Source organism: Drosophila subobscura, chromosome O, assembly GCF_008121235.1.
Source record: "Drosophila subobscura isolate 14011-0131.10 chromosome O, UCBerk_Dsub_1.0, whole genome shotgun sequence".
NCBI classification, from domain to species: Eukaryota; Metazoa; Arthropoda; class Insecta; order Diptera; family Drosophilidae; genus Drosophila; species Drosophila subobscura.
In genome coordinates this window covers 12402936-12681133 of record NC_048533.1, presented here as the reverse complement: position 1 = coordinate 12681133, position 278198 = coordinate 12402936, and the positions used below count along the sequence as shown (strand labels likewise).

Genomic DNA, 278198 nt, shown 5'->3' with positions numbered 1-278198 from the left:
CGTTCAATGGCCAGCAACAAATGCTGCATAACAAATGACCAACACAGAACAGAGCAGAACAGAATCGAACCAAACCCCAAACAGCAACAGAAGAACAGAAACCCAATTGAAGCACGTTTCTGGTGTACCGAAGACGCATCGAAATTTAAAGACCGATTCATGAGCATAAATGGCCATTATGAAGACATCATTCTGGGGCCGAGCTCAGGGGGGATTTGTTACCAAACCAATTTCGGTTTTGTGTCCACTCATCCGCCGGCAATTAATCATCTTCAGTTACCGTTCTCAATTAGAATCGTTTGATTTTTGTATTTGTTGTATTTTATGTATATTTGTTTCTTCATAAATTACTTTTATTTATTTTTATGATTTTTTTTTGCTGGATTTTTCTGGTGATTGCCATTAAGTTTAGTACAATTTTCCATTTGATTTTTGTTTTGTTTTTCGATTTTAAATAAACATTATCTTGCTTGGTTTTTGTGTATATTCAACTATCAATATGGCCAAATTACAATACATTTATCGCTTAAAATACATATTTATAGCTCTATATATATAGTTGTGTATATCGTAGTGGGGACATAAATTAGGGTTACGACTAAACCGGCTTTTTACACAGAACTTAGGGTTAGGATTTGCTCTTATTTTTTTCTTTTCTTCTTTTAGGTTTTCGCTTTTTCTGGCTTTTGCTAAAATTATACAAAAATTGCTAACAAATGTATTTTACAAATTGCCTTTAACATTTAATTTAATTTAATTAAATTTAGTACTTTATGTTTATTTCTATGCATTAATGTGTGTTGTGTTTATATTTTTAAGACTTAGGTTTAAACATTGAACATTTAAGTGTGTGTGTTTGTTTTTAGTTAAAAGTTGGGTGCGGCCCCGGCTCCTTGAAATATTTATAGATTTACTTTCTGTTTTAGTTTTTTGTTAAATTTATTTTACAATGGCTAAGGGCGCTCCCTAGTGAATATTTATATTTATAGATAGATTTTCATATTTTGTTTATCACGTCTGTTTTGTTTAGAGTCTAAGAATTTAACTAGTTTACAGTAGGCATACGCTATAAAGTATTTCGTGCAATTTTCAATTGCATTCCGCGAATTAGGACAATCGTCTTTCGTTTTGTTTTCAACTTTTACTTTACAGAACTTCTTTTCTCTTCTCTTCTGTTGGACGTGCGTTGTAACGGTGTTTGTCTGCTTTTTGTTTTTAGCAATAATTTTGTTTAGTTCTCTATGTGCTTGATTTTTCTTCTTTGTTTATATATACACAATAAATATTTATGCAACTTTCTGTCTCCCTCTCCCTCTCCCTCTCGTTTCGGTTTCTGTTTTGTTTTGTTTTGTTTTTTATGGCAGTTCATAAAGCACAATTGAATACGCTGAGAGAAATTAAATTAATTAAGCGAAATATGAAACAGAGAAGCCATAAAGGCGAAAATAAAATACAAATAAATGTGCAGCCCTTTAATTAATTTTAATGGGGGATTTTTTGTGTTATTGCTGCCGGCTTCACTCGGCCCGGAGTCCGGTCCGGTTCGACAGCAACAAAACGAAAGCTTAAATAATTAAAAATTGCACGCAATGTTTACAATTAGGAAAAACCAGCGCCTGGGCATCACTGGCACACTCGCACACCCGCACATAAGTACTTATGTACCATCCACACATATGTACATGTGGGAATGTGGATCTCAAGTGCTAATAGCGAACGGGCTGTCCAGGGCTGGCTGTCAAGGAGTCCTCAGTTTGGCATTGTGTTTGTTGTATTTGTTGCATCTGGTTTGCTTCTCATTTGTGGCATTAACTGAACAGATTATTGTTCAAGTTATTACCGCTCCATCACGTATAGTCTGTGCGCCAGGTGCCCTGCAAGAGAGACGGAGAGAGAGAGCAGAAAGATAGTAAAACATTAGTAAGAAAGCTCTCAATGGAATCCACTCGCAAGGCAGAGCTTTGTCCATGCCTTGAGTGTTTTAAGCTGCTCCTCTTCAGTAGTACTCACCATTGAGCTGAGTCCCAAGTGATAGGGCTGCGAGTGGGGCACAACACCGCCGCCCAGAGAACCAGCGGTGGAGAAGCCGCCCTGCAGGCCACTAGACGCTCCCAAGGCCCCCATGCCGCCGGTATACCAGCTGCCATGCATATGCGCATGCGCCGGATGCAATCCACTCGAAAGGTGTCCATGTTGCGCTAAACAGAGAGAAAGAGAGCGAGAGAGAAGAAAATGGAGAGAACAGGCGTTAGTATGAGTGACAACCGTTTAATTGGCGCTGCAGATGCAGCTGCAGTGATGATGCTTACCCATGGAGGCAGAGAAGCCGCCGCCGAAGCCCTTCGAGGGGTCCAGTGGCTTGAAGTCGCCCATGCCCAGATGGCCGCCCATCGGCAGACAGCCGCCGCCCAGGCCCTTCTTCTTCTTGGACTTGGAGCTCAGTTTGCGGTTACGCGTCTGAATGCCCTCCTTCTTCATGGTGAGCGGACGATTGACCTGTAAAGCGTAGGGGGAAAAAATAGAGGTGAAAACTTTTGTGCGGGAAAATCAATAAAGGAACAAAAACAACTCGGTGTCTGACCACTAAAATGGGTCAAATTTATGCAAATTCATGGACCGGAAATGCCGCTAGCTGCACACGCTGTCTGTTGCAGTTGCAACTACTAACAGGAGTTGGGGGTGCTACGTGAGTGTGCGCGAGTGCGCGAGTGTGTGAGTGCCTGTGTGCTTGTGTGAGTGCAACCGGGAAGTGAAAATGAAGTATTACAAGCATTTCTACACGATCAGATAAGCGCCATTTGCGAATGCGATTAGTTGGCGCTGATAAGCGCTCCCAACGGCACCCGGGCAACTTTTTTGTTTGTCTGTCCTCTCCCTCTCTGTGCTCTCTTTCGCTACAGCGCTGCTGCTGTTGTCGTAGTCTTTCCCTTGGCCAATGCCATTGTTGCTGCTGCTGCTGCTGCTGCTGCTGGCCTCTCTTCATATGCAATGGCTTATCACTTGCGAACATCTAAGCGGCAGCATGCGCTTCATTGCGCTACAATTACAATATTGAGTTACCCTATTCCCAGCAACAACACCAGCGGAAGAGGCAGCAGGAGCAGCAGGAGGCTCTAGCCGAAGCTTTTGATACCCTAGCAGATTCAATGTTCCTGCGGCAGTTAAAAAAAAAGTAATGTTCTCAGTTTCAGACTATTCCCCACCAGGGACACAGGGCTGATCAACATACTCTTCTGTGTTTCAAACAATCTGCTTAAAATCCTAATATCCCCTGCAAGGGCATTTCAACAGCAGCAGAGCAAAAGGAGGAGCTGATACTCCGCAGCAGCCGCAGCAGCAGCAGAGCAGAAGCAATGACAAAAGGAAGAAAGAAATGTAACATTACAAAGAGGAAGCGGCAAAGAGAGGGAGAGTAGGGCTGCTGCTGCGGCTCTCCCTTACCTGGGCGTGAATTATACGACATTGTTTGTGCCTTTTTTTGCTTCCCTTGCTAAAGCAAACACTGAGAAATTGTTAAATTGCCGGGACATAGAAAAAGAGAGTTCTGAAGAGCCGAGATTTGAGTGCCTTTCGGAGGGTTGATCATGATTGTCGCAACAAACGTATCACTTACAGAGTCGGATGAGGAGAGGGGAGTGGAGTAGTATTCAAACGTTGAACAAAAAATGTATCAAGATCACTTAGCGAGATCGGCGGCGGCACGGCACAGCCCACGTAATTGATAGTCTCTCTAGCGTTTAGCGCAAATTGTGGCAATTAGCAAGTCGGCAGCTGGGCTTAAGCTTTAATTGATATGCAGCAACAAAGCATAAAGTTGTTAATGCACACAGGCCCTGATCATTAGGGAATTCACAGGAAAATGCACTCCGAGGAGCAGCAGCAGCAATATCTGACGCATCTGCAGATTAACTTTTTTTATGCATAAAATCTAAATCGAGCGTGGAGCGCACACACGCGCCGCTGCAGTTGACTTGCAATGTGACAGCAGCCCACCCACATCACATCCACCATCCACACAAACACAGAGTCCACACACACACACATAGAATGCAGGCCCGATGCAAACAAGTAGCGAGACAGAGACACTGGCCTGTTGTCGGCAAATTGTGTGAGACGTGTGTAGGTGGGGGTCGGGTCAGAGCGAGACGGCGCCAGGCTGCAGGCCTGTCGGCGCGCCGGTCACCGTTAGGTCACCTTTATGAGTTATTGTCCTGGACACACACTCTCCCAGCCGGTGCACAGCGGGCAGCGAATCTCTTTCAGTTGCTCCTCGCGATAAGCAGAGATAAAGATTATCGGGCGATGCTCAGCAATTGTCTCATTTGCTGTTAATTAACATGATGAGGCTCGCAGTTCCAAGGAACTGCCAGCAGATGGCAGATAACAGCCAGAAGATTTAGCAAGTGTGCGGAAAGCGAGCGAAGAAGAGCACACTCGCACTCCCCATAGGGGAATACAGCTGGGGATGTGGGGGGAAAGTGCTGCTAGCCAGTCCCCACTGGCAACATTTCCATAAAATGTGCCAATCACTTGGGCTTGAAGAGAGGGCCCACACAGGCCACCGGGCCGAATAGCAAACGAACTGAATTGAAATGAACTGCGCGACAGAAAGAGGCAGCAGTACGATACAGGCAGACCGAGAGAGAGGGATAGAAATAGCTACAAAAATGTGCGCTGATTGGCATCTTATCGCGATGGGCCACTGTCCAATTGACGGGAAAATGCTCGCAAAAATACTTTTCGCTGTAAGAAAAAGCCACCCAAAGTGCATACATATGCCGCATGTGGCACGTTGCAAAGTTTGCTTGCTGCTTTTTTTTGTTTGTCTTCTCTCTTCCCGCAGTCTCAAATCAGATTAGCGAAAATGGAGCACTCTTTGATATTTGCCTTTTATGGCCGAGCTCAATTAAAAATATTTCGCCTTTGCCGATAGCCATCGAAGTGCAGTTTTCCCCTTCATGTGGAAAGTGGCAAGTGGCAGGCGGCAGGCGGCTGGCCGCAACTTAATTAGTTTTCCCAGCCAGAGAGACAGTGGGGCCAGACAGGGACAGGTGGCCCATCACTTAGGGGCCACTGACATGTAAATGTGCCAAAAGTTCAGCCGCAAAACTCATTAAAAACTTGCCGCGGGGAAGCCCAAAGTTTTAGAAAAAAGGAAGATAGAAAAACAAAAAGAAGAAGGGACAAGTCGAAGAAAAACTCGAGCTTATCTCCTGAAAAGCGTGGCTAATGAATATTTAATAAGAGTGCAGGGCTGGGGGCTGGCGCCCGGAATCTGACATAACATTATTCAATCCAATGCAGTTTAGCTGCTGCTCGATTACATAAATTACCCCGATTTGTAGCTAAAAGGGGGAGATGGTCTGTGCATCCTGCCACGCGTTGCCCATAACTGAAATCTGGGAAAAGCTTATCGCATTTTCACAGCCAAACACCAAACACCAGAGACCAGACGCTTATCGCTGTCGCGGGGGTGTGTGCTGCCCGTCGAGAGGGTGGTTCGTGGCTTGGTTGGTTGGCTAACTGGCATCTTTAAATAATCATCAGCCATTCATCATGAGGGGTGCAACCTGCTGGGGCAACAAATGAAGAAGCTAAACGGAAAGGCCACCCCCGGGTGGGAGGACACTTCATTTTTGTCACATTTAATCTGTGTTCCCGTCCGACACTTATGGAGTGGTCCTGGCTGGCAAGGGGGGTTAAATGTGGCATGAAATCGCCTAAATCGTAAATCGATGAAGCTCCTGTTCGATGAGGAACGGGGTGGCGGGTTTGGTCTCTCTTTAATTCCAATAGTTCCGATGACCAGTGGTCTTTGGATGAAAGTTGTACTTACATTGTGCAGCTTGTAGTACAATCCGCAGGCGTTGCAGACGGGCTCGCCGCTGGCGTTGCGCCGCCAAAGGGTTGTGGTTGTGGTCTTGCAATTGGCGCAGGATGTGCCCGCCCGTTTGGCCGCACTCTGCAGGGACTGCAGCGTCTGGAAAATAGAAATAGAAAATAAAGGGTTACTAAAGGATATCCGCTGGTTAAAGTACTTCCTCCAAAATTGATTATGCTAATGCAGTCGATCGGCTAATTGAACAGCGCCAAAACTAACGCACAGCGCCCGTACCCACACATAACCACTCTTCCTCTGAGCAGATCCCAAACAAAGTTGCTCAACACGCCAGGCAACAGCATTTTTCAGATGGCATACCAAAAGCAAACCCAAACCCTCACTCCATAGCTCCTCAGACTCCCCAGCTTCAACTTCAACTCGAGGCTGGACCCAAACCTGGGGCCTTCGACTTGGGTTAACAGCAGCATCAATTCATTAAAATGACAATTTTTACAAAACTGCCCAAAAACAACAGCAGCAACAACAACAGTAACAACAGCAACAAGGAGGGATCATGTCTGTGCCACGCTTAAATTTCCACGAATTGGCTACAAGAACTCAGAAGAACCAAAAGAGCCCACGAGAGAGGAGAACGAAGAACGAAGAACGAAGAGCCCAAAAACCCAACAGAGTTCCCTCTCGGATCGCCCCACTCCCTAGTGCCCCAGCAGCAGCAGCAGCAGCACACTCTGTGGCACAAACTTTGTCTGCGTTTTGGTCTTCGTTATAGCGTACCCCCTGCCCCGTCCCCGCCCTGCATCCCAGCGTGCCGTAGTACGAGTACATACGGGTGTATACCCTTCCAGACATCCAGTTGGTGGGGCTTGTACGGGCTGCTGGTACAACACATGGCTACGAGGCCTTAAACTGGCGTTGATCATGTTTGACTTTGATTTTTAATTGTTGCCTCTGCCTCAGCTCCAGCTCCAGCCAACCAAAGCCCCAGTTCCAGTTCCAGCAACACAGCTACAGCTTCAGCTCTGGTCTGATCTCGATCTCGATCTGTTTAGCTCTGTGTCTCACCTGTTCTCGATTTGGCGATTAACATAAATCAGAGGTCATATGGCAAGGGCCCCTCTCTATCTGCCCCTCTATATCTTTATCTTTGCTTTGGTTTGGTATTGCTTTTGCTTTGGGTGTCTGCATTTTTCCTTTTTTCTGTTTTTGTTTGCTTTTTTTTTTGGTGGCACTGTCTTGTGTTAACGAGCTTGTAACATTTTCAACCAAATGCGAAAAAGTGAGAAATTCAAAATTAATTTCAACGCCTACAAGGCGAGAAAGAGAAAGACACATTCAGACTGGTAATTATGTGGGGACTCTTGGAGCAGACTTTAGCGAGGACATGGCCAAAATGCTTAAGCGTATATAAATTAAGTTGTTAACATGACAATGCAACAAAACACCACAGAAACTGAAAGGGAGAGAGGTACAGAGATAGAGTGACAAACAGGATCGCCAGATCGCATTCCATTCCCATTCCCATTCCCATTGCAACTGGTTTCGATTCGGGATGGTGGGCGTGCAACTTCTGTTGGCCAACACAGTGTCAATTCAATCAGGCTTGTCCGCCCTTACCTACAGAGCAGACGACATAACCTCAATTTCAGCCAAACATAACCTCACAAAAGCAAACATAACCTCAACAGGAATTACAAAGCAAATCACATAAATCAATGTCAATGCAATCGAAGCAATGAGGGTGTGAGGGAGACAGAGAGAGAGCGAGGAGGAGATGATGGGGAAAAATTGACAAACTGTCAGACATTGACAGGCGTTTGGGGTTTAATTGAAAAGCAAAAAGCGCAAGCGCCAAAACAACAAAAGCAACAATCATACAAAACAAGATGGCGCTTGCGATTAATAACAAAAGCACGGCACAGAAATGTATTTGTGTGTGCACTCTCACACTTCCATGTTACATTGTGTGTACACTCTGCTACATGAGTGTGCTTGCGCTTGCTTTTGTTGCATGTTGGTTGGTGCCGTGTGCCCATAAATTGTGATTTATCAATGCATGACAAAATGCGTTTGCATTGTTAGGGCCTGTGACTTTTTGCTCTCACTGTTTATGCTTTACACAACCCTTGAAGAGGTTATTATGCACAACTTTTTACAGTGCGAAACGCATAAAAGAAAGTACCTACAACTGTTTGGAAGAATCAAACTTAAAGTTCTCGGAATGTAAATCGCTAAAATGTAATCCAAATCGAATCCAAATCCATCAGAGTTCTCTCCTTTGACTGCTATTGCTTTTGTTGGCACCTTCGTTGGGCTTTACTTGATTTATATATTTTTGTGAGCATTGCCACAAAATGGTCGTCGCTTCTGCTGGCTTATCTTTCTGCTGCTTCTCATGTTTTTTCATGCTATTTGCTTCTCATATTTCTCTTGAGCTTTTGTTGCTTTATGCAAATTTCGTTTTCATTTTCAGGAACACTCACACACAAACACATTTAAATATTTAATTGTAAGTAAAACATAGAGAAGCTCAGCGCAGGAGGGCAAGCAGTGGCAGCAGCAGCAGCAGCATTGATTGTTGGAGTGCCGAGTGGGTGGCAGAGTAAATATGTACAAAGTAAATATATTTCCACCTCCTCCCGCCCACTCCTTCGGCTGGCAGCTCTTCTTCTGCATTTCTATTTATTGCGCAGCTTTTGTGTGCGCTCTCTTTTGAGCTGGGCAATGGCAATGCCCTTTGCCATCTCAGATACGCAACGGGACGCAGTCAAGATGGCAAGCCGAGAGGGAGAAAGAGGGATGGACAGCGAGGGTTAGAGAGAGTGGGAGGGAGAGAGTGTGTAGATGTAACAGTCTTATCTCAGTGTAACATCTTTCACTTGCGGGCAGTGAGTGAGGCAATCTCTCTCTCTCTCCCTCACTCCCTCTCTCTTTCTATCTCTGTTGGGGACATTTTATCAACTCATTTTTTCCTTGTTCGCTTTTCTGCTTCTTTCGTTATCTAACAAAACATTCATTAAATTTTTCGCTGTCGCCTCTGCTGCCACTGCCACTGCTGCTGCTGCTTCTGCTGGTGGCAACCCTCAGCCAGGGCTTAGAGCGCATGGCCGCCCCCTTTCTGGGGGTTGTTTTGGAGCTCATCAGCCCACACTTCGCTTCCCTTCCCTTCCTTCCTTCCCCAGATATGTACAGTCAGGAAAGATGGCAAAAAGATAGCGTGCAGAAAATTTCTATATCTGATGCTGTACAAAGGGGACGAGAGGGCCAGGAGTAGCAAGAGGAAACAAGCCCCAACAAAATGGGGCTGATGCGGGCTGAAATTGGGCGGCTGGAGGCTTGTGTCTGGCACATAACAGTTACATTTATAACGGTAAATGTGTATAGCTGTGTGTTTGTGTGTGGGTGGCTCTCTTTGTGTGTGTTTGTCTGACTGTGAAATTTAATTTAAAAATTCAAATTTTATTGGCCCAGAGGAAAATGTTTCCTTGTGGGCCTCATTCTACCGTACTCCTCTCTGCCCTTGTCCTGTTCTACTTCGTCCTGCGTTTTTTGTGTGGTACTTTTTGTATCTGTCTGTCCGATTAGATCTTCGCACTTTTCGTTCTTCTCTTTCTTTAGTACTTTTGACATTTCGTTTGGTTTTTTCGTATCATTATTTTCTTTGAGGGCTCTCGTACTTTCTTTTTTCTCAATAATCTAATCACATTTTGGCTTTACTTTGGGTTCTCCACATCTCACTATAATCTTTCAACAGTTTCTGTGTTTCCTGACATTTCAATTCGAATTTTTATATAATTTTCCTATCCCTTTCTCTCTGCAGCTGTTCCCAAAACCTCCAAAAAGGAGGCGTGTGTCGGCATTGGACGCAAGCAAGGGTATTTGTGTGAAGTTGCTGCTATTCTGGCCTCTCCTTGCTCTCCGGCTAATTTGACTAATTAAAACATCAGCTTAGCTCATTTCCATGCTCGGAACGCAGCCACAGCCACAGCTACAGCCGCAGTCGCGGCACGAAACTGTTGCTAAAAATCACACCTGCCCCGCCGGAATGGAGGTAAAAAATCAATAAAATGGTTTATGGCCAGCAAACAGAAACAAGCCATTAATGTCGCTCATTAATGCTGCTCAATGAATTTTATGAGCTTGCCGGGGGGAATGACTACGGAAAGGCAAAGGTGAAGGCTCTTTGAGTCGAGCTTGTCGCCTGGACATGTCCACATTGGCTTTTGTTTAGCATTCGCAGGAGGCGCCACTGCAGGTCCAGCTACACAGTGAGAAAGTGACAGGGAAAACCAACGGAAACATCGAACAATAAGCTAGTAAATCTCATCAATTTGGTTGAGTGCATGACAAATGCAACTGACTAGACTTGCAACAGACTGTCGACTAGCCCCCTACACAAGTCCCACTAGTCCCATTTGAGGGCATGAGAATCGTCATTAATATTTGTCACCGGCCATTGAAAGTGGGGCCCAGGAACACAGGCCCATGGCACTGGGCACTGGCACAGTCCAAATAAATTATGGAACCAGCCACGAGGCAAGGTGGAGCCTGGTCACTGGCCACTGGCCACTGGCCACCAAAATGAATGTCGCCTAGACACGCACAGCCACAGCCCCTGACCCCGCGGACTGCGTGTTCGTTGTCTGTAAATGGGAAAAAGGGTTAGAAAGTGCACTGGCAACCCTGTAGCTCAGATGGTGAGCAGGGGAAACCTGTGCAAAATTATGCATTTGCATATTAAACAGTCACCATAAATTTCTTTAGGGGGTGGCATACCGAGAGAGAGGCGGTGGGGAGAGCGCTGCCCGAAAAGCGAAAGCACATTCTGAATTCCCACTTAACAAGGGAGCGAAAAAAATAAGGAGGAATAAAATGGGTCCCTAACTCTTTGGGCCTTAATCATCTGCCGAGTGCCTGGCAACCCTTTCGCTGGACCTGCCTTTGAGCCTGCGTTTGAGCCTCTTTCATTATTATTATGGGCACGCCCCGCTTTTGGCTGCGTTGCGCTTCATATCGTTAATTTTTAATTGATCTGCGAGGCTGCCACAGCAGCCACAACAGCAACAAACTGTTGCAGCATTCCCCGTCCCTCTGATCAGGTCCCTGGCCCAGGGCCTTCTGTGTTTTTTCAAGTGCATTTTGATAACATTAGCCCCCCGCTTAACAAGATCCTAGCGCCCCAATAAAAAAAAGCACAGCCAAAAAAAGAAAAAAAAAAAAACAACCTTAATGCTCTCGATTGCGTATACGCCCCGTTTTGGGGCAGTTGATGAAGAAGCAGCCACGTGCATTGAACTTTTACTTCGAGCCCTTCTCCTTTTTTGTTTTGCCTTGCTTTAGTTTTGATTTGGCTGTCGTTCGTTTATCGATGGTCCTCGTTTCTGGATCTTCTGCATTCAATTTGGGAGCGTCACTGCCTACAACAGAAACTGCGAATTTTCCCACGCCAACAAGCATGGGGATGGGATGCGATGGATATGGCTCCACAGCTGGCCCCAAAAATGTGTTAATTAGTTTTCTCCCTCTACTTATTTGTAGACTGGTAACTGCCTCGCTTTCTGGATCTAGTTTGATTTCTGTTTTGCTTAAAGACAGCTTTTACAACCCGCTGAGAGGTCGTTGATCAATATACTCTTGGAAATGTTTAAAGTTCATATATTTTTAATCAGACTTTGCATAAAATTGTTGGCTGTAGCTGGAATTTCATGCAAGGGTATCCCAAAGCCTCGGCTTGAATTTCTTTCGCTTGTTTTCATTTTATCTTTCCCCTGCTGCATTTAATCATTTATCTATATTTGTTTATGGATGTTGAGTTGTTAGCGTTGAAATACGCCTTCGGATTAATAATTAATTACGCTCTGAGCTTGTTTTTTTTCTTTCTTTCTAAATGCATTTATAAACGATTGTGTCAAGTGTTGATGGGTTTATTGTTTAACTATTTCTAAATGGAAAAGGCAGCTTTTGTGGTGTTTTTATTTGCTGTGACATAAGACAATGTAATAAGCATACAAATAAATATTTTGTACATTTTTCCTTTGCTTCTTTTGTTGTATTGCCTGACGTGGCCGTCGTTTTGTTCAATTTACTGTGTGAAAATTCGCATAAATTAAGTGCAACAGCAGCGGCGGCAACGTCAACGGCAGCAGCAACTGAGGCATAAATATTATGCAAAATGCAAGCGCCAAGCCCCTCGCCCCTTACACACTCACACACACATACATGTATGTGCTTGCTGCTTATATAAGTCACGATCTCTGAGATGAGCAGCTGCCTCGCCTCGACTCCGCAGCCGCCGGATTGACCCCAGCCCAGCCACGTTTGTGTTCTTTGTCGACTTGCGGATTTAACATGGATCGGCAATTAGCCATAGCTATAAAAAAGTTTATCTGGACAGTGCGTTACGAGATTGTAAGACAAATTTCAGACAAATCGACAAGATAATCATAAATAATTGAACAAGAAAAGGCTGAAAACTTCAAGTGTATGATATGGATTATTGTCTATATTTATATATATTCGCGATACAAATTGAAGTTCGTTTACTGCCGATCCGCACTGTCTATAAGGTCACCCGCATTCGCCCTGCCAAATGTGACAAATCCCCGTCAAGGCCGGAACCAAAGGCTAGGCTGCCACATTCATAGCGCGGCGCAGAGCCTGAGGGCGACAGGTAAAAAAAAGCGAAAACAAAGCGAAACTTTAACGCTTATAAAAGCTTTTTTTGGGCCTTATAATTAAATGCAATAATTGCGTTGCCAGCGGGCTGCTTAGCCAGTTCGGTTTGGCTCGGGCCGGGCCGGGCTGGGTCGCAGCACAAAAGCAGAACAACAGCGAAACAACTGGAAAACATATGTAAGCGAACGGGGCCCAGAAAGTCAGGGAGACTCACAGACTCAGGCTCAAACTCAAACTCCGACTGAAACTGAAACTGAGTTGCAGGCTAAAATACATAAATTAAAAATTTGCATTGTTCTGTTTCTGTTTCAGCAACAGCCAGAGCAGCAGCAACAAAAGCAGCAACCACCGCCGCAGCCACCGTCACCAATGGATCCCCGAAGAGGCAAACAGAAAGAATTTTGCAGGCAAAAGAGTAACGACTTGTTGACTGTTTTCATACAATTCGGAAAGTTAATTAAAGGCGGCCCCAAAGCAGACAATGAGATCCCCTACCCTGGGACTATCCTTGGACCCACCTCCTCCTCCCCGCCCCTAAATGCCCTTCTGGCTGAGAGGGGCAGGTGCAGCAGTGCAGCATCCACTCAACTTTGTATGCAAAACTCAAACAGATCTTGACCCTCTCTGATCGCCGGCGACTGGCGGACGAATACAGAATCAATACAATTGCCACCCAAAGAGTTTCGGCCAACAAAATCAATGGTCAGCCTCAGGGGGGAAGGAGGAGGAGTGGAGTGGAGCAGCGGCAGAGCGGCACAGCTAAACAATTGAATTGCATTTCAAGCAGCTAAAGGACATTTGATGTTGATGGGCCGCATCCTGTGCCACAAAAGTGCGCCAAGGAGAGAGAGCAAAGAGAAGTGCAAAAGAGCAGGCTGAAGCGGAAAGCGGTGAGGGGTTAGCTGTGTGGCAGCGGCAGAGGGACCCCCTTAGCCAGAGCCATAAGTCAGCTGAGTGCCACATAAATTTTAATTTGTTGCATATTTTGTCAACGAAAAAATCAACAAACAAACACTTTTCGATCAGTTCCACCTCCACAGGGAGAGACACCGAAAGAGAGGGCTCCACCAGAGGACTGAGCTCGCGTTGGAGCTGGAGCTGCTCTCCAGCTGTGAATTTCTTGGGAATTCCCTCTCGAGCCACGTCACAGAGGAGAGAGGCAGAGAGGCAGAGAGGCCATAGGCAGAGGCGGAGAGGGGAGCCATAATGGTTTATTTATGTTAATGTTATGCAATCAAAATGCATACGATTTAAATGCCAATAAAAAATCAACGCCAAGTCAGCGTTTAACAGTTTGGTTGTTCATGTGGTTGTTCAGGTTGTTGTTTGTGGTTGTTAAGGCTGTTGCCTGCCTTTTTACGCATCTTTAATAGACCAATTTTTTGTGTGGTTGGTTGGCTGAGCCGTGCTGGTTCCCCCCTCCGCCCGTCTCCGTTCTGCGTTCGTTGCCTAAGTCTTTCGTTGGCTGGCGCCTGCGACGGACTTGGGGTTACGCATAGGCTCGTATATTTCCAATAGTTTGTTGCTGCTGCTGCTGCTGCTGATGATGCGGCTGATGCTGCTCTTCAGACCCACACACACGCTCGACTCTTACTGCTGCTGTCCGCTGTCTGATTATGTTTTTAGTGCGCTAAGTGATAATGATGATGCACCTCGATCGTTATCAAGTCAGACTCCGAATCAAAACCATTTTTTCCCAAGCTAAATGCAATCAGTGTGCGACTGTGGAATTGTGAGGGTCTCTCCGGTTCCCGGAATCGTACGAGTATTATGACATTTGAGAACTTTCACGCTGCTTTTTATGACCCTTGGCGACAGAAACGTGCCCCAAGATGGATGCTCATGTGCAGCGATTTCCCAGGAATCTCCCTCGCTCTCTGGAATCTCTCCCTGTCTTTCGCTGCAGTTGCTGAATTTATTAGTTAATTTGATGACGGAGCCCCGCGGGTTGGCATACTTATAGACGGTCCACAAGTTATGGATAGGTTAGGACTTACCAGTCTTCGCTTTGGCTTGATCAGGGGTCGATTCTGGCCGTTCATCTTGTAGTATAGGCCACAGGCATTGCATAGATAGTGTCCCGTTCCGTCGCGTCGCCACAGTGGCGTCGATGTGGCGCCACAGTTCACGCACTCGCGACCCTCTGCAAAAAATAAATGCATAAAATATATGAAGATTATGAGAAATTCATCAAAATTAATGGAGCAGTAGATGGAAAAGTTTGCGATTCTTATTTGCTATTTTGTATACACTGAAAAAAGTTTATACGTGATTTTAGCGCATGAAACATATTAGTATTTAACATTTCTTAATATTATTTTGCATGGGAAACGAATGTTGCTTTGTAGTGTATATGGTAATGGTTTTTTTTTGACTGTGTATTTCTGCTGCATTCTGTGTGCAGACTTTCTTGTGGCACTGTGCTTGCCAATGTTGCAGCCACACCAACAACAAAGGGCCACATTTTTCAGCTGTTTCTCAGTCATTTTTATGTTTTTTTCTCTCTCGTGTTTTTTTTATACAATTTTTTTTTTTTGGTTGCTGGGCAAACGCATGGAAGCGGAAATGATGGATTCGCTGGGGTCGGGCTCTGTCTCCCTCTGTCGCTCTCGCTGTCTCCCCCGCTAAACTCCCTCGCTCTGTCTCTTTCTATCACTGGGCTTCGACTTTTGCCTTTTGCTGACTTTACACATTTTAATTAAGCAGCGACTGTAGCAGAGACAGTGGCCGGGGCAGCGCTGCCGCTTCGTTCTAGTGACTGCAGTTACGCGCTCTCTGGGCGGCTCTCCCTCTCTTTGGGCTAACTGTAAGTCAGCCTCATTTGAATAAGTTTAGTCATAATTTGTAAGCAAAGTTGATTTGCCTCTCCCACACACTCACACACTGACACACTTGTACACGCATAAAGAAAGGGTGGGTGAGAGAGAGAAAGAGATGAAGTTGCAAATGTAACGCGTTATTAACGTTCCATATTACAGTTGTCTTTGCTCTTCCTTCTGCTCTTCTCTTCCCCACTCACTGCTCTGGTCTTTTGCTCAACTCATTTAATGACGCTACTAAATGGGCTTCATTATTTCGGTTTTTGTGTTTAATGCTTTTGCTTGTTGTGCCTTTGTCTCGGTTCTGTTTGCTTTGAAATTGAAATTTAGTCATAAAAGTGGTGCCCCAACCCACTTTCCACACCCCCGACAGTTACCATTAGCTATGCTAAAGAGAAAACTGAAAGATTTAACGCTACTTTTTGGAGCTTAGCCCAGGGGGCGTAATTAATTAACGGTGGCCTTTTTACATGGCCACATGAGCATAACTTTTTATTGAATATTAGCCCACTGGCCGCACCCAAAAGGGGGTGGTGGTGGTGGGGTTGAGGGAGAGCGCGGTAGCGAGCGGGTGTCGGCTTCTCATTAAGTGCGTCGCCTGCCCAAATGCCATTAGGGGAATTCCAGTTGCGTTTTGATGACAGAACTTTAACGGTTATTCCTTTAGTTTGGTTTGGCCTCACGTGATTTAGCTGCTGCTGTTGTCACACGTGTCCTCGTCTGTCCTGTGCCGTCCTGTTCTGTCCTGTCCTCTGGCATGCCAAACATTTTGTTCTTGAGCTTTCAAAGAAATTAAATTAAACGCTCTGCGTGTCTCACTCCTACTCCTACTCCCACTTCCACCCCACCCCCACTTCCACTCTCTCTCTCTCTGTGTGTCACACAGCGTGTGGTCAAGTAATCTTTGTCCATCTGTCTCCCTCCTGTGCGCACAGCCAGAGGCGCGTTAAATAAACAGTTCATTTGTTTTCATTTAATCGCAAGTTTGCTCTGCTCTGCTTTGCTTTTTTTTGTGTGTTTGCTTTCCTCTCTTCGCTCTCTTTTATCGCTCCCTGAGTACTTGCGGCGACTTGACTTTTTTAATTGCCTCACATTTGGGTGCCGTCGGGAGTGCTCTTTATTTATACCCTCGGAGTGGGTATTCTGATTTTTCGCTTAGCTGAATGATCTCACACAATCAAGCGACTGTAGTTGGGGAGGGTATGCCAAGCTTCGGTCTTCTAAGCTAAGCTAGCATTCGTTTTCTGTTGTTGCTTTTGTCTTTGCGTTTGGCAAACTGCGTAACAAACCAAGGAAAGGAAGAGGGCCCCCGGCCGAAATTGCCGCCAATCAAACAGGCAACACCCCCTGAATTAAAACCGCATAAATTATGCGAGGGAAAAAAAGTTTCGTTTCGCGAAACTGTTGAAGTCTGAAAATAGATGTGTGTTTGTTTTGTGCTTTCTTGAGAAATTTTCAATTGAATTTATGTTTGCTATTTTTTATGTCCCACTCCACGGTGCACACAAAAGCTCTCGCTCTCTCTGGCAAAAGTAACTGCAATTTTCTGACTAGCTATAACTCTTTCTCTGCTTTGCACTGTTTGCAGTCTCATGCATATGCATATGTATGTATGTGTGTGTCTCTGCTGCCTCTCACACGCCTCTCACACTCTTGGCACCTCCAACAGAAGCCGTTGAAAATTGAAAACTTTATGCATTTATTAGTTTGTCATAAAGCAGAACCGTTCAGAAAGGAACAGAACAACGGAAGGCCATCGTCGAGTGTTTGTTGGTCTTTAACATTTAGCATAAAAGGGCTGGCCGCCTACAGATGTGCCGAGTGTACCGCCTCCCTCGACCACTCGTTTGCAGCTTATTAAGCCATAAAGTGTGGCTTGCTATTGTTGCTCTTCTGACTGTTTGTTCTTCTCTCTTCTCTCTCTCTCCTCTCTCCACTCGACTCTTCTGTTCTGCTTTCTTTGGTTATGGATTTGCTCTAGCGCAGTTCCCGGTAAGTTGTGTGTGTTTTTGGGCTCCAATCCTCCTTAGGAATAAATATCCACACTCGGCAGTTAATAAATCAAATGTGTTAATGATGTTTTTACCCAATGTGCCCACTGTGACAACACAAAAAGAGCAAAACACAGCCAACGACTGCAGTGTCCGAGAAGGGGAGGGAGCCCAAAAAGACAACGGAGTCTGCATAGAGAAATGTGGGAGTGGGAAATCAAGGTATAATTTGTACAAGGTATGGGACTCGTGTTGCCCATGAGGTACATATCCTTTCGGGCGCGCACTCTGGCACTGCCCTCACTTGGGGCCTCCCTCTGTTTTATGGCCATTAAGCCTTTGTTTTATACACTCTTCTCCTTTGTTTTATGCATTCTTCTCCTTTGTTTTTGGTATCAATTTGCCTGTCCTGTGGCCAGTCTCACCCCCTCTACTCACTCCTCTTCCCACTCTCCGACCACATGACAGTTTTTCCTTTCTGGATTTTTTATTTATTTATTTATTTGTGTGTTTTTTTCCAGACACACCACGTAGCAGGTTGGTCTATGATTTAGTAGCCTGCTTATAACTGTTATTTCTTGTCTCCCCCCTCCCAAACCCACTGTTGATCTGCTTCGTGGACTGTGGTCCAGGGACAATCATCATCATCATTGCCTTGTAATTTCTTGGAAATTTGTGCACACTTTGGTATTTCTTCCTCATCTGCTTCTCCGTTTTCGGGTCTCGTCTCGTCTCCTCTCTCTCTGCTGTGTTGTTGTGTTTTACGGTGTGACATTGTCTGGGGTCCCAAAACCCATAACCGAAAACCGAAAACCAAAAACCTAAAACTGAAACTGAAACCGAAACTGAACCTGTTTTTAAGGGCCCGATTTGGCATCGTCTTCGCTGTGCTGCTGCTGCGCTGCCGCTGCCGCTGCTGCTGCTGTGCTTCTTGTCGTAGTTGTAGGCTGTCCCGGGGTCTAGAGGTCTAACTAACTGTTGCTGCCTTGATTTGACATTTGGCGTCAGTGGGCCATAATTGTCTAGAATTTATGTGTTGTACCTTTTTTCTCGTTAATTTGTTGCATGTGGGTAGACGTAGACCGGAGAGTGGGAGAGAGAGCAAGAGATCCTGAGACACAAACCAACACCACATCACCTCACATCTCTCTGGTCTCTGGTCTCTGGTCTACACAGGTTTTAATTAGTTGTTTGGATTAATATACAGATTTATGGCTGGGTCTTGGGTCTTGGTTAGGTTTTAGATTGCTTTGCTTGAATAGAGAGACAATTACTGGTGAGCAAGACAAAAGACACATGGATGTGTGAGTAAATAGTTGTTGTTTCAAAGTTGTTGAAATTTCAGAAATGAAAATGCTTAAAATACTCGGAATAAAACAAGAACGAGAACGAGAACAAGAACGAGAGATAAACGTAAACGTAAACGGTAAACAGAAAGGCGAAAAGGCAAAATGAAAAGTATGCGCCTAGTATGAATAATTGACACGCTGCGAGAGAGACTAAAGGGGGGACTGGGATATGGGATCCTGCGCATGCCACACATAAGTGGCAAGCGCCTCATTTTGAGGCCAGAGCTGTCAGGCCGCGGACAAAGGAACAATGGACCCTATAGCCATACCCTGGCTCATCCCTGCTGTTTAAGCCCAAAGAGCCCTGATTGAGTGAAGTGAGAGGCAGGCAGGGAACGAAGTCAAAGGAATGCCCAGTGCCCATACCCATATCAATTACTTAAAGCTCATTCACAACATTTTTTATTTTCACCTGACAAAAGCCCAAATGGCATCCAATCAATTCAATGCACATTCGTGGCAGTCTCCCAGTTCAGTTCAGTCCCCGTTTCCAGTACGAGTCGCAGTCGCATCCCCAGTGGCTGTTGGCTGTTGGCTGATGCTGAGGCAGTGGCAGTGGCAACGAGCCACAAACTCGCAACACATGTTCTTGCGCCCGAAAAACTTATCGCAAGCGATGCGATAAAGGATAAATAAATACGGGAACAGGCAGCAGCAGCAGCAGCAGCAGCAGAGGCAGAGGCAACTCTGAGGATGACTCGAAGTTGGAGTCGAAGTTGCTGCTTGGAGTTGGAGTTGGAGGAGCAGGCCTAACGAAGGTAACCCAACAATGCGGCTGCAGACAATTTTTTTTCTCATCTCTCTACCTTTTTGTTTATTTTGTATTTATTTCATATTTTTTGTATTTTTTTGCTGGGTTAGTTGAAGCAAGCAAACTGTCGCCGGGCCAAGAAAATGAAATAAAATGATATCTGAAAACATTTTGTCAGCGGAGATGCAGCTTCTCCCTCGTATTGTGTTCGTACCGCTTCCTCATTTGTGGTCGCTGCTATACAGTCATGATTAAACATACACGAGCATGGGGCTCATACGTGTCTATTTGCATTTGTGGGTGCAGCTTTGAAGCAGGGTGCGCTCGGTGTTGTAACAGTAACTTGTAAACTTTGCAGGTGAATGAAAGCAGGGTGCGCGACAACAAAGTCTGCCCTCCACTGGGGTCACACACAGAGAGCCTGTCAGTGATGCTAATAAGGTCCTGGGATACACGGATCTAACTAACTGGAATTACCCCTAAAACTAACTGAAAGTTAACACAGCTCCTACTCTTAGCCAGCTGGCCGCTTTCGACTTGTTTTTGGGGGTTGGCCGACTCCGACTCCGACCCTCACGCATAGCATTGCCTGCCCGAGTGGCCCAAGCTATAAAGATGTCGTTGTTTCTGTTGTTTCTGTTGCTCTTGCTGCTGCTGCTCTTGCTGCTGCTGCTGATGTTGTTGAGTTGTTGTCGGGCCATGCAAAAACGCAACGGCAAAGCAGGTGCAGCAGCGGCGTTCAACTTCCGCAGCGAATGCGAATGAATGCGGCTGCTTCTGCATGTGTGTGTGTGTGGTGGGTCTTTTCAAACATCAGCCAGGGCAGTGGCACTGGCAGTAGCAGCAACATGAAGTAATTAACAACCACAACAGCAACAACAACAGCAACAACATCAGCTATGCAGCAACCACATTGATGAGGAGGCAGTGGAGCCAAGCAAAGCGTTGACAATAGCATTGAAGTTGCAGTTGCCGCAGTTGCCGCTTGCCGCTTCTCCTCTCCTATTGTTGGCTGCAGTTGTTGTCATTGTAATGTGCTGATTTCATGGCAAGCGACTACACCGCGTATACGCAACGAGGGAGCGGGACATGGTCTGGGGCTGGGATCTTTCTGCATATTTTTACGCGGCCCGCAAAAGCAGGAAACATGCTCAAGTGGCGGGAATGTGGCCAGCATGCTGCTCCAGAGCACATGTCAAGTGCAACTTGTGTATGTGCGTCTCTCTTCTGCTTCTTTTTTGGATGGGGCATGGACATGGACAGGGGCCGGGTTCCGTGTGGTGCAGGAGTTAAGTGAGGAAGACGTTCTAGAGTAGCTTCCCACGTGAGCGTGTGAAACGGCACTGGCAAAGGGTTTTGTCAATCAAAGCAATGGGAACGGGGGGCGGGTGACAAAATGAAAACTACAAACTAAAATAATGAAAATTAAACATTAAGTGTTTCAACTGGAGACGGTTTACATTGGCTATCGATCATTTATCGATGGGTAATCGATTCGAAAATGAAATCTTTGATTTTTCAATTAGTTTTGGAGGAAAATAAATTATTTCTCTCTCTTTGTAGGCAATGTAAACCATTTCCATTGGACACAACACAAAGGGTAAACATAATTGATTTGTTGTACAATCGATAACTATCGATAACAAGCAACAATGATTATTCACCCACACCAAGATCGCATAATGTCGGAATAAACTTTTGTCTTGCTTACCAGCACTCGTCCTCGGCTTCGTCCGCACCGGCTTCACATCCAGTCCTCCGCCAACGCCACCACCGCCACCACCACCCAAACCGGACCCACTGTGTCCGCCGAGGGATGCCGAGCTGCCGCCCGCTCCACTGCCACCTCCCATGCCGCCGCCCATGCTGCCGCCCATGCTGTGCATGGCCGCACTGGCCGCTGAGGAGGCAGAGTGATGATGGTGTCCACTGTGATGGTGGTGATGATGGTGCGCCGCTGCCGCCGCCGCTGCACCCATACTATGCCGCACGGCGGCCGCCGCCACGGAGGAACTTTGGAACATGTTGGCCGCTGCCACAGCCGCAGCCTGGTGGTGCGCCGCCTGTGCAGCGTGGTGGTACGACGCGTAGCTGCTGCTGTCGTAGCTGCCGCCGCTGCCCCCGCTTCCGCCATTCGCGCTGCCGCTGGCATTATTGGAGGCCGCGTAGTGGGCCTGCGCGGTGCCATCGAACAGGCCGTTCGAGGAGGTAGCCGCAGAGGCTGAGGCGGAGGCGGAGGCGGAGGAGGAGGCATTGCTGTTGTTGGGGTTGCTGCTGCCGCTTTGCTGCTGCTGCTGCTGTTGCTGCTGCTGCTGCTGCTGGCTGCTGCTGGAGTTGGAGCTATTATTATTGCTGTTAGTACCTTCGCGCTGCTTGGGCGCTGATGTGGGGGCGGGTCCGCTCGAGCTGGCGCTGCCATTCTGGATGGAGGGCTTGATGTCCAGCGCACAGCTGGCGTCCGTCAGTGAGGTAGAGCCCGTGGCCTGTTGATGCATAAAGGCGTTCATAACGGCCTGCAAAGGGGGCGGAAGAAGCGCAAAATTAATACATGGAAAGAGTCCCAGTCGAAGCAAAAAGTGCATCGATAAGTTATCGATATATTTGCTTGCGACTCTGCCATCCCTCCCTCTCCCTCTCTCTCTTTAGTTTCTTACCTGGTACTCGGATGGACCGGTTTGTACTGAGTCGGGCGTCGAATCCTTTGGCGGTGTCGGTGGGAATGGAAACGAATGCTGCCCGGCGGCCGTCGTCTGGTGGCTCTGGCCCATCTGGCCCAGCTTGTGCTCCACCTGCGGCTCCTGGGGGCACGCGAACTGTCCCATGCTCCAGGCGCTGGCGGGGGCGAACGACTTGTGTTCGCTGGTCAGCCAGGGACTCAGCGGGGTGTGGAAGTGCGGACGGCACACTTGGGGCGTGGCATGTGTGGAGGGCATGCGGGATGCTGCAACAGAGATAAAAACGCAAAGTTAATACAAAATCTGCGGCTGAAGAAATCAACTTAAATGCTGCATTAAATCAATTATGGCCCGAATTTATAACGAAGATAAACCGACTTAGCCGCCACCAGAAGCGATAAAAATTCATAATAAACGATGCGGTTGTTCCCTGCCCTGTCCTGCCTGTGTTTTCCTCTGCTCTGTGGCTGCCGCGCAAATTTCGCTAAGCAAAAGCCGATCCAAGGCGGAAAAGCTGCGTTATAATTTATGAAACACCAAAGAGACAGACAGACAGAGAGAGAGAGAGCCAAGAGGCCGAGCCGCCACAGAACCTCTGACCACACCACAAGCAAAGATCAAGCGATCGATCCACCATCGATCCAACGCTTGCGGCCTTCGGGCCGTTTTTGCATATGGCCAAGACCAAAGAGAGCCACAGAGAGACTGAGACTGGTGCTGGTGCTGGTGCTGGGACTTCTGCATTGTCATAAATTGTTTAATTTGTATCATAAACAATCGCGTTAAACTTTTGTCCCAGAGCTAAAAAGATCGATCAACGGCTCGGATCGGCCGGGATCGGATCGGGGGCCCCGTTTGCCGCCTCACCTATGCCAGGGCTCGGCTAAAAGTGTAGCCTAAATGTCTGGCAGTGTATAATTTAGCAGACACCAAGTGAGATTTATGTGCGCCAGTGCTGCCGCTTGGACACAGCGATCGGCATAGGCTGGCCGTCGCCCATACATACATATCCCCCCCCTATGTCTGTCTGTTTGAGTGTATATCCTCGAAGCGGGTGCTGGGGAGGCATGTTGCAATTGTTTGGGGCGCACTTATTCTTATTATTATCATTAATATTGCTGGCTGCAGCTCCCCAAAGAGTCGCAGGCCTTTGGGGCTTGTTTGTATGCGAAATTATTTTTGATTATGCAGCAGCCACAGCGAAAACAAAAAAGCAGCAGCACCAGCAGGAGCACCAACAGCAGCAGCACTCAAAGCTGGCTGGCCTGGCCAACAGTAGGTCAGTTCAATGCACGCCAAGATGGATTAGGCCAAATCAAGACCAGGCAAGAGCCACAGCAAGAACAAACTTGGAATTGTTTTTGGTAAATGGAGAAGCGGCAATGCTCTACAAGGAAGTTGAGTTTGCAAATTAAATCTCTCTCTCTGAATATTTTCTCATGGGAAACTTATGCAGAAACTCCCTCCGCTGATAGCTCTATCTGGCACCCAATCAAAGCCGCAAAACAAAGCTATAATTCCCCATTCCCTGATAAAGGGTATACACGTTACGTATATTCCTTCATTGCCAGCAATCAGCGAAAGAGAGAAGAACATGATCGCTCGATGGATGGTTTGAGTTCACTTGGATCCATCGATCGATCGATCGGTTGGTTGGTTGGTTGTTTGGATCGCTGCCTGCGATAATATCCATTTGATTATCCTAATAACAGTGCTTTAGTGGCGATATTATATGTACGTGTGTCTGATTATAGAAATTAGTCAGGGCAGAGGCAGTTGCAGTTGCAACCACAAGAGCCACAGTTGCACAGTTGGACTTGTGGTTGTTTCTTCGAGTTCCGTGGAAGATATTTGCCCTGGCCAATGCCTCAATCAAATGTTGTTACTGCTTGTCCCGAGACTTCACACTTTTGCGCCGACAACGACAAAACCCGATTACCAGCTACGTGCCACCTCATCTTTGAATGAAAATGTCTCTCCCCCTCAACCACAATTCCTGTGTATATGAAGTCGTCATCATCGTACTTGTACTTGTATAATTTGGACAGACGCAGACTCACTCTCAGGGAAATAATCACATTGGACATGCTAAATTATAGACTGCGCGGACCTGCTGCAAATCAATGTCGGTCTCTTCTTTAATTGGTAACTTTCAATTTGTTTTGGAGCCCCCTGCCGATGGTGTTGGCGATAACAGAGCGCTGTTAATGGTGGGTAGGCCCTGCACGCTGCTGCCTTGCTGTTAATCTGCAGCCGCGTGAGTCACTGTTAGCTGAAGCTTCGAGGCTGTGGCTGTGGCCGAGCCTTACCAGAAGGCTGTTGGCATCTTATTTTATGTGTGTCTGTGTGTTTGTGTGTGTGTGTATAAAACAATTCGCTAATAAATCAACCGCGGAGTACACAGCAATTAAAGTTGCAAAAAGTTGAAAGAAAAAAAAACAACAAGAAACAACGAAAATTCTTTTTTTGTTGCTTTTTTATTGTTGTTGCTGTCGGTATGCAAAGCTCGTGCTGGTGGAAAGCTCTGCCTGTTGTTGTTGCTGTATGACTCGTATGTGTTGTGGCAGGGGGCAGGGGTTGCCCTTGGTCGTCCCCGGCTGACACGTTCTACACAACAACAACAACAGCAACCTGTACAACAAAGTCAAGTTTTTTGTTGCTTTTGCTTTTGTTTTGCTTTTTTGAAGTTTTTGGCCTGCGCTTGATTTCTTCAAAGTGACAGATCAAAGCCACAAAAGCCGACCGACTCTCCCGCTCTCCCGCTTTCCCGCTCTCTTTCTCTCTCTTTTTTTGACATTTCTATGGCAGCTTAAAAGCGTTTGACAGCGCTCAACGCTCTCAGCGCCTGTCCATCTAGGCCCCAAAGCCTCGAGTTGAGTCGCGTCGAGTAGAGAGTCGAGAGCCAAAGCCAAAGCCAAAGCCGGGTATCCGTTTGGTTTTGTGCGCCGAAAGCGCCTTTTAATTGCAATCGACTTTGCTTGACGACGACGACGTGAATGACATAATTAATGTAGCTACGTCTGTCTATGTGTGATGTGCGCGATGCACTTAGCCGGACGTGTTGGACATTTGAAGATGACAGACCATGACAGACAGACAGACAGAGAGAGAGAGAGCGAGAGGCACCAGCAAGCCAGAAAACAGGTGAAGTCCCGAATGGCATGGCATGGGACTGTCGCAACAATTTCAATTAGTAAAATGCAGCCAGCAGCTGGATCCTATCATTTCGGCCATCTCATCAACGCAGCATCCTCGTACCTCATGCCCATTCCTCATGCCCTTTTCTATTATCATCATCAACACATTTGAATGGGACAACAAAAGGCAATGGGTAACGCAGCGCTCAAAGAGCATTGCCATCTTGATAGGACACGGGAGGACACACGAGAGAGAGAAAAAAAAGGATTGCCAGCTCTTTGGTAAATTAAATTCACACCAAAAGCTGCCCAGATATGGGATTAGGGGTTGAGAGAATTTCCACGTTATCAATCGAGACAAATCAAATCCGCAAATGCGTAAAACGAGACACCAGGAACACAACGACACTCACTCACACACTCTCTCTCTCCCCGATTGCTGGATGATGTTTGTGCTGAGGGGATTCCGGAGTCGATTAGTGGATTCAGCTGCTTCCTGTGCTGGCCAACAATCAATCATGCAAAGGACTCGCGCAGAAGCCAGGGAATCCTCTGCTCTGACCCCTCGTACATGTGTATTTATGTATCTACAATCGTGTGTGTGAGTGTGTTTGGCTGCAGGCGGTGGCTTAATTTATGGCCAGAGCTACCCTCAAGACATATAACAAGGACTTTTCACCTGCTCCGTTGTAGATGTTGCTGTTGCTGTTGTAGGCGCGTGGCGGCGGCTCCAAAATGCGGTCAAGTGTCTCTCTCTCTATCTCTCTCCCTCTCTCTCTGTCTCAGTCTTTGCCTCTCTCTTGAGACACTTACACCTGCTCCAAAATTGGAAATTGTTTAAACATGCAGCAGCAGCAGCAGCAGCGGCCGCAGCGGGCCATAAACTATAACGGATTCCAGTTTTAGCCACCACCAAGAGCCGCCGCAGTGGCACTCTCTGCTCAGCAGGTAGGTCAGTTTTGGCCGCCTCAAAGACACCTTGATAGTTTTTAGTTGGAGCTCGAAACCCCGCAGTCGAAGTGGAAGTCGAAGCTGAAAACTGAAACTGAAGCTGAAGCTGAAGCCTGAAACTGAAACAGTGGCTCTGAGAGCGGTCGCTGGGCTGCTTAGCATTTTGCGCGCTTGTTTGTTTTAATTATTTCTTTGCTTTTCCCTGCCTGGCATTATGGCATTTGCGTGACTCCGACTGACGGACTGACAGACCAACTGACTGACTGACTGACGGACTGACTGACGTACTGGGGGCCGAATGAGTGACTGACAGAAACAGAGGCAGTCAGAGGCAGGCTGCATTATTAAGCGCAAACTGCGCTGCCTCTGCCATCTATATTATTAACACTTTATTTGCGGCATGCCGCACAAGCCCCTGCCCCCGCGGCACACACAGCTACACACAGTCTACGTGCAGCAGCCTCGGCCCTGCCTCAAGTTGCATGCCAGCTTATCATTAGTCATAAGTTGTCAATTGTATTTATGATAATGCGTTTAATAACTCAAGTAGCAACGGCAACGGCAGCCTGTAAGTTATGCTGCCATTCTGGTGGCAGTGGCATGGGGCATGGGGCAATGTTGCACAACTGCCTGTGCCTGTGCCTGTGTGTGTGTGTATCTCTTTTGAGGAATTCTCTGGGTTATTAATTGCTTTATAATTGTCGTATTACAAGAGCATTTCTGTGAAGAATTTCACCCGAGATAGTTTTCGGATCGGCTTGGCTCTCAAATAATGGCCATAACCCGGTGGTGTGGGCCAACGTGTGAATTACGTGGCCACAGCAGCAGCAGCAGCAGCAGCTTTTGCATACTACGTGCAACAATGCTGCCTGCCACAAACTACACAAAAAAAACGTAGGAGAAACACAACAAAAAATAGAGGAAAACATGTTGACAACAAGCAGTGCCAGGCAGGGGGCGAAGGGGAGGCCGCGTTTGGGTTGGGTTTTGGCTCTGAAGTGCGCCATTTTTGTGGCCATTTGTTAGCGGTTGCAGCCGCACCATTTTCCAGCTTAGGGGAAACACAACAAAAAAATGTTAATAATGCGGCTGCAGTTGGCATTTGGTGGCACATTGAACTGCAGCTATGGCGGGGTGGAGTAGGGTAGAGCAGGGGAGTAGGGCACCTGGAATCCTTGCCACGCAATGGCCAAAGCCAAGGAAATTTATGCAAATATCAGCTCGGCTGTCAGTCAGTCAGTCACTCAGTCAGTCAGTCAAACGCTTTGACAGTTTTCAGTTCGTTTTCTGTCTCTCTCTCTCTCTGCGTCTCTGTCTCACCCGTTGGTGGTCTTTTGCTGGCTAATGAGCGAACACCCCAAAAAGGATGCCGGCCGAGTGTCCTGTGCTGCTAACAAATGCCTTCGCTCGCACTTATGACAGTTCGAAGCGTCAGCGAAATCATTAAAATTGACAAGTTTTTATATGCCACAAACCAAATTTGGTCAACGTTTGAAGTGATCGCTAAAAGTGTTCAGCAAAGTGTGTGTCGTCGGCTGTTCTGTGCCTTGGATTCATCTGTTTCTCCTACGGCTGCTGCTGCTGCTGCTGCTGACAAGTTGCTGTTCGGATTGCTGTTTCTTGTTGCTGTTGGGACCACCGGCGGGCGCTGCTTCACATGTCATAAATAAGAACGCGTTGACATTTATCACAACAAAGGGCCAAAGACAAAAGGCTGGCCCTGCCTCGCTTGCTCCCCCGAAAACAGAAAAAAAAACGCAACTGGCCAAAGAAAACGTTGCATAAATTCATAAGCGGCTGCGAGCTTGAGAAATTCAATTGATGCGACCTCGCCTTTGAGCTCTCTTCGAGTTCGGAGCCGCGGCGGCTGTGTCCACTCTTGTGGCATATTCGCATATTAATAAAATATTTTATTAAACACACGCGCCGCCGCCAACAGCCGAACGAACAGCCAAAAGATGAGATGCGATGAGGATCCGCTGCGAAAAATTATGCTAAACAGTTTTGCTCCGCGCCCGCCCAAAAAAGGCCACAAACGAAACGGAACGAAAAATCGTGAGTCTGTCTGCCGCCCTCTCTCTCTCTCTGTCCCTCTGCCTGCCAGCCTTGCTTCCTTTCCTGCTTGCTTGCAACAAATTTTTGGCGGCGTCTCTGGCGACACATATTTCCAGTGATCGAAACACAAGGCGGCCCCAACAAGAACCCAATGAATTGTCCACATATTTTCGTGTTATTGCTGCATTGTTGTGTTCTCTTTGGTAATCTTTGGCTCTTCCTCGCTTCTTTTGGCTAAAACTGGTTGCTCGAAGATCCAAACAAATTTGGCTGCTCATCGAAGAGGCGAGCATTGACAAATGTTAATTAGAGAGGCGTCATTTGTTAGGGGGAAACGCTCACACAGGTGAGCCCAGAGGCTGCTGCTCTCCAGCCAATTCCCGGTAAGATTGTTCTAGTTTGATAGCTAATGTTAGGGCGGTGGAGCGGGGCAGGGGGCAGCAATTTCTAGGAAGCAATTTGACTGCGGGTACAATGACTCTTTTGGCTGCCTCCACTTTTGGGTGCCTCCTCCTCTGATTAATAAGCCATTCGGGTGGCTTGATCAGTTAAGGCAAATGTCGCAAAAGTCATTTGTAAACTTGACACTGCAATGGGACCACGGACTCTGCCGCGGACTCAGTCGGAGTTACAGTCGGTGCGGTGCCAGCACAATGCCAAACACGGCTGCACAAATGTATTAGCAACAATTTATCAGAGGCACACAGAAATGTTTGCTGCCGTTGCTGCCGTTTGGATGCTGTTGTCGTTGTCGTTGTTGTTGCTGCTGCTGCTGCTGCTGCTGTTGCACCATTGACAGCGGGGGCAGCTGGCAGCTGCCAACAATGCGCTAATATTCAATATTGTAATTGCATGCACAAATCGTGGGCCCGAGACTCGCTGGCAACATGTTGCCAGGCAAACGCGACGGCTCCTTTGCCTGCTTTTCCCTCTCCTGTTGGCTGGCTGGCTGGCTGGAAAATTAATGAATGCTGGCAGGCAGGCAGCCAGCCTTCCTGCCTCATTGTATGGGGCCAGACCAGAACGGGGCATATCGACCGCTCGCTGTGTTAGACAAATCACAACAACAGCAGCAACAGCAGCAACAGCAGCAACATGTGGCTGCCACTGCCGTGCTGCTGGCCGTGTAAGATGCGTAAGCTTTTGTCTCGATTGTTGTCAATATAAATCGCCTTCAAGTTGCATTTTGATTTAACAAATTAATAATGAAAGGAGCACGGTAGCCGCCTGCCTGCCTTATTGATGATGCCACAGCGCACAGTTTCTACTGTGTAGATATATTTATAGATCTGTATATATGAATGTATTTATGACTGAACAAGTTCCTGGAAATCTCAGAATGACAAATGACAGCACATCCATGGCAGGGACTAGCCGGCAGAAGACTTCCGGCCCCGTTTCACCAGAAGCAGTCGGCAAGCTTTGAAGGAGCTTGTGGCATTCGCCATCTTGCCCAGATTGATGCAGCCAGCAACAGGCACAGGCACAGGCACAACAGGCAACATCAGCGACATTGATAGTGATTGAAGGACAGCTGTTCACACTAGGCGAAACTAGCTGAAACCGCGGCACGGCCTGGTCTGTGCTGCACTGGAATGGAGTGGAGCCCCGACCAGACCGGGCCAGGGAGAATGTCAAATTAGAATGCGAAACGTGTTGGCAGTGGGAATGTGTGGCTGCAGATACTCTGGACAATGGCTGTGGCGGCACCTTTTGGACCTCTGATGGTTGTGCCGGCAACACCTTTGGCTATGTGGCATGCAAAGCAGCAGTAACAGAAACAACAGCAACAAAAACCAACAAAAACCAACAGCAGAGTCCAGCCAACAGGCAAGAGTCAGTCAGAGAGTCGAGGCGAAGGAAGGCAAAATGTTGCTGGAGTGCAAATTAATTGAAGCATCGCAGCAATGTCAACGACAGTGGCAACATCACGTGTTGCATGTTTGCATTTTGGCGTAGGCAGAGAGTTTGGTTCTGGCTCTGGCATCGCATTCTTATAATTATGTCATTTAATTAAGCAGAGACAGTTCTTGCTGCCACGACTAATTAAAACATCGCGCCAGCAACAGCAGCAACAGCAAGAGCAGCAGCAACATCAAACATGTGCAAGGCAATGCGCAACGCGGGCGGTGGCAAGTTCGTACCCCATCTTCAGCTTCAGCTTCATCTTCATCTCCATGAATGAATGACCGGCCACTGTCAATGCATTCAGCAATCACACAAACTGCGCTTCAACTTTGCCGCTTTGCATCGTACGATGTAGGATGGAATGTTTCCTGGAATTTGGGTCATAATTAATGTGGCATGATTTGGCAGACGTTTTAATCAAACGCGAATTGCTGCGAACGCTGCCCAACGCCACCCAAAAACTAGATGGGCCCTCCGTGGGTAAGGGTAGCCGCTTGCCCATAGGGAATTTCATGGGCTTAGAGGCCACATCAATCATACGCAGCGGTGGCCCAGCTGTTCAATTGCAATACCATAACTCATTTTTATAGGCCATCCACTCAAAAGCACACACACTCCCGAACAGCTCCGCAATTCGTTGAAAACTTGCGCACCGGGATTAAGATTTGCAGTCGAGATTCTGTCCCGAGGTTCAGGCAGGCAGCAGGCACGCTATGGCTATGATTCTGACTGTGGCTCCTGCCCGGGCTGTGCCACAGCCCGTCCTGGCCTCGTGGTTGCATTCGGTAAATTACAACAACTATTACACACACACATACACACACAAGCAGCAGGCATCCCCCCTGGAGGGGAGGGCCGTGTGTGACTTGTCTTGACTAGGAGTAGTTGCGGTTGTAATATTCCTGTGTGCTTTTGCGCTTTTGGCCGTGTTGTAATTTCTTGGAAATTTTGCAGTTTTATGCCCGGCCACACGAAAATTTATGAGTGGCGAGCGCTTCAAGTGCAACACCTGGTAGCTGGTAACTGGCCAGGAGCAGCCAGTTTAAATCTAGACCTCGAGCTAGAGGAGGAGAAGGCTGAGAGTTAGAGAAGGAGTCTGAAGCCTGAAGTCTGTGGCTGAAGCTGCAGCACTTCTGAGAGACTTTTTTCAATGGGCCCGCATCTCATTTGATATCCTTTTGTGACTTGGTGCCACTGTGCGTGACATTTGCGTTAAGTGGTCCCCACAGCCGGCTTGTGGGAACATTCTGTCCGGCAAAAACTTTTCATTTGCCCGATTCTACTTGCCCGATAAGCGCACAAAAATAAATGCTGCTAACAACAAATGCACGACCGACACAATATGGGACCCCGCCCTGGCCACTGGTCACTCCTAACATTCGAATTTATTAATGGCTATATCTATATATCTATCTCTATCCTTCAGTTAGAGTGCAATGGCTATAGGTAGCTGTGCTTCTCTTTCATTCTTTTCGTTTGAACTGCACTCGCTCGGAAAATACTCGGGCAAGAATAAGTATTCAAATGTTTGGCAATTAACAATGTATTTTATGCTCGAACTTTAACAGCGAGGCCAACAGATTAAGGCTAACTAATTGGCCGTTCAAAAGGTTACAAGAGTGGGAAAATTAGTTGGCTAAAGAGTGCATTCCCAGAGAAAACTGAGGGAGAAAAAGGTGCTCCAAAGGTAACTTGGAAAATAAAAACAAGCAAAAAGAACATATTTTTCTCAGAGATAAAAGAGATTAAACTAAACTAATAAATAATTGTTTTTATCATTGAAACTTGAGCACGAGAAAATCCTCTAATCCTAAGTATTTTTAGTGCCCGTTTCAATTTCCATAGATGCAATTTCAAAGCGATAAATAAATTGCTTAAAATTGTATATTTAATTATATAATTCAATGCTCAAATAGCCAAGAAACCTGCCCAAAGTGCCTCTCATGTCAAATACCAAAAACAGCAAAAGACCCAGAGAAAAAAAAAAACACGAGCAAAACATAAACACAAAACAGCAACAACAAAAAAAAAATATAAAACGTGGGTCATATGTATATATTTTTCATCGAAAATGTTTGAGAAAAAAGGTAACAAAATGTTAGAAAATAAAACTGAAAAAGATGCAGATACAGGGACACATACACATGCGCAGATACAAAGATACAAATACACAGAGTCACGCGGCCGACAAAAGTTATTGCCAAAATGTTCGGCATGTTTGCTTTTGAAATTTAAATTTCACATTTGTTGTAGTCGCTGTCGCGTACGGGGCTGGCTCGTTGTTTTGGTTTTTATGACTTTGGCTAACATAAAAATCTCCGAGCCATTCCGCACCAGTATGTGTGTGTATTTGTGTCTGCGTGTGTGTGTGTGTGTGTTAGCCATTAAACTGCATTTGCTCAGCGGGCGTCTAAATTTGGTGGGGCGGGAAGAGCCCTAGTTGCTTAATTTGCCCACTAATGACAGCAACTAAAGTCCACCACTCATAATTGACAACTAAATTGGGATTTTGACAACTGGAAGTGCCCGCCCCAGGCATCACCGCCACCACTCCTAAGCCCTCACGAGATGTGACATTTGCAGACTAATGAATTTTAAAATCAACGCTCGCCACAGGTGCCCCGGTGCGGTGCGCAGCGTCGCGATGCTCGTTATGGATGCGAGTGCCACTGCCACTGCCACTGCCATTTCCACTGCCGATGCCCCAGAGTCCCCTCTCTTTGGACAGACAGACAAACTGTCTGTCAAATGTTGAGCGAACAGTGCGCGGGATTTGAATCCGAGAAGTTTTGAGTGCATGAATGAATTACAGAGGAGAGCCTGGGATCAGTGGATGGAATGGAATGGAATCAAATCAAGCATCAATAAAGTCGGCGTATGAATAACATGAATTAAACATAAATGCAAAAGGAATCGAGGGAGAGGCGAAGGGAGAGAGAGAGAGAGACAGAGGCAGCAGCAGCAGCAGCAGCCTCCCAAGCTGATTGATCACTTTGCCGTTTGCAGCCTTTCTTTGGCAGTGATCTTTCCTTCTTCGCCCGCTACACACATTCCTGATACGTATACAGAAATTTTAAATTAAAATTTTGCACACTCAAAGAGCAGGAAATAAATTCAGCGGCCAGGCGACCGAGCATTGATGCATGTCACGTTTGGGTGTTCGTTGCGTTTTACGTGGAACTGTCAAAATGCAAACCAAACCACACCAAACCCAGGGACCCCAAACAGACGAAAAGCCAAACCCCAGAGTCAGAGTCAGAGGCGAGCCAAATCTGCAGCCAGAAGCAGCAGCAGCAGCAGCAACAACAATGGGGACTTGCAATGCTAAGTGCCAAGTGAAAATGGTTTGGGCCATCAGCTGTCAAAACTGACAGCAGAGTCACAGTCTGCCTTTGGCCCAGACCCAAACGCGGCCACAGAGCCGCACTTGGATACAGCAGCAAGCAGTGCGGCGGCTCCGCAAATTGAAAATTAACTTAGCGGAACTGGAAACTTTTTTGGAGGCGTGTGAACCACACATACACCCAACAGAAGAATTAAAAAAAAGACCCAAAAATAATGTCGTCTGCCATTTGCTCTGTTTTGGTGGCGGCCGTCGCGCACCGCACTAATGAGCCCAGATCATTTTCTCTTTGGCCCCAGACACTAGTCCAACGAACAAATTTCAGGCAATTAGGAAAAACTGTACAGCCAAACAAATTTCCATTTTCACGAGATGATATTCTCAGGCGGGGGGCAAGCAGGGGAAGAAAAACAACCACAAATACAACACTCTGGCTGTAATAGAGACATAGACCATGCTGAGGGGGAAATTATGGAAGAAAACTGAAACTTTCATTTGGGTTTTATGTGCAGAACTTTACAGAATAAAAGAATAAATGGAAAGGGTTGTGGTGTGTGGGAAATACACGATTAATCGTACTCCATTCTGGAGCTTAAATTTCCTGGTTCTTTGGCTAAACATTGACCAATTGCTATCTGCAGAGTTTAACTCAATGCTTCGAGGATATCTAGGATACAATCTGGCTGCTAGTGAGTATCCACGATAGACCCCAGCGATTGCTGTGGGCCCCTCCCCCTCATTATTTATGGCGGCCAACCGGAAACGTTCACTCAGCAACACAAAAAAGGCGCGAAGCAATCGATTTGTGGGCGGTGGGCGGTGGGCGGTTACAGACGGCACCCATCAGACCCACCACCAACTCTGATCCACCCCGAGCTCCCCCCCCCCAGCAAAATACATTCATTAAAAACGCATTAGAAATGACATTAGAACAAATGTCCGAGCCACAACAGGCAAAAACAACGACAGAAAAAAGATGGAAGAAATTACTATTAAATAAAACATAAATCCAATCGAGGTGGAACCTTTTCCCCAAACCCACACCCAAACCCAAATCCCTTTCCCTGGGTACTTACTGTGCTGATGATAGCTCGGATAGTACCGCCGATGGTGTCCATTGCTCTCCAGCGCATAGAACGCACTCATATCGCTGGTATCCAGGCCGAGGCCCGAACCGGCGCCGCCCGCTCCTCCACCGAGGGCTGCTCCGACGCTGCTGCCCGCCGAGGAGGCGCCGCTGGACAGGCTGTGGTGGCTGTGGGCCAGGCTGCTGCCGGCGCTGCCCAGGCCGTTGGTGTGTGGGGAGACGCCGCCGCCATTGCTGCCGGATCCGGAGCCGCCGCCGCCTAAGCGCGGACTGTCGTACCAGCTGCGCGCGGCAGCCTCCGCTGTTGAGGTCATATCCATTTCGAGTATAATCTTGAAAGCTTTTCTGTGCTACTGTGGGGCGTATGGGAATTGGCTCCTCTCCTCTCGCTCCTCTCTAGCTTCGGGATGGGTGGGTGTGTGTGTGTGTTGTGTGTGCTGCAGTGGCAAGTAGCGCTCGGTTCTCAGCAACCACACATTTTCCTGTTCACGCGCCTAACCACACAGAACGCGCTGCAATTTCAGAAATTTTTGTACTTTAGAAACTGAAATTTTGTGGCTTTCCTTTCGAGGTGTCTGCGCTTGATAAGATTTTAACGGTAGCTGGCGTTATCAAGTAGGTGCCCCAACACTCTGCACTCCTTATCAGTCCCCGAACGCACTTCAACGCTTTACATTTTGTTTTTGTTTTTGTTTTTGTTCAATTGTTTTTATGGCTACTTTATGGGTACAGTTGCGGTGGCAGTTTGTGCTAGGATAACCGCAGGTTGATTTACGACTGCTCCACAGACTGCCACCGTAGGAAAATTCGAGTATTTTTGGCAGTCTCTGTTGCAGTTGCAATTGCAGTTGCAGCCTGCCCATTGATTGATGATCTTCCCTGCATCCCAGGGGATCTAATAAACATGTCCCTGGCACAATATTCTGCGATTGTCTTTCTCTACTGTCACAATGTTTACACTGTCATAAAGCCGAGACAATTGTGCCTGCCAGACAAAAGGATCTCACGGTGCATGTACCCGTATCCGTGGGATGTCAAAGACGGCGCCTGGGATTGTGCGTGGGAGTGCGGAGTACCGAGGCAGGTGTGTGCGCGAATGGCTCGGTGCGTGTGTGTGGGCCCAATTAGAGTTTCATCTGAGGTTTATCTCTTCCAGCTTGAATTAGTACGGGCATCTGTATGTTGTGTGCCCCCCCCGCCCCGCACTATCAGAGACTATCAGACAATCAGACAGACAAGTTCTATTGATTTAGACAGGTAGCCCCAGAGGTGCGACAACATTTTTGGGGGACATTTTTTCGGTGGTCTTATCAGCCATAGATAGTACGAGGAGTGTGTGCCGTGTGCCCCGTTTGTGTGTGCGTGTGTGTGTGTGTGCGTGTGTGCACTGCACTCGTTGATTTCTTTTAAAAAATAGATTATTATCAACAGGAGTTGTGCTATTTGCTTTCTTTGTTTGCTTTGGCTTCGAAAAATTAATAATACAACCCATGGGTTGGACCCGACTTCTTCTATCTTTAAGGTACGTATTCCAGATGCCTATCGCTCGATTGACAATTGCGCTACAGAAATATGATAAGGCAACATAATTTGTTACCTCAACGCATGGCCCTTCCCTGCACATCTCCCTCCGAGCCTCTGGGGAGGCAGAAAGACAAACAGGTCTCTTCTCCCCTGTACTTCTCCTATCCAACAATTTTTGATTTGCTTTCTGCGTGGCAGCGTTGAAACTCAATCAATTTATCTATCTATCAGCAGAAGCAGCAGCAGCACCAGCGATACGGGGAAAGAGAAGCAAACACTTTTCATTAAATGTCTTCAAAAATATTTGATTGTTGTTGCTGCTGTTGGTGTTGGTGTTGGTGTTGCTTTTGTTGGTTAGTTGATAGCAATAAATTGATAAGCCAGTTGCCAGATTTTTCAATGCCTGTGTCAGCCAGTATGCCAGTATTTGGGGCTATGTATGGGTCCCTTGTGCCACTGATGATTGCTCGATAAGGCGCTCCGCTGAACCGTTAAAATCTCATCAATTGTTGGGGAAAACTTTTGTTGTATTTTTTGATAGGATTATTTTGGGTTATTCCTTCATTTTAATCTTACATTTTAGCACATTTATTAGTCACACTGTTTCGGTCGTTTTGATTTGTTTCTCTGTTTTGGGGGCTCTTTCAGTTGTATCTCTGTTTTGGGAGTAGTTGTATCTCCGTGTTTGGGGATCTCGTATTTGTATCTCTGTTTTGTTTTGCTTTTGCTATTGGCAACACTTTACTTTCTTGGCCCTGGCTCAGATTGGGTGTATTTGCCGACGCGTTTTGAGCTTTCTTCTGGGCTTTGCTTTTGTTTCTTTTTGTTAGTTTCACGGAAAAACACCGCCGCCGACGTAAAACCAACGCGAACGGGGAACGGCACGATACGCTACGGGTACGGTAAACGGTAAACGAACGGAACGGCGAACGAGACGGGCGAACACGATAGCGCTTCAGTTATATTTGCTGTGCTGTATGTTGCATCGAACACGTCAACGGTCGTCGTCCAACTGAACAGGCACGAGCGCGAAACAGGAAAGACAAGCGCGTTCGCGTTCAGCCACTCACACAGCTACACTCAGAGGCGCACACAAGCACACACACGCTCGCTCGTTGTATCTGAGGGAGAAGCAACTCGTCTGACGAGGGCCGGACTTCGGTGCGTGTGTCGCTGTGTGCGCGTTTGGCACATACAAGATGGTCGCACCGTCAAGCAGTGCTGTGTGCGGTGCAAGCAGGATGGCTATACCGAGCTGAGTGCGCAATATGCTTGTCACTCTTTCGCCTGGTGAGCGGGGCGTGTTTTTTTGGCCGTGTCGTGTGTGAGAGCAGCCAGCAGCAGGTAACCGGTTCGGTTCGGTTCGTTCGGGCTGCAGTTGCATGTCCGTTGGTTTGTTTGTTTGTGCAGCAGCAGCAGCAGCACAGCTCCATGATGTTGTTCGTGTTGTTGTTGCTGTTCGTCATGCTCGAGTGCATCGTTCAATAATCTCTTTGCGGCACGCCTCTCTGCACTTGGCATGGTGCCTCGGCAGCGTTTTGGTTGTCTGTTCGACGACGCTCTGCCTGCTCCTGCTCTACACTCTGCCCCTCTCCCACTCCCACTGCCCTGCCCTGTCCTGTCCTGGCCTCCCATTCGGATGTTCGGCTGCTCTGCTGCCGCCTTTGCCCGGCTGTCAAACAGTGACAACAATCATCGATCGTTCCGTTTGTGATTATGTGGTTTATTTATGGGCTTTAACATGTGTGCAGATTTGTCTGACGATTTTTGAGTTATATGAATGCGTGCGGAGTGTCTCTCTCTCGCTCTTTTCAAGAGGGAGACAGACATAGAAAGAGAGCGAGAGAGATGTAGAGTGAGATATGTCTGAAGCTGGCACATAAAACGAAATTTGCATAAATTAGCAGCTGGAAATTAAGCAAACTACAGAATTATGCCTATCCCATGCTTATTTGTATGCTTCCAACCCCAACCCAATTCCCACCCCCTGCACAACCTTCACCTCCATCCAGGCAGCAGCATCTTTTGGCTGGCGAAAACAAAACAGAACACTCAAAGTATAGTTTCCGCGTATCTAGATACAAATTATTAATATTGAGCTCGTTTATTTTGCTGGCAAGTTGGCTCCTCCGGGCTGCCTCTGGTACATGGTACATCTGCTGCGCATAAACAGCTCACACACACACACACACACACACACAGCCACAGTTTGTGGAGGTGAAAGCTGCGGTCCTAAAGCATTGAAACTGGTCCTTCTTCTGAAGTTGAGGAAGGAATTCTCTAACTGAAATTTTTGCTTCAATTTTATTGCCACAATGAATTTTAATTCAATGTCTTTAAATTCTCCAAAATTCATTTACAGATAAATGAAGTTTTTGTCATTAAAGAAGTGAACTTTCGACCTTTAGAATTCATGATGATTTCAGTTATTTTTCCAAGTGTACGTGAGAAACTTTTTGTTGGCTTTTTTCTGGTTCATCGCATTGATTTTCGCTTCAAAGCTGAAAAACTTTTCGGCGCAAAAGGGTTAAGTGCTGCCGCTGCACCTGTAAAGTGGCACAAGGATGCTGGCTGCTTGGTGTGGCACGGGGTAGAGGGCCGGGGGCTTGCACAGGAAGACAGCTGCACACTGAAAACTTTCCCAGGCTGACTTAATTTTACATGAATATTTTTGTACGTATTTTGGGGGCTTAAGCTCTCGCTTTTGAAGGCACTTCATAAGTTCATATGCTCGAAGCTGCGTATCTCCGCATCTAACGAGAACTGCCTGGGTTTTATGGCCAAAATGAACCGTTTGTCAAAGCCTCTGGGGCGACTACCTAGGCAGCAGCAACAACAACGGCAGAAGCAGTTTATGTATGTAAATACTCACAGCCGTAGATAGCGCGCTCGATAGTTACAGATACATATTTTGAGATAAAGATACACACCAAAAAAAAGTGGCTGCCAAAAAAAAAAAAAAAAAGAAAAAACAAAACCTGTAACCAAAATCAGATCAACAAACGGTGCGAACACCAAACACGAGCGACGAATCAAAACAGCAACAACAACTAGAAACAACAACAGCCAGAGACAACGACCAGAGACAACAAACAACAACCACAAACACTGCTGAGTGGTGTCGGTGTCAGGCAGAACAACGCAAACAAGAGCTCGCAATAATCTGCCAGACGATCTACAAAAGGATTCCCAGAGAGTAAGCCATCGCAGATCTTCGATGGGATGGATCTCGGGCATCTGTTCCATCGCTGTCCACAGATTAGATAAACGCCTGCACTATATGTAGATATCATCAGAGATCTGGCAAAAAAAACTCTGGCAAACTCTTCCCCCCACTTCCAGGCCATAAAAATCTCAATGGGTTGTAAGCCAGGCGATAAGATTGGGCCAGTCAGGTCTATAAGAATGGGCCTAGTCACGTCTACTTAGGGGTATCAGAATTGATGAATTGCCACGTCTTGGTGTCAAGCACTAAACACTTGGCTGATAGCCCCACGTCATCTTCAATTGGTCTAGGAAGTTGTAGCAGCTCCGAAATACATTTCCAGCGATAGCAGACTAAAATGGGACTGGCATTCCATATAAAATAAATTTATTATATGGAGCAGAATCAGTGCTTAATTTATGGCTTCCTAGTACATGAAATACAATATATTGGGGTGTCTCAATGGATCAGCGTGCCAGCGAAATGTGAATGAATAAATGAGTATAAATAATTGTAGGATTGGTATTTCCCAAGAGAAATCGAAATGAAAGAAAAGTTGATAAGGAAATGTGTGCCACGTTCAGATATCTAAATTGTTTTAATTGAATTTTGTATTTGTTTTTGTCTCATATCTTTCAAGGAAGTTCAAATGATGAGAGTTCTTCCTTGAACATTTGCTTTAAATGCAGTTAAAGTTAAATAAACTTTGAGCGAAAGCTATCCATTATATTCATTTAATTCTTTAAAATTTTGCCAAGCAGAACTTTATGTTGGATTATTTGTCAACTTTCCTTTCAACTTGAGAGCCATTATCTGAGCACCTGTAACCCTTCCCCCTTTTGCCGTTCGGCACCCATGCTCGCACACACACATGTGTGCACGATTCTTGTGACTTTTACTTCGAATGCATATTTTTCCAGCACGTGCGCAGCTTTTCCGGCTCCGTCCGACATTCAATGTGAAGCCTCAAGTGGAAAGCCGTCAAGCAGAGACGCAGAGGAGCAGAGAGAGAGAATGAGACGCACGAGGTGGAAGAGTGACATGGAGCTGGAGACCAGACATGGCTATCGTCATGCCCAAGCCATAGACCATGTGTGCACCGTCTGTGTCTGCGTCTGCGTCAGTGTCTGTTCCCCCCCCACTACACTCCCTCGAATACCCCTAAAAAGCTGACGCACGTTGCGTGTAATTCCGATTTTAATCGCATAAAAATGTTTTGTTTATATGTATAATTTAGTTTTAACAATTTACGTTAACCTTTTGTTACCATTTTTAATTTGCTCAGCGGTGCTGAGGTTGTGTGCTCCACCATGTACTTGTTTGTGGTTGTATTCCATAAGCAGCAACAATTAAATGCTCCATAAAATTGGTTTAAATACGCGTTCAGTTTGTCTCTCTGTGGGCACTCGTCTGGGTATGTGGCATATCTGTATCGCAGCACATACAGATGTATGAATGTTTCTGTGTGCCCCTTGGTCTTCTATGCATATAGACAGTTATTATTACTGAGCTCACTTTATTGCTGCTTGCCTCTTTTATAATTATTGTCATGCGATAGAAATCAGCGACATTTTTACAGCATTTAAACAAAGCATAAATTCTGATTTAGTTCGAAAAGTGTCGCCTCGCCGGGCCTTTCCTATGTGGCAGAATGCGTGTGTGTTGGAGTGCTTAAATATTGCATAAACATGGTTAAATAGAACAGCAGTGGCATCATCAGTAACAGCCACTGGCACAACCATTTATAAATACAATAAAAATGCTATTTAAATTGCCACATGTAATTAGAAAATCCCTCTCTCCTTCACTCACCAGTCTCTCCGGTAAACATATTTTATAGAGGCCGTAAAATCATGGAAACGAGAACTTCAGAACACATTAACTAGAACATTTTAATGATTGGATTACAGGGATTGATTCAAGTGTTTAAGATTGATTGATTGGCATAAAGAAAGCTGCTAAATGTGATAAAGTTTAGACATATTTATATTAACATTTATTGCATATTTTACTTGATATTTGTATCCATCTGTTGGTACATGACTTTCACCAAAATTTCATAAATATTCAACTATTCCTTCATACATTCTTGACTTTATTTAGATACAAAATCTATTAACATCGAAGTATAATCACAGACAGCTACAACTAGTTATATTTATCTATCTACGTACATCTCCATCTGGATGTTAATACCGCCCTAAGGCTCTTTCCGCTGAATCCAAATCCCTGGCTGCTCGTCTGTCATCAACATTCTCTATTTATGTATCACCCTTGGCAATAATCGCCAAACATTTCGCCCTCTCTCCGGCGTTATCCTCAGACTGTGTGCGACCATCTCTACACATAACTCCCTGCTGCCCTCTCTGACATGGCTGGCTTCTTGGTCTTCCATGTTGCTGTTGATTTTGTTATAGGCTGAGTATATAATTTAATAACTATAACAACAAAGCGACAACACAACGGCGAGCACAGGAACAACAATGTTGCAGCCGGGGCACAGTTCATATGTCATGTGCCAGTTTTTTGACTGCAATGCAGCGCCCGTTCCTCTTCCATGTCCAACGACCATGTCCCTGACTCCCAGTACCCCCCTAGCCGTCTCGTCTGTCTCTCTATCCCTGCCCACAACCAATCCTGGCCATGCGTTCTAATTTCATAATAAACTTGGCTGCCAGCCCCAGTCCTGGCCTCAGTCCCAGTCCCAGTCCCAATCCCAGTCCTAAACTCCATCCCGAAGCGTACGACGGCAACTAAAATTGGCTGGATCCAAAACCGCAACGGGTGTAAATTTCATGTCGCCCCGCTCCGCCTTTCAGCCCCTCCAGCCCTGCTGTGGCAGTGCACCGCCAATGGCGGCACATCCTGTGCAGCTCGTAAGCACCTCATGCGCCAGGCTATAAATGTAAATTGCCTAAATGGGCAAAAGCTCGAGCATACGTTGGCCAGGACATGGATACTGCCAGGATGGGTTAAAGCAAGGCACAACAGGAGGTGGGCCTGGGCCTGGGCCTGGTCAGCACTTGCATCGTAAATGAAATCAGTTGGTGCGCGAATCCTGCATGGGTCAATTATGCAAATGTCCTCCACTCGCACATGAGTGTATCTGTGTGTCCTGACTGCATTTGTATGCTCGTTGTTGCTCCTGGTCAAAAGTAGCAGCAGGAGCGGGAGTCAGAGCGGGAGCCCGAACTGTATGGCGAAAGTGATTTGTTGCCTGGCAGTGTAAATCTGTTTTCATATTAAGTATTTTAGCGGCAAATTAAGTTGGACAGAGGCAGGTCCTGGCTCTCAGTTGGCTCTCCCAGAACCGCAAATACATATGCGGATATGTACTCCAAAATATGTGCGATTGCCCGATGAAATGTAATGCCCAAGAATGAAACTTTCACTCAGAGGAAGGCACACAAAGGCTAGGGCCCAGAGACAGAGAAAAAAGAGAGAGAGAGAGAGAGAGCTTTCCATTTCGGCTGGGCAAATGGCAACCCCCAGAATGTTGCAGTTTAGCAGTCAAACAAATGCCCGGGCACGTATGCGAGGGGAGGCAAAAACAGAGAGGACGCGCAGTGCCACAAACAAAAGATCTGTCTAGGTTTTTGGGTGCTGGAGTTTGCCGACTCATATATTTAAAGCACGTTTGCAGCAGGGCCGAATTCGGTAGCCACTTTGGGGCCTTCGACGCTGTGGGGCTCCTTTATGTTACAGGATATGAATGCTCATTTTAGGCCAAAGGATTGGTGGTTTCACCGCCACACCATTCGCTTGGTTTCTGGTACCCTTTTGGCCGCTCCTCGGCCACCTCCTTTGTTTGCCCATCGTCTGGGCCGTGGGGTTTTTACTTTTCTGCCAATTCATGGAGCCTTGTCTGTGCTGTCTTGTCCTTCGTCCTTCGCCCCTCGTCCCTTGTCCGGCCTTTGTCCTGGCCAATACGCTTGGCAAATAGCTGGTCGAGCGCTCTTCCAACCCGGACTACCCACTGCCACTGCCCCGCCTCATACATATGCATGCGAGTTTTCCGCTTTTCCATGGCTTGTCTGGCCGTCAGGATGTCGGCTTCCGCTTCACGTTTGTGCTTGTGTTCGTGTATGTCCTGCTCCTGAAAGCTTGGCTAAGCACCTGAGCAAACTTATTGTTAGCCTGCGCATTGTGTTCGATCGGACGAACGACGACGACCCAAAAGCCGCGTCAAGGTTAGCTCCAGTTCCCTTCTGCCTGCTGCCTGCTGCCTTCTGGCTTCTGGCTGCTTGAAAATTACGATGTGTCTGCCAGGATAATTTTACGATTTCCTAGCACAAGGGGAGAATCCTCTGGGCCATTAGGCAATCAGGCTATTCGGCACGTCACAAGCACTGCAACAAGGCGATCCCGGGGATATCTTTTCAACACCTACAAACAAACCGAAACAGATGAGACACCATCTTTCTGATGAACGCTCACGATTCAGATACGCATCCAGATTCGGGCTTGCAAATTACTTAAAAACAAAACTCTCAGCCAGAGCAAAATCTCAACTGATGGTCGTCCGTCCACTCGAGGAGATGCGACGCTCTCGATAAGGACGATAAGCGCTTACGCATTTCGCTTTAGAGATCTGATCTGATCCCAAACAGAGGCAGTGGTGAGGCGGAGGGCTCTGGAACAGGGGTTGGGTCAGGGACCACGTAGGGCCGGAACAACAATAGCGAAAAAACAAAAACCAAACCAGCCTCTGCCTCTGCCTCACTCTCTCTCTCTCTCTGTGTGTCTCTTGGTTCTCGTTTTTTGCGATTGCTCTGATCAGATAGGCGATCGTGTGCGACGGGGCGTGCGGGAATCGTATGTACTCGGAGTATGGCAAAGGAAAGGGGATGGAGATGGTAGAGATGGTAATGCTGATGGTGGTGCTGCTTTAGGGGCAGGCGGAGAACGGGTCTCTGTCTCACTCTCTCTCTCTCTGTCAGCGGCAAAGTAATTTGATGTCATATTGTGTCACACACTCTGGCCCAAAACGGCGAAAGATGCTTTAAGATAGCGAAGAGAGAGATGGAACTCTGATTTCAGAGTTGATCACTCTCCTTTCACTCAGAGTCTCCTTTTCTGAGTGTGCTACATGTCGGTGAGCCTGTCTGATCATCGGAAAGCATCCTTGTTAGCCGCCATCTGTTTGCTTTATTCCGTGTTTTGTTTATATCATAATTGTAGGCGTTGATTTGGTCGGGGTTTGGGTCTTGCACTGGTTCTGGGTCTCCTTCGGGGCATCCTTTATAAGGCACTCGGCTGATGTACTCGTTGGAAACCCGAGACAGCCAATGAGTGGCATAACCAGAGCCCCGACGACTTATGTCAATCTTTGATGGAAGAAAGAGTTTGTCGGTCTTAAAGATATTTAAGAACCAAAGCTTAAGCAGTGGTTTATGATTCATACTTAACGGATGAGTGGTCTCTGGTATCTAGAAGGTGATTTGAACAATCGCAAATACTTTTAGATGGCTAAATGTACTCATTGGACCCCCAACCTTGATTGGTAGATAGAAATAAATGCTTATAGATAACCAAACACGCAATCTTTATATTGACAGATACTTCTAATACTCAAATAATATTCTTTTATAGATTGATTTGACTACGTTGTGGATTAGTTTGTGGGAATAATTGTTTGGGAAATACTATTTTTTGCCACTCCATGATTTACGCTCTCTTGGAGTTCACACTTCAGATTTGCAATTTCTTGCTCGATTAAATGGGGCATCGTGGTTAACTTTCCAGTAGATCCACAGCCACTAAACACGATTATTTTTACACTGTATGTCGTACCCGCATATCTCTTCCAATTTTCCACTGATTCATTCGCTGATTCAGGATCAACTTGCACTTACCTTTCTTTCTTCTCAGACTGGCATTACGATAATGCATTCATGGATTTGTTTTCTTCGTTTTTTGTTTATTTTTTATAGATTTTCCTCTCGCACGCGTTCATTTTCATGGCATTTGCTGCTGCTCCTGGTGTGGTTTTTGTTGTTGTTGCTACGTCTGCGGCGCTTCTTTAATGGTTAATGGTTAATGGTCAGTCTCGGGGTCTCCTCCGACTCTCTGGTTTACGAGCTCTCGTCACTTTACGATTATTTGCTGGTCGCTGGTTTCTGTTGTGTTTTGGTCTTGCGTGGCGCATACAAATGATTTGATTTGGTTAAGATTTTCGGTGAACTCCCCTGCCCCCTGCTCGCCACTCCTCTTCGCTTCAGAGAGCACTGCTCTACTCTGCTTTTAAGCATGATTTTGGAGTTACTTCATTTGTCACTTTTGTTGCTGGGTTTCTTGCTTGGTTTTTTTTTATGGCTTTTCCTGAGAATTTGCCACAGCAGCCAGCCAGCACTGACTCGTCCATCGTCTGCGTCGGCTATTGACTTTGATTTTTATGGCTCTGGCCTGGCTTTTGCCTAATTTCACTCCACTGGCCACTGACCAACAGCCACAGAGAGAGAGAGAGAGAGCCTCCGCCCCCGCCCCAGCAGCCACTACCGAAGACTTTCTTTAACCGTATTTGATTTACCTTTACCTGCAACCGACTGATTGCCGTACTTGTTAATGAGAATGAGTTTATTTTAAGTAGTCCAACCAGCGAGCCAACCACATTCCATCTGCGGTTCGGCTCAGTTCGGTTCGGTTCGATTCGATTTGTATCTGAAAGTGCCTTTTAGACTGTGATTAGTTTTAATGGATAGTTTTATTGGCATTTGAGAATCCTGCACTAAATTGAAACGAATCAACACTCGATCAACGAAATTAAATTGGTGTTTTAATGAGGGACCCCAAAGTTTTGATAAATGTCCACCGCCCCTCCTCCCCCCGAGCCCTTTAAATGTAAATGGAAAACTATTGACACACCATAAGCGGCCATTTTGCCCTGCTGAATAGTTTTCTCAACTTTTTCGTAAATGAAGCAATTAGCAGAGGGGTGAGGTGTCGGGCAAAAGGGTGATGAAAGGTCAACAAAAAGTAACAAAAAGCTGTGAAAAATGGATTGATACAAACATTTTCCGCAAGGCCATCGGAAAGTAAACACAACAAAGGTTTATTTATTATGTATTCATGCATATTTATTTACATTTGTCTGTGTGTGTGTGTATGCTGCATACGTGTAGCCTTGTCCTTTTGTGTGCGTGTGCGTTAGAGTGTTCCTGTTGGTACCCGCCAAAAATGTCATAACGGCCAAATGTTAGCCCGCATAAAAACGAGCACAAAAAAATTATCATCCCATGCAAATATATTCCGGAATACAAATTGAAGGAAGAAAGCAGTGGGCCGCGCAGTTCCCCTGTGTCGTGTGAAGTTGGCCAATTGCGGAGAAAGTAAAATGTATTTATTTAAGTGGCAAGTTGCTGAGTCGCCTCGAGACTCCAAGATCAGGTGGCACTTTTGTTGGTATTTTATTTCTGCCCGAGTCTTAGTGGAATCTCCGTAGGTATTAATACCTAGTAGGTCGTCCAACAATCTATTGCATATCCTTTCTAAACCCTATGTAATCTTTTGTTTAAAGCATCAAGTTCTGCATCTCCTAAAATAAAATCCCAATCTAATTCCACGCAAGAGAAACCAAGCTTCGTTGCCCATCTACCAGCATTAGAAGCCTAAGCAAGACTTTTTACCCCTTTTTCTTGGCTAAACCAAAAAGGTGTCACACACACACACACCCATGCGCAGCACCCTCATATATGTTTGTGTGTGTGTTTTGTGTGCAATGCAAATATTTTTGACGTTCACTGAACTTTTGCAGGAGAGAAAAAGAAAATTATGCAAGCTTCCCATCCCCATGTCTGCCCGCCTGCTGCATATGTGTGAAAGTGTGCGTGAGAATCTGCATCTGTGTCTGCATCTGTGTGTGTGACAGCTGTGTGACAAAAATTATGGCAAACAACAAAAGCCAAGCCAGACGGCAGCGGGCCAAACTTTTCTCGCAACGCAACGAAATGCGAAAAAACGAGGAAGAGAAATAACACAGAACACAAAAAAAAAACTATTTTTCTTGACAACAACGAACATCTGCAACAACAGTTGCCGCTGCCGCTGCTGCTGCTGCTGCTACTGCTGGCAGCACACACACACACACACACAGATACGATACAGATGCAGAGACAGCCACAGATGCAGATGCTCACGCACACTCACTGCGCACTCGCAGTGGCCAATGAGAGAGTCAATGGAGTGTCAAACAGAAACGCCGCCCAAATCAAAAATGGCGAGCTCTCAACACGCTATGGTCGTCTCGCTCTGGCTGCCAGCAGTCCAGCCCTCGCCAAGCAAGCAGTTCAAGCAGTGCTGAATGGAGTGTGACTGCTGGCTGGCCTGGCCTGGCCTGGCCTTTCTGGTTCTTTCTGGTCATCGAACATATCCTTCGGGTGCTGCAATCCTTTCGCTTGGTATTTGATTTCAATTTCAATTGCGGCGCATCCTTTTGACGTTCGTTATCAGGGCAGAGGGAGGAGAACCTGTCGCTTTTGTTTGCCATGATAATTGCATTTGTATGAGCAGATCTCTCCATTCCCTCCGCAGCCTCGCTCCTTTGTCATTTATCAAAAAACACTTTTTGTCGCTTTCTTTTGGCTGAACTTTGCCCGACAAAGCGTGCAGCGCATGCAGATTAACATTTTACCTGCAGCAGTTTGGGGGCGTGCGACAAGGACAAGGAGTGTGGCAATCAGCCAGAGTTGTCACCGAGCTGTGGCTGATTGAAATGCTGTTTGTTTTATAAGCTGGCGCCTTCCATTATGATTGCTCGCTCATTCACAGAAAGCCACAAAAAGCGAAACAATGCAAAAATTTTAATGAAAATTGTCGCTTGACTTCATTTTAACTGTTTCTGTTTCTGCTTCACGTGTATGGGTCCCATTTGATAACAAAAGGGAGCCCAGAATCAGTGTCAGTGGCAGTGGCATTGGCAGCCACAATATGCTGATGGCCTCACAGTAATCATTACCAGTTATTCGATTAAATTTCGTATATAAATTTGTAGCAAATTTAAATCAAATGATGCTGCATCTTTAAATTTATTGCAATAATATTCAGCGGCATATCCTGAGTTGCAAATATAATCTCTCCTATACAATACACTGCAACAAAATCTGATGAAAAGCAAGCAGTTTTGGGCAGTTCTTAGATCGTTTTCTTATTAAGGGAACTGTGATAAAATTGACTAAAATACAGATTGTGGTTTACACCTTTTCCAACTTTATAAGCAACATTTGAAGTGCCTTTTCTTGCTGTGTAATAATTTTAATAATTGTGTTAAAATATTAAATTGACAACAATTGCCAGGGACGGCCGCAAAAGCCGCAAAAAGTGGCCAGGCCAGAGATATTGTGGGTCCGATAAGAGCTCGAATCTCAGAGCAATCCAACACAATCCCAAAAGCAACCCTCGCCTGCAGCCAGCAACCCCCAAACAGAAGGATATACTCGTTTATACACACATACATACATATAGGATGAGGAAGAGGGAGCGCTGGTAGCTGGTATTAAGGCCTGACAAATCCTGCTCAGCCTCAGCCTGAGCTCCCCTCCTGGCTTTGGCAATCTCAAATTCTCATTCTCATATCGACGATTGCATCGTTCTATTAAATTACCAAAAGGCAAACGGCAAACGTGTGCGTGGGCGGGGGATGGATTGTGCTGGTGGCAGTGCCAGGGCTAAAGTGGGTGGTGGCTCGGCGCTGAGGGGGGAATTGCCTGGTCCACAATTGAGATAAGATTGTCCGGGCCGAGATACAAGATATGTCATGTATCTCGCACACGAGAGAGAGCCAACGAATCAAAACCAAATTACATCAAATTCTCATCCTTGTCGAAGTCGCTTTGGCAGTAGGGCTGGCAGGCAGGCAGGCTGGTTGGCTGGCAAATAATTATAAAAGTCACAGGAGACAGGCAGCCAGATCGAAGATAGAACATGCATTGATAGATTGAGATGGCAACAGACACATGTGCACTAAGAAAAACAAATAAATAAAAAAGTGAAAGAAGATTACAACAGAAGGAAGAGATTTCACATCAATATAACCTGCAGCATATATTTGGCCTTTTAGTTAAATAATTGTCTACTGTAAAGACTTGTTTATAAATCCCTCATTTTGTGCACTTGCTTTGGATCTCTATTTCAATATACAACACTCGAATTTTACGCTCTCCTTTGGCTTTACATTTCCCGCAGTGTATGCAGCAGTGTATGCAGCAGTGGATGCAGCTTCGATAGCGGAGGCCACGTGTGACTAATAGAAATTTGCATGCGCAATTATTTGAACAAACCGCAGCAATTACACGGCAACGGCAACACGCCGCAGCACCAGCACCAGCACCAGCACCAACACCCGAGACACCAACAACCAACAACAATTGCCAGACAAGCTAATTAGAAAAGAAGTATATACGGAGAGATAGTCAGCGGCAGTGCAAGTTGGGGGGAGGGACGGGCACACAGCAGGAGGATGATGGGATGATGCTTCCGCCTCGTTCTCTCTGTTGATGCGAGAGCGCAGCGAATCGATTTGGGCATTTTATTGCCCATAGAGAGCGCTGCGCTGAGCTGCGCTGCGTTGGTCCTGCCACCAATTTGTGCCTCGTTAAGGGTTTGTGCAGCCGCATCCCGCCCCATCCCCACAGCACTGGCACTGGTGTTGTGATTTGTTGTGACAGTTTGGCTAGGAAAATGTTGTTATGCAAAAATGAGGCGCATAATTTTATTGCAATTTTTATGATCGAGCAGCGGCCAGTGCTGTGCGGACTACGGACTGTGAGAACGTTTTCCTTCAACCTGATTTCGTTTTAATTGTGAGAAAAACTTTGCTGACTCTTAATCTCCCACAATTACAGCGGAGTTCGCTCCCTTAACGAAAATTATGATAATTTCATTTAAAGGGAATCCTTTTGCTTCCTCTGGAGGCTGCATTCATTTCTGTTCAGACAATGGGGAAAAATGTCTGCACCTGACATGGCCTGGGCACCAGACAAAAGGGCATGGAATTTCGTGAAAAGCGCTTTTCATGTTTGACAAAATGCAATGACAACAAACGAAATAAAAATGGGAATCCTTGCACTGATTTCGGGCACTTAAACAGCCACGACAGGCACAACAAACAGCAAACAATTTCGGTCTGAGTTTATTTTTTCTTTTCCCCTCTGACACAAACACACCAGAGGAACGCGGAGGGGGTGGGGAATTGATGAAAAACTGTCACATCATGGAGGAGAGGAGGAGAGGAGGAGGAGGAGGTTTCGGTCTGTTTTCTCTCTCTCGTGTTGCATTTGCACCGGCTTTGATGTTGCGTATCCCATTGTCCCCGAGCCCAGCCCCTGCTCCTGCTCCTGCCCTGCCTCTGTTGTTCTCGAGAGTTGGGTTACGACCAAACCTCCTCTGTGCTCAGGTTATAGCCGATTGTTATGCCAAAACACTCGACATAGTTTCCCCGAGTGCACGAGAGGGAACGGGATCCCCCTCCATGCGTTGGCAGTCAACACCTGAAAGAGTAAAACCTGCCTGCTCCTCCCTCGGCTGGTGTTCAAGTACAGTTTTGGCACAGGCGGGAATCTTCTTCTATCTTACCGCTCCACCCACTCCCCGTTGGCCCAACTCCCTTGCCACACACAGATATGTGTGTACATCTCTGAAAGCCATAAATTCTTCAAACACCAGAGCAGAGCAGATCCTAAAGCACCCACCCAGCACACCCACACCCACAACCTACGCCCCTTAGCTGCCTCGGCAATACAACAAAAACAATAAAACGTGGCAAGGCACATCCTGCTTCCATCCTGCCAGCACCCAACAAAAACGAGAAGGGACGTGTGAGACGCTTCTTACGCGTCACAACTTTTATACCCGGCACTCAGTACTACATCTGCACTTTAGCGGTTATTTGTCCAATTTTACATTTTTCTTCATCTGTCATCTACATCAACAACAACACTACTCACGCCAACACGCTCCTTTAGCTCGCCACCCTCCCCTAGAAACACACACTGCAGAGTCAGGGCAGAGGCAGCGGCAGAGGCAGAAGCAGTGACGTGTCAGGGCCAGGCCATAAACAGCGCGAAGCAGAGTGTGAATGCTGCGGGACGGGGTGGGTTTGGCTACTGCAAATTAATTTCTTCATTGTGGCTATAATAATGATCCAATCGGATTCCAATTTGGTGATCTGATAGATAAGGTCATTCCCTACGGAATGGCGTTTTTAGTTTTCTGTTATCTTCAAAATTGTAGATTTGGGAGGTTTTTGCCCTTTTGCGGGGGCGGAAGGGGGCGGGGCTCATTTTTGAAATACACTGGTTTCAGTGTGAGCATACAGCAGTCTGGTGCCAAAATTTGGTGGCTCTAGCTCTTATAGTCTCTGAGAACTAGCCGACAAACAAGACGGACGGACGGACAGACGGACAGACGGACAGACGGACAGACGGACAGACAGACATGGCTCAATCGACTCGGCTATTGATGCTGATCAAGAATATATATACTTTATGGGGTCGGAAACGTTTCCTTCTGTGCGTTACATACAACCGTTATGTGCACAAATACAATATACCCTATTTACTCTTCGAGTACCGGGTATAAAAAGTTGCCTTTAACCTGGCCCACAAGTCACGGCCCAAAAAGTTGCGTTGTTGTAGCTCCTGCTCCTGCTCCTGCTGTGGCTGTTTCTTTTTGCCTTTTTCCTTTTGGAAGGACATGAAAAAAGTACAGAAGGAGAGAGAGAGACGGGTGGGGACAGCGAAAGGAGGACAAGGAGCCGGAGCACACTGTACGCGCCATTTTCCGTGCGATTGCCAATGTTAAACGCAGCTCCCGAGAGCCAAACCAAACCAAAACCACCCGCAACCATCAGCCCACACCCACACCCCACCCCTTACCAGCCCTCCTCTTAGCCTTTCGTGGGTGTCCTTGCTGCTGTTGTTTTTGTTGTTCCGTGGTGCCTGCTCCCTCTGGACCAGAAAAAGAAATGTTTCGCATAAAATGTTATCGCCAAGATTTACGACCCGACTTTTGCGCATCACACGCCACCCCCCCAGAACCCAGAACCCCGAACCCCGGGCAACCCAGGGCAACCCACTCCAGCGGCAGCAGCATCCCCCTGTCCGTGCTGCTGTCTCCTCCTCCTCCTCCTCCTCCTCCTCCTGGTGGCATCCAGCAACTTGTTTTATGATAATATACGAGCTTTCTCCGCTGAAATATAAATGTTGTGTGTATGAGTCGTCCCTCCGTGCGTCCGTTCGTCCTTCCCTCTATCTCCATCTCTCTCTGCCTGTGCCTCCTTTGCGCCATTTTGGCTGTCATCCTTTGCAGGGGGCACAGCACATCACTTGGGCTGGCGTATCTATTTATCTAAGCATTTGTACATATTTATTTTAATGTTGAGGCAGCTTCAGCTTCAGCCACACACACAGCTCCAGATACTGCGGCAGCGGACTACAATTGGGCCCACCTCAGTGCTCCAGCTAGCTCCATCAAGCGGATGCCCCACCACACTCTCTGTCACCCCGCCAAGAAGTGAATCCACAATAAAAATGGCTGCTGTATCCATAAGATACATGCCACTGATTTCTATGCCAACGTTTTATCTCCACAGGCATAGGGGAAGCGCTTTGGCTTTTCTTTCTTGATATGTGTGTTTCGGCTTTGTACTTCCTTCCTGCTTCTCCCCCCGCTCTGGCCCTCTGTCGCAAATCGTAAAATGAAGATTTTTCATGTGGATTGTGTGCTAGCTCCGATGTGGTATCCTTGGGCGCATCCTTGCCACAGCGGAAGTAATTTATGACTTTTCGTTTTGCAAATGTTTAAATCTAAACATAAATATACCCCCCAGCCTCCGTGGCTCTGTGTAGCATATGAGCAGCGCTCGTATTTATTTCATTTTCTTTTATTTGCCGCTGATAAATTGTGCAATAAATGGCTCTGGGCTCTGGGCATAAACAGCGCAGCGAGAGGCGAAACTCGCTTTAAGCGGTCGGGCGACAGAAACACTTTAAAAATAGCCCAATGACAATCTAATTATTCTCACACACACAGAGCTACTGCCACATGGATATCTGTATGTATGTATGCACATATTAATCAAATTATAAGATATGGCGGCTTTAGCCGCGTCAAAACAAACACGCAGCTACAGCTCTAATCCGACACACAAACTCGAACTGGAACAACTCGAGTGAGTCAGATCGGAGACAAAATGTTAATGTTATTAAAGGCAAATAAGGAGAGGGTACAGTACATAATAATCCAAATACCAGCTTCATTTGTGGCTGAGCCACACACATTGCTAGAGCCTTGGAAATTAATGAATTCCCAGCGATTATCCTGGGCATCGACAACGACAACGACATCATCATCATCGTCGATGGCAGCGCGCAGCATAAATAAACACGAATTCAATTACTTATGCCAAATAAGTAGAAATGATTCAATAAAGCAAACGCAGATACAAAACGAAACTAGGCCCAAAACACACACACACGAGCACACACACACACACTCACACGCTGGGAGGCATCAGATAGCAGATAAGGTGCAAGGAAGGAGCCAGGAACTGCCACCATTTACCATTACCAGAGTGTCCAGATAAGCAGGGGACTGGAACTGAAACTGAAACTGACACTGAGAGAGGGACTGCGACTGCGACACGGAGAACCATGGCGAAACAAACTGATCAAATATGCTTAATTATAATTTGATTTGATTTATGATGTTTTCTGATTTCATGTGACATTTGTAATTATTCTTGTCGCGCCCCAAACTGCCTGCCGCTGCAGTCGCGATCAACGAAATCATCACAGAAGCAACAGGGCCACCACAATCAGGCAACAGCACAGAACAGAACAGCACCAAGGAAGAACATCATTATCATCATCAATGTTGGCCCCTTACCTCATGCCTTGGGCCATGGCCAATGATCAACGATGTCGACAGTGACAGCGACGAGGAGCAAGCGACAATCCTGAGCTGCATACGAAACTAGCAGCAGTGCCTGATGCCTGATGCCTGATGAATAACTCTCTGCAAGTACAAGAACTCGTAAATATATCTCCGTTTGTTCGTGTTTGAAGAGGGTGTTGGAATAATGTAGTGCCTAACATGCCATAATGTGTACTTATCAAGGCTCTGTGGGGCCCTTAAAAAGGAATTCCAAATGATTCATTGCGCGCCACAAGTGGAATTCACAATTTAGAGCTTAGCTGAGAGAAGCACATAGAAAGGTGCCTTAGAGATTGAATAACTTCCACTAAAATGTGTTCTTTTAACGAATCAATCATCTCTCAAACTCTGTGTAACCAAAGCCCCTTTCGAGAGTATTCAATACTTTTATAAGGGCATTCTCCATTCGATTCTAAACCATTCCATTTTATGGTCGTCATCGTTGTGTGGTTCACTATTATTATTATGGCAGAGATCTTGTATATACTACATAGATGAATCTATATAACGAAGTCCATATATGTATGTGTGTGCCAGGCGAATCAGCTCAGTTACCGAGTCTATGGGGAATAAATCAACACGCTGTGTGGCTTCGTCAACGATCCATCTTGGCCCCGGCTATGACTCTGTCGGGCTTGACTCTCTGTCGCTGTGTCTGGCTCTGGGCCTGCTTTGGCCTGCTGCCGTCGATCAAAATCAACGAGCAAAGCCTGTTGATCGGAAATTCTCGCCTACGATCGAGTGACAAAGTAAACAAAAACAAAGCAAACTCAAATTTTAGGTAGGTTGGCCAGCAGCGTCTCAATGGGGAACTATAAGCTCTCGATACCCATACCCCTCTCGCTCCCTTTGTGTATCTCTTTGTGTGCGCTGATTATCGCTTTTCGATCACCAAATCGATCAGTTAAGGCAAAAGGCGCGCGCGCGCCTTCTCCTTGGATAATAAGCTGAATAGGCGTATGACAATAAGCCATGTAATTATATGAGGCATATCGGCTGGCTCCGGCAATGAGAGCAACTGGAGCGGATTACCGAGAAATGCGTGGGCAGAGACCCAGAGATCTAGAGATGGCCTAGAGCTGCGCACTTAGAGATGCGTGATTCACAAACACGAAAGTTTCAAGCAAAAGTACATAAAATATCTCTGATTTAATTGTAGTTATATTTGGTTCTGTGACTTACGTTCTATGACATCCCCATTGAAGTCAAGAGCTTACTTCCCGCTTCGTGTTCCCGTTCCTATCACGTTCCCATCTCTGATCTGCATATAATTGTGGTTGACAAATTGCAGTCAGCATAAGATAGATTAGCCTGAAGGGTGGTGTGGGGGTGGAGGGGTACTCCCTGTACCTGTACCTCTACCTGTAACCTCACCTTAGCTCCATTTCCCCCGTGTTGGCGGCTGTTTTGCTGCTGCTGTCTTTTAATTAGCATGTCATCTGCGACCGCACCAGCACTTGAGCTGTCTCCTGCCACGCCCACAGCGAGCGAGCGTGGAGAGAGAGAGAGAGAGAGCGCGGAGGGAGAGAAGTGCATTTCGTTCGATGACTTGCAGTAAATTCAATTTACTTTTTAAATATTTTGTGCGGGTTCGCGCTGCTCATTTGTGTTTACCAGTGCCCCGACTCCGACTCCGACTCCGTCTCCAGCTCCGACTTCGGCTGCCACTCAGGCTCAGGGGCCGCTCCTGCAATGATTGGCGCTTTTTGCGGCCTTCCGCAGAATCGAGCTAATATCGATGACTCGACCATTGAGTGGCCACGGCCTTCTGCTCCTCCTGTGCTCACTGCTGACTGATGCTAGTGCTGAGCTGACTCCCTGACGGACTGACTGACACTGACTGCTTGACTGACAGGGTCTGCCCGCCACATCTTGGGATATTTATTAGCCCACTACTCAAAGAGCGCCACTTGAGTTTTGTTTTTGTGTTTTTTTGTCTTTTATTATTTTTTGGGCTTGCGTTTTTAATAAGCGGTTGCCCCTGGGCCTGCCCTCTGCCTGCTGCCTGCTGCCTTCTGCTTTCCATCTCCTGGCGCGGTTTTCAATTAGCCCGCTGCGGGCCCTAGGCCGACTCTTTGGGCTTTGCGTAGGGTTCGGGTTCTGCACTTTAATTAATCGCCGTGTCTAACAAAATATGACAAGCGCCATAAATTAAAGAGTTAGCCCCTCCACTCCGCACAGCTTGTCCTGATCTGGGGACACAGGCAGCTCTTACAGCGACTCTTGCGGGCTGCAGGTGTGCGTCTGCCTGGAAATTTGCGTGTGCGGACAGCTAAACTGCTACCGCGCTTGGTTTCAGGCCTCTCCGGGCTCTGGGCGCTTATAAATGAGAGATGTTTAACTAGGAGACACACTCGCACACTCGCAGACTCCGCGGAAAAAGTAGCAGAAGGCCAGAACAAACCCCACATGCCATGGCCGCATCGAGAGCGTGGGTCTAGACTGCAGATGGAGCTCTGATTGGAACCGGGTTAGCTCTGGCTGACTGTGTGGCTGGGTGGCTGGGTGTTGGGCGAACAAATGGGCACAGGGCTGGGCTGGGCTCTGTGTGTGATGGGAAACTATTCAAAAGTGCACGAGGCTACTGTGGCAGTGCATTTATTATTGTTAATTGCTTACATTTTAATTTGCAAAGGAATAAAAAGTTACAGCAACAGAACATGTAACCTTCGTAGCCATCCAGCACTAGTGCCACAATTTTAAACCCGAAAAGCAGAAGATAACCATTCCCCAGCACATTTCCATTCGCCTAATCCAGAATCTTAACTGCCAGAGAAAGAAATCGAGATCCCGCGGGATCCCTTTACATAATACAATTATATAATATAGCAATAAATTCCTGCAGCATCGCATATAAATTAAAAGCATACAAAACAAAAGGGTTACGCTTCCACCATTTTGCGGCACAAAAAGATGTGGCAATGGCCATGGAAATGGGGGGAAAGCCAATGGAAAGGGGAAATGGGAGTAAGCAAATGGAAGGGGAAAATGGCTGTGGGAATAGGGCTGTGGGTGCCACATAAGCCACAGCCACGCTGCATAACTCAAGGCGTCTGTGACATTTTTATGGCATCAAATATATATTTTATTCGTCGTGTGCCTCTGACCATCAGAGGCGTAGTTCCCTCAGAGTTCCTTTCTCCAGTCAGCAGGGCTGAAGCTGCCTCCCTTTGTTAAATTTTCAGCTACGCCCCTGATTATAATATATTTTGTGGCACTTTTTGGGCAATTTACATTCTGTTTCGGCCCATTCCTTTTTGGCCCCAAGCCGCCGAAGCCGCTTCGAGCGCCCCCGCGCACCTCGATGCAATTAAAACAAAAGGAAAAAGGGGCCACATTAATCCTTTTTACACAATATCCTGTATGTATGACCGCCAAGATGGATGGCGCGGGTGCTCGCGTTGGTTGGGGGGACGGGGGAGGGAGCAGTGCTGGGTTGGGCGGCCATTTTCTTTTGCCAGCTGCCATTTTTATGCTCGTTTTGTTGGCTTTTTATTGTCTCTCTTCTCTCGCTCTGTGTTTTTTGTTGCTGCTTCTGCCACTGCCGTTGTTTGGCATTAAAAATGTTTTATGTTGTGTGCGATTTGAGCAACCTACTTTGCACATGCCCCCACCACCCCCCGGGGTGGAGCGCGGAGAGCCAATGCTGTTTGAGAGATCTCCCTGGGGTTTTATTTTGTACATATATATTTTCTATATATAAATTTAACAAGGATATGCGCTCGTTTGTTTGCGTAGAAAGGCTTAATTTGTACAGGACTTTACGTACACAAATACACACACACGTGCACACACATACTCAGATTTAACGACTCCCAAATCGCGTTTGCATGAATGTGTGAGTGTGAGTGTGTGTGTGTGGGTTGTAGGTGTATGTGTTTGTGTTTGTGTGTGACTTTTGTCTTGGCTTTAACTGTTTTTATGGCGCATTGCGACTTTTTATGGCCTTGTCTTGTTATACACTGCCCTGAGAGCGGTTCCTTTTGTTGCTTTATCACATTTTTGCTACTTGGAATACATGTTAAAATATTTCTAATGTGCACAGATACCACGTATGACTACCCATTTATGACTCACAGAAAATTCTTGGCAAATTTCCACTTATTTCCAATGCAAATTATGTTTTAGCTTCGTATTTTTTGTGCTGAGACTAAATAATATATTGGATAATTATTGCTTATAAAGAATCAATCCACTTGTTATAAAGAAAGGGGAATAATAAATACAATTCTGAAGTCCCTAATGCTTGACTTGGTTTGGGAATGTTTCATTTAAGATGTAGCACAAATGGTTAGACATTTGATTCAAATGACAAAGAAAGAGCATTCAAACTTCGCTGTGATCACATCCGACGCTGGAGTCTCGTTTCGGCTTTGCCTATTCTAATGTGTAGCGCCTCCTGCCTAGGCCATGCCCCCTCAAAAGGAGAACCCCAACAAAGGACCAGCAAACAAAAAAAAAAGCCCACGAAAAGTATAAAGGATAATAATAAAACGGAGCCTTATCGCTGATGCCGATGCTGCTGCTGATGGGGAATGCTGCTGCTGCTGCTGCTGCTGCTCGCTGTTAGTCGTATAATAAAACAAATGGCAGCCAGCCCCATTTAATTGCTGCCCATAAATGTGTGTGTGTGTGTGTGTGTGTTGGCCTTTGGTACGGTTCCTCGCATATCCTTTGGCGAGGATGCCACACCGAAAGTGATGCCCCACACTCCGTGCGGTGCGTGTATTACTTTTTATTATTATTAGTATTTAAATTTATTTGTTACTTTATGGCGTGCACGCTGATAAATCTGAGCAAGCTCGTTCTCCTTTTTAATGGCCCGACCATAAAAGGTAAGCCCCGCAAGTATGAGGGAAATTATACAATCAAAGCAAGTTAAAAGTCCATTTAGCATCACCGATATGACATAATTGAGGGAGCCACAACCCGAACCAAATGCTAAAACCCAATCAAAATCCCAGCATATGGAGTGACCATTTGAGGCGATGTCCTGTGGCTTTTGTTTTTGTTCGTTGCTTGACTGCAATGCAATTAATGCAATTGCACAATTGTTTTTAGGGTTCCAATGTGTAATGCCCTGCCCTGCCCGCACCCTCACTCTCTAGGAACAATCGACAGAAGAAGTTCCTGCTGGAGGGTAAAGTTTCTTTTCGTAACATTTGGCACATTTGGTTTTATTACCCAATTGAGCAACTAATTTGTGGGGAGTGGTGTAGAGTGAAGTTCAACAATGCAAAACAAGTCAATTTGCGGTTGAGCATCCCATCTCTATACCCCTGACAATATCTCTTCTTTAACCCTCTTCAAGTGCTGTGCAACCCCTCGCCGGCTGAGTCTCACCTCATTAAATTGTGTCCCCGGCATTTGTTATGATATTTTGTAGTAGTTTTTGCTGTGTCTTGATTTCAATTTGATTTGTGCGATGATTAATTCATGCTGGGCATAAGCCACACCTACTCAAGACTACTCCCGCTACCCATTCCCATACCCGATGATAAATGAACATTCTTTTTCCGATCTCCGCCTGGCGCTGGCCACAAAATGTTGCCGTGTGTCCGTGTGCGTGGTGATGCTTATCCGCGACATTCCTGCCGCCCAAAGTGTCATTGTTGTCGATCATTTTTATGTTGTGTGCCTCCGCAATTTGATTGACAAGCCAGTCGAAGCGGAGTTGGAGTTGGAGTCGGAGTCGACTCCGCTCCGAGAGTTCATTTTACATGCAGCGATCATCTTTGGGCCTCTCGTGTTTTTATTTGTCTACCTTTTATGATGATCATCGCTCGTTTTATGGGGCCAGCAGGACTGGGACTCGCCCCGCAAGAGAGTTTACCATAAAATGCACATTAATCATTTAATAGTCCGCATAATGAACTTAACTTTTTTTTCCTCCACGGCCTGCCCTCAGTGACTGCCTGCCTCTCTCGGTACGGGGAGTACTCTCGGCTGCTTGCCAAAAACCAAAACTAAACGATGGAAACTTTGGCAATGCTCCGCTCCGCTTTGGGATCCCTGCTCTTGGCTGTGGGCTGTCTGTGTGTGTGTCTCTGTGGCTTTGGCACCTAATCCTGGCGCACAACTATGCCGTTTGCATTGTTCCACGCACAATGGACACAAAGGACATGTTTGCACTGATTATCAGATTAGGCCATTGTACGTACAAATTGATATTGTCATGTTTCAAGTGCCAGTTCCCATTCTCAGTGCCCAGTGCCCGAGCCAGAGGCAGTGCAGAACTCATTGAATGCTGTCGCCAGTGCCGATTAAGAGATTTTTATTTTCGCACTCGCCGCACTGCCAGCCATCCAGCCAGCCAGCCAGGCCGAAACAATGGCCCAGTCGACGGGGCAGATTTGCAATATTTAGGCGAACTGCAACTGCAACTGCAAAATTTGTTGGTTTCTTCTTTGGTTTCGGTTTTGACGGAACAATCGCCGGACAATGAGCCATGAGTGGTTTTAACACTGCGGTCCTCCCCCACCCCTCCCACCGTGGCCTGGTCCTGCCCTAGTTTTTGGCTAGTCCTGGCCCTGTTGAACCGATCATTAGCATAAAGCCACAACGGCGACAGGCAATCGTCTCGGACTCTGTCTGCGTCTCTGTCTGTGCTGGGCGTTAGCCGAACCAATCCGAGGAAGGATTAGCCGAAAATGTGCACATCATCATCGGTACGGTACGGTCCAGTGCGATCCGATGCGATCCTTTCTTCTCTGCTGATCTCGAGTTCTGTAGATTGCCGATCGGACAAGTGATCATATCGCAATCTCCGGCATTGATTCTGGCCCCTGGAAAATGGGTCAAAGCCGAAAGCATATCAGATTTCCCTGGAAATCATTTCAACTATAATCGCTGGCTTTGCCTATCAATGCAGCTGAATCGACGGCCATAGTTGGAGGAGTGGAGGTGTTGGCGGCTGCCGTCTCTGATCTCCAGCCAGCCGAATTGTCTACGACAGCAGATCGTATGGCAGATCGGATAGCGGCCAAGATATGCTAATCTTTTGCCACTCACAATTGTGGGGATTCCTGAAAATGTTCAAAGTGTTTTTTGGCACTTGGCAGATCTTGATGGCCCAAAATCTGTGGGATTATGTATCAATTTTTACATTATTTCGCTCACTAAACACACTGATAAGTTCTGTATTGAAACCTAGGTAGATCATGTGGAGATTTAAAAGATAACTTAGACAATCGTTTGGACTTCTGGTGATTAGGAGAGGGATAGTATGTGGAAAAGTGAGAAATCTGCAGTGAGATCATACGAATCCTGTCCTGATTTTGGGGGCCTGACTAATCTCGATCCACCACATGGGTAGTTACCTGGAGAACACCGGCATTTTCGCCATTCTTGAAGAAATACGCCACGCCCTTCATGTAACCTCGTGGCATGAGGGACGGCCACTTGGACGTGTTCAGCAGAATGTCCTTTAGATAATAAGTGCCCTTTGGCAAGGGACATGGCGGATCATCGACGGGAAAATCAATGTTCACACCGACCTTGGCACTGTCCGCAAAGTATGGTAGATACATCTTGAAGCCCTTGCAGATGCGTGTCATGGGCATGGTGTAGGGAAGCTTCTTGTATCTGCCACTACCCTCTCGATCGGTGTATGCCTCAGCGTAGAAGGAGAACTGCTCATCGTCCAGATCTTCCAGTATGCTGATTGATCCATTCAACTTGCGCTCCCGTCCTGCGATGCGCACTTTACTGACATCCCAAACACCGCCTTCACTCAACGAGATGAAGGACACCAAGCGGGCATCGTAAGCTTTGGGTGTTAAGAGCATCTGGAGGTTACAACAGAACATGGATTATACATGAAGGATTAGCTATGGCCACTCTTACGTATGCCTTGGCAAAGAGCAAAATAAAAATGTACAAAATCAGCTGCGACATGGTTGCACGTCAAAGATTCAATTAGGAACTGAACGATTTGGTTTGGCTTAGCTTTTTTATAGGTTTATACATCATAATCCTACAGTTATTGTTATATCATTTTGCAGGTTTATGCAATGAAATTAAGTAAATTACCAAACTTACTTTAATTACTTTGTTTTTCACATTTTACAATGTGTTTCAATCTGCACATCAAACGTGTCAAGCAAGTGTAGAAAATGCATCATGTTTTTGCCATGATGTTCTCGTTCATGTTCAGAACGAGTTCATGCGATCAACAGATCTCAGTTGAAGAGTTGGAACAGCTCGAGGCACAACTGAAATCGGAGTGATTGAATTCGAAAGTAAATAGCAAAAAAACATTGTAACTAAAGGTCTTTGAAGTGTGCCTTCTGTGAAGATCAACCCACTAAAAGTAGCCCAAAAGCGTATCTTGGATCCACATCATAACGTTCAGCCATTTCCCCCATCTCTAGCTCTTTGTTCAACTAAAATCTGCACTACTTTTACAGCTTATCCCTTTGAATTGCATGCGCCACTTGACTACATCGAGAATCGATGCTGTCGGGCCACGATCGCTACATGATATCATATCCCATGCCATACCTTTACATACCATTCCCGCCAGGCGAAAACTGCCTTTCACAGCCCTTTGTTGGCGAGGGATGAGCTGCTAGGCGCCGGGTCATAACTCTTAGCGGCAGCTATTTGTACATTTCATATGCGACTACAGCCATAGATGGTTCTGGCAGAAGCGGGCAATAAAAATATTGGCCTGCCTTCGGCGCTGCGAGGACAAAGGAATTGCACCATAAAATGTACACACAATATGCACACAGCAGCCGAACCGACCCCCGAACCGAACCGAACACGAACGGAACACAAAAGCCATGCAGATCCCCGGGCCCTTTGTCGCACAGTAAAATCTTCCGAAACTAGTGCAACACTTTTGGCTTATAGACAAAGCCAAAGCGAACTACAGGCCACAGAGAGTAGAGCGCAGAGAGCGGCGAGCAGAGAGCAGAGAGCAGGCCGAACCAGAACAGACCCAGCCAGGCCATTGTCTTCGCAGAAGTCGTTAGTGTGACAGGTTGGATTTGTTTTGTGTACGGTGCCTAAGTCTGTCATCATCATCAGCATAAGACTTGTCTGGCGCCAGCATTAGGGACAATATTTTCGACTAAATATTTCGTCACAGGCCCCTGGAACAGGGCGATGGACAGAGAGGGAGATAGAGGCACGAAGACGCAGACGAAGGCTGGCAGGGGTACAGGAGGGCGTAGGCGAAAGGGCCCAGAGAAACGAACTCTGCTCTGCGGGCGTTTATTTTGGTAGATTTCTATTTGGCCCTGAACCCTAACCTGGCTGCAGTTACATTGATGATTTATGCACTGGCTGGGGTTACAGGTGCAGGCGCATCCCAGGACATTGCAGGTAGTCCAGCGAATGAACAAATTTTGTTCCAATAGGAATTGTAGTTATTACAAATGATAGAATCTTTTGCTTTAGAGAAGCTCGAAGCAGAAACTATCGCAATAGCCCAACCAATACATTCCAGAACTTACTTCTCCGCTGTTAACTCCGCTGCCACCAACATTGTTCAAATTTATTGATTCAAAAAAGCTTTTTCCATAAGGCCAGCAGTCGAGGCATTCACATACGAGGTGCATACGAACCATGTAAGTGTCCTGGCATCCTGGCATCCTGGCAGCCATGCCTTGGCATGTGCCAGAGTCTCGAACTTGCAACATATTGGCGCACTTGAAGGGCCCGTGCCAGGGCACGCGCTTCGTGCCGCACTTGAACCTCGTACACCAAGTGGTGGTGTAGGTCCTGATCCCGCTATTTCCACGACTCCTGCTGCTGCTGCTCCTTGCTGAACTCCTACCGGGTGGTCTGCGATGCGAAAAAGTTTTCAACTGGGCGGGGGACTCATTTTAATGTAGCAAAGAAGTCGCACGCTCTCTATTGGAATTTCCACAATGGGAACACTTGAGATACGTTTTTTTTCCATCCTCCCCCTTTTTCTTTGGCCGAGGGGGTGGCTGGCTGTGGGTTTTGGTGGGGTGGAGAACAATGGTTCAAGTGCTGCTTGCAAAACAAAAAGCGTTTTAAGTTTTAATTACGCCAGACACAAAAGGCCGAGAGAATGAACTGGAGACCGAGCAGCAGCAGCCGCAGCAGGAGCCAGAGGAGGAGGTTGGCCCGGGGTAAAGGGAGCAGAAGCAGCCCCGACACGTGGTGGTCTGTTCAAGTGGAAATCGCAGGAAGGGGCAGAATATGAAGGGACTAAGTATAATGACAGTGGAACCAATATTCGATCCATGGAACACGGCACTAGCTGGCACCTTGCATGAGGCAGCTATCGGCTGCCAAATCTGAAAGTATTTCCCAACCCAGTCCGAATCAATTTCAAGCTCTCGCCCCAAACTTACTTTACTCTTTGTATGTTGGGTGGGGAAAGGGTGCCATCAGCAACTATCTATCAAATACAGGCAGCCATAGCTTGTCAGTGATTAGATTTCCCAAAAAACTCGCTTTTAACAATGCTAGAAAAAGCAACAAAGAAAATTATAGGCAACACTTCGAAAGGAATGGCCATGTAGTCGACAGGGCAAGTACCTAGGAAGAGGCAAAGAAACGTTTATGAGGTTACAAAACAAAAGGGAAGAGATAGGCATAAGTAGAGACTCAGAGAGAGGATGGTTTTGCTAATTATTAACTAATATTACTGGTAATTCAGCCTAAAGATTCTGTAAGCTTTGGACTGGCATAGAGACCCATCTTACCACTCCAATCCAAGACCAAATCCATTCAATAGTCTTTCATGCCATATCCCAATCCCTACTTTCATGCCACACTCAATCAAAGTACTAATATTATCTGAAATTCATTTTCCATCAACTAAACCTCTTGATGTGTTGATCTGAATTAGAGTACTAGAACTGCGAGTATGTATACCTCCTAATCCGGTAAGTAAGTGGTATATAAAATTGCTCAATTGCTCAACTGATTAGACTTTGTTTTCAATTTGTCTTTCAGCCGTTCAGTTCGTGGCGGGGCGGAATGAGAAGGTGCCACAACGAAGACAGCCTGACAGACACGAAGAAAGAGGGAGAGAGTCGTGGTGCAGGGGGGGGAGCGGCTATGAGTGTGCTTCTGGGGCAGAGTTTTTAATCAAAATTGTACAGGAAATCAAAAATCAGTTTTCAAAAATAAAAATCACAGTTTCTTATCGTGATGTTGATTTGTTGTTGTCTTTTGATGGTTCTCCCTGCCGTGTTGTGGTTGTATTTTTGTTGGTTTTTGTTTTGTTTTCGCTGGAGGTAGCGCTTTACCCCAATTGTTGGGGCCCTTGGCGTGTAATTTGAGGCGAACGTTGAACACTGAACGCAGAACGCTGAAAGCAAACGCAGTAGCTATGAAATCAATTATGCGATAAAGATTTGACAGCACAACGCACCGGAGCTGCTGCTGCTGCTGCTGCTGGCACTGCCAGTCGATAATTAATTTTAACGCCTTATCGCAATTGAAGGTGCGCCTCTCTGGTGCAGCAGAGGGACTGCGGGGAAGGGGCTCCACACCCGAGATAGTTGCTCGCCGATAGCCCGATTTGATTGAAGTCTGTCTAAAGACAGTTGGTGGGTGCCTGTCTGGGTCTCTGAGTCTCAGCTCTAATCTGTGACACAATTGGTAAAAATTATGAGTGTGTGCCCATGAATTTATTAAGTTTTTCTGTCCAGATGGGGCTGTGGTTGGTTAAGGGAAATACCGCGAGCAGCTCGAGAGGTGGAGATGGAGATGGAGATGCTTTCCCATGATATGCAAACGAACTCAATTATTTATTTTATCACAAATGATTTTGCTTATCAAATCTAGCAATCGCTTCTCGTTCTCTCTCTTCTCTCTCACTCGGCAGAACAGTAGACAGAAGAAGGTAGGTTTTTGGACCTTTCTCAGACCTCAACGCTCATCTCATCTCATCTCTTGTGTGTTTTATTTGATGCTCTGTGGCCTGGCCTGAAGTTCTTTCTGGCTCTTGAGTTTTTCTTACAATTGCTGCTGGGTCTCGGTCTGCGTCTCCGTCTCCGTCTCTGTCCTGATTGAGGCCGCCATTATTCAAGGAGCCAAACGGCTGGCAGCCCTCTCTTTCCTTCTCGTTCTGTTCTGTTCTGAGTCGCATCTTTTTTGTCGCGTATCTTTGCCTTGAAATCTCCACAGTTCATGTCAAATTTCTTGTGTTTTTATACATCATTCCCTTTGGCTTCGGCTTCAGATTCTTGCTGCTTTCCTTGTAAGTATGTAAATGCGGACAGACTGCAGCTGCATTTTGCATGCCCCTGCCCCATGCCACAGTCTCTGGCTCTGGCTCTGGCTCTGGCTAGCTTTGAGTGATTGTCAGAGGTTTATCTTTTGATGGGGCATAGCTTCTGTTGCCACAGATCTGCTCGTATATGTATCCGAGTAGCCGAGGACGAGGACGAGGCCGACTCTTGTTAATTAAGTTTCAAGCAGGTTTCGTCTGGGCGTTGCTGGAAACTCAATTTTTAGCACCTATTGACATGCAAACGACCCGCATGCCCACACACTCTCTCACAGAAAGAGACAGAAAGACACAGAGAGAGGAACAAAGACACAAGCAGAGAGGGAAAGTCCAATTTGGCTGTGGGTTGAAGGCAAAGCAAATCAATCAATTCAACACGCAAAGTTGTTGCCGATAATTTCTCTATTTTGACTCCAGGTCTCGGTGTCCGTCTCCGTCTCAGTCTGTGCCTGTGTCTGGCTCCTGGCACCTGGGGATGGGCAATAAATAATAACTCAATACAAATCCCAATTACAGGCCAGGAGTGCCACCCGCCTTGACGATGGAGAGTCGTACACGAAGGCAGGACAACCCTCTTGGCTGGGATATATGGAGGAAATCCTTCCAGCCTTCTGATTGTCCTTTTAGCCGTCCTTGCTGTGTGGCTCTGTGTCCTGTCTGTGCGCCTGTGTTTGTGTGTGTGTTCAGTTCATTTGATTCGATCAGCGGGGTTTCGCCTACATCAACCACAAAACAACGAGGGCTGCGGCCCCGGTTGCTGGCGTCTATCGGGAGGGTCTTTTTTTTTTGGGTTTATCCTGCCAACGCCACATAAATCGTTATTTCTGTACGAGTATCTACCGAGTCTCTGTCTGTCTGTGCTGTCTGTCCGTCTGTCCGTCTTCCGTCCTGATGATTTAAATTTTAAGAGCTAGAGCATTTTGCATTTGTTATTTGTTTACAAAATGAAATCCCAAATCACCGACGCCATTCGACGAATGACCATATCGACGGAGGGATACGACATATGACAAACCCACCCCGTCCCGCATTCTTCAGCCGGCCCTGACAATTGCCATTGTCTGCCGCTGCCTCTGCCGCTGACTCTGCCGCGACTAGTGGCGAGGGCGAGCTAAAGAGTGTTGGCGTGAGTAGTGTTGTTGATGTAGATGACAGATGAAGAAAAAAAATGTAAAATTTGACAAATAACCGCTAAGGCAGATGTAGTACTGAGGGGGTAGGGACGCGTAGAAGCGTCTCATTCGTTTTTTTTGGTCCTGCCAACGCCATCTCTATTGTGACCACACACCTGGACGACCATCGGCCACTGTTTGGCAACAGTCTCTAATTGCTGCATTCAAATGCCGGCTCCACCCGTGCACAAACAGCGAACAGAAACCGAATGATAATGGGATTTAGCAAATGAAACCCTCCGGGACAATGGCTAAAGGGGTAGAAATTATCCAGAATCGAGCACGATTTGGGGACTAGAAAGCTTCCTCAAGGGATTTTTCAGTTCCTTCCATGCGATTTATGCAAATTAAACCAATAAGAGACTTCATTTTGCTGGCCCCACCCGAGCATTTAACGCAGTTTAAGCGCTTTTAGGCAAACTAGTTCAGATCGAAGTTGAGTTTTTCCCAGAGAGACCCAACAAATACGGCAACCGAGAGGCGATCTACAGCGAAATAGCAGTGGAGAGGGCACGGGGAAATATCTGGACAGCATCTCTAACAAATTAAGTGGACAACAATAAATCAAATGGCTGACGACGACGAAATTCGATTGAAAAATCAATAAGCAGAAAAATCTACGCGTGATGGGGGGATGGGGACATGGAAGGGGTACCCCTAAATCTGAAACCGAATTCCGTATTGGATTTGGTATCGGAATCGGAAAGGGAATGGGGATCGAAAAATCTGTGGCCAGGCAAGCTGCGTGTTTAACAACAAACAATTAAGATGGCGTCCAATCGATAAGGTCCGAACCGCGGACTGCGGGACTCAGCGACAGACAACCCCAGAGACACAATCGTGGCAGAGTCACAGACCCAAATCATCAGCCAAACAGTTAGCAGAAGTTGTGGATGAAACAAATGGGCCATAATGAAATAATTATGACTGCGCTTTGGGCCCAAGCATGGCCTATGATAGACCTGGCAGACCGCGGCGAGGGCTCCCCAAAAACGCATTCAAACTAGGCCCTGATTGAGGCTGGAATGGCACAATGCCTGGCACTTTATCGATCGGTGGATCGAAATGTTTTGCGACTCGTCGCGATGCCAAAAGGATGTGTGGCACGGACTGGCCCTGGCATTGGTTTGCTTATCGCTGCCTTGGCATCTGCCCGGGCAGGGCCCGTTGCCAGTAGTTGATGGACTTTGATTGCCGCTTTTGGCCATGCGTGATATTTATTTGTTATTTGACACAAGACACTGATTGCTGACTGATGGCACAGTGGTGCAGTGCAGTGGGATTGGAGATTGTTAATGGAGAATTCAGAGAGAGAATCTATCGCTGCAGCCTTCTTTATTCTCAGTTCATTGTAAAATTGCAATGCATGAATAGTTCCTCCATCATTTGTTGGAAATTTCAACAGCTTGCAGCTGAAATAAATATCTATTTCATCGCTTTCCACCACAGTGCCAAGGTTGCGACTGTTGGACCCATCCTTTGGCATGTGTCTCGAGCACAATTGAGTGACCAACATGAAAAATGAAGCCCAGCCCAGACCCAACCAGTCCAAATCAAGGCAGTCCGATGCCAGGCCGGGGCAGCCACTGGAAACATTTTTAATTTCGCTGGCATTGTGAGCCACCAGAACCACAGAGCCACAAACAAAAAAGTGAGCAGCAAAATTGTAAACATTTTTGCGCGCCAGCATCAAGATAACCCAGCAGCAGCGCAGCAGCAACAACTAAAGGAGAGAAAAAGCAGAGAGCCACAAGAGCCAGTCCAAGCACAATGGACGCCCTCCCGGAGGACTATTTGGGCAGCGAGAAATTAGACACGTGATGGACCGATGGTGGCCACAAAACCCAGGTTGATAACCTAGACTCCACTTTTTGTTTCCTCGTTTTTTGTGTTCAGAGTTTTGTGTTTTGTGCAAAAAGGAAGAAGAGACTTGGCTGAGATTAGGCTGAATCGAGTCAATCAGCTGCTCCTGATGCTTCTCCTGCTGCTGCTGCTGATTCCGCCAGATCATTTGAATAGGTGCGAACAAGCGATCCAAGTGCTGCGATAAGACATGAACTGAGAACTGAAAGGGAACCAGAAGCAGAAGCAGGAAGTGGCAAACGAGAACCACAAAAACTGATGCCAAATTATGAATAGGCAGGCATAGGGGTCCAGATGGTTCTCTTTCCGCCCGGCTCGATAGTTCTCTGTACCGTCTACTGGGGGGCTTCCAATTAAATTGAATTTTGAAACAAGCTCGGGCGATGCTACTGCGATAAATGAAGCAAACATTTTGTCGCTCGTTTGTGGGATTTGTTTCCTTTCGCTTATTATTTTGTGTGTGTGGTGACCGCAGCCAAGACAAACAAGTCGCATGAATGGCCGGTGGCAGAGCGGGCGAGAGCGGTGAAGGCAAATACAAGAATCGTTGATTATCTACATTTGATAAGGCATTAGATAAACACACACAAACACACACACATGAGCACACTTTAAGGCTTACAGTGCGAGAAAATTGTAAGTCACAGACATTTTCCAAAGGCTTACAGTTCTCAACAGTCTAAAAATCATTCTCCCTGTGCTCTCACTTCTCCCTGTGCACTCCGCAATCCTGTGGCTCCGCTTCGCTTCACTTGCTTCTGCCACGGCCCAAACGAATTTCTAACGCGCTCCACAAGTCTATTTGTGCGTAAACAAATATTTATTGGAAAGGTAACACTTGTGTGACAACAACCGCAACTGTGCAGAGGGGTTAGAACACACACACACACACACACAGCCTCGTGCAAAGGTGTTGTGTTTTTTGGTGTTTGGATTGGGGCAGAGCCTCACGCAAACTGTTGCCCAATTGACCAATAAAATGTTTGATGATGTGTGTCCCACTGCAAGTGAATGGAGCGGCTGGAGGGGATGTCTGACAGCAGCAAACCATGCAGCAATTATTTCTGGCTGGTTAGGTGTGTGTCAGCTACAGTAGACACTGCATGAGGGCGCACCTGATGGAAGCTTTGTTGGATATTTTAATGTTTAATACAAATGAAACAAACAAATACGAATGGAATATCATTCGCAATCTGTGTTTCTTCATGTGGAATCTTCACTGCTCAAACCACACATTATTCTGGTCGTAATTGTAAAATTTCACTGTCCAACAGCTGCCTCTGCCTCCGCCTCCGCCTCTGCCCTCTCTGGCCTGTTGGCTTTTTGTTGGCTGATGATGACTTGCAGTACTGTTGCCATTTTGGCCTAACAACTTTGTAATTTTTTGTTTACACGCTTAAATTGTAGCGTAATTGCTTTGGGAAGTGACAATTGTTAGACGGACAGTCAGGCATCTGTAGAAAGGGTCCGTCTGTGTGTGTCTTGTTGCGTTTGTCAATTGCCCCGTCCGCTGTGAAAGCGGACACATGCTCCAGCCCAGTCCAGTCCAGTTCAGTTGGAAGCGCCATGGAAGCGCCTTGCGGTGCCCAAACAAAAGATTTCGGACGCACTTGGCCCTGTCAACGGCAGTGGCCACGGAGATGAAACGAAGATGCTAACGGAGAGATAAGCACGGCGACTGCGTCGTAATTCGTGTAATTATATTCTCAATTACCAAAACCCAAGCAGGCTGTCCGTTGATGCTGTGACTCTGATTAGAGCGGACGAAAGCGTTTTCAGATTTACTTCTCTTTTTTATGTTTTCTTTCTCCCGATGATGTTTTGACAAGGGATGCATAGTTGTGGCTGCCACCTAGCCTGGGGCCAGGCACCCACCATCTATGGGCTGGCAGCCCTGCAGCAGGGCAAAATCAAAAGCAGGCCACAAGCAAATATAGCAATGAAAGAGAGATAGCTCCTAAATGCTGCTCATTCGTGCAGCCGTACAAACAAGCCTCTGAATGGATGTGGCAGCGGACAGAGGGCAGAGCGCAGAGAGGAGAGGAAGACATATGCAAATGGCAGTCCAGGGCCCATCCTGCGGTCCTGAGCCCAAGCCCGGGCCAACTTAAGTGGTTTCTGCTCGGCAGCGATGTGATGCCTACGACGATATGATATGATTATGTTAAATGCTCGTTTTGTTTGCTCACTCACTCACACACACACACAGGGAGAGACAGAGCGAGATAGAGATAGAGAGAGGGCAGGGAATTGGTCATTGGGCAGCTGCTACCCGTCTCTTCTGTTGCTGTTGCTGCTGTTGCTGTCGTTGCCGTCGTCATGCTCTCTTAACTGATTTTCCAGTCTATGGACAGAAAGGAGCAGCAGCAGCAGCAGCAGCAGCAGCTCTCAGTTAGCTTACTGTGCTGCATTCAGTTCAGTTTCAAGTTGACGATTTCATAATTCAATTTACAAGATAAGAGTCCGAGAGCCGACCCATCCAAGCAAGCGGCCACCGTTTTTGGGGCGTGTTGTCAAGAGAAGTCAGCCAGCGAAAACCACAACAGAAGACAACAATAATATTGTTGGGAAAGAGAACCTTTTAATTAATTATGCATCAGCGATTGTGTTTAAATAAAAAACGAAGCTCGGTCAAATCTCTTTCAGATATTCTCGATTCTGTGTGTGTGTGGGGTAGGGTGGAGCGTCGCAGCAGCCGCGGACACCGTGCGCACGTTACGCATACGCCAGGATGAGCACGATGTGAAAGATGTGGCTGCCGATAGGATTATGAGATCATTTGGGAGTATTTACCAGCAACTATTGTTAGCTCTGATGGTTTATCTTGCATGATTTCTGATTCTAATTGTTGTTTGGCTGAAAGACATCTGCTAAATGATGGAACTTTTGCGTGTGATTGTGCTCAGGGGAGAAATGGGAGTTGAATTATTTGTATAGATATCTGCAGATCATAGATATTGAATCTGCCATCAAAATAATGTTAAATTATACCTTGATTTTCCTGAAGCAATCACTGGAAGAGCAGAAACTGGAAGTTTCCATTGAAGTTTTACTTTTCCAACCCTAGATTACTGAAATCCAACTCAGTATCTATCCATTCGATCTTAAACACTTATTTCTCAAGCATTTATGCTCTTTAACATTTGATGTATTTCTTGTCTGGCGCTCTGGCATTTGTTCGCTCTGTTCACCAATCGCTTTGAGAATGGGTCTTCAATCAGCGCATTTGTCAATGGGTCGTCAGGAATGTCAGCAGCAGCATGACTTCTGACACGATCACCACACCACAGAGCGAGACAGCGATATACAGAGAGAGAAAGAGAGAGATGGAAAGGTAACCCATATGCCCACATTGAATTTGACGGCGACGAGGGCTGCTGTGGCTGGGGCGCAAGTTAGAAGCCATCATAATTTAAACATGAGTGTTGGCTGCCACTGCGCACTGGGCTAACAATAATGCGGATGCGGTTGTGGTTGTGCCTGAAGAGGATCCAGGCTCGGTTCAAGCTCTCTCTCTCTAAGCACAGAGACTGGGAGCGAGAGAGAGAGAGAGAGAGGCAGAGGGTCGTCCATTTGCTGGCGTTATCAGCAACAGCGATGGCAGATTAATCGGCCCTGATAAGCGGCGAAACCCTGTGAGTGCCGTGCCGTGCCGAGCCATGCCTGTGCCTGCGCCTGCGCCTGTGAATGTGGATGTGGACATGATGACGAGCACGATGACGAGTGAGGATGATCGACCAGAAGAATGGAGTGCTGATGATGACGGTAGCGCTGCGTTAGGGTTGCCCTCACCTTTCCCGTGGCTCTGGCACTGGATCCTCAACCATAACCCCAAGCATACCCTGCCGAAGAAACAAAACCAAGCCGAAAAACATATTTCTGAGTGCCTTGGCCTCACTTTCCTATGCTTTTGTTGTCCGAGCATGCTTTTTGAGGGGTTATCCCTTCACTTCCCTTCCCTTTGCTGCCCTTCCCTTCCTTCTTTAGCATTTTCGGCGGACTTTGGTGGAAAGGTGTGCCTGGGCTATGCGAAATATGCGTGGCGTTGTTGTCGATGATCGAGGCGGCTCGGGATCGGGATCGGAATCGGAGTCGGGATCGGGGCGATCTTCATTCTGCCATTGCCCAAAGTGGTTTAGATTAAAGGGTTTCGCGAGTGTAGTTCTTCTGTGTTTTATTTCTCCTTTTTTTGGGGCGTTATTTGCTCAGCGAGACGTGCGACTGCTTTTGGCTTTTGCTTTTGGTCAGTGAACGGAGGAAGATCGATCTGGGGCCGATCGGTCGGTGCACCTCATTGACCTCTCCTGTGGCTCTGGCTCTGGCTCTGCCTCTACATCTTCCTTCTTACATTTTGGTGTGTTGTTGCTTCAGTTGAACATCTGTCGATCTTGTTTGGCGATAATTTGAATTGAGTTTTCTCTCTGTTTTGCGATCCTCCACACATGTACATGTCCAAGTCCCCAGTCTAGAGTGGAGCTGCTGCCAGGGGGCGTGTCTGGGAGGGTGTGTGTGTGTGTGTGTGTGTGTGTGGTGCTATGTTAATAATAGAGCTCATCCTCACATCAACTGATGCGGGCCAACATAATGAGACCAGATCTAGGCAAAGTGCACAAAGTTTTTCCACACTGCCAAAACAAAAGGAAACAAAAAAAAAATGAAATCTCCCCCCTAGAACGTGTCAACTGTTTGGTTGGATCCCCCACTCCAACTCAGCCGCAGCCTCAGCCAATCCGTTGAGCACGTTCAAGTCGTTTTCTCGCAATTAACGCGAAATTCTACGAATTGTTTAATTAGAACTCCAGTTTCAGTTTCCAGGTTCCATCTCCAGGCTCAGCTCTCGGCAAACTGTGCACGTTTGCTCTGGTCCGTTGTGGCTCTGGTTGTCGCTGGGACTGCATAATCTTTTTTGTAAACATGAAACTCGCGCCATTATATCGAAGCTACGTTGAAGCTGCAGCCAGAGCCAGTGCCAGTGCCAGTGCCAGCTCGGGAATGGAGTGGAGAATGGCATGGGAGATCTTGAGAGAGAGACCTTTACATGTTCTCTGGCGATGCTGCCGCTGGTGCTGCTGCTGCAACGATTTTAAATTTAAAATCTGTGAATTTGAAGCAGTTTATCGAGACTGCAGCAACTCCTTCTCGGCCTCAGACACAGTCCCCACAGGCCAGGCCTGCGGCACTCATCCTTCTGCTTAGGTGTTTTGCCTCGGCTCGTTCTGGTTGCTGTTGTGCCCGATTTGGCTGGGCGATTAAATCATTAAATATTCCGATTGTGTAGCGTTATAATGAAATGTTTTTAACGCTTGTCTGATCTGAAATTATGCAGGGAATTAAAGGATATCTTTCGCGCGCTCTCTGTCTCTCTCTGGCGAGGAACTCCTTTTTATGTGGAACTTGTTGGAAGGTTGTCTCTGATAAGCAAAGATGTTTCCAGGCATTTGATATATTTACACAACGGAGAGGAAGGAGTAGAGAGAGAGAGGAGCAACGTTGCAGCTTACTCTGTTCCTTATCAGTGTCAAAATGTTGACAAAACGCTCGCAGCCTCTGCTTACACTTAGAGAAAATAAAACCTGAATTATTTATTAGGTTAATTATGCCTTGGGTCCACCCCAGCAGCGTGTTGCCTGATCACAATTGTGTGTCTGACATTGACTTAACGCTGGCGACTTGTTGCGGAAGCTCTGCTTTGTGGCTGTTCGCTCGCTTATCAGCAAAGCTTCCCAGGGGCTTCGAGCACACGCTTTGTCGTTATCAGCATGGAAAGACTCTTCCGCTCTGCCCACTTCCCCTCTGGCGTGATAAGCCGCAGATGCAGTGAGAACCGAAGCACGACACTCAGTGCACAAAGCGAGTCTTTCATTGACAGACAAAACGCCATAGAACCGGACGAGACATGCATCTACATCTGAGCCTGCCTCTCCTTCTGCTGCTCTACGCCCCCAAATTGGCGGACAGCCTGTCCGTGTACGATGCCACAGGACGCTTTAATCTCAGCGCCAGCTGCCCGGATGCCTACTGCAGTCTGGGGGATCAGTCAGTGGCCTACTCGGCCGATCGGGCTGTGCGGCTGAAGGAGCTGCACCTGAGCAACTGCAGCCGGCTGTCGGTGCCGTGGGTGGTGCTGAATCTCACGCCGAATCTCAGCAGCCTTGTCATCCGCAACTGCAGCACCTACTACATCAGCAAAGAGAGCCTGAGTCCGGTGGCCAATCTGAGTGCCCTGCAGATGCAGCGCACCAATCTGTGGGTGCTGCGGGACGAGCAGTTTGGCACGGTGCCCCGCCTGGAGATGCTGGAGCTGGGCCACAACACCATTCACACGGTGCACGTGAGAGCCTTCAAGGGACTCTCTCGCCTGCGGCTGCTCGGACTGCAGTCCAACGGCATCGGACAGATACTGGAAAACACCTTCGACCCGCTGGTGGAGCTGCTGCACTTGGACCTCAGTGGCAATGAGATCGAGACCCTGCCGGGCAACATCTTTGGCCAGAACTCGAAGCTGCAAACTCTGATGCTGAACGGGAATCGCTTGACTGTGCTCACACCCCCGACTCTGGGGCACCTTGCGGATCTGCGACTGCTCGATCTGGGTCACTGTGGACAGCTGCAGGAGCTGCATCTGCACAGTGCCCAAACGTTGTTCGTGGAGGGGAGCGGAGTGACCAGCCTCGTCATTGAAGGCAGCGTTATCAGGCTCTCGGCGGACAACAACGAGCTGACACATCTCAGCATTGCCGATAAGAGTTCCGTCCTTTATCTGCACTTGCATGGCAACCTACTGGACGGCAACGATACCGACACTCTGCTGCGGGGCATGTGGAATCTGGATAGCCTGGATCTGTCCAAGAATCTCATCGAAGCCCTGCCCCAGCCCGGCAACGAGGCAGACGCCAAAGAGCTCTTTCTCCTGCCCAGTCTGCGGTACCTGAATCTGGCCTACAATCGGGTGGGCCGTCTGCCCGTGGACTCGCCGCTGCTCTCCCCTCGGCTGAACCACCTCGACCTGTCCCACAATCACATGCTGGACGTGCAGGTCGAGAGCCTTGCGGGACTGCAGAATCTGGAGAGCTTGTACCTCGAGGGGAATCGGCTGAACGATTTGGACTACGAACTGCTGCACAGCCAGCACGAAGGCCTCAAGGAGCTGGACCTCAACGACAACGAGTGGGGTGCGATCTTCTTCCGCAAAATGGCCACCTACCTGACGGATCGGGGGTATTTCTGCCGCCGAGAGGACAGCCCAACACTCCCTTCAACAACACCCAGCTGGACATGGACTGGCCAACGGTCAAGGGCCAAGTCCTCGCCCAAAAACGAGACCAGGCTGGGGTGGCTGGCATTCATCCGTATTGGACGCTACGCGATGTCCTGGCCATGGTCACGCTGCTGGTGGTGATGCTCATTCTCCTGCTGCATCTGTACCGCATCCTGCAGGAGGAGGGCTGCTTCAGGCGATACCAGAGATGGCGCAGACCCGAACGCTCCGCCAGCGGCGTGCGGCGCCTCAACGAGCAGGACTCTGAAGTATGAGGCAAGCAATGCAGTTGGTGGCACAGCCGTACTATGCTCATTTTTCCATTCCTTTCTCCCGTTTCGTCCGTTTCTTCAATCAGCAAAGCTCGAGTGAATAGCTGACGAGGATCTCTGCCGCTGTCTTGCCGCTCTGTCCTGTTCTGTTCCTCTAGCCAAATAAACGTCAATTTGATGTCAATTTAGCGCTAGTGTTTTCTCTCTTTGGCCAGCTAGCGTGTCGTTTGCTGCTGCCCAACTTGTTTGCTGGTCGTGGCTGTTACCCTGTAATTAATTACGGCAGATGTATAGACATTGAAAGGAGAGTCATATTCACAGCAGTGGAAAGTGCTTTCAATTATTGGATTAGGTTTATACTTTATGTACTTAGAAGTAGGGGAAACGCTCTGCTCGTACATGTATCGTATAGTATAATTTATTTGTATATATTGAATAAAGTTCACGCCATCAAGATTGTACAGCAATCTAAAAGCACTCAACAAAATATTAGCTAACTTTGCCAAATGCAATCTAGCCATCAGTTCCTACTACTGGAAGATAATGCTATTGGAAACGCAAATTTTATAACTCTAAGCTCGTTGCCTTTTGCTTGAAAAACACTCAAATGCGCTGCCTACAGGGTAAACTCAAGTCGCATGGCTGCAGTTCTCGCACAGTCACTGAAGCTTGTACATATAGATTTTGCATATGAAATCTTGGCGGCAAGAGGACTGCGAACAACATCTTCCACTTGCCCGAACCTGGCCAAGACCTGGCCCAGAGCAGAGCAGACCGAACCGAACCGGACCGGACCAGCCAAACAAGATCCATTTACAAGATTCGAACAAAATACGAATTTAAGTTCGAAATAATTGCACGGCATGCACAGGAGGACATGTGGACTTGGGATAGTGCTCCTGCTGCTGGGCTCTAGTTAAGAGAGCTGCACAGGTGAGGGGGCAGGGAGGGTATATGTTGGGGATTTACTCGTACTCGTTGGAACCAGCTGAACAACGATTTTTCCGCCTTCGTTTCAGGCACTTTCTGTGCATGTGCAGCGCTGCCCTGCTCCTCCCGTGGCCGCTGGGATTTCTGGCGTTTGCATTTGCGTAGACGTCTCGTGGTACTTGCCCCCGCCCCCGCAAGGCAACATAGTGTGCCCCCCAGCTCTACCTCCACCTCCATGGCACCCCGAAGGCCTATCAACATGTTTTGGGTGGAAATTTTGCCCCGTGTTTATGTTTGGGGGTCCGTCCTCGGAAGATTTTGATAGGGCATCGCAATTTCTGAGAAATTGTATTTTGATTTATTTATAATGTTGCAGGGACATGCACATGCATCACACACACACACACACACACACAATGGCAATGGCAGCAGCGGCGTTTTATGGCCTAGCCTATGGATTACCCATTGTTCTTGTTGCTGTTTGTTGTTGCTGCCACTGCTGGGGCATGCGAATCAAATCATTTTGATTAAATTAGAAATATGCAAATGATGTGCAGCTCATTAATTATGCGACAGCAGAGGATTTGGTCAAGGCGATAAGCCGAACAGAGAACTAAAGAGAGACAGCAAAACATACACAGAGAGCGAAAGAGGGCGGCGCGGGGGAGAGAGATGCATAATCGATTGAGTGCGTTTCTGCCTGGCGATTAAAAACGCGCGCAAAACGCTTGGCAATTAAATAACTTCACACCGCGCGCTGAATGGGCGTGTCAGCGTGGACGCCCACCCCCGCCCTCGCCCTGGGGATTCACATTTGAAATGTGAAGCGCACGCGGCTTTTCTGTGAAAAATATTTCAACGATTTGTAAAAAATCGAAAGGCAATAAATGCAGTTTTTCATGCCCCCTAGGGATACCCTGTACGGATTGAGTATGCTGGGATTGATGTGGATATGGCAATGTGGTAGGAGGAGGCATGTAGCTAATTTTGATTTTATTTATAATTATTTCTCCATTAAAAGTTTGGGACACACAGAGCTGGAACACACAGAGAGGCTGCCAAAACTCATGACAGCAGGATTTAGATTACTGCCCCACACAGTATCCACTAGTTGATCCCCTGTGCACTTGCATGGCATTTCTGATTACAATTGCCACAAAGCATATCGCAAGGGACCCCTGAGAAGGCAATCCAAAACCGTGCCAAAACCAACGCCAAGCCACGCCACACCACGCCAATCCAATCCGAGACCAGGTCTGACCACAACAATTTACCAATCGTTCACGCGTCCCAAAGGCCGCCGGTTCGCATTGCCGTTGCGTGTGTATCTCGCTGCCCCGCGACGCGCCGCTCCGCGCCGCATCACTCCCCCACTCGGACTGCACTCCGATTTCTCCCACTTTTTATTTTATTTTTTTTTGTTTTTTGGGGTGGGCGTTGCCGCGGAGGCTGTGCAAAGTGTAAATTTATGATCATGCGATTTTTATCGAATGTGAATGTGAATGTGAATGTGAAAAAAGAGTACAACGCTTTTTGCACTTTATAAACCACGAAACAACAGCAACAAAAGCGAAGGGAACTGCTGCCAGATCGCACTGGGCCGGAGCCTGGACCGGGGCCGGGGGCCGTCGGGCTGAACGCATTATTATTAATACTCGCACGCCGTCTGTCATGTTTTGTATTTAGTCAATTTTTATATGTGGTTTTATTGAACGTTTTTTTAGCACTTTATGCGGGGAAAACGTGGCCCAGCCCACCGCCCCAGACCCACACCCCTTTAGCGCGGTTTCTGGCTTAGACCTGGGTTATGGCTTTAGGCTACGGCTGGCTTGGGTTGGTTCTTCCTTTTTGGCATTGCCGATCCATAAATCATGCGCCTTTTGGGGGTCGGCGTTTATCAAATTTTCGCACACTTGGCTTTCGAGCTTCGAGCTCTCCATCTCCAGCTGCTGCCCCGACTGAGGCTGGCTGATGGTTGCCTGCCTGGAAAATGAGATTTTCCAAGACACGCCCCACCCGGCTGGGCAAAGACAAAAGTGCAGGCAAACGCGCCAGACCCGCCGGCGTTTCCCAACCTTTGCACAGACACGACAATGACACGGCCCGACCTGACAGTCAGTCCGTCAGTCATTTAGTCAGTTGGCTCACACGTGGCCAGCAGAGGGGCTCCATTTGGGTTGTGGGCTAGAGCAGCATTAATGCGATTATTTTGTGCACTTTTGGCAAAAGTTAATAAAAATTACTTCCAAGCCAGTGAACGGCATACGTCGTGAAGCACTAAAGACGCCGTAATGGCCACGGCCGAGGGGGGGGCTGCCTCTCTTAACGTGTAGAGACAATGACAAACCCAAAACCCAAGAACCCAAACCCAAAACCAATAATTTTTCATTATTACCCCATCCACCTCCGTACAGCAACCTTCTCTACTGCCTCAGATTCCTTTTCGTTCATTCATATTTCACACCAGGCTCAGGCGCAAATTTGTAGCACTAATCCGGGAATCTCTGTGGAGCGCAGTTCCTTCAGTGGCTCATTAACAACCCCACCCCACACCCCACACACATTCTCAAGGAGCAGGAGCAGGAGCAGGATGAACAGGATCAGAAGCTGGCTGCGTGATGCCGTTAATCGCATTATTTACAGCAAACAGGATCAGCGGGTTGACTCCGCTCAAAAGTCAGAACCCTCCCACGGGGATATCCGTGACATATGTAAAGTGTAAGCCCATCCACGGACGCATTCAAGTCCAAGTCCAAATCCAAGTCCAAGTCCAGCCATCGACGAGAGGGTGCTAAAGCGGCGGCGCGTGGCAGCGTGCGGTTCGTGTAATGAATATCCGCTTAGCCTTGGCCGCTGTGCCAGCTCCTGCCCCACGATGGATGATGCTGCAACATGGGCTGCTGGTGGTGGAAATTGCAACTTGTGCTGGGTTGCTGGTGGGGTGCTTCCTCTTGGGTGGTGGGTGTGGCCGTTGTGACGGGCGTGTGCGTATGGGAAATGGCCTCAGTGACTGCCACAATATGCCCATCCAAAAGTATTTTCCTCCTCTGACAGAACCAAATACAATATAAATGAGCAATCAATGGATGTGGATGGGTGGACGGGACAGTGTGAGAAATCCCGCATAAAAAACTCGCAAAGAAAAAGAGCTGGAAATCACCCCACATGAAACGAATTGTAACCTGATCTGATGGAAGCCGATTTGGAGACAAAATCAGAGATAAGAGTGGAGGTAAGGTTGGAAGTAAACAAGTATTCCCACAGCGATGCTTTAGATCAGATCATTTTGGAGGATTGCATTAAACACTTATTGAATGGGATAAAATCGCTAACTTTTTCTACCGATCTTTCTGTGGTAGAGATTGAGGAATTTGATTCAACATTTATTGTTAAGGAATTGAAGCTAAAAGTGAAGATAATTTCAAGGAAATATCCTAAAAAAGTAAAGAATTTCTATATCCTATTCCCCAAATAGGAAATATGTTACTGAGAAAATGGAAATAAGGTTTCAAGTTACTGCCACATTCATTATTCATTTAACCTTGACAATCACAACTACATAAATCTCTATCATATTCTCAGCTCCCTTCGCCAATAACATCAACCCTTAATCCACAGATCATAAACCCCTGGCAAGGACATCAGTCGGTACTCAGCCGCTACTCTCCACTACTGTGAGAAAAAAAAAAGGTCAACGGTTACACGGCCCAGAGTCAAGTCATTTCGATCAACTGGGAAGAACTTTTCACGCGTTTTTACCGGGAAATGCCATAAAAATAAAACGTAAGCAGTGACAACTCTCAGCGAGCGGCAATTAACGCAGGCATTAAGTCGAGGGAGATAGGGATAGGGTGAGGGGGAGAAAGTAGGGGGCAGAACCACTCCAGGGGAGTAATTAGTTCTTTCTCGCATTGAGATAAATGCTCTCCATCTCCATCTCCATCTCCGCCGCCATATTCCACCGATAAGTGGACCCGGTCTTATGGCTGTTTGAAGCCTTTTTTCGTTTCGTTGATTTTTATTTGATTGTCTCGTTTAAGTGGTGGAGACCAGGACCAATGATTTTTATGGGGCTTCAATAAAAGTAAAGTAAAGAAGCCACCAATATCAGTGGAAAACTCCGCTGGAAACCCTACTTTATGAGGCACTAATGAACAGGCTGAAAGCGAGCGGCGGGGGATACCCAAAGGGTGGGAGCAAGTGGCCGCCGTCCTGGCACAGATTAACATATTAAACGAAATCGATGGCGATGACGATGGCGATGCTGACAGCGATAAGGATAAGGACAACGCTGGCATTTAAAGGATATTGCGGCACAGAAGACGCACGTGATGCGCTAATTTTTTGTTCTGCTCTGCCTTGACACTTGCCCGCAGCACCAGCACCAGCAGCAGCAGCACCAGCCTTGCCCCGTACTCAAGCAGAGAGGGGTCAGAAGGGGGTTGTCGGCGGCGCGTGTGGTCCGCCGGATATGTCAGAAGTGTCGTCGTTGATGGCACGTGACTGGCTTTAAAAAAATAACCTCCCCAGCTCCACAGCCTTGCGAAGGAGCAGGAGAAACAAAGCCCCGGCGGGTGGTCCATTGTCCTTGGAAATGCGATTGAGATTTTAGGCCGGGGGGGACTCTCCCCTGCTGCAACTGTAACCTGAGCCCCGTCAAACAATGAGTTTTCATTTGCTTTCTAGAGCGCGATTCCGAATAAGTGGAGCAGTTAGTCGACACATAAACGGGATCATCAGCAAGTGGACAACGAGACCCAGGACCAGGCCCAGGCCCGAAACCAATCCCAATCCCAGTACCGACGTGGGCCAATCAAGTGTAATGCGAGCTTCAGATTGACAACTTTCGATTAAGGTCACTTCACATTAGCACTTATGATATCTGTATGTGTAGATTTAGTTTCTTGTCCCACTGGCGACATATCGGACTTGTAGCATCAGCTCGAGTATTTTCCCACATTTAAAATGTAAATGTCGCTTATCATATCGTTCAGACTTGGGAGTTGATCGAATTACTTTAAGAAATTAGGAAAACCCATCAACGGTAGAGAAAATTTGAAGGCTTTCCGATATCATCAATCAGTTGATAATATATTCCATTGATATTTAAGTTAATTTTGAAAGCGTCAAGGCCGGTTTTTTGGGGATTTATGGGATTTTTACCAACTGCAAGCCATAAATACAAGTCAAGCAATTCACACATAAAAGTCTATGTAACTATCTCAGACTTTTCTCAACTTTTAGAAATGTTTCCATCTCATTTGTTATTAAATACACATTTAAATTGCAATTTCATTTATTTAAATTTGATGGCAATATCAAAGCGTCAATAAATAATCCGAATATACAAATTAGACTTACAATAAATATTAAAGATTGATCTTAAAAATAAGCAGCGATCTGTATCATTTTTTTAGCCCAGTTGCTCTTTGCCAAGTGCTGAATATTTATGGCAAATGTCAGATAAATTAATGTACCCATAAAATGACAAATTGAATTAAAAATAGGCTTACAAATCAGTTTATCAACGAAGATTTGAAATGAATAGAGAGGACTCTACAAATAAATTTATCTAAACTTAAAATAATCCGCAGATATGGTTAAAATAATTTTCAAACTAGTTACAAACTTACAAGCTCTATGCTTAGGGCCTTTGAATGTTGCAATAAAAATTACAACAATTATTTTGGGCTGCAGTAAATATATAATTTGAGTGCAATGTAAAAGTGATTAACGATTAATGGCAGCTGCAGGGGCGTTGCTTTTCCTTCTCTTTTTTGTTCGTTGTGTAAGTAAATACTTTTTTATGTCCAGCACATTGTGTGCCTGTGTGTATATCGTGTATAATTTCTGCTTATCCCCAGCCTCCTTGCAAATGCAAAGTATGCAACAGCCAGAAGAAACCGTAGCAACAAAAATAACAACTGCCAGCTCATAATGGCCACAAGTGGAGGTTGTAGTGGTTTCTGTTTGGAACTGAAGCAAAAAGGCGCAACCTGATTGGATCTCTCCACTTGCAGCGGCAGCAGCAGCAGCAGCAGCAGGAGCAGGAGCAACAGCAACTGCCACAAACCGAGCCAAAGCTGGAGTTGGAGTTGAGGCCAGAGACTGGAGCCATGCCCCATTCGCGGCCACAGAGAGAGAGAGAGAGAGAGAGAGAGAGAGAGAGAGAGAAACGAACTGATGCAGATGCAACGTGATGCTTGTTGGTAATAAAATTGGTGCTTAAACGAATCCACTCACAGCCATTTAGCAATATCAGACATGGCTGTAAAATTAACAGAGCAACACAGCGATGCAAGGCAAGAGCGTGGCGCGGCAATCCACCGTGGAGCCGCATCCAGGGAACGGCCTCCAGTGCCATCCGTGCAATTATTTCCTCTCCTTGCAGTTGCCGTTGCCCCGCGTTAATGATGCACGAGGAGCAGCGAGGGCAGCGGTGGGGAGGCCAGCATTGGGTTGAGAGGTTGTAAAATGGCAGACTGGTTCTGTGGCCGCTCGAAAGTTGTGGCCAGCAACCAGCCATTGCGTCTGCAAAACTCCAGCATCCAGCAACGAGCATCCAAGAGGCCCCAAAACACTTAGCAACACCCACTTTTGCGATCACGACCAGCGTTCGCTCGCCCGGTGTACTGGCAGTTCGAGTGTGCAATGTGCTCTGCAGGCCGGACCCCAAGCACAGTGTCTGAAGATCGTTCGAAAAGTGTAGCCAGAATAAACAAGATGATCAATTCAATAAGGCGATGCCCATGTGGAGTGGAATCTGACTTCACGGTGCAGTGTCCAAAAACTTTCGGGTTGAGGCTGCCCAGAAATGTTTTTGTGATTAAAGACGAATAAACTTTTTGTTGTATTGAGATTTTGGGAATTCTGACAGGCTGAACCTGTAGCTGGCAACTGGCCACATGATCGACTGTTGCACGATCGCATTAATTTATTAATTTAATGGCAAAAACGTTATGGCCAGCAGGGAACGGGAGAGAGGGTGTGAGAGCAGCATCCCCGATGCCTACCCAGAGGCGCACACACACGGGGCGTTTCTAACAATTTTATGCCAGATGAGCGCCTAAATGATCGCGATCTCAGAACTTACCTGTTGGGCGGTTATCCCCCGCCCCGCCCGAGTCCTGCTTCCCATCCCGAACCCCGTCTCCAATACAGCATCACATCCAGCGGGCGAGCAACGTGCGTCCACTTAAGCCGCAGACAATCTTCATTATGGCCACTGCAGGGCGCACACAGCTGCAGCAGCACCCACTCCGACTGGGACTCCATCTCCAGCGCCGATTGGGAAGAGATATGTTTGGTCATACCTCAAGCTCTGATCCTGCCTGATGGCTCCCACATCCACTTCCCTCCACTCCCCGCCCTGCAACGATCTGCTGCACTCCGCTCCGGTGTGGCTCTGGCTGTGGTTCGCCAGCTGAGGTGTTTATTAAGGTGTAATGCAATTTTTCATATTTCATTTTTCGCTTTGCGCCATTCCTTTTCCTGGCATCTTCCCATTTTCCCCTGCGGATCTGGCGTGGGCGGAGCAACTGGAAAATTGCAATAATATGGCCCGTGTATCTTTTCTTCTTTTCTTTCTTCTGGCCAAAACAGCAACAAATAAAAATGGATGCACAATGCAGGCCGGCAGCAAGCAGCAATGGTCGAGGGAGAGGGAGGGCAAAAAGTGTGGCAGCATGTTTGAGGTTTTCGCTTTTCCGACATAAATAATGGCCATAAATTGAGCATGGCCGGAGCTAAAAATTCAGTATTTATAGCCAAATGATAAAAATAAGATTTATTAACATTCTGCAGCCCCCTCAGCGCACACACACACACCCTTCTGCCACAAAAAAGCTTGGCAGGGAGACCGAGACCTGGTCCTGCTCCTGGACCGGGACCGGAGCCAACGTGGCGCGAGAACATCCGTTTCGTTTCGCCGTGTGGATGATCCTGCTTTCTGTGTGTCTGTGTGTGTGGGGGTGACTCCTACACACAACCTCGTTTCACCTAAGGAGCCTCCTCCTGTGTGCAATTCAGAGGAAAAATTAACGCTTGGTTGGAGCAGGAGGAAGGAAGCTACAGACAGTGCGGGGGAGAGAGAGGGGGAAAGCGAAGCTGTGAAATCCAGGCAACTAATTAGCTTTTAGCCTCATTGCAAATTCACAAGAAGCCAGCTGAGAAAGAGAAAGAAGTAGTCTCGAGGTGGTGGTGCTGTTGGGGAGCTGGATGAGGATGAGGGTGAGGAGTGGCACACATAAGTGTCGCCCTGGCAGCTGGAGCTCATTAGCAGCCACAGAAACGAAGAGAAGAAATGCATTTTCACTCTTTGGGCCATCCCAGCGAAGATATTTAATCACTCAATGTTGGATTATGAAATCAAAACAATTGCCAGGCATCCCCCCATTAAATAAGGGCAAAGTAAAGAGAACTTTCAATACTTGTACCCAACCCAACGCAAGCGTTTTCCCAGGCCAAATTTAGGCGTTTGGCAATTAGTGGAACGCACCGCCTGCAGCGGACTGCGGCTACAAACGAGGCGGCCATAAGCCCGGCTTTGGCTTGCCCCAGATGTGAGTGTGCTCCAATAACGACAAAATATCAAGCGGCAGGAACCACAAGAGCAGCCAGAACTGAAGACGCACACGCAGGCTGATTTTAATCAAATTCACAGCATTGTTTGCCTGTCAAGCAGCCAGCGGGGCGATTATCACAGGCGCAGGACGAGGAAAACGCAGACCAGGCCAAGTAGGAGGAGTGGACGACAAGGCAAAGGTCTGTCTGGTAAATTCCAAGCGCATTTCATACGACACCACAGGCAATACTCTTGCCACAACAACAACAACAACAGCCATGCCATAAAGCTACGCTGCGCTGCGCTGCTCCACATTCTGAAGCCGAGCCATGGACGCGCGTGACCACAACAGCCGTCAGTCCAGGCCCCATCCCCACCCACTCAGCTCGAGCAAGACTGGACCCAAAAAAGCACCGCGCGCCTCTATCGTGTACAAGAATAAACCAATATAAAACTCATGAATATCATTAAAAAGAGCGCGCAACTCACTCGTAAAATTATTGTGATAACAATAAATGCGATGCCATGTAATGTTTATGGCGAATACGTTCCTAAATGCTAATTGAGCGGAATTTCAAATTTCCAACGGCTAAAATGGTTCGGGGCAACACTGACGTCACTGGAGTGCCACAACCTTTTAAGACAGTCAGGCAGCCCTGCTCTGTAGTGCTACCTTGTATTATCGCCTTGCGAGTCAATTTGTGTAGCAAATGTGTAGTTGTCATGTAAGAAAGAGCAAGAGAGAGTATCTTGCTCTCTCCGCTGACCGTTTAGACACAGGAGAGGATTTCCCTGACCGTTTAGACACAGGAGAGGATTTCCCTGACCGTTTAGTAACAGGAGAGGATTTCCTTGACAAGAAAATCCCAAATTTCGCCATTGAAAGCTCTTCAAAACACAACACAACATTCTGAATTCAGAAATTTACGTTACGTTGATAATTCCCACAAAAGTATAGCCAACATCGGTAATAAGCAATAAATAAGCATCAATTAAATATAGCGGCGACGCGACGCTAGTGGGCTACAACAACCACAACAACTTCTTTGTTATTTCGTGAAGCCAAAAGAGTCAACAAACCAAAACGACAGTCGGCTGGAGAATCTAAAATTCTTATAAAACATTTTGGTGACGCTTTTTGGTAAAACCGCATTTCTTTTAACAATACGTTAAAATAATTGCTTTTAAACTAATGTTTGTAGACTATGTAAACTATGTTGTAGAAAACTGATTTGTCTATCGGCTAAAATTATATTTGCATTCCTAAAAGTCGCATCAGTAGCTATTATATGGGCATGTGACTATAGGACAGTGTTAGGCATACACACAGACAAAAGAAATGATAACGAAAGTAAACGAACAGTCTAGGGTCTAGGATGTCCTTTTACAGAGAAAAAAACATAAAAACGAAAAGAGATAAACGTCCCATAAATTAAATAGTGCCGCAGATTCATTTGAAAGGGACGGGATGAAACACTTGCTTGAGGGATGTTTGACCAGATTCATTTGAAAGGGGCTGGATGAAACACTTGCTTGAGGGATGTTTGAATCGTTGTAGGGACCCAAATCACATAAGCAGGGAGAGAGGGATAGTTGTTTGATGCTTGTAGGTAACCAATCATATAAGCAGAGAGAGATGGATAGTTGTTTGATGGTTGCTGTCCAGGATTATTGATCATGGATTTTTGACAAAGTTAGTTCACATTTTGTCCGCTAGGGGGCGCCACAAAAGTAGTAGGGATTTAGGGGGTTGGTACCCAAGGTAAAATTCTCACCAGGGGGCGCCACATCGGAAAAGTGGTTCATGAACGCGATATTCGAGTAAATTGACACAAGGGGCTCCACATCGGTGAAAGTGGTTTATGATCTCGATATTCGAGTGCATTCTCACTACTTGGCGCTAGTGTTGCCTGCTATGGGATATTCTGCTTAGCAAGGATCGTTACTACCATTAACATTCCTATTAAGAAATAAATTCTTATAGGATCTGTTACTTACATGATCATGCTAAAATACATACTTTTAGGATATTTATTAACATTACATTGTGAATATATGTAAATGCTTTCTGGATCTAATATTTAGCCAAGCATATGGAAATATTGCATGGTAAGAGCTCACAACAAGGATGGAGTCATAAAGGATGAGAAGACAAAAAATTAATTAATTCGACTTATAGTAAATATACTACACTCCTATATCGAATGCTACTTTGTGGCGAGTCTAAACCAATCCCCTAAATCCCTACTACTTTTGTGGCGCCCCCTAGCGGACAAAATGTGAACTAACTTTGTCAAAAATCCATGATCAATAATCCTGGACAGCAACCATCAAACAACTATCCATCTCTCTCTGCTTATATGATTGGTTACCTACAAGCATCAAACAACTATCCCTCTCCCCTGCTTATGTGATTTGGGTCCCTACAACGATTCAAACATCCCTCAAGCAAGTGTTTCATCCAGCCCCTTTCAAATGAATCTGGTCAAACATCCCTCAAGCAAGTGTTTCATCCCGTCCCTTTCAAATGAATCTGCGGCACTATTTAATTTATGGGACGTTTATCTCTTTTCGTTTTTATGGTTTTTTCTGTAAAAGGACATCCTAGACCCTAGACTGTTCGTTTACTTTCGTTATCATTTCTTTTGTCTGTGTGTATGCCTAACACTGTCCTATAGTCACATGCCCATATAATAGCTACTCACAGCTACAAGCCTTATCATAAACTATTGGATTCTAAACTGAGATGGACGACCTCGAAATTATTTTTATAAACTCGCAACCTGAGGCAGCTATAGATCTGGACACCCAGCCCGACTCCGTGGACCTTTCGCAGATATTCGGAATTAAAACGCAAGAATATATAATGCAAGGGAACGTCTTAAGTGATATTGTATGGGATGATAGTCTCGATGACCTAATGACTGCTGCTCCGATTGACGAAATTCAAACATTCAACTTCCCGGATGATGACAGTATATTCGATTTGGTCGATGATAATGACGAAGGGGCAAAAACGATTCGAGGAACTTCTTCGCGACGAAGATAATGCCGATTTAATAGCTGCGGTAGAAAGAGCCGAAACGAAATTTTAATAATATTCTTATTTATGTTTAATACAATTAATTTATGTATTTTTCTACAAATAATATATAATAAATACAATATAAATTTAAAACAATATTTATTTTCAATGGATAGTTTTTTTTTTTTTTTTTTGGTGCAAATTTCACTCTAACAAGAGACTCATAGGATTCGTTTCCAACATGGTTTTTTCTAATAGAGGATTCCACAAAAAGAAGAAGTAGATTTTAGGTAGAATGCAGGCACTATTGAATGTATTTATTGGTTGAATTTCACATCATATTAAAACATCGTGAAAAGTCAAGTGAAATGGACATATTTATTTTATTTCTTAATATTTAATTTATTGTGTAATTGTTTTAAATATTCGTTATGCTTTAATAAAACATGCATATTGAGGTCAAATCTCAGCCAAAACTTTATAGCGCCGGGACATAAGTAACATTGGTAAAATGATGATTTTGATTTTTGATAACTGAAGTTATGAACTTTTAATACGTGATGTTTTAGTCCATTGCGGGACCTAAAACTTCTTTTCATATAACACAACTCACAATGAAATTCACTCATTTCGAATAGAAAATGAACTAAAAGTATCTTAAGTGTTAGATGTTCTTATATAGGGTTTCGAGTTATGTATGAGCATATGTAAAACCCTAGCACACGGCCCATTTTTATATATATGTATATAATGTTTTCATTTCAATGGTTTATGTACATACGTTTACATGTACATATGTATGTACGTATATAAAGACAGGAAATATAATATTTGAAATCCTATTCTCACATCTGGCTTTTACATGTATGTATGTACAACTATATACCTAGCGCAACAACCAATCAGCATAGATCTCATTTTAGAAAGAAAAGACGAATGAGAGTATATAAGATCATGTATTCATGATTAAATAATTTAGTATAAAACATTGTGTAGTTTGAATAGTTTCATTTTATAATGGTATGTAAGAATTTTGTTTATTTTGATATATAAAAGGATAATCAAATCTTCGTGAAACATGTACATGCATAGGCGTTCCTAGATTCACTTAACGAGATAAAACCTGCGATTGGATACACCAAGGTTGAAGATCTATGCATAGGATTTGCGTACAAGATCAATGGATGTAAACTTAAAAAACATCATTTTGGAACAAAGGTAGTCCTCTATTTAAGTAATAAGGACAATGAACCGCTTTGGATATTTTTACCTAAAAGTTATGTAACCAAATTTTCTACAAAAACACCCTTTAAGATGCTAAAGGAGCATGGAATTTCACATCTTATATATAAAGGAAAAGAGATGACTAGATATAGCACTCCTCATTTCCAATTTTTATGTAAAGAATAAATAAAGAATTAAGGGATTGCCTCTCTTATGCATAAGAGAAAAGAGACAACTAGATATTCATGTAAATAAAAAAAATTAGACAACAGGTTAAAACATAAATACATTTGCGAGTTAGAAAGAGATAAATGGAGTAAAGGCATGGATATAAAAGAACCGCGCTCCTTGAACGATCATCAGTATCAGTTACAAGAAGCCAGCTGAATCATGCACGCCCATCAAATAAAACTTTTTCTTATTCAATTCGAAGAGATGATTTTCGATGAGCATTTAAAAATCCTGGAAAACCTCATGCTTATTTTGGAGGATCTGGAGGAAAAGGAGCTCCAATACTCCAAGTTCGGGTTTCACTATAAGCTGTGCCCCTGGAGCGACGACGATGCTACCGATGGACCTGATACATGCCTTTGTCATACGTTACCGGCAAAGAAAGCCCAAGCTATAGACCTTATGCTTAAATATTATAGATTAAATAACAGAATGAATCCCACTCCAAAAAATAAAATATTTACTTGAAAATATAAATACGTTGTTTTTTTTTTTTAAAGCTAATTTTTTAAACATTTTCATTATTAGCTTATCATTATAATTTAAATCATTTTTCTTAAATTGTTTTAAAAAAAAATTTAAGGTTTTCTTTTTGCTTTTAAAAATTCCATATAGGATACAGTAATGACCACATGTACTTGAAAAATATCCTTGAAGTAGTTGTTTATTGAATGTAAACTTTAATGAATTATTCCTTAATAATTTTAAAAATTCTTTCTTCTGAGGATATTGACCATAGGAGTCAAAAAATTCAGCTGAATGCTTACTATCAAAGTAAAATGCAACCCAATGCGTTCCTGGACGGTTTGAAGAATCTGTGTTAGCTATTATTAAAAAGCAGGATATTTAGAAATTACTTTTGGGAGCCTATCAGAGGGATAAACGCCTTTAAAAATTGTTTTTGTTTTTGAATGCTTGGAGAGCAAATTATCGATTTGCAATGTATTCATTTTACAGAAGAACACGTATATTTCGATGTTTATCAATATCAATCATTGAGTCATATTCACAGTACACCAGACAAGTAACTGCTTCTGTAAGAGGCTCAGAAAAACGTCCTTCAATTCGGATGGATCCTTGAGAAATCAAATTTGAGCATACAGTTGAATTATGATGATCTGCAGTTAAGTCAAATGCTAATATAAAACTGTTTTTATCAAACATTTCCTTTGTGATTTGCAAGCCTCGATCATAATGTCTTATGCCACTTGATCTGAATAACATATTATATCCTCTAGAGCTTTGAGCATTTTCGGAATTCGAGAAATCAAATTCAAGTGCCTGCGATGGTACTTGCACACCATTTACCATTAGATTAAAGCGTTGAATTTTAAAATGATCAAAGTTGAATGGATTTAATGTCCGATTTCCTGAATAAGAAACTAGGAAGCTGTCCAATAACTGCGTTGTCAATTGATAGCGTATTATTTCCTGGATATATTGTAAATGATTTTACTTGAACTTTGCTGTATGGATAAATGGCATTTTTAGTTTGTAAAACATGATGATGGGCCAATAAAATGCTTGGATTAATAGTTATGTGATTCATGAAAAGTTGCGCTTCCAATATCTTAAGACTTGACTCAGTATCAGTTTCCATCAAATAAAATGCTGTTTTTTCAATGTTAAAAGTTATCCTCAAATCAACATTATTTATGAGTAATTTTGGCTGATTAAATATATCTCCATGAACTTTTCCGAACAGTTCAACCTTATTACTGTTTTGAAATATATTTTTAGAGCAGAATGTTCCCATCGGTGTTAACATATTGACCAGATATTAATTTTCCATAATTAGGATAATACCCTTGAGTAGCTAAGTGACTTTCACTGGCATCACTGCCATAGTTTAAAATCGTTTGCAAATACGATCTATAATGATAGTTATTATCGCTCTGAGAAACCAATATATTATTTAAGTAGACTGATGAACTTCTGAACATTGAATGCAAAATATTATTAACTACTCCAACATTGTTTCCTTCAATGACACCATTATCATTTTTTCTTAGCTGTACAACAAGTCTTAAGTAAACACTTGACAGGTCTCTATATGTTTCACCATTTCCTAAGCACACGAATTCAATTGAAGAAGCACTGTCCAACGATGCTATGGGGTTGTATGAAACTTCTTCAGTTCTCAGAATAGAACTTTGTGTGGGATGTGGTTCAAACAGATCCAATTCGCTTTTCATACATTCTATATGGGTGGTCATTTTGATTTCGAAAAAATATTTTTATGTTTAATTTCTTGGATGATTTTTTTCTTTATTGATCTCGACTGCGTATGTTTGCGTCCTTGTTTAGATGATAAATGAGCTCGTTTTTCCTAGACCTTCCCTTTTTATTCTTTTTACCTTCACCATTTTGGAATCGTGTAAATTTATTTATTGCTTTATTTGATAGATTTTGCAGTGCAATTTTGCTTTGTTCTTGGATAATGTTTCTTAAAGGTTTTCGACCAAACTCATTTATTACAGCCTTTCCAGTTTCAGAGGCTTGATTTTTAATAGCGTTTATCCCCGAAAGGAATAGTGGTTTTATATAATTAAAAAAGACCACTAAAGAAATTTCCAATTCTCTACCTTGTTGGATAACTCTGGGTGTCACATATAGACTTCCTATATGATTTAACCCACCACCGCATTGATTTAAATAATATTGTTGATAAGATCTCGTCATGATGACTATTTCTACTCTGAACTAATTAAGATTTGTACTGTTTTATTTATAGCATTTCGATTCGTTTTCTGAAGTGTAGAGTAATAAATATTGGAACTGTTGAAGATTCAAATGGTACTTTATATCCTTTGGAATCAGTAATTAATATTGAAATTTCCTTTGGTGACCATATTTCAATAGGATAATATTCAATATTTTTGAATTGTATGAGTTGCTCTTTTCCATTGAAATATAATACTCGAAGACATCGGGGTCTCTTGTTTCCAACACATCTTGGCTTAATAATGTCAGTGTAAACAAAAATTAATCCATTTTCAAAAACTTCAGACTCAATTGATTCATTTTCATATCTAAATGTTTCCCCATTTACTAAGCTAATAACGAATTCTGTTGTTTCTGCAGACATAATCGATGAATTATTATGATTGTCTGGTGCACATTTATTAAGATATAAGTCTGTGATTCCAACTTCCCATTCGTCATTCATGTTTTCAGGAATATTTACAATGTTTGTAAATGCACACTTAACGTTATCATTAAAGACATTTAATGAATCATTACTGAGTAATGTAACGAAAAACTGTGTTGTAAATGTCATTTTGGTTTTATGTTCTTCTCCGTTTATTAATTGTAGGAAACCCAATTAATTTTGTTTTTCAATTTGCAAAGGTTCTCTGTTTCTAACAGATCTACTCAACTTTTCCCGTCCGCTTACGTATTTCAAGTCTTGTAATGGTTTTTGTTCACTTTTATCCCTCTTAAGTTTTGCTCTTAGTTTTTGCTGCTTATCGGTAAGCTTTACTTTAGACACTGCTTGTATTTTTGATACTTGAGTGTCTACAAATGGAGTATCTAAAAATGATGTGTCCTTTTACTTTACGTTTATTATGCGTTGACTTAAAAGTTTTTCAGGCATTAAATCTTCATCGTCGCTGAGATTAGGTAAATCATGGGACTCATTATCTATTGAGAGTTCCTTTTTTGATTAACATTATTTTTATTGTAAAGAATATCAGTTGTTGGCATTACATCAAACCCGACTGAGTCGTCTTGTGTTTGTGTTCCAGTGGTTTTAGATGATGGATGTGATGTTTTTAGACTAGGTCGTACATCCATTGTCTTATTTCTTTTTTTTTTGATAGTAACACAATTCTTGACGTATTTTGATCCATTTATTATAGTCACTAGTTTTCTTATCATTTAAAATAGGTAAAAATGTTATATTTATTAAATCGTTTTCATTTCCACCTTTTATTAGTTTTTGATAAGCATTCGGACGCATTAAAATTACTTTGCTTAATTGATGCGTATTTCTAAGCATTGTTTAATATTTTTCCAAAAATCCCCGAGAGAGCAATGAACTGATTAGAATTGGTAAAAATCCTCCCTTTTGGATTAGAACTTTTCTCTTGGAATTGATTGAACGTTTTGGACATGAAATATAACGTAATGCATTTTTATACTTTTTGAGAGCATATAGTTGAGATTTTGATATCTTATGATTTCCTTGTAATGTGTTCAACACTATTTCCACTAATGCTTTCACCAACTCAATATCACAATTACCTATAATTGCATTTCGAAGTTTGTGGTTGGCCCTTTTGAGCACATACAATAAATGTTTGTTCGCTTTCAATCGATTTAGATTCTTTTTGTAAACCATTTTCATCAGCAAAGCAAATGGTGTACACAGAATTAAAAATATCTGTTCGAAATCTCAGGAGATCATTTATTCCCTGAGTAAGGTCAATAAGTAAATAACCATGTGGCTCATCTGTGACCTCCTTATATATTCTAAATAGCTCCTGAGAGTTCTCAGGATAAATTTGTCTTGCCAAGCATTGAAATTGCAGTTTATCTCTGGGGTTTTTGAATGCAACGATGTATTTTGTGTTTAGAGAAATATCTCGCGTATGTGATGATTTATGAAAGATGTTTTGTGTAACTACTATTACAGATAAGTTCCTGTGGTGAGATCCTCTCGTGAAAAGCTCGCATACATTTTTATTAAATGCCCCCATCATCAAGTCATCTAATATTAAAAGAATGGGTTCATTCGCTTCATTTTCAATTTGTTCAGGAATTCCTTTATAGTATTCGATGTTATTGAAATTTGGCTTAGCGTGTTCCTCACCATAACACCACAGTATTCGATCAATTGAAATACTTAGCATTTCATTCCTATTGTTTATTAAATTTTCTAAAAACGTTGTCTTTCCAGACCCTGAAGGACCACAAATTAGCATTGTAAAAGGATGTATAAATTGTTTAAACATAGCTGATGTTTTTTTTAATAAGTTTTATTTATTGAAAATTTATATAATATTTTCTATCCTTTAAAACAATTTATTTAGGTTTCTCCTGATCGCGTTTTTGTGACAGTTCTTTTCGTAATGAGTATCAGAACCGCAATAATTGCAGTAAACAAGTTCTGTGTATCCTCTGTTGCGTTGATCACTTCCAAACATACGCTTAAAGAAGTCCATTTTAAACAACTACTTTATGCAAGCGCTTATTCCATACTGGGATTTTATATTCTATACATATGTTTCACCATTACAGTATACATCATAGTTCGAATTTTCCAAGAAAACAAAAAGCTTGAATACATTATTTAGTGCACATCTAAGAGGAACTTTTTTGTGAATTCTACAGTTGGTATAATAATTTGGAAATAAGGTCAGACTTTTTTCCTATATCAATATCAATAATGGTATTTGTTAAATACTTAGACAAGAACTTCTTCTTAATTCCACCACGTACTATTACGGTGCTAAATCTGTTAAGTGGTGATAGTATTTCACCTAAACTTAAATACGATATTTCACCATCTGACCAGTCCAATCCATTTATGGTCTGACGGTGCATGTTCTGCTGTTTAATCATTTCATGATCCAATTCATTTAGATGATATGGTGGTTTGAAATGAAAGAAGTTTGGCGTTACTGATCCGGTTTGCATAAACGCCAATTCTTTAATAAAAAGTTGTTTATTATTCCCAAAGAGATATTGAAAATCAACTATCACGCTTGAATTCCTGTCGATCGAGTTCATGTCGGCTTAAGATTTTTTAAGAAACTGAATGAATCAGTGATATCTTTCCCCTTTATATACCACCCAATTCCGCAAGAGTTCTTAGTTTAAAAAAAATCATTCAACCCTAATGGACACGCTGCAATCAAAAAGAATTAGGTCCACCAGAAAGAAGCAAGACCACGAAGTCATTTTCGGGCTCGAATATTATGTAGTACATAATTTAAAACTAAAATGCGGCTTTTCAACTACACGAAAATTCACACCAATGATCTGGATGCAACAAAGCAAAAACAATTTCATTGGACTGGACAAAGATGAATGGATGCAGTTGATTACCTACAAGGAGTATATTCAATTAAAACTTGATCAGTATGATTTCTTGATGCCTGATACAATTATAGATCATCCCCTATTGACCACTATTAAATGTAATTTTAGATTCAGAAAATCCGATAAGCAGTATGTTTTTATAATAAATCAGTTTGGAAATAAGATTGAATTTGATAGCGAGTCCTGGAGATCATTTTAAGATTAGGTATATTTTTTTACAACATTTTTTATGTTGGAATACGATACTTAAACAACAAATTACATTCCTGTACTATAATAATATTATTCCTAAATGTGCTGCTTTACAAAAATTTGATATTCAACTCTCTGACTTGGATGGTACTTATGATAAAAATGTTCAAATAGATTTAACGCGTTTATGCTTTGAAATTTCAAAAAAAAAATGTATATTCAAATAAAACACGATGTTCTTGAGTATAATCAATCACTTTTGAATACGCAATCATCCAGAAACAATAATAAAAAATAAAAATAAAAATGAGTAAGCAACAAGTTGTGAATGAAATACATAAGCCTGCCAGAAAAAAACTTTTATCCGACGTAAATTCGTTCAGATGGGCATTAATGATACTTGGCAAATCGACTTAGTTGAAATGATACCCTATTGTAAGGAAAATAAAGGATTTAGATATTTGCTAACCGTGATTGATACATTCTCAAAGTATGCATATGCAGCTCCCGTTAAGTCGAAAACAGCATTAGATGTGCTATCAGCAATGAAAAAAAAATATTAAAACTATCTAACCATAAACCTAAAAATATTCAATCTGATCAAGGAAAGGAGTTTTTAATGCATCCTTCACTGAGCTTATGAAAACAAATAACATAAACCATTACCATACATATACACACCTAAAAGCATCTATTTGCGAGCGTTTTAATAGAACATTAAAAAATCGTATGTGGAAAATGTTTAGTATGCAGGGAAATCATACCTGGATTCATAACTTGAAAGATCTAGTGAATGATTACAATAATTCATATCATCGAACCATAAAAATGAATCCTGTAGATGTCAACAAACAAAATGAGGAGTTTATATTGAAAACAGCTTATAATATTTGCAAGGTTTTCCCTAAACATAAGTTTTCCATTGGTGATCCTGTTAGAATAAGTAAATATAAGGGTATTTTTTTACAAAGGGATATGAACCTAACTGGACAACCGAGGTTTTAAAATTTCAAAAGTAAAGTCTACCAGTCCAGCAACATATGAACTGGAAGACTATATGGGGGAAATGATTAAAGGATCATTTTATGAACAAGAACTTCAAAAAGTGAAAGATGAAAATGCTTTCTTAGTGGAAAAATAATCCGACGAAAGAAGGATCAAGTTTTTGTTAAATGGTTAGGGTTTGATGAAACACATAATTCCTGGATAGATAAAAAAAGTATATTAAAATAATTGAATAGAAAGAAAACATTTTTTTTTTCTCGTTTTATTTTTTAATATACAAAATAGTTTAAAAAACATATTTATAAATATTTATAATTTAAATTTTTCTATAATATATGCTCATTATTACTAGGATCTATAATATTTACAATTTCAAAGTGATTATGTGCTAACGTTGAAATATTATCGGATAATATAAATCTTTTGTCATCCTTATAATTTAGACTTATCTTATTTACAATTTCAGTGTAAATTTTATGACCTCTACTTCTGATTACTCTCTGCTGTCCATAATATGTTTTTTTATGTTTAATGCATTCAATATACTGAGCATGTGATAATCTTTTAACTACCGACTTTTTACTCCTTTAATCTTTTTGACGTTATGGTCAGTGCTATTATCTTTGGCAACTAAATAAGAGTATGCTTTCGCTTTTAACCCTGCAAATGAGGTCATTATTCGACCCGCATTTTCGTCTTTCATTAATCCTAGTTCTTTGTTATTGGCCCGATTTATCCCGAAAATGTTTGACTCTTGGTAATTTGAGGTATCAAAGCGACTAGGATTGTCTTTAATTAATTGATAAAAATCTTCTTTTGATGATATAATAAATGAATCTGTATCCATGTAGAGTATTTTTGATGATGGGCATTTTATAGAATGAAAATTATAGAAATAGTCATACATTAACCATTTTGAAAGTTCTAGTACACAAACTCCAATGTATATGGGTTTATCATAGAAAATTCTTGATTTAGTGGACTCAATGGCAGCTAAATTTTCACCAAAGATTTCAACACTGTGAAAATTATGTCTAGCTATGCGTTGTCTAAACCCTGCGGAATTTTGTCTTGAATTATAATGTTTAATTAATGCGACCTCACGTCGCTTTTCTACATTCTCCATCGTTTTACCGTAGACAGCATTAACCATTAATTTATAAAAGTTTATCTCAAACTCATTCTTAGCTACTTTTCTATGGGATGTATTTAGATCAATATAGGGTTTAAGCCAACATGATTGCTTAAAAGATAATACTCGCGATATTTTTTTCTAAAATCATCCCTTGTTCTATGCATAACTGTAACTGTTTTATATGTAATATATAATTCTTTTTATCAGATAAGTCCGCTATCAATTTTGATTGTTTTCCGCCTGGAGGAATCTTGTTTTCGGGGCAGAATGGTAAACTATTATGTTTATTGTGTATAGAATCAGGATATTTCAGATCTACTTCTAAGATGTATCCTACATCCCCGCAAGCAGATATACTTAGAGCGTTGAAAGATTGAATTTCATCGTTACTTAGAAATTTGAAATTGGAATACGGAAGTGGCTGACTCATTGCCCAACCATATAAATTGTTAGCATCAATGTACGCTAGATAGTTTATAGGTTCACTAGCCCTGAATCTTTCATTTAAATATTTATTATTTGCCGTAGCTAACCGTTGAGTGCATTGAGTTAACCCTCCGCGTACTGAAGTTTTCAAAAAGTTATATATATCAGGATCACTAACTAGCTCCAATTCTATCTTTGTATATTTAAGCATTGCATCCCATGAAACAGAAGGAGCAGTAACATAATTTATTGGGTCTAACTTATATATTCGTGAGCAAATACTCCTAAAGTTTTCAAACACATCAGCAAGAATTAAAACATCGCTTTCTAAGTATAATTTCAAATAATCTCGAATACTGCAGCAATTAAATGTTCTCCAAACCTTCAGAGCAAAATTATAGTCTTCTAAACTACACTCCTCATCACTCAGTGAGTTGAAAAAAAATTCTCTCGAAGGTAGTTGGGGTTCATCAAATTTGTTAAAGCTATCTAAATATTCATATGGAAATACTCCTTTTCGCCTTAGCATATCAAATTTTTCCCCTTGATACTTGTTTTTAAAATTTTAAAATTTGATGGATCCATATAACTAGCAAGTTTTTCTAAGCTCGAATTTAAAAAATCTATTTGAATCTATGTATCTTATTTTATAATGTTGATGATTTGAAAAATCAATCTCAACAATTTGAGTTAGCGCAATGTATAACTCTTTGTTACACGGTATGGGCTTAAGTTCATCTTTTATTGATGTTACAAATAAATGAATATCATAACGAGACAAGTTATGAAAAACTACCGGAAAAAAAGGATCGCTTAGTTTAAATGTTTGCTTACAAACCTTATGAATAGGACCTACATATTGGCCTGTGAATTGGTTAAAAAACTTCTCCCGGTCGTCAGTCGAAATGGGCTCATCACAGGCATAGCACTCTCCATGTTCCTGATAGTCCTCATCCCAAATGTTGAACTCGTAGATTGGTTTTTTAGCGGATAACCAGTACTTCTCATAAAGTCCCATGGTTTTCGATCGAAGCACTTGGCAGAATTGATCGATACAATCTGGTCCTGAAATAGCGTAAATCTTAATGTTTTAACTGTTTTACTACCTTTAGATTATGATAATATTTACCTTCATATGTCCACATCTCATTTAAAATGATGATTATAGTTATGTACAACATAAAATGACACTGCACATGCCGTATGCTTCTGAGCCATAGTGGTAGATGATTTTAAGGGATCATTCAGATTCCTATGAAAACTTTCCAATACAGCTTCGATATCAGCATAAATGACCACAGGGGGAGATAGTTTTTTGATGAAACTTTTAAAAACCGTTTTGGTATTTGGAGTAGGATATTGTGCAGCAACTTTTCCGCACTCTTTATTGTCATGGGTGGTATTTGTGGTAGTATAAAATTGTAAACAATTTTCACAAAAATATGCAGAGCAATGGGATTTATTATGTTGAGAATAGCATAATTTTTTCATGCACGTTATATAGGCATAATGCATCATTTGCAAAGAGTCATTATTAATTCCTAATAGGTTGATGTGATGTCCTCGAATTCCTTTAGTCCTCACTGTTGGTCCTACTACGTTCTTTCCATTGTCATCGATTTCATACACATTTATGCTAATATTAGGATTGGATAATTCAAATCTCTTTATTCCTTTGTTTGTGATTGGAAACTCAATCCCAGAAAAATCCAGTCTCACTCCGTCATAGCAAATTATGTCTTGTCTGATGTCTATCATTCGATAATATGAAGGGTTTGTTAACTTATCTCGCGCTTTTTTTTTTTTTTGGTTTGCAGTTGAGAATGTAGTGCTCAAGTGCCGCCTATATGCAAATGATGCTAAAATTGACCACTTGAAGCAATAATCATCTTCATTTTTAACATTTATTAATGCATTTCGAGATTTTATTTTATTGGGAGCTGGTATAAATCTATTTACAGCGATATGCTCCAATTTAATTATTGTCAGCTCAAAATATTCAAATTTTTTTATTGCCCAACCTGAATCCTTCTCCTGGAATTCACTACTTAGAGTGATTAAAAGGTCAACGGCCTCATTTAGATGTTCATCAATCTCATCATTTGCATATATAGACTTATATGATGTCACGAAATGCTTCATCGTTTCCGATAAGGTTTCATCATCTGTTTGTTTGACATACAGTCCATATACTTTTAGATTGAACTTAGCCGACCCGTACTCACTCATACAGTAACGCACTAATTTGGTTAAGTCCGCTTTGCAATCATTATAAAATTCTTTTAAATCGAGCCGGTCACTTTTATCAGAGCGAACACGATATGATTTTAACGGAAATCGTGACTCTGTTGAAATTACGATAACATTTTCATTATCTTCGAGTTGCGCTGCTGTTGCATTCTTATGTTTCTCTGACATTATATGACGCATTTCCCTGGACGTTGGGTAACTTTCACCGCAAGTTGTACAGGTGATAGTGGGTTTTTCAATAGAAGTCTCCAATCTACGACGTTTTGATGCGCCTGACGTTGATGCTTCTTGATCGCTTGACCCTTTGGTCATAAGTACTTCAAAAGCATTTAAACGGTTCGAGCATTCCTCATAATGAGCATACCATTCTTTTAATTTAAAGGACTTAGAGCATTGATCACACACAATTTTAGATTCCATTTTAGTTTTTTTTATTTTATTTTTTTTTGTATCACTAACCACTTGCAACCACTTTCACTATTAGAATAGGACTAAGGGATTTGTGCATCCATGAGGTTCTATTTATCTGGCACTCACTTGACCGTTGAATGAACAAAGGTTCTGTTATCTTTTCCAAACCTGTTTCAAAAACCTCCCCGGCATTCTACCTAAAATCTACTTCTTCTTTTTGTGGAATCCTCTATTAGAAAAAACCATGTTGGAAACGAATCCTATGAGTCTCTTGTTAGAGTGAAATTTGCACCAATCAAAGTAAAAAAAAACTATCCATTGAAAATAAATATTGTTTTAAATTTATATTGTATTTATTATATATTATTTGTAGAAAAATACATAAATTAATTGTATTAAACATAAATAAGAATATTATTAAAATTTCGTTTCGGCTCTTTCTACCGCAGCTATTAAATCGGCATTATCTTCGTCGCGAAGAAGTTCCTCGAATCGTTTTTTGCCCCTTCGTCATTATCATCGACCAAATCGAATATACTGTCATCATCCGGGAAGTTGAATGTTTGAATTTCGTCAATCGGAGCAGCAGTCATTAGGTCATCGAGACTATCATCCCATACAATATCACTTAAGACGTTCCCTTGCATTATATATTCTTGCGTTTTAATTCCGAATATCTGCGAAAGGTCCACGGAGTCGGGCTGGGTGTCCAGATCTATAGCTGCCTCAGGTTGCGAGTTTATAAAAATAATTTCGAGGTCGTCCATCTCAGTTTAGAATCCAATAGTTTATGATAAGGCTTGTAGCTGTGAGTAGCTATTATATGGGCATGTGACTATAGGACAGTGTTAGGCATACACACAGACAAAAGAAATGATAACGAAAGTAAACGAACAGTCTAGGGTCTAGGATGTCCTTTTACAGAGAAAAAAAACCATAAAAAACGAAAAGAGATAAACGTCCCATAAATTAAATAGTGCCGCAGATTCATTTGAAAGGGACGGGATGAAACACTTGCTTGAGGGATGTTTGACCAGATTCATTTGAAAGGGGCTGGATGAAACACTTGCTTGAGGGATGTTTGAATCGTTGTAGGGACCCAAATCACATAAGCAGGGAGAGAGGATAGTTGTTTGATGCTTGTAGGTAACCAATCATATAAGCAGAGAGAGATGGATAGTTGTTTGATGGTTGCTGTCCAGGATTATTGATCATGGATTTTTGACAAAGTTAGTTCACATTTTGTCCGCTAGGGGGCGCCACAAAAGTAGTAGGGATTTAGGGGATTGGTTTAGACTCGCCACAAAGTAGCATTCGATATAGGAGTGTAGTATATTTACTATAAGTCGAATTAATTAATTTTTGTCTTCTCATCCTTTATGACTCCATCCTTGTTGTGAGCTCTTACCATGCAATATTTCCATATGCTTGGCTAAATATTAGATCCAGAAAGCATTTACATATATTCACAATGTAATGTTAATAAATATCCTAAAAGTATGTATTTTAGCATGATCATGTAAGTAACAGATCCTATAAGAATTTATTTCTTAATAGGAATGTTAATGGTAGTAACGATCCTTGCTAAGCAGAATATCCCATAGCAGGCAACACTAGCGCCAAGTAGTGAGAATGCACTCGAATATCGAGATCATAAACCACTTTCACCGATGTGGAGCCCCCTTGTGTCAATTTACTCGAATATCGCGTTCATGAACCACTTTTCCGATGTGGCGCCCCCTGGTGAGAATTTTACCTTGGGTACCAACCCCTAAATCCCTACTACTTTTGTGGCGCCCCTAGCGGACAAAATGTGAACTAACTTTGTCAAAAATCCATGATCAATAATCCTGGACAGCAACCATCAAACAACTATCCATCTCTCTCTGCTTATATGATTGGTTACCTACAAGCATCAAACAACTATCCCTCTCTCCCTGCTTATGTGATTTGGGTCCCTACAACGATTCAAACATCCCTCAAGCAAGTGTTTCATCCAGCCCCTTTCAAATGAATCTGGTCAAACATCCCTCAAGCAAGTGTTTCATCCCGTCCCTTTCAAATGAATCTGCGGCACTATTTAATTTATGGGACGTTTATCTCTTTTCGTTTTTTATGGTTTTTTTTCTGTAAAAGGACATCCTAGACCCTAGACTGTTCGTTTACTTTCGTTATCATTTCTTTTGTCTGTGTGTATGCCTAACACTGTCCTATAGTCACATGCCCATATAATAGCTACTCGCATCTAACTGAGAATTATAAATCGAATATAAAAATCGAGGAATTGGATTACCTTGCCATGTCAACCAACGGGTGTTTATTTACCCGCGAATTTTAAGAAACTTTTCCTGCTGTATGAGTAAGGACAATAATTAATTCATCTGAGTAGGCTTCAATTAGCTGGACAATTTAATTCTCTCAAAAATATTCTACGCATCCGAAGAGGACCATTCGTTGGTCTCATCGTTGGAGGTCACTCGTCTCTGCCATGCCAATGAGCCTTTGGATGAGCAAATGGAGGGCAGGCGGGCATCATCATCTGATGCTGATGAGCCCGTGGAGAGTACTGATACCGCATCCGAAGTGTCTTCGCAGCTGCTTGGCACACTGGTGGTGGACGTCTCCGACAACTGTGAAGTTTGCGACGATGTGGAGCTATGGATATATGGCACTGCGACCGACAGATCGCCCTCCGAGCCCGAACAGATGAGGCACTCCGGTTCGTCCACACAGCGAATGCAGTCTTCGATGTTGGTTTTGTCATTTTGCAGCATAAACATGTAGTTCGTGAACTCCTCCCACGACACAAAGGACATGTTCGGAATGGTTGCGCAGACAGGGCGATGGTACGCGCAGCGCTTGTCCACCGTCCAACAGCGAGAGCGAAGGGGCTTCATGTGGGACACTGCAAGCCTTTCCTTCAGACAGTCCGGCTGCTTCAAACTGATCGTGAAAAGCCTGCTGTAGAACATGGCATCGGCTAGGATCTTCTTGAAGTCGGGCAGCCATATGAACACATCCAGGATGTCCCCGAACGGACCGGTGTGCGGTCGATCCGACAACGTCAACTTCCTGAGCATGAGGACGGAGATAAACCCAAAGCGAATGCTCTGCAGGACCTTGCCAACGCTGTCACGACGCAGGGGCCACTTGTATCTCAGCCAGCACAAGCCGCCATACAAAATCTTACAACGAATAAAGTAAAATGTCAATGAATATTCAGAGCTGACTAAATGCAAAACCCACTTCCATTTCGGAGTTGACTGCCAAACGGTCCGACTTCAGCAGCAGCGAAACTTGCACCTCACTGAGCTTCAGGAACTGATTGGAGGAGAAGATGACCAGCGTGGACTTGCATATGCGGGAGACCAGAACCTCGTGCAGCTCCTCCATGTCCTGCATCTCGCGCGACTTGCACAGCATCTTGAAGGCAGCGTATTCAGTTAGATTATTTTTGTCCAGCTGCTTCCACATCTCGTCGACCAGTTCTGGAATGCCCAGGAAGCTAGCCGCTCTAAAGAGTTTAAGGTCAAAGGTCTCAGCAACGCTGCTATCGCCATGCATCCAGCGGAATATTTTATCGAATGCTTCGGATGACAGTTCTGGTGCCTGAATGCTTAGACTGCCCTTTTTCATGTCCTCCTTCAGACGTTTCGAAAACAGGGAAAGAACCAAGTCGTGGCACGGGAAGCTCACCCCGTCCACGTTCACAATGGTCGAAGGATTACTTTTTATGTGCTCCACGGCCACGTCCACCAAGCGATTCTTGTTCGCAAGCTTAATTGGTGTTTCATTGCGTTTTTCATTCGACTTTTCATACTCGGCCGTGTGCCTTTTAAATGCCACCAGTTGCTCTGCAATTTTGGTATTGCCGGGGTCAAGGCTGCCAGGATAAGCCACAATTAAACACATATATTGCCTGTAATCAAGTCAAGAGTTTCAACTTACGCGGTATGTTTGTGTGGTACTATTTTCCAGTCCTTTGATTTCTTTGGCTTAAACATGTTTTAATTGTTATTTCTTCTTGTATTTACAGATGTGTGTGCGTGTTGTGTTGAATACAATTTGGGAAGCAACTGCTTTAAAAAAGTTTGTTAAAATGTCAAAAAATTCATATGTGAACTTTGATAATTTGCAAAGAAACTTGAAGAAAGTAAGGAACGGAAAAAAGGAAAACAGTTATTTTAAATAAAGGCGCGTATTTCTGTGCTCGTTCTGAGCGTCTGATGTGGTAAGCGTCTGTCAGAGTCCCAGTTCAGATTTCTAAGGGCGAATATAAAAAATATATACGGATAATGATCCGGTGTTCCTTAGCAAAAGAAAGGAGTAATTACATTGTATAAAACCGGAGTCTAGCCCCAATTATGTTGTAAGGATAGAAGAGCTGCCCGCCAAACCACTCATAGCTTATTATAATATTTACCAATTTCCCTCTTCCTTTCAGAAAAGGAATACAAATTTATTTCTCTTTTTTGTTGCGCTATTTTTCAAATTGTTTCTTGATTCCTTTCGCAACCAGTGCTGCTGGTTCGACCGATACATGTTCTATAGCAACAATCTTCTGTAAGTATGTCTTGATGCTACAATTCAATATCTTAATGCTACAAAATAATTTTACATATACAAAATACTAATTGCTCCCGGCCATAAGCCCTTTGCGCTAATTTGGCGGAAACAGTATGTAGAAAATGTGTAGTAGTAGTGTAGTAAATAATATACATATCGATGTATCAATATAATATCAACCCTGTGTATTAAGGGTCACACTGCCATTCGATGACACCGACCGCCCCTTCTTTTTTCAACGTGCAACCACACTGGTTCAGCGCTGCTCAAAATAAAAAGATTTGACTATCTCGACCAGAGAAATTGCTTAATAATGGTAAATATGAATGCTGTGGAATGCGAAAGATAGTTGCACGTAGTTGGCAGCTATTGAAAGTGCAAAATATGTAGAAGAGACTGACGCACGTGCTGCGGCATTCACCATAACCTCAAACTAATAAATGCCTTCCACATTCGACAGGCTGCTGCACCCAAGGACATTGAGAAGCCCCATGGCGGCGATTCTGCTTCAGTGCACCGCATCCGCATCACCCTGACCTCCAGGAACGTGCGTTCTCTGGAGAATGTGTGCCGTGACTTGATCAACGGTGCCAAGAACCAGAATCTGCGTGTCAAGGTGAGTGGCAGCCCCGTGGCACACCATGTGCATCCGCATTTACCTGGAGGCTCTGTGTTCCGCCAGACGCTTAGCCTAGTCTTTAATAAATGCAATAGAAAAATGCTTGAATCGGACATTATTTCCACATTGAATACCAACTGTGTGGGAGTATTATATGGTTCAAGCGACACGTGTATAAAATCATTTAGAAATATGTGGCTAATGGTGTTCCTTTTCTGTTTCAGGGCCCCGTACGCATGCCAACCAAGGTCCTGCGCATCACCACCCGTAAGACTCCTTGTGGTGAGGGTTCCAAGACCTGGGATCGTTTCCAGGTGAGTCATCACATAGACATTTACTTCCATATGAATGGGCAGATCTGATATCGTGGTTCGGTACTTAGCCTGCCGTTGTACAGTATCTCATTTGGTCGGCCCAGACTAAACGTGTTCTCATAGTCCTCTTTGCTGATATTCCTCACAATTTGGCTCTCCGAATTCTACAATTCCTTCATCTGAACAACTTCTTCAGCACTGCTGCGACCCATTACTAATTTGAATCTCCATTTCGTCCCCTTTCAGATGAGAATTCACAAGCGCATCATCGACTTGCATTCCCCATCTGAGATCGTCAAGAAGATCACGTCGATCAACATCGAGCCCGGCGTAGAGGTTGAGGTTACCATTGCCAACTAAGAACGGCTGATGTCCTTTTTCTACAAGTGAAGAAGTTTTCAAATAAAATCGAAAACTTTTCTTAAATATCTTCTGTGAACTTTATTGCAAGTGGTTTTTTGTGCGTGTTTTGTAGGGAAATGCATGTTTACTGGAATGTTTTCTAAGGCTCTGCCAGCATGGACTAATAGTAGTCTGGCACTGGGGCGCAAGCAATCTTGACAAAGTCTGCATACCGCACATTGGTATTGCTGTTGACATTAGCCTCGCGGAAGATATTGTCCACCTCGCGCACGGAGAGGCCTTCGCCCCAGTTTTGGAGCAGGTTTCGCAGCTGCCGGGCAGATATGGTGCCCTTGTTATGAGGATCGGCTGCCTTAAAGGCAGCAATGACCTCGTCCGGCAGACTCTCCACCTTGGAGTGCTGGTGCATGATGTCCAGAAAGTCGGCGAAGCTCATTTTTCCATTCTTCTGCTTCAAGTATGAAACCAGTTCCTGGATTGTCGGCGACAGACCCAGCGAACGCATGATTACCTAGAACGACGCATGGTAGTCACAAAAGTTCATGGTGTTGTGTATGAATACCGCTTACAGTTAGTTCGTCCAAATTGTTGATTTGGCCCGAACGGGCAAACAGATAAAAGCACTCGCGGAACTCTGCATAGAGATAAGAAATGTTTTCAGAATGAAATCATCAATTCGTCACAGCAATAATTACCATCAATATCCTGCTCCTTAAAGTAACGTGCCTGTTGACAATAATATGTATATATAGAAAGTTGCATTAAAAGAAATGGTTAATGGGGGCAGCCAAGTGGAAAGTGCAGTCGTAGAAAGCGATTCTGCCATTTTTAGTAGCCATAACTTACCATGTTGAAAAACTTTTTACCACGCTAAAAAATTAAACAAACCAACAATAAATAAGGTAAACACAACGGACGAAAAATATAAATAAAATAAAATTAAACGAAGCAAACAGGTAGTAGAAAAGTGTGACCCCACGCGATAACGAAAATACGTAATCGAGTATTTGCAGGTGTTAGAATCGATAGGTGGAAACGATAGTTTAAATCGAATAGTTTCAACATTTATTTTTGAAATATTAAAATCTCTAATCAGGTAAACAATTAAGAAAAACCAACATATTTGAATTAAAATGTATTTTGTTGCGACACAATTACACAAGTCAGAGCACACTGTTTGTTGTATTTAAATATTAAAACAACATCATATAGTTATTGTACAATTAAAATATTTGCCTCCTCTTCCTCGCATACAAAATCTGAAAACTGCACCTGATGATCTTAAAAACTAAGTACGTCCTCTCCGCATCAAACAAGAATTTATAGTAAGTATTATATGCGTGGCGAGCCCCCATCCATATGGGCAGGGGCCGCTCAAAATGAATTTGTGAACATCATCAAAAACTATGAAATAAATCTTAAAAAAGCAATAGGCTAATAATTTGTGTCCAAATATTGTAGATAGTCGAAATATTAGTTTCATTTGTGGTGGTTAGGTCTGTGGTTAGATAGTTAAAGGCCATTCCGCTATGTTGCGCGTCTCTGGCTAATGGGCATTAAAGCGCTTCCGTCTCATCATATACACACACATATTCATAAGTACGTCGCTGCATCTGGCTGGCACTAGTGCACGTTAATAATGGACTCGCGGCCCTTGCCAACGCCCACCCAGCGCACGGGCACGCTCAGCTCTTTCTCCAGGAAGCGAACGTAGTGTTGTGCGTTCTCCGGCAGCTCCTTGAAGTTGCGGATGTTCTCCGTGGACGTCTGCCAGCCGGGGAGGACTGCGTACTCCACCTCGATGTTGCCCAGCTCGGCAATGGTGCCCGGGAAATGATCCAGCTTGTCGCCATTGGCCTTCTTGTAGCTCACAGCCACCTTGATCTCCGGCAGCGTATCGAGGATGTCCAGCTTGGTAAGGCAAATGCACGTGTAGCCGTTCACCAGCGAGGTGTACCTCAGCAATGGGATGTCCAGCCATCCACAACGGCGCTTTCGCTTCGTGGTGACGCCAACTTCAAAGCCTCGCGTCTGCAGCAGATCACCAATTTCCTAAATATCAATGGAGTCGTTCAATAAGCGATTCGAATTTCTTTGTATTTGGCAATTCCAACTCACATTCAACTGCTCGCTGGGGAAGGGGCCATCACCCACTCGTGTCGTGTAGGCCTTGACCACGCCAATGACCTCGCCAATGGTCTGAGGGGGCAGGCCCAGACCGGTGAGGACGCCGCCAATGCTGCAGTTGCTGCTGGTCACATATGGATACGTGCCAAAGTCAATGTCCAGCATGGCCGCGTTGGCGCCCTCGACCAGGATGGTCTTGCCGTTGCGCAGGGCGGTGTGTAAGAAGCAAATCGTGTCCTTGACATAGGGACGCACCTTCTCTGCGTAGTCCCTGTAGCGGGTCAATTCCGCCTCAACGTCGACATTTATCGATGGGAACAGCCGCAGATGTGTTGCCACAATCGACTTGAACCTGAAACAAATATCAATAAATAAATTACAGGCCAACATAAGGCGAGCAATGTTGATTCGGCACTCACTTGTCGCTGAACGCAGTAAAGTCGCCCAGGAGCTCGCCCACACGGATGCCGTTGCGAGTGGCCTTGCTGGAGTAGGCCGGACCGATGCCCTTCTTGGTGGTGCCCAGGGACTTGCCACCCTTCTCAGCCTCCTGCATGCCATCCACATGTTGGTGGAAATCAAACACCAAATGCGCCCGATCCGAGATGATCAGACGGTGCTCCAAGTGCTGCAGGCCCTTGGCCTCGTTCTTCAACACCTCATCGAACAGCGAGGGCAGGTGGATGACAACGCCATTGCCTGCAAGTGCACAAACAAATGTTAGCTCAGAGCTTTGCGTATATCTGGGGGATCTCCCCACTTGCTGAAACTGCACACTTTATGGGTACTAAATGCGCCATCGCAGTCATGTGACATCTGCCCCTGCAGTGCGCCTTACGTAAAGGCACTAAAGCTGGCCTACACCGCACTTCCATTCCCCCCGGTTGCTCTCGTTTTTCTCGGAACTTATTTCCTTTATATTTACTTCAAACATTCGTAGCTAATAGTGATCCTATTCCTCAGAGTGGTTCCAAATGTCCCTGTTCGATTAGACACACTCCAAACTCCAATGATATGCTGCACAGACCCACTAAAACTGGTTCTGTCTCCTATCTAATAAGTGCTTACACGAGCTGTTACTAGTAGAGCTGTTATCTATCAGTTTTTATTGCACATTAAGCTTATATTGGATACATATGTTCACTAATTTCGTAGAACTGCGGCTATTTATTGTTGGTAAATGTAGCTTTTGCGCCTGTAAACTAAACAGAATGCAGGCGAGAGTAAGTGGTTGGAATTTTCTTGAGAATCTGTAAATATGTACACGCATCTTTGTGTAATCTTCCATATTCTGTCAGTAAATTTCAGAACAGACTGACGAGTTGCAAAGCCATTTGAAACGAAATTCGAAATTCATAATTTATAATGCCTGGGCACGCGAGCTGGCTCTGCAAACAGCTGATGTACAAATTGGGCATGGAGTAGGTTGAAAATTAAAAATAATAAGCTAATTGCCTGATTAGAATAATGTGTACCCCACCCGTTGTGGTTGATTGTGTGGGTGGGTGGATGAATGTGGTTATGTGTTTGTGTGTCATAAACGATATCTAAACAGCAAATGCTCTCCCATCAGCACGACCCTGGCACCGCCAACAGCCATTTCAATGGGTTTTCTTTGTGTGTTTGTGGGGGGCTGGGGGACTCTGTTCTGATTATCTCATAAATTAGTCTTGTGACAAGCGATGAGAATGCACAATTTGTTGTTGTTGCTGCTGTCCTGGTAAACAAAGTCACCAACTACAACATCGATTAAACTTTGCAAAGCAGAGGAGCTGCATAAAAGTAACCAGGAGCGAGATATACTCGTGAATAAATTGACAATAACGACCTTGGTGACGTCATTGGCCGCACCACCAGGCACGTAGCGTTATCAACTTTTCCGTCCAACTTTGATTCAATTATTTCCATTTTCCCATTAACGAAAATAGAAAACCTTTTATTTTCATGGGCGAGCGATATCAAAGTCGAAAAACAGACCCATCTGACTGACCCGCAAGCCAATGTCAATGATGCACTATGTCTTGCCAGAAATTCCTCCATATACTACATATACACTCGGGGATAAATATGTACATACATACATATGTACATATACATACATCAGTATTTTCTCGATATATGTATGTACACAATTTCGCGAGGGAAAATCTAAACTGAAAACAAAATAAACGGAGAGGCAGAGGATGTATGTGTAGATCCATTTGTAGGTACAGTGGAATCTCTCTTGGCGGATCAAATTAGTCTTAATTTCAGCAACAACCACTACAAAGCTCGTTACATATTCGTTAAATTTAAAATAAGAAAATCAAAAGAGAATAGGTAAGAAATCGTTGGCTTACTTTAAATTCAAAACACTTCTTGCTAGAGATTTATCTTGCTTGCCTTAACTTGCATTTCTTGACTCGATGGATCCCATGGTATCATTCTGATTCTTGCCTCTCAAAACTTACCAATGACCGAGATGCATTTCTCGTTCACGACGCCGCTCGGCAGTAGATGGAAATCGAATTCGGTGCCATTGGCCACCACAGTGTGTCCAGCATTATTGCCGCCCTGTGGGGAAAAAATATAATGGAAAAACAGGTCAGAAAATCTGCCAAATGACATAATATATCCCCATAAATATATGTATAAAATATTGTATAAATGTTGATATACAAAATTAGCATTGTTTGTTGTGATTTTGCTGGTGTTATGGCAGAGAAAAACAAAAAGCTGTGCAAAATGAAAAATAAATAAAATATTTGTATGTCAATTGAATAACACCCGTTCAGTCCCGTGTTTCGGCACATTTCGGGCCATCAAATGTGCCCACGTGCCCCACACTGTGTCGCATGAAAACGAAAACGTTCCACACACACACAGAATATTACCAATCGTATAGAATTTGAGAGATACGCTAACACCCCAGCCCAGGTTGACGCCAGAAGAAATTTTATTTGTTTTTCTCTTTCGTTTTGGCAACTGTACAACATTTGCTTGACTTTTGCTAATCTAACATAGTATTATATACTGTAAAAAGCATAGAAAATGAAAATTTGTGTATGTATTTAAAGGTGGTGATTAGCGGAGAAAGAGAAGAGTGAAAATTCTGGAACCTTCACAAATCATTGCGAAAAAACAAAAACAAGACAATCAAAAATTGTTTACGCAGTCCCAGGAACAGACCACCACTACTTAGTGCTGTTCCTGAGCCATGATAAGATACGAGGAAATGGCGAGCCAAGATTATAGTCGCAGTCCCAGGGCCAGTCCCAAAATCAGACCTAGACCCATACCCGTCCATGGCCTTTCACTGCGCAATATGCGTAGTCGGAATCACCGAGAGGCGTGTCAGTCGTGTGACTCAGTCCACAGAATTATCTGTTATATAACAAAGCTGCTCTGATAAGAGTACTTCAGCTCTGCAGTGTTGCTAGGAGATGCATCAACATACACACAGATATACAGACTTATGTATGTAATTCCCAAAGGGGGGGTAACTCCATTTCATATCGTTCATTGAACTAAAATAGTTCTGGGCACAAGCCCAAACTAGTATCAACAAGTTGTTATTGGGACGAAACCATCCGGCACGGTACGGCACGCAACGGTCAGTTACAACGAAAAACAAGAAGAGGATTACTCTAACTAGGGATTCCGGGAACTTGCATTGATAAGAAACTAGTGCTCGGATAAGACTGCATGCGCAGTCCCCCTGTGGGGATGATGCCGGGTCGCGCCAAGTGTGTGTCTCTGTCATGTGGGTTCCTCTTTCCTCTCGGCGCGGGGCATGGGGACTGATGTTGGTGGTTATGTAAACCTGGGCTGGCTGGTGGTTCTGCTGAGCAAGCACAACAGATGTGGATGTGGAGGTGGCGAATAGCACAGCGGAAAGGAATTAACGTCAGTCGAGGGCGAGAGAGCGTGAGACAGAGAGCGAGAGAGCACAAGTGACGAATTTTTGGTTGGCAGACTCGCTGACGGAATACACATACACATTTAAATTGTTATATGTAAGCGATTCGAAGCAGAGAATAAACGGGCAAGGCAAGGTATATGTACATTGAATAAAGAAAGTAAGGCAGTTCTGGATATCAACTGTACTGACGGGTGGCAGGTATACAGTGGAAGCAATTTGAAGAAGCGTTACATTACACCATGTGCAGAATGGAATTCCCTACCTTCGGCTTAACATACCCTGGGAACCGGAGCGGCACACACATGCGCCGCGCCGAGCCACACACAAACACTTGAGCAAGCACAGACGCCGACACATACACAGCCACATGGCGGGCGCAGAATTGATAAATACAAATGGGAAAGCATGCGGCGGCGATAATAGTTGGAAAAAAGGCCATCTACTTGTGAAATACTCAGATGCTGTGGCGACTATGGTAGCCGGGGGCAAGCGGGCTCGAATGTCCTTCAGACAAGGATGTCAGGAGGCTACAGCCGCGTTATCACTCACTATATTTTACACCCCCCCAGAGATTGGGTAGGGTCGGTTACTCACCTGACACCTGCACACGATGTCCACTTCAGAGGCCAGCATGTCCACCACCTTGCCCTTGCCCTCGTCACCCCACTGGGCGCCCAGGACAACGTCCACTTTGGACTTGTACATTTTCGTCCGTCCTTGGTGCAACTGCTCGTAGAGATTGCCGTTGATGGCGTTTGTTGTTGACATTGCGACGACTAAACACGGAAAACAGGCCACAGGAACCACAGAAACACGTTGTGAATGATTTCCGTCGCGCAGCGAAAATAGACTCGGCGCGGCTGTTCATATACCGAGGAAAAAACGAACTTAACCCACTTGGACCCGCACTATTTAAACAGTTGAACACTTGTGTTAAAGTGCTGAAAATAGTACTGTTTGTAAATGTTTTTTCTAGCTCCCATCCTCCTCTTTGTTTACAAATTAACTTTTTCATCATATCTCTCATCTAAAACGTGTAATAAATGTTGCAAGTCTCACAATATTCGTACCTAAATTGAAATACCCACTTATCGACAATGGGTTAATCGTTCTCTGTCCATGTAAGCAAATCACATTCCTCGATTTTGATATTCTGTTTCATATTACCAGCAAACTAAGACTCTCAGCCCTGAAAATACATTTTAAATGAATTTTTCAATCAATTTTCCACAAGATTTGCGGGCTTTGAGGACAGCCTTTTATTGGATGCTTTGCAGAATAAGTTTCAAGCAAAACTCATCAAAAAATAACAGCACGAAACGTAAGTGCGAATGGAATGTTACGTCATTTGACCACTTGTTGCATTTCAACCAGTGTGAAGACATTTCTATACCCTTTTTCCTGTTTCGCTGAGACAGCTTTACAACAGAGACTGACAACTTTTTGCATTGATTGGAGCCTGAATTTTCAAAAACTCCCTCAAGTCAATAATCTCCTCTTCCCGAAGCAAAATACTTATATTTGCCCAAGCTGAGTAGGTTCTTTAATGGATGAATGGATTTTATTATCTATCAAAATTAAATTATATCTGTTCCCTCGCTGTGTTAAATATTCCATACCCTATGAATAATTTTCCTTGAAATATTCAGCAATTTTTTCGAAATGCGCTGGTCGCACTAAAACCCACTCAGCTGTTTGGCACGCCGCATTTTTTGTTTATTCCGTTTTTCGTGCAAAACGAAGTATCGCAATTTTTCTCTGTTTATTCCGTTAAATATAAAAAAAAAAAAAGAATTTCGTGAAATTTTGATCATGTCGGAAGCCGATGAAAAGTGTCATTTGTAAGTACCTAAGCCTCTCTCAAAATATATGTAATAATCAATTCCATTGCAGCTGCCATGTAGTGCCTTTCAAGTACAGCTGCCCCAAGTGCAATGCGCTGTACTGCAGCGTAGCTTGCTACAAGTCCCAGACACATCTAAAATGCTCCGAGGAGTTCTACAAATCCTGCATACAGGACGAGCTAGCCGGTGCCGCTACGGCGCCCGAAAGCCAGCAGGACATGAGGAAGATCTACGACATACTCAAGCGTATGAGGGAAACGGACGCTGGCTTCAATCCCAAAGATTTCGACGCAGATGGATTGGACAACCCGTTGGGTTCTGACAATGAGGAAGGACAAGAAGACGATGATGAGGAAGGACAAAAAGACGATGATGAGGAAGAAGCATTTGAAGAGGATGTGGAGGAGGACATCGCTGCGCGGCTGAAAGGCATAGACATCAACGACGCCGATGAAGTTTGGAACCGCCTTACAGAAGAAGAACAAGTCGAGTTCCAGAAGCTAATTGCCAGTGGGGACATCATGAAGCTCATGCCGGACTACAAGCCCTGGTGGGGTAAAGCGAAGAACTCCAAGATTGTGGAAATTCCTGCACCAGGAGAAGTAAAGAAAATAGACGACTCCATACCCGAAATCCACGAGAATATACCAAAGTTCTCGGATATTTGCCAGAAGACGCCGTCGCCCTGTCTACACTACAACCTGTGGAACATCTTGAGCGCGTATGCGTGTGTGGCACGATTCTACGCCGGCGAGCATCGAACGAATGCCAGCGAGGCTGCAGCGCATCTAGTGAATCTCAGCTCTACCCTGAAGTACGGCACCAACTTCGAGGACGCTGAAGATGCCATCATCTCAGTGGAAATGGAGGCCATCACCACGGGCAACGGGCCAGCGGGCGCTGCTGCAGTGGGTAGTGCTAGCGTGGGCACAAACTTCTTTGTCGAGAGCCGAGAACAGTTGAAGCTGGATGCCCGCCAGCTCATGGCAACGCGGGATCACAAACTGGCTGCCCTGAGCGACATTCTCCGCCTGCTGCAGCAATGCAAGGCGCTGATCAGCCGGAAGGCTTCCCAGGAGGCTGGGTTCCAGAAACTGTTTGCCCTGGCCAGTGGCAGCGTGGAGCTGAATCGAAGCAAAGTGTCGCAGTTGGCAAAGAAAATCGAGTTCTTGCTCTCTTATGTCAGTAGGGAAGAGGTCCTCTGATATATTCGTCAAAATATACAAACAAATACACAAATGTACATACACATTCGTATTCAAAATCTTGTTTAATTTTTGTCTGGCTAAATTTGTGTTACTTCGTACAAATGGACCATCTTATTTCAACTGGAACCGTTTTCGTCCGTGGTATGGTGCAATCTCTGATGTTAATTTTTGTAAGTACCTGAAATGTCCATCTCGTCGTTTTTTTTTTTGAAATGGAATCAAGCCGAATTGTAGATACTGAGCTTTGGTAGGAACTTATATTTGAAATTTTAGGAAGAGCAGATTCTGGATTGCGGAACTAGTTACCAAACTACCGATAGTTCTCCTGAGCGAACCATTCAAAGAATAGGTATGGTTGTATTTCACTACACTTCATCTAAAATTTCCGACCATCAACTGAGAACGATTAGTCCATGGTTGACCAGTGGGTATTTCAATTTACTCACCATTATTATTAAAAACTTGAAACGCATTATACGTATTTCAGGTGAGAGATGTTGCGGTAAAATTATTTTTTAAGAAAGAGGAAGTATGCATCTACAACAATAATTTATAAACAGCACTATTTTTCACTACAAAAGTCAAGTTGTTCATCCGTTTATATTGATCGGGGCTAAGTTGGTTAAGTTTGTTCATTTCCTCGGTATATTAACTGTATAAAATGAGAGGTATATTTTGTATATTTCTGTGATTCAGTAGGTATATTTTATCGACAGTTCCGCGGTCACACTGGCACATAGTTTTTTTAGTTGGCGAAACTCGGTACTACGCTTTTTACGCTATTTTGTTATTTGGTAGGTCTTCGTACTTGTTCTAAAACAGGGCATCTTGTGCCTGCCCCTGTCCCGTGTGCTTAATTGATTGAAAGGCGCACACTATAAGCTAAAACATGAGCGACAAAACGGACTTGGAACACACTCATGTAAACGCGTACGGTTCGCATTGGGTGTAGCGGAATTTCAATGCGTGTACCAGTGGATGTGTGTTTGTGTGTGTTTGCGCTGTGGTGGTGTGTGCATAGGTGTGAGTCTGGCAACAACAAAATCCCATCGGCCAGCAAGTGTTCTTCGTACGCTTCGCTTGTTAATAATTAAAGCAAAAAAGGAAACAATTTGCTGTGCGCACAGAGGAGATCTCTCTCCCTCCCTCTCTGTCGGCGCTGCCTTATGTAAGGTGCCTGGATAGAAATGCAAATATTTACTGTTAATGGGCCTAAAAAGAAAAAAAAACACCCATCGAGAAGTTCAATCTTTAAGATAAACGAGTTTCGCTTATCTCGCTATGTGTGTGTGTGCCGTGCTGTGCTGCTTATCTATCTCCACAAATATGCGAAGTATGCGTCAACCTGTTTCGTATACTTTCTGTTGAAAATTTCTACTGCTCCAGCGCTAGTGGAGCTGCAAATGCTGCAGCAGCAGAAGCAAATCCCAAATACCTCGGCGAAACCAATGCTAAATAAGTAGTAGTTATGACTGCATGCAGCTAAATTTATAACCGCGCAAGCGAATCACCTGAAAAACCTGATGGAAATACTATAAAACACCGTAAGCAAAACCGATCGCGAAGCTACGGATGGCAATGACAACAAAATAGTTGCTTGGCCGATGGATGACGCCCAAAATCAAAGACATGTCGAGACGTGTCGTCGCTGTAGTGTATGTGTGTGTGTGAACGATTAAATTATCCATTGAATGATGCACAATGTCCCCACCACATTATCCATGCTGGTCAATGCCTGATGATAACATAACAGCCACTTTAACAATGTGTTTTTGGCTGTGTGTTGTGTGTGTGTGTGTGTCATTCGTTTATGAAGCAATTGCTGCATTTGTTTACAAACAGCTGATGGACTGACGAATGGACGGTCGGGTGGACGGAAAAACTCCACCCCATTGATCACTGATAAGATAAGGAATTTCCCTAACTTCGACTATTGTCTGCTGAGACGTTATCGAGGTTCTAGTCTATCCGCAATGAGGATTACGTAAAGTGGAGCACCATAAATGACTCACAAAAGTAAATGCTTAGAGTCTTATCAGCCATTCAAAGGAATGCTTTCCATAAATATCTGAGACATAAAAGATAACGCTTTTAGTGAGACCGCACAACCCACAACTACATATTAGGGTCAGACTCAAAATTAAACCGCAATCACCTTCAAGGCTGATTCCGATTTGGGCTATGGGTGGGTTAGAGCTGCCGATTGCATTCCAGCACGTTGCAATGGTCACTCTTGGTCTTGTTAACGCATTAACAAATGTCTTGTATGCTATTTCAACAACTATTTGCCCTCGTATTTAGCGAATTAAGTGCTTACGAGTGCTAGTTTTGGCAATTTCTGAATTTTATGGTTGTACTTAGACTTTCTAAAGTAATTCCCAAAATCAAAAATAGACCGGTACATGCAGATTCTCAGACTAGACTCTTAACCAAACAATTAATACACAAAGCAATCATCCTACCATATATACGTAAGATATTGTTTAACAAACAATCGCGGCATAAAGTAATTTGTTGGCCTGAGATAAACCTACAAGTTTTTCTTATAAACAAAGAAGATGGTTGTTGTTGCATGATATTTATGAAGAAAGAGAGAGAGAGAGCACTTCTGTTGACGTAACTCAAATAATTTATGACTATATCGTTTTGCCCCCAACCCCCTTTTCTCGTTTCGCGTGTGGCACTTATTGATTGATTCATTTGATTAATTTCTAATTTAATGACATCCTCCATACCTCAAAATCCATAGGAAATGTCCCACCACAGCGATGATCAGCTCTTGCAGGCTGGAAGCGATTCCTTCTGGGAGCCCGGCAACTACAAACGCACCACCAAGCGCATCGAGGATGGCTACAAGTGAGTTCCAGATAGCGTACAACCATTTCCTCCCCTTTGTACCCCATCTGTATGTCTGTCTGTCAACGGTTGTACCACAGCAGTGTTGGGTCATTGCCAGCAAAAATCAAGTGAAACCAGTTTTCATTGTTGTACCCTTTATACCCCACAGAGTTAGGGTATTTCTCTTTGCTCAAGTATTTGTACCGCAACGAAGAAAGTATCGTTGAGAGCATAAACTATTTGTATGTAATTATCTAATAATTATCTAATCTATTCTGAGTGAGCGTATTTTTGAATAGAGAAAAAAACTCAATAAAACTCAAAGACAACTATTCCAGGGTATATAATCTTCGGCCCCGAAGTAAACCTTTCTGCATTATTATTAATTTGTTTTTATTTCCATCTCTCTCTCCTGCGCAGACTCTGCAATGACCTACAGCAACTGATTCAGGAGCGAGCGGACATCGAGAAGGGATATGCAAAAAGTTTGCGCGCCTGGTCAAAGAAATGGGGTGACTTCATTGAGAAAGGTAAGCAAGCGCAGGCAGATCAGGTGGGACAGTGATGAAGTGGAGTAGAGATGGAGTGTTTTATAGTGGTGTGGGTGGTGGCTGTGGAACGAGACATTCATCTTCTCTTCTCGCACGCTGTGTGGCCAAGCTATTTGTTTTACACATTCATTCGCGCCCTGGTAGGTGGCGGAGGCCCAGTAGAGCGCGCCAGTGACCTGCTGCTGGCGTTGGCGACTGCGTCACGTTGTCTTCCCACCGCTGACTCCTGCCCCTGCCCCCGCCACTGCCTCCTGGCCCATGGCTAGCTCTGTTCCTATTTGCCACATTCTGTACATCATTCTGAGCATTGTTGTTGCCGTTGTGCGATAAGTGGCTTAAGCTATTAATGGGCTTTTTGTTGTTGTTACCTCGTTTTTTGTCCACTACCATCGACTGAGACGGTGTGATGGAAGCAGCGGCTGAGGAATTGCACAGTGTCACAAAACTACGAACGAACAGCTAATGCAAAATATGTTAATGATGAGCTGGGTGAGGGAATTCTTGAGGATATAAATAAACAAAAACATCATTCATTGCGTGTGCATTGATTGCCGGCTCGAATTTTGCTGATTAGGAATTTTGTTGTTTGGTTGGACTTCACCCACCGCTGATCTACTCAATTCTTAAGGAATTCTGAGCAGATAAACCATGATTTGCTTATTCAACATTTGTTTATCTATTCCTTTCTCTATCTATCTCTATCTCTATTTATTCCCGAAACATGCCTATGTATACATATAAATTGGGGTACATATTAATTTGGATATCCGGCACAGTGTGCGCAGTGCGCTTCTTCGCGAAATGAAATCGAGTACACAGCGTTTGCAAAGTTGGTAACCGCTTTGCCTCATTGCTGGCGGCTGTTGTTGCTGTGCTGTCCACTTTCACAGTAACCAAGCAAAAGCCAATTGCAAAAGCGGCTACTTCTTCCACCGCCGCCTACTCCCGGCCACTACCACTGCCTACTCTTCTGCTGTCCCCACGTATACATATACAAATACGAGCGGAATTTGCCTAGTTTTGCGTCTAGCCAGAGTCAGAGGCAACGGATGCAGAGAGGCAGTGCCAGTGGCAGAGGCAGAAGCAGAAGCTCCAGCTAGTGCCCATCCAGACTAGACCAAACCGGCACCAAAGCGTCGCTTGAAATGGTTTCAAAAATCAATGCGACGGGGAAAATAGAACGAGTTATTTCTGTGCTAAGCGTCTCAATTTCTATATATCTCTGAGTATACGAGTCTGTGTGTGTGTGTGTAGTGGTAGGGAGAGGGGCGGGGGGCAGTGGGCATCCGATTGAGAATAGTCTGGCGTTAGTCAAACGAGTTTCGTGCATTTCCAATTATAAGACGAGCATCATATAAATTTTGATTACAGTTTGCGCTCTTTGTTAGCGCCCAATAAAAAATGCCAAAAATGTGAGGTATTTATTCGACCCACTCGGACCCACAAACACATACAAACTATGTATGAATGTATGTATGTACATATGTATGTACGATCGCACGAACCATAACCATACAAACCGATATTCTCGAGCACGCTCCTCCTCGACTCGCGACTGGCTTGGGTGTTTTCAGGTGATTAGATAAAACGTAGAAGTGCTCCGCATCGTAATGGTTCGTGTTTACGTCGCTGTAGGGTCGGGGCGCAAGATGACGTCAACCGGAGGCGACAACTGTATAATCTATAAATAATTGGGGATCAGTTTGTGTAAGAGATATGCTTGATTGGTTTCAGGGCCGGAATACGGCACCACCGAGGCGGCCTGGAAGGGTGTGCTGACGGAGTCGGAGCGCGTCTGCGATGTGCACATGAAGATCAAGGACAGCCTGTGCAACGATGTCAACAGCCAGATCAAGACGTGGCAGAAGGAGAACTACCATCACACGCTCATGCAGATCAAGGAGCGCAAGGATATGGACGATATGTTCAAGAAGGCCCAAAAGCCGTGGGCCAAGCTGCTGGCCAAGGTCGAGAAGGCCAAGGCCGACTACCACTCGGCCTGCAAGACAGAACGCAGTGCAACCAATCAAGAGCGCAATGCCAATGCCGACAGTTCGCTGTCCCCCGATCAGGTAAATACTATGGATAATCCTTGGAATATGCTTATGCTAATTGTTTGTCTTTTGTTGCAGGTGAAGAAAATGCACGATCGCGTGCAAAAGACCAAAGATCAAGTGCAAAAGTGCCGCGAGAAGTACGAGCAAGCCATTTCCGAAATCACCAAATACAATTCGGTTTACATTGAGGACATGACATCTGTGTATGAAAAGTGCCAAACCATGGAGAAGACGCGGCTGCAGTTCTTCAAGGACATAATGTTCAATGTGCACTCGAGTCTGGACCTCACCAAAGTGCAAAGGTTCGTTGGGTGCACCCTCCCGTTTATGTGTGGCTTAATTGTACTGAACTTTGTCTGCTTTGCCTTGCAGCCTGCCCCAAATCTATGACGAATTCTATCATACGATCAACAATGCGGACCAGCAAAAGGATCTGAAGTGGTGGTCAAACAATCATGGTATTAACATGGCCATGAATTGGCCAATATTTGTGGTACGTTCCTGCCATTTCCATAATCAGTTTCGTCTGTATTTAATTGGCTCACTCTCTGCATGTTTAGGAATACACGGAGGAATTCCGCGACATTGCCAAGGGCAACAAATCAAAAGAGGCACTCCCGGCGGCACCCATAACGCTCATCAATCAGCGACCTGTTGCCGAAGAGGGCATCCACGTAAGCCTTTGTATATTGTGTTGTATATTTTCATGTATGCTAATCGTGGGTATGTTCTCCTTTCCTAACATCACAGGAATACCACTCCACAAATAGTCTCAAGAAGAGCAACAGCGCCGGTGGCAGCGCCAGCAGCAGAGCGAGCGGCAAGAGCGAACAAGCGGCAACGCCATCATCTGCCACAACAACTGAAGCCAGAACGTCAGCAGCGCCAGCAGCCGCCGGCTCGACGACAGCGGCATCAGCAGCCACGGTAACAGCAGCGGCGTCAACGGGAGCGGCAGCGGCAGCGGTAGCACCGAATCGCAATCCGAGCGTAACGTAAGTTGAAACATTTTGTATTGTTTTGAATTACGATACACCCGCCCGGTCCCACAGACACGTTTCGCGTTGAAGCGCTCATTTTCATTGAACTAATTGATTTCAATTCGTGCACTCTCTCGTACAAAACATACAAACCCGTGCAGCAATGGCAACGGCAAAGTCGACTCCAACCCATTCGACGAGGAGGAGGAGTGGGATGAGGCCGACAACGTGCTGGTCGACAACGGTGAGCCGGGCGTGCCAGTCAAAGCGCTGTACGATTACGAGGGCGCTGAAAGTGATGAGCTCACATTCAAACAAGGTGCGTGAAGCCATCCATCTGACCAGATCTGGTTCGTTTCTAATCTGGTTCCCCATCTCCATCTTTCTATCTTTGCACATGGCAGGTGATGTTTTTGAAAAGCTCGAAGATGAGGACGAGCAGGGCTGGTGCAAGGGACGCATGAATGGGCGCGTTGGCTTATATCCGGCCAACTATGTGGAACTCTGTTCCGCGTAAGCGGAGAACACTGGCAGCGAAGTCGTTAAACAGATATATGAAATGCATATACTTACGTATATAAACATAGAAATAAACTGAGGTTGGAGGCGCATTTGCGGAATGATGCGTATACAGTAAAACAGTCGTTGATGAAAATATTACCATACATATGTATTAGACTTTGTTACGAGCAATCGGCTCACACTTACTCGTATAGTGTGGGGCATTTAAGGTACGGCGGCATTAGGCATTGAATCTTCTTACAAGCAATGGCTTTCCTTTCCTACCAATCAAGAAACCAACCAACCTACCAATTAAATAACTCACCAACTGTAGCAATGCGACAGACAGCAGCCCGATGCAACTTCGAGCAGAATAACTTAGCTAAAACGTCGTCATATGAAGGAACAACAATAAGTGTAAGCGTCAACCATATGAAACGACATTACGAACTAAATGTATTATGTAGTTTATGCTATGTATAACAAACTGAAACTGAAATTATGTATTGTATTGCATTGTATATTTTTGTCAGGCTGTGGTCGCACTTTTATCCACTTGTTGGGCCGTTCGTTACATTTTAGTGATCGGCCGGCCGGCCGGAGCGAGCGGAGCGACCGCCCTGCCAGATTTCGATATTGTACATGCATAGCATTTGTAATGCGTTTTCTTGAACATTTTATTATTTATGAAGTTTTGTGTATACATACGTACATAATGGATTATGTATACGTATATTATTGTACATGTACATTTTTAAATGACTTAAATTATTGAAATAAAACATACAAAAAACAAGATTTGCAATGGTTCTAACGCGTTAGGGGAAGTTGTGAATTATTCTTGTTAATTGAACTGTCATAAAAAGATGCCAAGTAGGTTTATATCTGTCGACGGCGCACTCATGCACTGGCTAGCAGTGTGAAGACGGCATTCAAAGCGGACCTTCAGCCATAGCATCAGCCACTAAGGAAACGAAGCTCAACAAAAGTGTGAACAGCCTTTTTAACTAACATTCTTACAATTGTTACACGTATCATTTCTTCTTCCGCCTTTTAAGGTTTTATAAATAAAAGTTTGAATTATTTTGTGCACAAAGGATGTTGGCACATGCATATGTACATACATATGTATGCAAGTGTTGTATTGTAAGTATAAATTGTACCATTATTATGGTTAGAACATTCGTATTTCGTATCTGCAAGAAATGTTCCACCCCCAGTGCAGTCGTCAGTTTTCATACATTGGAATTACATTTTACATACACCAGAGTTCACCCCGTTCATTGTTTGCTTTCTTCGGAAACTATTCAACTATTCTTGGGAATATATCGATACGACTGACTACACCCTCCTGCAAACAATGATGGCAAATGCTGTTGCTAAACATTAGGTCTGCTAAATGAAGTAAATAAAATATGATTAATGCCATAGTGACATCAACATTATTTTCCATGCATAAATTACGGGCAGCATAGAACACTGTTCAAGAACACACTGACTGGCACATTTGCGCAGCTGTAGGTACCTGTACCTATATATTTTAGCTTATTGTCTAAATTAAGACCTGCTGTAATAATTAGCATATTTCGAAACAAATTCCATTGAGCTTGACTCAGACTTTATAGTTCGCTTAGAACGTTCCGCTTGGGTAGAAATTGCATCTAGTAAGTACCTTTTTGAGCTTTGAATATGAAACGTGCGATTAAAATGTTTATGGTCACGATCCTTAATGTTCGGGAGTGTGATTTTTTATACACTATTTACAGAGAGGGGGGAATGCATGGCAGCAATGCTATTGCCTTGAAGCTGTCGAAGCGATAGTGAGCTAATGCCCCACTGGTAGATAAATATTCTAGCAGTTGTAGCAAGAAGCGCGAACAGTTCGGACACATCGGCTCCGAATATAAATAATAAAATAATAGTTTTTGTCACGGAAATGCTGTTGATAAGGGCGAGTCGAGGGCATGCTAAGCACTAAATACCAGCCAATTCCGACTGAGGAGCATTCGTCCAAGGAGACGAGCTCTGCACCATGGATAGTGAAGTTCTTAGTTATATTTGTGGGACTCTCTACTCTTGCTTTCTACACTTGGAGTCCCGTGGTAGTTCTACCAGAGGCCAGTACTCTGGCTACTCCGAGTGCGTATGAGGCGTTGACAAAGTGGGAAGCGATTCAAGTAACCTCTGCCATTGAAGAGAGTACAACGGATAATGAATACTCATCTCCGGACAATGAATATCCATTAGAGGACAATGATCAGAAAACCACGGACAAGGAACCACCAACTACGGACACTGAACATACTACAACAGACAATGAACACTCATCCACGGACAATGAAAATCCAACCACGGAAAGTGAAAATCCTACTACGCACAATGAACATCCAACCACGAACTTAGTCTATCAACGATCGACAGCAAGGACCACCAAAGCATCAGAGTCCGCTGGGAAGAAAAAGTTCTTTGTGAATACGCCTCAGTGTCAAATGCCGTATCTAAACCCCTTCTCCAAAAATATCTTGAAATTATACCACAGGAAACACTATGTGGTGTGTGATAAGAGACCGGACATGCTGAAAGTCAGCTACAATGACCAAGATCAGACCTACAAGCTGCACATGAACTCTGCCAATTCGACATGTTGCTACAAGCAGATCTTGAGAGCAGGAGTTCGGACAAAAGCTGACTATCAGTACAAGTAAGTTCTGAAGGTGTACTCTGGATTATGCATCAGGCAATCATAAATTACCCTTGTGCAGGTTGCTTCCATGCGTTACGTTCTCCCAGGATTATGTGGTACCCAACCACGTGGAGGCAGTGATCACTCAATGCAGTCTGTCTAACAGTTCGAAAGTCTTGCAAGAGGATGGCTTTAGCTTTGTGCATCCACGAAAGCCAGACCCCACGCCGTCATCCTCTGCTGTTGCGGGTTCGGAGCGAAGGCCCAGCGTTCTGCTCTGGGGCATCGATTCGCTTTCACGGATGAACTTTGAGCTAACCATGCCACAGACGTACAAGTATTTCCGGGAGCAGCCCTGGTACGAGCTGCAGGGATATAACAAGGTTTCGCAGCTCATCACACTCTTCGATTCATTGATTAATTTGAGGTTTCTGTTTCTGTAGATGGGCGACAATACCTTTCCCAATCTGATGGCCATACTCACGGGCTTCAACCAAACCCGATCGTATTCAAAGTGCCGACCAACAGCAGTGGGTGGCCTGGATGCCTGCCCCATGATCTGGAAGAGCTTCAAGGCGAAAGGCTACGCAACGGCCTATGCCGAGGACTGGAGCAGTACATCGACATTCGATTATCTGAAGATGGGCTTTCGCACGCCTCCCACGGATGTGTATGGACGTCCGCTGATCCTGGGCCTCGAGAAAGAACTCAAGAAAAAGTACATAAAGGGCATACCATACTGCTTGGGAAGAAAGTCTGCCGCTGAGTACATCTACGACATGGCCGAGCAGTTTACAGAGGTTCACAAGGATCGTAACTTCTTTGGCATGTTTTGGACCAACTCCTTCAGCCACAACGACTTCTCCATGCCCTCGGCCATGGATGCCAGAATGGTCAAGTATATGCGCTCCCTCGACCACAATGGGATCATGAACAACACCATCGTGATCTTCTTCAGCGACCATGGCAGTCGATTCGGGGTGCTGCGCAGCTTAGACAGCGGTTTCCTAGAGGAGCGGCTGCCGGTTATTTACATGCGTATTCCCAGTTGGATCAGAGACAAGTATCCAGAGTTCCTGCACAGCTTGGAGGCAAACAAAAACCGGCTGACTTCGCCCTACGACATCCATGCCACACTCCAGCACATCTTGGAGCTTGACACACCCGCCGATCAGTTGCCACGACCCGAGGGCTGTCCCACCTGTCACAGCGTCTTCCAGGCGGTGTCCCTGTCCAGGAACTGTTCCCTGGCCGGCATCGATCACCATTGGTGTGGTTGTGTCGGCTTCACGGAGGTTTCCTCCACAGAGCCAATGGCCAGGGCGATGGCTGAGCAGCTCGTGGAGGCCATTAACAAGTTTCTGACTGGCCTGAACCTCACGCAAAAGTGTCAAACTCTAAAGCTTGCCAAAATATTGTCCGTTCACAGGAATGGCAATTCCAACGTCTATCTGGTACGGCTAACCATTTCCCCCGGTGGAGGTTCCCTCGAGGCCTCCGCCGAGTGGAACCCCAAGACCCAAAGAATCTCCACTACGGTGACCAGCATCAGTCGACTGGACTCGTACGCGACACAGTCGAAGTGCGTTCTGGTGAAGGCAGCAAAGAAGTTTTGTGTGTGCAAAAAATAATCGGGTTCGATCAGCACCGGGCAACCGCAGGACCACAGCACAAAAGGAAGCGCAGTCCTGTATCTGTTCGGCATCTCGTGCCCATTGTTCCGGACTGGTTGGACTCTATCTCTAGGGACGATCTCGTGGTGAATGGTTTTGGTATCTGCCAACTGTTTCCGCAACTAATTTCGGTATCGTGATTGTGCAAAGAGCAAATTAGTTGACAATTACATGACAATTGGCTTGGGATGCTCTCGCATAATTGCCATGATTGGATTGCTCAAAGAATGCGCAAAACGAATTAATTTTAATTGTATATCTATGCACATATATATTTAAATTGTTTTAACCATGTTAACTAGTGTTAACTAGCCACAGAAGCCACTAAATCCATCGAATCACTTCATTATCAATACAATGTTTCACTTTCTACTATCTCGATGGCACTCGAATCGTGAGCACTTGGGTGGTAAAATTCAAATGTTTCCGCACTCGAAAGAATCGATTTATAGTGATGAAAGTACTCATTATTTTGGCCATATAAATTCGCATTATAAATCTATTAACGTCTTTGCTATTGCCAAAAATACAACACAAAATACATAACTTAGATCTAATCATTCATAACTAGACAACAGCACAACAATTCAGATGTTCTGATAAAAGTTCTTTGTGTAATTGATTGCGTTTATTTATATGTGCATTTGTATTTGTTATCTAGGATAAAGAAATGACAATGTTATAAATAAAATGATTTATTTTCACGGGCGTGTGGATGCCATAAAGAGTGTCTGAAAAGTGAATTCGAGGTAAACATAGTCGCTTGAGTTTCAGGATGCAATCCAGTATTTATTTGGCACTCTTTAGAAGTAAGCTACTTCCTAGCTTAGCTTCCCATATGCTAACTATCCAATGGTAATCTGAAATTAATATTGTAATTGATACTTTTGGAACCCTCTCGGAGCGGCAAAAACTCGTTTCGCGATTGCAACTGTTGTGAAAACAAATTTACGAGTCAATCAAAACATACACGCATCAAAATATATCAGGCTCAACTTGTTTTCCCATTGACAAGGGCTGCATTGGAGTGGTTGGGATTGGATGGGATGGACTGAAAGGACAAGAAAACATGGCAGCCGGATGAGTTCATTAGAGGCGCAGGGTGAATATTCCACACCACAACAAGCACCACCCCAAGCAAACCTCAAATGATAACCACAAAATACAAAATAAAAATAATTATTAAGCTTGACAAACGAAGCGTGGATACTCTTTATAAGTACTTCATGAAATCAACATAGCAAAGCGCTTTAAGGCTTGATCTGGCGATGTGCTTGAAAATGGGATAATTATCGGTAGTTTAATCACGGATTCCTGGGAAGTATTCATATGATATATGCTCGGTGCTAATCAAGTAAAATTCATGAATAAATTCTAAGAGAAAGTGTCAAATTATAAAACTTCTGTTGCTTTCTCATTGTCACACACTTCCTACCCAAAACAGCGTACCCCTTTGGTTAGGGCATTTACAGAGATATTAACAATGAAACAGAAGCTGAAACACAATTTAATGTTTGATAGGGAACCAGCCTAATCTCGCTCGCTGATAAGGGTAATAATAATCGGTGGCGAGAGGCCACTGGGCTGCTACCTGGAATGGCGGAAGAGCATGAGGAAGAGGGCAACGCCTATTAAACGCCTCGCTGCTTTCTAATGAGATTGGTATTGGGCCTGACTCGTCCTGGCAGAGGGAGACAGCCGTAGTGGTGTCTGTGCCGGGGCAGTGTGTCTGTTCGGCAAATGGCGGCGATGCCTTCCAGTGGGTTGTCCTTAAATAGCGCAAGGATGCGCACCTAACTCAACAGTAGCAGTTCGACCAGCCCAGCAGCAGGATCGCCAGGATGAGTGAATTTAGCATCGATTACATATTGAACCGCGCCGGCGACAGATACATCGGCACCAATGCCTCCGTCGGAGTCCTGCAACGACTCCGTGCCAGCATTGCGTATCATCCGTACGCCCAGCCCGGACACAAGGAGCAGCGCGCATCGCCCCCGGCTGCAGTGGCCCTTGAGGAGGGACATCTCCCCGTGTACGACTGGCTGCAGTACACCCGCTACCATCCGCCCAAGCTGCCACGTGCCCTGCGGCAGAATGGACCCGCCAAACGCATGCCCGGACGCCTGCCACGGATCCCCTTCACTCCCGCCCAGCTCCAGGCACTGGAGAATGCCTACAAGGAGTCCAACTATCTGAGCGCCGAGGATGCCAACAAGCTGGCCGAGTCCCTGGAGCTGACCAACACCCGCGTGAAGATCTGGTTCCAGAATCGACGCGCCCGAGAACGACGCGAAAAACGCGACAAGGATGAGAGCTGCGACTCCACCTTCTCCTCAAATGCCTCCAGTCCGGAACCGGAAATGATTGTCATTGTTTAAAGGGAGAGACCAAACGTTGGAGCTCACGTCATGGCTGTTGCTGGTGTACCTTGTGATGTGTTGTCACGCTTGGAGATGTGTGAACTCATTTTTGAATCGAAAGTCTTTGTTGTACAAATAAATCTAAGTAGTTATACATTTTAGCATAGTTCCATTCAGACAATAATTGTTCATCTATATATAATTTGGTAAATAAAATTATTTACATTGAACTTAATTTTTGGAGAGCTTCAGTACGTGCGAGACGAAAATGATTCTAATTTCCTATATATCTTTCATAAATTTAAAGCTTACAAAATTGTAGCTTCCCGCAGTATCGGGAAGGGCCGGGCAGTACTACAAAGCGGGAAATATGATATGCGCTACTTTCTATTACACATTCTACAGTCTGCAATTGCCTGTCAAAATATTCCATAAAAATCCGAACCTGTACGTGCCGTACGTTTGATATGGAAAAGTATCTCGTTCCCAGAAGTAAATTTATATTATTTACACGACATTTTATGCTCATCTATGTAAAGAATATGTACAATAAATGAAAATTAATGAAACTCTTAGCCAAGAGAATATTTCAATTACCATCTATTCCTCATTCACATATTGATTAAATTCGACTTATTTAGACAACATGAACAGCTTTAGAGATACTTCAGATTGAAGTAATTACTGGCATTCAAGCAATAATAAAAGATGTTTCATATTCTCAGCTCGCGAGGCGTAGCAGAAAAGTTTTCTCTCAAGACGCATTTTCATGTCTGTCTGCAAATTAATCTCCAACTTTAATCTCTAAATGTTCAGCTGCATTCAAAATGCAGTCTCTTCTGTACATGTGTGTTTCTCCACACATGTGGAATCACCAACTCATATCAGTTTCACCTGATGATGCAAATCCAATTTGGATAAAGTAATTCAATATTTCAAGGCGGAAACTGGTTGACTTTGTTCATTTTGCTTCCCATAACATCAGCGCATCACATACGAATAATGGGATCAAACAGGGCCGCCCCACACGTAGATACTGGCAGAATGGTGTGGCTAAAAATCCAACCCATATGGGAAAATATTTGAAAATGTTGAATAAAAATGAGGGAAATTCGCGTGCCGCAAAAACAGCAAACGTTGAGATGGAGTCAGGAATGGGAATGGGAACGGGAGGAGGGAGGGCAGGCTAAGCCGATTCCGTAATTGTTGCTGCCATGGTCAAGAATAATTTGTTTTTCCGCAACCTTTGTTTGCAAAACATGCAAAAATATCAGATTACAAAGCGGCAGTTCCTCCGGCGAAGAAGAGAGAACTGTTTCCCGTGTGATGAGTGGGGGGACAATGTTTCAGGATGCGTTTTCCAAGTGTAGTTTTGCCACAAAGGTCTGGCAAATGAGTTTACGCAAATCCCAAAAATGTCTGCACCTAATCCCCATCTAATCCGATCATATGAGTACGCAAGGGCCGCAGGATCTTGACCGAAGTGGACAACAGGAAGAGCGGATCGCATGCGCCATTTACTTATCGCAAATGAGCATCGAAAGGTGATCTATGGCAAAGGGTTGGCCATTGGCCACTGAAATTGAGAATATCGAATGTCGCACACGATCAATCGGATGGCCACATGTCCACATATTGATCGAAGAGCAGGCTGCTTTCTTTTGTGGAAACTTTCCACAGCAGCCCACATGCATTGCCCGTCAGAGACGGAGCAATCGGAGGATTTGCTGGAACAATTTAAGCCACTCTCATTAGTTGCAGATAATTCGAGTAATTTGTGAAATCGGCTTATGATTTGCATTCAATGGAGGAATGTTTATGTTACTAATCTAGTCCTGTTTGACAAACAATGCGGCAATATTTATTCTAATGGCGTAGAATAACACAGCAAATGTAGTCCCGACGTGTCCCTGTCCCATTCTTAAAGCCGGACAAAGGCCAGGCGCAGGCGCATGCGTAGAATGGAAAAACTGGGTCAAGACGGGCGCGGGAAGGACTAAACGGCCCAGGATCAACGTAATTCCCATTTGTACGTATGAAGATTGAGGTAAGCGCGGTGCGCTGGCTTAGCAGGGCGTCAGACAGACTGCCCTTTTTTGATCTTTTGTGTAATTTGCACCAACCACTGGCCATGCAACAAAAGCTAACCAAAAGACATTGATTGATGGCATTTATATTTCATTTTTTCCTCATTCTTTCCTGCGTTTCCCCACAAACCGCTCAGATAAATACACTAATAAATTCGGGAGAGACTTTTTGCATAAATTTATTTAATTAAATTGTTGAATTTAAAAGGTCCACTAAAAAGAAAAAAAAAGGTCAACAAAGAAATTAGATGAGTTTTCCACTCAAATTGTACGGTCACTTTATGAGTAGCGGGCACCACTCGGCAACATTTGTTAGACTCATCGCAACATTTAGAAATATTGCGCAGCATTTAGACAAGATGCGCAACATTTGAAATATTTATGAATACTTTACATCTTATATTTTTCACCTAATTAATCTTATACGAATTTGTTTCTGTGAACTTTTTGCCAGTTCCAGCTCAGTTCTGTTCGGGTTTGTCAACAAAATATGCAAAAAGTTTCAAACAATACCAAAAAAGTATCTAATCGTGTAGTAACAATAATCATAACCAGAAGCGAGCAATTAGTCAACTAATTTCGTTTAATTCCTTCTTTTGTGTTTTCTCTTCTTTCGTTTCCGCGCGTGGCATAACAGAATTCGGCTCCGCCGTCGACCTCGACGACGTTATTACAATTGTGCGGTGAAAAGTGAGACTGCTCTTGTTTATTTTGGGCAAAATATATAATATTCTTGGGGGCAAGCCCCCTGCTCACTTGCTTCGCTCTGTTGCTGACCCGGCAAAACATTTGCCGCAGTCAAAATTTGGGTTCGTAGTCAAATTCCCAGTGATTCAAGTTTCCCTTGGCAAATTTATTGAGTTAAAAAATAGTGCTTGACAATTTAAAGTTTCTTTCTCATTGCAAACTAAAGCCCTTTTGCATAGATCGATGGCGGCAAGAGGATAGTTTTATCGCCTATGCCTCAGGACCTCTCCACGTGAACGACAACAGTGCAGCGGATGGAGGGACATCGCCCATGTCATTGGGGTTAAGTGACGCTGACATCGATGTGCCTTTTGCTGATACATGATACATCAGAGCCGAAGGTCTCTGGGAGGTTAGTGCCTTAACCCACTTCCCCACCTTAAGTCCAAAAAAGTCCAAAATATCAATTATAACAAGTTGAACACCAATAGAGATGACATTTTCAAAAAATCAAACTGACAGAGCTGCCACTGCAGTATCAGTGTTGTTAATCGTGGTTAGGAGTTGCCACACCAGTAAAAAAAGATTGCAAATTGAAAGCGGGTGAATTAAAAACAAAAAGTCGTTGAATGTTAAAGGCGAACGTTTATTTAAACAAATATTTCTGCAGTTGTTCCTGCTGCATTTAAACTTTTTGCTAAAGTTTATTCAAACAGCTGATTGCTTCAAAAGATTGATTGGTGGTGTGCGCCTGCGCTGCTTTTTGCTTGGCGCCCAATAAAAATACTGGCCATTTCATTCAATTGCATAACAATACGCAAAATAACGGTATCGTTATCGTATGCGTACGCTCCTCAGTCAGATATTGACGTGCTTGCACCAAGCGTCGTGTGCGCGGAGGATACTCGACTCGCCCCCACAGTCCACAGAAGACGGAGCAACCACGCCACGCCACGCTCCCGCCGTCGTGCAGCAAAAAGTCTCACTTATCAAAGATTCAGCAACAAATCGACATTTACGAATGCCCGCAATCCGAATGGCTAAATAATTGATTGAGCGTGCCTGCCCCAGAGTAGCACGAGATGCCTCGCCTACGTCACAACAGCAACGTCAGCCGCAGAATTAGCCAGAAAGTCTCTATTTCATAGCATCCCGAAAACGTGTTCACTCCTCCACCGCCACCGTCACCTGCTCCACCAATAATCGTGCTTCTTCCGCAACGCTTCCGTAGTAAATCCACGTTTTCGCTGGCCTGGTCAGGCAAATCCTTTTTTGGGGGCTAAGACAACGGGCCAAGAGATTCGCATCTCATCGCATCGCATCGTAGAAACGTGTACACGTCCAATGGCAAAAGTGAGTAAAGTTTATCGATTTTTACTGGCCACGGCGCGGCTCGGCGCGCTGCTCTCTCCTCTCCTCTCCTCTCTTCTCTTCTCGTTTCCTTTCCTGTGGGAAGTCTAATCCAAAACTCGCGTGATTCACATGAAATATTCACACACACAACACACACACACACAGATAGTTCGAAATACTCTCACACACAGGCACTTGCAAAGAGAGCAAAAGACGCAGGCATTTATTTTTTGGGTCACGAGAGGCAAGCTGTGTGTTGACATTGGTCCTGGTCTCGTTTTCCCACACAGGCAAAGCACGTGCTTTTTTTTTTGTTTTTTGTACTTTTATTTGGCACAAGTTTTATGTACGTACGTAACCATTTTCCGCTCGTGTCTGTCGCTCTCCCCGTCCCCTTATCTGTGCAGCGTTTTTATTGCACTGCGCTCTAGTTTATAATTCATGACGTTCGTTGGCTTTCCCTTTCAGTTGGTGTTGGCGCCACTTTAGAGTATCAATTTGAAGCGACACCAGCGCCAGAGCCACCGCCACCGCCATCCCCACACGTGTAACCGGAAATAGGCATGGACACTGCTGCTGCTGCCGCCGCCGCCGTTGTTGTTGACCTTAGCTCCGAGGGCAGCAAATCAAAGCTCCTGAGCAGCCCCAACAGCACTGGGTCCAGCATCCCACATCCCAGCAGCACCACACTGAAGCCAAAGCCAGTGCCCAGCTACGCCCTAGCAGTGGCAACATCCCCAGCTGTTTGCAGTGATCAGGATCAGGTGGGCAGCAGCGTAGAATCCGTATCGGCCACACCACCGCCAACGCCGGCTACCAACACTGGACGCATGGGAACGCAACGGTGTCCGGGCAACGATGGAATTGGAACGGGCACGGGAACGGGAACGGGAACTGTGGTTGGGGCTGCTGCCGAACCTGTCAATGCCGCTGATGCTCACCCAATGCCTTTGAACGGAGGCCTCCTGTGCAAGGAGGCAGTCGCAGTGGCCACCTCGGAGCACGGTCAGTCTGGCCCAACATCAACGTCTTCCGCTAAAGCTTCCACAACGCCAATGTCTGCCTTGCTTATACCAGCTGCAACTGCAAATGCAACGGGAACCATATCCACTGAACAACCAGCAGCAGCCGCCGCAGCAACGCCTGCCGGATCAGCGCCAGGAACACCAAAACCACCAGCAAAAGCCACCACAACGACCACAAGTACCAGCCATGCACCATCGGTGGCATCATCAGCAGCGTCGTCGCTGAACAGCGTCTCCAATTCGCGTTCGCGTTCCAGCTCGAGTTCCGTGCCGAGTGCGGATCCGCTGCTGCAGTGGCAGGATATGCCCCAATACTTGCAGTTCAATCCGTATGTGCTCCGCGGCTACCGTCCCCTGCAAACCTTCAAGGGCTGCCTGCTGAGCCTCTTCTACTGGCACAACGAGACCATCAACATACTGACACATGGTGAGTGCACAGAGAGCTAAAGCTACGCCACCGATACACACCCCCAACCCGCACACCCGCACACCCACATGCCAAATGTCACCTCACACTTGTTTCTTTTGCTCATTTATCGATCCGAATCCGTCCGAATGCCATTGCCTCGCCTCTCCTCGCCTCGCCTCGAACAAACTCGTAACTCGTAACAATCACGGTCAAAGCCAAGTGCAAGCGGCGGCGGGCCACATAAATAGATTAGCCCGCATTTCTAATGAACCTCGGTCTGGGTCTGGGTCTGGGTCTGTCCTGGTGTTAGGTTGCGGTTTGAGGTTTGCCTTCGTTTTGCATAAGAAAACCAAACAGAGAAAGAGTGAACATGCAGCTTTTGGCTGGAGACAGTTTAATGGCACAAAATACAGGATCTACCAAACGATACTCCAACAACGATAGTTACTAGTAGAGCAAACACTTCTCGCGTGGATTCATGGGGGAGTCGATGGGACAGTTGAACTCCTTGGAGAACTCATCAAAGTTTGATAGCGGTCCGATGACGCGAAACTTGCCGGGCACATGCTGGTCCGTGGATACCTGTATGGCCTTCACCTGCGGATGGGCATCGTTGCACCAGACCTGGGCATAGCTGATGAAGAACAGCTGCTTGCTGTTGTAGTCCAGTGTGGGCAGAGTCTCCCTGAGCAGCTCCTCGCCGCTGTTGGGCCGCGACTCCAGGGCATCGTACCATTTGCGATAGGCGGTATAGGCCAGACGCACTCCCCGTTGTCCGCGATGTTCTCCGATTGCGAGACGGACCGCTTGAGGGGAATGCCGTCGTAGACATAGCCACCGTACTGTTCCGTGAAGCATGTCTGGCGCTCCAGAAAGTTATTGGCGGACGTCTCGTCCCACCAGTCGTGGAACTGGCCGCGGGCATCGAACTTACGGCCAGAGTCGTCGAAGCCGTGGATCAGCTCGTGGCCAATGAGCACCGCCAGGGAGCCGAACATGACGGCGCTGGGATAGGCGTTGGCCCACAGATAGAAGGGCTGCAGCAGTGCCACCGGCACCTTGATGGCATTCTCCACGAGGATGTTGGCCGGCGTGTAGCTGAGCAGTTCGCCCGCCTCCAGCGGCTTGGCCGGCTGATGCAGCTCCGCGCGCATTTTCTTGACGCCCAGGATGGTGGCCTGACGCAGATTCTCCACATAGTCGGCGCTCTGCAGATTGAGACCCTCAAACTCTTCGGTGAAGTTGTAGTCCGCGTAGGAGTTCACCTGGAGTGTCATGGCCTCGAGCTTGACGATGGCCTTCTCGCGGATGGGTCGGTCGATCCAGTCCAGCAGCTGGCTGGAGCGCAGCGTCTCGTTGAAGGTGGACTTGAGTTGGTTCCACATGCTCTCGATTTCCCGGGCAGTCTTCTCGTTCTTGTAGCTGCGATAGATCATGTTGTCCAGGTTCTTGGCGAAGCTCTTCTTGGTGAGGCCGATGCACATCTCCTTCTTGCTCTCCGCCGTCTTGGGCGCCGTCACGGCAAAGTCCTTGATCATGCTGTAGAACAAATAGTTGGCCACGACCCGCTTGGGCGTGCGCTGCATGACCAGAACGAGGTTCCGCTGATAGTCCTCGTTGTACTCGTACACCTGGTCCGTGATCCGCTCGCCCATGCTGATCTGCACAAAGCGCTCAATGTCCAGAGTCGGCGCATAGCGTCTGTGCATCTCGGCCACCGTCATCAGCTTGGCCATGGAGGCAATGTCCACGCCATCGCTCTCATCGGCGAGGCCACGGGCCAGACTCACCTCAAAGTCCAGCAGCTCCTGGGCCGTGGTCTTGGCCAGTTCCTTCTCCACGCCCAGAAAGCGCTCCATTGTGCTCTGCATGCGGTCCCGCAGGGCACGGCGATAGGTTTGGGTCCTGTTGTCCACGTACATGGCACGCGACTCGAGCGGGAAATCCTGCTGGCCGACATACACCCTGTTCAGGTGATTGTTGGCAAAGTCCTTCGTGACTTCGATGCTCAGGATGGAGCCCACGCCATAGCGGTAGTCCATGCGGGCCGTCGTCTCCAGCCAATCGAAGTTCTCCTCCTGCCACGAGGAACCCTCCAGCACTGGCATGGAGCCGAATTCGGCAATCAAACTCTTCAGCTTCTGCGCATAGGTGGGCTTCAGCTCCCCCAGTCTCGTGCAGGACTCGTAGAAGTGCTTCACCTGCACATCCTCGCGCGTGTCGTTCGCATTCGGTGGACTGGTGAGGATCAACGCCAGCTTGCGGTTGAGCGCTTTGGTCAGCGTCTCGAACAGTCCCGTGGTGAACTCACTCAGGCTGATGGCCGAGTTGATGCGCGACCAATTGCCGCAGGCAAAGTCATAGAAGTCGGTGCACGGATCGGCTCTCTGGTTCATGAAGCTCTGCATTTCGGCTGCCTTGGCATTGCGCAGCAGCTGCCTCATGTACGGCGTGTCCGCGTTCAGCTGCAGCCGCTCCTCGTCCGCAGGCGCCGCCTGGCTGCAGCCCAGCAGCACGGACAAAGTGCACAGGACTTGGCAGATAACTCGAAGCGCGTGCATCTTGGGGCTCGTTGCTTCTTGGTTCGATTTGAATGCTCGACTGAGCACCCCAGATCCCCAGATGATACACAACATCGTCAACAGCCAGAGGCCAGCGGCCAGCGGTCTCAGTTCTCGGTAAAAAGCGCAACCCCAGGGGTTATCTCGCATCTCCCACATCTCGCTGCCCCAGTTAGAGATGACGGCGTGAATGTTTTTCTGTTTGTGCAATTGAATGAGTGACATCAAGTGCCGCCTGTTCACCAGAATTCGCAATTGTGAGGGACAGAAACTTGGAAAGTATTTCGTTCCGTTTCACCCGAAAGCGTCTTCCGTGTCCAAAGTTGTAAAGATTTGAGACTGAGGTGTGCACACACTCTCCAAGACACCCAAAAGCGAAGTTTGTAAAGATTTTATTTTATTACTTGAACATTTTCCTCGAAGAACAGAGAGTAATTAATCCAAAGCAAATCCAAATAAGTTTCACGAGTACCACAATTACTTGAGTGTGTGCAAAACAAGGTGTGCACCCACTGGCCCATGGCTGTGTGTACATGTGTTTGTGCGAAGCGCACAACTTTCGAATTTCAATTCGAACGCAACGCAACGCAATCAAATTATTTATGAGCAATTACTTTGTCAATATTGATTGCTCGCTAAATGATCAAGTGCCTCGGGCTTTTCTCCAAGTGTTTGCCGCGTAACGTGAGCTGCGATCTAATCACGCGCTCCACACTAAGCAGCAGAGGCGAGAGACGAGACCAACGACCAGCTCCATGACTGATAAGCAGGGAGAGAGTGTGGAGCACTCTCCGGAGCTCTGACTCAATCTCAGTTTCAGCAAAGTAAAGAGTAAATCTGTACGGAAGTGCGTCGTGCTCTGTTGTTGCCACTTTCAGTTGCCCGTCGAGTGTTCGCCATGGAGAACGCTTCTGCTGTTGTTGCTGCCAGCCAGCTCGTGCTGCTGATTCTGATTGCTGGCATTGCTGGGTGTGCCCAGGGTCATTTGCTGTCCCAGCCAGCGCTGGAATTACGCATTCAGGCCCAGGAACAGCTCATCTCGCAGCACAACGACAGCGCCTATGTGCAGCGTCTGATGCGGCTGTCCAAGTCCGCGGAGATGCGCAACTACATGCAGCCCGAGCTGCAGCCCTGCGACAACTTCTACGACTACAGCTGCGGCAACTGGGCCAAAATCAATCCAGCAAACACCGCAAATCTACGCGAGACCAACTACGAGCAGCTGCTGCTCAAAGGCTACCACCACAAGCAGCAGCGACTGCTGCAGCGACCGGCTGACGCGGCCATCGATGCGGAGGCGGTGCTCAAGTTGAAGGAGTTCTATGCCAGCTGCCTGCACTACCGTGAGACACCGCTGCCCGTTTACCGCCAACAGTTGCTGGAGATTGTGGCCGAGTTCGGACACATGCCCGCCCTGGCACTGCCGGGACAGCAGTGGCCCGCCGACGAGTTCGATTGGGTGGCCACCGTGGCACGCATCAAGCGGAAGTACGGGCTGGACATCATGCTGCGCCTTCAGGTGTCTCCTGCGGCCATCTATGTGGGACAACCGCAGCAGATTCGGCCACAACCCAATCGCCTGGGACGAGCTGCCAGCATACGGGAGTGGCTCATTTGGAATTTGGGCGTGGAAAGGCAATTGGCAGAGACCACATCGCTGGAGATCACAAATATAGAGGATTTGGTGGCTCGCTATATGCGGGATATTCCAGTGGGAGTGCTGGCACGTCCCCGCACAGCCAAGGAGCTGGACGAGCTCTACTTGCCCGTGTACAACCTCACCGAGTACATTGAACTGGTCCTCGATCGGCCATTGAACCCGAACGACACGCTGTTCGAGCACGTGCCCAGCTATCAGGCACACTTGCTGGACTTTGTGGGCAGCGTTAGCCCCCAGATGCATGCCAATTACATCTTCTACTCGCTGCTGGAGCACTTCAGCTACGAGTGGGCTGGCTCCGTGGTGGATCACTGCATGCCCAAGGCCCGCAGTCTGTTCCCCGAGCTGCTCGACAACATGGTCTTAAGGGAGTACGGAGATGCAGCCACGCTCAGCGACATCGAGGCCGTGTGGCAGCAGATCAAGCGCAGCTTCCGCGACATGCTGGAGAGCGACACCGCCGATTGGTTGGCTCTGGCAGCGCGGACCCATGTGCTGGACCAAATCAATGCCACTCGCCTGCTGGTCAACGGACATGCGGATGTCAATTTCACGCAGACCTACGAAGAATTGCAGCTAAAGCCTCGGGACTATCTGCACAATCTGCGGGCCGTGCTCAGTCATGATAGTCTGAAGACCAAAATGTCTGCCGCTCCTCTGACTGCGCCCAGCTATGATGCCGTGGAGAAGCGTATCCTGTTGCCGGTGGCCCTGCTGCAGCCGAACTATCTGTGGTCCAGATACTACCCACGTGCCCTGCGCTACGGCAGCTTGGGCACTCTGCTCGCCCACGAGCTGGCACACAGCATCGAGGATGTCTCCCACTGGGACCACTCCTCGATGATGGCCTACCACAAGCGTTGGGCCTGCTTCAAGGAACAGTACGGACGCCTGCGACTCAATGGAGAGTACCTGCCGAAGAGCGATCTGCAGGCGGAGAACATTGCCGACAATCTGGCTGTGCAGGTGTCCTACCACGCCTACTCCAAGTACTTGCAGGAGCTGGCCCCATCCGCCCTATCCTCGGAGCAGCTGCCACAGATGACGCAGAGTCCGCGGCAGTTGTTCTTCCTCAGCTATGCCCAGTTCTGGTGCAACGATTCCCAAGAGAGATTCCGCGACAGGAAAGCCCTTATCGTCTCGTATACACCCAATGCCCTGAGGGTGCTTGGAGCACTCTCCAACCTGGAGGCCTTCCAGCGGGACTTTGCCTGCAGCGGTGGCAGTCCGATGAGCTCCTCCCCGAAGTGTCAGCTGTATGGCTTATCCATGGATTAGCAACTTAGTCTCGGTTCAAATATATTCTTATACACAGTTTAAAGTAATTATGTTTGCTAGTAGATGGAGCACTTGTACTCCGGATCCATGGGCGCCGACTGGGAGCAGTTCCAGACCCAGGAGAACTCCTGGAAATTGGACAGCGAACCAATCACGCGATACATGCCCGGGGCATGGCTGTCTGTCTGGGCCACGGTCTTCTTGAACAGCGTCTGCACATCGTCGCACCACAGCTGGGCAAAGCCCACGAAGAACAGCTGGCGATTGTTCAGGTCCAGCCCCTCGAGGGTCTCCTGCTGGCGCTTCTCCTCCGACTGCTGTCCCAGCCAGCGCTCGTAGGCGGCGTATGCGAGCTTCACTCCAGCATTGTCCGCTATATTCTCCGACTGCTGGGTGCTCTCCGGCAGCTTGGAGCCGCCGTATCTGTAGGTGTGGTACTGCGCCTGGAAGCACTTGCGACGCTCCTCGAACTCGTAGCGCGACTTGAGGTCCCACCAGGGGGCCAGGTTGCCGCCGGCATCGTAGTTGCGACCCTCCACATCGAAGCCGTGTATCATCTCGTGGGCTAGGAGGTAGCCCAGCGTGGCGTACTTGAGGGCCTGCGGGTACTGGTCGCCCCAGAAGTAGCGCGGCTGCAGCAGCGCCACCGGAATCGTGATGTTGTTCTCCAGAATGTTGTAGGCGGGCGTGAAGCTCAGCAGATCGGTGTCCTCCAGCGTGCTGGGCGGCTGCCTGAGCCTGTCCGTGCTGCGCTTCGCCTGTGCCAGGCTCAGCTGCTGCACATTGGCCACGTAGTTCAGGCGATCGATCTCCACAGCGCCGTAGAGCGCCTCAAAGTTCTCGCTGTCGTAGGAGTTGATGTGCAGCTGCATGCTGTCCAGCTTCTCGATGGCCTTCTGCCGCGTGGCATTCGCTATCCAGTCGTGCTTGTCCCCCGCCAACTGTTGCCGGAACACGCTCCGGATCTGGTCCCACACGCTGTGCACCTCCGCCTCGGCCTCGGGGCTGCGGTAGCGGGCGTAGACCACGTGGTCCGTGAGCTTGCCAAAGTACTTTTTGGTCTTCTCCACGCACCACTTGGGCAGCGTGCTGGGCGTGGCATCCACCAGGTAGTCCTGCATCAGCTGCCACAGCACGTAGGTGGCCAGCAGGGAGGGCGGCGTGGCCTTGACGATGCTCAGGGCATTGTCCAGATAGGGTTCATCGTAGAGGTACAGCACTTGCGGCACATTCTCCGCTCCCAGGACGAGGGCAAAGAACTCGGTGAAGTTCATGTGATCGCCGTACTTCTCCTCCAGCTCGGGCAGCGTGTACAGCGAGAGATTGTCCTCGATGGACTCGGAGCTGGAGCTGGAGCCGCCCGACATCAGACGCGTCTCCAGGGCACGCAGCTGCTCGGCAATCTGCTTGGCATGGTGGGCACTGAGGCCAAAGTACTGCTGCAGATCCTTGGAGGAGCTGGCCTCCTCCAGCAGGTTGAGGATGCCCGAGTTGGAGAGCTTCTCGTACTCGGGCGGACCAAGATAAACGCGACTCAGTGACTTGTTCTGGATGTCTCGCATTATGTCCACCGAGAGGATGATCTGGCGGCCGTACTTGTGCTGGATCTGGGCCACAGTCTGCCACCAGACGAAGTCCGAGGCGTTCCAGCGATCGCCAGCCAGGGCTGGCACCTCGCCGTACTCCTTGTAGACATTCTCCAGGGCCAGCTTGTAGTGGACATCGTCGCGATGCACCAGGCCGCAGGAGAGGTAGAATCGTTGCAGCTTCTGCTCCAGCTCCGTTTTCAGCTCATTCGAGCGGAGCAGGCTCAGCAGCCGACGGTCGAATCCCTTGGAGATCAGCTTAAAGGTGTCCGTGGTGATGTCATTCAGCAGCTGGGCGGGATTCTGGCGGTGCCAATTGCCGCACGCATGGCTATAGAAGTCGTCGCACGGGGCTATATCGGGCTTCAGCATGGCCTTGATGTCGGCCACCTTCGAGTGGCGAATGATGCTCTTTGCGTAGTCCGAGGTCAGGTCATCCGCAGTGGCAGACACCGCCAGCAGCAGGCTGCACCAGCACCAGCACCAGCACCAGAGTGGCCACAAAACTCGTCTCGACATGATCTCACGCTTGGTTCAACTGATTTCTAAATGGCATTTCAATCGCTGAGTCGTTGAGGGCCACAGCCCAGCTGCGCTTATCAGGCGCTCGAGATTTGTTTATACAAAATGTTCACTCTGAGGCTCTGGGGTAGGTCAATCTCTTATCGCCACAGATAGTGGCTCTTATACGAGTCCTATAATTGCGTGGCATCCACTGACCTAGGAAGTATTCTAGCACTATTTACACTTCATATTTTGTTCTCTTTTTGCAGCCATCCCATCATCTATATACTGGCCATTGTGCCCGGCCTGATGCCCTGGGACAGTGGCTACAAGTTTCTATCGTTCTGCCATGTGTTTGGCTCGGTGGCACCGTGGTGCGGCAGCTTCGTCTACCATCTGTTCATGAACATCGAGAAGGGCGAGAATGTCTACTACACACTGCTCAAGCTGGACATGGTGGGGATCTGGGTGAGCCAGAGCTTCGGTGAGTGAGAAACTACTATCAATCACCTCTCTCTCGCTTTGATTCAGAGGCTGCTCGGAAGCGGAACTATTTGTTTAATGATTAATTCATAGGAACTATTAGGAACTACTCAAGTCAATCAGTAATCAGTACACCTTGCATCTGAGTGGGGGATTCATTTTGGTGCTGTTGCCGCACTGAAAGGCCTCGGCAAAGGCTCGACTGTTGGCCATCAAGGCGCGCACTCGCACCTCGGACGGCGCATGGACACTGGTCATGACATGGGCATGCCGTCTCTCCGGCAACACATCCGCGCACATGGTCTGGGCCAGACTGAGGAAGAACAGCTGCTGCGGCGTCTGCAACATTAGGGGCAGCGCTTCCCCTTCCGCAGCCACAGTCTTTGAGTGGTCCAGCAGCCACTTGTGGTAGGCGGAGAGGGCAATGCGAATGCCCACATTGTCGGCAATGTTCTCGCCCTGCGTCTCCCTTCTCGGCAGCTTTTGGTTGCCGAAGCGCAGCTCTCCAAACTGATCCACCAGGCACTGCTTGAGTCGCTTGAAGCTCGCCTTGGCCTCGCTGGACCACGAGTCGCGGAGGTTTCCCCTTCCATCGAACAGCACATTCGAGTCGTCGAAGGCGTGGGCTATCTCGTGGGCGAGGTCGAAGCCCAGGGTGCCGTATTTAATGGCCGCCGGGTAGACATCGTCCCAGAAGTAGCGATGCTGCATGTGGCTGGCCGGAAAGATCACCAAATTGGCCTCCCTCACGTAGCAGGGCGAGTCGATTGTGTCGTCGTAGAAGATGGCCTTGGACTGCGGCCGCTGCAGATCCTCACGCAGGTTGAGGGCGCGCACCTCCAGCAGACGCTGAATGTTGCCATAGTAGTCGGCCGAGCTGATGACCAGCGTGCCGTAGTGCTCCTCAAAGTCCACCGACTCCTCGCCAGATATCTGGAAGGCCATCAGCTTGAGCTTCTCCACCATCCCATTGCGCGTCTGCTCGTCCAGCCACTCCAGTTCGGATCCATTCAGCATCTCCTCGAAGGTGTCCTTCAGCTCCTGAAACAATTGCCGTAGGATGGCGGGCATGTGGGGACTCTGCTGCTCCAGGGAGTGATAGACCATGTGGTCCACGACAGCTGGAAAGAGCTCCGTGGTCCGTTCCGCACAGTATTCCTCCTGCTGCAGCTGTTGCTGCTGTGGCTGGTCCACCACAAAATCCTCGAGCAGACTCGAGAGCATGTAGTTGGCCAGCACCCGTTTGGGCGTGCCCAGGAGGATCTTGGTCAGCTGCCAGAGGTAGCCGGGAACGTACTCGTAAACGGGCAGCTGGTAGTCGTGGCCCAGCCAGTGGCTCACAAATGTCGTAAAGTTGAGTGCCGCTCCGTAGGTCTCCGTCAGGCTGCTGATCACGGTCAGGTGTTGCCTCAATCTCGGATCATCCACCGTCTTCTGGTCGATGCCACTGCGTCCCAGCTCCAGCTCCAGGGCGCTGATCTCATTGGCCGCCTGCAGGGCACGCTCTGGCGAGACGCCCAGCAACCGCTGCAGCCTCAACTGCAGTCGCATTTTCCTCACCAGCTTCACTGATACTTCGTCCTTGATGAGCACCAGGTCATCCCTTTGGCCCAAGAACAAACGATTGATCTGGCTGTTGGCCATATCGGGACCCACACTCACGCCCAGAAATGTGATCTTGCCGTAGCGTCGCAGCAGCGTGGCCATCATCTCCATGGCATCGAACTTGGACTCGTCCCAGGCGTCGCCCTCCACGACGGGCATGCCGCCAAATTCCCTGAGCACATGGAGCAAATGGCTGCGCTGGTTCATCCTCAGTGCCGTGGTGTTCAGGCACGACTCGTAGAAGTACTTCACTCGCGTCTCCATGGGTCTGTCCGTGCTCATCTTGGGCTCGTTCAGCAGCTGTCGCACCCGCCTCAGGTATCCGCCACGGAGTGCCTGCCCTAAGCTTTTGTCCGTCTCCGGGGATGCTGCATTTATGGAGGAATACTTCCCGCAGGCATGGCCATAGAAGTCGTCGCAGGGACTCACAAGCGGATCGATGAAGGAGCGCATGTCCGCGGACTTGGCATGCCGCATGATCTCATGGCCCAGTGGCGTTGTTAGCTCCTTATAAACGCCAGCCTGGACGCCATCCAGCCTCGCTATGGCGATAAAGATTAGGCAGGCGAGAGCTTGAAGAGTGGCTCCCATTTGTTCGGTTGTGTTTGGCACGAGATTTGTTTAGCGACTGATTTCAATATTTTCGGCTGGGAATTGACTTGAGGACGGGGGCTTATCGGCGGGAATGGCCTCTCCCGCTCCGTCTCTCACTGTCTCAACGCACAATCTCTCTTCCGCTCTATGTTTGCAGGTGCCTTGCCCCTGGTGACGGCCACAACGCTGTGCTTCACGCCCGTCCTCAAGTGGCTAATCATCAGCTCCTATTGCCTGCTCTCGCTGTGGGGCCTCTACAAGGTAAGCACAAAAATATCTACTAATTACAGCCACTAAGTTAATAATTACATATTATTCTGTCAGGCTCTAACCGCCAGCTCGCCCTGGCAGCGTCGCCTGTGTTTTGCTCTGCCCTTTGGCATGCGCTCCATACTGACATTTCTGCGGATCCGGGGAATGGTCGGCGGCAGTCATATGGCCCTCTCGCATGTCTATCTGCAGGTGCGTATGTCGAGGCTTTCCAATTCACTAACTTGCTATTTTCTATAACTAAACGTTTTTGGCTGGCCTCTCTCTCTGTGCGCATAGGTTGAAGTTGTAAGTTCCACATTTTCATACATATACGTACATTCGAGTAAATGGACTAAAGCCGCAACCCAATTTGATCGGCTGACACACAGAGCGCTCCATCTCCTGCCTCTCTTGTTGATTTGTTCTCTCTTCTTTTCTGGGCACTCGCTTCCAGGATGGCGTCTCCATACTGGGCGGTGCGATTGGTGCCATGCGTATACCGGAGAAGTGGTTCCCCGGCGTGGTTGACTTTTATCTGAATTCCCACAACATCATGCACGTGCTGGTCGTGGTCGCAGTCTACTCGATGCATAAGGTATCTAACTATTGGATAACACATTGAAGTGCTGATTGTAATCCTTTATTTTATAGGCCACCATCAAGGACTTTGAGTGGATGTCCACACAGACCTGCAATAGCTTTGAAAATGTCACCGAGCAGGCGCTCGGCCATGTGGAGCTATGACCCGTTTACTGGCTGCTGCTGCTACTGCTGCTGCTGCCGTTGCCATGGATGCTGTTGTCCAGGCCACGGGCCAAGCGTTCCCATGCGATACGCGCCCTGATGGCCCTGACCAGGAGACGGAGACGAGCACCGAACGGTGCCGGGTGAAACTGCGCGCCTGCGCACGCTGACTAGATAGACATAAAGACATAGAGACAAATGCGCTACTTGAGTATATACCGTGTATAATGTTTGCAGTAATAATATACATATGTATGTATATCTAGCTATAGGCCATACATCTATATACATATACATATACATATATACAACATATATGAACTGTATAGTACATATAGTACATACTTCGACTGTGGTATTAAGCATTAAGGTTATATAAATTACTGGAATGAGCAAGAAGCTAATCGAACAGAACTCGAAAGTGCGAACAGAGTTGGGATTAACGGATCGAATCGCCGATGGTTGGATAGTAATGAATATGTAATGTAATGTATGCATGAGTAATATGAGTAATAATGATTTGAATGATGTTGATACATGTGTACCTCATTGTGCTTAACGACAAAACAAAACATCTAATTTTCAAATATTGTATGTATGTATAACTTTGTACCTCGTCGAGAATTCTTACAATAAGGACACCACACCTATAAGCTAACCCCTTCTTCCTAGTTGATCTTTTTAGATATGCAAATTGTTAATTTTTGGGCAGCCACAACGTGGTAGGTAGTGGTAGTCTCTATAAGGACTCTCTCTCTATTAATTAATGCTCCAATCTGTGCATAGTTGTGAAATGGAACCAAACAAAAAAAAAAACAAAAGACAAGAAAAAAACCAAAAACTGGAACCACGACAAAGTTGTTGTTGTTGGCATGTTGTGTGCCGCCAGTAGTTACGAATAGTTAGATGAGAGTCAGGAGGAGTATTCCATGTTGGACAAGCGTGAAACAATGAACAACAAATTAAAAGCAAACAATCTTCTGGGCTAAAACGCTGCTGCAACGAATCACGTACATCACAATACGTAGTGAATGCCATACCCCCGTATGGTAAGAGTACTTCAAAACTGAATACGATATTGAGTTGATATCATTTATGTCAATTGATTGCGCAATATTAACCTCAAGTATTTACTGAGCTCCCCCGAATATACTTATTATTAAATATTGAATATGAATTAGTAAAATTGCAATATTTATTACCCTAGAACCTTAGGCATGTCATGAACTAGAGCAGGTATTCTTGCAACCAACCAACCAACCAAAGAACAAACAAACCAACTAACAAACAATGAAACATAAATCCATATGATAGATACGATAGCAACCCATTCAAAAATGCCGATCGGTCTACTTTTAATCCATGAACGCAATGCGAACAATTATGAGTAAAATGTTTTAGTAGTGTCAATAATTTACACCACCCTCCAATGAGAGAGAAAGAGAACCGAGCTAATCTAACAAATGAAACGTAAGCTAACAAACTAATTCAAACAAAGCAATAATTAATAATTAATAGGCAAACTCAATGCTTTTAAGTTACAAAAGTTGCTGCTAGATGTAAGTAACAATTATAACAAAAATTATTGTCAAATGATTTTCTGAGAAGAAAAGGTTAATAAATGAAAAACGAGAAGGGACGTTTGAGACGCTTCTTACGCGTCACAACTTTTATACCCGGCACTCAGTACTACATCTGCAAGTTAGCGGTTATTTGTCAAATTTTACATTTTTTCTTTATCTGTCATCTACATCAACAACACTACTCACGCCAACACGCTCCTTTAGCTCGCCACCCTCCCCTAGAAACACACACTGCAGAGTCAGGGCAGAGTCGCGGCAGAGGCAGCGGCAGAGACGTGTCAGGGGCAGAGGCCAATCAACTGAAGTATCTTTTGGGGGCTGCTTTTGTTCTCAAAAGTATAGCATACTTTCAGGCTGAAAAGTTCCCAATTACAAAATAGCGTAGGACAGCCATATCCTGCAGTCCTTGTGGTCCTTGATGGACTCAAGCGATACAGGAGACTCGTACCTTCGCCAGGAGGCATGCCATGTCTTGATCCAACAGGAAACAGCCGAGTTATAGCGTTGAAGGGGATTATATAGAAAAACAATATTCAAATGGCATTATCCTTAATGTCCTAGCACCCGAAGTGATCCGGGACATTTTCCCGATCGCGAGGAGGCGTGACATGTAATTTTTCGACAGGAAACAGCTGAGCTATAGCCTTGAAGAGATTAAAAAGAAAAAACAACGTGAAAATGGCATTATCCTTAATGTCCTTGCACCCGAACTGGTCGCAAAGGATCCAGGACATTGTGCCGATCACGAGGGGGCGTGGCACATCCTGGACGGACTACAAATAAAGGAGAAAACAGCAAAACAAATCTCTCCTGTTATTTTTGTCAAATTTTGACAGTCACCTCTTTGCACAGTGGCGCCCACGCGATGAAGACGGTCATTTCTGGAACTTAAATAACGTAGTTCGAGAATTGGCCGATCTGTGTTGGGACGCCACTGTGAACTTTTGAAATTGCTTCACTGAAATGGCCGAAAACTGGAAAATGTTCAGACCAAGTACCAGGCGAACAGAAGTCAGCAGAAGGTAACTGGTTTCCATGTTTTTTCACTGTGTCAAAATCTGGATGCTATGAAACCGCAATTCATTTTTCAGTCGCCAAGTAACTAAAATGAATTGCGGTTTCATAGCATCCAGATTTTGACACAGTGAAAAAACATGGAACTGGTACTTTGTCAGAACATTTTCCTGTTTTCGGCCATTTCAGTGGACCAATTTCAAAATTTCACAGTGGCGCCCCAACACAGAGCGGCCAACTCTCGAACTACGATATTTTAGTTCCATAAATGGCCGTAATAATCACGGTGGCGCCACTGTGCGAACGCATTTTTAGTTTAAGAAATGGCCGTCGTGATCGCGGAAGCGCCACTGTGCTAACTACGTGGTTGGTTCACTACAAGAAAGTGTTTGTTGTACAACAATAACAAAAACATCTTTTGATGTACAAGTTTTTTTTTTTACAACAAATTTTGAGAACAACGACAGAACAGTTTTGTTTTCTTCTTTTCTCCTATATTTGTGGGCCGATCAGAATGTGCCACACCTTTTCGTAATCAGGACAACTTCCCCGATCCTTTTCAATCTCTCTCGCTTCAAGGACATCAAGGATTAAGGATTCAATTGCACATATTTCCCATTCCCATAATAAATATAATTGATGTTAGGCATATGTATGTATATGTATACTTCTTTTATTTGATATCTTCGCCTAGAATTGATTCTTAATTTCTTGGTGGAGGCACAAAGTTGTAGACGACAATCTCCAGCTGCTCCTGCCCGAACACGTACTCCAGAACGCCGCTGACTTTGTCCCATTCCAAGCCATCAATACCGCAACCGATGCGCGGTATGGCCAGCTGCTTAACGATGTTCTTGCGCTGCGAAAAGGTTCGAAATGGTGATCTGATAGATATGGTCATTCCCTACGGAATGGCGTTTTTAGTTTTCTGTTATCTTGCGGGGGCGGAAGGGGGCGGGGCTCATTTTTGAAATACACTGGTTTCAGTGTGAGCATACAGCAGTCTGGTGCCAAAATTTGGTGGCTCTAGCTCTTATAGTCTCTGAGAACTAGCCGACAAACAAGACGGACAGACGGACGGACGGACGGACGGACGGACGGACAGACGGACAGACAGACATGGCTCAATCGACTCGGCTATTGATGCTGATCAAGAATATTTATACTTTATGGGGTCGGAAACGTTTCCTTCTGTGCGTTACATACAACCGTTATCCGCACAAATACAATATACCCTATTTACTCTTCGAGTACCGGGTATAAAAACAAACAAATGAACAGTAAGGCAAATCTGAGTTTGAATTTGAATTGGAAAATGCAGACTGATGTCATTTTATCATTTATAGTTTATTAAATTCTTTAGTAAATTCTTATATTCGCGCCATGCATATAAACCTCTGCCTTACTCTCTTCTTCCCCTGTAACATGCAATTTTTTATTTGATTTTCTGACTAGTTTTATTTTATAAATATGATTTGTTTAGATACGAGCTGTAACGCTTTTGATTGATGCGCGTTCTAGAAGGAGTTGCGGATATACACTCATAATACATACATATATGAATACTCTATATTTATATTTAAAAAATTTACAAAAATGGAAAACTTATCCGAAGCTAGTAGCACTTTAGAATTCCTCATTTCTGACTTTCTTCCGCATATCATATCCGTATCATGGTGTGTAGTGTGGGTAGGTAGCACATGTCTATATAAATATGTTTGTAATTATTTTATTGGTTAAAGTAAAAACTGCATTGCACATTTTGTCGGTGTTTTCTTGCTTTAGGTTTTGCTGTTTGTATATGTAAATATATATTTCCTTTGCGTTGCTGATTTTTGATTAGCGTTCAGTGTTTTGGTTTTGGTTTTAGTATTTGATTGTTTCGATATTGTATAAAACTTTGTTCATCTTTATTCTCTTATTTCTTATCATATATTTATGCATATTCTGCGTTGTAGTAGTAACTTTAGAGACAATTCCCCGTTTTACATATTGCCGATTCAAATTGTACAAATAATACTTAAACTAAACATGAAAACACATTGATGAAGCAACCCATTGTTCCATTACAACTTTCGTTTCAATTGCGCTTTGGACTTGCAGCAAACATTTGGCACCAAAAAGAATTAAAATAACTAAAAAGTATTTATGCTAAACTCATTAACATACGAGTACAATAAATAAACGGTTCACGTAATAACTAAACGAAATTCAATCTCACTCTCTGTGGGTGCCCATGGACATTCGACCTTCATCTCTGTCTCTCTCTTAGCGCTGTGCGTAGGAGAAGTCCGTCTGGGCCTGTGCATCCTGACTGCTCTGGGACTGGGTCTGATGATGGTGCTGATGCAGGTGATGATGATGCAGGCAGCCAGATGCCTGCTCCACCTGATGGCCGAGTGTTTGACGCTCCAGCGTTGAGAATCTCGAAGACATCATAATTTCCTGCTGATTCTGCACCACCGAGAAGCTCAGGCCGCACGAGCAATGCTCAATGTGGGGCTGAGGCGTCGCCTGTCCTGGGGTGGCATGCACCAGCGCCTGCTCCGTGATGATTGTAGGTGGCGGCGATGGCGATGACAGACAGTCCTGACAGTATTGTGCTGCTGCTGCTGCTGGATCAGTTGGAGCTGCGACTGCGGCTGCTGTGTGCTGATGGAACTGGCTGAACGAGGGCGGCGGCGGTGGAGGCGGTGGCGGTGTCAACGAATGGCTCGAGCTGGAGTCCGAGGTCTCGGTGGTCGTGTCAGTGGTGGTGCTGGTTGAGGTCGATGTGGACGATGATGGCTTGTGTGGCTGATGGGGCTGATCGGGTGGATGATGGCAGCGACATATTGTAACTCAAAAAGTGCCGCCATCGTGCTGATGACTAGATGCCAATGAAGATGTCAATGCGGATGGCGGTGGGGCTGTGATTGTGCTTGTGCCTGCAGCTGTGGCTGTAGCTGTTGCTGTCACAGCACCTTCGACAGGGGCTGGAGCTGATGCTGCTGCCACTGCCACCCCATTGATGGGCAGATGCTGCAAGGAGCTATAGCCATCGCCCTCGTCATCGCCATTCTGCTGCAGCTGCTGCCCCAGCGATTGATGATGATAATGATGATTGTTGATGGAATGATTCTGATTCTGACTGTGATTGAGTTGTGTGTAAGCTTGTGTGTTGGGATTGGGTGAGTGTGCCAGTGCCAGTGCCTCCTCGCTGGCCAGAGCTCCATTGCTCGATACTCCCAACGATTTGGGCGGTATGGGCGGCGGTGGCACCGGCATATCCTCCACATCGAACGAACTCGTTGAGCTCTCCCGCTGCGTGATATTCATCGATGCGGTGGCTGTGGCATGCATATCCAGGCTGCCGTTGGAGCTGATGCGGCAGTGCTCACGATGATGCACAGTGCTGGCCGCCGAAATCGAAGAGGAGTCCTCGCTGAGATTATTGAGATTCATGTGGTTCAGCTCGCGCGAGCTGGTCGTGGAGATGCCCGAGTCGCGGAAGTCATTCGGTACAAAGCAGACATTCAGATGTCCGCCGCCGCCACCATCCTGGAAGTTGGGCGGCAGCGAGTGCGGCTGCTGATCAGCCTCGGGATCGTCGAAGCTGATGTCTACCACGGCATACTTCTGGCCATGCTGCTGCTGCTGGGATGAGTGCCGGCGGCCGACGCCATCGTTGCCTCCAAAATCGTTGAAAATCATGGGATTCGATGCACGCTTGTCCGGCGTTATGCCACGCGGCGGCAGCGGTGGAGCGTTCGGTGAGTTGACTGCCGGCTGCCGCTTGGGCGGCACCTCTGGACTGTCCATCATAGTTCCTAAATCGCCGTTAGCGATAAAGTTCTGGGAACGCGGCCGATTGGGCACTGGCGGAGCCGCAGCACTCTCGTCCAGCGTTATGGTGAGACTCTCCTTGCTCAGCGTCTGGTACGAATTGAGGGGATCGACGGGCCGCACTATGTCTCCCGGTCTCGTGTAGTTCTCGTCCAGTTCGTAAACATAATTGGAATTGGCACTGAGATTCTGGCTGCTCAATGAGGAGGAGGAGGTTGCTGCCTGAGTGGTGCGCTGCTCCGTGGGCAGTGGCGGCAGTGGTGTGTTCACAATGCTGTCCGAATGCTGCCGCTTGAGGCGACCCATGCCCGACAGACTCTGCTTCAGCTGTGAGAATCGCTCCAGCAGGCGATTGTGTAGCGGCTGAACACCGCTGGGAGCCAACTGTCCGTGCAGCTCCAGTGCCTGCTCCAGAATTTGGATTTGTTCGAGTATCAAAGCCTTCAGTCGCTGCACATTTGCCTGCTGGCCGGCGCCCTGCGGCGATTTGAGGAACTGATCCGAGAAGAAGGCCTCCTGGTACTTGCTGATGCCGCCCATCACATTGGCATCGATGGTGCCCTGCAGGCGCATCGAGAACGGATTGATGTTGCGTTTGGGATCGCGTCTGTACTGGACAATCAGCTCGGACAGCTCTTTGCCTGCATTGCTGATGATTTCACAGGCATATTCCACGGGCGTCAGCTCCTGCACCGACTTCTGCTTGACCTCGAACCAACGCAGAATCCCCGGCAGTGGACTGGCAATATCCAGAATCGTGCGCTCTATCCACAGCGACTTGAACTCGTTGTCCTTGTCGATGGGTCCCTTGTACGTGGGTCGATCGTAGATGAATCTCGTCACATCGTTCACCTCATAGAAGCGGGCTATTTTCTCCGGCACCGGCACCATGGCCGTCTTCAACGCCTGAGCATCGCCCATGGGCCGCACATTACTGATTTGTATATACTGTTCGGGTGCATTGAGTATGGCGCTATCGGGTGGACTATTGTTACCCAAAATCTGGGCACTGGGGAATTCCGTTTGCAATCGCTGCGTAAACGCACCGATACGCTCGTACTCGAGGCCACGATACACAAATTGTTTGTTCTGTAATCAGCAAAAGGACATGAGAAATAAATCCGAAAGAGATCTTGCATCACTGACTTACCCTCACAAAAAGCGGCAAACCCATGCCATAGAAACCCACACGAAAGTACTCCGGTTCTGGTCTGAGCTGCGTTAAGATATTTTGAAAGAATTTTGCCTCCTGTATGAGTATTTCGCTCAGTTTATTGTAGTCAAAGCGTCGCGTTTCGTAGAGTTGAGCCAGCTCCTTGCACAGCGGAATGCCCTTCTCCCAGCATTTGCCCTTGTCGAAATATTTTAGGATCTGCAATGCATGAGAATGGTTTTAAAAATATATTTGGATGGTGTGCAAGAAGATTAGACCAATGTGTGTTGGATAATAGCAATATTTTATAGATTTCAGTACGAGTTTCTCGTTTCCTTTGTTTTCTGGTCCGTTATTCTTCTTACTACTCGATCATCAATGGATTTAAACCATTTAAAACTCAACAAACATTCATCGAAATATGAATCTATTATAATACCTCATGGTATAGTCGCTCTTTTCGCTGCCACTCTGGTTGGCCGCTATTGTCGAAGGGCGCAAAGCTCAGTGTCTCCCGATCCCATGACAACATGGAAGCGTACAACTTCAGCGTGAAGCCAGCCTCCGTGTAGTTCTCTGCCTGCAAGTGGAGGTTGTGCAGCTTATAAATGTATCTGCAAGATAATTGTGAAATAATTAGCAAGAGATTACAGATACTAGATATCGGAATGCCCACCTCAGATACATCTCTTTTCGATTGATTTCGTTTTTGTAAAAGTTCAAGAGATTCACGGTGCAGGTCATGCGCTTGTCGCGATTCTCCTCGCCCTGCATCACGCTGCGATAGTCGAGTAGTCGCTCCAGGAGTCGCGTTACGGAGGCGATAAACGCAATGCCAGCATCCTTCCAGTTGGGATTCTCCACTTGGACTTTCTCCAACAAACTGGCAAGGGATTTAGATCAGGGATTAGTTATGTGTGGATAGAAGGAATCGGAACATAAATCACAGAAAAAAAAGAGGCGTAAAGGGTGTTTTTGCGTTTTAAACTTACACCAAGCTGAGATGTTCCCTATTTTTGGTGGCATGGATGGCGGTTAGCAATGCGAGTGAATTATATTTATATATTTACAGACATTTACAGTGACATTTAAAAATTTGTACATTCCAAGCAGAATTTGTGCAACAACTTACATGGTGCTGAACAGCTCCCTGTACTCGTCATCCCCTTTGTTCTCGCTGATCAGCAGATCCAACTTGTCGATGAGTTCGCTCTCCACCAGCCGGAAGGAGCCGCGCGCCGCCTGCTTGGGGATGTACGGTTACAATCGTTCTTGCATTGAAAGATTATTGTCTCCACGCTCACCTGTTCGCACTGCATCATATCATAGAATACGGAAAGCGTTGCCTTTCTCAGTGCGGGCTCTGGCACCAGTGTGACCTCCAGGAAGGGCCCCACCATCGAGGGTATAAAGTGGAGCTTCTGTTCGCCCAACTGCGACCACATGCTCAGGATCTGGAAGCCCATTAGCACACGCATATCCCCATGCGAGTGGAGGATCTTCAGCCGCTTTGGCTCTCTGTACTGCTCCAGCTGCAGCGACGGTTGTGTGAGGAAGGAGACCGCAAGGCTGAAGTAGCTCCACCACAGCTGCGAGTCAAAGGCCTGGGCACCCAGAAAACGGTACACCAGCGGCTTGGCAAACTCCTCGAGCGACATGCGCAGCACATCGTTGGCGGCCAGCTTCATCACGAGCCAATCGTTGGGGAAGACGTGCCAGTCCTGCGTGAGCAGCTCCTCGTACACCAGCAGGGACTTGCTGAGAAACTCCTTGAGGTCGCGCGGATCCTTGTTGTTGGGACTCAGCTCGTCCCAGTAGCGTTTGTAGTGCGTCTCATCCAACAGCTGCAACAGCCCCAGCAGGCAGGACACCAGCTGCGGCAGCACCGCATTGGATCCCTCCATAATGATGCTGATGGTGCGGATCAGTATGCCGAGTATGTTCTTGCACAGCGAGTCCAGATCGTGCTGCAGCGTGTTGGTTACCTTATCCCGCTGCTCGCGCTGCAGATCAAACAATTGGCTGAGTATTTCCGAGAGAATCTCCGCGCACAAGCGCAGCTCATCGCGACGACTGAGATGCATGCGGAGATGCTTGCAGGCCACCGACAGAACCACAGTGCGCGAATCTTAACGAAAGAAAGAATAAGTGTGAGATTCGGATGAGAAAATTGCCCAATTTCAGTAGTTACCATCCTCGTGGAAGAGCTCGCCGGACACCAGATCCTTGACCGCATGCAGCTTGGCCTGAATCAAACGTATGGGCGCACCACGCGGTATGGCATCCAGCATGTTCCTCGCCAGCATGCCCAGCTCTGGTGCTGGCAACGTGTCCTTCAGCTGTTCCAGCACCACGCCCGTCGAATTCAGCAGCGCCTCTTGCGTGGGTATAATGACATCGTACGACGGCACAGCCAGCATCCCATTGAGGGCCGTGAACAGCGAATGGAGATCCCGCCGGAACGAGTCTTCGTACTGGCCGCCAGTGGCGCGCGCAAACAGGCGCCGCGACTGAATCAGCAGCTTGAAGATGTACTCCAGCGAGCCGAAGCACTTCTGGAACGGATCCGGATGCTCGGCCTTGGTCATAAACACGGCCATATGCTCCACGGATGTAATGAGGCCCTTGTAGACGAGAGCGGCCGCAAAGTGATTCTCGATGTACTCGTTCATCACGGGCCGAAAGTGCTGGAACTTGTTGCTCTGCAGCAGACTGAAGATGCTCACCAGCACGTGGAAGACCAGACCCGAGTGCTGGGTGCTGTTCCCCTCCTCGTTGGAGAACATGGCAAAGAGAACGTCCAGCACGTCCTGCAGGAACTTGACGAGCTCCTCATCGTTCAAGCGCAGCACGCCCGTCAGCGAGTCCTGAATGGTGTCGGGATGTGCGCGCCATTGCAGCAGCGAGAGCAGATCCGCGTCTTGTGTGAGCTTAGTGGAGCAGAGCAGGGAGCGCAGGACAAACACCTCCTTGGAGCTGCGACTGAAGCATCCCCGCAATCCATCTTGGCCTGCGCGTCCCTAGGGCGGCACTGCAGTCGCAGATAGTTGGAGGCCTGCAGCTTGGCGGGAATCCTCGCACTTGTACACATACAACTCGTGCTGGCCATCGCCCAGGGTGGCGCCACCCGTCTCCATTAGCCGCGCAAAGCTAAAAGCAAACAGCTTCGGCTCCGTCTTGTCCCGCGTCGAGCAGTGCCGGAACTCGAACCGCACATGGGCGGTGGCAAACTTATCGATGGGCACACTCAAGCGCAGCATTTCGTTCCAGCTGGGGGCATTCTGATGGTACAGGATCATCGAGCGGTACTGCGGCTGGGCGTCCATGCCCGAGGCACCCCACAGGCAGTCGGTGAGCACATTGCCCGCCACATCCAGCACCACAACCGTCACGAGAATGTTCTTGCCCGTGTTCTTGCCACCGCGCTCGAATTCCCCACGCTCCAGCGACAGGAAGAGATCGTTGCGCACATCGCCCGGCATAATGACATCGGGAAATCCCATTTTCCGTGTTATTGTGGAGCCCTGGAAGAGCAGCGGCTGCTCCTGGCGCGCCTGCCCCAAGCCACCGTGCAGCAGCTTCAGGGACACCACAATGCCTTGGGTATTCTGATTGCCCGTCTGGATGGGGAGTACTTGCCACTGGACTTCTTGATCATCAGCTCTGGCAGCAGATGGAAGTCCTTCTCCTCGCTCTGGTACAGCTTGAAGTTATACTCCCGCTCCTCGGAGGCGGTGGAGGCCTGCTCCAGATTGCTGTCAAAGAGCGCAATGTCCGCCAGGGATAGGACGCCCACGCCAAAGGGCCGACGATAGGTGGGCCCAGTGCCATGGCTGCCACTCTTCTCGATCTTCTTGATGGAGTCCGACTGTATGATCTTTCCCACGCGCATCACAACGGCCACCAAATGGAGATTCTCATTGAGATCGGCGGCACCTTTAAAGCGAAAACGGGATGAGGGATCATTAGGGATCTTTCCTTCATTCTGTCCCTGTTCTTATCTTACCCAAATCCGTGAAGACCGTACAATTGCTGTGCAATTTTTCGATATAATTGGAGAAACCATCTTTGGAGATCTTGACCAGAAACCGTTCGGACAGAGGACGCATGTGGCTGCCATCGTAGAGAAAGAAATAAACCTCCGCATCATCGCCCCCGATGCGATGGCCAAAGTCTCGCATGCAAAAGTACAAATGATGCGTGAGTATCTTCCGTGGGGTCTTTCGCCTCAAGGTGCCGCGACACTGCAAAGGATTAGTTGATCAATCAAGCAAGAAGGACAGAGCGACTCCTTACCGATGAGGCCATGGCATTTTCCGCACTGTTCACATGGACGTTGTACAGCTTGACGATGCCAATGCCATGCGGATCCACGGCCAGGGGACCCTCGCGCGGCACCAGATCCAGTCCCAGTTTCCTGCAAAGATCAGAAAAGTCTTTATTGGTCGAGTGATGTCGATGCAGCTAAAACAACTTTCACACATTGTCACGTTCCAAACACGAAAGTTTTCCCCCTCTCCGTTATGTTTATAGGGGGAATATCCATATAAATTAATGGGAAACCCATGTGAAGCTTTTCGTAATTAATTGTCGCTTGAGCGGTGGACTGGAGTCGTGCGGAGCGCCAAGAATTAAATACAAATTTGGTCAGTCATCATGAACGATGATCATTAATCACAGATCCCAGATCACAGGTCACACGAGTGCTGTATATTCCCATAAATAGAAGATGGAAGGCAAAGGTAGAGCATGGAGGAGTTTATTTATAAGAAAAGTGAACGATGTTTGAACTAGAGTGTGAGTAGAGTTAGTTTTAAAATTTAGATCATCGTTCAGTAGTCTAATTTCGATCACACAAGTCACGCGACATGCAGCAGCGCCCCTCGGTTTATGTACGCTTCTGTTTATCATCCGCGCGTAACAAGCTTCGTCTTTGTGTCAGCTGGGCCACTTGTCGTATTACATGTGCGTATGTGTATATGGAGATCCATTCCACACAACGCCTTGACTCATTCAAAGTTTATTCATGCGTACGAGACGACTGACGAGTGACCCCCAAAGAATCAAAGAAGAATCAACGTCAACTGTCATGGCAGCAAGGCTAGAGGAGAATCAACTTTCCCAACAAACAAACTTGTAGTCGAATCAATATCAATCCAGTTTCAGTTCTATCAACAGAGATCGTATCTAAATGGTGGATACGATCGCTCAATAGGTGTTCACACTACGAGTCTATGCATGTTCTATGACCCAGTAGATACACGTGCCATGCCACGGCCTGCTGTTTTGGGCTCTGCTGTCTTAGCGGCTACCGAGTGAAATTTACATGATGATCATGATCTTGTGGATTGTAGATTCTCATCGCTTTAGCCCGCATGACGCATAAATTTCGGCTGCTGCTTACAACCATATTTTCTGACCGTGTGGCACACACAGAAAAAGACAGAGAGAGAGAGGGTACACACAGACACACGGCTAATGGGTTCACGGCATTCCGGTGGCGCATGCGAGAAAGAGGCATCCGAGACCAGAGACCAGAGGCACACGGAGCCAGGTCTACAGCCACAGCAGCCGAAACGAACCCAACAATCCAACGTCATCAGCAATATGTTGTTGGCCGCAACGTCGGGACGTCGTTGACGATGTTGCTACCTCGGCTACGCTGTGGCTTCTACCTGGCTTACGCAGAGAGCGAGATGGCCAAGACAGACGTACAGACAGAGAGTGCGAGAGTGAGACGGTGCCGTAGAGTGTAAGGGAGATGGCAGGCATTTTTTTTTTTTACAAGCCTCTGGAATCGTCAGAGACCAGAGACCAGAGCCCCCAGAACAAGCCAAAGAAGAAGCCGTTTTGTTGTTAACGAGGCCTAAACGGCTTCGCTCTGGCTTCGCTCAGGTGAAATAGTGGGAGAGAGAATAGCATCAGAGAGAGAGAGAGCAAGAGCCGGAGAGCGAGCTCAAGTAAGTCTCCATTTTGGAACCGGAACCAGTTGGCAGAGAGAGAGATTTCGTTTTAAGGTTTTTTTCTCCTCTCTCTTGAGGTTTTGGTCTTGCGTGTGTGTGAGGGGTTGCACGAGTGTGCGTTTGAGCCACCTCTGTTACGCCTTTTGGTGCTCTGGAGCTGTAGAGTTGACGTGACCAAAAAAAAAACGACACCAGGCAACAGTCGGACTTGAAAATGTATCTCATGGATACAAATATGAGTGGAGAGCGTGCGAGAACGGTAGCCATTGTGGTAATGAACACTTTAAGTCGTTTTTAATTAAGAGACCCTCACCGAAAACCGAAAGCTCAACAGGTGGAAGGTTCTCCCCCGCACAGCAAAGCTAAAAACCATAAATACAATTAACATGGATTGAGATTTATGTAAATACCCAGCGAAAAGTGTTGAAAATCTATGACACAAAACGAAACATGAAACACGGGAATGAGCAAAAAAAAAAAGAAACAGATATCACACACCATAAGAGGGAGAAGAATTCTGGGAGAGAAAGAGTCGGAGACTCGCGCGACTCGCACGACTCGAGGCCCAAGGAGACGATACAGAAAAATTTAATTATTTACACTTCGATAAGCAGAGCTGTCAACCACAAACAAAAAGCAGATGAAGAAACATAAAATGAAAACACACAGCAACACGTTCGCTCGAGCTGTATCTATGGGTCGGGCAGCTGAGATACAGATACACCTCTCGCCTGGTATCACAATCAAACATGCCATATATTTCGTATTTAATGTCTTTATAAAAGGTGTAGCTCGGAGATACATTTCAGGCAGGGCATCGCAGGGCAGGGCAGTGCAGGCAAGCAGCCAAGCCCCGCAGGGGCATGCCACAGGGGCAAAACAGAGAAGCAGCAACAGCAGGGACAGACAATAAACAAACAGCGCCTGGTGCAGGGCGGTGTGCAGGCGGTGTGGAGCTTAGGACATGGAAACAGCAGCACCAGCAGCCATTTCTCGAAATGCCATTTCATTATGGCAAAAAGACCCGGCAAAAAAGAGAAGCTGCCGCAGCTGAGTCATCTTGCAACCAGCAACTTGCTGCCAAAAGGAGTCGTCGCCGGAGCTGGAGCTGTAGCTGTAGCTGTAGCTGGAGATGAAGTGGGGTTAGGGTTGTGGCAGGCTTCTTCTGGTGGAATGCCTGGCAACAAGTTTCAGGCTGCGGCGGCGGTGGCGTTGCTTGTCTAGCTCTCAGCATGCAAATGGTCTTCAATCTGGAGAGGGTAGAGACCGACCCTCCTCTCTCTGAGTGTAGCAGTGGGATCTGCAGGCGGCGTCTGTTTGTATGGCAGGACAGATCAGCGACATATTTAGCCCTGCAAAACAAAAACGACGGACTCTCTTTGCGAACCTCTGGGCTGTGGCGAACACTACGGAGCGGCGTCTGTTGGGACTGTCAAAATTCAATTGGGCATCAATTAAATGCACACAAAGCTGAAGTTCTTTTGGGTTTTAATTGGAAAATGCAAGAGCAGATAGAGATTTTCTTCTTAACCAAAAACGGTTACAGAGAGGAGGTGCTGAGGAGTCCTGAGGAGTTCTTACAAATTAATAACTAGATCTAGATCTAGACCTGTATATTCAGTATTCATGCTTGCAATTATATTCCAAACCCACCACATTATGCTCAGAAACCTCTCATCAGTAAGGTTCTACAGATCACAGTTGTATATAATTTGTAAACTATTTTCAACTCTTATGGATCATATGTACATATATGTAATTCTCACGGATAAAGTCCAAGTAGTGTTTAAATTTGTTCAATTTACAGTCATAAATTATATTCTTAAAGTCCCAGCTCTTTAACTCGTTCTATGTTAGTTCTTTCCATCCACTCTACGACACAGGCGCTGGAACAGACTACCATTCTAATAAAGCAATAAATTCGATCCCTTCCAGCGAGCGACAAACTAATCAATAGAAACAAATACAGATTCAAATGCAGATATGCAGTGCGTGGTCTAAGCCAGATAAGCAGCTAGCACCGCTCTAGATTGAGTTAATGTCAGGGTTAAGCCGAGAACCCGTAGGTGGCAAAGAAGGTAGGACAGACAGTCAGACAGACAGACAGGTAACCCGAGGAGAGGTACGGTATGCGGTATATGGTCGCATGTCGTATGGTAGGTACAAAACAAAGCCAAAATGCAAATGCAGCTTGAGCGTAAATTCAGAATGTGAACCGGAACCACCACCGATCGCCATGATCACTGGTTCAGGGAGAGCGACAGAGTGAGAGAGAAACAGAAAGAGAGCGAACTGAGCTCTGTGGCTTGGTATCTGTATCTGTGATTCGTGGCTCTGGGCACTGGGCTCTGTCTGGGAACTGGCGACTGGCGTCAGTAGGTTTTTGAACGCCGCTGAGAGCAGCTGCATTACATTTTTCGAGAATACACGGGTATGAAAAGCAAACTGAAGCTGAACAGAAAACTTTGACAGAAAATCAGAAATCAGAGCTCGCAAGAGCAGCCACCACCAAAAGGCAGGCAGGGGCAGCTGAATACAGAGTGTGGTATGGTGTGTGGTGCATGCACCACGAGCACAAACACAATCGCAGAATGCAATTCCCACAGCTGTGGAGGAGCTTCAAACAAAAAAAAATGCATGTACTGTCTATGCCTGTGTTAGTGTTTATCTGCATGTGTGTGTGTGTTAGCGTGTATCTATGTGTGTCCGAGTACGAGTGTGTGTGCCTGTGTTTGTATAATAGAAATCTTGAACAATGCAGCAGCTAAAAACCGCTTTAAAAAACAACAACAAAACACACTAAACAAACTGCAACAAAGTGCAAATGCAAAAACGAGATTTAAGCAATAAAAAAATAGCAAGCAAAACCTGTGAGCAAGCAAAAATTAATGGCCCGCAACGGAGCGGAGTCGAGCCAAGCGGCTGCTTGTCAAAAAAAAAAAAAAAACGAGTTTTCAAAGTGTCAAAGTGGCAGCAATAAATTTGAATACAGAACCTCCGAGAACAGCAGAGAGAGCCCCGAGAAAGGAGCCAAAAGAATCACTTAAGTGTGCGGAAAGGGGTCGCCAGTTCTCGTTCGTTTTGGCCTGGCCAACACACTCCTGCCGCAGGTTGCTCCAAAGAGAGACAGAGAGAGAGAGAGAGGGAGAGCAAAGGCGCAACAGTGGCACAACAGATCCGATACGATACGATCTTCGCGATCCATTTCGTTCCAAGAGATCTCTCTCTCTCCCTGTCTGGCTCTCTGAAAAAGAAAATACCTTAAAACCAGTTTTCTTTTTTTTTTTTTTCTTTTTTGAAAAAAAAGTATTGAAAGCAGCGGAGAACGCAACAGCAAAAATTGAAGTTGAAATGAAGTGCTCTCTGTGCATCTATGTGTGCATGTGTGAGACACATAGATACATCTAAGTATCGATGTGTGTGTGGTAAGATTGAATGTTGCACAGTGCAGAAGCTGCTGTGCCGATGCATTCAAAAAAGGAGTAGCTGCTGCGGCTGCGGCTGCTGCTGCCGCTCCACAGATACAGATACTCTTTGACTTTAATTGCCAGTCGCACTAGTGCAACAGAGACAACTGTATGAGCACCGTGTATGAGCTCCATATGCGTGTGTGTGTGTGTGTATCTTTTAGAGTTATACGTTATGGTCGTGCCGAAATGAAATACAGTCAAAACACACACACGCACAACACACAAACATACAAAAGAGCCACAGCCTAAAGCGAACTACAAAAAAAAATTTGCATATAAACAAAAGAGCCGAGAAGAAAGCAAAACCAGAACCTGATCGAAACAGAACAGCCCAGTCCATATTCCAATATGGAGAAACAGAAGACGAAGTTTAGATACCCTTCTGCAATAAGGCTATAAATCTACAGCTTGATCCAATTATTCAATCCACTGCCAGCTACAAATATTTATTTGTATATTTATGCTTGATTTAGAGATCCTTTCCAGCTAATTACAAGAAGTGATCTGGCTGCTTATTCAAACTAAAGCCATGCCCCTCTTCTATTTAATTCAACCTTTCCATCAGTATATATTCAAATATACCCTCTCGAAGAGTACAAACAAACTCAAAATATCACACAAAACAAGAAACCAAATTGAGTTTTTGGATTTCGAGATTCAAGTGTTGGACAAAGTGAAATTTATGCGTGGGTTGACAAAAACATAAAGAAGAAAAAGCTACCATATACCGGTTCCGTGGAATACAGTTCTTGAAATGAGATGAAATATTCGTGGATTGTTGTGGCATGCTGTGTGGGGTGGGGTGGAAGGTTATTCAACCTATGTACATGCGAGGGGCAGAGAGAGCTTAGCGAATAGATTAGATTAGATTGGATTGCACAACAGAACAGAACTGAGCAGAGCACAAACAAGACACAAGACACTGCCCCGTACTCCAAGTCACATTGAGAGATGTGCTGTTGTTGCTGTTGTTGTTGTTGTTGGTACACACACACCACATCCAACATTCCACTTACTTAATTGTAAGTGCGGCTTGTTCTATGATAACGAGGAGCCCAACCCATGGGAGGAAGTGGAACTACATTCGTATGTGGTTGCTGAAACTAATTTGGAATATGTCATGTCTGTCTGGTGTGGTCTCGTCTGGCCTGTCCCTGTGCCAGATAACGCACACAGAGACGGCGCCGGAGAGAGATCGAGAGAGGCAAACAGGGACAGGGGCAGGCACATTGATTTCATTTCATCATTTTATCATTCTCTCATTTTACCTTTTTTCTGTTGCAGTTAGCTTTGTTGCAGCAGCACTCGTACCACCAACAACACCACAATCATGGCTGTCTTTGGCATGGTCTCGGCCGTGTCCGGCTTCATCAAGATCCGATATCTGCTGGACAAGGCGGTCATCGATAATATGGTGTTCCGCTGCCACTACAGGATCACCACAGCCATACTCTTCACCTGTTGCATCATTGTTACGGCCAACAATCTCATTGGTAAGCTAACACCTCACACCTTCTGCAGACCCACCGACAACACAAATTAGTGCATCCATGCAACTGATCGATTAACACATGTGCATGCGACTGACCCCCTACTATTTGCGCTTGCAATTGCAACAATATTGCTAATGCAGCACTAAATATCGTATCTGTTGTTCCACCTCGTTTCGATACGTTTGAATTTTGACATCCGACTCCGAGGAACGAAACTCGTGCAAAGCTTTCACAAATTGCGACCGCAAAACACGTTCATCGGATTTCAGCATAAAGGCCATTTATATGAGTCATTCCCCCACCTCATTCAAGACTCCGCAACGGGTGGTTGCCTGCCATCTGACTCCGACTCTGACTCGGACTCTGACTGGACGGGCGTGAAAATCAATGTAGCTGCGCATCAGCTTGAAGTCTCTTTATGGGTTATAACTTTCAAGAGACAGAACGGAAAGTAAAGAGTTTGTTCCCACGCACATAACGAGAGGATTTGGGAATGAAAATTGTTGAAAGCATCACTTTAAGACCTTTAAGTTCTCTTGCAACAACCAAAGTAAACCGATGATGCATGCAGATTCCTGTGATATCATGTTATATCAAGTAAACCGGAAAACCCTTTAAGCAGAATCATAAATATTTAATGGAATATAAATAAAAACGTTTCGTTTGGTTTTTATATCCGTTTGGTTATTATTCAATCTATAAAAATTGATAAACCAAAGACAAAACAAGCCAAAGGGCTTTTGTAATCCCTTTTGGTCCAATGTGAGTGCCTTTTATAACCATTTCAAACAGAATTAAACCTGATCTGATCCCAAAGGCACTGCTTGCACAACGAAGCTTCAAGCCAAATATTTGTGCATTAAAAGAAGTGCTCTAAAAGCGTGGAACTACCACAGACTGAATGTGTGTGTGTGTGTGTGGCAGAGTCACAGTCAAATATTGACTGACGGTTAGTTTCTGGGAATTCCTATTCCCCATTCCCCCGAAAAACCACTGACTTTCCTTCCTCTATCTACGTACGTGTAGATTCCACTTTGTTTCTATCTGTTTGCCCCCAAAACCAACGGCAGAGACAAAGTTAATGTTGAGGTTAAAGTTGTGGCGCACCCAAAAAAAAAAAAGACAGAGAAAAATGTTGCAGGAGGTTGTTGCTGTTGCCTTGTTGTGGTTGGAGCATATTTCTCGACGTCTGTCGACCGCACCCACCATAGACAAATTGTGCAGCAGGCGAGAGAGACAGAGACAGAGACAGAGAGAGATTGCGCTCTAATGGCACTTGACGGTTGACGAACGACATTCGTGGCTGAGCCCCCCAGCCGTTGTGGATTTCCACTTGATTTGAATTTATAGCGAGGTCATATTTATATAAACAAATATCTTGTGAAATTCTCCCTGATTGCAGGCGATCCCATAAGCTGCATCAACGATGGCTCCATACCGATGCATGTGATCAACACATTCTGCTGGATCACCTACACGTTCACGATACCCGGACAACAGCACAGGCAGATTGGTACGGATGTCGCCGGACCGGGATTGGGGAATGAATATGGCCAGGAGAAGCGCTATCACAGCTACTATCAGTGGGTGCCATTTGTGCTGTTCGCTCAGGTGAGTGTGCCCCCTACAATACACACAAAGAAGACCGACTCTAACTCGACTCTTTTGTCTCTCTCAGGGTCTCATGTTCTATATTCCCCATTGGATTTGGAAGAACATGGAGGACAATAAGATCCGCATGATAACTGATGGCTTGCGTGGAATGGTCAGTGTCCCAGACGACTATCGTCGGGAGCGGCAGGATCGCATCCTCAAGTACATTGTGAATAGCTTGAATACCCACAATGGCTACTCGTTTGCCTACTACATCTGCGAGCTGCTGAACTTTGTGAATGTGATTGTCAACATCTTCATGGTGGATAAATTTCTGGGCGGTGCTTTCATGTCCTACGGCACGGATGTGGTCAAGTTCTCTAACATGGATCAGGATAAACGCTTCGATCCGATGATTGAGATATTCCCAAGACTCACCAAATGCACATTCCGTAAATTTGGTCCCAGTGGCTCTCTACAGAAGCACGACACGCTCTGTGTGCTGGCTCTGAATATTCTCAACGAGAAGATTTATATATTTTTGTGGTAAGTGTTTATAGTTTGTTGGAATTTTACTCAAGCTCTTCATATTTATTTTTGCCTTCCTTCATTTCAGGTTCTGGTTCATTATTTTGGCCACCATTTCGGGCGTGGCTGTGCTCTATTCATTGATGGTGATCATGATGCCCACCACCCGTGAGACGATCATCAAGCGCTCGTACCGCTCTGGTCAGCGCAAGGAAATTGCTGGTCTTGTCAGGCGCTTGGAGGTAAGACTCTCATCATTCATTACTTCCCCCTTGTCATTTGAGAACTCATTTTTTATTTATTTCCTTTACAGATTGGTGACTTCCTGATCTTGCATTTCCTTAGCCAGAATCTCAGCACGCGATCCTATTACGATATGCTGCAGCAGTTGTGCAGCCTTCTTGGTGCCTCACGCACTCCATCGGCCCCATCGACACTGGAAATGAATCCCATCAGCCATCCCATCTATCCGCCAGTACAGAATTTTGCCGGCGGCAAGGAGACGGAGACATAAGACGGAGGACTCTCCCAAGCAAACGGAGTGACGCTTCTGAACAATGATTTCAATGATTTCTCAATAATATTTCTAGGCAGAAGAGAGTGAGTGAAAGGAGGAAAAGAGAGTCGAGTCGAGTCGTGTGTCGTGTCGTGTTCGTGTTTCCATATTTAGAACTAGAACTAAGACTGTTTCGAGCTACTTTTTGGATGAATCAATTAAATAATAATTTTATGCGAAATTAACATATAGCAAAATTGAATGAAATTACATTTTTAAGTGACAGGTGCAGACACACAGATATCAAAGATAACTTGTATCTTGATACATAAAGAGACAGAGATAAAGAGTGCAATTTGTAGGTTGAAGAGTGAAGGAGAATGATGGTAGATTTGATGTGGAGCTTAAGAGTTCCCATCGCTAACAATGATGCGCCATTTAAATATACATTTAAGTTTAACAATTAGATCGATTCCATACAGAAGATAAAAGAACAGAAGTATCAGCTACATTTATCGCTCACGCACGCTCACGAAACGTTGATCTATTCCATATTACAAATTGTAGTAATCGAATGATATATGATATGATATGCATACATATATGATGAGTATATATGCAATGCTCTCGCTATTTTGTCCTAACATTTAGTCTACAAAAATATATATCGTTAATTTTAAGGAATTTTGTTTATAACAAAATTATTGTGATTATTGCTAGAAAAGAACACATTTTACATAAAAGAAACAAAAGCAAAAGAGAACCCAAGAAAGCGCTATCCCAAGTTCAAAGTTGTAATAAATATTCTATATACAATTTCAGACAAACAAAAACAAAAACCCTCCACACTTCTTACATATGAAAATATATTTCAACGATTAGAAAGATTGTTGATGGCTGTTTGAGGAGGGCCTTGAATCTCAGAGGCGAATATGCGTAGTGCTTTCAATCTATTGTGGAAATGGTTATCAACATAAGCAACAAAGTTTTAGAAGAGGAAAATAAGCTGGTTCCATTAGCAGCACGTTTATAAACTATTTTTGATACTTGCAGCTTATGGAAAATATTTTAAATCAGCTATTTTGAGTACATTCACCCGATTTATATGCAAGAAATTTGTTGTTTCCTCATTTGAGAATATCTTTCCCCCTTGTATTACATATTCGATTTACTTACCGATTTCCCCAGTCAATTTTGGAAACCACAACCATTTGCAGCTCCAGTGTCTGATCCTGGGTCATGGTGGCACTCAGCAGTTCCCGACGACTCTCCAATATGGAGAACATTACTTTGCGCAGGGTCTGAAATTTGTAGGTCTCGCGATCCTGCAAAACAAAGGGATATATGTACATATGGTTTGAATATCATTCAAATAGGGATTATTACTTACCACATAGAGCCGCTTCCAGATCTCGGACCATTCGCGCAGAACCTGCGTACATTCGGCCACCACGGGATCAATCTTCGACAGATCCTTGATGTGTATGTACGTTTTGGGGAAGAGACCAACGGCACGGGATTTGCGCGGACAGGAGCCGCGATACCAGTGCGTGCACTCCTCCACGATGTCCACAGAGTCGCCCACATCCAGGGACAGGCCGAAGCGGACATCGCCATGCCAGTTGTGGATGGCTAAAGGAGGGGGGCGAAGAAATGGAAAAGATTGGAAAGTTTGTCTTAGATCAAGTTTGAAGTTACAACCAGTTGCGTTTTTTCTCTCTTTTTGGCCATGACATTGGCCACGGGGTGTGGCATGGTGTGGTGTGGCAATTAAAGTGCCCCCATGAGTGGCCACTTGAGCATGCCACGAGTGGCACAGCAACAATAAATACTTCAACTATAAATAGGCAAAATGGCTATGAAAAGAAAATACGATGCACGATGTAAGTCCATTGGGGGATGGTTGGAACAATGAAGGAGCAGCAGCACTTGGCAATTGAACACTTTGATTCCATATCGAAGCAGGAGCTGGCGGTTGGAAAACGGAATAGATGGGCTGCTGCTGAAGTTGAGAGCTCAAGATGGATATGAATTTCGATGTGGATATGGAAACGAATAGATGCAGCGCCAGGCAATGAATTCTGCTCCGCAATGCTGGATGTGTGGTGCCTACGGTAACGAATGCACCGACAGAATTTTTCTTATATTCCACAACACAATAGACCCTCGAAAGAGTGCCTAAACAGTATGAGAGTGTGACTATTCATTTAAAACTTGCTTTAATTTATTTATTTATGAAGCGATTATCCACTTTAGCATCCCAACAATTATTTTCAGAGTTCTAATGAGAATAAATTGCTGGACTGCAAAGATTTATGTCTCTAGAGATGCCCCCAACCGCGCAATCTAACTTGAAAATGATTCTCTAAAGTTATTTTTACTGACTTTTCTCTCAGTGGATCAATTACAAATGCACGTCACACAGTCTGCAGTCTGAGGAGGCGCCGCCAGCAGGAGGAGGAACTTGGGCCATGCTTCTAGGGTGGTGGTGCTGATGGCGATGGCAAATGGTGGTTCTGCTGCTGCTGCTGCTGCTGCTGGTGTAGGGTGTTGTACTGCCTCTGTGTGCTGCATGCTGATGTGGCAGTGTGTGTTCCCTTCTTGTTGAAAGACAAACGAGCGAGCAACGGCATGAGCATATCAACGAAAGGAGCTAATAAAACGCACGCCCAGACAGACAGATAGACAGACAGACAGAGCCACAGACAGTAGGCGGGGGAGTGGGAGTGGAGTGGGTGGCTGTTGAGTATGAGATGGAAAATGAAATGCTTCAGTGGCATGAAAATGGGCAAACTGCTTCCTGTTGTTGCCGCCCGCCGTTGACGTTCACGTCAGCTCTCTAGTGTGTCTGTTTTTATGGGATTTTGTTGAAGAGTCTCTCCCCGTTCTCTGTTTCTCCGTACATTCATCCTTCAACCGCCTCTAACCGGCTTCAATTTGTGATTCTGTAGCCTGTTTTTCAATGAATTCTGAGTGCAAGAGATGCTAAATAGCAAAAATTTTATAATTTAAAATGCCAGTTGAAGATCCTCACTCAACACTCTCTGCCGCTCCGCTCCGCTTCTCTCCTCTCCGACAACACTTCATCTTGCCTCTCTGGCGGCAGGCAAACACACTACGTCAAATGAGAGTACATTCCGTACGGAGGGCTGGGGCTGCTCTGCTGAGTAGGCAGAATGCCAGCCAGGCGTTTCCACTATTTGGGTCACTTACATTAGCAAAAAAGGCGTCAGCCTGGCAAGCGCCCAAGTGCGCACAGAACACAGTCCAAGCTGCACAACCCAATGCCCCCACAGAAGCCCAACCCCATCCCCATTCCATTCCAAGGCAATGTCCTGGTGGCAGCCATAACCCTATCCGTATCCTTAGACCCTAACCATTCCAACCCCATTCTAACGAGGAAGACTTTTAATGAGCATTTAGCTGGCTTTCAAAATTTAATATTAAATTTCATTAAATTGGCGTTGGAGTAAGTTGGAGGGAGGAGCACCCCCTCACATATAATTACTTTTATGATGAATGCATCATATCATATCCCAAAAGACTTCCTCTCCACGGGAGCTTACATCATTCCAGCCCAACAAAAAGAGGCACAAGATAGGGGTATACAGAGGTGGATGGAGGATAGAGGGACACAGAAAGAAATAGGCAAAGAGACAAGGAAAGCGCGGGGATAGATTGGCACAGGCTCAAAAAGAGCGAGCGAGAGAGAGAGAGTGAACACAATGCACACTCCACAAACAAGTTCGCAATGTCAACAAAAAGCGTATTTAAATAAAAAAGTCGTTAAGGCAAGTGCATGCGAAAAGGATGGAGAGAACGGTAGAAGGAGGCAAAGAGCAAAGGGAATGTCAGAACAAAAGAGAGCAAAACAAATGCATAGAAAGAGACCGGAGAGGACCCAGTGGAGGGACAAGCGAATAATAAATTTAAATTAAATGAGAATATTCACTTTCGAGCACCGAAGTTTATACACCCTCTAATTTAAGACACAAATTAGGAAAGAGAACTCGTTCAATCTTTTCTCGAGTGCATAAATATGAACATAAATTCACTTTAATGAGTAAGAATACAAACCAAAACCTTCTAGCTCTTGCATTTCATTTCAAGGAGTATTTAAGTATTCCTTCACTGTGCTGCAAACATCCTTTCATAATAATAATACCCTTTCAAGAGGGTATAATGGAAGAGTAGGAAAGGGGGAGGGTTTCCCTGAACTACTGCAAATGGATTAAATGAGCAGGCGGATGTGCCTGCACCGTGGGGCCCGCAAAAGGGGTCTTGCGTCGGGCGGAGAGCCATCTTCACACTTGACCCTCCCTCCCACCCTTCCTCTCTCGAGGCTCGACACTCAAGTGCCACTCAGTGCTGGAGAGGGAAGGGAGGCTCAAGAATTTAATTAATTAATTGTTATAATCCAACAATGCGAGGTCGCCCACAATGTGGAACTCTCTTTGGCAGCGGAAAGGGAAACCATCAGGAAATTTGGGTCAAGTAGTGGTTCTTTTTTTGTGTAAACTTGCCATCGGCTTAGGATATTATTTCAATCGTAAAAAAGAAAAAAGAAGAAAAAAAGAAAAGTCCACCCTATTTTGTGGCTGTGCATTAGCAGAGCAAGGTTTCGATCCTCGGACCTCTGGGTTATGGGCCCAGCACGCTTCCACTGCGCCACTCTGCTTGCTGTATAACCGCCGGCCAGAACATAATATTGTGCGAAATCTTATCCGATATGTATTTGCATATGTATACAGTACGGAACATAAACGAGAAATTTTATCTACCAAATGCGGAACATTATGTTAAACAAGCAAATCTTTTTATCTCAAAAATATACACAATTATCACTAGTGTATCGAGTGAATGGCAATTCAAATAAAAAGAAACACTTACATATGTACATATGTAGTATATCAAATAATTGTAATACTAGTTATATTGCGGACATTTTTGGCCATGTAATTCATGAAATAATTTATGTGCGAATAAACTACCAAAAAATTACAATAAACTAATAGATATATGTACATATATATACATAAATACCACAAGAAAGAAAAAGGGGTACCCGATTTTCAATTGAAAATATTCATTCGATAAGCTTCATAGGCGATCCATTACATGTCATATTGATACGGTTTCGAATTCTAAATGATTTTTTACGCACATTGAGGGACTATCCCGAACTCAAAAACCGAATTCAGATAAATGTACATAAGCAATAATCTGTTAATCTTTTCTTCACCATGGCATGATAGTTTTATTATCTTATCAATATCAAAGTGTTCAATAAATAGAGAAGACTATAAAGAGTAGTTGCGGAGGGGCTTTTAAAGCCCCTCCCTAAATGTTTGGAGTCTTTACTTTTATACATCTGCTCATAGCAGGAAGTCTGACCCAAATGTCAATCAGATGTCATTGTCATTACCATTGTCTGAATAATAGAGTTGCCTGAATGTCTGATGCTGTCAAACTAGTTCTGAGGCAGTGTCTATCCGAACTAAACAAATGAAAAGTTTTGCACTCCCTCTTTCGCCACATTTCCCTCACCGGAGAACCGGCCAGAGATCTCTCCAGTGTGACATCAGTCATATGTGATTATACCCTAAATATGTATCTTTATAAGTATGTAGTATATCTTTTATGTACATATATAAAGTATCTGTTTGTGGATGTACGTGTAAGCATGTTGATGGGGCATGGCAATGTTTGCTTATTATATGCATTTTGTTTCTGTCATTTTTGCTGGCATTATTGTAATTAAATGCATTGCATGGAATTAAATGCATTTTTTTAGGTCTTGTACACTCTCTGAGAGGATATTATGATGTTTGATGTCGCTTTGATCACTATATCATATTGTTTCCATAGGGATGATCGGTTGAAAAACCATTCTTTGAGAACAAACTAATCATAGTATGATACCGTACAAATGACGATAGATATGAAAGTGTGTGCAAAGCTCCCCAAATGGAGAGACTTTTTTGCGTGTTTGTTTTGATATGAAATGAGCATACAAAATACACAATGCCTTCCACATGGTGCACATTTGGCCCTGACCATTTCTTTGTTCATTTTCCACCCAAACGGAGCTTGATTCAGACGAATCAATAAGCGGCAACTGTTGCCTCTCCTTCCCCATGTTTGGAGCAGGCCGGAAGCCGCAATAAACACACACTTGTCAATTATTTTTACAATATTTACTCATCATTTCGGGGATTATTTAAACACTTTATCAACCGGGGGTTCCAGCAGGTAAGGGCGTATATATTAAGTACATATCGGAGTTTTCTTATCAAGAAGCGTAGCCCACCAGTCGAGCCCCTCTTTTATGCATTTCATTATCTTGACATTAACATAAATCAGACAACGGATGGGTGGAAATGGAAGTGGGTTTGGGGACACTTTTCCCATCCGGAAATGTGACCGATAATGCGGCCAAAATGGGGGAAATGTACGATAGATATTATTTATCAGTGTGTGCGTGTGCTTGGGTTGTTAATCACACAGTGTCCCTCCACCCAAATGGCGATTCATGAATAAATCGTTAAAGACGAATTATGGAAGTACAAATCAACTGCCGAAATGGAGATGGAAATGGAAGAGGGAATGTTTTATACGTAAGCGGGCACAAGTCACACACGGAAACAGAAACAGAAACAATGTAAGGACGGGTAGAGACGAGTGACTCGACCAAATTAATACTCCGTAAGCTCAATGAATATTCTTTATTCAAATAAAGTAAAGGAATTTCTGTACAAAATTTCAGTTGATTCTGTATGTGTTAATGATTCTAATGCGTTGAATAATTATACATATGTACATGTGCGTATATATTTATTTGTGGTTGTAGTACCTACATAGCTTTATATTTTTTCGTTTTTACTCTAATTTATATTCTTTGATGGACGCACGCGACCAGTTCGGTAACACGTGTCATGCGTCATGCGGCAACGCCTCACGGTCGGTCTGCGTTTCTGCCCGGTTTTTGTTTGCCCCAGTCATTGCACGAAGCACTTTTATTATATAAAAGGAGCCTTAGAATATCTTAAAATCTACTTTAGTATTCAGGATGATATATATTGTAGGAAATCTGTTTATAGTCTGGATGCCAATGAACGTTTTCTTCTTCCTGTTAAACAACGGATACTTCGTACTCTTGTCCACCACCATTACAGGGTATTGAAAAAACGAAAAAACCATGCCGCCAAGCATATTAAACAATGGAATGGAAATGAATCAATTTTATGCGCACTCATGTTCACTTGTGTGAGTCTTTTGTGAGTGTTTCGTGGGAGTGTGCGTGTGTGTTCTGGGGAAGGAAGCGCCTGCACAAATTTGTGCGCGCTCAACTCAAACTCAACGCAACTCCGGACCGGGCCGCTCCATTGGCCAAATGCATAAAATGAATATTAAATTAAAGTTGAAACTGAAATTGCCGCAGCGACTGCGGAATTCACTGGAAAAGGCAGACCGACAGCAGCCCCAGCAGCAGCAGCAACATCCGGTGAATAGGCTGACTGAGGCTGGAGCAGCGGCAGGGCTTCTTTCTGTCTAAAACTTTTGCCAAAAAATAAAAAAAAAATTTTCGTAAACTTAGATACAGCTTCAGCCACAGTTTCCAGATGGAACTGAGCCGCATAGGCGAGGCCAGGGGTTGGACATGAATGTAAAATTCTGTGCGAGGGTGGGTGGGACTCCACTGTAAAGTTGTCGCCCGCCAGTGTGTATGCACTCGACTGACTGCGCAATTGAGGGACAACAGCAACAAAAACGATATGCAGCACAACGGTAAGATAATTACTTAAACCACTAGAGAAAAAGAGAAAGAGCACAAATAAGGCATGGCATCTAGGGGAAGAGTGAAGAGTAGAGGGGAAGATTTAGGGAAAAAGACAAAGAGTGCGCTCTGGTAATGAAGTCATTGCCCAGCACGTGGATTTGCAGCAGCAGCAGAGGAGGAGGAAGAGGTGTATGAGGATGGAGGATGACAACGGACAACGGGCATTGTGCAAGGTTAGGGCGTTGGCTTGACAGCGCTCCGCTCCCATAGCGCCGTGCCATGCTGCACTAATGATGTTATCATGGACTTTCCCGTTGTGATGTCTGATGGACTGATGACTGATTGATTTGTGTAAACTTTGACCGCTTCTCATGTCACTCGCTGCTGGCGGGCATTTAAAGTAGAGCAAACAATCAGGAAAAGAACCACACAATGAACTGCCTTGACAGACGATCGCTTTGGGAACTGGAACAACAACATCGGAGTAAGAAAATAAAAATGAGATATGTATGAGATGGTACACATGTATGTATGTATGTACATACATGTATGGACTAGTACACTTTACATAGTATGTGTACTAGATATAGCGAATATGAGACACCCTTGAAGAGAGCTATTTATTCCACATTCAGTCTTGAATCAAAATATAAGCAAATATGAGAAATGCATCAGTTATTATTGTTTTCCGACAAATCTCGTTCCAGCCAATCTGCATCGCTTCTAAAACAGTAGAAAAGTTAAGTTCTCAGCTGATTAGATTTCTGTAGAATATTTATGATAGTCTGCACACTTTTATATAGGGTATAACATGCACCATCATCGAGAACTGGCGCTTATCTGGACAGAAACCCATTCAAGCAGCACAATGAATGAAACTTGGCTCAGAATCTTCTTTCTGCTGGTCTACAAGAGGGGAGTGGAGGGGCAGGGGCACTGTTCAGTTCGCTTTGTGGCCTCTGCCACTGCCCCCTGCAGTAATTTGTTAAGCGTTGCCATTGATGCGAAAAGTGTGACGAACACGAAGATAATGTAAAAATGCACCAGAAGAGAAAACAAGTGACAGAAACAACAAAAACAGTTTAATTCAAGAAATTTTAACAAAGAGACAATAAGAGAAAGAGCAAGAGGGAGAGAGAGTATTTACGATCTAGCAGTGGAGTCCAGCTCTCTCGGGTTTTCTTCATCTCACGCTAGCCGCATCAAGTAATACATAGAACAGGAAATCCTTCTCCTCACACAAATATACCTTGGTTTAGCTGTTATCAAAAGTGGATTTTCCTTCCCAGTAAATATATAGCAAACACTGGCAGCCGCAAAATTGTGGCCACTGCCCTCGCTCCACAGCAACGTGCAACGAACAAAACTGTAATTAGAAAAGCATTTAAATTGGCAACACCTGGCACAAAGGCAATTGGCAACGCGACAGCAACAGTGTGGTTGGCCGGGAGGGGGCGACGAATGTGTGGGAAACGTCGAGTGTTTGCCCGAAGGGAGGGGGCGACGGCTGTGTGGGAAAAGGGACGTACATACATACATATGTACATGTATAAACACATCAAATCGCAACGCGCGCGGCACCAACAAACATACAAGAAATCTCTTTGAGCAAGACGACCGGGCGGAAGGACGGATGATGATGATGCTACAGACGACTCGTGTGTATATAAAAATAAGCTGAAAAATCGCTTTTCCTCCCCTACTGTTTAGTGAGGGGTGGGTGGGGGTGGTTGTTGGTTGGTCGGTCGGTCGTTTGTCTGGATGCTGCTTTCCGGCGTTTCGCGGAAAAAACTGTGAATCAACGCGAAAGGCAACAACAATAACAGAACAAAACAGAACATCAACGTAACGGTGTAAAAGCGCACGTGACGCATACCCCTTCCCCTACCACATGCCGTCCCATCATGCTGTGCTCCCCAGTACTCCCCTTTTTGGGGGGTAAGGACAAGGTACGCCCACTAAAAGGTGAGGCAGTTCGGGAAAACAGCACCCGAGGAGCGGGTTCTGCAATACCATTTGTTTAATATACTGTGGGGACCAACCCCAGAAAATGACAATACTTACCAACTCCGTATTTGTTGTTTGATGATATCCACATTTTGTTGTCTTTGTTGTTGTTCCTGCTACTGCTGCTGATTCTCCTGATTCTGGTTGATGGCGAAAATCCAATTTTGCAATATTCCCAAAACCTTGTGCCGGCCACTCCCTTTGTGCTGGTGTAGGCCCTCTTCCCTCTCAGCGATACGTTGTCAGCGGAATTCCTTTTTATGTGGCAATCGGATGATGGAAATCGCACATTTTGAGGCGGAAGATTTGCATTTAATTATTGCTTATTTCTTTTCCACCATCTTTAGACACATACACACATATACACACACACAGAGTCGCACGGCGCACGGCAACTTTCGCTTTTGTTGTTGCCTTGCCGCAGCCCCCTTTCGCGCTTGCACTCTCGTATTTCGCACAGGCTGGTGGCTGGCTGCTTGATTAATAAACTAACAGGCAACAACAACGGCCACTTGTCTACGACATTGCTGATTGGAGTGGAGGCCCAGTGCAACAAAGTTGATGATTATCCCCCACTTATGCTCTCCTCCGCGAATGGGTGGTTGGAGGACGGTGGGGAGGATGGGATGGGGTTGATGTCGTCTCAAAGTGGTTGCTTTTGATGCGTTTTTCACGGACCCGCACACAAATCAAGAAAATCAATAAGAATTTTGGATTCTCCAGCCGACTGTCGTTTTGGTTTGTTGACTCTTTTGGTTTAACGAAATAACAATAAAGTTGTTGTTGTTGTCGCCCACTCGCGTCGCGTCGCCGCTATATTTAATTATTGCTTATTTTGCACAAAACGCTCCCGAACGAACAGATGATTTGCGTTCAATTTATCCACTGCTCTTTGTACTAATTTATTTCTTTGCTTGTCACTTGTTATATATCTTAATTCGCAAGCACTTTGTTTTGATCAATTCCTTTTCAGTTCCCTTCGTTCGACTTGCTATTAACCGTTGCATTAACCGTTGATTGTATCCGGCGCTAACCCACCGATTCTCTATGTTGGCTATACTTTTGTGGGAATTATCAACGTAAATTTCTGAATTCAGAATGTTGTGTTGTGTTTTGGGTACCGTGCCAGCGAGCTTTGAAGAGCTTTCAATGGTGAAATTTGTGGGAAAATGTAAGGTGTCGACTGCAAGTGAAACGTCACAAGAAATTTCAGGGCTGCAAGGTATATTACGCCGGCGATGATGGAAATTCTCCAGGGAAATTCTCTCCTGTGTCTAAACGGTCAGGGGAATTCTCTCCTGTTACTAAACGGTCAGGGAAATCCTCTCCTTCCAGAAGCTCTCGCAAGCACTATTATGGATCCTTTAAACAGGTGCGAAAAGGTGGGAGCTTCGTAAGTTCGTCCTGTTTTACCTGCTTTCCATACCTTGCGGTCACATCCCAAAGAGAGGATTAGGTCAGCAGTTCCTTTCTCTCCTCAGTTTTGCGTGTCAAATGTGAGCACAGCCTTAAAAATATAGCGAAATATACTTTTCGCTTCCAAAATATACTGTAAATCTTACTCGAATCGTCATTTAATTCTCAAAAAGATCGTTCAAAAGAAGCTTAAAACCCAAAACGTTAACCAAACGTTACTTAGTTTCTATACTTGTTGCTTGTCAACCAGCAACCCTATTTTCATGAATTAATATTCAAAGTATGTATGTTTTCCAATCAGCTCCTAAACATTTATATTGACTCTATCCTACAAAGACATACATATAACGTTTTCATTTGTTTTCTAAATATATCAATTTAGATACATTATCGTAATCTCGCACAGATTTACTTGTTTTTGCATAGATCGGAGCCTGAGATTTCTAACATATAACATATAAAACACGGGTGTCGAATTGTGTACAGCACCTTTTAAATATTCTACCCTGGACTAGGGCTGACAAATATAAATTAAGATAAATTAAAGCTTATAAATGGAAAAGAATTGTATGGGAATTGTAATTGTGTAATTTAATTAAACTCAATTTTTGAAACCATTTTGAATTTTATTTCGAAAGTACCCACCACTGTAAAATCAAATCGAAAATTCGACCGCGAAAACGCTGGTCACACTTTTGAAGGCGTGTTGGTCGGTGAACGGGGAACTTCCTTATTTCTTTTAATTTTTAATAAAGCTCGATAACTTGGAGAAAAAAGGAAATGCCACCGAAGAAAATAACCAACGGTCCTGTTCAGGTAATGCAAATTCTGAGCGCCTATGGAAGCGTTCTACCTAAATGCATAAATTGTTGTTTAGTTGCCGGCATCCGGTGGAAAAAAAGGACAAAATCATTGCGTACTCTGCGCAGTCGTGGCGGAGCGAGTTTGCCAGCGATGTGGCGACTTTTACTGCTCGAAGGAGTGCCAGACAGCGGACTGGCAGCACCACCGCTATATATGCTTTCCGATGCCGGCCCTGGTGATGCCCAGGGCGTTTTCCATTCTGCAATGCCAGGAGGAGCTGTCGATGGACATGGCAGGTGTATCCAAGCCGGAATCCATTAAAGTGACTGCAGCCCCTATTGCTGGTAGCACGAGCAGCAGCGACAAGGTTAGCAGCAGCACTAGCACCAGCAGCTGCAGCACCGCACCAACTATAAGTGGAATTGCCGCTCAGATGGCTGCAGCAGACCCTAAGACGAGCAACCCGAGCGGCCCAAGCAGCGTACCTCTCGAATAAAAGTGCCAGCATTAAAACCAAAAACAAAATCACGACTCTGCCGACTGTGGTAATACCGCCCAGCAATAGTGTGGTCATCATCAGTGGATTCTGTTCTGCGAACCGCTGCTTTGTCCGCAGCGAATCCGCTGACCAAGCGTATTCCCAAGTGTGCGAGAAGGTTCGTTAATTTTTACATTTACTCCAAAAACTCTAACATTGTTGCGTTTTAGGTAAATGCGTTGGGCAACGAGATGCCGAAAGTGAAGAATCTGCGATTCCACGGCTTCGTCTTGGCCCTCCACAATGGCGTTTTCCAGCGGGCCAAGGTAATGCAGACACGCCCGGATAAGACCGCCAAGCTGCTGTTCGTGGATCAGGGCATAATCAAGATGCGCGAGATGGAGTCCATGCGCGAGATAAGTGACGAGTTGCTCGCACTTCCGAGCTTCTGTTTCCTGGTGCAACTCAAGGACGTGGCCAACTATACCATAAGCCACGATGTGATGGCCCTTCTCTCACAATTCGATGGCGAAAAATTCGTAATGCAACACGACTCTGTCTGCAAGAATAATCCAATTAATGTAGAGCTTGTGAGTGTGAAAACGCAAAAGTCCCTGAATGAAACGATTCGGGAATTTTGCTCCACAAAGAAGGTTTATCCGTATGGCAAGAATGCAAGCCCAAAAGTTGAGAATTCGGAAAGTGGTGTCTCAGCTGTGGCAAAGCCTCGAGAGGAAAGCCCGAATGTGGCAGCAAAGGTTGATGCCACTCCGCCTACAGTGGCGTTGTCTCAAGAACCATTGAAGAAGCCAGCGACAACGAATGAACCGATTATAGATCTGAAACTGACTGAGGTATCTGACGAGTCTGCAAAGATAGAGCCTAAATCGGTTGAAGAGTTCGTATCTGAAGTAAGTGCTTCAGCGGCAACAGCAGCCACCACAATTATTGATTTACTCCCGCCAGCGGCAACAGCAGATGCCCTCAAACCCATTGAGGCGCCACTCCCAGTTCCTAAAGTCAATGGAGCTGATGCGTCCAACAATGGGCCGATTCTGGAACCAGTGAGTAATATTCTTTGGTTCAAATCCAATCTACATTCCCCTTTTTTCGGCTTGTAGCCATTTGAGATGAGGCGTTTAAGTGTCAATGACAAGGAGGGCATCGATTTATACATTGTGGATAGTTCAAAAATCTCTCGTGGCATTATTGGGGCGTTTGACCGGGTCTTTGCCAGTGAATTTGGATGTTTGAATACAACCATATCAAAGATAAGTCCATCGAAGCCGTACAAGCCAGTGTAAGTGATCGAATTACAATCATAAACACACCTTACCAGACTTAACTATTTTCGCACACACACACACAGTCTGAAGGAATATGTTTTGGCCAAATTTGAGAACAGCTTGTATCGTGCGAAGGTGGAACAGATCCGGCAGCTGCCACAGACACAGCAGACAGTGTACCGCATGACATACCTGGACTACACGAACATCGAAGAAGTGGCCGAGGAAGATATATACCGATATCCGCTGGCTGTTGCACTTCCTTGTCATACCAGCATTTGCATGATTGAAGGTTTGTCTTGTCCATGGCTGCATAATCTTTAGACAAATTTGTGTTTCTAATGGGATTTGATTTTCGCGTAGATTTCCCCTATAAACCGAATGCCGAGCAGATTGCTTACTTGTCTGAGGTCTTAAAAGTGCACGAAATTATTCACGTCGATGACGTTTCATACATGAAGAATGTGGCTTGGATCAAGTGCAATGAATTGATCAAAAAACTTGAGACAATGTAGGGGATTACCCTGCAATTTCAAATGTCAGACTAATACACAACTCATACACGTATTCAGAATCATTTTAAAAAACATTTATGTATAAATAAAATTGCATTAAATAACAACATTAAAAGCTGTTAATACATTCATCTGTTTCGCCTGTTTTTTCCTAGCGGTTAGCTGCCGTTGATTCAAGTTTTTTACATTAGAAATTACACACGAATAAAAGGGGAGGGGATGCTGTTAGGATGTTAGATGTAGACAAAATAAGCAGAGTCATAGACTACAAGGACAAAAGGCACTGTTTTGGTGTGGATTGGCATGCAGCAGTCCTCAGTTTTTGTGATGGACTGCATTTAGACATTCTTTTTCATTGTCATCTCGTGGGCAGTGCGGAGGCGGCGCCTCAGCTCGTTCGGGAAGCGTTCGTAGCATTTTTTGCACACGGGCTTCTCGTCGTATTCATAAAACTTGGACTTCTGAGTCATTTTCGTATCGCACACAGAACACGCAAAATGATGCACACACCAGGCTTTGTTCAGAGCCGTGAAAACTGTTTAGGGAAGAGCCATTAACGTTGTTATGAGAAGGAAATCATTGGGGGAGTTAATTTGCTCACCATCACCGCCAATGACCTGATTGCAGACAAAGCAAAGATTGCCAAAGAGCTGATGGTAATGCGTCTCGCAGTAGGCCAGGCCACGCTTCTCGTAGTGCCGATGCCCCAGGAAGGGCTTCTCACACTTGGCGCACACAAAATGCTCCACATGCCAGTGCTTGCCCAAGGCAGTGACCACACGCTCCTCAATTGGCCGACGGCAGGCTCCACAAATGGGAATACCCATCTTATCATGGCAACGTAGACAATACAATTCATTCTGTGGGGTGGAGATTAGGGGCAGCGTTATGGCAGAGCAATTGGAATGGCAGTTATCAGGGATCTCACCATATCGTTGGCCGCCAGTCCTGGGCGACTCTTCACCTCTCTCGCCGTGGAATCCAGTTCAGTGCCGCAGGCCGTGCAACTGAAGTGATAGCCATGGTAGACCTCGCCCCGGAAGCGCAGTGGCTCCTCGTCGATAAGGCCGCTGCGGAGATTCATTACAAAATAGTTCAAAAAGTTTCATAAAGTATCCAAAACAGGGCCGGAACTTACTGGCATTTTTGGCATACATAGCGGCCGGTGATCTCTGCCTTCACCTTGGCATTGCACTCGTGGCACAGGGCGCGATTCTGATTCTTGATGAAGCCACTGTCGGCCAGCTCCTTGGCACACAGCTGGCAGCGGAAGCATTGCGGATGCCAGCTGGCGGACATCGCCTTGATGACTCGTCCGATGACGAATTCCCCGCACTTGTTACAGCAGGGGGCGAAAAGCACATGGAAGTCACGTTCGCAATACTTGCGGCCCTCGAACTCGTAGAAAATCCCATCCTGGAATGGTCGGAAGCACTGTGCGCAGCTGAAAACGGCAAACAGGAATGCGTAAATATAGGAAGGAATCCAAAAGGTGTAGCTGTGGGCAACTCACACAAAACACTGCGTATGCCAGAGCTCGCCATTGGAGTTGACAATCTTCTCGGTGGGCTCGAAGCCATCGGCGCAACGCGTGCAATGCATTGCACCCAGCGACATGTTCACGGCCTGGACTCTGCAATATCACAAAAGCGGATAAGATTAGAATTAGTTTCCATCATTTCATAGCTTTAGAGTGGAGGGATTACACTTTAGCTTTGGAGTACATCATGGTTATGTTTTGGATTTATGGTTTTAAGTGTTGATGCACAAATGAGAACACAACTTCAGGGTTGGGCATGGAGCGAGCAAATGGAGAGAACGCGGCCGGCCTTATCGTTGACACTCAGCGTTGACTTGAGTGACTGCTGAATCATATTTCAAACACACAATGCAAATAAATGGAAGGCGAAGCAGGCTGGCACTTTGGATACCCTTGCAGATGAAAAAATCTCCTCAAAGTGCAGATCTTCTGTGGAAGATTTAGCATAAAACAGTCAAAGGACTTGCTCTATGACTTCACAGATGTCGCCCCTTTTTGGGTTTTCAACATCTTTACAAAGCTGAGATACCCTATGCAAGGGTATCCAAAAGATATGCCATTCCTTGGAACTCGCCAGCTGGAACTCGGAATTTCAGTTAAAGTGCAAGCGTTAAAATGTGCGGATGGGGGCAGTAATTTTTCACTCCGGTCTTTTAAATGGTTTCTTTGATTAATTAAATTGAATTCGGATTTGCCGCCAACACACACACACACAAGCCCACTCATCGCCACACAAACACACACACAAGCAAATAGTAAACAACACAGCAGCGGCGGCGGCGGCAGGGTTTATAAATAAATTTGAATGTGTATATGACGTCATCGATGGAGTAAACATCTGGCACCAAAAGTGCATCTTTTAGGCACCATGGATGAATGCTGGCCAAAGCATTGTTAATTGCATATTACGCAGCCTTAAATGGTGTCAAATCAGGATGAGGACGAGTCTAAAGCGAGGAAGATGAATGAAGTGGGTCACTCTGCTGGGGACTGAGGTCGTGTGCCAGTGACGTAAGTGCAGGACACAGCGAGGCGATGCGAAGGACGTTAACATATTTTTGGGAACATTCAGCTTACTGCACGGGTGGCATTCTATCTGTTTAACTGGCTTTCACTTGTTGCACTTGCCCACGGCTCGCCAATTGGATTGCGATTGCGTACGTACAACGTTTTTAGATCACGGCAAGAGAAACACTCTGCAAAACAAAATTTTCATGAGAAATATGTGTGTGCTTCTGGCTAAAAGTGCAGGCCATTTGGCCTGTTTCGGGCTAGATCCGGTTGCTTCACACATTCATCTCACTTTCTGCCCACGATCTGCCGTTTTAGCAAGCCAAATGGACCAGCACAGGCGGATAGGCACAGCACCTTCAACGACAACAACAACAACAGGTCTCGTCTTGCCAAATTGGGAGAGAAGAATTTCACTGATCTCAATGGCAATTTGGACACTTTAAACTCTTTTGAGACATTGGTTGGGGTTTCCTTATTACCTCTAACTAACTCTTTGCACTGCTCAATTGCTTGAAGCAATTAATTTATCTTCATTTATTTAATTAACACAGAAACGGGGTGGGGGGAGCAGTGTGACCGAGGAATTATCGATAAGATATACCGTCAAACCCTCAAAAACATACCAAAATACACCTCATTTTAAAAATATACCTTAAATATACCGTAGTCTTAAATCATATACCTCTATTTTTATGTTATATTTGTTATTACTATCTTGCAAAGACTTTCAACACTGAAACAATAATTAAATCCGATTGAAGAATCATTTTGGCTTATTATAAATACTCCTTCATTATTCAATTGTATACCTTATGACCCTATATTTTACAAATTTGAATTTTGAATTTGAATTTGAATTTTTCATTCCAACTCATGTTCAAGAAATACCGCAAACCTACCGAGGAAAAAAATCGAACTTAACCCTCTATTGTCATGCATGAAGAGCAGTCAGAGACCGTGTTGTGTAATGATGTTTTGTGTGTTGGCGCGGCAATTCTAATTGATTCACATATTTGAATAAAAAATGATAAGCGAAAAGCGATTCGACTTTATTTATTTTTTGCTTGCAGTTAGTCTATGCCTGAGCACATGTTTCGCTAAAAAACGACTCGTCCATTACCCGGGTGCAACCGGTCTTTATTCTCACATTTGTTGCGAAATTTAGAAAATATTCAGCAGCGAAAGTTTGTTTTTGCCTGTTGTAAGATTTAGGATCATATTTTATGTGATTAGTTTAATTTTACATTGCCCTAATGTTAAAAATTCCAAATATTGGCAGACTTTTTACTATTCTTTCTATATTCTCTTTTCAATTTCCAACTTTGGAACCGCTTTAAGTTTCATGGTTATATCTTCAACATAATAAAGATCTTCAAATTTAAAACTGGTCTTAAAACTATAGTTCCTCAGCAGTTTGGCCAATGTGACTTTGATTGATATCAAAGCATATCTCCAGCCTAAAAGAATTATGGTAATCCAGTTGATTATTTGGGGAAAGCTCTTTTGCTATAAAATATATTACCTATGCAATTCCGTATACCCTTTGTGAAGGGTATAAACGCGTATGGGTGCTTGTCCCGACTATTGTGCGGCAAGAAATTGTCGGGATTGAAGATTTCCGCTTCTGGTCCCCAGATTTGCTTGCTGCGGTGCATGTGGAACATGTTGATGGCGATCTGCACTCCCTTCGGAATCACAATTCCATTTGTCAGTGTCAAGTCCTGTGCCGTTTGTCGCGACACAACTGGAACGGGCGGTATAACTCGCATGGACTCATTTATAACCAAATCCAGGTACTTCATTTGCTGGGTGTCTTCGTAGGTGACCTCGAAATCACCGCCATCGGGGAACAAACTTTTGATTTCTTCAAACGCCCGCTCCTGGTACTGAGGGAACATGGCCAGCAGCATAAGGATATAATACACGGTATTGGCGGTCGTCTCAAACGCACCAAACACAATCACATTGGACTCGTCCTCGACATTTGTCAAGGTAAAGACTCCGCGCCTCAGTAAGTCCGTTGCCAGGTTGAGGAAAATATTCTTATCCTTCGACTTGATGGAGTCCTCCGTGTCCTCTGCCAATCTTTTTTGAATAAGCTGAAATGGCGGACAAGTTACTCAAATATATACAGCAAAGTGTCTCCATAATTCGCACCTTCCTTATGAACGCTCGAATCTCCGTTTTGGCTCGATGATAGTTGTCCTCCTTGCCCGCCAGTTGGCGGGCCCAACGGCTGTTCAGCCAGGGCGAGAAGCACATATCTGTCATGGTTTCTAGACAACTGTGAATGCATAGCAGTAGCCCAGACCACACCTGACTCACCATTGATAGCGCTCCATCAGGGAGTTGCTCTTGAAGTTCTCCTCACTCTTCACATCGCAGCCCATTGTGGTTTCTGCACACGAATTATAAGTTATAAGAGATTTATCCTCACTGCCAGCTTCGACTACTCACGAGTTGCAATGCCCAAGGTCAGGCTCTGCAGCAGCGGAATCAAATCATGCTCACCGCCACCGGGCAATGCTTCCAGCTGGTCGAGTAGCTGTGCCGTCTCCTTGTTGAAAATGGGCAGAAAGCTGAGCAACACTTTGTGGCCGAATGCTGGATTGAGGAGCTTGCGATGAACACTCCAGCGAGGATCTAGACGAAGACCAGACCACATTGAAGTAACTCCGAGCAACTCTTCGGCCCCGCATCCACGCACCCTTTAAACTGAAGAGTCCAATGCCAGCTCCATCGTCCACGGCCTTGTAGATGATGCCCTTGTTCACGCAGTGGGGCGAGGTGAGGATGTCCTGCACCACTTGCGGATCGCTGACGATCATGAACGGAATGGGGCCCAGCCACGAGAATATTGTGGGGCCATGCTTGGCCAGATAAATTCCAAATTCATTCAGTATATCTGTCGTAGATACAAAATTTAATCCACTGATCAAACAGTTCCAAATGCAAATCCTTTTGTATGTACCTTCCCTGCGCATCAGCTTGTGTGCCATGCCCAGAATTGGGTATCCAACAGGACCGGGAATTTTGAGAGCGAGTAAGTAAAATCGCCGCCGACTCCACAGAAAGTATATCCAAAGGACGAGCAGCAAACCGCACCACAGTGTCCACGTTAACATGATTAATCCTTGGGAATGCACTATTCACTTTTACCCAACAATATTTCACTGATATCCGACCGATCGCTGTGAAGTCCGTCAACAATTTGATTATCCAATTTTGTGGCAATCGAGTTTTTATATGCCGGACGCGATTACTTTTTGGGTACGCGTTCGATCTGTGTGTATTGTCACGCGTACTGCTCTATGGTCTATGGGTGCCCAGGTGACTCCCAGCGTAAATATTGAAAGAAGCAGCCGTGCGGGCAAAGGTGCGAGCAAGCTCCAATGAACCGTACATAGCAAGCCATTTTTTATAGGGTCTTATCATGGAAGACGCGCATACAAATAGCTATAATTTCAGCTAATGGCCAGCAGTGACACGCCAAACACTTCGGGAATACGAATAGATCCATTCCGGCCCCCCCAAATTCAAGCAATAACAAAACGTCATCGATTGATCAATGGGTGATAATTATTGCGTTGCAAAAAAGCAGCCAAAAATTCTACTATTGCGAGTGTCGTGCTACAAACCGAGTAGCAAATGCCATAACACACGTGCCTACATAATTATTGCAAATAGTAATTGACAGAAACATTTCATTACAGCATTTCGTACATTTTTAATTCGTCAGATAACTATTTATTATAGTTAGGAGAGAGCTGCGGCACTCCATGCCCGGCAATTAATTCGGTCATTAATTAAACAAAAGTCAAATAACGTAAAAAGCTTTGGAGATTTTACTACGAGTATATGTGTAACTTTTCTACACTAAAATACACCAACATACAGATCTATTTTATTTGGATTGTTGTTCCTCATTCATTCCCTTATTATTGTACATCTATTTTGTCTTAAAAATATTCTTACAAATTCCAATGGACTGGTGGCGAGTTCGTTGCTCTTTTCCATAACACATAATTACTCATTTTCATTTTCTCTTTTGGACTTGCAACTTTGGAACCGTCTTTAGCTTCATGGTTACATCTTCCACGAAATAAAGATCTTCGAACCTAAAACTGGTTTTATAACTATAATTCCTCAGCAGTTTCGCCAAAATGACTTTCACTGAAATCAAGGCATATCTCCAGCCTAAAAACATGGAAACAATTATTATTAAACCTTTATGTTTTGGTATGAAATATCAGCCATTACCTATGCAATTCCGTATACCCTTTGTGAAAGGTATAAAGGCATAGGGATGCTGCTCGCCTCGAGCTTTGTGCGCCAAAAAGTTGTCGGGATTGAAGGTTTCCGCTTCCGGTCCCCAGAGCTTCTTGCTGCGGTGCATGTGGAATATGTCAATCATGATCTGCACTCCCTTGGGTATCACAATCCCATTCGACAGCGTTAGATCCGCTGACGTTTGTCGTGACACAAGGGGAATTGGCGATATTACACGCATGGATTCATTTATAACCAAATCCAAGTACACCATTTGCTGGATGTCTTCGTAGGTGACCTCGAAGTCACCGCTATCGGGAAATAGACTTTTGATTTCTTCAAAAACTCTCTCCTGGTATTGGGGGAACATGGCCAGCAGCATGAGCACATAATACACAGTCTTAGCGGTCGTCTCAAAGGCGCCAAACACAACTTGGTTGGACTCATCCTCTACATTTGTGAGATCGAAAACACCGCGCCTAAAAAGGTCCGTGGTGACATGGAGAAATATGTTCTTATCCTTCGACACGATGGAGTTCTCTGATTCGTCAGCTAATCTTTTTGAATGAGCTGAGAGGCAAAAATACACTATTATATATTCCATGAGGAGTATCTCCATGGTTCAGACCTTTCGTAGGAACCCGCGGATCTCCGTCTTGGATCGATGATAGTTTACCTCCCTGCCCAACAGCTGGCGGATCCACTTGCTGTGCAGCCAGGGCGAGATGCACATATCTGTGATGGTTTCTAGACAACTGTTAATGCATAGCAGTAGCCCAGACCACACCTGACTCACCAGTGATAGCTCTCCACGATGGATTTAAAGTTCTCCTCGCTCTTCACATCGCATCCCATTGTGGTTTCTGTACTTGGAACCCAAACGATTATCAATTAGCACATCTACCAAGGGAGACTTTCCCACTCACGAGTTGTTATGCCCATTGTAAAGCTTTGCAGTAGCGGAATTAAATTCAACTCTCCGTTGCCCGGCAGTGAGTCAAACTGCTTGAGTAGCTGTCCCGTCTCTTTGTTGAAAATGGGCAGAAAGCTGATCAAAACCTTGTGGCTGAAGGCCGGATTCAGCAGCTTGCGATGCACACTCCAGCGGGGATCTAGACGAAGACCAGACCACATTGAAGTAATTCAGGAACACAGACTGCGGCAGGCCACTACACGGACGCACCCTTTAAACTGAAGAGTCCCACGCCCATTCCATCGTCCACCGCCCTGTAGATGATGCCTTTGTTGACGCAGTGGGGAGAGGTGAGGATATCCTGCACCACCTGCGGGTCGCTGGCGATCACAAAGGGAATAGGTCCAAGCCAAGACATTATTGTGGGGCCATGCTTGCGCAGATAGATTCCAAATTCATTCAGTATATCTGTCATTGGTACGAAATTAGATCCACTGATCAAACAATACCAAATTTACATAAATCCTTCTGTATGTACCTTCCCTGTGGATCAATTTGTGTGCCATGCCCATAAATGGATATCCAATTGGTCCGGGAATTTTGAGTGTGAGCAAATAGAATCGTCGCCGACTCCACAGAAAGTATATCCAAAGGACGAAGAGTAATCCACACCAGAGGGTCCACGTTATCATGTTGTATCCTTTTGACTGCACAATACACTGAAATGACCGCTAAGTTGCCGCTTCTAATCCGCCCAATTTACGACCGAACGCTGTGAAGTTCCCCAACAATTTGACTATCCAAATGAAAGCCAATCGAGTTTTTATATGCTGAACTCTAGGGCTTTTTTTCGGCCGCTGTCGATCTGTGTGCACAACATTTGACACGCTTATTTCTCTATTATGGCCCACGTGATGCTCGGCGTAAACACTTAAAAAACAAAACAAAAAAAAGAAAGCCGGTCTTCAAAACCCAAGCGACAAAAAAATTATTGTTATCTTTGTTGATCAGAATAACCCATTAATCAAGTTTTTCGGAAAGATGCCAGGAATTCTGGCATACGTATGCTTAGTTCCGCTTCGTGAGAAATAAGCAGCGAAGCTTCGTCATCATCGTGTATTGTTATGACATGGTTACAAATGTACATATGTATGAGTACGAGTAGGTATGTTATGTTGTGTTGATGCTCTTTTGATTCAATTATGATGCTCACGATAATCACCAGTTACTGTAGCTTTTTAAAAGCTCACCGAAAGTGAGTAATAAAGTACACACAAGACACGTTTGTTTTGGGAAATTGAATCAGCGACTGCTTGGCTGCAAATGATATTCGCTGGAAGCTCCACTTGCTAATTGAAATCTAGACTAACATCATGCATACATATTTGTATGTTTTAGTGATCTTGTTTGTTTAATTATCTACTCTTATTAATTACTATTATTAGCACTGAAATATTCCATAGTTGTGGCTATAAAACAGCAAACAATTCGCACACGAGTCCCATTCCGGAATAAATGTGAAAATGGGTCACCAACTGTCAAGTCAAGTAATGATCCTGCTGTTAATTGTGAACTCTTCGTTGCAAGTGAAATATGAATTCGTGCTAGATAATGAACATGTGCTCAGTGAGTGTCAGGATAAGCCTCCAGGAGCGCTCAGCTACGATTCCTTGTTCGATTTTTCGGAGATGGCCTTGACGATGAGCGATGACGGAGTGACCTTAACAGGAAATGCCACCACAGTTTGGGATGTAAAGCCAACGGACCGCATACAGGTAAGCCATTTAACCATATAACGTTTGAAATAATAATAATATATGCATTTTAGGGCACTGCCAATATCCTTTATTTTGATCGTGGCACCTGGCAACCAACCGTACTCAACATAATCGCAAAGAACTTCTGCGCGACCATGTACGATGAGCGACAATTCTGGTACAAGTTCTGGACGAGGCACATCATAAATGCAGACGAAGTGAAGGAAAACTGCCTGAAAGTGGCTGGAGTATGTGTCGTACACATAACCATGAATATTATTTTATTTCATTCACTTTTCTTGCAGACTAAACTAATCATGGAACCGTTTCTTATAAAGTTTGAATTTGGCTTCGATGCACCACTGAGGCAAGGCCGCCACAAGATTGTAATGGGTTTCCGTGCATTCGACGAGCATAATGTGGAACGTAAATATAACATTTGTTTCGAAATCACGGGCGAGTTTTACAAGATGTAAATCAACTTGGAAATATATTATTTATTTTCTTAAATCTTAATTGAATAATTTAAAATGGAGTAGATGGAGTAAACTAGATGTTTATCAATCAATAAACACCATGTCATGTGGGTCTAATAATTTTATTTAAACACTATTATTAAGACGGCACGGCACGACTGGCGAAATGAGTAACTTCTGAATGAATAAGTATATTTTCATGAAGTGGACTCCATGAGCGGACTGCTCCACTCAGTGATATAGCAACGTTGCAAGGTTGCCATTACCGCAACTAATAAATATATTTACATATGTATGTAACAAACTGACCGATTGCATTTTGATGCAATCCAGCTGCGGTCACTGACTGCCGCCGCTGTCCGAAATGTGATGCGCCAGCATGTAGACCAGGTTCTAGACCGTGAGACACGGAAGCTCTTGCGGAACTACGTAAGCAGATCTCGCACTCATAATTGTTTGTTGTAAAAGTATAAAAGAGAGTTCAAATAGAGTGCGACATAAAAAGTGTAAGCCTTACAATCAATTTGGAAAGTTTTACTTTGTTGCCGGTGAATAAAAATATGAGACAAAAATGATTGATATGTTAAAACTACGCGGAAACTACCTGCCGCATTACCACCACGAGTAACACAGACTGGACCTATAATCTGAAATCAAAACAAATAAGTGGGCAAAGAATTCCATTCATAAAAGCAGCACAAATTAAGTTATGCATAAACCTGTTGCACTTCATTGTTAAGTTCGATTGAATTAGACGGCTAACCGACACCGCAGAAGTGTTAACAAATCAAACAAGATTGGCTAAGAATATTAATATATTTTAATGGGTTTTTGTTATATTTTTTCAATCGATTTTCTTTGGAAATTCAGTTGCTGATTCGAAAATAAACAAATATATGTATGGATGCACTAGTTTTGTGTAATAATTTAGTTAATTGCACCACCAATAATTCTAATCATTGACTACCAAAAAATCTCCCATTCGTTCTCCAACCCCAAGTCGCTCGATCTAGTTTATTATCGAAGATCCATCCCCCCAATGGAGGCACCAAGCCACAAAAAAAAAGGAGCAATCAATCAAATTCAATCGATTCCAGCCCATCGTAGATCGCAGATCGCAGATCGTGGAACATTGAGTGCAAATTATGAAGACATAAATTTGAAATTGCTGAATTTTGCGATTTGAGCTATGGCCAAACGATTTGTTTTGCTGCCATGTTTATGCGCGGCATCAAAATGCAAATTATGTCCAATTTATTGACAAATGAAAATAAATATGTTCGCTGCAGCATGGAATGTTTGTATGGATTGGGTGGGGGCCTCAGGGAGTAGTTCTCTGAGGTCAATAAACCACCGAAAAAGATTAGCATCAACTCCCCATTAAAGTTGGGAGTCAATTGGGAGCCAGCGAGGGCACTGATCCCCACTCGACTTGAGTAGTCAAAGACGAAGAGCCTGGGAAACCGGGCCCCAGATAGCGCTTCATTACGACACAATTATGTCGAATTATTCGGATGCCACTTCAGATAGCCCCCTCAATGGATGGCTCCTCGACACTTGCAAGTGGTCGGCTTTCGCCAGAAATCAATTCAATTACGTCTCAACTCTATTCTCACAGGGATTACAGAGGACACCAGGAGCACAATGCTTGCATTAGTTCCACACGAATAACTTTGAAGCGCTGCTGATGATTAGCACGCGGCGGTTGTGCGGACTGGAACTAGGACTGGGCCTGAGGCAGTGGCTGCTGGTGTTGGTGGCGCTGCCATTTGCATACATACTCCTATGTATGTACATATGTATTTATGTATGTTTTTATGTATTCATAGCATGCCCGTCCCCTAGCTATCGCGACAGCATAAAAACTAAACCCGAAGGTGGGACCACCCACATGGCCGTCTGTGCTTTTATTGCTCACAAAGTAGCATAAACAAATTCCGCATCTAACGGCGGCAGCTCGACATCGACATCGACATCCATCCACATTAGCGTAGACATCGACATCAGCAGCGGCAGCGGCATCAGTGGCCACAAAGTCAACGCCACCGCACACCTGATGGGGCTGATGGGAATGATGGGAATGATGGGGATTGCTGTGGCTGATGAGCACATGGAGCAGCATGATGGACTTCGAGCCGAGGAGTTCGAGTACTCCCGCAGCAGTACATTAAATACTTCTCCTCCTCCCCACATCCCTGGGACTGCTGCATTGTTTGTTGTTGCTGCGCGTTTTGCTTATTTGAAGTACGGTTTGAGTTATTTGCGTCAGTTGTGTGGTCTGCTCTGCCCCGGCAGTCACAGTTGGCTCCGTTCCTCAGACACAGCGCACCCGCCGTGGCGATTATCAATAAATTTGTTACAGAACATTGGTCCATCCATCCACTAATGTGTCGCCAAATGTCGGCCATCCCGGGGCGCAAATCAAAATAAACCACTTGGAGGACCACCACAAAATAAATGTCCAGAGTCTAGACGCTGGCTGGTAGGGCGTAGATTCCAATTAGACACCTTGACCACACACAAGACCAGTCCGGGCACTTGAGTAGGCCAGACCCCTGTCCACTTTCTCACATATTTCACTGCGACGCGGCATGTCCTGCCGACATGCTCAAGTGTGTGGCGTCTGGCCAGGAGCAACAGCGGCGACAAGTAGCTCGTTCCGGCGGCACAGGACAGGCGTGATATATAAACAAAGCCACCACACACGCATGATTACATGATCATGATCGAGGGACAACCGACTCCCTCCGTCCGGGTGTCCAATTGCAGCCGCCACCGCCACTGAAGGTCACAGACAGATACAAAAGATTGCTTGTGGCAGATGTGCAGAAGGAGGGGCACTAGCTGTGGCAAGATCCATACTTTTAAGCTCTTAAGTACAAGCGATTCACTTTGGCCAATGTGCGCTTTTCAATTCAATTTCTGTTTCAATTTGCCATAGATAGATTCGGCACAGATATGGGGGGATTTTTCCATTATTATTGGGGCCTGTGGGCTCTGGTAGACAAGTACGCGTATTATTAATGTAATAGCGGCTAATTGCGCATTCCCTGTGCCAGTGGCAAAGGCAAATTAGAACGAAACACTTCAGGCAGCGACTTAAAAGCTTTGATTTTGATGGAACACTTGGCGCATCGGGCGTGGAATTGATGTCTGCATTTTGCGGCCGTTGAGATCATTGCAACGATTGCCCCCGGGCATTGTCCAAAGTGGAGCCAAGCAGATTAGAAAATTTGCAATAACTTTATCCACTTGAGGCCACCACAGAGCACACAACACACACCGATGACTGCTCAAGGTTTTGGCCTGGTACAGACGGACACCCATTGGAAAATGTACCACAGCAAAGCTGTTGTTGCATTTATTTGGCCTGGCCGAGACAATAAACAAAGTACATAGTATCTGCCACGGCATGCGGCAACAAATAGAGGCAATCCAAATACGATTACGATGCTGTACGATGAACGATGCTCTGTGCGAGGCCCGATGATATCTCGCGCCCCGTAACAAGAACAATAAAACACACACTGGCCAAATATGACAAAACAAACAACAATACGTCGACGAATGGCTGCCAAATTGAATGATCGATACAGCAGCAGCACACACACCGGCCGATGGTGCGGCGGGGAATCGGAGTCGGAATCGGAATCCTCATTCGCAGCCAAATCAAAGTCAGTCCCCCCACAATCAACGCCATTGCAGCGGCAAATCAAAATTCCTGCGAGAATATAAAATTTAATTGCCTACAAATTGGCGCGATGAGTTTTATTGCCATTTAAAAAATATATCTATACGATGTACATTTGTATGCACGCTTACATGGGAAGTACGAGACTGAATGGGGAATGTCGGTTTAGGGCCACAATTTAGTGCGGGGTGTCCGCGTGGGTGGCAGCCAGGAAACAAATATTTGATTTAGTCAAAAGCTAATGATTTATTTACGATTTCCCATCGACAATCGCATTGGGAAGTACAATGTAAACTAGAGTAGGAAAGTTTTGAAATAGGAAAAACACATAAATAATGTGCATAGTTTCAGTTTCCGCTGAGCTCACTTTAGTGTCTAGAAACTGAGAGTAGAAATGGCTAAGAATTATAATTCGAGATTTTATATGTGACAATGTGATCAGTGATTGCCTGAAAGAGCTCAATTTTAATGGAGTTTTCAAGTTTTTCGAACCAAATTGACATCATTGTAAGATATCTAGACATCATGCCAATGCGAGTTGATTTTTATACCCGGTACTCGAAGAGTAAATAGGGTATATAGTATTTGTGCGGATAACGGTTGTATGTAACGCACAGAAGTAAACGTTTCCGACCCCATAAAGTATATATATTCTTGATCAGCATCAATAGCCGAGTCGATTGAGCCATGTCTGTCTGTCCGTCCGTCCGTCCGTCCGTCCGTCCGTCTGTCCGTCTTGTTTGTCGGCTAGTTCTCAGAGACTATAAAAGCTAGAGCCATCAAACTTTGGCACCAGACTGCTGTATGCTCACACTGAAACCAGTGTATTTCAAAAATGAGCCCCGCCCCCTTCCGCCCCCGCAAAAGGGCGAAAACATCCCAAATCTACAATTTTGCAGATAACAGAAAACTAAAAACGCCATTCCGTAGGGAATGACCATATCTATCAGATCACCAAATTGGGATCCGATTGGATCAATATTATAGCCACAATGAAGAAATTAATTTTCAGTGGCCAAACCCACCCCGTCCCGCAGCATTCACAATCTGCTTCGCGCTGTTTATGGCCTGGCCCCTGACACGTCACTGCCTCTGCCTCTGCCGCTGCCTCTGCCGCTGACTCTGCCGCGACTCTGCAGTGTGTGTTTCTAGGGGAGGGTGGCGAGCTAAAGGAGCGTGTTGGCCTGAGTAGTGTTGTTGATGTAGATGACAGATGAAGAAAAAATGTAAAATTTGACAAATAACCGCTAAGTTGCAGATGTAGTACTGAGTGACGGGTATAAAAGTTGTGACGCATAAGAAGCGTCTCACACGTCCCTTCTCGTTTCAGATATTCTCGGAGAAGATTTTAATGCCAGATTTTACTGGCTAATGTTTCAGCTTAATTTGAATCGCAGCCATTGACCTTCGACTACTTTAAATAAGTACGACGAGACGGAGTACTTTCAATCATTTTTGAGAAAATATACAAGATACTTTCATCCCTCTATTGCATATTCTTATCGTTTGAAGCAATGCCTCAAATTCGTTAAAGAACATATTCACAAAGTTTTAAGGTCTAAGGAGATCTCCAACTTTTTTTCTGCCCAACAATTACTTCCCTTCTTTATATTAAATGTGTTTTAATGATCCAAACTCTAAATTGAATCATGCAAGGCCTACTCATTCAAGGCTTTTCACTTGCCATATGGGCTTTTCCCTGAAGTACTGTACGAAACGAACGATTGATCTGCACTTTATGGCCTTTCGTATGCGAGTATTTTTTGCAATAATGACCACTACACTTAAGCTTTGGCACTTGAGCTACTACTTAAGTATTTAATGAATCGAAATTGTATATCTGTCAGGCGTACAAAATTCTACTTATGGCGCCTGAGAGCCACGCCAAGTGGAAGCAAAAAATGCAAAAGACTTTAGCCCGAAACAAACAAAAAAGCAACAACTTACTCATCATGGATTTAATGGGATTTCAACATATTCATGGTGGATATGTTTGAAATTTGATTGCCGAAAATTCCTATACACAAAATGACCCAAAAGACAGTTGCTTCCTGCAATGGCAGCGCCAGCGCCATTTGGATATGGATATGGGATGTTTACATGACTCCGGGCGGTCCCCCGGCTGCTCGGCAAGTGCACTTGAGGCGAGAGCATGGAGACACGAACAGTGCTGGAGCGGTGGGGCCCCTGGCTCATTATGCATTCAGGAACTGACATTGAAGTGGCCGAGACGCCCCATCGGATGGCAGAGAGTTCATGCGCGGCTAGGCTGCTAGGGTTACATGGCCTTTGGGCTTTATTATTGGTAGTATTAGTAACACATGATTACGCTTTATTGTAAACAAAAGCGCAGATAAACAGGCAAACACACCACCCTCTAATGATATGTTAATGCAGATGGCGCACACTGCGTATGAGTGCCACCAATGAGTTGGGCACGCCACTGGAATGGGAAGGGGAATGGGAAATGGGAGGAAGGAGCTGCCGATGCCTATGCTGTTTGTCTGTCAACGGCCAAGTCAAATAAACTTCATTCTGGCACTGGCACTGGCACTGGCACTGGAATGTACTCCGACACTCCTCGCCACCAAGTGCGAATCAAATGGTTGAATGGAGCGAGCCCCCAGCTCGCTGCTGCTGTGGCTAATGAATGAGTTTTTCAAGTGAAATGGTTCTTAATTGACCGGCAATTTGGAGCTTAGCATGAGACACACACACACACATCTCCATCCAACGCTGCTGAATGCTTGCCCAATCAAAGAAAAGCTGACCAGTAGTTCCCCCTCTCTAAGCTCGGGCCAGCTGTCGACACGCCGCAGCGTTTAAGTGTAATTTTCTTCTTATTCCATTGAAGCAGGTCCTTGGCAGGGCAGGATAACTCACTGCAACGCACTGAGCAAAGTTCTTGGGCAACGTCAGACAACGTCTTTTGGTCTCGTTAAAAATTCACTTCAGCCGTTGCTTTCACTTCAGATAAACATAATGGCCGTTCATTTGCGCCGTCAACGTCTGGGTTTGGGTAGTCTCGGGGTCTCGACCCACTCAACCCTCAGCCCAGCATAAGAAATTGCAAGAAAATGTTCTTTTCGAATCGAAGTCGAGCGCTCAGGACAATTGCGTACGTGTGCGCCAGCAAGAAGCTGCAGAAAAGCTGAAAAGGAGCCAACGACAGCGACAACGACAACGACAGCGACCCGAAGGCGGCAAGGAGAAAGCAGAAAGAAAAGTGAATGTCGCATCTTTGCTGCCATGTAATTTGCTCTCTTGCCATGTGCTTCATCAGAAAGGAAATTGAAAATTGCTGCTAATAGCTGACGACAGTGGAGTGGGTGTGGCCGATAGGCGTCGGGGTGGGTGGTTGGCGGCGGCCAGGGAAAAAATGCTAAGCCAACGAAGGAAATTCCTCGTATAATGATTATGAAAAAATAAAAGAGAACAAAAAAAAGCTAAAGAACTGAAAGTAGGTGGAATTCATTTGAAATCTAAATTGGCTCAACTTAGTGACGAAAGCTAACGAGGCGGCCAGAGAGGAGGCGGCCAGGGGCATTGGCACTGGCTTTGGTGCTTCACAGAGTTCTTTGCTAGCAAATTAGAGTTGATTTATGCATTAACACAAATTCAAGTTAATTCAATTATCAGATTGCCCATTGCTTCTTTCTTATCCTTAGAGTGACAAGAGGTCATTGGAGTTATGTACATATGTGCTGACACATTATTTCTCTTCTCTCTTTTGAAACCCAGAACTCTTTGCCATTCCACAATTGCTGTTTCCACTGTACATCCCACACTTTTCTCTTGTATCATACGTAGTCATAGAGGGCAGATCAGAGTGTTTACACTAGCCAATGAACACTTAAACAGACTTTAAGCGCTTTTATGATGCTCCAAATAAATTTGTGAAAACAAAAGATTAACGACGAAGTGAGTTGCAGAGGTGCTTCGGCACTCTATGCCAGAAAAATCGGAATATCTGACTCATTGCAAGTGTTTACTTTACTATGTTGTACGACATTGTTGTACGATCAGTTTGTTTTATTTGCTCCATCCTTTCATCCCAAAAACACTTTTCGGATGCCGTGCCAAATGCTGTTGGGGGAGAAAAACAAAAGGCAAATGCCAACAGTTCACATACAACAAGTGACTGTTTATCAATAGATCTTCAAGTGTTTTTCCGTTCGGGCCTATTAGCAGGCGCTCTGGCAACTGATAAGCACCCCCAACCCCGAGCAATCTAACGCCTGTACAAGGAGCTGTGGATCCCCAATGTGGAGCGTTGTCTATGCGCTTTTAATTGTCGAACATTACGAGTCGGCAGGTCCATTAAAAGCGTTAATTAAGTTGCCTCAATGACGGGAAAAACTTGGACACATGTGTGTCCGTCCGTCTGTCCGCCTGTCTGTCTGTCCGTACCACAAGATTTTCATGCAAACAGACCCTCGATAGTGCTGGACTCAACTCAACATTCGCCGATATTGAATGGCTGTCCATAAAACGAAAAGAAGAACGCGCTGAAACCGTTTTATTCGTGCGGTAAAATTTGAAATTTTTTACCCGAAATTTGAACAATAAACAAAATCACAAAAACCAAAACATTTATCATTCAATTTCTACGCTATGCAGAGGCTGTGCTCTGCTCTGCTCTGTCCGGCCATTCCGCTGCCCAAAATCATTTAAATGATTTTTTATTTGAAGCCAAATAAGCAAAGGAGTGGCCACCGGGCAGGGAACGATCGAGTCGGATCTGATCGGATCGGATCGGAACGGATCTGGAATTGCGCAAAGATTTCCACAGCTGCTGCCTGCCTGCCTGCCCGACGTACTTTTCGTACCGAGATTGAGTTGGAAATGAAAAATAAAATCAAAATTGAGGTGGGTGGCCATTTTGTTTGCCTGAGAGTAGGTGGCACAAGGCAAGGAAGGCAAGGGAAGGAACCTGTTAGTGTGCCATTGGACGGCGTTGATTTTGGTGGCGGTCAGGGGATGGATGGATGGGATGGGATGGCTGCCTGCCCCGTGGGGGCATCAACAACTTGCGCAAATAGCACCATCATCAACAATTGGTATAATTTCGTAGGCATCTGTCCGTGTCTGTGTTCATTGTGCTCTGTGGGATGGTTTCCCATGAATTTCCCCAGCTTCGGGGACCGCACACAGTCACTGCTCGGTTTGGTTGGTTGATGAAATGCCGAACAACAATTAACTATAAATTAAACGCACAATTTTCAAAACAAAATAAACATAAATAGGCCAGGCCAGGCGTACATCATCCGTGCTGTACACTTTGGCTGTGTGTTTTGTTTACAGAGGGGCGGGAAACATTTCATTTACCTACCAAAACATAAACCAAAGCCCCCATCGCCAGCCCCCGGCAACAAAGCAATTAGGCAATGTCGTTTGCTCTAATCCCAGCCCCCTCCTTACACGGAGCTCGGAGTTCTCAGACCAACCCATAAAACAAAGAGCACAACTTCAATAACAAAAGTCAGGTTGAAGGCGGAACTGTAGGGATTCCAGCCGATGAAGGGGATACACTTCAATTGTTGTATTTTCAGCAGCCTTAAGCAAAGAACTTATGATTGCGATGCGCTCTGAGAATTGACTAAGATTTGTTCACACTTGCAGGAAACATTTCTTGAATCAGTCAAACCTTCTTTTCCGTTTCCAAAACATTTTCCTGCTTGCTTTTGTCAGCTAATATACCCCCGCTGCATGGCAGAGCATCAACTTTAGAGTTTAGTTGATGAATTTGTTGTAAAGTTATTCCTACCAAGAACTGTTGGGGCCTAGGACTGTTCTGTTGCATAAACAAATGCGCCACCAAAGCAACACGTGCAACAACAACAAGCGGCAGCTAGCCCTGGGCTGTGTTGTGTTGCCTGCAAATCGAAGTGTCAGTCGCAGCGAACCTCATCCTCAGCAGCTTCCTTTTATGGCGCACATGTGTGCAGCAGACGCAGACGCAGCCATCGATGTCGATGTCGACCGCGATCACGGTATCGATGGAGATGGAGGAGGCGGCAAATGAGAGGGCTGCAAGCAAAGTGCATCGAAATGGACCCAACAAAAAAAGGAAAAAAAGAATGCACTGCATTTTATAATAAGTGAACATTTCGAGCATTTTGTTTACACTTTAAGCTGTCGGGGTCGGTGGTCTGGGGTCTGCTGGGGGGGTTGGAGGGGGTATGGTTTTTGCATTTGCTTTTGAATTTCACAATTCGCCATTAAATGCGCTCTCAGTGGCCCAATGGCTGCTTAAGAATGCAGTGCCCCACACCCCCTCCCAAAATGTTTAAACAAATAGCGAAAAATGCGCTAAAATTTGTTTACCCAGTGTCCCAGTCAGTTGGGATGAGGCGCAGCTCCCGAGTAGGTCCAGTGACAGGCCATAGGCGTCGACTAATTGCAGTTCAAAGATTGCGCATACGCCACTTGCCTGCCCCCGTCCCTGCCGTGGCTGCCACCGTGACTAATTTCCATATTAATTACAAGGCAAACACAAGCGCAAGGGCGGCCCCTTTTAAAAAAGGATTGCCGTCAAGTAGCTGACATTCCGTGTACTCCCAGCAGCCAGGCAATACAGCCATGTACATGCATATGTGTGTCATAAAAAAGGTTGCATAAACAAATCCAGAGGCGCAATCCGGGGCAATATAAACAAATTAGTGGCCAAGCCGCTGGGAGCAGGACGATCAAGGGATAGTACAGAGTTCTCCCACAGACCACATGCAGTGTGGATGCGCCTTCAACCCTTCAGTTAGTACGAAATCTGAAGCGTGCCATAAAAATGAGACTCCCACATAGAGAGTTCCTACTCATTTTCACTCATTCAGCATTCAGCAAGCGGTTGGAGACGGGGTTGAAAAACTGATTCACTTGGGGTGGGTCTAAGACTCGTATAATGACAGCAAAATAGGCAGAAAATCATAAATGCTGAAAAATATTCCAACCAGAATAAAAACAATACTTTGTATGGTAATAATGGTAGAAGCCTGGTCCAGACTTTGGGATCCCTCAGTCGAGAAACTTAAGTCAGAATAATATTTTTATGTTTACATTGGATAACCCTTCGATTCATTCTTAGCTTAATTTCCATATGGCTGTGATGTTGAGCCGCATTTGTGGCAATATCAACCTTAGTATAAGTAATTAATTGGTAATTAATTAGCTTTGCTTTTCAATAGTAATGTGTGGAAATGTTCAGGGAGAATTGTTCCATTTAGCTACAAAAGTGATGGATTTGAAAAATATGGTAAGCAGATCATTATTTTATCTGTTTGCATCTCGCTTTTAGCATTCCTTCTTTATGTTTACTCGACCCCCGAATTATGACAAGGATAATTTTTAGCGAGTGGTTTGGTTTGGTTTTTAGTACATTCTAAAGCCGAAATACTTATTGACACAAGTAATTACAACTGTCAATCGGCTTTAGTGTCCCAAATTTGTCAAATGGCCTTTCAGACGAAGAATGCGCGAGTTCAGCCATTGGGGAAGGAATGGTTGTTTTTTCAGTTGGCAGTCTCCAGTCACGGGCCGGCAGTTGGCACGTTCAATGCCCCACTTGCACATGTAGAAAGCCATCGGCTGGGTTGGGGTAAAGGGTGCTTAATGGGCTGCAGATCGGGGAATGATCTTGCTGGCAAGTTGTAAGATGAGCAGAACTGTTGCCATCCCAGACAATGGCTCCTGCTGCCTCTCAAGTGGCTACAAATCAATGATCTGAGAAATGCATTCGTCCTGGCTGGCTCCGGCCAGGTGCGGCCTGTGCCGATCCTTGGGCGTCAGCTTGTGATTCTATTTGTTTGTTTGTTTATAAACAACGCCTCGTCGGTCCGTTGAATTTGTCGCCGACAAGCACTTGAGTTGTGTCCTTGTTGTCGTCAGCCACCAACTGTGCTGCTAAGGACATGTCTATGTGCCCCTTCCTCCCCGTAACATCCGTTGGCTGATCTTTTGCAAAACTGCATGCCAAAGTGTGTGAAATCGAGGCGTTGTACGACCCACTCGTATGTAAGTCAGTGGTTTGTGGGTCACAGACGAGGCGCTCGTTCCGTGCCTGTCCTTTCTGACACATTGAAGCACTTCCATGTCGACATTGAGTGCTCGCCAGAGTCGGTCATCATCATCGTCATTTTTCGCAAGACTTTGGCCACACGCATGGCCACTCCACTTCAATGATGCGCTTCTTGAGGCCCGGCCCTAGCCGCTTGATCGCTGTCATTCCTAAAGAGTCAGACGCAGTGCAGGAAACCCCTTGCAGGCTGATACAAAATGAGGTCATGTGGGATCAGTTTGATTTATTATACAATAAAAAGAAGAGAGTATGGCATAGAAATGGAAATTATCTTTGACTTTAGGTTGTATTTTTATTATATTTTGATCAAAAATCCGCGTTAATATCGTTGTCTCCTTTCCAATCGTTGAATCTGTAAGCCTTACGTTGAATACTTCCTAGCATATCCATTATCCATGTATCCATAAATATGGTAAATGCAAAAGTTAAACAAGTTTTCAAGTGAAGCCTTTCCCAACTTCTTCATTGCTGAAGTTTTCCCTTAAGTTTCAATGAGTTTCAATCAACTCAAATTTCTTTTCATTTACCATTTTATTTATAACGTTTTTCGGGTACAACTAAAACTTAGAGCTACTAAAGCTATATGCCAGGAGCATGCACGGATATCTATTGGTTACACATAGAGACTAAAAACACAACTTCTACGGCTATCACAACAACGTAACCCCCCAGTTCCCATTCCCATCTAGTCGATCTCCACGTTCTCGTCCACATCCTCCGGCGCGGACTCTGGTCCACTCTCCAGGCCCATCTGTTGGCCCGGACTCGGACAGGGCGTGCGCTGAGGACGCACTGGCACTGGCGACGACGAGGCCGAGGAGCCATTGACGAAACTTGTGGGCTGGCTGGGAGGTGGAATCGGCTGTGGCACCTTCGGATGCGGGTAGAAGTAGGGGAAGGGCATCTGCATCTGTGGCAGCGGCAGTCCGCCGTAGGCCAGCTGCAGTTGATGGCGATAGATGTTGATCAGCGCCGGATCCAGGCCATGTCCCGCACCGGGTGGCATATGCGCGTAGGTGGTGCTGCCGTCCTCCCGGACCAGCACCTGGACGGGCACTCGCTTTGTGGCTCCCAGCATGGCGGCCTCGTGCTGCTGGATCTGCTTGCGCTTGGTCTTGTAGCGGCGATTCTGGAACCAGATCTTCACCTGGGTCTCGGTCAGTCGCAGAGTCTTGGCCATTTCGCTGCGCTCCGGGCCGGAGAGGTAGCGCTGCTGGGCGAAGCGACGCTCCAGCTCGAAGACCTGGGCATGGCTGAAGGCGGCACGCGACCGCTTCTTGCGGCTGAGGGCACTGCCGTCGTGGGAGAGCGGCGAGGCGGAGGGTGAGCTGCTCAGTGGCGGCGGCGAGTCGCAGTCTGTAAATGGAGCAGGCGGTAAAATTAGCACCAGGCACACACGGCGGCCACAATGGACAAATTGGGGGCTTCCATTAGAGGCGAACAATGGGGCAGACTTACCGGAGTCGTTGCTGGTGCAGCGCCGCATGTCGAGCGGGGCGGACAGGGTGCTGCCAAAGTAGGCCAATTTGCGTTGCATGTAATCCCCGCCGCTGGAGCCCGTGGCGGTTGCCTGGTGATGGTGGTGTCCATTGTGGTGATTGTTGTTGTCGAGCGCCGCTGCCGCCGCATAGTACTGCAAGTAGTTTGTCTGTCTCTGGCTGGGATTGGCAGCCATGCTGGGCTCCTGCTTGTAGATGCTCAGATCGCGGCAGCAAAGCGGCGGAGACTTGGATGCAGATCGTTCCCGATCCAGGTTCTGCTTGGAGCTGCGACTCTTGCCGCTGATGTCCGCCTCTGGTTCGGAGTCCATGCTGGACAAGCGATGCTTATCCGGATTGTGGCGCGTCAGTATATCATTGATGGAGAAGGGCGTTGTCAGCGTTTTGCTCAGACCCGCCATAGAGGCACCGACACTTGCACTTTCCATGTTCAACATTCTGTGGCACTTTGTTACACTTGTTCACTCCGGATCGGATCTCTGTGTGGCTCGTACCGATTCGGTGCGGGATTTGTTCGTGTTCACGTCTCGAAGGCTGCGCTACGAATGTGCTCGGAATGGCTGCTCCGTGCATTCTTTAAATAGCAATCCCTGGCAAGAGAATTACTCGGTTTCACGGAGTGGAAATACACGCCGCCGCCTCACGCCTCAAGTGGACTCGAACACACTCTGGTGGTGGATTTGGATATGCCGTTCGCCCATTGGTGGATGGGATGCTCAGGCAGGGAAGAGCATTATTTGAGTTCCTCTCAAGTGCCCAAACAAAATGTGTCGTTAAATGGTTGCATTACGCGACGTTACGTTACGTTCGGGAGTGCACGCATCCTGTTTACGTTGACGAGTATTGTTTATAGCATCGCTAACTGTTCTCTCATGGCATTGGGATAGAGCCCCGTACGTACCCCCAGAAGGGATGTCAAGTGAACTCCACATTGGGTTTTGCTTTGTTTGGGCTGCACATTTGTTTGGTTTGGAAATAATTTGTGAAAACTCAGGCCTGGCAGGGGGAACGGGAATAAGTAGGTTTAGGTAATGGATTTCCTTCGAAATTTAAACAAAGAAAAATCGAACATTTAATGGATTTTAAAATAGAATTTTGAATATGAATGTGAAGGAGAAACTGCAAGAGGTCTTGGAGTTTCTTGGAGTTTATTTGGGATCCAAATCGGAGTGGAAATTGCAGTAGAAATTAAGTAAACTTTCGATGCTTTATCTGTAAATATCCTTCATGAATATACCCATAGAAATACAATGTAAATCTTAAGACATCTCTTGCCTCCACAAGTGTTAATCCATCGAAATCTTGTTTTCCATTGGCTGCTTCGAATGTGAAAGAGCTCTGCGGGGCCGCTGATTGGATGTCTGCTTAGGGCAACAATATGGCTGCGCACACTCATCCGAGCACACTCATTCACTCACTCATCCATCCATCCACTCTCACTCGGAACCATGAAGAAACTATATAAGGAGGTCTCGTCGGCAAAAATAAGAAATTCGTGCGAGTGAAAAGTGCGAGTGAAAGGGATCTCGCTGTAAGTGTGCGGGCAACCTTCAGCGTCGACAAGCAAACGAACACTGAAAATAAGCAGAAGTAGCGAGTAACTCTGCCACCGACGAGACCTCCTTATATAGTTTCTTCATGCTCGGAACGAGAGCGGAGCGTGGCGATGCGATGCTGGGAATGGGAAACAATGGACCCAAACACATGTTCGCCATGGGGGTGTTTCGGTTCTCCGTGCGCTACCCTGACCTGGTGCGCTTCTCTCTGCTACACTTCACACCTTCGGGCTATAATCTTTTTATTGCCAATTCAGTGGCTCTTAATGCCGAAGTCAAGCCAACAATAGAGATGGCTTCGGGGCAAAGCCAAGGGGACAGAGAGAGCTTGGCTATTTTGCGGTCAGATTTGAGTAACGTAACCAATTCGAGTGTGCACCAAGTGCGGTAGGAATGGACCGGGAACTGCCACTCGTTATACATTTTCAGCTGAATGGGTTTCAATAATACTCGAGTAATTAGTATATAATGATGCTTATGGCTGTGGCTGGCGCACGCGTCCTTTTCCGGCCAGGGTTCTCAGATCTCAGACACACAGACATACATTCGACAATGTAATTCTGTTGGTTGCTTTGATTGTTGATGTGATTACCCATGAATGTCGCAGGTATTCAATTACATAAATGGGGGAGAGAGTCCTCCCCCTCTCTGTCCATGATGAATTGGCGTTTTCAATTAAATCCGACAGTTTCTTGTTTGATTTCGAAATGTCTGCCACCCTCCCTGACCCGCTCCTCGTCCACTGGCTTGTTGTTCTTGTGGTATTAAATTCGATTTAATGGTTTATCAAAAACCACTTCAACTGTTTGCTCTGCCCTGCTGTTCATTATCATTCATATTCAGTGCAGCGAAACCCGATCCATCTGAGGTATTTCGATGCTTCTCTGAGTCTGGACAAGTGTTTTCTAAGTATTCAATCAATGTTTATATTGATTTTTGGTTTCTCATTGGTTGCTAGTTTTTAAGCTCGCAATTAAAGTTATGTTAGGATTGGATGAAGTAGTCTGTGGGCTATATATGGTTACCATTTAGGTTTTATCTGGTACCACATATCGAGGAAAGTAAAAAAAGTCAGTTATACTACCATTTAATAGTTAACATTCAAATATTTTCTTTTTTAAAAGAAAATTTTCGGTGTAGAACACAAAATATTCAAAAATATTCTCAGCCCACCGTCAAAACTCTTATATAAATGTAGCTTGTAAAAACACAAATTATAGTGATGTGGCGCCGCGATAAGAAAAGGCGAATAACGAGCACTAGATGTCAATATAACCCGTGAAGAGTTTCCCGTTTTCAATATAGTTCATGTAAGTACCAACAGATGCCGCTGCTGGAGCATGTCAGACGGAAATGTCCTTACACCAAAGAAATCAATATTTTTGATAGTTTTTGACAATCTTGTGAACTCTATTTAATCAAAAATATCGGAATTTTTGTTCTGTAAACGAAAGTTGTCGGTCCAGTGCACAATGTATTCGAACAAATTCTCAGCACCACGCCAAACCTCTTATACACCTGAAAGTGTAGCTTGTAAGAATAAAATATGTAGTGATGCTGGCGCCGCCATGAGACAATAAGAGAAACGAGCACTAGGTGGCGGTATTAGCCATGTAGAATGTTCCTTTGGAAATGTAATACCAACAGATGACGCTAAAAGAGCATTTCAGGCATGTACATTCAAATATTTCAAAGAGCTGCAAAGTTTACAAAAAGTTTTTCAAATATTGTAAGAACCTTGAACTCAGTTGATATTTAATATAGGGAAGATTGCAATACGAGAACAGGTTAAGATTTTACTGTGCCCTATTTATATCGCCTCTAATTTCAAAGCAAATTCCGTTATTGCGCCTTACACCAGTCCGATCTGTCGCAACCAAATTATATACGATCCTGTAGCGTCCAGACCTTAGTGGCACATCCAAACCGAACTTCAGGCTGAAGGTATACCTTTCTATGATCAGCATGGTCTGAAATTAAAATGGAAAATAAGCGTACAATTTGAAATAAATTGTTCTTTGGACACTGTACTTACACCCAGGGTGAGACATTTGTCCCGCACTTCGATGTTGGTCACGTGACTGGTCCAATGAATGAACCAATATTGATTTTCTTTGTACATGACCTTGCAGAAGTCGCCCACCGACAAACTGAGAATGGTTTGCTGCCAAGTTCCGCGATCATAATAAAACAAGGTGAAACCGCCCTAAGGTGAGATAAAGTAAAAACATTTAGAAAAAGTTTGCCCGCTTAGAAGTTTGCTTGAGCTGTCACCTTAATTGTATCTGTGGGATAGACCTTCCATACAGAAGTCATATTTCCTTCCAATATTATTCCCTCTTCAACCATTTCCATGGACGTGGAGGAGAGGTCCATTAATCCAGTCATGTTGAGATATCCTTTAGGGTTATCCATGCAATCGCTGAATATTTCCTCTTCCGCCATTACAAATTCATAAAGAACTGCCACTGAACAGTTAAGAACTTTCAGCAGCACCAGGATCTGGCAGAGCAGCACCAACTGTTTACGGCACATCGTAGCTTTACTTTGCGAATGGTTTAACCCGGGCAATGGTGTGGCTTTTATAGCCAGTGAAATGGTTTTTCTAACACATGATACTGATCTGCGGGATTCCGGTGCATTACATGCTCATTCCTGATTAGATGTTATCTATGGAAATAATTAGCGAGTGAATAATTATAGATGGTAAGAGATAGCGCACATGTGAACACAGTTCCATTCTATAAGTTTCTGCATAATATTCGACTGTTTAATTACTCATAAAACGGAAAAATTACATTTCCTCGACAAAGCCACCCAAATCGTAGGTGCAGAATCTGTGAGTAGCAGCCGATGCTTGAGATTGTTGTTTACAGGTAGGCCCTAAGTAGATCAGGATGTTTCGGCTGAGAGCGGATGGAACTCGAATTTCATTAGCCACAAGCCAAAGCAAAAGCGATATCAACGCCATGGGATTATTGGCTTTGCGCGGATTCGGTTCCTTGAGTGCCGTTTTCCACACGCCATAAATCAAGCGCTCGAAAATGCCGCCGCTCGGATTCCGAAAATGCAATTACTCAATTAATTTGAATATAATTGTCACAATTTTCCACTTGAAAGCCACACAAAGGCCATAAACTGATGGATATAAAACAGAAACAAACAGACGAGCGTGGGGCTGCGGGTGGGTAAATGTAAAACGAGATCGCAACTTTTATGGCGGGGCGCACATCAAATGGAAATGTATAACAATGGCTCGATGGATATTCTGATAAAATGTCAAAGGCTTTAATGGAGAAACTGCCACAGCCAGAGGCACAACCGCAGCCAACATCCACTTGACAGCGGATGGCTGTGGATCTGGCTGTGGATGTCGGGAGTGAAAGTAGAAAGAAAATTGAAGAAAAATTACGCAATCGTCGCAGGGCGGGGCGGCAACATTCAAAGGGTGCGGAAATGGGAAATCGTTTGGGAGCCCCCAATTGTTGCTATTGTTGCGTTCTTGCATATTGTTTATTTATTGTTGTTAATAAATCTTAATTTGCTTACCTTACTCTCACTTTGGCGGCTTGGCACGTAGCCAGTGCCAGGAGGAAATGCAAATGATGACAGTGAAAGCAACGAAGAGCAGCCATCGATTGGAGTCGGAGAAATGGAATGGAGTGGAATGGCAAGGGATGGGATGGGATGGGATCCCTTCCCAGCTGCGACTCCAAGAGCGGCTTGTGTCGTCTTTGATCCTTTGACGGGACATGAATTAAACGGCGCTACAATGCGAGCAGCGTACATACTCCGACATCGGGGTCTATCCTGACCTGCTTATCGTCGAACGACCCGATCCTTTGCGTGATATATGGGAATGACAAATTTCCCCACTTGAGTTCGCCCGTCGCAGGTCTAGACTCCAGACCATCGGCTCTGTGTAGGAGGAGCACACGACGCGTCGCCGCAACATTGCCGCCGACATTGTAAGACGAAACCTTAATTGTTTCGGGCTCGCAGATTCCGATTTCCTACGGCCAGAGCCTGGTCAGTGTGGTCCATTAGGCAATGTTTAGCAGCACTTGACATGCATTATCCTGGGACCAGCCAAGGCTGGCCTTGTGGGCGTTTTGTTTGCCACTCCACGACCAACTCCCTCGGCACTGTCTGGGAGCCTAGTTCTATGCCTCAACGGACTACTGTCGGAATATCTAATGCTTGATCGCTGTGATTGACACTCAACCCCACAGTGGATAAACAAGAGTTAGCCCCAGAAGCTCTGGCTGTCAGAAAGGCTGAAACTCAAACCCCTCGGGTCGACTGCACTCCCCTCCGAAAAGTGTGATCAGCTGCACTTGTTGGTCTGGCCTGTGGCCTGTGGCCTGTGGCCTCCCACTCACCCCAAGCATCATCCTCAATCTCGCTGTGGCCCTCCGGTGGCATGTGTTTGTGCAGTAATTGATATGCCACAACACAGGGGAAACCACAGCACTGTGGCTGTGCCTGTGGCATGGCAGTGGCTGTTTCTGTGGCCCCAAGACACCATCAGAACTCACTCCATGAAATATTAGCCTTTGCCCCGCTGGCTGTCATAAAATGCTGAGGAGTTCTTCTGTGCCCTGCATTCAGCAGTATCTTTTGGATGTATAGGAAAACATTTTACAGTTGCATTGCTTGCCACTTAAACGTTTCATAAATGCAACCTTTGTAGTGCCTGCCGCCGACGCACCCGGACGCCCGAGCACCCGGGCACCCCGAGCACCCCTTTGGCCATGCCAAAAGTAGAAAAGGGAAAAACATTTACAGAATTAAAACGGAAATTGTTTTGTTTTCCTTTTTGAATTTGTTTCATAAAACAAAACTGATCGTTCGTTTCGATAAAATTGATTTATGCGGCGATCGGGCAACAATTATACGCAGATGCGGTGCCTAATGGATCGACGGATCCGCGATGGATTGACTGGCTGATCCGATGGAAAGCGGTTCATATAAAGATATAAATACGAGGGACTCCCGGGAGCACAGGGGAGTGCGATTGGTGCGCAGACTTTATGTTTTATGTGACAGCAGAGGCAACCAAGAAAAAGTGATTGAAGCACCCAGAGTAGCCGCTCTTCCAGCTGCAGTTTCCTTTGAGTAATTAAACCATTGGAATAGTTTCTCTTAAACTTTATTTATTGTCCGATATATACATACATAAAACAAGGTACTAGAGCTATGAGGCATTTTCTTTAGGCTACAACATATAGATTCTGCAATAAATTAAAAAACTTCAACCCAACTCTGCCCGTCCCTCGGCTACTGCAGATGTTGCAACTGTTGCTGCTGCTGTTGCTGCTGTTGCTGCTGTTGCTGATGTTGCTGCTGGGAGTGCTGTACTGTGGGTGGCCACATCATGTGACTGCTCATGGGCGGTGGCAGCGATGTGGGCGAGTGCAGTGGCTCCGCTTTGAGCTTCAGATGCTTGGCAATGCCCTCGCAATCGATGTCGCCACGCTTCGACTTGTAGCGACGGTTCTGGAACCAAATCTTCACCTGCGTGGCCGACAGATTCAGCTTCTGGGCAATTATCTCTCGCTCCGAACCTGTCAGATACTTCTTCAGCCGAAAGCGGCACTCCAGCTCAAGGACCTGCGCCTGCGAGAAGAGCACCCGCGGCTTGCGTTTCATGCGTGGCTTGGTGGATCCATTGCTGTTCAGGCTGCTGTGATTGCTGCCACTGGCACTGTTCTTGCGCAGCTCCGAGCGCGAAGAGGTCACCTGGCTGTTGTCCTCTGTGGAAGTACGAAAAGAAGTTAGCTTCCAGAACAGGTTGAAGCGGAAGTTTCCCTCCTACTTACTTCGCTTGGCACCCTCATCCGTGCTGTGAATGCTTCGCAGCGAGGCCGAGTTGCTGACCGTCTCGAGGAGTCGCTGACTCAGCGGATTGCCGCAGAGCTTCTGCGCCGGCGTAAGGCTCTCCACCTCGGCGGAGCTGTTCAAATCCAGTGTGGGTGAGGGCGTCACATACGGCGTGGGTATGTACTCGCTCTTAATGCTGACTGCTGCTGCTGCTGCTGCTGACGCTGGCTGCGCATAGGCGGCAGCATCCACGGACCCTGCATAGTTGTAGTTGTATGTGGCGGGACTTTGGTAGGACGTGGCCGTGGCTCCAGCGTAGAACTGCGTGGCGGACATGTTGTAGGCCGAGGCAGCGGGCTGAAAGCTCTGATGCGGATGTCCATGATGATGCTGGAACATGTGGGCGGGCATGCCATAGTCCTGATAGCCACCGTAGAGCTGATGGTGGCCATGGGGCGGGGGCGGCAGCAGTGGCGACAGCGACGAGGATGTCGTGGCATCCTCCTGATGCTCAACCAGATGATGATGCAGTTGCTGCTGCTGCGACGCCACCTCCTGTTGCTGGTGCTGGTACTGATGCGGATGCGGATGCTGGTGAAGATGCTGCTGGTAATCGCCGGCGCCATAGAGCGCCGAAGCTGCAGCGGCACTACAAGAGAGAGCAAAGGGAGAGAGATGGAGAGTTAGTTTCGGCTGTGGCTGCCACATGTTGCATCACACCGGACACAGCAAGAGCTTGCTGCAGGACCATTTGCGTACTTCCTGCTGTCGCGACAGGACCCTTGGTGACATCATTTCATGCCTCATCAGAATTAAGGACGCCCCGCGCCGGACACACATGCGAATCACATATGTTGGCCAGCCCCTACGACCACACTCCGAGCGGCTTCAGGCAGTCGGACAGCAGACATCGGACCTCGGACCTCGGACCTTGTTTTTCCTATTGTTACTACTTTTGTGAGTGTATGTGTGTGTGTGTGGGTGCGTCTTGGTCTTGGACAGAGAGAGAGAGGGAGAGGGAGAGCGAGAGGTCTTGCCTCTTGTACAAATAACGATGATTTGTCAAAGCGAAACTCCTGCTCCTTGGCTCTCTTCGAATACGTGTACGGTGCGGGACCCTAGATCCTATTTGCAATTCATGCTTCCACTGTGTTTTCATAGGATTTCTTCTGCCGAGTCTCAGTTCTCCGTCTCGACAGAAGGTTATCAAAACATTATCTTTCAGACGAAAATTGCTGAAAATTAATTTTCCAATGGAGCCTTACTAAATATAAATAAATAAATAAATGCAAAAAAAGGCATGGGAAAGGGCAATGGAAAAATGGGAACTGGTTTTGTCTTTGAAAGTAGCTGCTGACAGGTAGATGTTTGGGCGATAATAAGGAATAGTAACGGAGTTCTACAACATTTTTCTTTAAGGCACTCGGGCAAGAAAGGTGTTTCCGTGATGGAATTATTATTAAAGAAATCCCTGAGTTTCGATTATAAATTTATGAATATTTTCATGAATTCTTCATAAATATTGGGCATAAGCTTACCTATCTAGATGTCCGTAGGCTCCTTCGTATGCCTCCGTTTGATTGACCATATTCAATATATCCTTGACTGAAAATGGTGTGGTGTTCAGGGCATCCGCATTGGTGAGACTGCCCGGACTGGGGGACTGACTGTAGTCGTAATAGCCGCCGGATTGTGGCACCTGTGCTTGCTGCTGATGATGTTGCAACATTTTCGAGTTTCTTTCACTTTGGGCACTTGAGCAGGCACTTTCAATTTAGAATAAATACAACAATTTGCCAAATTGCACTTGAACTTGCGACACTTGAATGGACTGCGACTGCCACTGCCACTGCGACTGCGATATGGAGCGCGCGATGGTGTGGGTAGGACTCGAATAGCCGATTCGAATAGTTGAGAATGAGGATGAGGATGAGTATGTGGCGGCATGCATCCGCACCCCTTGCAGACGTATTGGAACTGAATGTCGTTGTCGTTGCCGTAACTGTTCCGATGCGCACGCACTCGACCGTGTCGGCAATTTGTCAGCCTCCCTCGATGCTCGATGCTCGGTTCTTCTTGGACTGAAAGAGAACGAACTGCACACACACACACACATGCGAGTACAGATACCCACCCCGGGCCATAAGTGTGGCGTATAGCATTGTTGTGTGAAAAAATGGCTGCCAGGGGAACCAATCACAGCCAAGCATGTGCACGTTTCATTGGGATTCATTCTCACTGGAGAGGCGGCTCTCCCAGCAACAGTACCATCAGGCAGGCAGCCACTGGAATGTGATGTCAGTGAATTGTTTGTTGAAACAGAAGCTCCACATTGTGTGATCCACATGGTTGATGGGTTGAAAGTTCTCAAAGTTCAGCATGATTCAACATAGAGACAGTAATTAGTATTGAAAAGATTTCTATAGGCGGACAGTTAGTCGACTCACTCTGCCTCTCTCTCTCTCTTTCTTTCGTAAGGATATGTGTCCTCAGCTTTGATTGCTGTCTCCTTCACAACCACTTGCAACGGTATATGTACATACATACACATGTATGTGTGTATGCTTGTGTGTATTAATCTTCCCCTTCGTTGTTGTTCTTTTAGTTTAGTTGTTTGTTCGCAGCCACTTTATGCAGATTCTGTTTCGCTACTTGAGCTTAAGTATCCGTATTTATTATTGTAAAGTCCTTAAGTTTTATAGTCCCCCAGCGTACGTGTTGTATGTTTGTATAAACTGCGTGTCGCAGCTGGTTGAAAACGTCAAGTGGGGCTCAAGTGCAGATTTTCGCACACTTGATTTTATGAGTGTACTAAGCAAACAATACAGATCTGAAGATCAAAACGTATTTATGATTGTATAAGTGTGTTTGGCATGATATTCATTTCAAGTATGTGGGTTCACACATCATTGGGTTTTAATTCAAAGAGCAAGAAACGGATTAGGACTAAAGTTGTAAATGATTGAAACGTACGATAAAGTCAACCATCAAGCATTTATTGCAAGATTTACATTAAAAAATAAAATATGGCTTTATCTACTGAGCCAGAGCTGAAAAACAATCTTACATTCGTATAAGTATATTTTATATTTTTATCTTTTTAATTTTTATTTTTGAGTTTGAAGCTTATTTTGCGAACAATCCAATAAAAGAAATTCCTGAAAGACAGCGAATATTAAGGAAAATTGATTAATAAATTGGATAAAATTACAGTTTTACAGCTGAAAGTCCTAAGCAACTGGTTATATTAAACAGAAGATTAAAATCTAGGAAAATGAGTTCATTTCCCTGACCGTTAAGGTGCACGAGAGAATTTCCCTGACCAGTTAGACGCAGGAGAGGATTTCCCTGACGATCATATGAAAAATTCAAATACAACTTTGTAAAATATAAGGCCATAAGGTTTACACTCCAATAAAAAGGGGTGTCTATAATAAGCCAAATTGATTCTTCAATCGGATAAAATTATAGTTTTGGCACTGAGAAATTTAACTAACTAGTACTATCAAGTAGAACATCAAAATCGAGGAATGTGATTTAACACTGCGGTATATTACGGTATATTTTTTAAACGAGATGCAATATTCTGGTATATTTTTGAGGGTCCGACGGTATATTTAAGCAATAATCCCGCGGTCCCACTGCAACTCACCAGGGTGACCGCTTACGGTATATTTTTAACTTTTCGGTATATTTTAACGTCGAAATTGAGTCGACGGTATATGTACGTTAATCGGCATATCGGTGAAAAATTCAAATACAAATTTGTAAAATATAAGGTCGTAAGGTATACAATCCAATTAAAAGGGGTGTCTAGAATAAGCAAAACTGATTCTTCAATCGGATTAAATTATTGTTCAACTGATCAAAGTCTTTGAAAGCTAGTAATATCAAATAGAACATCAACATTGAGTAATTTGATTTAAGACTTCGGAATATTACGGTATATTTGTTTAATGAGATGGTATATTTTGGTATATTTCCGAGGGTTTGTCGGTATATTTTATCGATATTTTCCTGGTCACACTGCAGCTCGCACACACACGAGTTCCGAATCTCACACACACGTTCCCGCAAAAAAAATTCAGACGCGTTCTCTTGCAAGCGCAAGAAAAATTTGTTAATTTTAACTGACTAGCCGTATTTAAGTATTTTGTTTGAAAAAATATTGACTCAAGAGGTAAGTGGACTAGTTGGCGACTAGTAATTGTTAAAATTTATTGTGTACTGCATGAAAACCATAAAATGCCAGAAGCGATGAAATATTTTCTGGCGCACACACACAGAGGCACGCTTGAAAATTTCCCTGAATGAGGCATTTTTTCGCTTCTCTTCGTTTTTGGCATTCGTTGGCGGTTGTAAACAAAAATATTAACTGAAATTAAACACAAAACAATCAACAGAAAAGGTGGAAAAAACATTAAATGCATTTTTGTTCTCCATTGCAGCCGACGCATATACAGAAAATTATTGATTTTTCCAACGTCCAAGATGGCGGACGACGAGCAATTCAGTTTGTGTTGGAACAACTTCAACACGAATCTGTCGGCCGGGTTCCACGAGTCGCTGTGTCGGGGCGACCTGGTGGATGTCTCATTGGTGGCCGAGGGGCAAATTGTTAAGGCCCACCGCCTGGTCTTGTCGGTATGCTCGCCCCTGTTCCGCAAGATGTTCACCAACATGCCGCTCAACACCAATGCCTTCGGTGAGTACCAAACACACGCATAAGTTTGAATGAGGCAAATGAATAATTATAATGCATTTTCAGTGTATCTGAACAACGTGAGCCATATGGCTTTGAAGGACCTTATCCAGTTCATGTACTGTGGCGAGGTGAATGTGAAGCAGGATGCCCTGCCAGCGTTCATCAGCACTGCAGAGTCGCTGCAAATCAAGGGGCTGACCGATGTAAGTATACGAAATTGTGTACATGTACCAAAATACAACAACTACCAAGCGCAGCAGCAGCACCGTTCGCGCGCAATACATACACACGGCCGACGCCTGTATAAGAGTTGACTGTACCGAGAAATATCTCGAACGCCGCAGAACAGAATGCAGCCAGGCGTGCGCGTGCGAGAGGGATGGCAGCTGTATGCCGCTTGTGTGCGTTGCTGTTGTCTCGCTCTGGCGTGCCTGGCAACAGCCAAGCGTTCAACGCTAGGTGGTTGTTGTTGTTTTTGTTTGGCCGCGATTCGAAAGATGCAGCGCAGAAGCATAACAAATATTTGCAAACTAATAATACAAAACCATAAAATTACAGAATGATCCCGCTCCACCACCACCGCAGGAGCCAACCCCCCCACCAGCAGCACCTATTGTACAACAACAACAACCACCACAACCCGTACCGGCCCAGCGCGTTCAGCGCCAACAGCCGCGTACCTCTGCCCGCTACAAGATCGAGACCGTCGACGACAGCATGGGCGATGACAACAAGGGCACCACCCAAATTGTTATCCAAACATCCGCACCACAAACTATTGTACAACAGCAGCCACAGCAGCAGCATATTCAGACGCAGCAGATGCAGACAGGAACGACAACGACCGCGACTCTGGTGTCGACAAACAAGCGTACTGCCCAGCGCAGTAGTCTGACTGGGGGCGTAAAGCGCTCCAAGACGACAGCCACCTCCGCCTCTGCCAACGTCATTGATGCCCTGGACTCTGCAACTGAGACTGCCACCACGTCGACAACGCAGCTGGTGCCCCAGCAAATCACCGTGCAGACGGTGTCCGGGACCGATAGCAAACTCCACCACCAGCCGCAGCAGCTCCGCCAGCAACAACAGCAAGAAGAAGCCGAATACATTGATCTCCCCATGGAGTTGCCCACAAAGGCAGAACCTGAATACTCTGAGGACCATGTCGATGCTGCAGGTGATGGCGATACCACTTATGTCGAGGACGACACATACGGTGACATGCGCTACGATGACAGCTATTTCACTGAAAATGAAGATGCCGGCCCCCAAGCACCAGCCAATACCAGCGGCAACAGTGCTACAGCGACCACATCAAAGGCCGTGATCAAGACGCAGACATACAGCGACTCGTCGTTTGTCGACACCAGCGCGGATCAAGGCAACACTGAGGCTCAAGGTTGGTTGAATTTTTACTGTGACAGGCCCAGTGCCACCTAGCTCTAAGTAATGTTAGTATGTGGATGTGACACCTGCCTGCGAATTGCAACCAAGACTTATCTGATCAGACTTCAACTTCAATAAGCCAATGAGCTGTTCTATTGTTCCAAGACAAACTTGGTTGGCAGCTCGCAAGCGGGACATGTCTTCTTGAGGTTTGATAGGCACGCTTAAATCTGGGACAGATTCCTATTTAAGCGTTGCTTAGCAAACTAGTATTTAAGCATACAAAAGCCTGTGTTCTATTAAACTCCGCAAAAGAACATGGGCCGATCGGCAGTCGCAAATACGCCAGATCTCGCGAATCGTTAAAAACAATTAGTGAATGGGTAAGTAGAGTGTTGAATTTGAATGCGTCTTCAAGATGATCAACCCCCTGGAATGCTGGACACTGGATTGTGCCTCTGGAGGAGATGGTTCTGCAGTCTGATGGTAATATAACTATTATTGAATATCGTATAATTCATTTAAAAATTTCAGAGAGTTATTGGGTTGTGTTGGGTTATTGGAAAGGGGTGGGATATCAGGCATTTAGGGAGTTGTTCTTCTCCCATGTATGGAGCAAAAAATCTGAGTAGAACGGATGGAATCTGGTAGTAAATTAGTCGGCACACCATTGGCCACACGAACTCCTATCAAAGATGTCTGGGGCTGCAGCTCAGTTTTCTAATATAACCGCATCTCTGATGCTCGGGAATGTCTTCCTCTCCAAGCACACAAAGTTGCGAATCGGTACGTCGGCTGTGTATACCCGTAACTAATCCAACATTGACTTGTTCCCTGGATTGCGACATGGGTTGGACAGAGTTGCCAGACTGTATCCAAAGTTGTTTTTGTAGTCAGGATGCGCCATAATCTTGTCAATCATGATGTGTGCGCTGGACTTGCAGTCGGAGGTGTCGAACTGAACCGCATTCAGTGTGTTTCGAGTACTTGTCTTTGGCTCGGCGGGGGCATTGAATACGACAACCCACTGAAATGGGGATGCTTCTTGTAGACAATACGCTCCAGCCATGGGCGCTCCACCTAAGTTTTGTTGGTGTAGGTCTGTGTATTTGAGCTGACCAGGGCTGCCACATTATTTAGTAGTAGCGCTACCATACTGCAGTTTCAGTATGCTGCCATATCAGAGAAGTCCTCAAAATCATGGCCGTCACTGATACATCATATTTCCTTCGATACAAATTCTCATGTATATTGGTGTTGGATTTTCCTGTTTTTAGTGGTGGGTTCATGGAAGTGATCGAAACTACTCGTTTCCATTAACCCATTGTCGACCAGATGGTAGATACTGTACCACTACAATTCTAGTTTTGTTCCACAAAAGATGCTGTAAGCATTTTATGGAAGTAAAAGTGGTCTACAAGGAGAAATAAAACACTCCATAATTTACGGTATATCGATATATAATATAGTGTCTTCGGTATATTTAAATTTGGGTATTTGTTATCGATAGGTCAATGTAAAAAAAATGGAAGACCAAAATAAAGACGCTGAAAATATTATAAAACGGTGCTAAATATAATTAAAAAGTGATACCCATTACAATGGCGGCACGCGTAACTATGTTCTATCGACTCTCGTTGCTTTTCACCTGGAGTAGCTCCGTGAACGCAAGAAAATGCAACATTTCGGATATTTCTCCTTGGTGAACTTGTGTTGTGTGTTCCGGTGTAAATTTAATTGTGATTATACTTAAAGGTGAACAAATGCGGCTGGGAGTGCCATCGTCCGTAAGTTCTTGAGGTTCTTCGTGGGTAATAATGTGTTCAATAACTGCAAATAAAATGCTTTCAGCCAAATTGTAAACAATAGTTGTTTTATTTCGCCGTGCCTAACGTAGCGCCTAAGCCGCGTCTCTTTATTCTTAATCCTAGTTATGTTTAGCTTACTCTGCTCTCTGTGTGCGTCTACTTACTCTTTTTCTCTAACTTTTTGTTATCTTCTTGTCACACATACACACAAATCGCAGACGGAATAATCAAGTTTATACGCAGCCAAAAGAAGAACGCCCAGCTGGTGTACAGTAATTACATCTATAACAAGAAACTAACCCAGGCCAATGGACAGACCACCTGGCGCTGTGCAGACGTACTCAAGCTCCGCTGCAAGGCGGTGGTCATCACGAAGAATGGCCACTTTGTGGATGCACGACGCCAGCACAACCACGAATCGCATGCGGTACGCATTGGGCATCGGCAGCTGTACAAGGTGGAGGAGGAGCTGGAGGAGTACATTGAGATATGTACATCGAACCCAAAGATATCACAATACCTGAACAGCAGCAACATCAGCATCATGACAGCCAAAGATGGCAAGGAGTGCAAGCTGTATCTGCCTGCCTCCGAGGCAACGCAAATCGAGCTGCAGGCAATGACTGATGTCGATGTTGTGGTAGATGATGAAGAGGAGGAGCAGGAGGAGGAAGAGGAAGGGGAGGAGCATGAGCCGCAAAACACTTCCGACGAATTAGTGGAGTTCATCAAGCCACTGCATCATCGGCATCTGCTCAAGGCTGAGGCGCCCTAGAAGCCAACGTCTCGCACCTTAGCTCATCGTATTCTCGACATAGCTTAAGCCTCACTTAAGATTCATTTTATTCGTGTTCGTATCTAACCATTTAATAAATTAAATCCACAATAATGGGCTCCAGTTCAGTCACTTAAGCTACGAACTTTACTAGTTAATCCTTATCGCCCATTGCCATCCTCCGACACTAACTGCAATCCCCTTCCCTTCTTTATCCGCAGAGCTGGTCTTCATCGAGAGCCCCTGGTCGACGCCCTGCCTGGTGCTGAACGGCTTCATGTACAACTGCCACAGCCGCAAGAGCAACAAGGAGTACTGGCGCTGTCACAACTACTCAAAGAAGAAACATGAACAGCGCTGCCGCTCGCGCTGTGTCCTGGAAAATGGCAAGCTGAAGTGCATTACCGGCGGACCGCACAACCACGTGCCGCACACGGAGAAGATTGACAAGATTGTGCAACGGAATCGTCTGGCGATAGCCAGCTCCGAACGGAAGCTAGCACGCGTGCAGAGCATTACGCAGCTGCCGCTACACCAGCAGCAGCAGCAACAGACGCTTATGGTCAACGATGCGGGTACATTGGAGCTGATGGATCAGGACCTGATGCACGCCCCCCTAATGCTCATTCACGATTAACTCGGGCAGTCTAGCAGTCAGTCCACCTGGTCTCAGCAGTGCAATATAGTTACTAAGTAATTAAGTCGAATAAAGATACAAATACAAAGTGAATCCGATGCCCGACCACCAACAATATTTTGTCCAAGACGTATGTAAGTGTGATCCGTTCTATAACTCACTAATGGCAATTGTTTCTCCTCTCTGTTTTCGCAGTGCTCACCTACACCTATCGCGGGCAGCTGGTCCACGAGGGGTACACCTACAGCTGCCACTCCAAGAATTCGGTCAAGTGTCTGGCCTTTTGGCGTTGTGCCATGTATAGGAAGCTGCAGTGCCCCTCGCGATTGACCACCAAGCAAAAGGCTATAGTGGCCCAGCATGGTGCACATAATCATGAGCCGCCCAGCGATGTTAAGGCATTCGTGCCTAGGGTATTCGATTCTAGTCTGGTTCCGTGAAGAACAAAGATCTCTAGAGGCCTTAGAATAATTGAATTAAATAAACATTTAAATGAAAAACAAGCTGCGTTGAGGCCTTTATTATCTTCCTGTACCTAAATGTGTTTATATTTTATGCAAAATGTTGTTAACTCACATCTTTCCCATTGCAGCAATTAAGAAGACGCCACGCCCCATGCCTGCAGCAGCCATTAAACGCAAAGCTGTGGTACGTAGATGGACACCAAACGAGAACCCCGAGCCGCAGCCACAGCTAAAGATGATTGATCTGCGGAACAAGGCCAATATCTTGAGCACATCGGCGAACAATCATAACTTTGTGCTGGTGCAAGTGCCACGAATGAAGGGCAAGTGCGTCAATTGCCTGAAGAAGGGTAAAGAGGGTCTCGTCAGGATAAACACCTGGTGCGACACTTGCCCGGGAACCAATTGGATGTGTGACAAATGCTTTGAAGAGTTACATGCAGAAATGCCATAAATGGTAGCTTCAATTTTAACCCTTGACAAGTAAAAGAACGCTTCAATATTAAACCATTCGCTGAGGATTTGTGGCATTTTCAATTATTTTAAATATGGCAATAAAGCGATACAACTTTTACACTTGCTTAAAATGACGATAACCATTATTACTTTTGCACTTAAATTAGAGTCTTTCGGGCTGATTTCTATTCAACTTTGCTATGATCTTCTGACGGTGGCGCCTTTTCTCCATTTGTGGCGTCATTTCGTGATTGTGTGGCGCATGGAGAATCTCCAGGGAATTATTTACATTGGTGCGAACCCGTGCGCGACACTTGGTCGTGGAGCGTGTGGCGCATATCCACTTGGTGCCGCGACTGTTTTGCATGAACTTCACATAGCTATGGCCGGCGAAGTTCAGCTTGACGGACTCCCGCTGTCCCTTGGTGAAGTAGAACTTGTGCGTGGCTGCTGCGTCTTCTGCAAAAAAGAGAGAAGAACATGTGTGGCGATGGGTTAGTAAAGTTTAGTTTGGTATGGGAATATTCTTAGCTGCGGGGGATGGGATTGGTATCCACTCTTTACTGTCAAAGGCTTTTAAATGTTTATTAGAAGAGAGTTTAATCATAAGTATATGTACTGTGTGTATGCTAGAAGCTGAAATGTTTGCCATATATTGAATGTAGTGTAGGTTCTAGGTCCTAGCGTGTGTTCCCTAAAATCAAATTAAATCTACGAGTACGAGTTGGTGCGAAATTGCATCTCACTTCCGGCGCGTGGCCACGCGATTGGAGCCCTCAATGCGTGTAACATCGGCCACTATTTCCTCGTACTTCAGGTGCATGCCCAGCTCGTTCACATCAATCGTGGCCGGCGATTCATCCTCCAATGTGGTTGTCAGCATTGCATCGCTCGCCAGCTGCTCTTGCATCTCTTGGTGTTGCTGCTGCTGCTGCTGTTGCTGTTGTGTCGCCTGCTGTTGCTGCCGACTGATGCTAGACACAACCTTGGAGGCAACTCCCTCGGACTCGAGCGGCACGCGACGAACTCTTTTCTTGCGTCGCACAATCTCCTCGTGCGTGTGGAAACGATTCAGCGGAAAGACAATATCATTGACTGTGAACACACGTGAGCGGCACTTCTGATTCCACCACTGATTGCAGCGCCAGAAACGCTTCTCCTCGCCCGACGACAACTTCAGCGTTTTCTCAAAGATGAACGGCTGCCCGCCATAAATGAGCTGCATGCGTCCTCGCGATGTGGCCGAGTAGATGGCGATGCTGTTTTCTGTGGAGAAGAATAATGCATTTAGTTAGTTTTCATTTCATTTAAAGACTACAATTAATCTACAATTATGCACAGATACAAGAGACGATTGAATGCTGTTTGCCGTTTATATTTTCTGCTTATTATCTAGGCTTAGTGTCTGCGATTGAGATTCTTTCTGGTTGAGTAAACGCTTGATGCGCTTGCTGGGCGGATGATTGTGTTTGGGTCGAGTCAGATGCACTGTGTACTGGCCATTGGGGTGCTGCGTGGTGGAGAGGCGAGCCTTGCACGGCTCCTGCCCGTGGCGTCGTATGCGACAGTTCCAGTAGATGGTGGCGCCATGCTTGTTGTTCTTGGCATAGGCATAGCTGCCACACACCAGCTGCACCGACTTGCGTTGTCCCTCGATGAATCTAATGGACACTGGACTCCTTTTCATTGTCCTGCCATTGTCGTCTAAAATACAGCGCACTGGCAAATGTTTTCCAATCTGCCATAAAGTCTGCAAAGAGTCAAACAAAATATTAATATAATTTCTAAATAAATAATCCATGGCTTTGCATGCAAAATAAAAGGCCAAGACTGTGCATACAATTATAGGGATTTATTTTGCGTCTCTTGTTGCTCCATCTACACTAGAACGAGACATTTAGGTGGCTACTTCTTGAGCTTGCGGGCTTCCCTGTCTCTGGCTTCTGACTTCTGCTGTTGATCGTACATCGAGGGATGTGTATGAAATCTGCTGGTCACGTGTATGACTTCGCCACTGCGAGTGTTACGCGTGACGAGACGTGCCCTACACTTGGCCTTGTGGTACATTGAGCACTTCCAATCGCGGCTCAGCTGGCCCTCGCGCAGCTTCTCGTTGGGCGTGTAGGTGTTGCCCTCATAGTAGACCAGGCCAGTGCCGCGCTTCGAACGCACATACTCAACGAACTCCTGTGCCTGTTCTGCTGCAAAACAAGAAAATCCTTGAGTTAGTACAAATCCTTTTACAAAATTAAATTAAGTGTTTTGTGTGATGATCTTCGGGTTTGATATGAGTGAAAAGCGGTAAAGTATTTTGTACTGGGACATTTGCCTTGTTTATTCGATAAGAGTGAGTTTTTTTTGGGTACTTGCTCAATCCTTTGAGTTACGCCGCGCCATGGCCCGCTGCTGCTGGCCCCGTGTGTGATTGTGTGCCCAGTGGCGTAGCTGTACCTTCCCATTCGCCTTGTTCAGTATGGCACGGGCGCGACACTTGCTGCGAAAGCTTGAGCACTTGAGATAGCAACGTTGCTGGGCCTGGGAGCCAATCACAAAGCGGTACCCGTCGATGAGCGTGTAGCCACCATCAGCCCAGCGATTGCAGTACTGCGGCAGGCGACGGCGCGGAGCGGCTGCATGCAAGTAGAGTTAAGAGACGGGGGGCTGTGGTTAGTGAGATGAGTGCAGAACATGGTTTCGGTTATGCGTAGATTGCAGGCTTAAAAATCTAAGACTTAGTTTAGGAATTAAGACTAGGGAACACTCTGGCGATGCCGGCGGCGCTCGCGTGTAAACTGCCTGGGCTTGTGCACCTTGAACAGATTGGCGGCATGGTTGTGGGATCTGTGACTGAGCCTGATGCTACTGTCATTCGTGTTGGTCACACAGCGCGCGGGGCAACGGATCATGAGATTGCTGTTCTTGGTACACACCCAATTGATGCTGGCATGGTACTTGCGCTCCACCGAGTACATGTGACCCTTGTAGATCAGATTCTGGCCACCGCGCCGATTGGCCACCAGCTGGTAGACGCCATCTGCAAGGAGTTTGAGGCATTATTACGAGACTAAACAGACTATACGCTGCTCGAGACTCTACAGAAGCTACAATGACGGATTTTGGTTCAACAGAAAAACGTTTTATTTGACTAAAATGAGGGATGGCACAGGGGGGACTCGTGACACTTATTGATGATTGTGATGGCCGCGCAGTGCCGAGATCTGATTTGATTTGGTTACCACACGCGCTGTACACTTGATGTATTTGCAGCGCAACTTGACGCACTCCCAGTAGCAGGCATCCTTGATGCGACGATTGAGCGTAAAGGGTTTCCCGTCTATGGTGAGCAGGTTGTTGCCACGATTACTGCGCGTGAAGCACACGTCCAGGTGGTCGAAGTTTTGCTTCCGCACGGAGCCAGACACTGACTTTCGCTTGAGCAGGTGCAGCTGGGGATGCAGCAACTGCACTTTGTAGTCATCTCCAATCCCTGCAAGATAAAATGATGTGGTAGAGGGATATTGATTAGACATTGTCCGCAGAGAGTCGAGCCCAATGCAGATCCGCCAAATAATATTCTAGTTCGATTTAGTTTTAATTTGTTGCATTAACACTTTATTGACAGAGTGTTACATGGCTTCTGATGTGATCATTTCATTTATTTATGTGCACATTTGTTGCAATTGCGAAAGCGTCGCGTCGTTTCGTTTTGCAAATTTCAAAGCCACAAATCACTTTGGACACCCGCCTTTTTAGCCAAGATGCAGTTCCAGGCTGGGTCAGGTCCTATCACACAATGGGGCAGTACAACGAGGTCATTCACTTTTCGCCTTCCTACTTCCACTATAATTACATTCACTTGCATTAAAAATTAATAACAATTTGCATCGTATTGTTGCAGTTTTTTTTCATGGCGACTAGGGCTGGGAAACATTTCGATGGCGCTAATAATATTATCGATGGTTGGAAATTTTGCAAACATCGCGCACTAAAAACTATTGGATTTATAGTCTAAATCTATTAAAAATAGGTTATTTTGTTTTTATTTTCCTGTAAAAACATTATATGAATGAAAAATTTGTTTTTTATTTGCGAAATTATTTTTTCTTTGCTTTTTACAGTTATCCGATAGTATCGATACGGTCGATTGCATTCATTTCGTCGATGCAGCCCTGCAGGAGTCCATTTCATTTTTGTGTCTCGTGCGTGTGTTTATATATATTTTTTATGGAGTCTTAGCATAAATTCAGTGCCTAATTTAATAAATAATAGATAATACGTATCCTGGTAAAGACCAGAAACATATACGCTGCACATGTACGCTTCCACATACGAATATTTGACCCAATAAAGCCTACAACCCCTTGAAATGTGTTTTATTTTGTTTACGTTTATTGTTGATACAAACATACAGTACATACAAAACACAGTGCTGTGCTGAAATAATGCTTTTATTTTTATTGGCACTTGCAGGCGATGCGGTGTCGGTGCAAAAAACTGTTCCCGAAAAGGTGACAAAGGATGCACAGCAGCCGCTGCCGCAAGCCGTGAAACCAAACTTGGTCGAGAAACCAGTGACCAGTGACGACTTAATTCCCCTCTTCAATGGCAGTCCTGTCTTCGTGTCGAAATCGGCTCTGGCCAAGGCGTACATACCCATGCCAGCGATTTATACATCACGTGTCGCGGACTTGGTGTTTGGTAAAGAGACTTTGATGAGGATTGCGCAGGGCAAGGAGTTGTCAGATCGGGACATGCTGCATGGCATCATAAGTACATAGCAGCCGTTGCATTAAACAAATTCTGCAGAATAAAATCACTTTTCCCCTCTTCTCTTGTTGCAGCCCATGTGCGGCAGGTGTTTGCCATACGCGGCGACAAGCTGACGCCATCCGACATCCTGGATTTCATGGACCACAAGATGGCAGCCCTAAAAGCGCTCGCAGGCAGTGCCAAGAATTAGTATAGAGAGCACACATTTGCCAAATTGTTTTGTTGCGTTTGTAAACTGACCAATAAATATCAGTAACCGAATTGCTCGATCCCTCTTGTCACGTAGCCCATAACTTCTCCTCCCTCAGGTTGTGTTGCTCCCACTGGCAGGCAATCCAAAACTAACAAAATCCAAACTCTGTTGCTTCTTGCAGGTGTGCTGCAGTCCCTGAAGGCTCTGTTCGAGGACAAGAGCTCCGGCACAAGCATCCAATACACGACCACGCAGCGCGGCCGCGTCATGCTGGTGTACGAGGGCTACAGATATGTCGTGAATCGCCAGAGCTTGAAGAATGTCTTCTGGCGCTGCTCGCGGTATGTGAAGCACAGCTGTCGCGCCACAGCTGTCACGTCCAAGGTGCAGGATGTTACGCTCCGCATTGCTGGATCGCCGCACACCCATGGCCCGGAAGTGAATTCGATGGACCTTTCGGCCGACTTGCTGGATGATTTCCCCGAATTGCAGTAGTTGTTCCTGTCCAGTGCCATCCCAACCCATCTATCCTCCTCAGTCGTAGTTCTATTTTACGCCCTAGCTCTACTTAAATAAATTAAAACCTACTTAAATGTGTATCCCCATTGCGTGCGTGTTCGTTTTGTACGTAGATTAGTGCCTGCCGCGTGTCTCTCTGTCTCTTTACTGACTTTATCTTCTTGTGGTTCTGCTTTCAGATGTTGAGATTAAGCTGGAGTCGCCAACGAGAACAACTCCCACACCCACAACGCTGCCTGCTGTGGCTTCTGCTGCCTCCTTGGCCGTCACCTGTCTGGGCGACGACGAGTCCTTCCGCAAGCCATTCACGTTACCCAAAATTCTGGACGGTAAGTTCTATAGGAACATACAGCCGAGCCAGAAAACGGCTGGCGCCATACAGGCCACCTGCACCGCCTGCTGCGGCCTCATCTCGGGCACCACCAAGTCCACGGGCAACTTCCTCAGCCACATCAAGCGGCGGCACAAGGATCTCCTGTCACTCTGTCAGCAATATTGCCAGGCCAAAGTCAATAATGTAGTTTGTGGCAGCAAATGTACGCAATTGAACTTAGCCACACCACCGCTGGAGCTGGAGCAGCAGCAGTCGCAGCAGCAGCAGCCGCCTTTGCCACAGATGCCCACAAATTTCTCCACCGCAGCAGCACATCTGGGCATGTCTCTGCCTATACCAACGCTGCCCATGCCCATGTCGCTAGCCATGACAAATGTGCAGCCGTCGCAAATGATGGCACTGATGCAGCAGCAGCACCACCAAAACCAAGTCTATATCAACAAGGAGTACTAGCCCCCAGTGGGGCACCTCTGCCTGTTGTTACCGAACTGAGATGTCGTTGAAGAGTACCTTACGATAAGTGCAACCAATTTTCTATAAGTCATGATAGCTCTAAGAACTTTTAATATACAAAATAAACATGCATAGAACGATCTTTTTTGTCTGTTAACTAAACACTAACCAAACCTGATCCATCAAAACTATATCCAGTTCCTCGCTCACCTTCAAAACTCTTTTCTGTTTCTTGCAGTTACGGCACCACGTCGCCAGTTCAAAAAGCCAAAGGACTTTGATGGCTCTGCTGAGTTCAAGTTATCAGCCGGCAAGCGCCCAAAGTTGATTATTGCCAACGAAAGGTACATTATACACCGCATACGCGATGGAAACAATATGATGGGATCGTGGCGCTGCCGCTTCCACCACAAGGGCTGCCGGGCTCGCGCCTCCACCTTTTGGTGGGTAGCGACATCAAATATCGCAGCTGCTGCTCCTCACACAACCACAAGAATGTGAAAATCAAGAGCCCAAAAGTTATTTAAATAAGTTTAGCAATTGAAATCTCACGCGAGTGATGGCCAAAGTTAATGATTAATTAAAATGTATTTTAAAGGATTTACTTTGGTTACAAAAAGTAAACTCAAATCCTGTTCTGTTTGCACACAGTTTGGCAATTTGTTAGCTACAAATGGCTTTCATATTGCTAGCCCCACTCTCGTTAGAAACCCCCAATCTTTATTTTCCAGAGATCATATTTTAGACTGGAATTAATATGCACACATCGCCCGTGACTATGTGGGTAGGGTAGGGACTGTAAATCCCAGATCAGACACAAAAAGGTACTTACTTAATCATCCTAAATAGGCTCGGCTTTTTCGGAAACATTAACTTAAATTCTAGTTGGACAATCAGGGAATGTGTCTAAAAACGGACATGGACATGGTTACTGATCGGGTGTGGCGGTGGCTTCGTCTTCAAGCTTCCACGAGCCCTGTATGCGGTCAGCAGATGTGAGTGAACTCAGTTTTCTGTGTATCAGCATGCCAGACACCTTGGCCGCCTCGATGCGCACATTGTCTCCCATGTGATTGTGCACATCTGTGAAAGCAGAGAGAGCAGTGAGCATCGAGAAACTGTCTGTAAGTTGGAACTACAAACCATTTGTTACATAGAGATCATCGCCGACGGTCTTCAAGCGGCTGCGACATTTCACTGAACGATTTTGTACGCACTCCCAGTACAGAATATTATTGCTCTTGCCAAAGAACTTGAGATTGGAGCGATAGAGGAAGTTGTTAATGGCCAGCAGAGTGCCGCCCTTGCGACTAATCAGAAACATCTGCGGCCCGCAGTTCCGGACATGTTGGGTAACTGAAAAATAGAGAATCATAATTAGAGTGTTGCTTGCATTAATCAATGTGGAATGGAATAGAAAGATGAGTGGTAGTTACAGAGAATCGTTGACAGGCTTACGTACTAAGTAATTTGCTTGGATGGGCACGCGAGGCGAGTCTATTGACATCAAATATTTATTACGCAAAATCTAAATTAGAGTAAGTTGCATTATATATTTGTTTATGGGTGCAAAACCTAGTAATTGTAGCAAAGTGAATAGTTAAGAAATGTAGTTAAAAATTGGTCAGATCGGAGGCACTGCGGCATCATCCTTCTTCCAGTTACTTCTTCTTGTTCTGCAGAGCACGTTGCAGTCGGCGCTTGATCTTCTCGCGAAAGTCATTGGGAGAAACGTCCTCAGCGGGCGGCACCAGGGTCACGATCAGGCTGGATTTTGTGTCGTCTGCAGTGTCCGTAGCAGCAGCGTTGTCCGTTTCCTGTTCGCTTGCTTCATTGGCGGACGATTTTTCCACCAGTGGCGTTTCATCAATTTCAATGTCATCAATTTCATGGATCTCAAACTCTTCCTGCTCGTCCTCTTCCTCCTTCAGCTTGTTTTTCTTCATCAGGAGCTCCACCTTGTCTCCCTTGTCCTTGTTCGATGATGCAATGGCACCGCCTTCGCCCGGCATGAACTGCGAGGGCAGACAGCTTTTGTCGCTGGCCTGCATGAAGTGGGCGTGCTCGCCATCGTACGGATAGACGCGCTTCTGGTCGCACACAACACGCACTTTGCACTGCTCGCCATGCTCCCGGTACACGCATTGGAAAACCGAATAGTCCGCCTTGCGGAAGGAGAACTTGAAAAGGTGTCCATCAAAAATAAGTTTCACGCCACCTGTTCGGAAAGTTGATTGGGCCATTAGTAACGCAACAGGTGCAATTCAGCTGAGGCTAAGGCTTGCGTTGAGCGCTCCTTGCCACTTACCCTTGGTGGTGGATGCGTATACGGCTTGCTCACTGGCGGCCTCGTTTAATGTTGCAGCTTTTAGCTTGTCGAGCAGCTTCAACTTGGGCGTTGCATCTTCGGCGACTTTCGTCTTTGGTCGTCCGCGTTTGCGTGGAGGAATTACAGCCAAAATGGATGCGGATGTGGATGTTGATGTGGCTGCTTCTGTGGAAAGAAAATTAAGAAGCAACAGGTTAGAAAAGCTGCTCACGCCGGTGTCGACTTATCGAAAAACAAAATAAAACAAATATGATCAAGTTTCTGCTGCGCCCGGTTTATTTATTCAATTGGAAAATAAAAATAAATTAAAATTAATATAAAATTTCTGCCTCTTGAAAGTTGGAAGTAGTTTTAGTGTTGGATACGGTCGAAAACAGAACGATGTTTAACCAACACAAACAGAGTTGCAAAATCATCGATACACGCTCCAAGAAAATAAGTTTAAATTGTATACACTAGCAGCAATTATCTAAAATTCACTTATAAAATGGTCACAATGGTTTTGTCTATTTTCAATCACAATATTTTAACAAACACCAATGAAATCAAGACCACAAAACTATTGATAATATCGATATTACATGTTATGAAAAGTGCTCTGTTGCGAGCATATATTTCCGTAACCAGATGGTATGTTTTGTCGATAAATCCGCGGTCACACTGACGCCATCTTTTTGTAGTTGTTTTTAAAATTTTTTCGCCGTGGTTTTTCGCTTGTGTTTGGGTCTTGTTTGTGCTGAAAAGCAGTTAGTTAATCCCTTGCCAATTACCTCCAAAATGTGTAACAGTGTATTCGTAAATGTTTGTCAGTGCAACGGAGGCATAGAGAGTGGAAAATATGTGCTAAAGTGTCCTGTGGAAACGATAGCGTGTGTATGTGCCTTGTTGGGTGCTGGCGTGTGTATATGTGCGAGCGAGTGCGTGCACCAACAAGCACGAAGTGTCAGATTCTTAGTTGTTGTTGCTTTTTGTGGCAGCAAGTTACAACAAATATGAGCTGAAAATGAAAGTTAAAGACGTAATGTCCTGAATCACAAGTGCTACCGCGTGGACCGCATACTTGGGCGATGCCTAAAATATGGCGGGACACCAGATGTTCAGGTGAGTCTCCTTTTTGCCATTCGCGCGATACATACATGCATACATACATGTGTATGTATGTGTATTTAGTGTTTTATTTATAATAAGCAATGTTAGTAGTTTTATCCACAATAAACCATTTGATCCCCCCAATCTGTGCGTGCGTGTTTTTCTCTTGGTTAAGATTATAATCCGGTGATTGACTATCTGCAGCAATACTCTCTGTACACCCACTCTATGTATGTTGTCCATCGTTCGCTTATTTCCATTGCAGCCACGCTGGGCCAGTATGTGGGGGAGCTGCAGAAGGGCACCTGGATTGAGAAGATCCCATACTTCTTCATGCGCAACCAGAAGCAGGGCTACAATCTCGTGTTCAACGGGTACATGTACAAGAAGGAGGCTAGCTTCAAGTACAGCGTCAATTGGATATGCTCCGATGGCAATGGCAAGCGGCTGAACGAGAATAAGTGCGCGGCCAGGGCCATAACCAAGACGGATGGTGGCATCAAGCTGGGCAGGAATGATCATAACCATCCGCCCAGCTTCACGGGCAACAATGTGCCCGCCAAGCTTATTTTTCAGGGCAACCTTGCACCGTAATATTAAAGAGATTCCACAAAAAAACAACAACAAATTCTTGTAGATTTTTAGCTGTGTTGTAGTTGTCCTAGCCTAAGCTCCCATCTCATTATCCCAACTCATCCTTCACCCTCTGCACTTTAAATATCCCAATATCCAACAGCAGCTGGAGCGGTACCTGCATTGCCCACCCAGAACGAGGTCAAGTTCAAGCGAACGACCTCGGGCGAGTTTCTGACAATAAACGGACGATCGTACAAGAAAACTCGCGCCACGCAGTACCGAAGCTATTACCATTGCCTGACGCCCAACTGCAAGGCTCACTATATTCTGGTGGAGCTCAGCCGCAAGCCGCGCCTCACCAAGCACAACGGACACGCTACACACTGTTTTGTCTAGTGCTGGAAGGATCTGTATGTATAGTAAAGCCCTAGACCAAGTTCCACCATAAACCATAGCCCTAGCCCTAGCCCTAGCCCTAGACTTAACTGAAACAACCCAATGTTAGAGAGTAATTTTATTGCCTAAATGTAAACCAAACAATTGACAAATCAAGCCCACGAGTGTTTTATTTCCCATTGGAGTGGAGCGGAGAGGGCCGTCGACTGTGATCCGACACCGACCCCACAAAAGCCAGCAGCCAGACAACTAACTCTCGCACCTCCCACCGTCTTACCATTCCAGCTAAGTTCGACTATCACATCAGCGTGGATGTCGGCGAGACGACCATGGAGCTGGGCAATGGCACGGCAGAGGCCAATGCTGGTGTCAGCCCCAATACGCCCTTCTTCATTGTCAGCAAGTACGGCACCAGGCAGATAATGCTCAAGCAGCACACCTTCAATCGTCACATTTGCCGCGACGATGTCACCTATTGGCGCTGCTCCCAGGTGAGTGTTTTCGCCACCCGCCATCCTTCAAGCTAGAACTATTTTTGAAGGTTTTCATTTCTTTGCACTTTCAGTTTGCCGTGCTGAGATGTCGGGCGAGGCTCAAAACCAAATCGGACACTCTTACGATCCTGAACAGCGAACACAACCACGAGGTCATCTCCAAGGCACGCAAATATGGCTCTCTGAAGCGACAGCGGGCCGAGGCGGCTGCCCGGGCAGATCGGAGCAAGGATCATTCGGATCCGAAGACAGATCCGCTTGCCACACCGACGGCCGACTAGTCTTAAGCCTAATGTAAACTTCAGCCTTAATAAAACTCAAGTTAGCCAATTTTTCAATAGTTTCAGTCGCACACTAGGCATAAGATCTTTGCTATCCCCAAGGTTCATTGTTTCTAACCATTTTTTATTTCCTTACCATTCGCAGATGCCGTCTCCTACTATTCGTACATCACGGGTTTTCGCGGCAGCCGAAAGCTGAAGATTGGCGATTTCACCTTCACGAGGAACAAGTCGACCGGCTCGAAGACTTATTGGTCGTGTGCCCGGGCCGGCGCACACAAGTGCAAGGCGCGCGTGGTGACCGTGCAGGATCACGATGTGACCATCAAGTGCGATGAGCACAACCATCCGCCCTACTAGTCGTACCCCCTAGCTCTAGTTCAGCATTCAGCCTCTCCCCTTCCCCAAACGCGGGAAACAATCCCGCAAATGTATAGAGAAAATAAATATATATATTTCAAAGAGATAATACAAAGAGTTGCCCCAAGAAAACCAAATTGTATTTTATGCTTACGCGTGTATAACTGCCTCGTCTCTCTGCTAACCCTCCCAGCTAAACGCTCATCTAATTGCTACTTACAGACTTATCCGATCTGGACGACATGAAGGGCATCATCAAGCACAGTCTGCTCACATTTATTCGCGGACAGCGCGGCTGCAAGTTGCTGGCATTCAACGGTCACAATTATGTGCGCAATCGTCGCAGCAATCTGAAAACTTACTGGATCTGCTCCAAGAAGGTGAGTCAACCTCTAGAAATAATTATTGCATTTACATAATGCATTATGAACCCTTACTAAAACAGGTATCAATGTTTCTCCCTCTCTGTTTTCATTGCAGGGCAGCACAAAGTGCAATGCACGCGTCGTGACCAACGTGGTCGATGGCGTGCACAAGATCGTGCTGGAGTCGTGCCATCACACCTGCCAGAATATGGAGCGCAAGAAGCGTTTGTCCCTGATCAGTCCGCTGGCCAAGGTGCGCTGCGGGCCGAGCAAACCGCTGCCCAGTTTCATCAAAACGGAAAATCACAACGAGGATCTCACGCTAGAGCTGCGTTCGCTCAATCTCAGCATCGAGGATTTGCAAGAGCTGCAATGAATCGAATCAAAACGAAGCTCAGCATTTAGCCATAACCTTACATTAGGGATTAATTTATAATGTTTAAAATAAAATTAATGCTCGTCTAGTTAAGCTGTTCAATCAATGCAGAAGCGGATGTACAGAAGTTTAAGCAGCCATTAACCAACAATTTAACACTAATCTGTGCCCTTTTGCTTTGCCTTTTCAGTGCCCTTTGGGGTGATTAATGTGTCGAGGCGATCCGTCATGCCACATCTTGTGAAGCGCGTGCGACTCGCGAAGAGCGATGTGCAGTACATCAGGACAGCCAGCGGCAACTGTGTTCTACATTGCGGCGATCATCGCTATCTGCGCAATGCCTCCTACAAGGACAAAGTCTACTGGAAGTGCAGCAAGTGGCGCAAGCAATGCCGCTCACGTATCATAACGCATGTGCTGCCCAGCGGACAGTCGCGCTACGACATCAGTGGCGTGCACAATCACCAGTAATGGAGATACTCTCGTAGTTTTTAGACAGCTGCGGCAGCTGTGTGACTGTTTAACTTAAGCACAGCATAAGCCTAAAAACTAGACTAAAGTTAGCTTCATTTCCAATAAATATTTAAATGTGGTTCTAGTTGAAACGATGCTGTAGACTGGAGTTGTACATTGGCAGACAGGTGAGTGCAATCGCATAATAATTACATTTTCATTTATCTATTTTTATTTATATTCAGCTGAATTTTATTATTTCTGGTGGAAGGCTTTTGTGGTTGCTGTTTCAAGTATAAATAAATTAATGCTGCTTTTTTTTTGTATCCATTGTTGTTTTATTTATAAAAAACACTAATTTATATTTTAATGTTAATTGTACGATTTCTTTCCTTTTATTTATTTATGTTTGGTTTTTATTCTGTCTTGCAGCATTGGCCGAACTCGATCCGAATGTGCTGGGCAGCTATGGCAATGAGAGTTTCTTGCCCAAAAGTTCGGGCTCGGGCCCGCAGGGTATGCGCTGTGGCCTGGCCCCCGAGCAGAAATGTGTACGCACGCTGGACGACTGGGATCGTGTGCGTTACGAGCGCACCAAGGGCGGTGTGACTCTCATCTATGACGGACAGCGTTACACTAGTCGGGCCATCTATGCGGAAAATATTTACTGGGCCTGTTCCAAGAAGCAGTGTCGCGCCCACATTATAACAAGCAAGAAGAAAGCCACCTATGTGGGCATTTCGGGCGTACATAATCATCTGTAGAGCTCACAACTTAATAAAATGAACAAATAAACTTATTGAACGCTCGCCCCACGATTCGATTGCTAGTCCCCCTTCTCATATTTGAATAGATAGAAATCACTCGCTGAATTGTGAAACCATTCCTTATCGTTTACTAATTTAGTTTTTGAACTTATTGCAGAGCTAGCTGTGTTTGGCAAAGGACAACGAGGCAGGACTGTGCTGCTGCATCACGATGAGAAGTTTGTTAAAAACCGCAGCTCCACCACGCGCACCTACTGGATATGCTCGAAAAAGGTGCGTAATGCCACACACAAACTAGCGACAGTGCTAAGTGATACGGTGTACATGATAATATAATTGCCTGTCTAACCCACAGGATGTGACTGTGTGTCGCGCTAGAGTTGTGACCGAACTGGACAAGGATGGCCAATCGCGCGTCATCAAGTGCAGCTTCGAACACGATCACAGTCGCAAATTTCCACAAAAGAGCCTCACGGAGCAGCTGACGCTGCTGGAGGAGTGCTCGAGAGTTTCGCCCAAGCTGATCAAGAGGGAAAAGCGACCATACTAAACCAACTCTAGCTTTAAGTCATTGATTGTCCCTAGCACAAATGTTGTCTGGCGGATGGACTAGATATATTATTATTAAATAAATCAATTTGCGTTGAATCCAAACTCGATGTAGAATTAGTCTAAGCTTAGGCTAAGTCTTGATGTTGCTGTGCTTAAACTTGATCTTCTACTAACTTGCGCTTTTGTCTCTCTTCCACAGCTTTTCACATTGATTTTGCGGACTCGAAGAAGAACGGCGGCAAGCTGCTGGTCATCAATGGCTTTCGCTTCTTCCGCAACAAGAAGCGCGGCAATTTGCAGTATTGGAAGTGCCGCAACTACTATAAAGAACGCTGCCCCGCCATAGCCATACACGATGAGTCCACGCTGATACTGCGTTTGTGTCACCAGCATCAGCACATGGAGAGCAACGATATTGAGATTAAGCCGCTGCCCGGTGCAGTGGCTGGCCGAGAGCCGGATGGGCAGGACCTTGATGGCAGGCCCGAGCCGGAGCTTGATCCGGAGACCGACAGGGAACTGGATGCGGAGACCACCGATAGGCAGCCCGTTCCAGAGCCCGTTCGGCAGCCTGATTCAGAGCCCAATGAAAAGCCCGAATCGGTGTCCGAAACCGAAACCGATTTGTCCCCGCCACAGGCGACAGCTGCTCGGCCAACGCCGCCGCTTCGCAGTTTAAAATCAAAGCCCTGTTTTGACTTCTAAATCGGACGTAGAAACTTAACTCCTTAGTTGATAAGCGTGTGCAAATCTGTGTATTAAAGGAAACCAATGTCAAGTCGTCTTTTAATAATTGTATAGAGAAATGTCAACTTAATCTCTTGTCTCCCACAGAAGATGCCGCTGAAACCCTCACAGATTCCGTACTAACATGTAAAACTGCTCTTTCGTTTGCTTCCAGTTTGGATCCATGGCCGAGGTGAATACAGGGGCAGCCAACCCAACATACAGTTCACAGTGTCGAAGCGCGGCGGACAGCTGCTCTGGCTGGATGGGATGAAGTTCTTCCGCAACAACACGAATCGGACCAATCTGTACTGGCGCTGCCACTGGTATTACCGACCCACACGCTGTCCCGTGCTCATTTGCATGAGCAAGACCAACACCAGGGACTTTCGACAGATACACGAGCACCGCCACATCAGGCCGAAGCGCAAGTCGAAGCAGGATACGACGACGCCCGTGGTGGCCAGTGTGAGGAGTCTGCCCGAGAGCATGGCGGATATGTTCACTATGTAATTTAAGTGCTATCAGTCTTATCCGAATGGCCTTCTTTGAGCTGTAAATAAAAACTTGAGAAACTTTAACCGTGTGCAAACGAGGAGCGTCCGACTTGTCCAATTACTTTTTGTGTTTTTTGCTACCAACTGGCACATTCCACCGACACTAATCACAGCTTTTGCATTCCCATTTCACTTTTTTCAGTTGTTCTGGCCAACGATGAGGTGCCCAATCCGGAGGATGTTCTTGTCTTCTTCACAAAATCACTGCGCGGGCGACCCGCCATCATGGCCAACGGCATACGCTTCCTGATTATGAGCGAGAACAAAAAGAAGATTTTGTGGCGCTGCAGCTCGATGGCCACGAAGAAGCTCAAGTGTCCCGCGCGCATCACAATGCTGAAGGAGTCGCCGCCAAAGTTCATCATCGCCAAGGCGGAGCACATGCACGCCGAGCTCAAGCGCAACAAGTACAGCTCCAGCAAGGTGCACACGCTGCGGGAGCCACGCCAGATGATGGCCAAGATCGATTGTGACATTGAGAATGCCGTGGACTTCGATCTTCACGAGGAGGAGGTTCAGCAGCTCCACGAACTAACCCATGACTCCATCTAGAGACGGCGAGAGGGATAGAGAGAGAACGTAGAATTATGTGTAAATTTGAGAAAAGCGGAAAAGCCATCAATTATTAAGAATAAATCGAAACTAAATTCTGTGTTAAGGCCAAACTAAAAAGAAAAACTCATCTAAAATCTATTTTTTCCACCCCACCATACCCATTTCATGTATTAACCATTTTATACTTACGATTCCGTTTGTCTTTTATTCATTTCAGAGTTTAGCTACAGCGTGAGCCAGAAGGGACGAATACTGTTGCAGCATGAAGACTACTCGTACGTCCGAGAGAAGACCGTCAATGACAAGATCTACTGGCGATGCACCCAGTACACCACCCATATCAAGTGCCATGGTCGAGTACACACGCTCCAGGAGCAAATTATCCATGCGAGCAAGCACAACCACGCGCCCACTGTCAACGGCCGCAGGCAACCGGTCAAGCTCTTGCCTGTCGGCTGAAGTAGATTTACTTTGTACACTTAAACTTGTTCTGTATTCTTTGATCTCAGTTTGATTTCATACTTAATAAACCCCAAATGTAAACACTAATGTTCCCCTTAATGTAGGTCCTCATTTGAACACAAACCAAAACACTGTCCACCGACTCCAGACACTCCCACTAATCAAATGAATTCTTTCTTACAGACATTTCACAAGTGGCTACCTTTGCCAGAACACGTAAAAAGAAGCTGAAATTGCTAATCGAGAATCACGAGTTCGTAATGGATCGCAAGTTGAAGAACAGCGTCAACTGGCGCTGTGCCCGCTATCGGAGTGCCAAATGCAAGGTGCGGGCCACAACACACATTCTAAAGAACGGCCAGGAGGTGTACCGTGTCAAATATGCGAAGCATTCGCATCTGTGACACACGAACCATAACAGTTTCTTTCCACTTTCGATAAATATGAAATAAAATGGAACATTTGGAATTTCGTCTGGTTTACATTTGGTCTACGAACGACGAATAGTTTTGTTCGAGAAACTTTGCCAGATAAACTTTTTATTATTTGTTTTAGCTAGAGTTTTAAAATTATTGACATATGTTAACGAAAAAACGGCATTATAAATCTTAAAAATAAAATGTAATAACTAGATGATAAATGTTCACAAACATATGTATGAGAAGTTTGTGATTATAAACAGGTAATAAATGTATTACCATAGTCTAGTAGCTCTCTCTTGTTAAAATCGTCACTGATAAGTCGTTAATTTTTTGTACTGTTTCCTTTTGCAGAGATTATACGTAAGCGTGGAATCATGATTGTTAAGGGCACCAAAGGCAAGCCCAAACTGCTGATGGGCGGATACGAGTACTACCGGAACAACTCACGTGGATCCAAAACATATTGGCTCTGTGCCCGAAACCGTTATCTGCGCTGCGCTGCTCGCATCATCACCTGCTCGACGACTGGCGAATTGGTCATCAAGAACCAGCAGCACAATCACGATGCTAATCATCAGGAAAAATTAGATAAGAAAAAGGAGCCAGAGGCAGAGCCAGAGCCAGAGCAGGAGTCCTCCAGCACCAAGTAGCACTGTCTCCGTAACTCTACGTACCACTAATTTATTAGTTTATTATATCTTCTGCCATTAGAGATTTTATTCCATTATCTGATTCTATCACAAGCTTCATTTCTGAATTCAATGTACCTATGTATATGTATGTATATTTATGTCTTCTTTCGACATATCTAAAAAAAGAAGAAACAAACTGGATTTTGTAAAAAGGAAAAGGAAGGTTAGTATTTAAATAATTATAGTTCGTTGAGCTTTACATCTAAAAGCAATCTGCAGATATTTGCAGATATAACTCCTCGAGCGTATTGCGGTTAAGACATGCTTATGACTGAAGTTCTTTGTACAAAGAGTTCTCAGTTCTGTCGAATTCCCATGTTGGGGGCATATCATCAGTAAGTCAGCCAACGAACGTTTGCATCAACAAGCCTTTGTTATTTTCCTATGGCAGTCCGTAAATTGATATTGCACACAGCATCTCAACCATACCAGTCCCTGCTAATTCCTTGTGTAAACTTTGTGCGGTCTGAGTGCTATATACAAATCGGTTTTTGACTGTCGAACAAACCGAAGTGTGGAGTGGACAAGAAAGCTGATTCAGCATTCAAAAGCATCTTGACGAGTCTGTCTCATAAATTCCTGAAAAGCGGCATATTAATCTGCCATTGCACGCATTTGTATACCAACCACTCGTCCACTCTCACAGTGGGCTAAAAAAGTTATCGTACATGCAAATGTGGAATATTTAAAGGAAAAGTAAAAAATCAATGTTTTTATGTAAGCTTTTATTTAAGGAGTTTATTTGGATTGTAAGTGACAATGTTTATCGACTGCTTATAATATGCTACGAGCCGAGCTTAGTTTCCCGCTAACTTTTTTCGCTCACTGTACATACATGATTGTATGTTTTGTAAACAAACGTGACTAAGCCAAGTAGGAGGTGAGGCAAATATAACGGTAAGGCAATCGAAATTTTCCTTGCAATGAAATTGACCAAAAACGAACTTGTTTTATGTATAAGTTAACAAGAGTTAACTAAATTTACCACTGGGTGGGACGAATTCTGCATTATTGTAAAATAAGCAGTTTCTTCACCCGTGGGATCGCCGTCGTCGCGATCGCCGGATCCCGGCCGCCACTGGACACCACACACGAGGCGCAAGGTCAGCACTTTTGCTGGGCAGCGACGAGCGCCGTGGCCGGCAGCTAAGGGTCTGCAAGTTGGAAGTTTAGAGTTCTTAAGAAATTATCAGCCGAGTGGTGATGACATACAAAGTCTCGCCTTGCGGAAATTAATCTCTCATTCCTTTGTTTAATATAATCAATAAACAACACGGTAATTCCCGTAGAACATTTAAACATTACTTATACGCACATACTGAGCGCATTAGAATTAACAAAGATATGGAACTGGATGTTATTTGCCGCCTATTGCAGCTCCAACAAAGTTCATACAGCGGTTTTGGTCGTTAAAAAAGATTATCGATATCGAGTTTGAATTAAAATTTTAAAATGAAATAAGTATTTGTTTAAACAAATAAATTGCTTTATTAAATTGTTTAACACAATTATTTAATAAATAAAAAGAGCAACTCAGCTGCAACTATGAGTTATCGACTATCGGCTAAACGTCTATCGGCTGCAATCTTCCTTTCTCGCTCTTTCTCACTCTATCTTTTGCGCTCTGTCTATCCCTCCCTTTATCCGACTCTCGCTGTCGTCGTCATTCTTCATTCTCTTTTCAAAAATCGAACCGAGCGGTCGTATCTGGCGCGTACCGCGTAGATACACACATCCCACAGATACTATTTTCTTAGCTCTCGTGCGCGGCGCGCTGGCGCTGCAAACAAGAAAGAAATTTGTGTATTGCAGCAGAAGTTTTCGCTGCTGCGCTCAGCTCGTGCTCTGTGTGTGTATTGCTCTGTGTTCGGCGCTCGGCCCGTCCCGTCCGTGAGAGCGTGTCGGTCGGTCGAAGGAAAATTCAATAAAACAAAGAGAAACGAAACGACTATTCAGTGAAAATCGAGTGCAAATCAAATTGCCTTGCAACGCCAAACGAATCCGAGAACGCGGAGTTCAAGGTTTTTCCCAGCCAGACCAAGCCACGCCAGAACGAAGTTCAATTGGAAACGATAAAAGGAAAAGAAAACACAATGAGAAAACTGCAAAAAAACTAACTGTGTGTGGTGTGCAGAATTTTGTATACCTTGAAAAAACGAAGTCTGACAGTGCGGTGGTGCTAGTGTGTGTGTGTGTCGCGTTGCGTTGCGTGTTCCCCGAGTGGTTTTGCAGCAAACAACAAACAACTTCATCTTCAATTCGTTCAATTAATAAATGTGCAAAAGAAACCGAACTTTGTCTAGTTGTGGAAAAATATCTAAACCCCAATTACTCAGTTTGCTGCTCTCCATTTAATTCGATTGACACAGAGGCAAGCGGGAGGGCAGGCGCAGGCAGAGAGCAGGCGGCTTCGGCGGCGACGGCCCCCAGCGGCAGACGTAATCTAGCCAGTGCAAACGGTGGTGGAGCTTCGCATGCTAGCCCCAACAAAAATGTCTTCTCAGCAGCAGCGCAGCCAGAAGCAGCAGCAGAACCAGCACCAGCAGCAGCAGCAGCAAACTTTAGCTCAGCTCTCAGCAGCCAGCGTTAGGTCTGCTTTTGCGCAGTTCAGCGCACGGCGAGAATTTTGCCATCGGTTTCGTTTCGGTCTCTCTGTGTGTTTGGAAACACCTTGCTCCAATATTGTGTGGCCTCCCCCCGCTGCACGACCACGAGCCACGACCCGACCCACGAGCTGGCAGTCACAGTTCCAGACTCACTCGCAGTCGTAGTCTCAGTCTCAGTTTCGGTTCGTGCGCGTTTGCGATTCTTCTGGCTGCTGCCCTGCAGCGGAAAATTCGTCTAAGAATCACACCAACAATACATCCAGATACAGATACAAAACTCCAAACATCCCAGCAACCGACGAGGGAATTTTTGTAATTTTTCCAATGCTGGTTGGCCACGATTTGCACGCGATTCCCTTAGACTTGGACTTGGACGTGGACGTTGCTGTTGCTGCATTTTCATCATCATCATCAAGGAGCAGCAGAAGCAGCAGCAGCAGCAATAAGAACGAGTATAACCAGGAGAACGAGAAGAGGAGCTTCAACATTGTCGCCGTGTCGTTGTCGACGTCGCTGCAACGTCGCAGCATCGGCAGCAGCCCATTGGAGTCGCCATGGACTACAACTACAACTACAACTATAGCTGCAACATAGAACAGGTTTGTAGCTTTCAACTGACTACTCTCTGTTCTCGTGCTCTGGCCTGGCCCTGCCTCTCGCTTCGTCTCCGCTCCTCTTCTCGCCTCTACTTTACTCTCTGGACTCACTCGCTTATTCATAACTTTTTTGGTTATAGATTTTTGTCGACCCCTAGCCATACCCGCCGCCACCTTTCCACCACACTGTAGTGTATCATCACTGTATCTGTATCTCCATCTACACCCCCCACGATGGGGCCTCCACCATCCCACTCTGCCTCCTCCGGTTACTCCTCACATGCTCCGACTGTTTCAGTTTTTCAATTATTAATGGTGGCCATTAGTGCGCGCGCCGTTCGACCGGCCGCTTCAACCCCGCCTCCGAGCCAAGCCACCCCTTCTCTATACACTCCGCACTCATACTCATACACTCACACACACACCTTCCGCCTAGCCTCGTGTGCCTGCCGCCCCTCGTCCCGGGTGTCGTGTAGACGTTTTTTCCTTATCGGACAAATTGTGTTTGTCTGAAAAGTTCAATGAGGTGCGCGCACCACTGCAATTGCACTCTGTCCAGAGCCCCGAATACCCCCATTCCTATTGCCATCCCCCCAATCACACAGCCATCGCGTCCATTCCGTCATATTTATGTTATCGACATATAGATAAAAATCATGTTGGTATGCACGATTCAACCGATAGCAAGCCAGCACACCCCGCATCCCGCAGCATAGCGGAAATGTATTGCATTAGGAGAATTGCCCCGGGAACGGAACTCCGGCTCTAGCTCAGGCTCTCTGCCTTTGCCTCTGCCTCTGCCACTGTCTGGTCTGTCGCTCCGCCTCTTCCACTACGGAGTTGTTGACTAATTTACCTCGAGGTGCGTGTGGGATTTGGGTGTGGAAAGTTGTGCGTACTCTGTATCTACTATGTATTCATCTGTGTATCTGTGAGTGTGAGTGTGTGTGTGTTGTTTTGTGGATCTGATGTGAGAATTTTCTATTTTCGTTCATGGCATAGCACTAGTTCGGGTATTGTATGCTGCACTGGAAAAGCGATAAGCAAAGGCGGTTACTCACTGAAATGAGCAAAGATTCCGACACTTCTGAGGAAGCATTCGTTGTGCAAAAACCTGACAAATGCACGATAAAGTTATGAATGCAAACACTCCCGGTGGGTATCCGGTGATGGGACAGCTGTGTCACCATCTGGCATTACTTCATATGGTGTACAAATAGATTCATGAAATACAAATACGATGATTGCAAGGCTTTCCAAGATGTCTGTCTTGAATACAAGTTGTTCACATTCGTAGAATGGTGTAGAAATTGCGATGATTCGCTGAACAAAATGTTCCATAAGCAAACGGACTCTTACTCCATCAATGACGCAAACAAAGACCATTCGTCAGAAATTATTGTGTATTTTTAACGATGTCAGAATATTGTACAATAATCTGTAAATCGAGAGTTAATGTTGATAGACAATTTCCCATTTTATTTGTCGGTTGTAAAACCATTTTTGGCCTGAATGTTGTCCTGCTACTGCTCTGCTTATGGAACTGCGTTGGTTACCAGATATAAATCTAGCTATAATCCTTCTTCTTAAGTTCCCTCTTAAATTGATTTTGTGGATTTCGAATGGAGAGCTAGGCCAAATAACAAATAAAAGTACATACATTTGTATCTACCACTAAATATCAGATATGAACAAATTGTTCAGCAATTGTTTTGTGTTGGAAAAGCTCTTTGAATGTCTGCGTTATTATCCCATCTAAGCCGCACTTAACCCCAGTCTGGCCGCCCTTGGCACTCGATACACATGTGGCCATAATAGCAAGGCCATCATTTACCGAAACCCGAAGCAGAAGCAGACACAGGCCCACACCATGCCACCTGAAAACCAATAAAGTCATTTCACACACATTAACCCAACCGAAAGCAACAATACACACGCAACGCCAACCCAGGGATTGGGATTGGGTGTGGGTTTTGCGATTGGGTTTGAGTTTTGGGACCGGGACAGAGTCCATTTGATAATTGCACGGAGGTGTTTCGGACCATGCGCATCTTCCAGACTCTTTGTCGTTCAGCTCAATTCTCCACCTCCCCCCAAGCGAGAGATGGCATTGGGCAAACACATGCGAAACGCTGCTGTGGCTCGGTCACATATGTTGCCCAAAGTGATTATTTTCACTAAAAATAAACGAAATTAATGATTGATGAAGTGAGACAAGGGAGCACCGGGAGCGACGGATATATTGCTGCCATTACCCTAACCCCCTTTTGAAAGAAACATCAGCAGGCCCGTCAACACAACAGCCACAACCCCAGCAGCGCAGCAGACAGTCGTCGCAATTTCCGAATTTCAATTTCGAATCGTGGAATCGTGGAAACTCTTGCAAAGAAATGAGCATTGAGCGCAAACAAAGGGGAAAACAGAGAATGGAGAACGGAGAACGGAGAACAGAGGACAGAGGACAGTGCAATCGTAATGAGAAATAAGCCCGTCGCATAAAAGAAAAGTGTCGCTTAATTGAAAGCAGGTGAAGCAGGAGATATTTTGGACACGAGATGGCCGGGATACTACTGGTGTACTTACCGTGGGGGAGATACGGACAATGTTTCTTTGTGGCGAAGCCGCTCAGCGCTGTCACTGCCAGACGGAAATCATAAAAATGTTGCATAAAAATATTTTTTATGTGTTCGGCTGGTGGCTGCTGCTGCTGCTGCTGGTTCTGCCACTGCCACTGCCATTTCCATTTCCATAGCCATTGCCACCGCTTGTGCTGCTGTGGCGTCTGTGGGATCTTCTTCTAGGCAGTCCGGGGCGAAAATAATAATAAAATGGGAATAAAATAAAGCAAGTAAAAGAAGAACTGAATGGTGGAACTGAACGGAACAGAACGGAACGGAACGGAACGGGTGCCGTGCCACATATTTCGTTTATATTTACTTGACAAGTTTTTTGCACTGCGTCGAGACGTCTCCGGGCTCCGGCTCTGCGTCTCTGGCTGTGTCTGTGTCTGTGGCTGTGCCTGAGAGTGGGGGCCGGGCCTGCATGGTGCTCCTCTTGCTGGGGCCTGAGACTACCCGTGTCTTGGGTAGACCGTTTGCCATTTTTGGCGGCTGCTTCGTAGCGCCGCTCCACGTCATCAACAACATCATCAGCACGGGCTCTGCAGTTGTAGCTGTAGCTGTGGCTGTGGCTGGGGCTGGGGCTCTTTCTGTTTTATAGTCCAAACGTGATAGCAAAATGTGCCTCTGCCTGTGTGTGCTCCGTCTGCCCATCCGCAAACCCCTGCTGTTCGGTGCTCTGTGCATTTTCGTGCAGTTCCGAGTCTCGAGTTGGTCTTGGGCATTTTTCCTTGGAGTTGGGGGGAGCAGGGGGACGCCGTGCGCGCCTTGGAAAAATAAATTAATGGAAAACATGCAAACATAAATTCTCTCTAGCTGTCAGGTGTTTCACATTTTAAACGTAAATTATAAATAAGCAAAGTAAAATTATAATTCCACCTAAATGTTTTATTTGCCACCGTCTGCTGTCATTTCGGGGGCCCAGGCCTCCGTCTTCGTCTTCGTCTTCGCCTCCTTCTGTCCTTCAGCTCGTTTGTGCCACAGTCCAACACAAGTCTTGTCCCACCTCTTGGAGCATTTCTCTTTCTTATTGTGGCACATTTCTTTTGTGGCATTTTCCTTCTCTCTACGTGTGTGTGTGTGTGTGTGTGTGTGTGTGGGGTGGGGGAGAATTAATTTTATTCAAATTAATGATGAAGCTTATAATTGGCCTCGTTTTTTCCTTCTTATTTTTTTGTCAGCTTTTTCAGCATTTTCATTTTTAAATAAAGACTCTCCACTGTATGCCATCGTCATCGTCAGTTCCCTCATCATCGTCGCCATCAGCCATCAGCCACAGCCCAGCATCTACGGCCCCTGCTGTAGCTGGAGCTGAAACTGGTGCTGGAGAGATGATGGGAATGGGGCTCCGACTTTTTAAGAGCATTTTGACATGACTTGGGCTTCATTTTCCATTCGATGCGCCGCCTCCACTTTGATTATGACGTGAAGTGAAGTTGGCCAAGTGCAAATACTTTGCTGGTACTTTTTAATTAACTTAATTAGCATAGATGATGGGCTAAGAGGAGCGCTTACACAACATCAAAATTGCATTATGCCTCCTCGCATGGGTTCGGATGAGAGTCTCGCTATGTGTGTGTGTGAGGGCTGAGGAGCGCTCTTTGATTTAGATTCTTTGGAGCATAATAAATTCTCGAGCGAAACTTTCGTGACATAATGCATGAGACACACATCACATCCATGGACAGACTCTTGAGACTCCTAGGAACAGGAAACGCTTTTGGATTTGCCTAAACCCTGTTTAGTTGTGCTCGTGAAAATGTGCTCAAAATTAACATGTATTCACATTATCGATTGGAAAAGTTTGGGGAGCAAACATTAAACAGTTTCCTGCCTGTAAGAAAATCTAGAAATTCCTGCACTTGGCTGCACTTTGACGGCTCCTCTCTAAACTTTAGACGTTCAATAGATAGAAAACAATTGATAAAGTTGTGGAAAGGTTTAAGAAAATATGTTACATTTTTCGTGATTAGAATTAAAAGTGTTCAAGCTGTTTGAAACTGGGGAGCAGTCCAAACCAGACTCAGCCGAGATGTATTTCATTTTTGAAATTTCATTTACTCCAAGACAGAGCCTTGGTCGAGTGGCAATGTGGCAAGTATTGCACAGGCCATGTATTGTGTTTTGCATCGGTTGTCAAAGCAATTGGAGTAGTCCCAAGCAATGCCCTGTCCACCGCTGATCTACACAACTGATGAGTGCAACCAATTTACTTTTGATCAATTAATAAACTCGCATCTATTTTCATGGTGTGGCTGGAACAGCTCTCATGCAATATGGAAATTAAGGCTGACCCTCGTGCCGGTCGTCTTTTCCGCTTGGGGCACACGCAGAAGAATCCAAATGAAAAACTCTCAAGTGGTTGGAGATTCGTTTGGTGTTCCGTTCCCGTTCCAGTTCCCGTTCGCATCGCAACGCTTCGGTTTCCCCCTATCTGGCTGGAGGCGCTAAATGCAGGAAAATGTAATAGCGGAAGAGGCGCTGATGAGGGGCCATGGTCGGTTGTTGGGGAGATGGGGAGATGGGGAGGCGCTGCAGACATTTGTATACCAATATATCGATGCGTATAAATTTTGTCTAATTTTTTTATGGCGCGTGATTTTTGATTTACGCGTCGTCGGGCATTTGATTTCGATTGGGAGTCTCCACTCTCTTGCTGTTCCCAGAGCCCATATTTATTTTTATTGCTTTTTAATGCGCCGCCGAGGAAGTTTTGGTATCTTTTTGTGTGGCAGGCAACTGTATTTGGATGCCATCCGATGAACAATGAATTTTGTGGGATTATTTATATATGCGTCGAGTCGCTGGGCCCGGCCCGTTGCCGGAGTGACGATGCGGTGGCGCTTTATTTAAAATTCAAATTCGAGGCAGTCGCCAGAGTTTTTGCTTGCCTTTGCCACCTTATATCATATTTACTTGGCTGTGCCACACAGCATGTTTGTACTTTATAATAATAAAATATTCCACTCTTGTCTCGTGTCTCCTGCCCCACAGGATACGGCGCACCAGGAGCATCAGCATCAGCAGCAGCATCAGCAGCGGCAGCGGCAACAAATGCATGCAGCAGACAGGATAGCGGCGGGCAGCAGCTCGAGCTCTGGCTCTGGCCTCAGCGGGAACACGTCCACATCCACTTCCACATCCAAGACGAGAGCAGGAACAACGTCGTTAATCTATTTACCGCCTTTCTGCTATCCATGTAAGCATGTGCCTGCGGCCGGCAGCAGGAACCAGACCCAGACCCAGACCCATAGCCATGGCCATTGCCTGACGAGGAGCGATAGCAGAAGGGGCTGCCACGGCAGCTGCTGTTGTCAGCATTACTGGGAACATAAAAATTATGATAAACAAGCTTCAGCGTCGACTTTGACACCATCTACAGCCACGGACACAGCCGCAACTAGGGCCAGAACCACAGCAACGGGAATGGCAACAATGTCCCACTCCTACCCAACAAGAGCCGAGGAATTCCTGCAGCAGCAGGAGGAGCAGGAGCTGGAGCAGCAGCATAGTTGCACCGATCTCAGACAGACGTTGCAATTAGTTGTGCCAACTGTTGTGGGTGGCGGCAGAGCCCTGGAATGTGGCGAGACCAGGCGTCAGGCGCCCGCGGCTACGACGGCGGACCAGCGATGCTGGCGACGTGACCGAATGCGACGTGAAAGACCAAGTCATGCGTCTGCAGCCACACTGGCCAAGGTAAATCCAATCAGCAGTGGTGCCGCAACAGCTGAAGCAGCTGCATCTGCAGCAGGAGCAACAGCAGCAGCAACAACATTGAGAGAATACAATTCGCAAGCAACGACAAGAACTGCGGTGGTGGCCACGGTGGCATGGGGCACAACTGGCGCAGAGCTGCCGCATGATGAAGACGCCGCAGCAGCAGCCACGGCAACTACTCCTGCTGATGATGCTAAGGAGGAGAATGACTATGAGTATGATGAATGTAGGTGCTTTAACTATAACGGTGATATTAGTCTGGAGCGAGAAAAGGAACAACAGCAGCAGCAACAACAGCAGCAACAACAACAGCAGCAGCAGCAGAATGGAGAGCCCCAGCAACTTGCCCGCAGCAGCAGCAGAAGGAGCAGCATTACGTGGCTGATATTCTTGTGGCAGCAGCTGCTCCTGCAAGGCGATGGAAACAAAGCCTCATCCGGGGACACCGACACCGACACCGACACCCACACCCACTCCAAGTGCGACGAAAGGACAACGACGAGAAGGAGCAACAGCATGACGTCAACAAAAAGTTGGCTTGGCCCGCTGCTAATGCTGGTGCTGGCCACGTCCGTCAGTGGCTGGGGCGGCCGACAAGATGGTAAGTAAAGTAAAGTGCAGCTGGGGCCACAGTCAGAGGGCAGAGGCACAGGCACAGGCATATAGCCGCATGCCGCGATAAGTAGCGTTATGATAAGAATTTATAATTTCGCCCAAGAAACAACCTCCAACCTCCCAACCGCCAACCCCATCGAGCAGGCATCTCTCGGGTGCCACAACCACGAAATTCCCCAATCCACAAAACATTTCATTTAATTTTGAAGGCATAATTTGTAGCGGGGCAACGGAGCGTCAGCTGGCAACCTCTTGGCTGGCACATGCCTCTCCCGCTTGCCACTTCCCATTCCACAGGCACTCCCTCCCTACTGCTACACCCCTCCCCTCCACGGTCATGCTCAATTGAATCCATAAGTAGTTTGTGACCGCAGATCTGCGTTCGTTTAATGCGTTTCAACTGTTTCTCCCTGAGCGAATTTACCCAAAAAACAACAACAAAAAAAACAACAAAATATATACTGGATAGCGAAGCAGCAACAGCCGGAGCGGCAACAACATCATGCAACATGGCAAATTGTACGGAAATTGCCCGAAACAAACAGGCAACAACCGCCGCCGCTGCCGCCCAACCACCGACCGACCGACCGACCAACCGACCAACAGACCGCTGACCATAATTCACTCAAGTTAGACAAAAGCATTTTGGTTGCCACTGCCATTGCCCCTCCTACCACTCCGCCTACACACCCGGCCCGGCGCTGTCTGTCCATCCATCCGTCTCCCTGGCACTTGGTTTTACGGCTGGGCTGCAAAACGAAAGTCCAAAATCCCGAGCCAGAGCCCGAGCCACAGCCCAAAACGCAAACGCAAATGAGTCTCCGTGTAAAGCGTCATGCTCTTTGAGTTCTATGAACAGTACTTTCGTATCTATGTATTTGTCTATATCTACGCTGTACGTGTGTGTGTGTGGTGGTGTGTGCGTAAATCCATTCAATAGGGGTGGTCCCTCCCTCCAGTAGTGGTGGCTCTTGGTGGCCCTCTAACCGAACTCCATGGCGAAGGGAAACACTTGAAATTGTGCACACCCATAAGTGTGGGCATTATAATTGGGTTAAGGAGTTGTTAGCGCGTTCAAGTTGTCATTATAGATCAAGCTGGATAGATAAGATAAGTGTATGTTGGGAGCGATTGCCAGTCGAGGAAATTGCCAGTCATAACAGGAGAGGCACTAAACAGAATAGAACAGCCACGACCCGACAAGATGATGATAGAGTAGGGCGTCGGGAAATTGATTCATAATTAATATGGCGTTGTATATTTCCCCATTACTCGTACCCCTTGATTACCAGTGCGTATTCACTCAGCGAAAAGTGACATAAACATAGTAAAAGAAAAGGAAAATACACGCATATTAATATTTAAAAATCTATCTACAATTGGTCGACTTTTTGGAGCATTTTCTTATCTCTGTGTGGCATAAGATTCTCTTGGAACGACACATGTACGTGTCAATGTTTCGACAAAGTCACTTAAATCCTTATACAGTGGCCCAAAAGCTACGCGCGATTTATGTATTTGATTAATGCACCTGATTACTGTCAGTTTATATGGATACGATGCCCCGTTCTTGGCGTCGCATAACTCTTTCCGAATTTAGCCGCTTTTCTTTTATTTTATTTTCTTTCTCCCCCCAAATTGTATTCTAAGCTCGTATACTTTTTTTGTTTTCTTTCTTTTTTGAGCCCACTCTAATCCATTCGGCAAGCACACCCCACACACACAGCGTACACCGAATGTGTGCGAGCATATCGTAGCTCCTCGCCGATCCCCTCCGAACTGTCTATACGCATTTGTACGCTTGTCTGTCTGTGTTTCTGTTTGCTTTTAGCTCGTATTTACTTATGCTTGTCGTCCTGCAGCATATTTCAGGGGTAGCGAATTAAGGGCGAAGGGCAACGTGCTGCTGGGCTGCGGAATCGGAATCGGAATCGGTGGCAGCAACAATAGCAGCAGCAGCAGCAGCAGGAACAACGGCAGCAACAACAGGCAGCGTGCAGCACTCTGGCAAAAGTATTGAATCATGTTGGAAAATTATTCACGGTACTTGAAATTGGCGAAACAATTATTCCTCGGGTCTGCTGAGCGGCGGCGGCGGGGGGGAGGTTTCTGAGTTCTGGTTTCTGCTTTCTGGCTACCCAGCTCGGGGCGGTGGCTGCCCTGCAAAGTGTGCTACACTTTTCACACAATCTGCCCCCCGCTGTGCGTATGGGGCCGCATTATGACAGCCAGAAGCAGCAGCAGTGGCAGGGGCACTGGTACACTGGCAGTGGCAGCAGTGGAATACCCCTCGTAAAAAGCACAAGTCATTGGACAACACACAGTCACAGCCACAAGTATATCTACAGGCACGGCTACAGCTAAAGCTACAGCTCCAGCCACGGCCAGAGGTCTCGAGGTCTGAGCTGCGGCTCAGTCAGGCTCAGAGTTCAGAGCGCTGCTCCTGCGCTGATCCTGCGCATGAGTACCTTTTGTTTGCCGCAAATGTAAAAACAAAAGGAAAATAACAGCCAAGGGGGCAAAAAACACAAAAATCAACAAGAAAAAAAAAGTGAAATAAAAGAAAGGAAAGGAATAATAAAATAAAATGTGTATCGCTGTAAGGACGAGAGTACGGGTATGGGTACGACTGAGTGTGGCACGGCACCGTGTTGCCGCTGTCGTTGAAGTTGCCTCTGTTCCCTGCCTCATTCTCAGTCTCAGTTCGGCTTCACTTTGTGCGCGCACATTCGTCTCTACTTGGGAGTTCTCTGTATTTGAATGCGTAGCCGCTCTTCGGTTCGGTTCGGTCCGACTCCGGTCCTTAGGTCCTCAGGTCCTCCATCACCATCAGCATTTCCATTTCCATCTCCGTTTCGGTTCCTCTGACTATGACTGTGCTTGTGCTTCTGCCCTGTTCCACCCCTAAAGCGCCCAACTCCCTGCCCCTGGCACTGCCACTGCCACTGCCACTGCCAATCCTGCCCAAACATTAAGCTATATGTACATATGTATGTATTTATGTGCTCAGAGGGTGGTTTTACCATTTTCTATATGTATGTATATGCACTTCCTTGTTTCTATTGTGTCCCTGCAGTTCCTAAAGTGAAATGTCACTCGTGATTCTTGCGATTTCACGCGTGACAGTGTCCTTGTCATATCGTGACTCACTGGTGAGATTCCATATGCAAAATGTATGGGATGTCCGCCAATACACCAGTGACACCTTGGTTTAAATGGTTAAATGGCTATAAGCCATAAATGAAATCAACAGTGACATGTCACTGGTGACTTTATAATGGACATGTCCGAAAAGGTTCCAAAGTGACTCCTCAAAATATGTCCTACATGAAATCACCACTGACATTACAAAATATGTCATGCATGAAATCACCAGCGATATTTTAAAATATGTCTCACATTGAATCACTGTCTGACTGTCCGTCCTTTTGTCGGTCCGTTCTGATGAGCGCCCAGTTCTCAGAGACCATAAGTGCTAGAGCAACCAAGCTAAGCATCCATACAGACGTAATATCAAAATGTTACAAGTGTGTTTCAAAATTTTGACATGCCCCCTCCCGTCCCCACATAGGTCGAAAATCTGTGGCACCCACAATTCGGAATATTAGAGAAAACCAAACCAATAGTTCTGTAGAGAATATATCCATCAGAATCCCGAATCAGATCGGATCATTATGACGAAATTCATGTTTAGTGGCTGTCAGAAATCTATTTCTTGAAATATCTGTTGAAGTCGACTACGGCAAAGCCGAATTGTTCATAAGTACATATGAAAATGTTCATGCATGAGTGCCAGAACTGCAGGGGTGGGCTGTACTCGTCGTTGTACTTGTACTTATGTCTCTGTGTGTGTGTGTGCTAACTTTCCTGTTACGTTTCTTTCTCTATACTTGGGCTTGACTCGGCTTGAATCGCTTCCCCCCCCATTACCCTCCTCTCATCTTGCTGGTTCGTTCCTTTATGTTCCTTTTCATTTCCTAAGAGGGTATTATAATTTTGGTCTGATGTTTGTAACGCATCAACGAAATCATTTCATTGGGATGCCATTGGATCTGTCACTCTGAAAGCAATTCTTCGTGAAATTCCAAAGCAAAAGTGTTAGAAAATTCAAAATAACGAATGCATCTGTTCGCTTATGGGAAATTTGAACCCTCAACTTTATGTGCCTGAATATGCCCTAGTGAAAACGCAAGGGCATACAGTTTTCGGCCATCAGAAGTTTTCTTTCCTCTCTTTAATTTTTTTTTTTTTTAATATTCACAATTGCCATTTTGGTAGTTATTTCTCTCCACAACCCACCCTCTGTCCGTGATTGTGTGTGTGTGTGTGAGTGACATTATTATTACGAGCAGTTTTTGGTTGCTTTGCTTGTTCAACGTTCAACTTATTTATGCGCCTGCCTGCCCCTCCCTTAGCGTTGAAAACCCTAACTACCCTACCCACCAGAGGCTCGGTTAGAGGGGTCGTAAATTTGAGGCCCCTTATGCGCACGCACTTAAATACAATCATAATAATAATTGAAACAATTTACAAATTAAAAAGCCACAAATCTTGGCACCAAACTTGACAATACAATTAGAAGAGCCAAAGACGAAGAAAGTGTGTAGCCGAAATCTGTACAGGAATATCCATCCCTCCCCCAGTGCAATACTCGCATATGTACGGGCACGAGAGTAGATGAACATTTTAAGTACTTGTAAGCACTGGTATTATAATAAATAAATGTGCATACAAACGCATTTCATTGATTACTGCTGCCAGGCAAAAGATTGCTTTGGCTGCTCTTTTATGGTTCTTATCTGGAGCTCTCTCTCTTCTCTTTCTCTCTCTGTATCTCATTGCTCTCTCGTTAAATGAACAATGAACGCAATTGAGGTCGCCTGGCGCTGCCCCTTGGGGCGTCAATTGGAATATAATATCTTAATGTATTAATGGTTGAGTTGTGTGTTTTTGTATTAATAAATTATGATGTTATTTTTTCTTGTTTTGTTTTGCCTTGCAGCTCCCACAAATTGCACATTTCCGGCTCGATGGGAGGGCTCGTGGTTCCTGTCCGGCTATCAGCAGTCCATACACATCAAGGGATCACAGTTCAGCTATCGCGGCAGGTGTGCGGCCTCCGATGGTAACAAATATCTGATTGTCGATGAGTAAGTACCCGCCGTCCAGAGCCCAATGCTCAACAATATAAAATGCTAACATATCTCGACCCAATACCACTCGATCCAACAAGAAAATTCCAGAAGATGATGAAGAAAAAAGAACAAGAGAAGATGATGATGTGGATGATGATGTTGATGATGGAGATTCCATGTTATATGTGTACAAATAATCGTATATATTTTTCCTTTTATTTTGTTCGTTCTTTGTCCAAAAGTGCCTATAATTGAATAAGTTTTCATTTCTCACTGGAGAAGAGGTGCTTGTCTGTGTGTGTGAATGTGTTTATTTGATAGACTGTGTGGAAGGTGTAGGGCTCCCTACGAACCAACAATAACCCCCCGCCACCAATGATGGTGATGAAAATGGAGGGAAAATGCAGCACTAACCTCATTAAAAAGAAGCCAGTGAGCAGCACACAAACAAAGCCGACAGAAAAGGGATAGGATAGAGGCATCGACAGCAGCAGCGACATGCAGACATGAAGACATACATATTGTATGTACGAGCACGAGTACCATCTAAAACCTGTCGTCAACCTTATCGCTGTCGTTCTCGTTGTCGTTGTCGTTGTCGTTCCCTTTCCCTTTTCCCTGCCAGCTGCTGCCTGCCAACTGCTCGGCTCGGCTCTTAACTTTCTGCCTTTGAAACGGGTTTGTTTGCCTCACCATGCCGCCATGTCCTCTCCATGTCAATGGCGCTCTGTCTTGGCAGAGCGCGATGCTCGTAATTCGGATGTTTGACAAGAGCCCAGTCGTGTACCCGTACCCAACCAATCCCGTCCATAGATACATATATATTAGATATAGAGATGTGTATGACTGTGTGTGGATGTGCTGAAAACTAAATCAAACTTTTTAACGTACCCGTACCCGTACCCGTGCCCGTGCCCGTACACCCCCCTCCAAGTATGTACATATTGTGTGTTTTTAATTTAGAAAACTGCCTTTTGCTATACCAACCCAAAGCCAATCTCTTTCTCTAACTATCTCTCTACTACGAATATTTGGCAGCAACTTTTGCTTGCTACGCCTGTTGTTGTTCATTTTCCTTCCAACTGCATTTTCATTTGAAACGTTACGAAACGAAAACCAAAGAAATTTTAAACGAAAATTGCTTTCCATTTTGCCCATTCCTTTTGCTTCGAACTCGAATTCCTCTTTTTGTTGCCTTCCTTCCGTATGAATGTTTTTGTGTATTCCACCAAGAGAAATGTGAAGAAAAAACAAACAATTAAAACCCCTTTTAAGCTGCTTTCCTTAATGCAAAATCAGAAAACAAAAAGCCCCAAACAAGAACAATGAATTACCCAAGTGGAGTATTATTTTTGGAATTTTTTGCGTTTTGCCTTGTTCATGCTTATAAATACTTAATAAACATATGAATAATCCTAACCGTAAGCTAAGTTTTTCCGTTGTAGCTGAAATGTGAAAATGTTTTTTGATTTTTCTTTCACCAACAAAAAAAATTCTCCTTTGCATACGAAAAATATGTTTGTCCTTTTTGCGATGTGTTGCTGCTGGGAGGGAAACTCCCCATCTCAACCAGCTTCAACCCGATTCAATTCGATTCGATGCGATTCCATTTCCTTCCGTTTTGTACATGTTTTTTGTCGTATACCAAATAATATTTTAATTAAGTATCGTAAACATATCGAGTGCCATCCACTCGAACTACCATAGTATCCACTAGGAAACTAACGAAAACCCAAAATATCAAAACAGAAAAACCCAAAACCCAAATCAAAACTATTTATTTTTGAAACGTTTTCCATTTAAATATATGAACAATATATTATGATATTTTTCAAACATCACTTTTCAACAAAACATATATATTTTGTGAGTTTCTTTCGTTCTTAAGTGTACGTCCTTTGAGTTCGTTTCGATGATCATTTTGATTACCTTATACTCGAAATATTACATCAACCTAGTAATCGCTTTTCCAAGAACCATAACCAATAAATCGATTAACATGTGAACAAACCCGAAACCTGGTACCCAAAAGAATATAAACAGAGTTACGAATCCGTATCGAATCCGTATCTGTCCAGTTTCGGGTCTGGGCCACATTCCTGGGATAAGAATAACCCATAAACTCAAAAGACATTTGAGAGTAGGCGGCGGGGTGACGCCTCAGTGTGTGTTTCCTTCTTGTTTTGCACCCAGTACACCCTAGGGCTGTTCCTAGTCTAACATACCAAACAATAAACAAACTCTAAACACTAACCCACAACCCCAAAAACCAATTGAATACTAAACCAGAAACATGAAACATGATTAATATCCATACTATACCGATATACAATACAATACAAATACAAACTTTTCGTTGCAACCAATAAACTCTTTTAGGAAAGGATGTCATCGTTGCCTGGTAATCTATGAGAAGCATACGAATGTGCTCCAGTATAAAGAAAGTGAGTGCGAAGGTGATAGTATGTATATGCATCAGTCGAACCCATCTGCACTGGCGATGCGTAGCTCTAATAAACAAAGTGATCATAGGGGAGCTCATCCCAATACGAACGGGCATTCAAGACTATCATCATCGGATCAGTACATAATGAGATCCAATGACGATATGAATGATTGTAAGCATTAATTTTTTACTTTTTTCTCTACCTCTCTCTCTCTCTCTCTCTAAAATAAGTTAAGAAAAAAAAACAAAAAAAAGCAAGCAAACTAAACTGAAAATACAAAAGACTCTATCTCCTAACTCGCTATCTCAAAATATACCAGTTATCTGTTCTGTTATCGTTTCCACCTGTTTTGAACATAATTCCCTTAGTTAACCAAACATGACTAACATAACCTTATGATTTAAGCGCTATTTTCATTTAAACCCCCACCACCACCACCAACCCACAAAACGAGAATACAAAAGTTTTTCGTTCCGTTCAAATATATAAAAAAAAGATCAACTGAAAAGCAAAAAGATGAAAACACGTCGTTCTCAATTATTCCACTCTTTTTAATGAAAACACACACGAAACAAAAGCAGGATTTTAATCGATTATTTTGGTACTTATTACAATAAGTTTTATTTGATTTATTTTATTATTTTTTTCTATCTTTTTTTTTATATTTCTGCATAATTTGATTATGGTTTGTTTTTGAATTATCATTTTTAATGCAACCTTTGGTTAATTAAACAAAACAAAACAAAAAAAAGAACAAAACAAAAACAAAAACCAAACCAAACTTGTAAATAGTCTCAAACAACAATTACTCTGCATACGAAATGAATAAATAATTCTACTTTACTTACGTTTTGTCATGGCAAGGGTCCTCTCTCTACCTCTCTCTCTCTCTCTGTATATCTCGAACTCACTCTAACCAACCAATCAAAGCAATCAAATCAATCAATCAATCAATCAATCAATCGATCAATCAACTACAAGTGTACATCTAACAACAAAATATATATATATAACAACCAAAAGAAACAAATGAACAAAAAATGTATATTTTCCTCAACATATTCCCTTAAAACAAAAAACAAAAATAAAAACAATGCCACAAATTAAACTACTCGTACAAATATTAATATTAACTTATCTTACCGTTAGTGTCAATCCAATTAAGCATCTTAGTTGCGATTTGCAAGCATATTAGCGGATTAGCAGATTAAACCCGTCCCAACAGGCACCCAATTAGAAACCAAACCCGAAACTGAAGCCGCACGAACAATCAGGTCTAGCCCAGCCAGCCAGCCACTATTACAGAATTCGGAATTACAGAACCCAACGATGCGACAGTCTTGAAATCCATTCGAATCGAAATCGTAACAATAGAAAAGCCAAATCAAAGCACAGCAAAGCTAAATTTATACCCTCCCACCCGTAATCCACTGAAAAAGAAGAAAAACAGGAAACTATAACCAGTTTTAGTTAAGAACTTTGGTTTCTCTCTCTCTCTCTCTCTCTCTATTTTCATTTTGAGTTTTCCTTTGGTTTACGTTGGTCTTTGGGCCACTTTTCCGTTTCACTTGTACTGTAAATAATTAACAAAATACAAACCGAAACAATCAAATTTTGTAAATATATAAAAACGAGTGCAAAAAGCCAAACACGAGACTGTTGTTTAACGAAGAAACCCCAAAACCAAATTGTTTGTTCCATATATATATTTTTTATTACCAAACATTTACATACATATATATCTAAATATATAACTCAACTCTATTCAATATTTATATGATATGTATATTTTCCTTAATTCAACATTTTCAACAACTCCAACAACAGCAACTCCAGCAATTCCAGAAATCCAAAAGAACCGAAACCGAAAACCGAAAACCAAAACTGCTACAACTACAAATCAATTCAGAACAATTCAAACTTTAAATGTGAATACCACGATGAGTGTTTGTTTATATGTGATTGTGTGTGTGTGTGTGTGTGTGTGTGTGTGAATGTTGATTAAAATACCAATATAGATGAATACTAATAACAAACAAGAGGTGTGCGCACACACACGCACAGAGAAATTTGATTGGATTTTGGTTTTTGAAATTTGCATATTTGAAATTATTTGTAAATTTTTAACAGCCGCAGCAAAGTCTCGTTGCACAGTTCGTTTCGCGTTTGCTCCATATATTTATGTATATATTGTACATAGAACCAAAGCAATAAATATCCAACCCCAAAACCCACACACATTCGTGTAGACAAGCTTGTATTTAGTTGCGACCCCCAGAGGAGCGACAGCAACCCATTCACTCATTTGTAAATAACTTCATCTCCACTCTCTCATGACAAAACCCTCAGAAACCCCCACACCAGAGACACACGACCCAGAGCCAGAGCCAGAGCATCATAGTCAGAGTCACAGTCAGAGTCAGAGTCAGAGTCCGGGGAATAGGCTGAACCAGTTTACCCAAACGGTATTCAACTTTTAGATGATTATATTTCCAATAGGATCCCAGTACCCTGGAGAGCAGAACAGTCAGTCCGCGCGTAAGTTCTTGATTCTTGCCGTTTATTTTTTCGCTTCATCTGGTTTCACATTCAAATCATCTTCCGTACTCGCTCATCAACCCACTCATGTCTGTCGCCTGTTTTACTTACTCTTGCCGGGAACATGATTTATTTATAGGTCGCTCGGTCGGTCGAGACGCGGAGTAAATGAAAATGGAAATGCGACACCAAGTGTCAAAGTGTTTTCTCTTAATTTCCAGCAGGTTGAGTACTCTGTATTACGCTGTGTAATAAGTGCGAGTATCCAAGAATATTCTTAGCACGAGCACAGTTCAGCCACCCCAGGCTAGCTCCAATTGAAAGGCTCTGCCTGAAGTACCCCACTGATATATGTACATACATACAAGATATGTATGCATAATCTTCACATAGTCGTAATTCGTTGGTAATTGCTATAATGCGCTTAGTTCTTGATCAGGTAGCGAGCTTTTCCTGGGCCTCCAGTGCACCTAATTACGGCAAGAAGATGCAATTAAGTCTTGGCATATGGAGGCTAGCACCTGACACATAATGCAAGTAGAAACAGCAGCACAGCCTGAGAGTGCCACCTCCCACTTCACTTCACTCCACTCCACTCCACTAATACAATCCATTCGCATTTGTGCTCGGCTCAGCCGTGGCAAGGTCTGGCGGCGTTGGTAACACAGCACGCATAGAAATGTAAATTCATTATTTATTATTTGTTTGCCTCAATAGAAATCAAATTAGTTTAAGTGGCGACCCACCAGCACACTGGCACCAGCAACAGCAACAGCACCAGGAACACCAACATCCATATATCCACATCACCGTGAGCTCTTGGCCCAGAGCGTAGCCAGACAGTTGGACTCGAATTGGAAAACGCCAAGTCAGGGCACGCCCACCCACCTAACCCAACTCCGCCCATCCTTTCATTTGATATTTTCAAGTTGATATTTCCACTTGCACCGACCGAGTGTCTGAATGTCTGACTGTCTGACTGTTTGACTGGCTGTCTTGGCTGCCTCGTGTTGCCTGCCTGCCTGCCTGCCTGCCTGCCTGCCTTCCTTTTTTCCTTGATTTGATTTTGTTTAAATATTAAACGAGAGTTTTAGGTCTCATTTATAATTCAAAAGCCTCGGAGGCAACAAGCAGTCGGGCACTGGAGGCCGCTCCCCAAACATATCAGAGATGGCTGGGGCGGGGCGGTTTTCAGTTCATTTTGATTGGCAGACCGTAAAACAATAGTATCAATGGCACAATAGAATTGCGTGTGTGTGTGTATGTTCTTTATTAAATCATTATTTGTTTAGATTTGTCACACAATCAGAAGTACACACACACAGCGCCTGTGTGTGTTCGTGTGTGTTGTGAGAATGTTTGCATAAAAGAGCAGCTCCTGGCGTTGAGCTAAAGATTTCTTAATACTTCTTCCGTGCCATTGAAGCTGATTTAATACGCTTTAAATTGAGATTTTGGACAATAATCTAATGAAATTGCATTCAATTTAGATAGAATTTTTACTGGCCACACAAAGAGATACAAAGGCAGATACAGATACTCGTGCCCGTACTGGTAATCGCACCCACACTCACACACACACAATCCATTCGGGCTGGCAGACTGTGCAGAATAATTGGACTTAGACAGTCGACAGTTTCAATTACTGAAGACTTGCACAATGTACAAACAGGATTAACAGGAAAAGCCTTGTTAATTGGTCTACGTCTAATGTAGTGTCGTTTTCACTTGTGTCGAGCATCAAAGGATGTGCCCGGATTGTGTGCGTATCCATGTTCTTCTGTGTTTGTGTGGTGTATGTTGTGCTCGAAGGATCTGAGCTGCCAATCCAATGAGTTCCTCGATTCATTTGCTTTAACTCTGGTAATATGGGCATCAAAAAGCAGTGCATACTTCAAGGCAGCCATCAGCTAACTGCCGTTTAAATTGCATTTTCGAGTACAACTACATAAGAGGCACCCACTCGCCAAGTATCAGTAGAGCCAACCCAGCCAACCCAGCCAAACAGCCACCCAGCCTCTCAGGCAGACAGTACCTCAGACCCAGCCACAGCCGCAGGCCCAGCTCCGTTTCGCGTAATTATATTCCCAGAGTTTTTATTTTTGCAGCGCTTTTGGGCAAAGCATTTTGCGTATGGCTAGTAGTACATAAGCTAGTGATGGGCTGCCAGCATTTGCATACCAATTTCGCTACCACTCCACACCCAAGTGAGGGGGGGAAAATCCACCACGGTTAAAGGTTGCGACGGACGAGGACGGGGCACTCAATGATGAAGGCCAGGCCGCATCGCGTTTTAATTGCAGTGCTGCGCGGTGCGGCGAGCGGTGCGGCGCCAAGTGCAAAAACGTAGGCGGTACATACAAATAATTAAAATAATTAAGCAAAACTACGGCAGGGCTCCAGCCAACACCAAACCACTTATCAATTGAGCAGAGTTCTCCTCGGGTCCACTCCATAATTCCCGCCACCCCCCACAGTCCATGACTTGGGGGCGGTTCATTCACTTTTCTTCTCAATGCAATTTTGAACGTTAATTCTTTGCAGACCCGAAATGTTTTTGGGAATTTTACGGGCATTATGAGTTTATTCGGCGTTCCGTTTCTCTGTTACTCGCTCCCCCAGAGGCATTTTCCCCGTATTTTCCTTGTATTATTTGGTGTCATAACATGACGGGACATGCTTTAGCCAATTTCGGATACAAGGATATTTAAATTTAATCAAATGTCGGTAAAAATGTTTGCCATGCCTTTTATGCCTACTGCCAAAAGAAAGAATGAGAGAAACAGTCACCGCGCACGCACACACAAGGGGCATTGCCATTCCTGGGATGTGTGCGTTCGTGTGTGTGTGTGTGTGTGTGTGTGTATTGTGTGTGGGTGGCTCCAACCTGTACGTTTCCGTACGTTGACTGGGTAATTTGTTAGCCAGGAGGAGGCCACCAGCAGCCACGGGCCCAACCTAGTCAGCCCGTCCGTCCAACACAGAGTTTTATTTTATTTTATATAGTTTTTGGCATTTTCATGTGCCCACTTTTCCCTCTTTTTCTCCTTTTATATTTTGTTGTTGTTTTGTTTTGGGGCAGCCCCTGCGTGTGTCGGTACAGTTTTCGAAGCGTACATTTATATATACAAAGCGTATATAACATCCAACACAGAACAGAACTGGACAGAACAGAAGGGAAAAGAGCCGAGTCGCATTCGCATACGATTTCCATTCCAATTGCGATTCCGATTCCGATTCCAGGAGCTGTGGCGTCAGTGGCACCCAGGGTGTCAGCCAATTTCGAGTGTTTTCCCTGGCTCTGGCACGACCTCCTATCTTCGGTGTTACCAATTGTTGTTTTTGTTGACCGTGTTGGGTGTACACACATACATATGTACATATGTGTGTTTTCACATTGCCATTTTCATTTCAATTCATTTCATTTATTTATGCAATATTTTATGTGTGCTCATTCATTTTTTGCTCGTTCTCGTTGTCGTCGTTCCCGTTCCCGTTACCGTTACCGTAACCATTCTCGTTCTCGTTCTCGTTCCCATTCTTCGCTCTCGTTTGTTCTATTAATTTGTTGTCGCTCCGTTGTTCCTGGTCTACTCGGATCCGTCCTATTCTGTTCTATTTATTTGGCTGCTTTCCGCTCTCTGCCCTCCATTGTCAATTTGGTTGATATACTATTATAGGTATATATGTTTGTGTATGTATATGTATACAAGTATCTAGATACGTACAAAAGTATATGTTTGCATATAAAAGTCGTGCCATAAACCCCATTCGTCTTAATTTGTATGCCTTGTTTTGTTACGGTTAGGTTCCTGGGGTTTTGTTGATACTTATTTATTATTTTTATGCTCTGCTCACTTATCTGCCATTGTCCTGCCACGTGCCCCTGTACCGTCCCGTGTCCCGTTTCCCGTGTCCCGTTGCGTGTCTGTGGCCCCAGCCCCGGCCCTTGCCCGACTTATTGGGGAGTGTAGAGAGGAGCATAAACCACATTTGATTGGGGGGAGCATTACCTGCAACTACTTATTGCTCGTAGAACCGCTGCATCAATGCCGATAGGAAGCGGACATGAATATGAATACTTACAGAACAAAATCAGGCAATCAGCATTATTGATAGCGGCGGGAACAATAGGACTACATTCGATTAAGAAGAACATACATATGTATGAGCACTGCGCGAGTACTGCTCGAACAATGACAAGAACACACAACGCTGTAAATAAAGGTCTCCTTCCATATATTCTCTTGTACAGATATTTAATTGTGTTTGTTTGTTTGTTGGTACATACATACTTACATACATATTTACTACCGATTGATTTGATTTTGAGTTTACTTTGAGATACTGTTCGTTGTCACCGATTGAGACGCTTTCATTTTGTTTTTTGATATATTATATATAACTCTTTGTATTTGTACATGATTATGATTATTAATGTTTATATTAATCCACTGCTAACAAAAAATCATCATCAACTTTGTACAGTAAACCCATGAGCGAGCGAAGAAGAAGAAAAAACCACTTAAAAAGAACCCAACAAAAATCAATAATAAAAACACTCGATCTTCGGCTGCCGACGAAGCTGAAAGTAGGATTTCCAAGATTGGTAGCCGTGCATGACGAATATGTACATAAATACACTTGTAATATATCCCCCCCTATCGATAAGTTTTCCCATTATTTTTTCACTCGAATCTTTCACTTGAAAACTTGAAAATCCATTGTGATCCGAGCGAACGGTTTGTAAATCCTTATTATTGTATGATAATGTTTTGCGGAATAATTCTTTGCATTTCCTTTTCCTAATCAGATCAAGTCTGCCAGCTCTTGGAAATCGTATTGTACAACCCCAATGCCCATTCCATTTCGAAGAATGCCTTTCAAATTTCGTTTAACGGTTTGTTCAGTTTCCTTCAGTTGTCCGCACCCGCCCACACCCACCCAACCTCAACCTCAATCCACCAGATCCTACCACCATCTTACCCGCTTTTGTTTTCTGTTTTCGCATACAAAAAATAAAAAAAAAAAGGTTGAAATAAAAACAGGAAAATTCATTTGTTTCTGTAGAAAGCCTATGAAAGCGAATTCGAGACACATTTTGTATAGAAAGCAATGCGCTCATTACTTTTACTTACTCTCTGTCACACTTTGTTTTTCTAATTCAATTTCGTGAACATCAAGTTATCAAAAAGAAAGGATTTCAGCTAAATTTTGCGCTCCTAATGAGAAAGCCGAATCGAAAAACCAAACGAAAAGAAAACATAATGGAAAAAGAAATATATATATTTGCCCAAAAATATATATGTATGATGTAAACATCTTTGTATATGATGATGAAATGTTGGGATGGGCTGCCCGGTGACCGCTAGTATAATTGTCTCATTTATCAATTACTTATTGTACTTTCTTCTTACTACATTCTACCTAACCTAACAACCTACTACTACTTTACTTTACTACTACCCCACTACTACTACTACTTACTACTATTCGTACTACTACTATTTGCTCTATGGGTTCCATTCCCGATTCTGTGTTGTTGTTTCCTTTTTCTGTGTGTCCGTGTTTGTGCCTTTTCATTTGTTGTATCTTTCCTTCGGTTGCTTTTTGGTGTTTTTTTGTGGTTTTTTCGGTTACGATTCTGTTTTGGAAATCTTTCTTTCGTCCCTTCCCCCATTCTCTGTTTCCTTACTTACATGTGTGTAATTTTAATTAATGTAATTTTAACATGAAACTCAACAATTTCTGCTCTCGGTTACTCATAAGTTATTGTACAATTTGTGTCGTTTGTTCGTTCGTTCGTTCGTTCGTTCGTTGGTTCCTTCCTTCGGTGTGCTCCTTCCTTCTTCTTTCTATATAGTACATGTACTCGTATTCGTATTAGCTGTGTGTGTCTCTCATTTTTCATTCCGTTCGTTCTAAGTGTCTAAGTGTTGTTTGTGTGTGTGGTGTGTGTTGAGTGTTGTGTGTTGTGTGTGCAGCTAGCTAGTGTGTGCTCGGGGCTGTACTGTACTCTGTACGGTAATTTAGCCCGGCTATCTAACATAACTGTGCGCTTAACGGTCGGTCCGACCGCACACATATCCAGAGAATACCGAAAAAAAAATCGCCACTGCAAAGTAATATAATTTGTTTAATTTGTTCTCCTTTTCTGTTTGTTTTTTTTTTTAACCGTGTCTGTGATGTCGTTTTTTGCCTTGTCATGATATACTACTATATGCCACAAACGCTTCTCCGTAGTAGACACACACACACACACACACAAACACATGACACACACACCACGCCCTGTCCCACACCTTTTGTGCCTCTGATACTCGGTATGCTTTGTATAACTCATAAAGTGTAGTTGCTACTTAATTACAATCATTACTCAAAAACGCCACACACTTACCCGTACACACACAAACGAATACACACACAAACGAATAGAGAGTCCTGGCCGTATCCTGGCTTTTACACCACATTACATACATAATTGGTGCTTTTTCATCATTTGTTCTCACTCTTTCCATTTTCTGTTGTTTTTTGCTCTGCGTGTGCCTGTGTTTTTTTATGATTCCAGCTTTCATTTTGCCATATTGTAGCCTGTGTACTATTACTAAAGAAACAAAACTGAAACTGTTCGATGTTTTGTTGAACATAATATCACTAATAATACAAAAATTAAAAAACCAAAAAAACCGCCAGTACGAAAACTGTTTGTTGTGTGCCTTTTTAGCTGTAAAGATTTTTTTGTAATGTTGAGAACCATGCCTGTATGTGTTATATATGTATATATCGTACATAATATATATATATCCGTATCTATTGAAGTGCATTCATACGAAACGGATTTTAGTTACAATTATCTACTTTTAAAACAACTCTACTACTTACCAATATCATAAAAAGAAATGAAAAAAAGAACAAAAAAGAGAGGACCCTTTACCAAAAGAAAACATACACAAATATATATGTATGTGCCACATATATATATCGCTCGCGTTTGCCATACAACCCAGACACCCGACTACTCAATTTATTCATCATGAGTAAATGTTTGTTATTATTTTTTAGTTGATTCAAAATGTTATGCTTGCTCTAGCAACAAATACCTTACCTTATATTGAATGGGGCTCTGCCAGGCCCCAACATTGTTTTACTACCTTTGCTACCTTTACCTGTTATTTATTGCCTAAAACCACCTAAGAACCTTACCCCCATCCTTTGCTTTTGGTCTCACTTCTGCTCGGTGGCGAGCCAAAGCCAGAGATGAACCACATGTGTGTGTTTTTGCTTTCGGTTCAGTTTTAAACGTGTGTTGTGCCTTTCAGTTGAGTTTACAAATACACAAAAGTTGGTGCGGCTCTGGTCTGCAATACCAACTGCAGTCAGATCCCAGACCAGCCCAGCCCGAGGAAGTGCTGAAAATGAAAAACTCTTGTCTTTAAGTTATTTCTGTGAACGTCACAAGTCTTTGGTTTGGTTTGGTTTGTTGTTCCTTACTGGTTCCCCACTTTATTTGGTTCGTTTGTGTTTTTCTGGAACTTACATACTTATCTTACTTACTTATGTATTGTACTTACCGCCGCTTTTTATACATTTCCACAGAAATTGTTGTTGTTTCTGCCTTCTCCTGTGTGCCGCACTTGAAGCTGGAGTTGGGCTGAGCTCGGAGATGGGAATGGGAATGGGGAGATGGGCATTATGGGGCCATGACCGCAACATGCCCATCCCTCTCTCGTCACTCTCGCCACTTGCGACATTTCTGCTGATTTAAGGCTTCATTTCGTCATTTATTCGAGCAATCTTCTCCCCGGACCATCAGCTTCGGCGGCCACTTAATTAAACAAATTTCTGTGCAATTTAAATGGCATGCTTGGCCATGGATGGCCCTGGGAGACCACAGATTCCCAGCCCAGCAGCCACTGTGCAGCTTCCAGTGCGGCACACAACAAAAAACAAAACAAAAATATAAAACAAAAAAGAACTTACAAAAAAATCTTTTACAATTCCTTAGCCCTTTGTAGATTTGGTTTCCTTTAACCCTGTCCTTTCCTTAATGTGTTGCTATTAATTACTACAATTTACAACTTACATACTCTGCTCCCACTAATCCTTTACTACTTTCTACTACTAATACTAAAACTAATACTTATACTAATACTGCTACTACTACTACCACTACTACTGCTATTTGTATCCTATTTCTGTGTGTTCTGTGTCTACGACAACATCATTTGCGATTTGCATTAATTGAATTTTTATTTGTGCTTTTAAAATAATCATGTCCCCCAGACTTTTGCAAGGGCCGTGAGACTTTACAGAATCTCTGCGACCAAATTCCGGGCGATGCCCTGCTCTACTCCCTCTTCCGGGAGAGCGCCGAACCGGTCAAGTGTCCGCTCAAGGGTGAGTACTTGCAGAAGGAAGCAAACGATGCTGGGGCTTGGGTCATTTGAAGAGTCTTCTTTCTTTCTTTATACTTATCGCCTGCAGGACCCTTCATATTCACATACAACCGGGGCCACGGGGAGTGCAAGTCGCCTGTGTCCAACATTGAGAGCTGCACGGAGGAGAGTCGCCTCCTGCTGAGCTTCCAGGCCTGTCCCGATGTGCTGGGGACCGAGAGTACAGGTGAGTCTCTGGCCATGACAATGACTCATCGCATCTTTCTGGAACTGGAACTGAAGATGAACATCCTTCCTTCCTTCCTTTCGTTTCTTCCATTATTCCTTTGCCGCTCCGCACCCTGTTCTGTTCTGCTCTGTGTGCTCCGTGTTCCGTTCCATTGCCCGCCTGCACCTGCAGTTGAGGAACTGACGTGTCTGGCGACCTGGAAGGATGGCAACTCACGCTACTTGGTTGGCCTGGTCTCGCACCATCATGCCATCTCGAACGAGGAACGATATCGCTGCTTTGTCTATGAGAAAATCTCCTCGCTGATGGGTAAGCTGCCTTCCGGCAAACAGGATGAACTTTGTTTGAGCTTTAAAACCCTTTGCAGGCGGTCCCAGCATGCTCAGCTCAAAGGATGCCGAGTATAAGCTGGCACAATCCGGCGACGCCACTTGCAATGGCTTAGACAGTGCCGAGGTAAGCATTTTCAGCCCGCTCCAAAGCAATCCCACAACACACAGACCATTTTTGTTGCCTATTCTGCCATTTTCACTTACCTGCAAATGCCACACTGCCACACCCTCTGCTCACCCCTTTCCGCACAGGTTGGCTCCCGCATCATGTCGCTGCGAAAACCGCCGGTGGCGGAGCGCTGTGACTTCCCAGCCTGGTTCAAGGGTCCCCGTCATTGGCATGCACTTATGGGCTACGCCGTCTACAATTATCACCCCAAGTGAGTAGCGCCGCCAAAAGGCCTGCGGCCAAGTTGTCACCCAAACCAAACCGAATCAAACGGATCTCTGAACTGTTCCTATTCTCACTGCCACTCTCAAACCGGTTTCTTTTCAGTGACGGGTCCGTGCACATTATTAAGCCCAACGGCTATATGGAGACACGTGCGCTCTGCGAACAGATAAATAAACAGACCTCAACCGAAATGATGGCCGTGGTGCACTATACGACCGGGTGGTAAGTGGCCAAAATTGAAAATGCTGCCAAGAGGCTAGCGAACACGTTTCGGCAATTTCAATGTCCGTTCCCTCTTTCACCCCAACCCCCACCCCCACCCGCTTTCGCCCCACAGTCAATCGGGATTCATGTGCATGATGTTCTACCGCCGGGACACGCACGTCATTGAAATACAGACGGGCAAGCCGGCCATTCGCCTGGAGGATGCCTGTGCCCCGGATCACTTTGATATTAATAAGATGGCCTACATTACCTTGCTGGGTAAGAGAGATGCACTCTGTGCAAGCCAGATGCAGCTGCAGCAGACCCCGTTCAACCCCCTCTGTATCTTCCTATGCAGCAAGCAATCCGGAACCGGCGATTTGCCCAATGGAGGGACTGTACAACCTGCGCGGTGCCATCGGGCCCCCGTATTTGGCCACGCGCCACAAGCGCAATCACAACGGTAAATCGCACTTGGGACACGGACATCATCACCACGAGAGCGCTGACTCGGGAACTTTTGGTCATAAAGGGTAAGCTGACTCCGTGGTTTGCTGCTGCTGGCGTTTTAACAACTCGATTTTTTGATTGCAGACACAGCACGCTCAGCTTTCGGAATGCTGAACGCATGGAACGTGGCTCATGGCATGCCAATACGCGCGGTCTTCCCGTACGCAGTCGACGCAGTGCGCCCCAGGATCTGCAACAGCCGCAACAGCACGAGCAACAGCAGTCGCTGGTACTGGGCAACATTAATGGCAGCGAAACGAGTGTGGGATTTGTGGCCACGCGGAATCGTCGCGATGTCCCGGGTTGTGTGCCCAACTACAATGCCCAGAGACAGCTTTGGGTAGGATGCAGTAAACCGAATTCGATCGACGTCAGTCCGCTGTGCAGCGTGGAGGGCGAAGAGGGTATGCGTACGAAGCGTTTCCAGTGCGTATTTTGTCTTACTGATGATTTCCCATTGCAGAGTACTCCTGTCACGGCTCCTGGGCCGAGAATAGCACATTCTTCATCATAGCTCGCCACAAGGGCAGCAAGCACGGCGTTTGTCTGACCTATCGGCCAACGGAGGGCACCTCAGCCAAGCTGGTTGTAGGCGATGCCTGCTACCGAGGCACACAGAAGCCACCCGATCACCATTTGGTGGCCAATCTGTCAGTCTTTGGTATGTTGTTTACTCGCGACAGTATGCTAAATCCTTAGTAACACTCTTATTTTATACCCACAGGCAAATGCGGCGAAACGGGCTCGAGTGCAGGTGTGGCCCGGCTGGGCAACTGGCTCCTGCTGCTGACAATCGTCACGCTCCAATGGCTCTACCTGCGCAGCTGAGTTGCCAGCGGTAGCAATAACCAAAATGCACCACAATTCGAAATAAGCACATAAGCATTAGAAGCCAAAGCGCTGCGTATGCATTAACTAAAACCCCAAAACCAAATCCCATTATGATCGACATGTATACAAGACACATTTAAGACTTATTGTATATTTCGTGTAGTATGTTTAAGGCGAAAACGAACCACTCCCAGACTCCCCAAGCTGGTTTGGCTGTAAATAATTGTATTGTTTGTTTTTTTCTTTACCGATGAACACACACTTTTGTTTAGTTTTAAGTGCTTAAAATAAACAAGAATTCGATATAATAAGGGATGGTGGCACGCATACAAATGTGTGTCCCACCCACAATATGAAAATGGAAAATGGTTTGCAATACAGCCTTAGATCAGCGCTATTTGTATTAGGGCTAGTAAAAGGCGTCTATTACTAAGAGTAGCGCAAGGTTCATATAACTATTAATGCAAGTATGTAGCAAATGCTATTTATTTAATGTACGATTATCCATTAAGCAGAGCAAAGACACAGCATGGAGAAGGAGAACCAAAACCACAGAAATGACTTCAGACATCAGAACTAAACGAACACAAGCTAAAAGCTTCTTCGTTCTGTTTTCTTTTTAGCCATCTCGTAGTGTGTTTTGTGGCACTTGCATATTTTTATATATGATTTCCGAAATGTTTCCTACAACAAAGTACATATACACATACAAACACGGAAGGAATGCAACATTTTTAAACTATATACAAGACAAAAATGAAGTGCATTCGCATTCAGAGGAAATCCGAAATCCGTTTTCGCAAAATGTACAAAACCAGAATGAATGGATGGGATCGATGATGTTGGCTCATTCGAGATTAGGTGTTGTGCTGCTGTGGCTGTGGTTGCAGTAGCGTTTGACGGCATGTAAATGCACATACATATACAATATATTTTTATGTACAAATGACGCAAAATCGTACATACATACATACCATACGAGTATATATAATGAATAACGTTTTGCATAGGATCGCATTGGTTTCATAACATAATTAATACCTTGCAAAATACGCATCTATATTGTATGATTCATTATAATAGTACTATACATATATACTGGAATACATACATACATAATAGGCATATAAGAACTGTGAGGAATTCAAGCAACTTTGATAAGTAGAGGCACACACCACTTTCATAATCAATCAACTAACTTTGTAAGACACAAAAACCACAACTGACAACTCTACCAAACAGAACAAAGACAGACAAGTGAATCAGCAGCTAGGGATGCTAAAATAATTAGAGTGTTTAAGACAATTAAGCGGTGATATAGGTCTAGAATAAACAACTGTGTAAATCTCTTATGAAAGCACAAGAACAGGAGAAGCATGCAGCAGCAACGGAAACAACAGCTACTGAAGCGGTCGAGTGGAGGACGAATTAATGATGATGATGAACTGTATCCAAAGGATTTCAAAAACTAGCATTTTTTCTTTTCAAGTAGTACTACACAAGCAAACAAACACTTGCCCGAAATTCCGAAACCTAAGCGAACGTATAAGCGCGTAAACAATTAACGTGTAAGGAGAACATAAGCAGAGCACAGAATTAGTGGACAGGAGAGGAGAGACCCTTCAAGGCAACTAGTCAAAATTTACGAAGCGTAACTTTGAGTTCCATGTAAATAGCGAATGTTATGCGAATTGAGAAATGAGCAACGGTACGCGGTGTACGAGTATGTATGTATACATATGTATGTACATATGTAACTAAATGCTAGTTAGCTAAAAGGATTGTGGCAAGAGATCAGAAACACTTGGTAGACAGCGACCATGCCCTGGCGCTGGGACATACATACATAAACCGGCAGGGCAGGCACAGTGGGCGTACAGAACATAAGAGTTACTTTCTAAGAACTATGTATACATTCAACAAACATCTATATAAAATTACGAAAATAACATTGTAAACTCGAGCAGAGCAGTCAGAGAGTGGCAGACACACATAGTGAGAAAATACTAGAGAACACGAATCGATAAATCATGACCGGAACCGGAAACAGCACCGGCAATGGCAACGATAGCAAAAGCTACTCCATATAGAGATGGCTAGACAAATCAGACATCGCAATGTACAAAATGTACAATGCACGGCAGTAGTTAGCAGCGCAGCAGCTGTGCCCGGTCAGCGGATTCTTGAATATTTTTTGAGTGTACAAAATCTCTCTTTAAATAAGCATTTCAATTTGTTGTCAGCTTTTAAAAAGTAAATACGAACATATTAAATAATATTGAATGCATTTTAAACAAGTAAAAACTGAAAACCACACAATTCAAGCGAAACATATTGAGTAATATTTCAAGTCGAGGAACAGTTTTAACGCCCATCCTCCTCCTGTCTCTATCAGCCAGTGCATGCACCCCAGCTGGCTGGCGCTTTACTGGTTTATTTTGCAATTGTTAAGCTGAAACACTTTAATATCCCAACAATTCCCCCCGTTACCAGAATTCTCGCAGTATCAACCGCCCAGTGTAGATCCAGATCCAATTCCAGCTCCAGCTCCAGCTCCAGCCTTACTTAGTTGTTTTCTTGCGTCATTGTCAGAACTTTAACGTGCTATTAATGTTCCAAACGGTCTCCACAAATGTATTCGAATGTTTCTAAAAACTGCTAAATATTAAACAAACAAAAATACGAAGCAAAACATAAAAAGGCAACAAGAACATAACATGCAGCATATTTTTGTAAATAGTTGAAGCCACGCTTGAATTTTTATCCAATTTTGTGTATGGCTACTGCAGAGTCGATCGACGTGTGTATGCGGGGCGACCAGGACCAGGCCCCAGCTTGGTTGCGTGACCGCCCCACCTGAGTGTGAACGCTAAGCATTAGATATAAGTGATTTTTATATTCAAAGCGATTTTATAAATCATTTTAATTGTCTATTTTAACAAATGCATCAAGCAGCAAACGAAGCAAATATGCCGTCGATTTAGTTTATGTGTGTGAAAAAAAAAACGTAATGCAATTTCGTCAATAATTGAATGTTTTGAGTACTATGTTCTTACCTTGTTTGGGTTTGTTTTTTAAGCTAATACGAATACAAATACAAACTAATTAAAAATATATTTCCAATGTGTTTTATTTGCTTGTTTTAACTTTGATTATAAATATCTAAATATTTATCGTTATTTTATTGAGATTCTACTAGACAGAATGTCTTCTGTTGACATAGATTATACTTCCAAAAGTCTCTCCAGCGGAAGAGAGGCCAAAATGGTGATGGTCATCAAAACTAAGGTACGATTGATTCTCAAATGATGACAAATTTTGCGTGTTTTCAAACCATCAGCAAACACGTTTTCTGTAACTTGTTAAATAATATTTCTCAACACAAAATTTTAGTTTTAGTACATAAAATATTATTTTATTCGCTTTGTGACAATTTCGTTCATAAAATATATTAGATGCTCTGCAATCCAGTCCGGTTTAAATGATCCTTCGGATGGCAGGGCGTTGGCTAGTTCCAATCTTCTCTTCACGGGCATCTCTCGTCAACATTGGGGATGAGTCTGGTTTCTTCTTCGTGGTGTTTTGTTTGTGTTTATTGAAATTTTTCTCTCTTTGTTCATACATTTTGTGGGTGAGGTTATTGTGGTGGTATGTTTCCATACAAAAAGGGGTTTTACATGTTTGGAATTAAGTGCAGAGATACAAATGCATCCATAACCTCACCCGAAGATCGGATGCTTTTATTTTAGTTACAATATTGGCAGTGGTTTGAGGAATTAATACAAATAATTGCGGTTTATGCAAGGAAAAATAAAGAAAAATTAAAACCGCATAACAAATCTCCGTAAAGGAATTAAATATCAATTGTCTGAAGTATGAAGTAAACACATTCGATAGAATATCAACAAGAATTCAAAAGTAAAATGATGGAGGAAATTATCTCGACGTTGTTTGATTCAAACTAATTGAAATAGGATTTCGAGATTTTCATAACAAGACTGGAAAGTCATTTGGTAGAGTGATTTGCCAAGAAAACTGGGAAATCTAATTTAACTAATAGCGAATGCGAAGTACTATCCTTGATTCAATAAATGGTGCAAAGGTTTCCCAGATGCTGATTTTAGTTTCCATATAAATAAGCGAAGTATCAAAAAAATAAGTGAAGTGTCATGTGGAGATACAATGCATACATTTAGCTGTCCATAGATACATACATATGTATATTAAAAATATAAAGCGAAAATGAGTTGATCAAATAGGCCATTAATTAACATTGAAAAACAGGTCCCAAGATTCCATGATAATTTGCTTCAAAGCCCTTTTCAGATGTTCTTCTTCGTGGTGTTTCTTAAGTGTTCATAAATATATGTTTTTGTTGAAATCCTCATTAAAGAGTAAGAGGAGTAGAAAGGGAGTAAAACTTGCGGGCCAATGTATACCATTTCAAACAAAGCAGACTAAATAGGAATTGTAATACAACGAAGCAGAAATATCAAGAGCAGATACAAAGGCTGGGTAATATTTAAAGACATGTTCGCTTTCAGCTTGAGAAAGCATCTTTTAAGGTAAATGGACCAAATAAATGCTACAAATCATTAAAAAAAAGCATTTTTGTTGTGTGGATCGGGTGTTAATTTTGGTACCAGTAGGATGAATAAATAATTAAAAATTTTAGTTGAGTTGCAGGTGTCCACTTATGTACATTAAATATGTTTGAAAATGGATTGTCATTTTTAGTTTCCTTTTTAAAGCTTGATGATACCCTTTAGAAAATACGATTTTCCTTTCGTGCTTTTTTAAAAACTACATCATGTACATTTTAACATTTAGAAAGTGGTTTCTTGTTGGTTTCCTGTTAGATTAATTCAAACGGAAAAAGAAACCAAAAAGCAATCTCTTTATAAAATATGATATTTGCAATGCAATCCCATATCCAAGTAGATTGGTACTGAATGCATTTTACTTATGTATATTGATATCACAATATGCAAAATTATGCATGCAATGTGATTGGAATGTATTGTTTTAGAATTTAATCATACGAGTATCTATGAAATGCTCTAGCTACCATAGCAATGTAATTTACCCACTTGGATAGTGCCAGATTAAATTATCTAACTGGAACGTAATTAGATATATACATACATACATAAAGTATCCTAAAGTATTTGCGCATTCCTTGAAATT

The 278198-nt window shown here is 45.1% G+C and overlaps 34 protein-coding genes and 1 non-coding gene across 74 annotated transcripts; 14 read left to right on the top strand and 21 right to left on the bottom strand.

The window, feature by feature from the left end:
• Positions 1-1309: 1309 nt before the first annotated feature.
• Positions 1310-37105, bottom strand: LOC117897544 (GATA-binding factor C). Of its 2 annotated transcripts, none has more exons than XM_034806469.1 (9): positions 36681-37105; positions 34570-35092; positions 22079-22365; positions 21136-21937; positions 14512-14657; positions 5837-5980; positions 2310-2496; positions 2011-2198; positions 1310-1874 (listed from the first exon to the last, which is right to left on the bottom strand). In XM_034806469.1, the coding sequence occupies exons 2-9, from the start codon at positions 34898-34900 to the stop codon at positions 1848-1850; spliced, it is 2112 nt and encodes a 703-aa protein (XP_034662360.1). In that variant the 5' UTR covers positions 34901-35092; positions 36681-37105; the 3' UTR covers positions 1310-1847. The 2 variants fall into 2 exon arrangements, with proteins under 2 accessions (XP_034662360.1, XP_034662361.1); XM_034806470.1 differs by having other exon boundaries at positions 21787-21937.
• Positions 37106-61526: 24421 nt separating this feature from the next.
• Positions 61527-62133, bottom strand: LOC117898949. Its single transcript, XM_034808673.1, has 2 exons — positions 62083-62133; positions 61527-62024 (listed from the first exon to the last, which is right to left on the bottom strand). Exons 1-2 carry the CDS (start codon positions 62131-62133, stop codon positions 61527-61529), a joined length of 549 nt encoding a protein of 182 aa, XP_034664564.1.
• A 13190-nt stretch (positions 62134-75323) lies between these two features.
• LOC117897742 (probable leucine-rich repeat receptor-like protein kinase At1g35710) lies at positions 75324-77210 on the top strand. Its single transcript, XM_034806782.1, is given in 3 exon segments — positions 75324-76709; positions 76712-77019; positions 77109-77210. Coding segments are annotated over 3 exon segments (1647 nt in total). The 5' UTR covers positions 75324-75388; the 3' UTR covers positions 77127-77210.
• A 23585-nt stretch (positions 77211-100795) lies between these two features.
• LOC117898403 lies at positions 100796-102470 on the bottom strand. Its single transcript, XM_034807764.1, has 2 exons — positions 100931-102470; positions 100796-100866 (listed from the first exon to the last, which is right to left on the bottom strand). Exon 1 carries the CDS (start codon positions 102361-102363, stop codon positions 100948-100950), a length of 1416 nt encoding a protein of 471 aa, XP_034663655.1. The 5' UTR covers positions 102364-102470; the 3' UTR covers positions 100796-100866; positions 100931-100947.
• A 2421-nt stretch (positions 102471-104891) lies between these two features.
• LOC117898933 lies at positions 104892-106551 on the bottom strand. The gene is made up of 3 exons (XM_034808642.1): positions 106411-106551; positions 105709-106345; positions 104892-105647 (listed from the first exon to the last, which is right to left on the bottom strand). The coding sequence occupies exons 1-3, from the start codon at positions 106464-106466 to the stop codon at positions 104892-104894; spliced, it is 1449 nt and encodes a 482-aa protein (XP_034664533.1). The 5' UTR covers positions 106467-106551.
• A 652-nt stretch (positions 106552-107203) lies between these two features.
• Positions 107204-108347, top strand: LOC117896334 (40S ribosomal protein S20). The gene is made up of 4 exons (XM_034804574.1): positions 107204-107344; positions 107489-107644; positions 107872-107961; positions 108208-108347. The coding sequence occupies exons 1-4, from the start codon at positions 107342-107344 to the stop codon at positions 108319-108321; spliced, it is 363 nt and encodes a 120-aa protein (XP_034660465.1). The 5' UTR covers positions 107204-107341; the 3' UTR covers positions 108322-108347.
• Positions 108348-108377: 30 nt separating this feature from the next.
• On the bottom strand, positions 108378-109266 carry LOC117896333 (calmodulin-like protein 4). Its single transcript, XM_034804573.1, has 4 exons — positions 109171-109266; positions 109020-109050; positions 108894-108958; positions 108378-108835 (listed from the first exon to the last, which is right to left on the bottom strand). The coding sequence occupies exons 1-4, from the start codon at positions 109171-109173 to the stop codon at positions 108485-108487; spliced, it is 450 nt and encodes a 149-aa protein (XP_034660464.1). The 5' UTR covers positions 109174-109266; the 3' UTR covers positions 108378-108484.
• A 186-nt stretch (positions 109267-109452) lies between these two features.
• On the bottom strand, positions 109453-115210 carry LOC117896332 (adenylosuccinate synthetase). Its single transcript, XM_034804572.1, has 5 exons — positions 114947-115210; positions 112902-113004; positions 110871-111150; positions 110443-110803; positions 109453-110376 (listed from the first exon to the last, which is right to left on the bottom strand). Exons 1-5 carry the CDS (start codon positions 115118-115120, stop codon positions 109948-109950), a joined length of 1347 nt encoding a protein of 448 aa, XP_034660463.1. The 5' UTR covers positions 115121-115210; the 3' UTR covers positions 109453-109947.
• An 825-nt stretch (positions 115211-116035) lies between these two features.
• On the top strand, positions 116036-117445 carry LOC117898671 (zinc finger HIT domain-containing protein 2). The gene is made up of 3 exons (XM_034808250.1): positions 116036-116077; positions 116144-116193; positions 116246-117445. The coding sequence occupies exons 2-3, from the start codon at positions 116165-116167 to the stop codon at positions 117399-117401; spliced, it is 1185 nt and encodes a 394-aa protein (XP_034664141.1). The 5' UTR covers positions 116036-116077; positions 116144-116164; the 3' UTR covers positions 117402-117445.
• LOC117898670 (protein kinase C and casein kinase II substrate protein 3) lies at positions 117446-135951 on the top strand. 4 transcript variants are annotated; one of them, XM_034808247.1, is made up of 11 exons: positions 117446-117574; positions 120154-120260; positions 120663-120772; positions 122528-122865; positions 122926-123152; positions 123223-123343; positions 123411-123524; positions 123601-123845; positions 123992-124149; positions 124235-124368; positions 135939-135951. In XM_034808247.1, the coding sequence occupies exons 1-10, from the start codon at positions 117506-117508 to the stop codon at positions 124345-124347; spliced, it is 1602 nt and encodes a 533-aa protein (XP_034664138.1). In that variant the 5' UTR covers positions 117446-117505; the 3' UTR covers positions 124348-124368; positions 135939-135951. The 4 variants fall into 4 exon arrangements, with proteins under 4 accessions (XP_034664138.1, XP_034664137.1, XP_034664140.1 ...); XM_034808246.1 differs by lacking the exon at positions 135939-135951 and having other exon boundaries at positions 124235-124833; XM_034808248.1 differs by lacking the exons at positions 117446-117574; positions 135939-135951 and adding an exon at positions 118109-118198 and having other exon boundaries at positions 124235-124833.
• Positions 126200-129295, top strand: LOC117898666. The gene is made up of 4 exons (XM_034808241.1): positions 126200-126542; positions 126654-127032; positions 127094-127397; positions 127458-129295. The coding sequence occupies exons 1-4, from the start codon at positions 126296-126298 to the stop codon at positions 128643-128645; spliced, it is 2118 nt and encodes a 705-aa protein (XP_034664132.1). The 5' UTR covers positions 126200-126295; the 3' UTR covers positions 128646-129295.
• Positions 130466-131079, top strand: LOC117898672 (homeobox protein MSX-1). Its single transcript, XM_034808252.1, has one exon. It carries the CDS (start codon positions 130529-130531, stop codon positions 131063-131065), a length of 537 nt encoding a protein of 178 aa, XP_034664143.1. The 5' UTR covers positions 130466-130528; the 3' UTR covers positions 131066-131079.
• Positions 135738-136646, top strand: LOC117898932 (endochitinase A-like). The gene is made up of 2 exons (XM_034808641.1): positions 135738-136020; positions 136252-136646. Exons 1-2 carry the CDS (start codon positions 135738-135740, stop codon positions 136644-136646), a joined length of 678 nt encoding a protein of 225 aa, XP_034664532.1.
• Positions 136647-137055: 409 nt separating this feature from the next.
• Positions 137056-139217, bottom strand: LOC117898931 (neprilysin-4-like). Its single transcript, XM_034808640.1, has 2 exons — positions 137342-139217; positions 137056-137309 (listed from the first exon to the last, which is right to left on the bottom strand). Exons 1-2 carry the CDS (start codon positions 139167-139169, stop codon positions 137056-137058), a joined length of 2082 nt encoding a protein of 693 aa, XP_034664531.1. The 5' UTR covers positions 139170-139217.
• Positions 139218-140041: 824 nt separating this feature from the next.
• Positions 140042-142150, top strand: LOC117898669 (endothelin-converting enzyme homolog). Its single transcript, XM_034808245.1, has one exon. It carries the CDS (start codon positions 140068-140070, stop codon positions 142105-142107), a length of 2040 nt encoding a protein of 679 aa, XP_034664136.1. The 5' UTR covers positions 140042-140067; the 3' UTR covers positions 142108-142150.
• On the bottom strand, positions 142118-144248 carry LOC117898668 (endothelin-converting enzyme 2). Its single transcript, XM_034808244.1, has one exon. It carries the CDS (start codon positions 144210-144212, stop codon positions 142164-142166), a length of 2049 nt encoding a protein of 682 aa, XP_034664135.1. The 5' UTR covers positions 144213-144248; the 3' UTR covers positions 142118-142163.
• Positions 144249-144718: 470 nt separating this feature from the next.
• On the bottom strand, positions 144719-146921 carry LOC117898667 (neprilysin-1). Its single transcript, XM_034808242.1, has one exon. The coding sequence runs from the start codon at positions 146874-146876 to the stop codon at positions 144807-144809; it is 2070 nt and encodes a 689-aa protein (XP_034664133.1). The 5' UTR covers positions 146877-146921; the 3' UTR covers positions 144719-144806.
• A 105-nt stretch (positions 146922-147026) lies between these two features.
• LOC117898918 (progestin and adipoQ receptor family member 4-like) lies at positions 147027-147875 on the top strand. The gene is made up of 4 exons (XM_034808626.1): positions 147027-147140; positions 147204-147341; positions 147586-147726; positions 147783-147875. The coding sequence occupies exons 1-4, from the start codon at positions 147027-147029 to the stop codon at positions 147873-147875; spliced, it is 486 nt and encodes a 161-aa protein (XP_034664517.1).
• Positions 147876-152310: 4435 nt separating this feature from the next.
• Positions 152311-179957, bottom strand: LOC117899530 (dedicator of cytokinesis protein 3). The gene is given in 16 exon segments (XM_034809598.1): positions 152311-155386; positions 155448-155669; positions 155890-156064; positions 156127-156333; positions 156443-156460; positions 156583-156692; positions 156755-157578; positions 157642-158445; positions 158448-158520; positions 158522-159067; positions 159070-159386; positions 159457-159694; positions 159747-159867; positions 170170-170318; positions 170384-170625; positions 178838-179957. Coding segments are annotated over 16 exon segments (6726 nt in total). The 5' UTR covers positions 178872-179957; the 3' UTR covers positions 152311-152740.
• Positions 163762-169820, top strand: LOC117899531 (innexin inx3). 2 transcript variants are annotated; one of them, XM_034809599.1, is made up of 6 exons: positions 163762-163844; positions 166168-166376; positions 167779-167987; positions 168055-168515; positions 168586-168739; positions 168811-169011. In XM_034809599.1, exons 2-6 carry the CDS (start codon positions 166214-166216, stop codon positions 169009-169011), a joined length of 1188 nt encoding a protein of 395 aa, XP_034665490.1. In that variant the 5' UTR covers positions 163762-163844; positions 166168-166213. The 2 variants fall into 2 exon arrangements, with proteins under 2 accessions (XP_034665490.1, XP_034665491.1); XM_034809600.1 differs by lacking the exon at positions 163762-163844 and having other exon boundaries at positions 166214-166376; positions 168811-169820.
• On the bottom strand, positions 173600-173671 carry Trnam-cau. The gene has a single exon. It is a non-coding gene; the product is annotated as a tRNA-Met (tRNA).
• Positions 179958-180855: 898 nt separating the features above from the next.
• On the top strand, positions 180856-183410 carry LOC117896995. Its single transcript, XM_034805555.1, is given in 7 exon segments — positions 180856-181012; positions 181074-181471; positions 181473-181656; positions 181709-182542; positions 182600-182778; positions 182848-183056; positions 183128-183410. Coding segments are annotated over 7 exon segments (1992 nt in total). The 5' UTR covers positions 180856-180976; the 3' UTR covers positions 183280-183410.
• On the bottom strand, positions 183332-186425 carry LOC117896994 (LIM and senescent cell antigen-like-containing domain protein 1). Of its 3 annotated transcripts, XM_034805552.1 has the most exons (7): positions 186313-186410; positions 185897-186015; positions 184793-184912; positions 184418-184723; positions 184208-184349; positions 183881-184139; positions 183332-183814 (listed from the first exon to the last, which is right to left on the bottom strand). In XM_034805552.1, the coding sequence occupies exons 2-7, from the start codon at positions 185908-185910 to the stop codon at positions 183618-183620; spliced, it is 1038 nt and encodes a 345-aa protein (XP_034661443.1). In that variant the 5' UTR covers positions 185911-186015; positions 186313-186410; the 3' UTR covers positions 183332-183617. The 3 variants fall into 3 exon arrangements, with proteins under 3 accessions (XP_034661443.1, XP_034661445.1, XP_034661442.1); XM_034805554.1 differs by lacking the exon at positions 185897-186015 and having other exon boundaries at positions 186313-186425; XM_034805551.1 differs by lacking the exons at positions 185897-186015; positions 186313-186410 and adding an exon at positions 184986-185120.
• A 665-nt stretch (positions 186426-187090) lies between these two features.
• Positions 187091-189053, bottom strand: LOC117898110 (probable cytochrome P450 313a4). Of its 2 annotated transcripts, XM_034807295.1 has the most exons (7): positions 188805-189053; positions 188541-188738; positions 188291-188476; positions 188159-188231; positions 187991-188117; positions 187356-187932; positions 187091-187290 (listed from the first exon to the last, which is right to left on the bottom strand). In XM_034807295.1, exons 1-7 carry the CDS (start codon positions 188956-188958, stop codon positions 187130-187132), a joined length of 1476 nt encoding a protein of 491 aa, XP_034663186.1. In that variant the 5' UTR covers positions 188959-189053; the 3' UTR covers positions 187091-187129. The 2 variants fall into 2 exon arrangements, with proteins under 2 accessions (XP_034663186.1, XP_034663187.1); XM_034807296.1 differs by lacking the exons at positions 188541-188738; positions 188805-189053 and having other exon boundaries at positions 187991-188097; positions 188291-188307.
• Positions 189054-189774: 721 nt separating this feature from the next.
• LOC117898109 (probable cytochrome P450 313a4) lies at positions 189775-191818 on the bottom strand. Its single transcript, XM_034807294.1, is given in 6 exon segments — positions 189775-190030; positions 190094-190857; positions 190899-190965; positions 191029-191214; positions 191286-191483; positions 191554-191818. Coding segments are annotated over 6 exon segments (1530 nt in total). The 5' UTR covers positions 191708-191818; the 3' UTR covers positions 189775-189869.
• A 746-nt stretch (positions 191819-192564) lies between these two features.
• Positions 192565-193252, top strand: LOC117897820. The gene is made up of 3 exons (XM_034806873.1): positions 192565-192790; positions 192844-193020; positions 193078-193252. The coding sequence occupies exons 1-3, from the start codon at positions 192566-192568 to the stop codon at positions 193246-193248; spliced, it is 573 nt and encodes a 190-aa protein (XP_034662764.1). The 5' UTR covers position 192565; the 3' UTR covers positions 193249-193252.
• Positions 193253-205526: 12274 nt separating this feature from the next.
• LOC117896529 (homeobox protein bagpipe) lies at positions 205527-207043 on the bottom strand. Its single transcript, XM_034804900.1, has 2 exons — positions 206469-207043; positions 205527-206366 (listed from the first exon to the last, which is right to left on the bottom strand). The coding sequence occupies exons 1-2, from the start codon at positions 206944-206946 to the stop codon at positions 205696-205698; spliced, it is 1149 nt and encodes a 382-aa protein (XP_034660791.1). The 5' UTR covers positions 206947-207043; the 3' UTR covers positions 205527-205695.
• A 6161-nt stretch (positions 207044-213204) lies between these two features.
• Positions 213205-215945, bottom strand: LOC117896831 (muscle-specific homeobox protein tinman). The gene is made up of 3 exons (XM_034805345.1): positions 215427-215945; positions 213888-214537; positions 213205-213821 (listed from the first exon to the last, which is right to left on the bottom strand). Exons 1-3 carry the CDS (start codon positions 215615-215617, stop codon positions 213346-213348), a joined length of 1317 nt encoding a protein of 438 aa, XP_034661236.1. The 5' UTR covers positions 215618-215945; the 3' UTR covers positions 213205-213345.
• Positions 215946-217925: 1980 nt separating this feature from the next.
• LOC117897070 (modifier of mdg4-like) lies at positions 217926-241813 on the top strand. 25 transcript variants are annotated; one of them, XM_034805700.1, is made up of 6 exons: positions 217926-218068; positions 218337-218593; positions 218657-218796; positions 219152-219992; positions 240910-241052; positions 241500-241649. In XM_034805700.1, the coding sequence occupies exons 2-6, from the start codon at positions 218380-218382 to the stop codon at positions 241524-241526; spliced, it is 1365 nt and encodes a 454-aa protein (XP_034661591.1). In that variant the 5' UTR covers positions 217926-218068; positions 218337-218379; the 3' UTR covers positions 241527-241649. The 25 variants fall into 25 exon arrangements, with proteins under 25 accessions (XP_034661591.1, XP_034661575.1, XP_034661583.1 ...); XM_034805684.1 differs by lacking the exons at positions 240910-241052; positions 241500-241649 and adding exons at positions 239328-239661; positions 239852-239972; XM_034805692.1 differs by lacking the exons at positions 240910-241052; positions 241500-241649 and adding exons at positions 238032-238147; positions 238230-238528.
• LOC117898531 lies at positions 224679-225407 on the bottom strand (the record flags this gene model as incomplete). Its single annotated transcript, XM_034808000.1, has 1 exon — positions 224679-225407. A coding segment is annotated over one exon (546 nt), but the record flags the coding sequence as incomplete, so codon positions are not given.
• On the bottom strand, positions 225469-226099 carry LOC117897074. Its single transcript, XM_034805710.1, has 2 exons — positions 225960-226099; positions 225469-225869 (listed from the first exon to the last, which is right to left on the bottom strand). Exon 2 carries the CDS (start codon positions 225804-225806, stop codon positions 225492-225494), a length of 315 nt encoding a protein of 104 aa, XP_034661601.1. The 5' UTR covers positions 225807-225869; positions 225960-226099; the 3' UTR covers positions 225469-225491.
• LOC117897072 lies at positions 225957-227190 on the bottom strand. 2 transcript variants are annotated; one of them, XM_034805704.1, is made up of 2 exons: positions 227050-227190; positions 225957-226320 (listed from the first exon to the last, which is right to left on the bottom strand). In XM_034805704.1, the coding sequence occupies exons 1-2, from the start codon at positions 227171-227173 to the stop codon at positions 226025-226027; spliced, it is 420 nt and encodes a 139-aa protein (XP_034661595.1). In that variant the 5' UTR covers positions 227174-227190; the 3' UTR covers positions 225957-226024. The 2 variants fall into 2 exon arrangements, with proteins under 2 accessions (XP_034661595.1, XP_034661596.1); XM_034805705.1 differs by lacking the exon at positions 225957-226320 and adding an exon at positions 226427-226749.
• On the bottom strand, positions 226745-227139 carry LOC117897076. Its single transcript, XM_034805711.1, has one exon. The coding sequence runs from the start codon at positions 227089-227091 to the stop codon at positions 226870-226872; it is 222 nt and encodes a 73-aa protein (XP_034661602.1). The 5' UTR covers positions 227092-227139; the 3' UTR covers positions 226745-226869.
• On the bottom strand, positions 227234-232054 carry LOC117897073. Of its 4 annotated transcripts, XM_034805709.1 has the most exons (4): positions 231851-232054; positions 231532-231744; positions 231221-231471; positions 227234-227606 (listed from the first exon to the last, which is right to left on the bottom strand). In XM_034805709.1, exons 2-3 carry the CDS (start codon positions 231710-231712, stop codon positions 231317-231319), a joined length of 336 nt encoding a protein of 111 aa, XP_034661600.1. In that variant the 5' UTR covers positions 231713-231744; positions 231851-232054; the 3' UTR covers positions 227234-227606; positions 231221-231316. The 4 variants fall into 4 exon arrangements, with proteins under 4 accessions (XP_034661600.1, XP_034661597.1, XP_034661599.1 ...); XM_034805706.1 differs by lacking the exon at positions 231851-232054 and having other exon boundaries at positions 231532-231786; XM_034805708.1 differs by lacking the exons at positions 227234-227606; positions 231851-232054 and adding an exon at positions 230961-231164 and having other exon boundaries at positions 231532-231786.
• Positions 241814-243521: 1708 nt separating the features above from the next.
• On the top strand, positions 243522-275691 carry LOC117897069. 4 transcript variants are annotated; one of them, XM_034805676.1, is made up of 15 exons: positions 243522-245045; positions 250655-251981; positions 256998-257145; positions 259510-259574; positions 270399-270512; positions 270600-270737; positions 270912-271049; positions 271108-271196; positions 271325-271452; positions 271569-271688; positions 271804-271949; positions 272029-272203; positions 272265-272584; positions 272644-272841; positions 272905-275691. In XM_034805676.1, the coding sequence occupies exons 1-15, from the start codon at positions 245001-245003 to the stop codon at positions 273006-273008; spliced, it is 3255 nt and encodes a 1084-aa protein (XP_034661567.1). In that variant the 5' UTR covers positions 243522-245000; the 3' UTR covers positions 273009-275691. The 4 variants fall into 4 exon arrangements, with proteins under 4 accessions (XP_034661567.1, XP_034661566.1, XP_034661564.1 ...); XM_034805675.1 differs by having other exon boundaries at positions 270390-270512; XM_034805673.1 differs by having other exon boundaries at positions 259510-259748.
• The last annotated feature ends 2507 nt before the right edge of the window (positions 275692-278198 follow it).

Coding starts and splice junctions, on each gene's coding strand:
- LOC117898931 (XM_034808640.1), bottom strand. CDS start 139,169: ATGCACGCGCTTCGAGTTATCTGCCAAGTCCTGTGCACTTTGTCCGTG. Junction 137,310..137,341: donor TATACCGCCTATCGCAAATG/GTACGATGCCCT, acceptor GGCCCAACAGCG/GCGAGGAGCTGCTCAGGGAG.
- LOC117896333 (XM_034804573.1), bottom strand. Junction 108,959..109,019: donor TAAGGAGCAGGATATTGATG/GTAATTATTGCT, acceptor ATCTCTATGCAG/AGTTCCGCGAGTGCTTTTAT. Junction 108,836..108,893: donor ACAATTTGGACGAACTAACT/GTAAGCGGTATT, acceptor GCGTCGTTCTAG/GTAATCATGCGTTCGCTGGG.
- LOC117896994 (XM_034805551.1), bottom strand. CDS start 185,008: ATGATGTACTCCAAAGCTAAAGT. Junction 184,913..184,985: donor ATGTACTCCAAAGCTAAAGT/GTAATCCCTCCA, acceptor GTGATATTGCAG/AGTCCAGGCCGTGAACATGT. Junction 184,140..184,207: donor GACTGGCGGCCAACGATATG/GTGAGATCCCTG, acceptor TCCACCCCACAG/AATGAATTGTATTGTCTACG.
- LOC117897070 (XM_034805677.1), top strand. CDS start 218,380: ATGGCGGACGACGAGCAATTCAGTTTGTGTTGGAACAACTTCAACACG. Junction 218,594..218,656: donor GCTCAACACCAATGCCTTCG/GTGAGTACCAAA, acceptor ATGCATTTTCAG/TGTATCTGAACAACGTGAGC. Junction 218,797..219,151: donor AAATCAAGGGGCTGACCGAT/GTAAGTATACGA, acceptor ATAAAATTACAG/AATGATCCCGCTCCACCACC.
- LOC117898667 (XM_034808242.1), bottom strand. CDS start 146,876: ATGGGAGCCACTCTTCAAGCTCTCGCCTGCCTAATCTTTATCGCCATA.
- LOC117897073 (XM_034805706.1), bottom strand. CDS start 231,763: ATGATTCTCTATTTTTCAGTTACCCAACATGTCCGGAACTGCGGGCCG. Junction 231,472..231,531: donor TGATCTCTATGTAACAAATG/GTTTGTAGTTCC, acceptor CTGCTTTCACAG/ATGTGCACAATCACATGGGA.
- LOC117898672 (XM_034808252.1), top strand. CDS start 130,529: ATGAGTGAATTTAGCATCGATTACATATTGAACCGCGCCGGCGACAGA.
- LOC117898670 (XM_034808247.1), top strand. CDS start 117,506: ATGGACCATCTTATTTCAACTGGAACCGTTTTCGTCCGTGGTATGGTG. Junction 120,773..122,527: donor GGGTGACTTCATTGAGAAAG/GTAAGCAAGCGC, acceptor GATTGGTTTCAG/GGCCGGAATACGGCACCACC. Junction 123,153..123,222: donor GACCTCACCAAAGTGCAAAG/GTTCGTTGGGTG, acceptor TTTGCCTTGCAG/CCTGCCCCAAATCTATGACG.
- LOC117898918 (XM_034808626.1), top strand. CDS start 147,027: ATGTTTGCAGGTGCCTTGCCCCTGGTGACGGCCACAACGCTGTGCTTC. Junction 147,141..147,203: donor CGCTGTGGGGCCTCTACAAG/GTAAGCACAAAA, acceptor TTATTCTGTCAG/GCTCTAACCGCCAGCTCGCC. Junction 147,342..147,585: donor TCTCGCATGTCTATCTGCAG/GTGCGTATGTCG, acceptor ACTCGCTTCCAG/GATGGCGTCTCCATACTGGG.
- LOC117897820 (XM_034806873.1), top strand. CDS start 192,566: ATGATCCTGCTGTTAATTGTGAACTCTTCGTTGCAAGTGAAATATGAA. Junction 192,791..192,843: donor AGCCAACGGACCGCATACAG/GTAAGCCATTTA, acceptor TATGCATTTTAG/GGCACTGCCAATATCCTTTA. Junction 193,021..193,077: donor ACTGCCTGAAAGTGGCTGGA/GTATGTGTCGTA, acceptor CTTTTCTTGCAG/ACTAAACTAATCATGGAACC.
- LOC117898403 (XM_034807764.1), bottom strand. CDS start 102,363: ATGACCAAAGGGTCAAGCGATCAAGAAGCATCAACGTCAGGCGCATCA.
- LOC117898949 (XM_034808673.1), bottom strand. CDS start 62,133: ATGTCGCAGCTGATTTTGTACATTTTTATTTTGCTCTTTGCCAAGGCA. Junction 62,025..62,082: donor TGCTCTTTGCCAAGGCATAC/GTAAGAGTGGCC, acceptor TGTAACCTCCAG/ATGCTCTTAACACCCAAAGC.
- LOC117898669 (XM_034808245.1), top strand. CDS start 140,068: ATGGAGAACGCTTCTGCTGTTGTTGCTGCCAGCCAGCTCGTGCTGCTG.
- LOC117897069 (XM_034805672.1), top strand. CDS start 245,001: ATGGACTACAACTACAACTACAACTATAGCTGCAACATAGAACAG. Junction 257,146..259,509: donor AAATATCTGATTGTCGATGA/GTAAGTACCCGC, acceptor AAACTCTTTTAG/GAAAGGATGTCATCGTTGCC. Junction 272,585..272,643: donor CAGCGTGGAGGGCGAAGAGG/GTATGCGTACGA, acceptor TTCCCATTGCAG/AGTACTCCTGTCACGGCTCC.
- LOC117896332 (XM_034804572.1), bottom strand. CDS start 115,120: ATGTCAACAACAAACGCCATCAACGGCAATCTCTACGAGCAGTTGCAC. Junction 110,804..110,870: donor TTTACTGCGTTCAGCGACAA/GTGAGTGCCGAA, acceptor TATTTGTTTCAG/GTTCAAGTCGATTGTGGCAA. Junction 110,377..110,442: donor TCCCCAGCGAGCAGTTGAAT/GTGAGTTGGAAT, acceptor ATTGATATTTAG/GAAATTGGTGATCTGCTGCA.
- LOC117898933 (XM_034808642.1), bottom strand. CDS start 106,466: ATGTTTAAGCCAAAGAAATCAAAGGACTGGAAAATAGTACCACACAAA. Junction 106,346..106,410: donor GTACCACACAAACATACCGC/GTAAGTTGAAAC, acceptor TTATCCTGGCAG/CCTTGACCCCGGCAATACCA. Junction 105,648..105,708: donor CAGTCAACTCCGAAATGGAA/GTGGGTTTTGCA, acceptor ATTCGTTGTAAG/ATTTTGTATGGCGGCTTGTG.
- LOC117898666 (XM_034808241.1), top strand. CDS start 126,296: ATGCTAAGCACTAAATACCAGCCAATTCCGACTGAGGAGCATTCGTCC. Junction 126,543..126,653: donor TGAAGAGAGTACAACGGATA/ATGAATACTCAT, acceptor CAGACAATGAAC/ACTCATCCACGGACAATGAA. Junction 127,398..127,457: donor AGCTGCAGGGATATAACAAG/GTTTCGCAGCTC, acceptor CTGTTTCTGTAG/ATGGGCGACAATACCTTTCC.
- LOC117898932 (XM_034808641.1), top strand. CDS start 135,738: ATGGACACTGCTGCTGCTGCCGCCGCCGCCGTTGTTGTTGACCTTAGC. Junction 136,021..136,251: donor ACGCATGGGAACGCAACGGT/GTCCGGGCAACG, acceptor TGCTTATACCAG/CTGCAACTGCAAATGCAACG.
- LOC117896831 (XM_034805345.1), bottom strand. CDS start 215,617: ATGTTGCAACATCATCAGCAGCAAGCACAGGTGCCACAATCCGGCGGC. Junction 214,538..215,426: donor GCCTACGGACATCTAGATAG/GTAAGCTTATGC, acceptor TCTCTCTTGTAG/TGCCGCTGCAGCTTCGGCGC. Junction 213,822..213,887: donor GGATGAGGGTGCCAAGCGAA/GTAAGTAGGAGG, acceptor GTACTTCCACAG/AGGACAACAGCCAGGTGACC.
- LOC117896529 (XM_034804900.1), bottom strand. CDS start 206,946: ATGTTGAACATGGAAAGTGCAAGTGTCGGTGCCTCTATGGCGGGTCTG. Junction 206,367..206,468: donor CTGCACCAGCAACGACTCCG/GTAAGTCTGCCC, acceptor CTCCATTTACAG/ACTGCGACTCGCCGCCGCCA.
- LOC117899531 (XM_034809600.1), top strand. CDS start 166,214: ATGGCTGTCTTTGGCATGGTCTCGGCCGTGTCCGGCTTCATCAAGATC. Junction 167,988..168,054: donor CATTTGTGCTGTTCGCTCAG/GTGAGTGTGCCC, acceptor TGTCTCTCTCAG/GGTCTCATGTTCTATATTCC. Junction 168,516..168,585: donor AAGATTTATATATTTTTGTG/GTAAGTGTTTAT, acceptor CCTTCATTTCAG/GTTCTGGTTCATTATTTTGG.
- LOC117897544 (XM_034806469.1), bottom strand. CDS start 34,900: ATGGATATGACCTCAACAGCGGAGGCTGCCGCGCGCAGCTGGTACGAC. Junction 22,366..34,569: donor TCCGAGCTATCATCAGCACA/GTAAGTACCCAG, acceptor TCTCTGTTGCAG/CATCCCGCATGCCCTCCACA. Junction 21,938..22,078: donor CCGGTCCATCCGAGTACCAG/GTAAGAAACTAA, acceptor CCCCCTTTGCAG/GCCGTTATGAACGCCTTTAT.
- LOC117898671 (XM_034808250.1), top strand. CDS start 116,165: ATGTCGGAAGCCGATGAAAAGTGTCATTT. Junction 116,194..116,245: donor GCCGATGAAAAGTGTCATTT/GTAAGTACCTAA, acceptor ATTCCATTGCAG/CTGCCATGTAGTGCCTTTCA.
- LOC117897072 (XM_034805704.1), bottom strand. CDS start 227,173: ATGCCTCAAACTCCTTGCAGATGGCGTCTACCAGCTGGTGGCCAATCG. Junction 226,321..227,049: donor ACCATGCCAGCATCAATTGG/GTGTGTACCAAG, acceptor CTTGTTTTGCAG/CAGAACAGGCACAGGAGTTC.
- LOC117897076 (XM_034805711.1), bottom strand. CDS start 227,091: ATGTACTCGGTGGAGCGCAAGTACCATGCCAGCATCAATTGGGTGTGT.
- LOC117896334 (XM_034804574.1), top strand. Junction 107,645..107,871: donor ACCAGAATCTGCGTGTCAAG/GTGAGTGGCAGC, acceptor TTTCTGTTTCAG/GGCCCCGTACGCATGCCAAC. Junction 107,962..108,207: donor AGACCTGGGATCGTTTCCAG/GTGAGTCATCAC, acceptor GTCCCCTTTCAG/ATGAGAATTCACAAGCGCAT.
- LOC117897074 (XM_034805710.1), bottom strand. CDS start 225,806: ATGAAAAGGAGTCCAGTGTCCATTAGATTCATCGAGGGACAACGCAAG.
- LOC117898668 (XM_034808244.1), bottom strand. CDS start 144,212: ATGTCGAGACGAGTTTTGTGGCCACTCTGGTGCTGGTGCTGGTGCTGG.
- LOC117898110 (XM_034807295.1), bottom strand. CDS start 188,958: ATGTTAACGTGGACACTGTGGTGCGGTTTGCTGCTCGTCCTTTGGATA. Junction 188,739..188,804: donor CAAGCTGATGCGCAGGGAAG/GTACATACAAAA, acceptor TATCTACGACAG/ATATACTGAATGAATTTGGA. Junction 188,232..188,290: donor GACCTTGGGCATTGCAACTC/GTGAGTAGTCGA, acceptor ATTCGTGTGCAG/AAACCACAATGGGCTGCGAT.